Source organism: Thamnophis elegans, chromosome 7 (genome assembly GCF_009769535.1).
Source record: "Thamnophis elegans isolate rThaEle1 chromosome 7, rThaEle1.pri, whole genome shotgun sequence".
Taxonomy (NCBI): domain Eukaryota; kingdom Metazoa; phylum Chordata; class Lepidosauria; order Squamata; family Colubridae; genus Thamnophis; species Thamnophis elegans.
In genome coordinates this window covers 26,024,823-26,294,721 of record NC_045547.1, presented here as the reverse complement: position 1 = coordinate 26,294,721, position 269,899 = coordinate 26,024,823, and the positions used below count along the sequence as shown (strand labels likewise).

Below are 269,899 nucleotides of genomic sequence, written 5' to 3'. Positions count from 1 at the left end.
GAGGTGAAAGCTGATGGTGATTGTATAATCCAGTTAGCCTAATGAAGGCATTGCTTTGTAACTTTTAAGATGGATGTTTTTTTAAGAGATTTTGTTTATAGAAAAGACGGATATGAGGATGGGATTTGGCCTTCCTGATTATCATCTGGGCCATAAATCTTTCGCAAATAAAATGAAACCCTTCTGTACTCCTGTAGTGTATTAAAAATAAAAATAAAGACAAAATATTAGAGGAGAAAAAAATAATGCCATAGTTAGATTGTTCTAGAAATGTTATCATTCCTTTCCACATATACATATGTGTGTGTGGTGGGCTGTGCATTATGTCAGGATGGATGGGCAGAGCCTCCCACAGCCGCCATATATATACTCTCAATCTTACACGGGAAAAGACCTGAATACACGTTTGTGTGTGTGGTGTGTGTGTGGTGTGTTTGTGTGTGTTGCATTTGTGCTGATAAATAAATAAAGGGAGACTAGTATAGATCTATTTCAAGCTATTTAGCTCTCATCAGCTAGCCATACCCTTACTGGGATTCGAACCTGGGCTGTATTACATATTAGGCAGTTATATTAGCCACCAAGCCACAGGCCTTCCTCCTTTACAGTATAATATGTAAGGGTATGGCTAGCTGATGAGAGCTAAATAGCTTGAAATAGATCTATACTAGTCTCCCTTATTTATTTATCAGCACAAATAAAAAAAAACACAACAGAAATATAAAAAGGCAACAGTAAAAATATTGGGTTTCTGTCGTGATGGACTCTTGTGACGAGCCGATTGACAGTGATGGAAGCAGTTAGCTTCCTCCCATAATTGGGGCTTACCAGGGGTTGTAATATATATATACATACATACATACATATACATATATATACATACATACATACATGTGTGTGTATGTATGTATGTTATTGTGCTGATAAATATATACAGGGCGGGGCATAACCTTTTCCTAGGGGGTCACAGCAACACTTGTAATAACAACACAAATAATTCATACACCATTCGAAAGCCCATCAAAAACTGAGTTTATTGACACGATTTAATAGTCAGTATGACCACCATTAGCCCTTCGAACAGCATTCAAACGAGGTGGATAAGAAACAACAAATCTTCAAACAGTTCCATTCGATTTTCCAGATTTTCAACACAGTTTCCAAATTCATTCTCAAAGTTTCAACGAATATCGATTTTGACCTTGCTCCTGAATCATCAGAGCTTCCACTTCATCCTTAATTATGGCCCCAATGTTCTCTGCCGGATTGAGATCTGGCGAATTTCCCGGCCAGACGTCATTGCCCCAAAATTCGACATTGTTTTCCTTTAACAATTGCTGAGTCGCATTTGCACGCATGCAAGGAGCTTTGTCATGAAGAAAGACAGCCTCACCAACCACCAAGACATTGTCTGGATCACTGAGAAATGGAATGACATTCTCCAATAAAATTTTCTCACGGAAATAACTGCCATCCCAGGATTCCCCTTTATCCTTCAAAACCCAATGCAGTTTCTTGGCTGTGAAAATGACGAAAATCCCGATGCAAGTCGGATTGCGAACGATTTGTCGATATCGTTCATGTTTGGCGATGTCGTCGACGTCTTTAGCCCAAATTCGATCGTTCTGGAAATTCGGTTTTCGAATGGCATAAACGAAGAATTCGTCAGATGGCGCCAAATGAAGAAAATCTTCCTCGGTCCATTCAGACAACCAATCGCACAACCAAAGCCGATCTTGAACGTGTGTTGAGTTTTCAATGGTTTGCAAATGACGTAATGGCTTCAAACCTTCTCGTTCTCGATATCGGCCGATTGTCCTTTGATCAACTCGTTTTCCACGAATTTGAAGGATTTCTTGGGCCACTTTTCGGTTTCCTTTTCGTTGTTTGCGACTGCCAGTTGCAATGATGGCTTTGCTTTCTTGGGACAGTTGCAGAGGACGCCCTTCTCCAAATTTTGTGAAACATTCTTGGGCTGTTTGTTCCAATTATCAGTAACCCAATCCGGATGACGTTTCAATTTGTTTGCAATCCATTTTCGATTGATAAACGTCGCTCCAGCATCGCGAGCCTGTCGAAAGGCAATGCATTTTATTCTGTCAATGATCCTTTGTTCTTCCGAATCGAATTTTCCAGCCATTCTTAAAGCAAATTTAACATTTAATAGCTCATTCAATTCAGTTTTTTATGGGCTTTAAAAGGTGGTCGCAGAAGTTGTAAATGCTGTCGATCTTGCTGTGACCCCCTAGGAAAAGGTTATGCCCCACCCTGTATATATATGTATGTGTGTGTGTGTCTGTGTCTGTGTCTGTGTCTGTGTGTATATGTATATATACATACATACATACATACACATACATATATACATACATACTACATACATACATACATACATATACACACATATATATCTCCTTATAGGTTAACTTGGTGGAGCTCATGCCTTGCATGGAAAAGATCCTACATTTAGTTGATAGGCAACTAGAAACTGCAGGCAATTCCTTTCAGTCAGGAGAAATTAGGGATGGGGAATGGAAGTCTCCCTCCACATGAGGTCTAGTAGCCCTGACCAACTCTACTCACCCTGGTTGTCTCATCCTGGTTAACTCGCCTCAGTCAACTTACCTCAGCCAGTTCACCATGGGACAACTCACTGTGCAACCATTCAATGCAGGATAACTCAAGAGAGTGATAAGTGAATTGCAGTGTGCCTTGTCTTGCTTTAGGTTTGGACTTTCTCAAGTTAGAAGTCCTCAAGGCTGGGGTGAGATTCAGTCATACTTGTCCCTCTCTTAAGTTACCCTGCTACAGCAAGTCAGCTGGGACAAGTGGGTTGTCCCATTTCACCATTGATTGTGAACACGACAGGCATGGCATGGGAATAGTTTAATAAAATTCCAAATCCAGAAATAAATCGGTTTCCCACATTTTATTATGAGTTGTATTATACTTACTATTATTTTACTATGGTTCTCTTACTGTGTTTAGTATTTTTTTATCAATGTTATCAAATTGGTATGTAATCATATAATGGGTCTGGGGGGAAAAGCTTTTACAATTTTAATGCCATATTGCAACTTCTGATTCAGTACATACTTTTGTAAAAAAAAATAGGAGGAGGAGAAGGAGGAGAAGAAAGAGAAGAAGAAGGAGAAGGAGAAGGAGAAAGGAATATCTTGTATCTTCTTGCAGAGATGGTAATCTTACAAGTTGGAAAAATTATACTCAGACATTTTGTTTTGAAAACTAAGGACTTTTTTTTTTGCCTTACTGTCAGAAGGTTGCCAGGCCTATGAAATGAACAGGAAGAGAAAGAACAAAGCACCACAAAATAGTCAGAGTGATAAAAACTGTGCTGAGATTCACTATTCTTCAAAGTTATAAGGAAATGTCTACAAGGGTGTGGCCCAGCACAGGAAAGCTCTTCATCATTGGAATCAAACATATTGGGCAACACATCTGTGTTTCACACTGAGCAAATTAGAGTGCTGTATTGATATTTATTGAAAATAGACATGGAGTGCCAATCTTAGCAACAAAATCCTTCAAAATGTAGGATAAACAGAAGTGAAACTTTGTTTTCCCATCCTATGTGTTTCTTAGTAATCCTAATAATGTCTGTTAGCATTGATTGATGCCTGTGCTAAGTCCATACATCCTTTGGATCCAACATGATTATATCATGAGAGTTAGTGAACTGCTTTGTACTTAAAGGTCACTTTTCTTTTATCACTGTGCTGATACTTGTCATCCAAAGCTGTTGCTGAATTCAAATCTTCCAGAGGTGTCAACAGGTTATAGACAAAAAAGTCAAGATTGCAATAATGGTGCAATCAAAACTCTAGCTGTTTTATAAGTGCATCATGGAACACACTATCTTGATTTGTTTTAACCATACCAATATCTCACAAAGATCTTTAAAATAATATTTAATGATAATCTCTCACTCACCTTTATGCTGAAGAATATCCTTATTTTCCCATAACTTCCCACACCCCTCATAAATTAAGAAGGGTGGTTAAAATGGTTTTCTCTTTTCAATTCTAATTGGCGCCTTAAACATGATTCCTGCATTAGCCATCCTGATATGGTTTTCTTTTAATTTACCAAAATTCTCAGTGAAAGCATTAGCCCCACTTGGATACAAGATATATAGGGAAAGATAGAGTACAACCATGTAGCCTTCTATTCAACCTTCTTTAGAATAAAACAAAAACAAGTGAGCTTACATCCAGTGGAAGCCAGTGATGGGTTCCTATCTGTTCGGACTGAACCAGTAGTGGCTTGGGGGCCTGGATCACTGGAACCAGCAGCGATCCAGGCGTGCTACACCCCTGAACCAGTTTTCCGGGTGGTGCCTTAGGCACCGCCATCTTGTTTTTTGCTTTTGTGCATGGGCAGAACAATTTTTATTGCACTGCGCATGTGCACACCAATGGAAACAAATAAATATGTTTTGTTACTGATATCTATTTCTTCTAATATATCCTTAAACCATTTAACATGTCCTCTAAATATTTTTTCAAAATGTAAAAACTTGGAAAGTGTCAAATGCACCTGAAGTTTGTGTCTGGCAAACTTTTGCCCTCAACTGTTTCCTGTAGCTGTTATTCCCAACTCTGCATTTAGATAATCTCCAACCTTCCATTTTCCTCTTCTGTAGTTAAACTCATAAATACAAAGATAGTTTTCCTTGTAATTGTATATCACATTTCTGTATTTTATGCATGTTTCTCAGAAGACCTTCATGTAATTGTGTTCAATTAACATATTCATAAATTTAGCATTAATATTGTATATTGCATCTGTGGCAATCTGAGTTAAGGTTTTTAATGATTTAATATATCTTTTATATTTGGCTTTTTCAGTCTTTGCTGATGATGTTGAGTTATTACTGTCAAATTAATATTTTTGCTTTAAAAATGAAAATTTTGCTGTTATATTATTAGTCTCAATCATGTCTAATACTTTTCTTTTGCTTCTAAAAGTAAAAGAAAAGTCTTAGAGTTCTTCAAGATATTTCTTGATGAGAAGCAAAACATTTTCAAAGAAAAAAAACATCACAAAAGTCCAATTGCCTTTTGGAAAAGCAACTCTGAGATAATCATGACCTGGATGATTGAAAATCTCCAGAGATACTTCTAATTGAGATAAATTGATATATTTTACCCATTTTTAAAAATTTCATTACCATAATCTACTTGCTAGAATATTTTTAATTTTCTATTTTTTATTTTTCAGGATATTTTTCAACCTTATATTCAAATAATAAAATTGTGTCAATTTTATATCTCACATTATTTATATTTCATCCTTCCTTCACTGGCTTGCTTATTCTGAATCACTCTATTCATCCAATTTCAGTTCGTATAGTAGTTTTCCATTATTTTTTTCCTCAGAAGAATAATCAGGTGTTCTAGTATATTCTATAGCAGTGTTTCTCAACCTTGTCAACTTGAAGGTGTGGACTTCAACTCCCAGAATTGCTGGCTGGGGAATTCTGGGAGTTGAAGTCCAGACACCTTCAAGTTGACAAGGTTGAGAAACACTGTTCTATAGCTTTGAGAGTAGAATGGAGTGGAGTAGAGTGGAATGGAATGGAATGGAATGGAAGGGAACAGAACACTTTACTTGGCCAGCTCTGATTAGATGCACAGTGCAGAAGCTCTCAGTGTACATGCAAAGCAACAGAATAATAATCATCATAATAATGATTCCAATAAAAGAGGGTAGTAGAGAAAATGGGAAGGATAATAATTTTGTGTATTGTGAGGGAAAGACGCAGGAGCCATGGATCAGAGAGCAAGATGTTTATTAGAAGATGACAGCGATTCAGATTCCGTTTCAACGGTCACGGTATTTATACTCTCAGGCACAAGCAACTGTCATTAACTGTCACTTTATTATCCAATCACAGGCTGTGCTTCGTCCCAACCATCAGGCCGCAGCACAGGCTGTTGCTGGGCATACAATAAATAATAGTACTACAGCCATACAACATGGGTGAATATACTTAGACATAAAATATTACTATGAGGATTAGCTGTTCAGCAGAGTGATGGCATGAGAGAAAAAACTGTCCGTGTCTATAATTCTTTGGGCATGCAATGTCCTAGAGCGGTGTCCTGAGGAAAAACTGTTTATGTCCAGGATGTGAGGGCTTTGTAGATATTTCTAAGCCCTCCTTCTGATCCACACAACATACAGTTCCTCAATGAAGGCAGGATGGTTGCAATTGTCGTTTCTGCAGTCCTAACTATCTATTGAGCCTGTACCTGTCCTGGTTAATTGCTTCACTAAACCAGACAGTTATGGAAGTAAAATGATAAACTCAATAATTCCTCTGTAAAACTGTATCAACAGCTCCTGGGGCAGTTTCAACTTCTAAGTTGATGTAAGAAGAATAGTCTTTATTGTGCCTTTTTGAAGATCGTTCTAATGTTAAGCATCCATTTTAAATCCTGGGAGATTATAGAACCCAAAAATTTGAAGGATTCTGCTGCTGATACTGTGTTGTCTAATATAGTAAGAGGTGGTAGAATAGAAGGAGATATACCATAACAGAATGATGTATTCCTCATTCTGACATAATTTACATAATCAAAGGATTTATTCTAGCCAACAAAGGAAAAGTTGCTCTTCCTTGCTCTTTCCATTATCCAACTTATGTTAGCTATCTGATCTCATGTCCCTCTGCTTTCGCTGAAACCGGGCTGTTCATTTGACATTTCTTTCTTCATAGCTCTTGAAAAATAAATGAGCACAATGATTTGGTGATTTGTATGATAATTCCCACTTTGTAATTCATTGTGTAGTCCACTTTGTTTTTTAATAGGAACTTAAGAGAACAATGCTGGATGAAATCACATATACACACACTGTGCAAAGCATACCAATGTTCTTCCAAAAACTGCTGTGTGAATATATTCTTGCTGCCAGCAATTCGGAGTAGAACCCAGAACTGTTTAATTCAGCCTTTCCACTGTCATTAGGAACTCTGGCTATTATTAACCAAACACATCTGAAGACATCATGCTGCAGTCACATGCTTAATCACTAGCAGGCAATTGCCAACTTGTTTGGAAGGGAATAGCATTACTCATTGAGATGACTGGCTATGTCTCTGGTCTATTGTCCCACACATTAAGGAAGGAAAATCAGAACATTCAGAGGTAACAATAAGGCATTAATAAACAATCTCTCACAGAGAAACACATGTGAAACGTGGCATGGTCTAGTACCATGATGGTGAACTGTTGTGGCCTGGCAGGAGCTGTTGGAGATGCCGCCAGACTCCGACAGCAAGGGGTCTTATGAGTTGGCCCTGGAGGAGGTGAAGGACCCTGGACAGGGTGCCGACTCCGAGCAGGGCAAGGAGAGACTGGTTGGCCACCAGGTGGCGGCGGATCCTTGGATCATAGAGAGTGTTCAGGAAAACACTTGTGAGTTGTTTCAGGATGCACGCTGTCGAAGGGCTACTCGGCGGAAGGAACAACTGCGTAATTGTAGAAGATGATTGCGCTTAGCTGATGCTGATTAAGATCCTCTCCTGATTATAAAAGAGACTGTTTGTGCCACGCCCTGTTTGCAGGAGTCAACGTTCATGATTCAGAGAAACCAACTTGGAGAAGTGGTTTGCTGTGAGAGCTTGTTTGCATTGCCTAGGTTTGAAGGAATTACTGCCAGAGTGCTTATCTCTTTGTTTATTTTGGGCTTGCAGCCAACGAGAGTCTGGACTTATTAAAAGTATTCTTATTTACGTTTGCTTGTGGCTTTCGTTTCTGGACGGAGAAGGGGGGGTCAGAACACGAACCTATGGCACATGTGCCACAAGTGGCATGCAGAGCCATATCTGCCAGCACGCAAGCCATCAGCTCCAGCATGCGTGTGTGCGCTGGCCAGCTGATTTTCAGCCTTCTGGAGGGCTGAGGGAGGCTGTTTCCACCCTTTCCAGGGTCTAGAAGCTTTGAATCCTGGGGAGGGTGAAAACGGCCTCCTCTGGCCCTGCAGAGGCCCTCCAGAAGCTGGAAATGTATTATTTCTGAACTTCTGGTAGGCCAATTGGGCACTTTTTTACTCGAAAACAGCCTCCCCCGACCCCTCCCTCCCGGAAGAAATATCAAGCTCAGCTTGGAGGCGAGCAGTGCGGTGTGCGTGGGGAGGACATGGGGGATGTGTGCATGCATTTGCATGTGTGGGCACACTTTGCATTATGGGTGCTGGCACTCGCATTTTTGGCACTTAACAACCAAAAGGTTAGCCATCACTGGTCTAGTAGAATCCTTATGTTGTATTATTGCTCCAGTAGGATTGCTCTGAGTTGAAGATATAATCAGGGCATCAAAGTGACAGAATCCAAGCAAGAGGAGGCAGACAATTTCAAATAATGCTCCCAAATATGATCCAGCTGTGTCTTAAATCTTGTGGACTCTGCTTTAAATACCTTCACAAACTCAGGTAGTTGTTGCTTACCTTAGGGCCTTATCAATCTTATTTGGAGCACTGCCTGTCTTACATAATCACCAATTTTAAACAGCTACGGTCAATGTATGCACCGTATGCTTCACATTATGTCTATGCAGGAACAAATGTGGCAGTATCCTTAATGAGAACTAATGTCGTATCCAGTTCCCACTTAAATCCAGGCAGAAAAAGGGGAAATCCACTTTGACAGTACAGTTGAATGAATTGGTCTGCTACGGCTTGCACTTAAAAGTCAACATGGAGAAAGTTGTGTCATAAATGTTGTATGGATATAAGCAACAGGCCAAGTGAAGCTCTGGAGAGATTCTACAGAACAGATTTATAAGAAAGCTAGCAGCCTTCCCTCAGAGATTTGTATAAGCAGAAGCAGATTTACCATCTATTATTGCATGTAAAGATTAAGCAGTGTATTTTACAACATAGATTTAGCACTGCATCCTTACTACTATCTGTTTAGTGTGCTACCAGAAAGAGCTTAGACGAAGCTTAAATGAAGGATTATGCATTTGTTTGTCAATCAAAAAAATCTCTACTTTTCTATAACCATAGAATGGTCTTTCTATGAGGAATCAGATTCATGATTTTAATTTTAAATTGCAAGGGATAAACCATTGACCTTTCCTCAAGCGACATCATAACATTTGAGACATTTTTTGGGAGGGGGAATTTTAGTCTCTCCTTCATTAAGGAAGGCCTTGTCAGAACTGGAATTCTAAACAATGGTTTCAATGCTATTTTAAAGGAGGTGGTTTCATCTTCCTTTGGCTTTCCCAACAATTAAACAACTGGACCTATTTTGCTTTTTTTATTTTGCTTCCTTCATTTGTTTTGCCAAGTACATCCTGATCACCGAAGGAACTTCCCTTTTTTATGCAACAATAGAAAAACCTCATGGATGCCAAGAGGGTGACAGTCCTTATTTTTTTTAGAATTTTTTAGATTTTTTTTTAAAAAAACCTATATTTGTGCAATAAAGGCATGATAACCTATATTTGGTTTTTTCTTTATGTAATTTGTTCATTTATATTATAATTGACCTTAAAATAAAAATAAACAAAAATTTAATAGGTTTATTATTCAGCATTAGGGTTGACCATCTGGTGATTGTAGGGAAGTTCAATTGTTATTAAAATGATTGTAGCACAAGAAGGAAATTGAATTTTAACATTTAAACCTATTAGAAGCAATGGCACAAGAAGCATCAATAGCCCCTTATGACCATCTCTGGGATTACAAGAGTTAATAACCACTGTAACATCCGCAGTATTAATAATAAATAACGTTGAGGAAGGGAACATGACTACAGGTGCTTATGCTTGCATTCAGAAGTTATTTACTAAATCTAGGAAAGGAGAGAGATCTAATTCTCTTTGTTCAATGAACAGAAGGTAGTTGTAAGCTATTCCAGCTTCCATTTCACATGCGTGGAAAATATTTTCCCCTCCTGAGCCTACGCTGTCTTGATCACATGAATAATAGAGGAGAATTGCTCTGCTAGAGCTGGAAGCATTGGCTGTTTAAACTGGACATCAATAATTGAGAGAATTTATCAAGTACCTTTCATTACAGGATCAAATCTAGCTTCAGATGCTGCTCTCAGAAGCACCTTCATTGAACTTTACTTATAAGAATACATAAGATTCACCTCTTAATATTTAGCTTGAGATACTTTATTTCTAGGTATCCTGCAGTTACGTAGAAATAAATGCTATAAATTTTGTGAAATTTACATCTGAGCAGATATGCATGGGATTCAGAGGTGGGTTCCTACCAATTCGCACCTATTCAGTAGAACCAGGTCGTCAAATCTACCAAACCGGTTAGAAGAGGTTCCACCAGTGGACCCGGAAAGCAGGCCACCCCTACAGAAGAGGTTCCAAAATGTTTTGAAACCCACCACTGATGGGATTGTACTATAATAATGTATATTTAGTTACACAACTGACTGAATCACATGAGATTTAGTATCAAATATAAGCTGTTGTAGCCTTAAAATGAAAATAAATATATCAACAGACATACCTCTGGGATAATCATTTGCAAGGGGCCAGTTTTTGAAGAGAAAGATTCAGAGTATTAAAACTACTAGGTAGATTTAAGAAAGTCTAATATGCAACAATATTCTATTGTTACTAGAGTACTCTATACAGTTGTGAAAGAACTTAATGAAATAACTGTACAAAAATGAAATGCTTTCAGATGTCCTCAATTAGACAGAAATCTATGAACATTGGTGATCTGGCATTATGCCCTATTTGAGGACATAAAAGTCTATTAGAAAAGATTTACTACTCGAAGAGGTGGATGTAAATTCACCAGCAAAAAAGGATCAAAAGACACTTTTAAGAAAATATATTTTATATAATTCTTATAAGAGATGTTATAGAAATAAAAGATAAATGTGAGAATATAGATATAAAAAAATGAACAATACAGATGAAAAAAGATAATTAAAGAAGCAATTCCTGATTTTCTTTACAACAGTTATAAACATAGTATCTATCTTCCTTCTGTAAGATTATATTACATAGTTCCTTTCTAGCTCATACTCAAAACAAGAAATCCAGAAACCACCATTTTATTTTATTTTTTCCATTTTCAGCAAAATTTCCATAAAAGATTTCCAGGTTTTTTTAAATAAAAGTCTTTTTTTGTTTTGTCCTTGACCAAACATTTCTGCTAATTTCATCATCTTCACAATCCAATCCTTTATTATGATATTTTGCTATTTCTCCATTAGTCTTGCTGCAGTAACTCTACAAAAAGTAATCTTCCATGAATCTTTTCTAATTGGCTGTCCATAAGTTCCAATAAAAATAGTTCTGGTTTCGTCTGAATAGTTCTTTGTATCATCATGTGTATTTATATCGAATATTTTTTGTTCTCTTCATGTTTTTTCACATTCCCACATTAGAAATGCTTTTATACTTCTTAAGTTCTATGGTGTTGTATATAAATGGTATATCATTGCATAAAAATTTTCTCTTGAATAATAATATGAGAATTTTAGTGTAGTCGAAAACTAGCCCATATTATCATGCATTCATTCTTTAATTTGCTCTTCCATTTCAAATCTCAACAAAACTTTATTAATTTTAGCAATCACACATTCATCATTTCTGCGTAATTCAATTAGAATTGCATTTTATATTGTTCAATTCCAGTTCTGTCCTGAGTTTGCACTACACTGAATCACCCATCCCCCAATTCATGGGCAGCCTGTTCAAGACCTTCCAAGACTTCCTCATGTCCCTGTGGCACCACCATGTTCTTACTAGGGACTCTTTTAATGACATGCATGTCTTTGTGTTATCATGATGACAACTGGGATTGCCTAAATTGCTGTCATTAAGTAACACAGTCATGTGATGATGGGCTTTGCAACTGCATCACATAACAAAGCCAATTCCGATTTCAATTGCCACTCAATTGAGTGGCAACTGATTATATTGATCAGATCAGAAAAAAAGAACTTCCCATTTCATTGGATTCTTTGTTTATAACATTCAGTGTACCCCAAAGTTGCATATCTAGTGTGACAAGGCAGTAATTCAATCATGGGATTGTAAGAGATACTAGGAAAAAAATGCTGGCATTTCAGAAGGTTAATAGAATACAAATATGAGTTACAACTTCAGGAATTAAATAAGGTCTCTTTTGTAATTTGAAATGTTTCATTAATACATTTTGTAAAACAAACAAAAATTATGATCCCTATGGGCATATTATTTTGGTGCAATCAGATTGATTTTTCTAATGCAAAATTAAAGCTGATCAATAGCAAGCTTTTAAAGAAGTAATCTACTAAATTCGAAAGTATTTGTTTTCAAGCAAATGCATGAAGTTCTGCAGCCTAGTTTTCATTCATATTGAGAACAAATATTTATAAAGATCCCAAAACATGAAAAATGGTGTGATTTGCTGGAACATGGAAACAAATGCATTTATACTTTTTTTGAATTCTGCTAGTTTCACTAACCAGCAATAAAAATAGAGTTAAGGAATAAGAAGTGATAGAGCACATTAGAAGTACCCATTGCAATGTTCAATTTTCTCTCCTTTCTGTTATTTTATGGATATTGAACAGCATTTGAGGGGGCAAGAACACTCTAAAAACTTTTAGCAGGAATGAGCAACTCAGAGCTGCATGGCTACATCCTTGTACATCCTTGAATTATTTTGTCAAAGTCCTGAATAATTTCTGAATGTAATTGTCACAAACCGATGTCATCATTTATGCCATTTTACAATGGAAACACACAGAAATATATGGGAACCCTAACCCTAACCCTAACTACCAACCTAAACCTAACCTAAACCTAAACCTAACCCTTACCTTAACCCTAATCGCGGTTTTGTGGGCACGGTTTTGTCGGCACTCTTTTGTGGGCACCATTTCGAAGTCACGGTTTTCTCACCGTGGTTTTGTCAGCGCGCTTTTGTCGAGCGTGCATTTGACGGGTCATGGTGGATCACAAGTTCCTTCCAACTCTATGATTTTGTGGTTCTGAAAGGAAAGCATTTACTGGCTCTTACCTGCTATTCTACTGACCCAACAAGTCAACTATTTGTTTTTTGTAACAAACTTCCCTTAAAGATGTTTATTACCAGCTGTGACTTTTTAGCCTCAGTCTAAATCAGCTGAATATAATTTCCATTCACTGTTGTTTTGCATCTTAATGATGCCTGAATTTGGAGACAAACCAGTCAGGCAAAAACATTTCATTATGTTAATGAGACAGAAAGCCGTTCAAGAACATATCACCTTATTTATTTCATTCAAATCGTTTGCCATTATATTGTAACTACCTACATTTTAATTAAATTATGAATACATTTGTTATTAAAATAGAACTGTTAAGAATATTTTTTGAATATGTCTTTTGCATTTGCAGTGTTTTTATTGTTTCTTGTTTTGGCTTATATTATCTTCTTTCTATTTTATTTTTTATCATTTGATTTTGTTTGCACTATGGATATTTTATTTGAAATTACTGGATGTAGTCTGCTGAGAATTGAGGAATGGCAGCAGGCTAAAAATGAATGAATGGATGGATGATGAATAGATGAATAAATAAGTAATTCAATTCCCAGTTCACAGTCAGAAATTCACATAGTATTCATAATTCATTCAGATTCCTCATATAGTAAGCAAAGCACATACATATCTGCCACATCTCATGATCAAAACTATATTCTCAAGAATTCAGTTACATCATTAGTTCAAACTAGGAAGCACTGCCTATTTGCTTCAGTATCAAAATATTTCAGATTTTTAAAGCATTTTTGCTTTTCCTGATTTTCATCCAATTGAGTTTCACTCTTGCTCATTTTTTGTGGGCACTGATGCTTCCTGACTCCTACACTAAATAATCAGAGCAGACCAGTCTCTGGCTATGACTAAATAGCAGCTAGTCATGCTCAAATTAAGCATAGACCCTGCTCTGCAGCTGCCTGTTGTGCCAGCTGCATTATGTTATGTTTAAATAAAAGATGCAGAAATGCCATATGCACAATATTGGCCCCTTCTGCTCTGCCATGTTCTCTTAACACAGAATCTGGCTAATTTCAGAGGTTTTGTGCCAAGGAAAAGAGAGATGGGCTAGGTTTTTTTTTATTTCATTGGAGAAGAATGATTGCTGAGCTCTTTAGTGACTAATACAGTGGGATGTCCCCGGGAACAATTTCTGACACAGTTTTCCAATCTCAATTTCTTAGAGATGGAATATGACCTTTAGCAGAAATTCATATGCCATGAAATTGGAAGGACACCTGTTTTCCATGGTTTCGTCCATCTGGTAAGATCAGGCAGAGTTGGATTGATAAGTAATGAGGTCAACTACCATGAGAAATATTGGTGACCATGTAGCCTTTCTACATACCATTCAATGGTATCTCAAATGTTGCAAGATGAGAGAATCTATGTTGATTTTTTTTGTTTCTAAAGGTTGTTTGACATGACTAAATTTTGAATTTCCCCATCAAAATCAACACGTTAGCTGTATAGATAGAATGTTATCGAAATAGAAACGGTTATTAGGATGGTTCACTGTGAAAGCTAACTGCCAAAACTCTACATGACAGGGTGGCAATTTCAATTCTTATAATGGCATTTGTAAGTGCATTACACTATCAATAGTTATTAGAAGGAAATGTTAATTCCATATCATAATTCCTCTCATCTGATATTTAATTATTGCTTGAAGCAATCCCCCAGAAGTAAAAGTCACAAGAACTGCTTTTTACATGTGTGATACAGAGAAGCAATATGCCCCTTTTTGTATGGTAATTCAAGGGTAGGAAGATATTGAATTACTGTACAAAAGCACAGTAACTGGTAAAAGTAAACTGGTAAAATAGTAAAAGGTATAGATGGGCTAAGACGCTGAGCTTGTTGATTAGAAAGGATGGCAATTCGATGGTTCAAATCCCTAGTGTCGTGTAACGGAGTGAGCTCCCATTACTTGTCCCAGTTTCTGTCAACCTAGCAGTTTGAAAGCATGTAAAAATACAAGTAGAAAAATAGGGAACACCTTTGGTGAGACAGTAACAGCGTTCTGTGTACCTTCGACGTTTAGTCATGCCAACCACATGACCATGGAGATGTCTTCGTACAGCACTGGCTCTCCGGCTTAGAAACAGAGATGAGCACTGCCTCCTAGAGTAGGGAACGACTAGCACATATGTGCGAGCCTTTACTTTATGAAAGCATAGTCATTGAATAATGACTTACATAAAGCTCTTAACTGCATCATATAAACTTAGTTTCTTCTTGAGGGATGTTTCAAAGCACATATTGAATGAATGGGGGAGGGGTTGCTGCTGAACTACAACTTCCATTATGCCATGCCATCATTCATAGTGCTAAAATTCAAAGACAACAGGTTTTCCATCTATGCTCCAAAGTATTAAAAAGAAAAAATGTATACAGAGTTATCAGTGAGAAAAGTTGCTGTATAAAATGAATTCTCATAATGCTTATAAAGGAAATATAAATAAATACGTACACTATCTGGATATGACTCATTCCTAAATCAGACATCTGTGAAACCCTTACAGCAAAAGAGCACACTTGATTTATCCAGACTATCCCTGGAGGAAATTATTTTTCTAAAGCATGTCACACTTCAATAAATACAAAAGGAAAACTGGATCTCTCTGTTCCTCTTAAGAAATTTCACTACTTTTCCAAATTTATTTCCTTTCTATCTTCTTCAAAACTTACTTAGCTAAGACTATTAGACGAGAGGTTATCAAGGATGACAAATATTAATTCAGCCAGTGATAATACTATTAACTATCACCATGAACCAGCATTTGTGATGGGACCTAATTTAAAAATAGACCGTTGCACATTCGTGAGGCATGTCTTTATCAATTTCAAAAGTGATAGAAAAAGATGGACTTTTGAATGTTCTCTCTTTGATGATGCCAACATTGATATTTTTTTTAAATTAAAATTTTGTGGCATTGAAAAGTCAGGAAGAGATAAAAATATGTATCAGCAATGAAGAGAGGAGAAGGGGAGAAGGGGAGAAGAGGATAAAAGTCACTAAATCTAAATCCACATTTCCTAATATTTAAAAGTGCATTTGATCACTTGATTTCCAGTGAATTTCAAATGATTGTGGAGTTACACATATGTAAGCTCTCATCTTTTAAAAAAATCAGCTAATAAAGCCTATGTCTCAAATTATATCACTTCAGATTACAAACAGCAGGACCAAATGTACCTGTAAACAACAAAAATGCCTTGGATATTCAAAGAAAACCTCCTAGCCAAGCAGTGCTTCATATCAGGATAAAGGCCATAGTATATGTATATCTTCATTAAGGAGATGAATTTGGGGGAAGCAAATTGGAGTCCGTTTAGTTCTCCAGGTAGGTAAGCAGCTTTTTCTTCCCCATATTTTGAATATGACAAAACACCCTTTCCTAAATTATCTGAGAAGAAGATATATTAAGCTTTGACTTAAGCAACTCAGATGTCTGGACAGAACTCATATACAGCAACTGCCGAATGGAACTGAGAAGATAATCTTATAGATCATGATGCATGAGGTCTCTCATTAAATTTATTGTTGTTTCAGCCTCTCCTCCTCTCCCTCTGAAAACTGCAGTATTGCTGGCCACTATTTTGTGTTAAATTTGACCAAGGCAAAAATTATTTATTCAATATTGTTGTTCAATTTTTCCACTATTGCTTAATGTTTCACAACTTTGGTACTTTGAGATGTCTGGGTTTCAACTCCCAGAATTCCCCATATAGCAAGCTGAAGTGCCTTACATCTTACTTATGGAAGTTATGGGGCAAGCTATAGTAGTAATGAGTAGTAATGTGCACAATAAAATAGAGCCAACATCATTTGATGTACAATACAGTAATAGCAATGGCACTTAGACTTATATACCGCTTACAGTGTTTTATAACCCTCTCGAACCGATTTACAGAGTCAGCATATTGCCCACAACAATCTGGGTCCTCATTTCACCCAGCACGGAAGGATGGAAGGCTGAGTCAACCTTGAGCCTGGGAAGATTCGAACTGCCAAATTGCAGGCAACCAGCAGTTACAGACTGCAGTACTGCATTCTAACCACCTCGCCACCACAGCTCTTATTCTATCTAACTATCCTAAACAGTAACAGTAAGCTCATCCTGGACAAACCTAATCAGATATTTTTTTCTGTTCGTGTCACTTCCTTGCAAAGGCTTTATGACTCTCTGATTACATAACCTCCAGTATACTGTTTGTGTGGTGTGTGTGTGTGTGTGTGTGTGTGTTAGTTACTCTTTTCATTCCCTTAGGATAAGGGAGCCTTTGTGCTTATTAGAGCCTCTAGGATCCTTATTATAATTATAAAGCTACCATAATAACAAGCATAGTAGCCATGACTGTTTAATTGGAAAGGGAAAACAACCTGCTTCAAGGGATTGTTTAAACACCTTTTGGTGACAGTATGGCTCATTTCTTTATTAAGTATAAAATGGCTTTGATAGAATTTGCTTCATTTTTTCCCTCTGGAAAAAATTGCAAAGCAGGTTCCATCGATTCTGAAGTTGTCATCCACTTCTTATAAGTAAGATGAACATATTTTTTTCTTAACTGATTCTTTACCAACTAGTGACATAAACGTACATGATCCCCATCTATAGCCTGAAATACTGTAATATAGTCAGTAGGAAGCCATAATATATTTCTGATATTATTTACCCATCTCAATCTTTCTGATATGTTGCATCATAAAATGTTTGAATAAGAACCATTTTATACATGCACACAAAAATATTTATTGTTTATTTACTGTATTTATACACAACCACATTCCACAGTGGCAGTATAGACTAAAATACGAAGTAATTATAACAGAAATGCTGAAACAACAATTCTTGAAACTGTCAATATCTTTCACAATTTGAATTAACAGTAATAAATGTAACAGTGAAAATTTTTGACTAAGCATATTTCTGAAGAGTTCAAGTTTTAAAGGTCAAGAGCGATGAAGCTTGCTGAAACATTATATTATAACTGGTACCAAGCTAAAAAATAAGGTATTTATGCTCAACTCTAGATCTTGTGATCGGAAGGACTCTTCATCATCCCAAAGGCTGTATTTGTATGTTCCAGGATATTATTATTGTATTTTCAATATATACATAGTAAAGTGTTCTGACCCCTTGCTCTGTCCAGTAACGAAAGCTGAGATGAGCTTAATTAGAATGTACTTTAATAGCAAGACCAAAATCTCGGTGGCTGAAAGCCAAGCAAACAAACAGATAAGGACCTTGGCAGCAACTCAGACAAACCTTGGCAGCAATCCAGCCTGCCAAGTTAGTTACAACAGTTTCTTTAGTCAATGCGTTGACTTCTGTAAGAGGGCCGTGTGCACAAGCAGTCTTTTTTATAGTCTGGAGAGGAGCCTAATGACCACCAGCTGAGTGCAATTACCTTCTGTAATTACATAGTTGTTCCTGATGCCTAGTAGCTCTTCGATGGCGTGCATCCCAGAACAACTCACTGCTGGCTTCTGGATCACTCTCCCTGGTCTCCTCCCCACTGGTCCAAGGCTCAGGCGCCACCTGATGCCAACCAGTCTCTCTGCACCCTGCTTGGAGTCGGAACCCTGTCCAGAGTCCTCCACATCCTCCAGAGCCGTCTCGTAGGGCCCCTCACTGTCGGAGTCTAGTGGCAGCTCCAACGGCTCCTGCTGGGCCACAACAGTAAAGTACCTAAAGTTTGCCCTTGAGACAATATGTTTAACACCATCAAATAATAATATCTGCCTATCCCAGGTCCTTGGAAATACATTGATGGGTTATTTAAAATGTCAAATCCAGTCTAAACATGGCTAACCAACCATAATAAAACTAACTTATTCAATTTGCATGTCACCAGCTCTCTGCAATTCTTGGCAGTTAAATAAATACCAGCACATATAGTACGTACACAAACATATTAAAAACTACAACAATTATCTAGTTACTATAGTGGTCTTAAAATTGCCCTTTTGTCTAAGTAATGATTCCTGAATATCTCTGTCATGGTTATATTTACTTCCTACACTATATAAGAAATCATAACTACATAAGAAGTGCAAATCAAACAATTCAAAATGGGGTGTCAAAGCTCTGAGTCCCCTCTATTAGACAATGTTATCTTGTTGGACCCAAGAGTTATCCCTTCTCTATAGCAGCACCTATCCTATGAGATACATCTAAAGAACTAGATGGCCCCAGCCCATAATAAGGCATTAAAGACCTGGCTATTCTCCTAGGTATTTAGGTCAGGAGTTTAACCAAGCTCTGCCTGTTAAGGTTGATTTATTGTAGATTGGAACTGCTGTTTGTGACCTCAGACATTTATGATTTGGATTGTATACTACTCAGCGTCACTGCCATAAGATGGATGACCAAACAAATCATTTTAATAAATAAATAAAATAAAAATATGGACTTCTGACTAGAAAGGTATATCTTATTATTAGTTCAAAATACCATTATTCTGCAAAAATAGGAAGATCAATAAAAATCTAGTTAGATTATTAATATAACTCACAATTGACTAGGTACTAGGGGACATCTTCCAGGAGGTTTTACCTATAATTTCCATAAACCTCCATTATTAAGAAGGCTCCTAGTCTACCATGCCAGGCAGCCTTTGTCCAGATTTCAGATTGGAGGGTATGACAGTTTCCATAGTATATCAATGGTTTATAGTCCTCTCAAGATTAATGAAGGCACCACATTATGTAGATTTTTTTTAATGCTTTAAGTTTTCTGAAACAATTTTAGTTAGGTTTATTTCTTTTTTAAAAAAATAACACTCAAATTGAAGTTTGGACCAATAACTGGTCCAATAATCAACTTTCACACATTAAGATAATTTTCAATATATATATATAATGATATTTACAATAATGATATAGCAGGAAATGCCAAATCCTAAACCATAATTGAATGTATCCACTTTGATTCAACAATTTCATTCAACATTTGGAATGTTGAATGAAAATTGAACATTCAAATTTGGAAAGTATTCTGTTCAGAAATTTAATAAAATGATCTTCAAATTTAATCTCCAAACTGAATTTTGGCACATCTTTGCAAAATAAATGAGATACTGACTGCCTTGTTCATGACATCTATCAATTGTCAAACATTTGTAGTTAATGTATACTTTTATACAAAATAAAAGTTTTATAGTGCCACTGAAACAAAACCTCAATATCCATGATTCATTGCTATTACTTAATATCAACAGATCCAGCCTAGCCTATCAGTAGGATGACTGCCTGGATCTATCAGCTGGGGGCTCTTCTAATGCAAAAGTCTTTAAGGAAAAGACTTCTCCTTCCCTTTCCAGCAGGCTGTGTGATATTCTGCCTGCCCACTTGCTGTTTTACTCAATAATTATCCTACTCCCATGATCATCGAGATATAAGGAGGGGCCTGATTTAACTACTGCCTGCTTGAGCCAATCAGGCAGTCAAGATGCAGTAGGATGCAGGATGACAGTTGTACATGGCTAGAGTGCAGCTGCAAATGTGAAAGAGAAGCAGGACGTGCAGATAGAAAAGAGAAACAGATCCCCGAGGCGGTGCATTGGTGGCTGAAGGTAAGAGCTGAGGGCGGTTGTTCAAGGATTAAACAGAACAATGCAGTCAAGTGCACAAGAATCGTTTTAGCCAAGAATGATTTTTCTGTTACGGGGCTGGCATTGGGGGGGGGGGGGGGGGGGGCGGCGAGAGGGGTATGTGGATGCCTCATGCATGCAGCTGACATGTAAATTTATACTGCCTTTGTGTCTTTGTCTGCCTACTTCTGTTCTAAATTGTGAGAAGATAAAGAAGCTGTGTTGTGCCCACCACTGTTTTCACGGTGTTATATGTTGCATCTGTAAAATTAAAATAATAACAATGGGCATGCAAACCAATCTTGATGCTAACAGAATGAGAAACTAGAGGTGTGTGTATATATATGTCCAATTATGCTTTTTTCTACATTGTAACCATTTCTACCCCCCCAAATTACGAGACAGGCCTTTCTTTGAAGTATGACTGTATAAACTGAGGGATTTTGTAGACTGAATTAAGAAAAGGAAAAAGGGCAAGAGCCTCAGACTGACAGAGGAAAGCTGTAGGTCAGATTTTACAGCCTGATTCCAACTGCATTTTTTCAGAAGTCCGTCTATTTGCTCTTTGTGGGGTTAGTAGCATAATCCTATGGATTATACTCTTTAGTGTATTCAGCAGGTTAGCCTCAAAGTGAGGTTTCTCTCTTCCTGGCAAGTGACCTGTGCTTAATTTTGCACCCTTATAGTAGAAATCAACCTGGTGAAGCAAAACTAATACTTATTTCTTATAAGATCATCTCCTATGATTTACACAAATTTCTAGACGGGAACTCCACTGACGCAAAAAATAACAAAGAATTCTGTGTTGTCTTCATGACCAACTAAGGCATTGAAAAAACCCATTCTTCTACTTGGATATGTGTACAATTTAAACTTATGAAAGCCTGACAGCTCCACAGATACCATACAAGAAGCACACAGAGTGAACAATGTGAATTAAACGTTGTTGTAAATTCTCTTTTCTTTTCTTTACTTGTTTAATGCAGGCAGTATATCTCTAAGGATAACTCCCTGGCATACTGTATATGCCTGACATTGTAGGAATTGGGAAGCCTATTTAGGACACAATGTAGTCTGACAAGATAAGTGCATAAGCTGTATGGGTGTGCTTCAAAACCCATGGAAAGCATGGCAGCATGTATAAGTGATGCTTTTTGACTCTTTAAAGTCTGTTCCCAAACTCAGTGTTGCTGTTTCAGAAACTTCTGTCAGTTTTGTCATAGTGTGTCTTGTTATATATATATTATATATTATATATATATATATATATATATATATATATGTGTGGTGTGTGTGTGTTGTGTGTGTGTGTGTGTGTGTGTGTGTGGTGTTTCTGAGGTTTTTCGCGGGGGTTAGTATGTAGGTCTCTAGTTGTTCGGGTTTTCTCCCGCGTAGAATTGGAGATGTCTTGGCGACGTTTTCGACGAAGTCTCATTCGTCATCTTCAGGCGGCTTCAGACTACTTCAGGTTTGGTGTTTCCAGGAGTAGTGGAAACTCCTGGTGTTTTGGTGTTTCCACTCCTGGAAACACCAAACCTGAAGTAGTCTGAAGCCGCCTGAAGCTGACGAATGAGACTTCGTCGAAACGTCGCCAAGACATCTCCAATTCTACGCGGGAGAAAACCGAACAACTAGAGACCCATATCTATATAGTTTTTTTTACAACCCCCGGTATGCCCAAATATGGGTGGAAGATCACTACTTCCATTCTCTGTCCTTACGGCTCGTCACAAGAGACCATCCAGGCAGAAACCCAATATTTTTACTGTTGCCTTTTTGTTACATTTTGTGTATTTGCGCTGATAATAATAAAGGGAGACTAGTATAGATCTATTTCAAGCTATTTAGCTCTCAGCAGCTAGCCATACCTTACTGGGATTCGACCGGTGCTCTAGTACATCTTAGGCAGATGTCTTAGCCATTAAGCCCCAGGTTCTCCTCCTTATCAGCAGAGCCAGGGAGGAAGGTATATAGTTAGTGTCACAACCCCTGGTATGCCCCAATTATGGGAGGACGTAACAGCTTCCATTATCTGTCAATCGCTCATCACAATATATAATATAAGACTACTGTAGTTAAAGGAAAGTACTAGTTGCTTAACAATTGGAAATCATTGTTGCATGATTGGAAATATCCACTTGTTTAGAACTCTATTTAAAAAACTTTTGATCTATTATCATAGACTTAGTAAGGCCACACCTGAAATACTGCATCCAGTTTTGGTCACCACATTACAAAAAAAAGATGCTGAGACTTGGAAACAGTGCAAAGAAGAGCAAACTAAGCTCATTAAAGGCCTGGAGATGAAACATATAAAGAAGAACGGTTGCAGGATTTGGGTTTGTCTAGTCTAGAGAAAAGAAAGACTGGATGGACATGATAGCAGTATTCCCGTATTTGAGCAGCTTCCATAAAGAGGAGGGGGTCAATTTATTTTCTAAAGCATCAGAGAGAAGATAAGAAACAATAGATGGAAACCAATTAAGGAGAAAAGCAATCTGGAATTAAGGATAAACTTCCTAACAGTGAGAACAATTAACCAGTGGAACAGCTTTGCCTTTAGAAGTTGTGGAAGTTTCATCGCTGGAGGCTTTTAAGAAGAGACCAGACAGTCACTTGTCTGAAATAGTATAGATCTCCTGCTTGAGCAGGGGGCTGGAGTAGAAGTCTCTTCCAGTTCTATTTTGATTTATATCCCAAAGGAGCTTTAAAAAAACTGGACTTCCTTAGTTTTTTCCTTGAAGATGTTTTGCTTCTCATCCAAGAACCTTTTTCACCAAAAGTCTTCAAGAAAAAGAAAGATAGCCCAGTTGCCTTTTGGAAAGCCACTTTGGGGAACAACCATGACCTGTATGACTGAGAATTTCCATAGAAATTTTAGACTATTAGCTATTAATCATGAGAGCCAAAATAAAATGCCGCATGATCCTGTGTATTTTTGCATTAGAGTATGGCAAATATTATCCCAAATGAGATCAACTGCAATGTAGCTTTAACAAAAAGTCTAGTAGCTCAATATTTAAGATTGATATTAATATTTAATAAATATAATATGTGATACACATACAATTGTTGCTTCTGGTCCACCTTTACAACACAAGCCAAAAGCTTTTTAACACTTTGTAGGTCCCAGCTTTTTCAATTTTTGCTAGGATCTTCTCAGTGTTCAAGACTGATATTGAAGAATATTAAAGACTAATGTTGAAGAAAAAATTCAATTTTACAATGCAGGATTTCATTTAAAAAAGGAAAAAAGTATGTATATGTGCAGAATGTGTATAATGGTATTTTATAATATGATGCACTTTGCATTTTGTTCAGCAAAAGTACTTGTATAAAGATATGTTATTAGAAAAACAGCATGGAAAATGTATATACTATGAGACAAGTATGCAGAGTTTGTGTAAACTTTAAAAAAACCTGAAATGGGGTGAAAATAGGTTGAACTGAAACTAAACATGGAAATATTAGAACTGGAATAAACCAAAACTGACAGATCCTTTAGGTAGGAGGAATTAGTCAGGGAGCTGTCCATAATACGAAATTTCTACAGTAGAATGTATAGTGTCATCTAGAATATAATAGCTGTTTAGCAGAGTGGTGGTAATTTCATACCTGTCCATGCAGAAAGTTTATCTTAAATTGTTGTTTACATTCCAACAGTAACCCTGTATATGTTCTTGTTTTGATACCTGCTCACTGTTGTGCAGCTATTTGTATTTGCATACTCATTAGTAACCACACAGGGAGCCAACGATCACCAAATGTTTTTTCTGTCTTTCTCAGCCTTGGAAAACTTTAAGATTATGTGGACTTCAACTTCCAGAATTCACCAGGCAGCTGGGAGCTGAAATCCACATATTTTAAAATTACTATTAAGAAATGTTTCCCTAGCAAGATTAAAAACTTCCTCCCAAATTTTCATTTAGGACCAAGTAAGTAACATCAGATTAACTTAAGTAAATAATGTAAGTGAGTCAGATAGTATGGGAAGTTGAAAGATTTTTTCTCATGCTGTACTTGATTTTTCAAAATACATCTCCTGGTCAGTATAATAGTAGATAGTACGTAGTGAATTATTTGCTATCTCTATATCTAAGTAGGAGGAAAAGGTCAAGGTTAATCAAAATCCTCCAAGTCCAATACAAGATGAACCCAATATTAACACTCTAGGTTCAAGCCAGGATCTGTTTTCAGTGCTAAGATTTGGGTCTAATATGCGTCAGATGGTATCAAAGATAGCCACTCACTCAGCATGTAAAGTTAGGTCGGTGGGATTCAGCCGGTTCAGGCGAACCTGTAGCTCCAATGATCAGCTGAAAGCAAACCAGTTTGCTCCGACCATCAGGTGGACCCGCCTGCCCACTCTTGTGCTTTACTTACCTATATCCTCTCAGCTGATCAGCATGGCAGAGCGAATTGCCACGCCTCAGCTGTGTTACTCCCCAAGAAATAATGTGGAAGCTTGGTAAAACTGTGCACATGTGCTTAACATGCGAAACATGCTATCACCGAACTGGTTGTTAAACCGGCAGGATCCTACCACTGGACTCAACTTTCTTTCAAGGAGTTCAATCTATTAAGTAACACCAGCAAACTTTCAGCTCAGAAAGTTTGAGAAAGGTAAACACCAGCACTTTCCAAATCTGAAAAGTAATGTCAAAAGCGCAACAGTTATGTCAACACTATCAACACAATCTTTAGCTGCCTAAATTTGATAGTGGGATAGAGTGGAAGATTTGGTGAATCATCTCCATGTATAATTTCATTCCACATTGTTTGGAAGATGTCCGAGCAATTTACACATTTTCCTGCATCCTTAACATATTTCTGAGTGGCACATTTACGCATGTCTTAGTTGTAACATCTCTGTTAGCTAAGCATTACCTAAAACTATCAGGAATCTTATAAAATAGCATTCTATAAACCTTTTGTGTTCAGGAGGAAATTTAGCTTTCTACTCTTCTTCAAAATGTGTATTTATTACAAGAATGGTTTCTTACTGCTCAAGTAAAAGTAATCAAGCCAAAAGGAAAGACAGAATATTTGATTTGGTATTGTGTAGCTCAAGAATCATTCCTTCCTCTATAATGAATAGGGGGCAGGACAACCTAGGCAATGTGCCTTGGCAACAGAAATCAATACTAAGTGCTTTGTGCAATCAGATTCAATAACATGGGGGAGAAAGTGTGAATGACTAACAGTGGGATTTTATTTCTGGTAGTTGCTGTCTTATGTATCATGTAATCATTCTAAGTGGCAATTCAGCAGAACTTGTGTTTCTAAATAAACTTTCTCCAACTGGGCAACCTCCAGATACATTGGAGCTGTAACCTGTAGAATTCCCACAACCAACAAACTGGCTGGGAAATTAATGAGTGGCAGAATGGAAAAACCTGTTCAAAATATTTATGTCAGCTCAAGTAATATAGAGCTTGTGGGATTTCACAGAAGACATCAAATTCATTGAACATGGCAAAATACTATCCAAACTTTGTACAAACTTTTAGGATTTTTAGTGGATGGGTTTTGGATTTTCTAATCAATCTAGGGTTGAAGAATTGTGCTTAACACTGCTATAGAGTCAAGGGAGGTAATAGTAGAAATATAACCAAGTTAGTATTGCAATATATCTTTAATTGCCTCTTTCAATTGTTCTCTCATATACCAAATTCCAATGAAGTGTTTTACTGTTGATGGAAAATATGTAGATAAGATTAAATGATATGGTATTGTAACACCTGCAGTCAAAGGGATGTTAAAGCAGGAGACAGAAATTAGAAAGCAATTCCCCCTACTTTCTGATAAGTGTGAGCATTATAATACTTTGTTACAAAGCAAGACAGATGAGCTTATTAGACTTAATATTGCTTATCTGATCATATAGGAGAACTATTTGACACACACACACACACACACACACACACACACACACAGATATATATATATATATATATATATATATATATATATATATATATATATATATATATATATATATATATATATATAAAATCTGGTTCCAGGAGAATCATGATTAATACACCATTGATAATTATGGGATTTTACAGCTTTCAGAAACCTAAAGAGGCATTAAAGAAGTAGACCAGGGCCATCAACAGCTATTAATTCTGATAGCTTTGTGTACTTTAGTAACAATGGCAGCATACCTTAAATAAAAAAATTAGGAATCAACAATGAAAAAAGGCCACTAATTTTTCATCCTACTTGCAAGAACATAAAGAAACGTTGTTTTGAGACATTTATCTAACTACTGTATGATGGAAAGAGAGAGGAACTTTAGCTTTATCCAACAAGAGTCTTCTTTGTTCCTACATTGGTGTCTCCATTGGCTTTAAGTGAATTTGAATAGTTGGAAGGGACCTCGGAGGTCTTCTAGTCTAACCCTCTGCTTAAGCACCTATACCATTTTAGATAAATGGTTGTCCACTCTTTTCTTAAAAGCTTCCAGTGTTGGAGCACCCACAGCTTCTGAAGACAAACTGTACCACTGATTGATTGTTCTCACTGTCAGGACATTTCTTTTTAGTTCTAGGTTGTTTCTCTCTTTGTTCAGTTTCCATCCATTGCTTCTTGTCTTGCCTTCTAGGGCTTTGCACAATACATTGATCCCTTCTTCTTTGTGGCAGCCCCTCAAATATTGGAACACTGATACCATATTTCTTCTGATTTTTCTCTCAGTTGGCTTACTTTTTTAACAGATTTTTTAAAAATTCTTTTAATCTGTAGTTTTTCCTATTGCTCAACTATTATTTTATATTATATATATCACATTCAGAAGACTATTGTTTAGAATATGCTAAATAAGGTAAAAATAATAACTCATAAGAAGCAGAAAATTACTTAAACATATGGATTTAAATCTGGAAAATATATGAATTAAAATAGGTTGGGTATTAATAAACTGTGCTGCAATCTTCCATATTTTGTCATAATTGACAGTAAATCCCATTGAGCATACTAGAGCTTATTCCTGTGTAAACAAGAAGAGATTTGTGCATATTTGTAAAAAAAAAACAATAATATAAACATCTTGCATATTTTTATTCACAGACTTTTTTTATGTGCCCCTATGAAACATTTAAATAATATTGAAATGCTTCTTCTGCATCACTTCCATTAACTAGGAAGAGATTTGCATTAAAAAGGAACATCAAATATGTTTAAGCAAGCAATTAGAGAAATAATTTCTCAACTCTTGAATTCCACAATGATATCACCTGTAGAGCAGAGATGCTATGTTAGGAATTAAATGAAATTATGTTTGCTCAAGGAATAAGTAGGATGCGTGCCCTTCTAATATGTACTTCAGTTTCCACTTTTCACCATCCTTTGTCATCTCTTTCATTTTACCTGTTTAGATTAAAAACTTCTTCCAAAGAATTGTTATCTTCCTATATAAACCAGTATATGAGTAATAGCAGTACATAAAAGAATAGGTATCAAATTATTTTGTGATAACAATTAATGTGGTTTTTCTGATATCATTATTTTAAATGTGGTTTTATAAAAAGGAAATTATGCATTTCAATGTCCAATGATTTTTGTATTTCTGCTTTGCTTTCTTCACTCAGAATGCTTGCAGAGCATTAAAAAACCTTAAAATGGTGAATGCAATCCCCCCAATTAAGCCACACCCCTTTTAAATATGCATCCACTACTCGTAAAAAGGGGTGGGGCTTCCATTACACACAATTCATCTATCAACTAAATGCTTTTATTTCTCTCAGGGAAAACTCCTCTGTTCATCTTTTGCATTTTAAGGCATTTTCCTCCTCAAGAAGATGCTTCTTCCATCATTTTTATTTGTATATCATACAAAATCTGTTAAAAAGAGGAAAACTGAAATAATTATACAAAATTATAGATAATACAGAATTATACATAATGTTAAGGCTATGCTAGGAATGTTTAGAACTTCACAAATCAGGAATGTCTCTAAAAATATTTTTCACCAATAAGATCAGTTATATTAAATCATATATCATTTTTGTAGTTGACAGAAGCCAATATTCATAACATTATTTGTAGAAGTCATGGTTACAACTTCCACTGTGTTGTGCATAAAGTTTATTACGTAACTGATATAAGGATGATGTATTTGTGAGAGAATCAAAACATGATGTTCTTCTTCTACATATCAGCCTCAGTATGAACAATGAGTTGAATCAAATGAAATAGGCTGTTATATTATCACTAACATTGCATTGCTACTTTCTCTTGGAAAATTTATCAAAGATAAACTGATAAAGAATTCAGCAGCAATTGTAGCTTGGTCATGAGATAAGAAATTTATTACTGGCTGGCTGCATCTATTATTTACCTCTTCCCTGGCATAAGCATTACAAGTAAAACAGGCAAGTTGCCAATGGTCCCTAGGAAACAATGTCATTACCAACCTACTTTTGTTCGTGAAATCCAAGGTCATTATCTCTATTAATTGCTGAACTGAAGGTTTAACTAAACATTGTTGCTGTAGGCTGCAGTGACATCAAATCTGTAGTTACAAGTAGTATACAAAGGCGGTACTAATTATGGGATCAATTTAGGAATTATGTCATTGCTTGTAAACTATGTGGTTAGTTACTCTACACATGCTCAAGATCATGAAAATGTAATGCCTTTCAAGATAAGATGGAAAAGGTGCTACTGAATTTTTATTTTATTTTTGATCACCATATACTAATGTGGTTCTTCTCCTACAACTAATACCTTGATCTCACGTGTTTTTCATCCTTGGCAGCTTTAAGATATATGGACCAACTCTTAGAATTCCCTAGCAGGCATGTTGCCTGGGAAATCTGTGAACTGAAATCCACACTTCTTTAGGTTGTCATGGTCAAGAAAAACTGCTCTATGTTTTCTCAAGCCATCTCAATCAATGTTATAGAAACCCAAGTACGAAATGGAATGTGAAGTTCCAAGCTTCAGAGAGATTATCTCTGCATTCAGCATTGTTTCCTTCTCTATCTAAGCATTTGGGGGCCACATTTAAAGCCCAAGAGTATGGTGTCATTATATGTGCTAAAGCAATGACAAAAATAGTGCCATCAGGACACATATGTGGGCATAATTCAGTCAAGGAAGGTAGGTGGAAAGAATTACTTTCCTTAAGGAAGAGAAAGGAAAGTGTACTGTTTCAAGTTACAGAACGTGGGATGTTTATAATTTTGAATATTCTGAATATTCTCAACTCTAGGTGCATTCAATGTCCTTGAAATATACATGTTGAGCAGGTAATCAGGGGTGTCAAACTCGTGTTGTCATGGCAGCATTATGTGATATATCAGGACTTTTTCCCTCCTTTGCTAAACTAGGCAGGGACATGGCCAGCACATGACACATCCAGCCCGCAGCCTGATGTAAATGATGAGGTAATATAGTTTTCTCCCTAATCTACAATCTACTGCATTTATTGAATGGAGCTGTTTCATGTTTTTATTGTTAATATACAAGGGCAATGATTATAACATCCATTTCACAATAGTGAAATTCAGAATTTTACTATCCTCTTATGGTTTCTATCTGTGGTGGTTACATGGTTCAGTGTGTATGAAAGTACCTCAGCAAGGATACCTGTAACTTTTACTCACATAAGATCTGGTTATTTATCTACCATAAAGGATACATAAGCTACCATGTCAAGGGTACAGCACCATTCATTCATCCACATCAGTTAATGTCTTCATACCCCACTTGTACATATTCACCCATAATTTTGTCTGTCTGTCTCCCAGTGATTCTTAACAGACCACTCAGAGAATCAACATCTCCTTTCCCCCAATCTACAAATAATCAGTTTGCAAATTTGGTATGTCCCGTTGTGGGAAAAGAGCCATTTTAAACATTAGTGGGAGAAGGAAGGCGGGTAGAAACCTACTTTCCTAACTCACTGAGCAATAGAATAGAAAGAGTCAGGGGCTTTTTTTCCAATGCCTTCCTTGCCTGCTTTTAGTTTATGAGACTGTTACTTCAGGATCCTACCTTCTGTTTTTGGTGTCTACTACATATGCATACTGCACACACTTGTCTCTTGCCTCTTCTCTTGCTAGATTGTAGGTGTCTACAGTAAGGCTGATTTTTTTCTGCCTACTTCATGCATATAATATAAATAAACTTTTTGGTTAAACTCTCCAAACCTGCTTCACTAATTTTCTCTCCAGAAGCCCATGTTCAGATTTTTTTTCCTTAGGGTTTCTGTTCAAGATTTCTAGACTACTGCTTTCCCAATGCTATTAGCAGCTGGGGGGCAGCAATCTGATCCCCATTTACTCAGCCAATCAGCTGATCAGTTAGGGATGGAAAATTGGCAGGGTACATTTACCCACCCTGTTTATTGCTGAAGCTTCTACCTCTTTTAACTCTTCTATCACTAAATCATTATGTTTATGTAGTTTAAGGATTAATTCTATAATAAAGAGTTGTTGTTGTTGTTATTGTTGTTGTTGCTAGTTGCAAAATCGTGTCCGACCCATCACAACCTCATGGACAACATTCCTCCAGGCCATCCTGCCCTTTACCATCCTCTGGAGTCCATTTAAATTCATGCCTACTGCTTCGGTGACTCCACCCAGCCACCGTATTCTCTGCTGTCCCCTTCTTCTTTTGCCCTACATCTTTCTCAGCATTATGCTCTTCTCCAGTGAGTCCTTCCTTCTCATCAGGTGGCCAAAGTATATGAGTTTCATCTTCAGGATTTAGCCTTCCACTCAGGGTTGATCTCCTCTAGGACTGACCAGTTTGATCACCTTGCAGTCCAAGGGACTCACAGGAGTCTTCTCTAGCACCATAGTTCAAAGGCCTCAATTCTTTGGTGCTCAGCCTTTCTTATGGTCCAACTTTCACAGCCATACATTGCAACTGGAAAAAACCATAGCCTTGACTGTGCACACTTTTGTTGGCAGGGTGGTGTAACAAAGAATACAAAGCTACATAAAAATCCAGCTCCACTCTTACCTATTTTGCCATTTGTCACCTATCTGAACAAAAAGCAGTGAGTCTGTAGTCATGCTGCTTTCCATCCTGGCCTTAATTCTCCAAGCACCATAGGATGGTCTCTAAGGGACATTTTCCCATTCTCCCTCTTTTGCAAATTTGAGAGAGAGAAAACCCCTGATGAGCAAATGCAAACAGTTTTACTACCTGTGGTAATAACAGAAAAAGTACATCTTGTACTTTTCAAGATTCCAAGTCCAAGATTCAGGACTACTCCAATTGAACCAGTAGAATGTAAGCCTCAAGAGACACCAACAGGAATCATCTGAGACCCAGGTGCCACATGAACCACTGGATAAGTCAGATGGTGACTAAGGGCTGTAAGACTTCAGATTTGGCGAATAAAGTGGAAATCAGAAAAAATGCTCAGTGTGGTTTCTTAAAGTTAGCTGGCTGCAACTTGATTTAAGAGGCAACTCTGAGCCCTGTTTCTCTAATGAAAACAACTATCTGGTCTCCTGATCATGATTCCAGATCTTTAAACTAGCTAACAAACCTGACTTGGCTCTCTGAACATTGGGCTGGATTTGACTTCTCTTCTACATGTTCATATTGAAAGGTAAATCATCAGGATTTTGATTTACATTTCCTTCCTTATCCACTGTCATCTACAGTATGTAGATTTAACTATATTGTTATTTTCACCTAGCAATTGAGTTTTGTGAAACCTAAAAAAGGATGCATTATGGGGACAGGAATAATTTTGAATAACGTCAAGTTACAGACCCAATTGATGTCATGACCCAGGTTCTAGACTCAGATTCTGAAGCTAAAGAAGCTGTTCCAGCTGAGTCTGTGGAATGTTAGCCTCATGAAAGAGAAAGCCAGACATCACACGCGACTGATCAATCAATCACAGGCACCACCTGAGCAGCTGGAATTGTCAGGTGAAGATAATGTAAATCTCATTCCTCCCACAAGCCAAATAAAAAGGAACAGAACAACCATTATCTACAAGGGTCCCTTTTAATTCTGTTTTGTTCTGTGGTACTCACTAGCCAAAAGAGCAAACAGTACAATGGTAATTGAGCCTACATAAGAATCTATATTTCTGTTCTTTTTGCTGGAAACATTATAACATGCTGCTCATGTGTGACATTCATGTGTGGATTCTGCTTCTTGGACTTCTGACCTTTGGTCAGACAACCTTGCCTGACAACTTTGACCTGGTCCTGAAACTTAGACCCGAGTCTAGATCACGGGTGTCAAACTTTCTGCATCATGTTGCTGTCCTAGTTGACAGGTCCAAGGAGCCAAGGAATCTACTTTTTTTCGCTACCGGTTCTCAAATGTGAGTGCATGCACGTGCATGCTCACATTTGCAAAGTGGTAGCAAAGGTAAGTAGATTTCACCCCTACACTATAACATATGGTCACAATTGAAAAGTGATTTGTGTATTTCTAGTCAACGTAAACACATTAGTGAATATTGGGGTTTTACCAATATTTCAAAATTATACCATCTGTAACCTTAAATAATACATTCTGGATCATTCCTCCCTTACTTTCTCCCCTAAACAAACCTCTTCCTTAACTGGAAGCAGTCTTTCCACCATTTCCCTTGAATGAATTATGTCCACATAATTCATGGCATCTAATGGCATTGGTTTTGTCCTTGCTTTGGTACCAAGCACATAGAAATACACCTACATCGATCATCTCTTTAATAAAAGGATGGATGGGCACAGGACATCCTCCTCTTGGGTGCCTAAATGTGGCTCCAATGCTTAGATGGCATTGGAAACAATGCGGCATGCAGAGATAATCCCTCTGAAGCTTGGAAACATTCAATATAGTACTTAGGTTTCCTGTAAAATTGATTGAGCTGGCTTGAGACAGCGTAGAGCAGTGTTGAATCCCGTTGACTGCCTGAACAAATTCCTACAGTTTTCTTGGCAAAATTTCAGAAGTGGTTTAATATTACTTGCTTGAAAAGATTGAGAGAATGATTGGCCCAAGGTCACCCAGCTGGCCTTGTGCTTAAGGCAGGGTTGGAAGTCATGGTTTCCTGGTTTCTAGTCCTGTGCCTTAACCAAAACAAACCAACTCTCTTACACTCCTTATCCTGACTCTATTTATTGGAGTTATCCATTTACAAAGAACCCACACATAAGGTGCCTCCCACTTCATTCCATAAATGCAATATGGATGATGCCAGTAACCTGGGCTGCAGATGCATTATCCATAAATGCTAAACTTTTGTCTGTCTTCTATTTTGATTTTTTTGCTGTACATACTGGTAACTGGACTGCCCAGTATTAAATGAAATGATAGCAATCCAACTCATGAACCTGTGAAAAGTCTGTATGTATTGATTTGGTATGAACTCAGGCTGGACAGTTCTTTTATTTCAAGTATAGGAAATCTCACTGAGCTTTTTCATTCAATGATGGCATGTAGGGTAATATCATGTATGAAAAATAACAGGTAAAAAATGATAGGAAAGGGATGCTGAAAGATTTTTCTCAATAAAAATAAAGTCAAGCCCAAACTTTGTGAGCATGCCCTCGGTCCCTCCTGCTCTCTAGTTTTGTCAATCTCAACTACTTTGCTTTGCAAAATAATAATAACAAATTTCAGATTTAGCAGCTGGTCTAAAGAGGTCCGCTTTTGTATTTATCATAGAGGTAGAACTGAAGTCCTTGCCAATAGTTAAACTCACAATGTTTTGGCCAGTTCAACGTTTCTACAAATGCAATTTCATACTATACAGTTATATAATTCGTTTTTGCATTTACATAGCAGTGGTGGAATTCAAAAAAATTTCAACCAGTTCTGTGGGCATGGATTGGTGGGTGTGGCAGGGGAAGGATATTGTAAAATCTCAATTCCCTCCCCACTCCAAGGGAAGATTACTGCAAAATCCCCATTTCCTCCCAATTATCTGGGACTCGGGAGGCAGACAATAGAAGGGACAGAAACAGTCAGAAGTGGTATTTACTGGTTCTCCAAACTACTCAAAATTTCAGGTACCGGTTCTCCAGAACTGGTCAGAACTTGCTGAATACCACTTCTGTTACATAGGTCAGTGCATGTCTAATCTATTGATTATAATATACAATAAATGATTCTTCCTTTTCATACCATTTAATTACTTAGACAGAAGAGAATAATTAGCCATTCAGTAGTGAATTGTAGGCAGGAGCAACCTGAAAAATATTGTCCGTTGTGCAGCTGAGCTTTTGCTTTCCTCTACAATGAGATTGTAAATCCAAATAGAAAAAAGAAAGAAGGGGCTAGGGTCCAGGAGCACAGCAATATAATTTGAAAAACACTTAGGAAGATAAAAAGGAAGAGCGCACCATAATCAAAAAGGTTAGAAAATATAGACCCTGCCAACACATCTCTCTTTGTCATTTACAAGCTAGCTGAATTGCCCAGTAGTATGCAACATTTTGTGTTACTGTCGTCTCATGAATAGTCAGGGATCCAGGTCAGTGGTTCCTTTAAGTCATAGGCATAAACTTTTGCAACCTTTCTTTGGACAATCACAGATCAAGCACCATTTTGCGGAAAGTAATTATTTTTTTAAACTGGTCATCAATAATTCTGAAAATACCTAATCAGCTAACTCCTAAGTGTAAAGTGTTTCTAAAAATAAGAAAGTTTTGATGAGCAACATTACTCCTGTTTTGTCCTCATCAGACCCTAGAAAAGTTGCCCTATTATCTATCAATCACTATTGGAGATTAGAAAATCCTAGATTTCAGCCCTGAAGTCCAGCTCTAGCTAAAGCTGGCAAGGTTGGAACTAAGAAGAAGTTTCCAAGAGAATACTTGTAGTGGTATAATCACTAACAAGCTCAGGAATTAAAGACACTAAGCTTGTCTCTGGAAATATGACAGCTAGAATTTGAGACCTGAACATAGTGTGATGGGTGAACTCCTGCCCTTGCCCCAGCTCCTACCTGCCTGAAAGTTCAAAACCGTGCAAATGTGAATAGATAAATAGGTACCAGTTTGGCAGGAAGGTAACAGCATTCCATGTGCCTTCATGTAGACCATGTTTTCCCAAAAATATGACCTACTCCAAAAGTAAGCCCTAGCTTGATTTTTACATGTGCACCTAATATAAGCTCTACCCCCCAAAATAAGCTGATATTAAGACCCCACCCACTCCAGGGTGCACGGGTAAAAATTAAGCTAGGTTAGGGATTGGGGGGAGCTGCCCTACAACTTACCTTCGGGCAGTTGCAGTCAGGCTTCACACACCTCGGCCCATTTCTTCTGCAGCCAGCAAGGCTTTCCTGAAGATCTCTTTAGCCAATAACAGAGCTCCGGATCCAACTGGAGCTGTTATCAGCTACAGAGCCCTTCAGGAAACCCTTGCTGGCCTTGCCAGCTGAAGAAGTTCCTGAAGGTCTCTGACAGCGGAAATGAGACTGGGGATGATGCATGCAAGCGAGATGAATCAGTGGACAACATCCCCCCGAAAATAAGACCAGGTGTCTTTTTTTGGAGGCAAAAAATATAAGACAGGGTCTTATTTTGGGGAAAACACAGTAGTCATGCAGGCTTCATGACCTTCTGAAATGTCTTCAGAAGATGCTGACTCCCTCAGCTAACAAATGGAGATGAGCACCATCCCCTAGAGTTGGACACAATTAGACAGGAGAAACCTTTAGCCTTAACCAAAGAAAGGTGAACCACATCAGAGCCAGTAGGAAGTATTGACAACAGAGAAACTGTGTTTTATTCTGTACCTAGCATTTGCCTTAGAAGGTTCAGAAAACAGTAGTGATAGTGGAAAGAAGAAAAATACTTTTTTGAAGGAAAAAGGATAGAATCTTGCAAAGAAGACATGTCTTTGAGTATAAGAGAGGTCAGGTGTAGAGCAGAAAACAAAGCAAGGCAAGGCACATCATGTTCCTTTTGGTTAGAAGAGTGTACTTTGATTGTGATATGAATGTAACTGGAACAAGAGCAGATAGAAGGAAGAAAAATTATTGTTGGCTGATCTGTCACTCAGCTTCAACCTATGGCTGTGGATTTTCTTATACAAGGAGTCTTTTATACCTCCCGATTTTCCAGGGAGAAGATAACAAATGTGAAAAACAGATCCACTTGTCAGGAATCTTTAGGATATGGGAATGAAGATGAAGATCTTAGTTATCTTTGTAGTCTGTTATGTATGAATGCACATGTATATTAGCAATGCAGCATTAAGAAAGAACATGGAGAACTTTCAATAGATTTCATTAAATTGTTTCATGTAATACAGCGGGCCACAACCTTTCTGACTAGGCAGCCTGGTGGGGGAAGGAGAGGGGATGGTTCTGTGTGAGTGGTAGGCACAAGTGCTTGCAGCTCGTGCAAATAGAACTTACGTGTGAGCACGTGTGCCCACCACTCACACAAATGAAGCTTTGCATAAGTGGTTCCAAACAGGTTATGGCCTGGTAATGGGTCACGGCCAAGGAAGGGTTGGGGGACTCCGAATGTAACATGTAAGAATTGCTTTTGATTCAGCTCTCACATTAAATGTCATAGTAAGATAGCAAGGAGAGGTTAGATCAGTGGTAGTCAACCTGTTCCCTACCGCCCACTAGTGGGCATTCCAGCTTTCATGGTGGGCCGTAGGGGTTTGCTGTAACTCTGCTTTATAAATTTTATAAAGTAAATTTACTTCCCTACTTTATAAATTACCATTACTGTGGAACCGGTGGGCAGTTAGAAAATTTTACTACTAACAGAGATACAAAAGTGGGTGGTAGGTATAAAAAGGTTGACTACCCCTGGGTTAGATAATGAATTAGAAGAGAAAGGTATTGGAACTCTTTTGTACAAGTCAAGGTTTACTAACAGGCTCACTGAGGAATTTTGCCAAAAGAAAAATGAGTTGGCAAATATTGTACATTGAAAGTGTTACCCAAGTGCTGCATAAATGGGGTTATGGTTTTGTATAATATACTCTAACATACTTTGTTGAAGTTCTAGTATATTTGATTTTTTAAAATTCTCCCTATAAATAGAAAACTACTATAGCATAAAAGAAGCCAGAGAAGATCCTTCTTTCCATGTGCACTGGGTGTCTTCCCATCCTTTGGGGGGGGGGGTGCGGACATTATTTGTTGAATAAAGCAGTGAAGTCTACTCTCTCTTCATCTGAATTCTACCATACCATTCTGCTGCATAAGTAGACCAGGCCATATAACACAAGACAAAAATATAGCTTATTACAGGCAAACTTTGAAGTTTGTAAAGTGGGTGAATAGAAGCGAAATGTTTTAATTTTAAACAGTCTTATCCAGAATTATTGGGAAGGGAAAGATAATGTTAACTTGTACATTCATTTTTACTTTGTAATTGAGACATGTCTGCGAGGTCAGATAAGTTAGTGGAGGGGGGTGGGTCATAGTGGAAGACAAGATATGAGATTTCAGTGTGGTTTAAAAAAAAACAGGCTAGTTTCTATATTTCAATTCAAAACATTAAAGAAATTCTCCAAGGATGTGCTATGAAATATTGCCTGACTTAACCCCAGCAATGTTAATAATTCAGCCAAAGCTTTCAATAATGAGGTTGTATTTGTACTCCCTTAGGCTCCTTTTTATTTTATGCATTAAAATTCTTTTATTGCTTCAAAATAAAAGCCCCATAGAGATTACAAATTGTAGCCTTTTTTTTTTCATTTTGCCTTCTGAGAATTTCAGTTTAGAAAAATGATTCACAGAGGACTAATGGAGGGGGCAGTGAGGAAAAGAAAAACCTGAAACTTTGGCTTTTAAAAATATTTGTAGCAGTAATAACAGTACTAATTCTCAATTTATGATCAAAAAATCTGAGAATAGGGAAGAAGAAAAGGGTATAATAGTTTTTAAAAATGGTAAACAAGCAGTGAATATAATAGAGGAGAATATAAACACCATCTGTTTTGGGATACCTATTTGGAAAACATACTGCGGTAAGATTATATTTATTTGGAATGATCCAAATTCCAAATAAATATCTATCTACTGTTGATGATAGACTGCATGTTCAGTTTGTAAGATAGAATTCTGTCCTGCCAATGCTGGAATAGAAAATGTAAATAAGCAAAACTATGAGCCATTTATAATAAACGTTAATGTATAAAGGAGTCAATTGCTCTATATTAGAGTTTTCCCCAAAGCCTCTAATCTTTTGTCCTCAAAAGCTGGTTTGACCAAGTTTTTTAATTATCTCAAAGTGTCTGGGACTCTGTCACATCATTGCCTGAATTCTGGTTGCCTTGCAGTAGGCAATACTTTATAAAAGCTGCAGGAGAAATGCCTCTCTTAGGAACTAAAACAAATTTCAGATCCACATTCATGAATAAGATCTTTATGGAAGAATTGACACTATTTCCAATTTACTTTTCATTAAGAAACCATTTTTATCGCTTCTTGTGAACCTGAGGCTGGTTGGATAGCTCCAAGGGAGAAATATAGTTCTCATTTATTTGTCCATTGTCATAAAGACAGCAGTACATTGATTGTGTGCTGAGGAATGGTAGTTTATTATAAATAGATTATTTGTAATGTAACACATGGACAGTTTGCTCATGGGAAAACAGTACTGTAGGAGTTTAGTCAGAGGGTGTAACTGAGAGAGTGACAGTTGGGACAAGGCCTTTCCCATCATTGCAGCCTCCAGACAGGTTGGATTAGCAATTGTTTATGGGAATTGCGATTCAGAACATCTGGAAGGAATTAGGTGGGGAAATATGATTAAAGAATAGAATTGCTGGTAGGGACTGTGTATACATTTACAACAGGAAAAAAATAGAATACAGACTCAATTGATTGAGAGTTATTAAGTAAGATGTTGCTTAATACAATAAGTGAACCAGATCTCTCACTTTTTCAGAAACCAGTGTAAATCTGTTTCCTCTGGTTGGAGAAAGAGAGAATTTAGTGTATATGATATGTGATGATCTCACTCAGGAAAAGAAAGTCTTTTTTCATGTGTGAAGTAATGGTACTCTTGTAATGGAACCAGCTCCATGTAGAGTTCTACCCAATGTTGATTATTATTTATGTTTGTTACTATAACATTAAAAGCTAGATTATTTGAACGTGCGTTTTGATTGGCTTTAAAGACAGATTCTTCTGAAGGTGACAAACACCCTTCAATTTCAATTACTAATGGTGTAATCTGATGGTGGATAAAATGCACCATTGGGATGCGAGATAGAGAGGGTGAAAGGAACAGACAGAAAGAGAAAAACAACAATAATTAAGTAAATAACATTGTGCATCTTACTTTCTGTAAAGCAATCCCCTCTCCAGAGCATCCTCTTTTTCAAAAATTTAAAATAGGGCAATTCTACTTTAACATGCCTCTAGAATATGAGAGAGAGAGAGAGAGAGAGAGAGAGAGAGAGAGAGAATGAGAATGAGAATGAGAATGAGAATGAGAATGAAGCAATAAAACAAAGCCTACAAGCAGAACCATATACATAACATGGGTTAGGTAACAAGGCCAATACTAAAATAAGGTGAATCTAGAAATAAGATTATTATAAGTGAAAAACTGAAAGTCTGTAGAGATTCTCAACCATCCAGATCATGGTTGTCCCAAAGATGCTTTTTCAGGAGGCAATAGGACTTTCTTGTTTTTTCTTTGAAGATATTTTGCTTCTCATCCAAGAGCTTCTTCATCTTTGACTGGATGGTGGGGATTAGAAGGATTTATATTCCTTCAAGACAACTGGTCATTTGCATCCTTTTAGAGCATTGATGAAGCACTTGGAGGTTTATCTGTGTCCTCAGGATCACCTGAGTAGTGCTAATGGTTCCTATAGTCTGCAATGTTTTTTCTGGAAATCAGTGGTGAAATTCAAATGTTTTCAATTTCAATTCAATTTTTTTTACTACTGGTTCTGTGGGTGTGGCTTGGTGGGTGTGGCAGGGGAAGGATATTGCAAAATCTCCATTCCCTCCCCACTCTGGGGCCAGCCAGAGGTGATATTTGCAGTTCTCCAAACTACTCAAAATTTCCACTACTGAATTTCACCCCTGCTGAAAATCCATTCATATTCCCTCACCATTTGAAGGGTGTTCATCCCAAATTGCATAACTAAAAGTCTGTAGAGATTCTCAGTCATCCGGGTCAAGGTTGTCCCAAAGGTGCTTTTTCATGAGGAAACTGGAATTTCTTGGTTTTTTTCTTTGAAGATATTTCACTTTTCATCCAAGAAGCTTCTTCACTCTGACTGGATGATGGGGAATAGAAGGTTTCATATTCTCTTATTACATCCTTACTTTCTATTTCAGTGCTTCTTAGCAACTTTATGATGCATGGAATTTGGCTCTCAGAATTCCCCAGCAGTGTACTTTGAAGGATAATTTATCCCAATAAAGGAAAACCTTGCCATACTCATGCCAACAATGATTCTATACGAACTTTTGCTTTAAGTCTGTTGTTGTTTTCGTTTCGTTTTGGTTTTCCCTTTATTTGTATGCTGCCCTTTTCCCTGGGGGGACTCAGGGCGGCTCACAGTTCAAAAGGGGGGGAAGACAAACAATACTCCAACATGGAGACAATACAACATATTAAAAAGAGAGCACAACAGTCACACAATTCGGGTGGGGTCAGAATCTCAACCCCAGGCCAGCCGGGACAGCCAGATCTTTAAAGTGGCGCGGAAGGACTGGAGGGTGGTGAGGGTCCGAATCTCCACGGGGAGTTCGTTCCAGAGGGTCGGAGCAGCCACCGAGAAGGCTCTCCTCTGGGTAGTTGCCAGTCTGCACTGGCTGGAAGATGGAATTTGTTCAGTCACTAAGTTTCTGTCTGTCTCTTTGCAACCCCATGGACCACAGTATGCCAGGAATTTTCCCAAATTCATGTTCATTGTGTCGATAAAACTATCTAACCATCTCATTCTGCGGCTCATCTCATGCGCTGCAGTAGTGCAGTGGTTAGAGTGCAATACTGCAGACTACTTCTGCTGATCACCCGCTGCCAGCAGTTTGGCAGATCGAATCTCACCAGGCTCAAGGCTGACTCAGCCTTCCATCCTTCCGAGGTGAGTAAAATGAGGACCCAGATTGTTGGGGGCAATAGGTTGGCTCTGTAAACCGCTTAGAGGAGGCTATAATGCACTGTGAAGTGGTATATAAGTCTAAGTGCTATTGCTATTGCTATCCTCTGCCATTGCATTCTATATTTGCTTTGCATCTTTCCCAACATCAGAGTCTTTTCCAATGAGTCCTCTCTTCTCATTAGATGGCCAAAGTATTTAAGCTTCAACTTCAGTATTTGTCCTTCCAAGCAACAGTCAGGATTGATTTCCTTTAGGATCAACTGATTTGATTTAGACTACTGATTACATTGTATACCATCCAACACAAAAATCAGAAATGAGAAATGGAAATAATATGTTTGTTTTCAGATTTTTTTTTAAAAAAATGTACACGTTTGTTTTTCTACATCCATATCGTCTATTTTCTTCTATATCTTGGGGGTAAGAATGCCTTCAGCATGTTTCCATCTTAAAAATGGAATTTGTATTCAAGAAATGCAAAGGCAAAGGGAAGTGACAAACAATGCATCATTTTAGGCAGCCTTTGAAAAATGTAGATAGCTTCTGTAATTTTAAAAGATTTATTTCTCTGGCACGGCTGGCTTTTATCGAACTGCCTCTGGCTTCCCTGATAAGCAGGCAATACAAAAGGCCTTTGCAACTCTCTAAGTTCCCAAGATAGGATTCTTTTATCATCAGGAGAGAAGTTGTTCCAATTGTTAGAAAGTATTTCCAGATTCAAAATTATATACCAAAATACACTAGCCGGAGGAGGTTTCTCTTTCAAGCAAAGGGCAAAAAATGTTCAATTTCATTACTAACTATTCCTTTCAGCTCAAGAAAGACAAGCACATTTGTAAGTCAACTTGATGTTTCCTACAGTCAACAATGAAATTTTATAAAAATATACTTGGCAAAAAAAAGGTATAGTTTGGGAGCATAATTGTTCTTGCTAGTGCATCAAAACATGAGTGTCTTGCTTTTATAACAGCCTATATGTTGAGTCTAAGAATAGACTTCTTATGCCCAGTATATGACTGTGGGCCAAATAAATCATTAAATACATTTTGCATTTAATTAATCAAATTGCTTCTCTATAAACCATCACTCATGCACTTTAATTTACTTGTACAATCTTGTGAAGTACCTATATATTTTAGTAATTTGCCCACATGTAATGCATTATTTTTCATTTTTAGCCTGTTTTTAAATGTTTTTGCTGTTTCTGTAATACGATTACATTCATATTTCTTTGCATTGTCAGTGTTTGGAGATCTACTGAATTGTTCTTTTACTAGAACTGCATGGGAGAGCATTTCCCACAACATCCATGGGTAACAGGTGAGCTAAGGAACTACAGGCAAGATCACATGGCCTTCATCATTTTATCTTCCTTTGGAAAATAGGAAAAGAGCTCCTAGGGCTATGTTTTTCAATCACCTAATTCCTGAAGCAGTTGTCTTATTGGCTTTCTGGTAGGCCTAGCCTGCTAGTGATTGATTCAAATGGTTTTCTCTTACATTTCACAGGTGAGAACTAAAGAAAGGAACATTGTAGGTGGCAGAATATCTCTTCCGCCCTGAAGGTGATAGAATATCAACCAACTAGTAAAAACTCAAATAGACCCTTTAGAATCTGCTTCTGCATTCTTCGACCTGACTTTGGGGAAGTTTTCAGAATGAATTTCCTGCGAAGGCGTCTCTCAGACAGTAGTTTTGTGGCTAACTTGCCAAATGGTTACATGATGGACCTTCAGCGTCCAGATAATTCCACCAGCAACCCTGTTTCCCCAGCAACAGAGAGGAGGCAGCAGCCAATACAGCAACCAACTGCTCTTTCTTCTGGTACCAGCATCTTCAACTCCATCTCCAGTGCCATGAAGCAAACCACACAAGCTGCTGCAGGACTCACAGAGCCATCAGCAACACCTGTCCCTGTAGCCCAACAGAAGCCCCAAATTCTCTTGATAATTGATGACCCCCACACAGATTGGTAAGTAACCACATTTTGTTTCGTGTTTGTTTCAGCTGCAGTAACCCTGAAAGGTCTGAACTCAAATCGATTAATGCCTTGCAATGCACAACTCAGATAAATGTATTTCTTTTGCACACCACATACCATGTTCTGAATGTAGATCACAGTAGCTTAGAATATGTCTAAAATATATAATGTGAACCAGAAATAACAGGTAACCATAAATGTGACAGCATGTTAAGAAAATGTACAATGTTGTTTATTTAAAAAGAAAAGTGACATTATTAACAAAGTGATGATTATCTTGGAAAGGTTGCTACTTGGATTTGAAGATACATAACAAATTGCAAGGTTATTGCTATTGGTGTCTGTACTGCTTGAAATGAAACTAATTCCACCACTTATTTTACAAACAGCAGAGGAAGTTGTCTCTTGATATTTTTCATTTGAAAATTGGCCACTTTAAAAAACTAAATGAGTTTAATGCAGTCATATTTGAAGTGCCCCGTGACATCTATGAGAATGTTAGTCATTGTTATTTAAATCCTTTGTATTTAACAAGGAGTCTACTTTGTGGATATTTAAAGCTGAAACCAACGCGTTGTTTATTTTATTCTTTTATCATGGTCATCTATCAAATGTTTTCTAACTGTAATTTGACTCATAGTCTGAAAACCATCAGGAGCCACAATGTTTATCTTTCTGTTTTAGGGAGAAGTAAGGAGAGGTAGCCACCAATATCTTACCAATTTTTTTTGATAAAAATTGTACTAATGTTGGAGTTTTCTTAGGATAGATTTGTCTGCTATCTTTTGTAAAAGAGGATACGTTTGTGTGTTTTTCCCCCCTTCTAACCTGTTTATGATTTTTATGCTCCATGTAATTGCATTAGAAGAGCGCCAGGTGTCAGTACTTCCTCAAGTACCTCCTCATACAGGCATATGTATAGTAACTGCACATTGTGGGCTCTGCAGTCTGGTATCCCAAATAGTGTCCAATGGATTTTCAGTCCCATAAGCAAAATGAGCAAACATGATTTTCTGCTCATTGAAATGTATGACCGAGCTTTCCATGGATCATAATATCAACTTTTCATAATATTCCTGAATATAAAAAGTTATATTTGCATAGATTAAAATTCAAATATTTTAAAAAGCTTTTCACATGTGACAAAAGTGAGAAACCAACAGTCCACAAGATGTGCTAAATTAAAAATTTGAAGACCCCACATCTCTTGGCCAATGGGTGAAGTACAATGAATCTGGTAGATCAGAACCATCTGAAAGATGCACAGTTTTCTTTTCCTAGCTGTGGTAGAGTTTACTTTTCAGTGGAACCGAATGTATAGCAGGTTCAGGTGTGTGTGTGTGTGTGTGTGTGTGTGTGTGTGTGTGTGTGTGTTACATCAAACTACCTGGTATGCCCAAATATGGGAAGAAGCATACTGCTTCCCTCTTGCCTTTCAACAAAAGCATGGTTTTCTGCCTGGAAGGTTCCTAGGGTGGAGCTGAAAGGCAAAAGGGAAGCAGAATGCTCCCTCCCATATTTGGGCATACCCGGTGCTTTGACATAACACTTAATCATTTCCTTGGCTCAGCTGAAAAGGGAGGAGAGCTTGTGGCTTAGAGGTTAATATAACTGCCTAATATTTAAAACTCAGCCCAGGTTCAAATCCCAGTAAGGGTATGGCTAGCTGTTCAGAGCTGAATAGCTTGAAATAGATCTATACTAGTCTCCATTTATTTATTTATCAGCACAAATGCTATATCTATCTATCTATCTATCTATCTATCATCTATCTATCTATCTATCTATCTATCCACATACATACATACATACATACACACACACACACACACACACACACACACATCCATATCTCATTTTTATATCTTTTAATAAACTAGCTATTCATACCCCTGAAATACATCCATGTAATTCAACTTCAGAAAAGTGCATGCTTCTTTCTGCTTGAAGGATTTATTTTGGAGACTTTTTAATTTCCTAAGAGTACCTGTCAGAATAGGATATTAAAATGCCAGGGAAAGGACTACAGATGGATATTCAAAGCATCAGGAAACAGAATGGCAGAACTCCATGTTACTGTACGTCAGCCAAATCTAGGCACATGACCTCACTCAAGAGGAAAAGTTCCACCTCTGGCAATTTCCTTGCCAGCTCTAAATTAATTTATGTTTTTGCTAGACTGAATTCTGACCATATATTAACCTTTTCAAGCAAGATTTCAAGATTCTGATTCTATAATTTTTGAGGGGTCCTTAGTGCTCTCTGAGCTTGATTGTTTTCTTAAAGATGTTTCATTATCCTAACTAGGTAACATCAATGCACCAAGTGGACCATACTCAGAGAGCACCAAGGACTCCTCATTTCAACTCTGAGCTACAAACGTAAAAGTTTCCCATAAGAAGAATTCTTACAATTAATTTCAAAATCTTAATTCAATCTGGATTCTTATCCCATTAAAATTTCTAAAATTAACATTCTAATTACCCTTTTGCTCTATATTTTGTACTTTTTTTTTTTTACAAATACTTAAATTCTTAGTTAAAATTTCTTTCTTAAAGGAATGAAGAAAACTCATTCAGTAAATCAAAAAAAACTTGCCATTCCAAAGGTTCTCAATCTTTGCGAAGACATTTAAAAAAATTCAATCCAAAGTGATTAAGAGATGATGCGCAGATTAATTTTATGTCTCGATGGGCTACGTTGATGGCCCCAAGTTTGAAGAAATCTCACAACTCCTAGATATTTACAAGACTGCCACAAAAATCTCAGTTCCTCCCATGTTCTCATGAAAACCAACTGTCAGTAATGGGCAATTTCCATATTTCTCCTTTGTCCAGGGAGATTACTGCAGTCTCAGTACAGCATCCAAGATACTGTTTTCAGCTGTAATATTGCCCCTCTCTTCCAGGGATATTAGTTCATCATGTCCTTACCAGAATCAATCAAAAGCTTGCTATCTTAAATTTCAAACTGTTACCAATTGACTTCTTCTGGTGTGTTCATGTAACATCGTGAGATTCATATTTCTTTGACAGGTGAATTGAATGGAATTTAAAAACATGCTTAAATATGGCAGGTGATACTTTTATTTTGGATTTATTAATGTGCCCATAACATGATGTACTAATTATACTTTTCATTCATTTCATTCAATGATTATGCCAACTAATGGGTGGAAGTTTTACAGAGAGACACACCCAAACTCAAAATAAAGAGGAATATTAGGTGAACAATCTGCCTCCTGAAGTCATGTGTGCTCCATCACTGAAGGGGCTTCAAAGGTTGCATAGCCATTTGTATAGGATACAACTTAGTGGATAGCTGTTCTGCAACCAGAAGCCTTCCAAGGTCCCTTTCAATCATATGATTCCATATGGTTGTTTATATTAGCAAGTGCTGTAATTAAGTTCATTGCAATGACTAGAAGACCTCTGACTGGAAATACTTCACTCAGTAAGTAGAGTATAAAGTTTAATAGCTGCTCATCTTACATGTCTACTTATGGATTATTCTGAATAGGGAAACAAAAATGCACACTTTTTTTCTACCACAAAAATAAACCCCAGAGAAAGATTGTGTAACTCTAGGAAAAAAATAATATTTAGAATTCCCTTTCAACAAGCATGTCAAAAGAAAAGAAACCCTGAATTGTAGACCTTGAGAGTTTTCCATACAAAAGAAAAGATGGCTAGGAATTGTTACAAATGGTTTGCACGCGCAAACACACACACACACACACACAAACACACACACACACACACACACACACACATCAGACAGAACTCTGGGTGTATCTCCAAAGTCATGAACTTCTGCATGTCTTTTGCATTTCCCCCCCTTATAAATATTATGAGTGTGAAAATATTAATAGTGTGCTTAACTATATGCTGATCAGAGTAATTTTGATATGAGAATAGATTTAACTTAAAACTAGCTGAACTATCATTTGCAAATTGCATTCAGTAGTGTGTTTCTACCCTGTACAATATTAAAAGCAAACCCACTGTAATCCTGAACAAAGCAAATCAGGTGCAGATTTGCAGCACATGATAGCTGCCTGGAGATTTTGAGCCTGATATAAAATTCAAGCTATAATCAATTAATGCCTTTGATTCCAGGTAATTTTGTCAAAGTGTCAAGACCAATAGCACTTCTCACTTAACTCTGTAAAGTTTCATAAGTCTGCTGCCACTTGTATTTATACTTTATGTAGTATATATTTAAAGCAACTTAGGATCCAGTTTTCCTGGCAGAAAAATAGCCAAGAACTATAAGGATTAACATTGATACAAAAATAGGCATAAGGGGTCTGGAAAATATTTCCTCCTAGGTTATAAATACAGTCATGCGAGTCAAATTTGGTAGCCTAATTACTTTAGCAGAGTTTCCTTAAATGTACTACATTTAACCCCCTAGGGCCTTGTTTGGAGCATGCTACTGGAAAGTAACATACTTTGCAATGTTTCACTAAAATATACATTTGTTAGGTAGGAAGCATAAGAAGGTACTTCATTATATATTATTAAACAAAGCAGCAATCTTAAGCTAGAATTCTGAAACGTTACTTCAAATGTCTTAGTTCTTGAACAACTATTTTATATTGGCATTACAAAGCAACTCATATATTATTATAACAAATTATAATCTTCTCAATATTTTTGTTTAATATTGCACAGTAATAAAGTTAATAACCCATTTTGGCCATAGGGCAAACATGATCCTAGAAGCTCTTTTGAGACAGCATTTAGCCCTGGGCCAAGTTAAAGTTTACAAAATGATGTAACGCTTTCATACTTTCAAAAACTCTTAATAAAGTAGCTGGAAAAGATTAAGTGATGTTTATTCCCCTACTCTTGGGTTTTATCAGTTTAACTGTACTTATTTTGATTTTTAAATTGTCATAGAGTTTTTAATTGTTGCCTTGTATGCTGTCCAGGCTGAGCTTGTCGATCAGAAAGATTGGCAGTTCAAATCCCTAGCGCCGCATAACGGAGTGAGCTCCCGTTACTTGTCCCAGCTTCTGCCAACCTAGCAGTTCAAAAGCATGTAAAAATGCAAGTAGAAAAATAGGCACCACCTTTGGTGGGAAGGTAACAGTGTTCTGTGCACCTTCGGCATTTAGTCATGTCGGTCACATGACCACAGAGACGTCTTCGGACAGCGCTGGCTCTTCGGCTTTGAAACAGATATGAGCACCGCTCCCTAGAGTTGGGAACAACTAGCACATATGTGCAAGGGGAACCTTTACTTTTACCTTATGTTGTCCAGAGTCACATATTTATGGGATGGATGGCTATATAAATCTGCTAAATAAATAAAACATATTTAAGAAAGATGATGGGGAAGCATCTGCAAGATGCTTCCACATGGTCACTGTTATCACTCTTCAAAGATGCCTCAGAACATTATAATTGAATGTCTTATAGTGGATCAGTGATTATATTCACCACACCAATTATGGAAACACTTGAGCTAATGTACATTAATGTGGGAACACAGAAAATCCCCTCTGGCCAGACACCTACTTCCTGAATCTTGCACTGCCATGTTGTTTATTACAAGGAAAGAAAAGAGTGATGGCACTCAATAGACTTGATGATTGAGAAGAATGGGAAAGCAATGAACTTAAGAAGCAGGCTCTGGTAGGAGTTTCTGCCAATTGAAAAGCATTCTCTATCCAAGCATGCAGAGATTCAAATGTTTAAAACCACAGTGTTTTTCTTTTTTGTGATTTGAGATTTTTGGGGAAATGTTTCTGTTAGGGAAAACAACAATAGAATAGGAATGAAGATATGCAGGGCTGCCGCAGAAGTTTTGTACCAGACTGAAGTCCCTGTGGATAAATTCATAGGATCATTTTTCTAGGTGTGGAAGAGAATAAGTTCTGCAAAGTTATTAGAAAAAAGAAAAATGAAATACTTTTATTTCTGGAAAATAAAATCCAGCAATTAAAATCAACCCTGCAAAGAAGCAAAGTCAAAAAAGAAGAAAGATTGGAGAAACTATTTTCCAGGAGCCATGAAACAAGATGGTTTGCTTCAAAATGTGAGGCAGCTGACTTCCTCGAATCTCGGTTATCTGCTTTTTCTCCTGGCTATTCTACATGGAGGGTATACTAACAGCCAGACCAATTAGGCTCTCAAAGCAATTTATTCAGAAGCTCCAGGCTGCTGCCTGACTGTGCCAAGTCTTGGCACATGATACGAGCTACTATATGCAATAAGTTACACCATTTCATTTTATTCATCAATGAATTGGCCGTTCTATGCAGTAGCACTAAGCATAAAAGTGGAGGAACGTAATTTATAGTTGTCAAAGGCCTTCATCCCAGCCTCTCTGCTGAATAGCATACGGTTTATTGCTGAAAAATCCAAAATGGTACACAAAATATATGACATATTTTGGGGAGACTAGTGACATGCATTTAATTTATTTGTTAAATTTATTTATTTATTTAAAACATGGAGCCACCATCTGATATAAAATTCTGGGAAGTTTCTAATATAAAGAGAAACAAACATTTAACATAAAATTATAATATGAACAGCAGTGGCCCTTAGTAGCGGCGTGAGTGTACAGTTGCATCCATAACAACCTGTGAAGATACTAAATAATAACATGTACCCATGTTTTCCCGAAAATAAAACCAGGGGCATCTTATTTTTTTTCTAGCGGGGGAGGCCCACTTCTTTTGTTTGCTTGCAGCAGGGCAGGAAGCACCAGTGCTGCCACCGTGAGGCAGGGGTCGTAGAGCTGCTCCATGCACCCCATACTGGCTTGCCTTAGGACCCCCACAGCCAGGCTATCCTCACCCTCCTCACAGCTGCGGCACCAACACATCGTTTGGCCTGCTGCTCCATTGAAGCCACAAGGAAGCAGAAGTGGGCCAGCAGCCACGTGAATTGCTGCTGCACGTGGTTGGTAATGCTGCCAGCACTAGGCAGATTTTGGGGTATGGATGGCCTGGCTGCAAGGTCCCTGAGGTAATCCCCCCTGCCTCACCTTGTGGCCGCGGCACTGAGACCAACCAGATGGAATGGGCAGGTGGCCTGCGGGTGGCCTTCTGTGCAGGCTCTTAAGTAGGACTTATTTGGGGGGAAATGGTATATGCACAAAACAAACCTGAAAAGGGGGGCATCATTTGCATTAGAACATTATGATGCAAATGTCATCATTTGCTATCTACTTTCTTCCCTCCCCTCCCCACCCCAAGACTGTGGATTAGTGTGGTCATATAAATAGCCTTCCAAGATAATAATATGGTTAGGCAAGTCAAAGATGCAGCCAAATTATTAAAAAATAAACTATCATGGTATAGATATCTGACAGTGATATAAAGAATCTATAGAAAAGATAGGCATAACTGGAAAATTAGGCTTATGCTATGGGAGAAATTCAAAGACACAATGACATAAAATAGGCCTAGTGGCATCTGGGACTGGAATTCAAAGTGAATTGAGCCAGAGATGAGATTGGGTTGCCATATACTAATATGCCATATAGATAGATAGATAGATAGATAGATAGATAGATAGATAGATAGATAGATAGATAGATAGATAGATAGATAGATAGATAGATAGATAGATAGATAGATATATGTTATATTTATGCTGATAAATAAATAAAGGGAGACTAGTATAGATCTATTTCAAGCTATTTAGCTCTCATCAGCTAGCCATACCCAAGTTTTTGGGAATCGAACCTGTGCTCTATTGCCTCCCAGGCAGGGAGTTAACCATTTGAGCTACAGAGAACGACTCCTTTATCAGCCAGCCAGGGTGGGAGGTATATACTTTAAAGTCACAACCCCTGGTATGCCCAAGTATGGGAGGAAGGTCACACTTCCACTCTCTGTCATTAGGCTCGTCACAAGAGACCATCCAGACAGAAACCCAATATTTTTTACTGTTGCCTTTTTTGTTACATTTGTTATATTTATGCTGATAAATAAATAAAGGGAGACTAGTATAGATCTATTTCAAGCTATTTAGCTCTCATCAGCTAGCCATACCCAAGTTTTTGGGAATCGAACCTGTGCTCTATTGCCTCCCAGGCAGGGAGTTAATATATATATATATATTTTTTCAGAGTATACGACACACATTTTCCCCCCAAAAAAGAGGGAAAAAATCTAAGTGTGTCTTATACACTGAATACAGCCCGAAACCCCTCCCCAAACCCCACAAAAGTGGATGTGCAGAGGGTTTGGGAGGCATGAAAAGTGCTCCTGGGGGATAGGGAGAACAAAAACAAGCGAAAAATGGGTCAGCTTTTTCTCGTTTTTGCCCCCCCCATCCCGCAGGAGCATTCTACAAGCCTCCTAAAGGCTATGCATTCCCTGTTTTTGGCAAAAAACGGGCCCATTTTCTCAAAAAAAAAGGCATTTTTTTGCTCATTCCCCCCCCCCCCAGCACCCAGGAGCATTTTGCAGGCCTCTCAAACTCTCTACATGCCACATTTTTCACAAATAATGAGGTGTGCATAGGGTTTGGGAGGCCTGCAGAGTGTAAAAACTAATTAATTTACCTCTTCAAAATCTTGGTGCGTCTTAAACTCTGAAAAATATGGTACCTATCTTCCTTCCTTCCTTCCTTCCTTTCTTTCTTTCTTTCTTCTTTCTTTCTCAGCAATAAAACTAATGATTGAAAAGGAGGTGGCTGAGAAGGCAAAAATGGACTTTGGCATTAGGAAAGGTAGATAATGCTAATCCACTCTGAGGTTGTCAGGCTGTGGTTTCCTTAGCCTGCTCATGTCTGCTTAATGAGCTCCTTAAGTGAAGTGTCTACAGTTGCAGATGGCATAGCTTCAGGAAATGAGTTGCTTTGGCTGTTAGCATACACATCATTTTATACACTGATTATAGCTGAAGTGGATTTATAAGTTGAAACACCTGCTAAAGCAGTTCAGGCGTGTCACCCATGATAATAAAGCAGGTAGTTTGTATGGGACATGTGGCTTGAGCCCCAGGAGTGAACTTCAGCTGTTTATTGTCCTCATGGGGTTTTCAAGTTTCCTTGTTTCCAAATTTCAGCTGGATTGTTTCCACTGAAAACAAATGTATAACAAACACTTCCATGCTGTATAGCGTTATAACTATTTCTGATGTATTGTTTATAGGGAATGAGCAAATAGTATACTAGAGTAATTTGAATATTATATAAAATAAAGTTGTTTCAGCATGGTTTTCTGTTCATGCAAAGAATTCACTCAGCCAAGAGAGAATAATAGCATTTTATTGCTGCAGAAGAAAGAACTATCTTATCAATTAACCATTTAGTTCATCACTTTCTGATATAGAGGCTTTCCCAACTGTTACAACCTATGAACATTTAATAATATGATAAATTGGTCATACTGTCGTGCTATAGCTTCATTTTCACTTAATCTAGATATAAATGCAAAAGGATATGGGTGACACCATTATCAAAGGAAATATGTATTAGTGTTCCTTTCCCACAAACAGTACAGTGTATTACCAGCCAATAGGCTGTTTAATTCAACTCATACAATACCATTAATTTTCCTGCCAACCAACCAAGAAAATAAGTATTCTTATACCTCTCTTTATCTTTTCGTCTTTCAGTTTCTTGAAGTGCTTTTAGTTCTAAAACAATGAAATTAGATCCCCAAAATGAATAGGCAGATTAACTAAAGATCATTATAATTTAGAACATCTGCATTTATTGAGCAATTGTAGCTTGTCATATGGATTCTATTTTTTATTGGTTTTGTACTGCTTTTTACTCTGCATTCCTTTTCTGCTGCTTTTTTAAAATATTGATGGTTCTTTATTAGATATCATCCACAAAGCTTCCCTGCCCCAGCATAAGGATGTCCCGCTTACTGTTTGCTAAGAATTTATCATCACACTCTCATTGCTATCTTATGGTCAAACTTCACCAACTTTTCTTAACATTGCCCATGTCTGAATTACAGTAAGGAACCACCAAGACTGTCCTAACCGCATCACACATTAGAGATGTACACACAGTAACAGAGCATGGTTCAATTCTGGATGCATAATAACAGTGTATTATAGGACCATCAAGATTTTGAGCAATAGAAAGGAAGGAAGCTTTGCAAAGCAGGCTATGTAGGTGAACTCAATATTTATCTGTTGACTGCAGCTGCCTGCAATTTGGCAGTTCGAATCTCATCAAGCTCAAGGTTGACACAGTCTTCCATCCTACCGAGGTCAGTAAACTGAGGACCCTGATTGTTGGGGGCAATATGCTGACATTTTAAAACAGTAAAACCCATTAAAAAAATTAAAAAAATATCTAATTCCAGTTACATACTAAGCAAATGTGCGTAACACTCTCTGAGGAAGTTTGAGTATAGCAATGCATCCATCCATGCATTCCTTTTCAGCTATTTCAACATTCATTTCATTCATTTAAAATAAAGAAACAAACAGAAGGGGGGAAAATAAAGCAGAGAATAAACAAAGCAGTACGCCAAGAACAAAGTGGTATGGACTATCAGACATGAACAAGATGATTATTGATAAATTATGAGCACCAAACAAAGAATACATTTTGTTACATATAAATAGTCCTCTCAGCTATTCTATTTGAAGTTTGAAAGGGAGGAAAATATTAGCCCTATTGATTTTTAAATTAAAAAACAGCATTACCCTATAGGGCAGAAGGCTGAACACTATAACTGTCTGCAGCTAATCGAGGAATAAGAATTTCCATTCTCCACAGGAAGTATTTTATAACTGGTATGCCTCTAGCTACTATGCCATTCTATTCACATTCTTATGTAAAGATTCAAATTATCATTCCTGGTCTTTGTTGAACTCTGAATGTATGAATTATGAGTAAGAATAAAGAGAATTAGTTCTGAAGAATTTTATCTACAGCCTCAGGAACATACTGAAAGAAAATTGTGGTTAGATTACAAATAACAGAGGCCTGTTATTAAGATGAATGAGTAAGAACTATCAAATAATTGTAAATCTAGCATTTTAATAAAACTTAATGAGGGCAAATGGCAAAAGTTAATACAAGATTCTAGTGTGTGAGAATGAACTTTCTGTCTTTTCTTTTCACCTAACAAAAATGCTGGGGAGAAGAAAAATAAATGCTTCCTACATGCTGCCTAGATGGCTCCTATGAGGTTATTTTAGACTAGAACAAAAGATTTAAATTGCAAAATGTTCTTTAATATGTAAACAATTCAGGAAATTAAATTAATTTAAATTCAATTCAATTCAGGAAGTTTAAACAAACAAATTGAACAATCCAGTTGTCCTTCTTTGTCAATGGAAGGATATGTAGATTTGCTTACAAGTTTATAATCAGCCGGATCACTCTTCTTAAGTTCCTTAAGATGCTAAACATTTCCTGCAGGCAATCAATTCCAAGCAGTAAGACAATAAATGAAACCACATGGCAACGTTGAAGTACTCTGTACCAGTCCCTGAATCTGCAAAAAAGAAAAAGAAAAAAAAATGCCAGCATAACATTTGTATCCCAATCCGCTTTAGTATGGAGACTGGTGAGTGAGAAATAACCGAATCTCTTGGGGTAAAGTGGGTTGAGTAAATATAGGCAAATGTTTGGAATAATATGTTTATCTGTTTATCAGGAAACTCAACTAACAAATCACAGGTTGGAGATGCTCCAGGTTATTTCTAAACATAAACCTAGTCCTGTCCTAAATGAGTGCTAAACCCATACTTTAAAATGGTCAGGTTAACTTGTTGCAGACACAAAGGAATGGCGTGAGATGAAGCTGAAAGAACAAATAAGTGTTTGTTTTGAGCAAACTCTTTTCTTAAATTGTGTTACAAGAAGACAGTAATGCTTCCTCATAGTTGCCAGCATTTAGGAGGAACTGGGGCTGCCATGGAGCCGGAAAACTAAAAGGGATGACCATGAAAATCCTCTATTACATGAAACAGCAGAAAATCTGCAATATACACATAGTGGTCACAGAAAGAGCAGCACACAAGAGCCTGGGTCTTCTTCCCAGTTTAACTTTTTGTGCAACACGGGATTAGTATCCTTCCTAGAGAATACTAGCCCTGACTCTTAAATGCAAGACTAGCACTTCATCAAGAGAATCCTAGATTTGTGCTTATAAAAGAGTGTTGGAAGAACAGCAATCAGATGAAGACTGCACTGGGACCAAAAAGAGTTAATTCTACACCATGTACTTTCATGAAGAACAGGAAACAAAGTCAGCAATATAATATAATCTTTTCTCTCTCAGTTCTCACGAAGAGCTCTCTGCTGTCCTGTACAATCAAGAACTTAAATGTTCTAATTTGTAATGATGTAACCTATAAAATTATGCTAAATTACATTTTATGCAACTATCTCTTACCAATAAGCATCCTGCAATTGACAATATCTCTGCCAATAAGTAATGGGGTACAAATAACAAGTAATCTAGGGGGGGATTTTTTTGGTTCATTCCCAAGATGGCTGCTGAATGCAGAGGTAAGTGACTGTAAATATATTAAACCAGTGGTGGGTTACGACTGGTATGCCCCAGTATGGGCGTACCGGTGCCTGCCGGGAGCACCAGGTACTGTTCCAGTATGGTGCTCCGGAAGGCCCAGACGCGCTCCTTACAGTGCCTGCGCGAAGCTCCGTCACGCAGCTGGAACGTCGCGGGCAGTGCACAGGGGCTGTATTCGTTGATGTGGTGGATGCCCAGTCCTGTTGCACTGTACTAGTTGCAATGGGATCCGGAACCCACCACTGTATTAAACCCACAAAAGGAATGTGATTTCAAAGCAGTAGCTTCTCTGAGAAGAAATATGGGCTTAGAAATAACAGAGTCAATGCCATAGGCCTCCCTGAAGTTCAAGCCTGCACTCTTATACAACAGCAGAAAACTGTCTCAGTTGACAAATGATAAATTGGGTTCTTTTAAGGATTTATCCTTAAAGGAGATTGAAGATTAGTTTTGCCACATTTAACTGGGGAACAACTTCATTTGAATTATTTTGGAAAGATAGACTGGCTTTGACGATTGCATTTTTTGTATTTAATCAGACAACAATTGATAAGAGGTGCTATTAAGAAACAAACATGGATATTTGATCCAGGACCAAATATAATCAGTGCTAATCCTTGGGATGATTTTGGATAATTAAGAAGGTGGTAAATTTTCTATAAATTGATTACAATAATAGTTTGTTAACAGAGGTTTTTTAAATTTTAATCTTATCTTTTATTATTATTGTTGTTGTTCTTTATGTTAATTATTTTGTTATTAAAATATTATATAGATGATAGGTTAAACATTTGCAAATGGAATTAGTAGTTTAGTATTTTAAAATTCTTTGGCCTATTTTGCAAGAGATGGAAAACTAATATTGTTGTAACATACAGTATTAATCAGCATTCAATTGGGGAGGTAATATGTTTATGTGTAGTAGTTTTTTAATGCACTTTTTCTTTTTAATGTCTTGTTTGTTTTCTTTTTATCTTTAAAAAATGATGTTTTCTATTTTAACTTTTTGAATAAAATAAAAATAGATGAAATATTGGTTTTTGTTGTTCGGATTGCAGCTTAAGCTGCTGTTAAACTTATGGAACAGAACAGAAGCTATTCTACAGGGCTGGAACAATAAAAATTGATTTAGAAATAGACTAGCTGGCAAAAGTTACCATTCAAATATAATAAAGCTAACCAGTAAAAGTTATCAGCAATGGGATTCTAAAATGGAAATGTCTCACTCTGAGGATGGTCTGTGGAAATTATTACCACAGAAAGAGCTAGAGCAGAGGAGATAGCAAACCAAGAGCTATATTCAATTTCTCTATGGAAAATATGCATCCAATTAATATAACAAGAAAAAATATAGTTGAAGGAATGTGGAATTCCCTATAGAAATTGCTTGAGAGGGCTAATTTAAATGCTTAATGTATGACTAAGGAGTTTACATGGAACAAAATTGCAAAAGTATGTGAATTTAATGCTAAAATCTATATAGTAACTCAAGAACATGGAAGAGGAAATTACAGTAGAGCAACCATGTTGCTGCTAGAATGCAAGTTCATGCTGGAGTATGTGTCAGTCAAGCTGATTGATGAATATCATCACCACAGCAGGGAGAATGCAGGCAAGGAGTCAAAATGAGATAGCTCTCAACCCCCAGGGAGAAACAGATTGAAAGAGGCCCTGTACTATTTTCACAGCAACAAAGCAGGCAGCTAGAGAAAGACTGCTTATTCTGGTAGATTGAGGATCACAAGAGGAGAACTCCTGCAAAGAAAGAGGTAATGAAAGGTACAGCTTGTAAAGGGAAGAGAGCAGAATATGTAAAAATAAAGCTTAGTACAAGATGGAAAGAATCTGCTTGTGAAGGAACTGAACAGAGAGTTTTTAGGACTCCAGTATCAAAATATTGATATGAAACAGCCTCTACTAAGGAAGCTCCTAGACAAAGATCCAAATGAGCTCCAACAGAAAACATAAAGGCTTACTGATAAAGCCTTAACCACAGATCAACATGCAAGCTTTGAGAGGAATGAACCTTGGATAATGAGTCCACATACCATTGAGAAAGGATGTTGGAGTGGCAAAAGCAGACAGATCAATACTGAACTGGGACTAAGAGTTAGTTGCTAATTCTTGTCTATTCATGATGAGAAGGAAAGTGAGGGCAATCTGTTATTGTTCTAGATATATGTATAAAGCAATATAATAGATTCTTCTTCTATTCTCTCAAGTGGCTTTCTGCTATTTTGCTCCACCACAACGAAACTCGAGATAATCTCTTTCTGTGAACCAGACAAAAATATTTATTTCTTACCTTGGAAATTCTGGATTCAGCTAGACTCATCTTTCCTGATGGAGTCCTTGGAAAGCAACAGTTAAAGATAAGACAAATACAACATTATGAGGAAACAGCAGAAAAAAAAATCTGGCTGCAACATGTTTGCACTACAGATAAGGAGTCATAAGGATAGAGTTCATTGATCCCCGTCTCCTTATACTTTAGCCATGGTCATGTATCAAGTAAAATTATACTATTTAAGATGCTAAAAGAACCCATGGTTACTATGCTATATGGTATGCTATAGTATATAAATATATACACACACACACTATAAGGTTACTATAAACATCAGTCTTGCAATAATAACATACGGTAAACCTTTTCCCTCCATTTTAGAAAGTTAAACCAGGCAGTTAAATCAACGTTTCAGAGACTTTGTTTTTTTTAATATGTCTTGCCTGAATCATCCTAAGCAGGGAAACAATACTGAACAATCTTGTGAATTTTATATATATATTATATAAACAAATATATATATGTTATATTTATGCTGATAAATAAATAAAGGGAGACTAGTATAGATCTATTTCAAGCTATTTAGCTCTCATCAGCTAGCCATACCCAAGTTTTTTGGGAATCGAACCTGTGCTCTATTGCCTCCCAGGCAGGGAGTTAACCATTTGAGCTACAGAGAAGACTCCTTATCAGCCAGCCAGGGTGGGAGGTATATACTTAAAGTCACAACCCCTGGTATGCCCAAGTATGGGAGGAAGGTCACACTTCCACTCTCTGTCATTAGGCTCGTCACAAGAGACCATCCAGACAGAAACCCAATATTTTTTACTGTTGCCTTTTTTGTTACATTTGTTATATTTATGCTGATAAATAAATAATTTATTTATTTATCAGCATAAATATATCAGCATAAATATAACAAATGTAACAAAAAAGGCAACAGTAAAAAATATTGGGTTTCTGTCTGGATGGACTCTTGTGACGAGCCTAATGACAGAGAGTGGAAGTGTGACCTTCCTCCCATACTTGGGCATACCAGGGGTTGTGACTTTAAGTATATATATATATATATATATATATATATATATATATATATATATATATATATATATATATATATATATATATATATATGCTGATAAATAAATAAAGGGAGACTACACAAATCATCACAAATACAACACAAATGTAACAAAGGCAACAGTAAAAATGGATGGATGGTCTCTTGTGATGAGCCGATAGACAGAGAAAGGAAGCAGTATACCTCCTCCCATGTTTGGGCATACCAGGGGTTGTGACAATTAATACATATACATACATACATACATACATACATACATACATACATACATACATACATACACACACACACACACACACACACATATATATATATATATATATATATACAATCAGATGAATGAGGACAAGATAAACTTATTTAACACATGTTCTCCCTCTCCCCCACCCCTCTTTTTTTTTCTATAGGCCTAAGTATTTTCAAGGAAAGAAGGTGAATGGGGAATATGAGATCCAAGTGGAACAGGTCAGTGAGGGGGGGGGGGAAAGCATCACAGGCATTTAGTTCACTCCTGGCTTTGCAAGTGTCAGTTAAGAAGAGATATTTATCTAAAGGAACACTTTGGAGCTTGATTACCTCAGATTTAATTGCCTTTTCTGTTATGGCAGAGTACAGAGTGTACTGTCATCCATCTACCTACCCATGCTGGAGAATGTTATACTTTTGTTTGCTGCTGAATGGAAATGCTATCTTTCTCAGAAAAAACAAGTTGTTATTCGTATTAGAAAAACTACTCTGTTTTGGATGAAAAAAGAAAAATGTTTTATAAGGGAAATCTCCAAACAATTAAACCTGGTGGGAAAATAATTTAATATTGCTTCAAAATATTCTGGGAGAAATTTGCAAGGTTCTTCCCTGTACTGTCACCACTACCTAAATTCTATCTTCCCAGAATAGCTAGCTTGCAATTTGTTTTTGTTTTACTTTGTCTCTGATGTGCCAGACCTCACATTGTTGACATAAAACAGGTCAGGCTTTATTTCTGACTTTTTTGCTATGAAAGAAAAAAAGGGTCTTTTTAAAGCTCCCATCTTTTTCCACTCAATAACACAGAACCTAAGGTTAACTGATTTAGGGATTCTGGGAGTTTAAATCCACACATTTTTAAATTGACATGGTTAAGAAGCACGGGTACTGGTGTCATGTGCTTTTTTTGTAGTCCAGATTGGGTGATCCTTCTTCACTGTTCTGAAAGACACTTCAGGCTAGACAAATGTATTAAATGATGTGTAATTATCATGCATTCTGCAAGCCTAGCGAGAGAAAAACCTGTCTTTTGTCCTGTCTATTCCACAGGTTCAAATGAATTTGCTGAACTATTAATATAGTAAACTATAGATTTGTTTCTAAAACAACCCTTCCTAATCCGGTGGGTTTGTGGGATGTGGATTAAGGTTCTTGAAGTGCAACTGAATTGGAAGAACCTATTTGGAATTAGTCTAACCTGCAGTCATTTTGCAATGTTGTTTCTTATGGTCAGGCATGAAAAAAGGTTATTTTTGAATGATTATATAATACAACGTGCTGCCCAGATTCACTACGCTCTGAACTTGTTCAATGTTTTCAAATGGAATTCTCTCAAAATATAATGAAAATTTTGGCCAATACCACAAGCACAAAACTTTGTTAAGTTTATAGCTGGTCAGTGAAGCCAGATTTCAAAAATAAACCTAGATGTGATGTTTGAAATAGGCACAGAAGTCCTATTTAAAGAATTTTCCTGTTGGATTTGGTCTGGGATGATGATGATGATGATGATGATGATGATGATGATGATGATGATGATTGCAGTAAACCTAATTCAGCATCCACTTATTATTAGACTATAAACACTTCTTGAGTGTTTCCAGTGCTGAACAGCACTAATTAGACATGCCGCTGCTGTGGAAATCTTGAGGCAAACATTCCATTTGAAAGAGAATTTTGCAAATAGGTCACTCTATTCTGTGTGTTTTGTTATCAAGTAACCCTGTGTTCTTTTATTCTTCCACTTCAGGCAGAGTTTTCAGAACTCAACTTGGCTGCCTATTCTACTGCTGGCTGTATGGTAGACATGCAGGTCATCAGGAACGGCACAAAAGTGGTCAGGTGACAAATAGAGTTTTTGTTTCCTTCCAATTAACTTCTTTGTCCTTGGTTTTTTTTTTTAAAAAATGTGTGCTTCTCAAGTTCTGTCAATAAGGAATAGATAATTGCAAACAACTTGTGACCTTAGCAGTAGAAAAAATATTTTTGTGATTTGTTGATTTTTAAAAGAGGTGTTTTTTTTTCCAGAAACTTTTATTTGTTGAGATCTTGAGAAATGAGTACACAACTATGCTGGTAGGAAATCCCATATCAACATATAATCCCAAAGGCTGATTAGCACATGTGTATATCCTTGAATTAAAAAAATATAAAGAAATGTATTTTGTATTCGAAAAGTAGGCTGGCGACTTGCTGTTATAAGCCAGAAAATATTGTTGAAATATAATTATGTCACATATTTATTTCATTTGTAACTAATATAACTAAAATGTCAGGACATATCATCTTGGAGAAAATCTGTCTATGTAGTAGCTAAGAGTGGATTCTGACCTGATGGTATTTAATCAAACAAAAGGAGGTTGAGGGAAGAGAGAATTAAAGCAAGCCTTTTTTTTCCCACACTGACCAATGTCTAGGCCTTGGTTGTTGATGTTAATTTTGCATTCTCGGTTGATCTGCTCAAGTCTAATCCCTTAGCAGTGAAGCAGCTTTCTTTGAAAGCTAAGTACTATTATGCTTACATTACCTGATTTGGAAGCTAAACAGAGTTGGATTTAGTTACTGCTTAGATAGAAAATTACCAAGAAACACGAGAGATGTAGATACAGCAGGAGCTTTTAAAAAACCATCCTGGAGTAGCAACCCGCTAGTGTTTCCAAGAAACCAACATGGTAGTGTCTATGTAATTCCCAAGAGTCAAGCTAAATTTGAGGATATCCTCACATTTTCCTTACTCCTTGAGTATGAAACAATTGTTTTGTACATTTATGTCTGTCATCATTACAACTAAGCTGAAAACAATATTTATGTCCATGTGTTGATTTTCATGTGTGCTAAAAGCCTCCTAACATCACTTTGTAGTGCTAGATGGGCAGCATATACATTTGATGAATAAATAAATAAATAAATGGCACTTTCCACCTATGATTTCCAATTGTTTGGGTATTCTTCTTCTTAGTCATATTTTCTTTCTTTTTGTGTCCTCATAGTCTCTAGATTTGTGCACCTTTGTGCCATCTAATCCTGCTGACTTTGGTGATATAAATGCTGTTATACTATGGATTTTACTTCAAGATCTTACAAATGGTTATTAATAAATTCTGATCAGTCACCCTAGCCAATTAGATAATCATATAGTACAGTATATTGCAAAACATAGATAGTACTAAGAAACCACAATGAGAGAAATATATGCAGATTAAAGAAATAGACAAAGAGCTCACCCACGTAGCTAGTTATTGCCATACATTCCTCCCATCCTAGAATTTAGAGGAAATCCTGAACTTAGATTTTCAGTATTAATATTATGCCAATGATGGCACATGGTCATCATAACAAAATGATTTATTGGAGTTTCCTCTTGCATGTTTTCCCACTGTTCCAGTTTAAATTATGAATAAGAAGTGCAGTGTAATGTTTCAGTCTGATCATCTTCCATTCTCTATTGTGTCTTCCCCATTTGTTTCTAGGGCTTCCTGTTTTCCACAATTTCCTCTCTCACTGCCTCATAATCTTAATGATTGGTTGTGTTAAGACCCTTGTATTTATTTTAAGTGAGATTGCTAATTTCAATTTGACAAATATTTTCAAGATACAGAATTTTCTCAGGGAGAATACCATGGCTGTTTCAATGAATGCTTTAGTTGTGTCTTCCCAATATCTTTTTATAATCTCTGAAGTTAATCCAGTCTTACAGATTGTCTGAACCTTCCTGTTCTCTCACATCTCATTACACTCCAACACTCTTCATAGATTCCCTATTCAAGCCAAAGCCTTTTTTTCTTTTTTCTTTTAATACAAACATTTCATCATTCATTAAACAGTGTGTCATCTGGGTACATTTTTGTGTCGTAATAGTTAAAGCATATATATATATGCTTTAATATATGAATATATATATATTTATTTTAATACCAGTACTTAAAACTTCACATATCTATTATTATAATATTTCTCTTCTTAATTTATTTAACTTTATATATTATTTTCATATTTATTCTCTAACCATTGATAAAAGAGCTCCCATAGATTATAATAAGTTCTTTCTTTCCTTTAATTGCAAGTGTTAATCTATTCATTTCTGCACATTCTAATATTTTTTTAATCGTGTTTTCATCTGTGGGGTTCTCTTCACCTTTCCAATTTTGTGCAAATACAATTCTAGCTGCAGTTATTACATGAATAATCAAATACACATTTTCTTTACTATCTTTTTCTGATAAGATACCCAACAAGAACAATTCAGGTTTTAAATCAATATGTTGCTGCATCATCTCTTCCAACCACATTCGGATTTTTGCCCAATATTTTTTTGCTTCCGCACATGTCCACCTCATATGATAATACCACCCCAGTGTCTGGTGACATTTCCAACATTTAGTTGATTTGTCTTTAAACATTTTTGCCAATCTTTCAGGTGACATATGCCCTCTATAAGACATTTTATAGAAATTCTCCTTATATGCAGTTGACATTGTTAGTTTATAATTTCTTTCCCACAATTGCTGCCACTTATCTAACTCTATCATATGCCCAAAGTTCTTTGCCTATGCTATCATTGTTTCTTTTTCTTGTTGTTCTTCTAATTTAATCCGCAGTAAGTAACTGTACAATTTTTTATCGCCTTTTCTTCTGTTCCTGTTAATATCTTATAAGCCAAAGCCCAATTTGAAGCACTAACACTTTTATTCATAGTGCTCCAGACGTAATCCAAAGTATCTGTCTGTATTTCTCCCTACTGCTCATTTTTTTTTAAAATCCTTCTTTTGGTTGTAACTTCCAGGACACAGGTTCCAATTTTGGGGTTCAGGGACCTGACCTTGAAACTCTGTAATCAGTTCCTTCCTTTCCTTTGTCTCCATGAAAGAAGTTTGATTTGGCAGATAACTGCATTCAGCATTTGGTCTAAACAGTGATGATTTAGCCCCTGGGACATTCAACACTTCTGTCTTGAAGTACATGGTAGACTTTAGACATGGGTGAAGGTAGATAGGGGAGATATTTGGCAGAGTTAGTATGAAAGCATATTTCTAACGAACCCTTTAGAAAGACTACTTATTTCTCCTTCTCCGTTCTCTAATTTCTCATGCCTTTGTCATACTATTCACATTATTCTCCATGGATTATCCAGTGCTTTATCCCTGACCTCTTGCTGCACATACAAATATCCTCCAATCCACAATTCCAACCAAATGAAAATTTGCCCCAAATCAGTAGAAAGTACAGAACCATCAGTATAAGGGTTTCTAAATCTGAACAGATAGTGGTAATAAATAGATGTCATAAATACAATCAAGTTGACCAGTCCAAGGTTCTGCTTCTTAAAGTATTGTCCTGTATCGTGTTTCGTTTTGTAAGAATAAACATACAGAGACACGCCTTTACCTAGAAAGAAAATCAGCTATACAGCATAGAGGGGCAATAAAATCCATCCAATAAGGAGCAATAAAACATAAGATTTAAAACAAAACAAGTGGGTAACCATGGTAAAAGGTCAGTATCAATGGTGAAATGTAAAAGGTTTTGCCACTGGTTCTCTGGGCATGGCTTGGTTGGCGTGGCTTGGTGGGGGGTGTCATGTGATTGGCTGGGTGTGGCCAACTTTTTTTAATTTTTCAAGCATTTTTACTATCTATTAGCCAGAACCGGCAGGAAAAAATGCTTTAAAAAGCAGCGGGGGGGGGAGCTTCCAAGGATTTCATGGCTCAGCTGTAAGCCGCATGATCATCGGAAGCTTTTTTTCTGCTTTTTAAAGCATTTTTTTCCTGCCCATTCGGGCAAATAGGCAGGGAAAAAATGCTTTAAAAAGCAGGGAGAAATGCTTTAAAAAGTGGGAAAAAAGCTTATGACAATCACACAGAGCATAGCTAAGCCACGCGATCCTCAGAAGCTTTTTTTTTTACTACCAGTTCGCAGAACCAACAACAATTATCCCTACCAGTTTGTGTGAACCAGTGCGAACAGTTAGCATTTCACTCCTGGTCAGTAGCCTTGAACTGTCACTGGAAAGAGATTCGTGTTGCTTTCAGGTGAATCTCCTTGGTGACAGCATTCTATTTCAAGTGACAGCTTAAAAGACATTTCTTCAGATGACACTCATTGCAAGAAAAAAAAACGGAGCCCAAAGGAGAATAAACTAAAAAAGTACCTATGATGGTCTAGAGGTGACCTGTATGAATGCCAGAAAACTTTTACAGCCTTCCTATAAAATGTATCTATACCAAATATTTGAAATACTGGACTAAACATAAGTCAGATGTGCAAATTGAAATTTAATTAGTGTTTTAAAATCAGGCCACAGGTTTAATAAACCTGAGGCATAAAAGAGTTTTGAAGGTGACATTTTGGTCAAAGAATTCTATTTAGTCACAGACTGACTTTCTTTATGTGTTGGTTTGAAAGGTTTCCAGATCATGTTAGCTAAATTGTGATAAAATAAATTATGAATACATTTATTATAATGTATTCAGAAGAATCAATTACTTGGGATGATAATTAATCTGAAAAAACCTTTGAGGATTCTGTGGATCTTCAAGAGAAAATAGATTAAATATAAGAGTAATTATTATTCTGAAGGTATGGCTGCTTAAATGGGAGAACTGAGTCAGACTGATAAAGTAAAGCCAGCTAGTAAGGAGCAAATTACAGTTATGAGAATGCTAGTAGCAGGATAGAATAGTTTGATGCTACATGTCTGAATTTCAACCCTTTTGCCTAACAACATTTATTCTTTATCCTAGTTATTGAGTATCAATCACTTGTCTGTCAGTACAATGGAGGGGGCAGAGGTTGTTCTGTTTCCTTGATATAATCATATTCATTCTTTAATTAAAACTGACTTGTCCCCATTGATTCTTGTTGTCAGCCTAATTGGGGATCTTGCCAGGGTTGTGACCTGTTGCACTAGAATTCCAGATTAGCTGTAACTACGGCATTTTTGTGCTATTTACTGCAAAGATTTCCGCATCACCTTCTTGTTCTTGTTTTATTGGTTTCTTCTTGTTTTTATATCCTATTAATCAGAACTCTATCAAACATGCTTAATAAACTAATTCCATGGTAGTTTTATATTTGCTTTTGCCAATTTGCCATTTGTATAAGAAAAAAATAGCATTTTTCCAGATGTTAGGGGCAGATACAATCTTCCCAGTCTTGTCAAACAAGTTTCACAATCACTTTATATTTTAAGATTCCTTCAGCCATATGTGTTGCCCTGCCATTTTTTCAAAATACTCACATCTATTTTTCTTGGATGTTAACTGTAACATTTATTTGAATTCTACTTATCAACATATCATTATTTAAATACAACTCTCTGAAATTCCCATTCCAGTATTCCCTCACTTTAGTTTCTTTCAGAATCATGTCATCACTTTTATTTTTAGTTTTCTTCATTCAGTGGAAGATCTTTTTTTAGTTCTTTTCAACTACTTTCAGTTTTTAATTTCCATCGTCAAAATCATACTGCATTTGGATGCCTCTTTTAGTCTTTGCAGGATTACATTTATGTTCCTTGCTATTTTTGATTATATTCTTTCAATTATGTTTTACTCTCTGTGTACACATTATACAATATCCTTTCCTCATATGTTTTCCTTTTACACCACCATTTTTACTTATTTATTCTATGTCTTAATTCTACACATTCCTTTTTTTACTCTTCAAGTAACTTTTATATCTTCTCTTTTTTCATTCACTTGCTATTTATTCTTTCATGAAATGAACATAATATATTTTCATACAGGACCTGTACTATATAGTCATCCGTTCCTAACCACCCTGACACTAAAATGACTAAAATTACATAACAGAGCAAGGTTCAAAGTTCTTGCATCACAATATCTTTCAAAAATATATAAAGGAGAGATTTTGCATTTTGATGCATATTTTGTTATTTTCCCACACCCCACACAATCCCAGAATGTACAAGTCTGAAACTTGTACATTTTCTCCCTACCATCATACTAGTTTAATTATAATTTCTTAATTATAGAAGTATTTTATGCTTCATTTTTGTTATCATTCCATTTGGCATTATTATGTTCATCAAATCTAAGGTGGGAAGGGATTAAAATAGAAAGCAATGACATAATTCCAATAAAAAATACATAAGTAAAGCACTAGCAGCAAAGTATTTGTTAATTGCCTTAAGATAGAGAATGGGCTAAACTGCTTGGTAGTACTTCATAATTTGAGCACTGCACGACAAGTTTCCAATGGGTGGAAACTAATAAGGAGAAAAGCTACCTAGAACTACGGAGAAATTTCCTGACAGTGAGAACAATTAACCAGTGGAATGACTTGCCTACAGAACTTGTGGATACTCCAACACTGGAGGTTTTAAAGAAGAAATTGAACAACCATTTGTCTGAAATGGTATAGCAGGGGGTTGGACTAGAAGACCTCCAAGGTCCCTTCCAACTCTGTTATTCTGCTACTTAAAATACTTGCCTTCAAGTCCTAGTGTGGTACACTTTAGAAGGTTGTTTATATTAGTAAGGACATAAGGAAGGGATATTATTTTATTTTTCCTATCCTAAATGTTGTAAATCTAAAGACAACAAACAATTTCTTGAATTGACCCTGGAAATAAATTAAAAAGTATATTGGCTAAGACAAGGGTAGAAGACTTCGGGATATTTGGGAGCTGTCCTTTATACATTTAGGGAGTCCAGTCAGGGGAAAGGATTCTTAATTCTAAATAAACGCCATCTTTTGAAACTGGTCTGTTGCTTTACCTTAAGAAATATTTTGCTTAAAAAGTTTTTTCTGTGTTTTCGTTTCTTCACATACATTTTAAGCCTTTTCTCAGATATCATTATGAATATCATGTTGTGAGGAAAAACAGAAAAGCTGTATGATCTCCTCAGGTAGCTGCGGTCACCGTTTCCCCACGCTCAACTTTGTTTGAGAAGGCCAAGAATGCCACAGCAATTTATACATTGTCGCAATTTTGCACCTAATTGTTTATTCTTGTTGGAGAATAATCCAATAATCACTATTTAAGAAAATAATCTAATTCAAATACAGCACTTCTTGTCACTCAAAAATCTCAGCTAAGACAAACCAGTCTTTAACTATAATAGACAAATGTGGATTCCTTGAGAGCAGAAATCTGTTTTGATTGTGTAAAATGGTCTTCCTCCTTTATTTATTTTATTCTCATTTTACTTCCCTTATTATGGAGAATTTGGCAAATTTGGGCCAATTTCCAATGAGCAATAAGCCAAATGAAATTCCTGTATGTTATTTCTGTGCTCTGTCTAGACAGGGGAGATGAACCAGACTTATAAAAACACCTCATAGGCCAGATAGGATATGTGGCAAGTCTTGCTTTTATAAAATTACCAAGGTTATAATGGCTTGTTAGTTACCTATTAAGTTAACTGCTTCCTTTCCTTTAGAATATCAAAGTGGCATATAAAATGGCACTAATTTTAGATACGTTCATGGAGTACAGGGTTAAAATAGACTACAATTACATTTTTCTCTGTAACATAAAGTTGATTAATAAGATGACAACACCACTCTCTATGATTCCATAGGTTTCTTACCATGAAAAAAATGTGCCTAAAATTTAAATTAAAAGCCATTTAATATAAACCCAACCAAATTAAATGCTATCTCCGCCTTGTTGAAAGTAATCTCTGAATAAGGAATAGCTGAAATTGTAGAAGCATTCAGAAAAAAAATATATTTAAAATGTATACATTTTCAAGGAAAGGAAATTAAAAAATGAGAAAAATCAGTTGAAGACCCTTCTAGAGATGTCTCACCTACTTGGATATAAAGGTGATAGACTCAAAAGTCAATTCTCTTTTTTTGCTCCTGAGCATATAATATTATTTATATGATAATTTTTACCCCAAAGATTCAGAAACTGTCTTTTTTCATCTGTATAGACTATTGGAAAAAATCTTATGGAGTCTATCCAAAATTCTTAGAGAACAACTTCTGGTTGACTTTTTAATACTGAAATAATATATTTAGATCTTATCACAGAACATTTTAGTTTGGCATGAGTGCTAGTGGATTATATATAAGAAATGTATTCAAAGTTTTAAAACCTGTTGCTGTAGGCAATGAAAGTTTAGATGATGCTTTAATATAAATTAATGCTGTAATGAGTACTTAGTTTGAAATTTGAGAAATTGTCACCTAGTTTAAGAAGAGGAAGAATCAGGGGAAAAAAACAGATTGGAATTGGATTATTACCGTAAACGTATTATTTGGTGTGTTTTTTTTCTCCTAGATCTTTCAAGCCTGATTTTGTTCTCATCCGTCAGCATGCTTACAGCATGGCCTTAGGAGAAGACTTTCGCAGCCTTATCATTGGCCTGCAATATGGTGGGGTCCATAGTGTCAATTCCCTTTTCTCTATCTACAATTTCTGCAGCAAACCCTGGGTGGTAGGTGATATTTTTAAATATCCTCACATGAAATAAAAAGGGAGTTATTTTGGTATATATGTAAACAAAGGAATTTGAAAGCCAATGTTTAGTGCAAAATATTTTTTAAAAAACTTAAATCAAATTCTTTATCTTTACCCCTAATGAAGATTTCAGTAAATAATACAACTGTTTTACTTCCCCAAACAAAACAATTTCTCAGCTGTTTAATCCATCTCAGCACAAAATGTCTCATTTCATCAAGCCTAGAAAATCCCTTTCCGCATCTTTAATAACATTGTCTATCCTGAAAGGGAATAATGTATAGCTGGGAATTAAGACAAAAATATAGTTTAAGATGTTTGTTTTGTTCTGCTTCTTTGGAAAACTCTGTTTTGATGTTCTTTTTTCAATTCTGGGAAAGTCTAAACTGCTATCATCACCACCCTATCTTAAGTTCCTTTTTTTTTTTACTAATGAAACCAACTAAAGAACTATCATCATAATAGTTTAAAAACTATAGAAAATACTAAATAGTTAAATTATTTCTGCACAAATTCATTTTATTGGAAACATAGCGTTCAAATACCTTGTCAAAGAAAGGATAGTAGCTAAAGTAAAAATATAAAATTTGTAGAGTGGCATTGCCTAAAGTCTATGGAGAGAGAGGAAGATGACCTTGAGGAAGATATGCAAGCTCTGTTACTAAAGCAACAAAGGGTAAAACATATTGTAAATCCACAAGGACAGAAAATATGCAGAAGAGGCCCAGGCAGATGTTTCCCTAATTCACAGGAGTACAAGAAGATGGAGAAAGTACAACTTAATCACACTTTCAATATTCTACTATTATAGCCACTCTCATTAAAAAAATAATTTATATTTGCACAGAAAGGGTCTTTGTTTGTGTGAAGAGTGGTTTTTTTTTAAGAGGTAGGATTAGGACACATATATCTGTATTTATTCCTCCTGCTCTTCACTCTGTTTTGATGGGTCTCTCTAAATCATTCAAGAGAGTCTAAGCACCACAATCACTGAGTTGAACATCACCTGACCAAGTTGTACTGACAACCTCACTCTACCCCTTTGGTTGTTAAACAAATCACTGTGGTTGTTAAGCAAAACATCAAATGTCCAAGATTTATGATTTTACTTCTGCCTTCTCTGTTGACTCTGCTTGTTGCAAGCCAATTGCAAAGCACATAAGTGTCAACCCTGTGACCATAGGTTGTATGTCATATATAAGGGCCATTGAGGAACAAGACTTTCAGAGGCTCTGAAAGTTCCTTGGGTTCAAAACCTGAGTAGTGGTGCAGTGGTTAGAATGCAGTATTGCAGGTTAATTCTGCTGACTGCCAATTGCCAGCAGTTTGGCAGTTCAATCCTGACCGGCTCGAGGTTGATTTAGCCTTCCATCTTTTGGTAAAATTAGGAGCCAGATTGTTGGGGAAAATATGCTGATTCTGTAAACCGTTTACAGAGGATTATAAAGCACTGCGAAACAGTATATAAGTCTAAATGCGATTGCTATTTTATTACTTTTACTTGTATTATTCAGTTTTATGCTGGGCCATATATACAGAGCCAACCTGTAATTAATTTAATTTAATAATTTAATTTAATTTAATTTAATTTAATTTAATTTAATTTAATTTAATTTAATTTAATTTAATTTAATTTAATTTAATTTAATTTAATTTAATTTAATTTAATTTAATTTAATTTAATTTAATTTAATTTAATTTAATTTAATTTAATTTAATTTAATTATTTAATTTAATTTAATTTAATTTTTTTAATTTAATTTTTTATTCCATTAATTTAACTAATCAAATTCAATTTTGTACTGGCACTGTTCTTTTATATCCTTATCTTGCCCACTTTTTTTATAGATGGCCTTAGCATATTTGAGATCATGTGCAATTGCTTGTTCCACTCATCCAAATTGAACACTCTTTCTTTCTCTATATATTTTAAACAAATTGAGAAATTTGTACAAATTAGTGCCAGTGTTTCTATGTCAGAAATATAGCAATGATCACTAAAACCTTCCTGTGTAAATTTTTAATTTACATGGAATTTAAGAACGTTTCAATGTCCTGAAAATTGAAGACACAATTCTAATTGAATATTTTATTCAAGGCCTGTATCTATACATTAATCACCAAACTTCTAGATATCGTGTCATTTCTCCTAATTATATAGACTTGATGAAAAAACCAAACAGAATAAAACCCCTTCTATACTGTAGTAGGTTGCCATTCCTGCTCTATGCAATAAGTTCTGTTTATTTTCCTTTATCTTATTCTAATTAGGATAAAAATATTATCTATAAAATATTGAATTCTTTGTTGCACTTCCAATAAAACAATAAACATGTTATATAGATCATTACCGTGAAACATATTTCATATCGAGCTGTCACCCTCTTGTGGCATATTGTTAATGTAGATAGGATTGATATAGTACATATTGAAGGGACTATCATTTATAAAAATGTGTTCCTATGAATGAGCCAGAGGTGGTATGCTGCCGGTTCGCACCGGTTCAGGTGAACTGGTAGTGGCGGCAGCACGAGGCTCCTCCCACCCAGCCTGACATCATCACAGAGCTTCTGTGCATGCCCAGATGTGCATGCGCTCCTACTACTGAACCAATAGTGAAGAGACTAGAATACCATTACTGGAATGAGCAGTCATGCAGAAATCTGAACTATTTTAACTACTAATTTCCCTTTTATTCAGCAAAAATAAGCTACAGAACTGCATATTCGCTAATATATGTGAATATAGACTTTCATTGGGGGGGGGGACTTGCTTTGACTTATATGCTGTTTTATTAAAATAGATAAAACAGGATTTTTGGTTTTGTTTTGTAATCAGATATTTGAGTTAGTTGTGGGAAGGGCCAGTCACTCACCCTCTGTACTAAAAAAGGAAGCAGTGGAAAACCTCTTTGGAAATATTGCCAAGAAAACTGCAAGGACCTGTTCAGGCAGTCTTCAGAAGTAAACACTGATTTGAAGACTCACACACACACACAAAACTTCTCTCTAATGACACGTGCCATTCCTAAAAGATCACTATAAAATTTTAAGAGATCTTGCTGTATCATTTCTACATCGCTTTAGGTACATAGAGGATGAGCACTTAAGTTTTCCAGCAAGGATAAAGGTCCATGCAAAATATCATCCAAAATATAATTAATTTCTTCTCATTATGTACTTGCAACTGGAGGCCGATTTGAAGTAAGCGCCTATACACTTGCCAGCACTCTCAGGTGGACAACTCAAAGGCAAATATCATGGTAGTAGAGATTTTAGACTAGGATTGGAGAAATAGCAATCATATCATTTGCATAAACAGAAGAGGGATGTTAGATGTTTGCTTGTTTAAAATCAAAACCTGACATAATTTTAAGATTGTGTTTTGTACGTGCATTCATGTAACCAAAAGGATTTTCAGCATGCATTATTATTAATGTGTCGTTTCAGAAGGTATGATTGGCAACAATCATACATTGACAAATATTTTGGATGAAACATGAGGCATCAGAGACACAACACTTCATGTGCATTTGTATTTGATGTTTGTCCAAATTGCAATATTGCTCCCAAGTGATTGCTCTTCTTTTTCCTTCCTTCCTTCCTTCCTTCCTTCCTTCCTTCCTTCCTTCCTTCCTTCCTTCCTTCCTAGTTCTCTCAACTAATTAAGATTGTCAACTCATTGGGTCCTGAGAAGTTCCCTCTTGTAGAACAAACATTCTTCCCAAGCCATAAGCAGATGGTAAGTAACTTGGTTTCTTTGTTTCAGTGGTACAATGTTTTGCAAAAGGAACTAAGATTGCATAAATCAATATTCTACAGAGGCAGAGTCATGCTTCCCAGAATTGTTCATTCCACTAGTTCATGAAATTGCAGCCATTGCTGCATTACTATGATTACATGATTGCCATCTGGGTGCTCAAGTGCCCAGTTATATCACAGTGAACCACATTATAGCAATGTGTGACTTTTCCCACAAATGGGGAAGCAGCAGGAAGATCCAAAGTCATTCCCATAAGTGGCTTCCAGGAAGTTGAATGTTGCTCCTGCTTTTTCCATATTTTTCTCTCCTATGGTCAGTCAGTGCAGGTCAGGGGTGTCAACTTCAAGGCCTGGGGGCTGGATCCGGCCTGCGGAGTGCTTAGATCTGGAAACAGCAAAGGACCAGTCCACGGTGCCTCTGCCAGCAAAAGTGGAGCTTGGGTGCCCATTTTTGCTAGCAGAGCACTTGGGTCACCATAGGCGCCCCGGACACGAATGACATTGAACTGGTCACACCACTCTGCCCCCCCCCCCGAGGTCAAATACAACCCTGATGTGGCCCTCAATGAAATCGAGTTTGACGCCCCTGGTGTAGGTAAAGCAATTTCTTTGAAACAATGACCTGACAGGTAATTGTCTAGTATGTTATTAAAAAGAGATTGAGAATGTATCAAAATCTTTGTAAGGTTATTTGGACTCATTCTATACATTCTATATCTCTCTTGTGTTGACTGATAGTTATTATTATCAATTTGTATCACCATGTTGCTCAAAATAAGTAATAGGCATGGGTAGATATTATTAATATTACATGGTGCAAAAATAGAAGGACTGAGTATTGAAAATATTCAGACTTTATGTAATTTTTCTTACCCTCCCCAGTGTCTTCCAGAGAATCCAATTTCATTACAACCGAACAGAATTGTAACCAAACAGAGCAGGCTCTGCCCCTTTTATGCATGGATGAAATGTCATGATGAATATACAGTACAAGGGGAGCTTGCTTGTTTTTGAATTTCCTGTGGAAACCTTGACCCTCCCAATTATTTCCTGTTATCTCCAAATTCTCTTAAATTGACTGTCATGTTCCCTAGAAATGAAGGGATATTTTTTAACATCAGTATATTTAAGATTAAAATACTACATCAAAAATATTAAAAAATATAAATTCAAACTTTTTTAAACACCAAAGGGTTGCAAAATCCATCTACATATATTTAGGTGGATTCATATAAAATATTTTTGAGTGGAGCACCTCTGGGCAATGAAATGTATATCTTTATTCAAGAAGAAAAATTTTGTTTTCTATTTACATCTCAACAAGGAAAATAACATGCAATGAAACAAAAAACTTGTGTATAAAAATATTCCTTCCTTGGAATTATTTATTTGTGCTTTCTACATTGTTCCAGAACTTCCTTTATTGCTTGAGTCCATTCATAATTTGCCCTTGTAAATTCCAGAAATACAAATCCAGAAAAATTACACACTCCATCAGCACTAGATTAGGGAAATGATTTAATTTAGGATCCATACATCTTTCAAGATTATTGTCAGAGTGGAATTTCACTCTGTGATATACTGTGCTAAAGTAACTTTCAAGAACTTGTTCTAAATAGCTATAATTTTTCAGTAACTCTGAATAAGGCAAATACCATAGCAGTATAATTTACTAGAAAATCTTCCAATTTATTTTCCTAGGTAGGAAGTTTTTACTTTTTAAACTAGAAAAGACTTGTCTGTCGTATTGTAGGCATAATACTGCATAGATGGACTAGTGAGCTAATGGTAAAAAAAGATCTATCATTTAATTAGGAGATAGGAAACCTTTAAATGTTGGTGAACTCACATCATGGTTAATGATAATTTGGGGAACTGTGAGGGCCAAAGCTATTTTTTTCCTGTATAGAAACTTTATGTTAGCATCTACAAGAGTGATAAATAAATAAAATTTATTAAAAATAAAATTAAAAAAATTAAAAAAATTAAACAAATTATATTTCAAGATTGATCCATCATATATTGTTTTGGTCACAAATATGCAAAAATTTTAAGTCTGAAATGTTCCATCTTTAAAACATGATTTTGAATGCTTTGAGCTGAATAACAATGTGATCAGAACAAAATACCTGGTTTTAAGAGACATCAGTTTAAATATTCTGAACAAAGTGGTTAGGCTGCTTTATGTAGCCTACCTCAGCCTATTGAGCAACAGATATGAATCACAACCTTGTTGCTACCTACAGTTGGGTTGATAAAAAACGGAGTGTGGAGAGGATAGTTGTATATATCCATATGGACAGATAAAAGACATACCTGTATACTGCTTGCAACAGTATACCTACATTACTAATGTTTTTTTCAAAAGTTGTCTCCAGTATTTCATTTTGTAGGTAGATAAGATGGATTGTGCATATACTATTCTATTTCACACAAATAGTGCTAATGATGTGTAAATGTGAAAGCTGGGAACAATTTAGTTTGGTGATTTATTGGGATTTGGTTATTTGTGTACATGCATTCAACTTAAATATGACAAAGATAGACAAAATTTGCGTGTAAAAAAAGACTATCAGATGTGTATCAGCAGTGTACTTAAGAGCTGAGGTGGTGCAGTGGTTAGAGTGCAGTCCTGCAGGCTACTTCAGCTGACTGCTAGCTGCAGTTCAGCAGTTCAAATCTCACCGGCCCAATGTTGACTCAACCTTCCATCCTTCTAAGGTTAGTAAAATGAGGACCCAGATTGTTGGGGGGGGGGCAATATGCTAACTCTGTAAATTGCTCAGAGAGGGCTATAAAAGTACTATTAAGTGGTATATAAGTCTAAGTGCTATTGCTATTGCCAACAATATTCAGTAGGATACCTTTTTATAGAGCAAAATGAGTTACAATAGAGATGATAGAATATCTGTGGTAAGAAATAAAACACTTTATTGTTTAGAATAAAAGTACACTATAAAAAGTGAACATTATTACCTTAAAAGACAATATACATTCAATGAATATAAAATTTATAAATAACAAAATAAGGAGGAAAACTGTAAACAGTACTACTAAACTAAGCAAAAAGTACATTCCTTTTGGGGAGGAGCTTTCTCCTAGATTGCATTTATTTCCACTCTAATGTTCATAATTGCTAACAATGGTAATGCAAAAAATAAAACAATTCTTTACATCTTGGTCCTAGGGCTGTTTCTACAAAAAAAAAAGAGCTGGAATCAGTAGGGTTTATTATTAAGGTGTAAATAGAATTAAATCCTAATTCTGCGGCCATATGCATGCTTTTCCTGAGAATAATCTCCATCAAATTTAATGCAACTCCCTTCTGAAGAAAAAAGACATGCTAAATTAAATCCCTTGCAGATGAGTTTATAATTGGACATATCAGGTCTTATTACTTCTGGAATCAATGGAAAGACACCAGCTGACTTTAACAAGAATGGCTCAGGCCCATACATCAAATACAAAACTAAGCACTCAGGGCATCTTGCTGATAAGTTTACTGGATCAACACACGAGTCAGATTACCATTTCAAATCCCACATTACAGTCTGTACAATGGGGATGATAAAAAGGCCCATTTTTTATTTGTTTGCTTTTATACAGCCACCCATCTTGTACCAAACTTTTCTTTAAAAAAAATACTGTTTTAGCATTGAAAACTTTGAAGGCATCCCAAAAGAAATGTATTTTTTGCTGGGTTTTTCCCACCTTATTAAAACAAAACCAAGAACCAAGCCACCCTGTAGGGGAGTATTGTTGATTAAGCTATCACTCTTCCTCAAATAACTCTTGTCTTCTGTGGTGTACAATAGAACACCTACATCAGTGTTTCTCAACCTTGGCGACTTTAAGTCCTGTGGACTTCTGGGAGTTGAAGTCCACAGGACTTAAAGTCGCCAAGGTTTAGAAACACTGACCTACATAGAGAAATATATTTTATTGGATGGCTATGCTATTTTATTTCTTACAAATACAGAGATACATTACAACTTGAATAAGAACATGTTTTTTCTTAGCATAAGAGAGCATTTCACCATTTTTTGACTGCAGTATTATGGCGATTCAGGTATGACCTTAAGTGAAAATAACAATCTAGAGCTGCCATTCAGTGAAAGGAAAGATCAAAATGCTTTCTTTTTGCCTTTAAGATCTGAACTTAAATCAAGTTTGTCTCAAGAAATGGGGCAATTCATATTGCTGGCTTTTATAATTTTGGCTGATTGCAATATAAATTAGTCTTTTTTATGGAAACAACTCTGAATTTACTGTTAGCAACATTTGCACTATAATTTATAAACATAAAAATACTGTTGTGGAAAATACAGCAGATACTTTTCTGAATCCATGTGGTATAGCGACGTTGTAATATATTTGTGTGTTTGTGTATCCTCATTCCTGCTCAGCCATCTCTTTTGGTTTGTGGAAGCCCTTTCTGTTACAAAAACTTATTCAGTTCAGCTGAGAAGAAAACTAGGCGCATTTTTAAATTATATTATAGAACAATTTTGAACTTATGGCAGCTCTGTTTTTAGGAGGAATGAATTGAAGACCTAAAGTAATGTTAAGACAAATTATAACAGCACAAAAGGACAGAACGTGTGCTTGTAGTAAGTGTATTAACCTTCACCCCATTCTACGGTCTCAGTAAATTATGCAATTGCCAACCTCAATAGAAACTTCGCTCTTAAATTACTTTTAAAATATTTTTATATTACACCTTTTCATAATAGTAATAGACTGTAGTGAAAGCAGAATAGCCAGTTCCTTACTTCTAGAAAGTATAGTGAGCCCAAACCATAGGGCTGTTTAACTGTAGTCAACAGTGGAATACATAATAATCTCCCTAAAATATTATTTTAGTTAATAGATCTAGTTCAAGAATTACATTAAAGGCTGGAAAAGTAGGTTTTAATATATTCCCTGCCCATCTTCTCTATTTTCACTGTGCCTACTGATAAACACACTATTAACAAGTAGGAAAATATTATGAAGAAACGATTTTTCACTGCCTTGCCAATATTCACAGGAGTATTATGAAAAGATTCCTATATAACAGAATTTACAAAATACCGCATCATGAAAAACTATGAAAAAAATTCAATGTTTTTCAAAGTACAGGCTGAACCAGTATTTGTACAATAGTAAGGCACTTTTACATCACCATTCTATTGTATATTTTTAAGGGAAGGGGATAGGGACCATGGAAATATTTCAGTCTTAGAACAATTGTTTGCATTGGCCCTTATTTTGATGGCAAGAAGGAAAACAAGCATACAGGGAAGGGAATAAAAACAGATTATTATCACCACTTTAGAAATTACTGGAACTCCAGTAGCTTTCAAACTAAAAAAAAACAAAATAATAACTAATGACTTGGAATGTGAATGGTTGCTCTTTTGAAACAAAAGCATGAAACTTTTTATTACTTATAGCATGAAACAGAATCATGCCCTGTCAAAAATAGCTTATATCATTATATCTATATACATTTTTGTTCAGCAAAAGCAGTGTTTGGGCAGCTGGTTTCTTACATCAATATGGCCCAGGGAGGGTTGTTTCTTTCCTCCTGTGCTCCAACTTTGTCCCCTCTCCACAACATTCTGGGAAACTTGTGTGTAAAACAAATATTGAAGAAGCAGTTTTACATCCACATCAAAGCCACAAAAATATCTGGTGTTGATTTGGTTCTCAACAGGTTTGTTCCACATTTGTATTTAGAAGATGTATTAGCTTTGTTTTAGTTGATTTTCATTTTTTTAAAAGAAATTTATTTTATGTGCAAACCTAGAACTGCCATGAAATTTCTACATTCATATTGGAATGGACAGGCATTTTGAAGTATGCAATCTTTTAAATTCATGCAAAGGAATTTCCCCAAATACTCCATATTCCATTCTATATAAGCATAATGACTTTCTTTGCATCCCTTCATTATGTGGCTCACAATGGTGATTAATCCCAACTGGCTGCGTTCATAGCTACCTGCTCTGAGAACTGAATGTGAGAATAAAACAGCAGCACAGGAAATGAAGAGGAGGGAATAGAATTTTAATTAGGAAGTTTTTGAGATTTGTGTTTTCCTACAAAAATATATATATTGCTATATGTATAGTGCTATAAAAACTTTAAGCAAAAGCTCCCTTGATCATCTGGGAACTTCTGTTCACACACCAGATAAATATTTGATCAACATGGGATGAGAGCAATTTTTTAAAAGATAATTTTAAAAAAGAGTTAAGACAGCATAGATTTAAAAATCACAACAGTTCGAAGTGCTAAAAATTGCAAGAAACAGGCACTAATATCATGGTTGCCATCATGATCAAATATGCGTTAGTGTCCAAAGAATTCTCAGCCACATGGGAAGAAAAGAACAGGGAAGAAAGACAAATGGAATTTCAGGGGTCAGTTGCATTGATGATGGTTTTATCAGGAGGTGCCCATCCTCTATACCAGCTGCAGTAGCCATCTTTGTGTTTGATGCAAGCATAATGCTTTGACTGGTACCCTGGTTGACCAAAGCTGGAAAGCATATCTGTCCAGAGGCATTCATTCTTGGAGGTCACAAAGCAAGGAAGATAGTAGCAGGGCTTAATCTATAATTACAAAACAAAACAAATGAAAGGTGTTGAATTAATCAGATACTTTAAGACTATATAATTACCATGTTTCCCTGAACATAAGACAGGGTCTTATTTTCTTTTGACCCCTGAAATAAGCCTTATTTTCGGGCAGGTCTTATTATTTTTGAGGTGCGGGAGGCGGCGAACATGGTCATCTCATGGCTGCTGCTGTGTTGCAATATTTTCAGAAAGGGCTTATTTTAGTCCATGCGCTCAAAAGCCTGATTGGGCTTATTATCCGGGGAGGTCTTATTTTCAGGGAAACAAAATAACTTTTGTATTCATATATATCTTCTGAGCCGTGGTGGGGCAGTGGTTAGAATGCAGTATTGCAGGCTAATTCTGCTGACTGCCAGCTGTCAGCAGTTCGATTGTCATCGGATCAAAGTTGACTCAGTGTTCCATCCTTCTGAGGTTGGTAAAATGTGGGCACAGATTATTGGGGACAATATTCTGATTCTGTAAACAGCTTAGAAAGCTTAGACTGCTTAGAAAGGGAAGTAAAAGCACTGTGAAGTGGTAGGTCTAACTACTATTGCGATTGCTATTTTCATATAGAAAAAGTAGCATATACCACTAGATTAGTCATGATGTAAAGCATTATTTCAATCCATCTTTTAATCTCATTTTCAATATTTTAAACCATCTAGTAATTTAATCTTAGTATGAAAGCAACATTATAATAAGTTCCTGGAACTTGCAGGCCTCATTTTCTTCCCCAGATTTTATTGAAGAAGTACAATTCCTTTTTGTTGCCTTTGTGAACCATCTATCCCAGAATATTAATCATAGTATCTTAGTATCATAGTATCTTTTTGGATTAGTTCAGAGGATTGGGAGGAAAAACTGGGTGTTGCACTGTTCTCATCCTTCATCTGGGGCCAATTCTAGTCAATATTGGTAAGTGGCAAAGATATGGCTATTACAGGATCCAATCTGGGTCAATCACCGGTGAGCAATCCAGATTGAATTCAGCAACATTATCCTGGGACATATATATTCGCCTTCATTACAATACAATAGCAGAGTTGGAAGGGACCTTGCAGGTCTTCTAGTCCAATCCCCTGCCTAGGCAGGAAGCCCTATACCGTTTCAGACAAATGGCTATCCAACATCTTCTTAAAGACTTCCAGTGTTGGAGCATTCACAACTTCTGGAGGCAAGCTGTTCCACTGATTAATTGTTCTAACTATCAGGAAATTTCTCCTCAGTTCTAAGTTGCTTCTCCCCTTGATTAGTTTCCACCCATTGCTTCATTCATCTGTTACTTTGTGAGGTGTCTCAAGCAGTAGTTATTTTTCCATTTCTGCTTAATATCTACATGAAATCACTCTGTGTGGTCATCTGTTGACACAGGACTAGACATCACTCAATCTTTGATTCTGGATATAGTAGCACTACACTAAGCAGTGGGTAATGCGGATGCACTCCTAGATTCATAACACCTGCATGGTGTTGCAAAGGGACATTGCACAACTCCATCTTATGCAACTGTTGTAGGTCAGGAGTATCTATTTATCCTCCTGTGTGCACTATTCATCTTACAATTAGACTACCTCAATATGCTCTACATGTGAGGCCATACTTAGATGACCATTCAAAAGCTTCAACTGGTCCAGAGAGCAGAAGCATGGTAGCTACTAATATGCCTCAGCACACCCAGGTAGCATCTCTACTTCACAAACTGCAGTCTTTGCCATTGTGCTGCTAGATGTCAGTTCTTTCTTATAAAGCCCTTCACGGCACAGGGCCAGGTTACATTCATAATCACCTATCCCTGATCATTTCTGCACGATCTGACAAGAAAGACATTATCTCGGTCTCATTATTTGGCAACATCATCTAGTTGACACAGGAAACAGGCTTTTTCTGTTGCTTGCCTTACCCTTAATAAGAGTATCCCCCCCCCCCATTAAAAATTGGTTGTACCTGCTCCTATCTTCTTTTAGAAAGGTATTAAAGTGCTGGCGTTGCATCCAGGAGTGGTCTGAACTAAAGTGATTTTTTTCCCCCAAAGCATTTCATGTGTTTCTGTTTAGGATTATGTTTACTATTTGTTTTACTGTATTTTTTAATTAAGCTGAGTTGTTTATTAATGCTGAATGGCACCCTGAACTATGTGTCAAGTATCCAACTATATACACCTTGATTAAATAAGTAATAAACATTTCTAATGTATCAGGTTGGCAGGGACATCTCTTACCTTGCAGCCACAACCTAGATGGTAACGATGGTTTAATCCTTTGCGCTGAGACAAGGTCAGTCGATCCCACTTTTCATTCAGATTACACAGTCCAGTATAAACCTTTCCATCAAAAACTCGACCTACAAAACATAAACAAAAATTATCCATTCCAGTGTCATTCATTTGAGAGCTCAAGATAATTTCTTACATCCTACAACTTAAAGACTGTTCTTTTCTAATGCCAATTTTCCCAATATTTCCAATTTTAGTAAGTTTAGAAAGAGCAATTAAATAATTTGTCATAGGGAGTATTTTACTGATACAACTCTAATAAAAGCCAATTAAGCAGATAAATTAGATTAAAAACAAAGACCCAATCATCAGCAGCATCAGAGAGGGAAAGAAGATATCTTAACCTGTAATTAAGAGGAGGTTAAAATATGCTGCCTCATTTATTTGGAATGCACTCCCATTTCCGTTGAAAGTCCTATATTTACTGGGTTTTTTTAAAAGCCTTAAAAATACATCCTTTAAAACAGGTTCTTGATTATATACATAAATTATTTTTAGGATTTGTAGTTTAAAATCTGATAATATTAGTAAAAAACAGACTAATGTATACATGACAATAAACCTCAATATAACGACTGCAATAAATACTTGTAAATTGCACCCACTAATGCTGAACTTCAGCCTCTAAAAATAGCTGAAACTGATACAGCCTGTAAGCTTACCATAGCAGAAAATTTGTTATGTTTTTACCTGTAATCATGTACTGATACTTGTTGACCTCCAACTTGACTCCACAAAGACTTTCAGAGGCCTCAGTGTAGATGTATTGAACATGTGGCATCTTGTCAAAACCTCTGTACATCTATAAAAAGAGAGCAAACACGCAAGAATGAATTGCAGTGCAACCAAAACAAACACACACCTCACTTTTTCCATTATCCAGCTGCTGTCTTATCTGCCTTTATATTAAGAATGTGTATCCCTGATGAGTCCAGAATTCTGGCCTACAGTTTCCAATATCCCAAAAAGCACAACTAAGATAAATGGGTTAGAATTGTAGAGTACACATATCCTGACTCCATTCAAAAACTCTCTGTTGCATCTAGCTTTCTCTTGTTCTGTAAAAATTTGTAAAATCTTTAAAAAAAAACACCAAAACCCTGATTCTTCAAAAGATATAGAATAGCAGACAACTTTTATTAGGCTTGAGCAGAATCTTGTGGAACCTGTTCCATTTTCAGATCTATTTAAACAGGAGGTTCTCTTTTGTTCAAGCAATCAAGGTGGCATTGTTACTCATAGAATCTATCATTACATTCTACTCAAGTTATCCTTGAGAAATGTCAACACTGATTTGTAATGGCCTTCAAAACCATCTCTGCTTGCTCACAACCTTTATACTAAGATAGAAAGACAATAAACAGAATTACTGTTATTAGGAGGGAGGCAAGTGGCTATTTTGCTCAATCACCAAATTACTTTGTGTAATATGTTTCAGGTTTCTACAGTCACTGCCAAAGTCTTTTTTTTTAAATCCTCATTCTTCTAAAGACATTAAACTAGTCTTATGACTGAGATGTAACAGCCAAGAAAAATAGACTAGAGCAGATTTTTAACATTACATAAGAGGTCAGTTAACAAAAGAATGTCCAGAGCAAGAGGTCCAAGTGAAGTCTGTTTATTACGCCGGGAGTACAGCAAAGACCAATGTGAAAGAGGAGGAATGTTTTTTTCTTCAGAATGAGCAAGTGAAATCTAACAAGACTTCAAGGGTCCAATTATTTCTAAACTCTACACAAGGAGCTTCACGTATGTTTCTCACTGTCAGACTTGTTGGAAGACAAAAAACAAATGGGACACTCATTAACTCACTGCCAAAAATATTAAGAGTTTCAGAGTTTATTTTATAATTTTAGATTCATTATTTCCTCAACATTTATTCTCACAATGATCCTATGAGGTATGATATTGTGGGAGATAGTGACTGGCTTGAAATTACTATTGTGTGGCTATGGTTGAAAATAGAACTGAAACTCCCTATCCCATTCTATCTTCCTAATGACTGAATCACACTGTCACAAACTAAGCAATATTTCTTAATGAAATAATATGTGATGAACAAATCAGGCATTTGTTTTAATACGTTGTAAAAAAGTAGTGAGTTCAACTTGCGAGGTTTTTTTTACAACAGGCTTCACTGGATGAAAGGACGAGGAATGCAATGGAGCTAGAAAGATAAGAGGTGCATTTCAATTTTCCCCCCCCTGCCACCCCTCGCTAAAGGAATGGCGGGGGAAGGGAACCAGGCAGGCTGTCTTTACCATTGGGGTGAGGTGGGCAGTACTGGGCTGAGAGGCGCGCCTCTTACCTTTCCAGGTCTGCCACGGTCCTCGCCATTGTGTCCAGGGAAGACCCTGGTAAAAGAAAAAAAGAAACCCTGCTCGTGACTTCAAAAAGTTTGATAGAACTCGCGAGAAGGGTTTCTTTTTTACCAGCGACTTTCCTGGACACAATAGCAAGGAACGTGACAGATCTGGAAAGGTAAAAGGTGCGCCTCGCTTCTCGCCTGCCCCAGAAAATAATAAGCCCTCCCCCTATAATAAGCTCAAGGCCATATTTCGTGGGTCAAAAAAAATAAGACCCTGTCTTATTTTTGGGAAAACATGGTACTTCTAAGGCCATGGTTGAACAGACTTATTTCACTAAGCTGTTAATGAGTACAAATTATAAACAATTGTTTCTATACACCTGAAAAATTAAACATTTGCCAAGTTGGAAAGAATCACTTAACACAAATAGCTAGGAATTTCTATGTATATGTAAATTAGCACAACACTGCATAGAGAAAAAAGAATAGCTTACATGTGGGAAATCACCTTTGCTTATTCACAAAACTACCCAAGTCATCCATTATTTGGGATATGAATGAGCTCAGGGGACTGAATGACTTACCTGATGATCTCTGATAATGCTTTGTGGTTTCAATTAAATATGACTGGCATCTGTTTACTCACCTTCATTTGTTTGACAGTGTATCGCATTGTCCCAAATGGTCCATCTTTCATAAGTTTCTTGCCCACTACCTTGGCCCGGATAACTACAATAAAAAAAGACAGGTCAAGTGAATAGCATCTTCATTGTCTAATTTATCTTTACTAATAGCTCATTTTTAAATAGCATAAATGAAAGAGAATAGTGGCTAGACTTTTAAAATTTCAGTTTGTAAATGCAGTGTGTAAAAGATACTTCTTGATTTGTATTTGAAATATTACTATTGCTAATAATAATATAGTTAATAATAATAATAATAGTAATAATAATAATAAGAAGAAGTTAAACTGCTCTGGGATTTTAATACTCAAACAGACAAGAATTTTCCACGCAACAACTCAGACTTAAAAATTGTTCATAAGACAGACAAAACAAGCCTGGATAATGGACATGCAGTTCCCAGAGACAGCAAAATAGAAAATAATGAACTGGAGAAAATAATCACAAAATATAAAGATCTGCAAAGTATTGTGACTTGTGGCAAAATAAAAGCAAAGGAGGACCAACAGTAACAGGTGCTTTGGATGCAATCACACAACATCTGGAGCACCACTTGCATTGTATTTACCATCAACATTGCTAAAAGCGCCATTAGTCAATTGCAAAAGGCAGCTTTATTGGAATAGTTTACATCCTGTGACAATAACTTCAATATTATTAAGCAATAACATCTGCCTTGGGAAAAACTCAATAGATGGCTAAAAATGCCAAATCTGGTTATGCAACCAACCATTATAATAGTAATAATAAGTAATGCCACTTTGTGTAAATTTCAGTAGCTATAGCCTTGAAATATCTAGTGATATCTTCTTCTAGTAAATAAATATACCAAGATGGAATCAACTCGGCTGACTTCACAGCAGTGTCATGTGACATTTTTGGACTTTACCCCCCTTTGCTAAACTGGGCGTGGCCATGGCCACACATCTGGCCTATAGGCCATGAGTTTGACAGCCCTGATCTATATGCTACAAAGCTTGGTATCAACATGTTTCCTTAGTGCTTTCTTTCAACACATCTTATTTGCCAAGAGGGCTTTTCAGCTCAGCTAGTACAGTAAGTGGCAAACTTAGCTCTTTAGTGCTACCTATCTACTGTATTTCCCTCTATCTCTATTTCTCTCTCTATCCCTCTACCAACCTACCTACCTAACTACTCTCTCTTTCTCCCTCCCTCCCTACTGTATTTCTTCTCTCTTTCGCTCCCTCTCTATCCCTCTATCTACCTACCTACTTTTTTTAAAAAATTGCCTCTTCAAAACCTTGATGCGTCTTATGGACATATGTACGAGAAAGAGCCCTGGTGGTCCATTTTTCTCTCTTAATGATGGCCTATGCCTGCTAAATATAAATACCAAATAAGGTATTGGGGTGCAGGTTCAGCAGGTACAAGGCAAGGTTATGAAATGAGTTATAGGACATCTGAAGAAGCATAAATCAAAACTATTAAGATTCAGTTATTTGACATAGGTGTACTAATATTGCAGATCATGCACTTAATGTGCATAATATGATCCATCAGGCCAACATAACTAACCAGCTGTGCATGGTGGCCCATAAGGGGCATAACATTCATTTTTAAACTGATATCTAATCTGCTGTAAAAAGCCTACTGCTTGGGATTTCTTCTATCCACTGCTCTGATTTCTGTATTTCATTAGCCAGAATTATTTCGAATTAAAAAAAAAGATTTCTAAGTTATTTCATCATCACATATGTTTTCCAGAAAAAAAAATGTACCTTGAACATTCTTTTTATCTTTTCTATTTTTTTCCGGTGTCTTATTACAGTCTTACTATTACTGATGGGAAATTTTATCCCACACAAGTGGACACCAAAATAGCAGCATATTTTTAAACCACAGTCACTTTGAAGTGGTGCCCATCAAAACAGACTGTGAAGAATGTTTCTGAATACTTTGGGGTTTAGGGTCAAATTATTTTGTGGGATGAGAGCAGCTGCTAAGGTCTCACAGATGATTTGTAATTGTTTATGTAATATTAATTTGGATAAGCATATAAAATTCTAGTAATATAAGCAAGCCAGTTAGCTTATAATACTAAACCAATCCCACAGACCAATTGAATTGAGATGCAATTATATAGATGCAGTTATTTTAATTTAAAAAATAACATTTTCCATATGCTTGCACATATGCTATATTTTTTTAAAAAAAACTTCTTTGCTAGAAATTACTTGAAAAGACTAGTGTTTTGTTTGAACCAGCTGTCTTGAAAGCTATAAAACACAGATAAAAAGATTAAAGCCATTATATCTTTATAATCCAACTTGCAAGTTTAGTGAACATAGAAATATGGAAAATTCTAAATGATGCTCTAGAAAATTACATCTGAGATTTTACCATGCTTTTGCATGAGCATCCAACATATCACCAGTTATCCTTTATAAAGAACGTCTGCCTGCTTGGAATTTTAATAATTCCAATTCTAAATAAGCATTAAGAACTTTTGGTGGTTCTTAAGAAATAAAAAGAGAAAATCTTCCATCTATGTCATCCATTATTGCCATCTTGGGACTACTTGCATGCTATTACTTAAGGAAAATAATGCAGGAAGAATCAGTCCCAGCTGCAACCACAGAAGAAGCCATCATAAGAGTAAATTACCAGAAGGTGTATGTTCTTAACTTTCTATAAGCATAAATTCAACAATCTATCTTCAAAAGGTTCCATACATAAGAAAAGCTCTACTTGCTCAGTAACTTCCTGTAATAGTCTGTATTTTCTTGTTCCTCTTTCACAACATTTCCTGGGTATGCATTGGGACAATACCTATTGAATTTCATAGAAGATCTATGCTGGATGTAGACTTTTAATAAACCTAATTGGAAAAGAACAAATTCTCTGATTCAATAATCCCTGAAACTATAACACAGGCTATAGAATAGGAAAAATGCAGCTGTGTGATGCTTTGAAGAGATAAATCTTAAAATGATTCATCATCATAGATTTATTCAAGCTATATCCTGCTCTTTTGTCCTGGGGGCTCTCAAAGAAGCCATCAAACTTAATCCCAGAAAAATACTCAAACTTTATTGAGATAATATTTGAATGAAGGACAAAGTGAAAAATTAAGCACAGTTGTTTGATCATCAGAAGTTACTACTACTACTCTATTATTTTTATCATCATCATGATTTCTGTATCATAATCTTTCCATTTTTTGATTTTTAGTATTTTCAGGTTTTTAAGATTGGCCGTAGTTGGAATTATGTGGAAACTGATTCCACATTCTCAAGAGAAAACAGGAGAACATAAAGAGGTCCATATAATAAATTTCTTCTTCCCGAGGCCTTTGAATCTGCAGTTTGATCATCTTAACAACTTTCTTCAGGATAGGAAGGCTTATCTAATACCACTGGATCTATCAATAGATTATTGAAGAAGAGGAAGACATCCAATTCCTTTACAGGAGATGGAACTACACCATTTGGACACAATGACACATAATGATCTGAAATGACCTACCAGAAGAGATGTGGACCTAATGAATAGGTGACTGTGTTCAAAATTCAGGCCATCTGGTATATCTTCAGAATCAACAAGCTCAAACTCTTACATTAACTGAATTAATGAAAAGAATAACAGAGTTGGAAAGAACCTTGGAGGTCTTCTAGTCCACCCCCTTCCTCAAACAGGAGACCCTATACCATTTCAAACAAATGGCTCCACAATGCCTCTAACAATGGAGCAACCACTTCTTAAAAAACTACAGCAGTGGAGCGAGCACAACTTCTGAAGGCAAACTGTTCCACCGGTTAATTTTTCTCACTGTTAGTAAACATCTCCTTAGTTCTAATTTGCTTCTCTCCTCATTTAGTTTCCATCCATTGTTTCTTGTCTTGCTTTCTGGTGCTTTGGAAAATAGGTTGACTCCTCTTCTTCGTGGCAGCTCTTCAAATATTGAAACACTGCTATCACATCATACCTCGTCCTTCTTTTCTCTAGACTAGACACATCCAATTCCTGCAGCTGTTCTTCATACATTTTAGCCCCCAGGCCCCTAATCATCTTTGTTGCTCTTCTCTGTCTTTCCAGAGTCTAAACAGTCTTTTTTTTAAATATATATTGTAGTGAAAAAAACTGGATGTAATATTCCAAGTGTGGTCTTACTAAGGCTTTATAAAGCAGTACTAATACTTCATGTGATCTTGATACTATATCTCTGTAAATGCAACCAAGGATTGTATTGGCCTTTTTGACTGCTACGACCAACTGCTGGATCGTATTTAAGTGATTGTCCACTAGGACTCCAAAATCCTGCTACAGAGCCAAGTTTCATCTAATCCGTACCTGTACATTTGGTTTTTCTTGCCTAAGTGTATGTGTGTATATGTGTGTATATGTATACACACATGCATACAGTATATACAACCCCACCAAACTACATCTAAAGCACCTCAACAGGACTTGTAAAGCTAGGGTCCAACTCAGAATGAATCCAAGCAATTTTATCAATAGATGCTTCAAGCAACCCTTCAAGTGATGTTCTGAAACAATCTAAGAAGTAGTAGATAATCTGAAACAGAACAGCTAGATGGCATCCACAAATGCAGTGAGAATAGCTATGTTTTGTTGATCTTAAGGTCAGACGCTCAATGATTTGTATCAAGTCTATGGTTGCAAAGGTAGCCATGAACTTCAAGGCTGTACTGTAAGTCTAGGAAATTCCTGCCAATAGTATCAAGAAATTCAGACAGAGCAGTAGCTACATAACAGGAAGACCAGTACAGTAGCAGCAATTCCATCTGTTCCTTAGAGCCCAACTTCACAAATAGAGTCCTGCATTCATTTATCTCTGAAGCAGCATCTATGAAAGACACAAGAATCTTCTGAATGATAATAGCCACTCTCCCTGCCTTACTGGTATCTTACTTAAAACATAAATGTGAGCACATTTCCAAGGCTGAAACACACCCTCTCCCAAGTTTATTCAAGTCTTAAGTGATATGTATCAGGTTGGCCCTTCCACCCACAGTAAAATCCTGGAGGAGGAACACTTGTTACAGACATCCAAACCAATCACTAGCTAACCAATTAGATCATCAGAAATTTAGTCCACTTCTGCTCATTCATTGGACTCAGTGTTCAGTTAAGCTAGCTGCACCTGCCCATACATACAATCCATACAGTGACACAGACATATACGCTAATCCTAAAAACAGACCTTATCCACTCAGCTGTCTCTAATTCTAAAAGGACATTAACTGCAATCCTCTTAAATCGCAGACTTAAAGCTGCTGCCCTCTCACTCCCAGCTTACTCTGATGCTGCAAATGTAAAGAACATTAAAGGCAACTACTCCTATCAGAGCAAGCAAATTAAGATCCACTTCCTTGCAATCTGAATGTCACAATATGAGAGAATGTCACAATATTAGGGAAAAAAGCTAAATTCCATGTCACATTTGCTCTAATAAATTCTATAAATTCAGAATTTATAATTCTGTTATGTAAGTTGATTATTACAACCTGTCAACCAGAGGTGGTATTCAGCTGGTTTGGACAGGTTCATCCAAACTGGTTGTGGAATCGCAGGTGGGTCCGCCCATTCACCTTGCTCTATATTGTCCTATTTAAGCATGTTTTTGAGGCCAGGGTGCATGTGTGGAAAGGACTCATGTGCCTGCAAAGTAGGCTTGTGTGTGCAAAGCGGGCAGGTGTGCACACAGTGAACCGGTAGTAACTATATGAGAAACCCACCACTGATATCAACTCCCTATTAGCTGAAATCTTCCCAAATACAGAAGGTAGAACTAATTAATCAACCATCACTACAGCAGTGCAATAAAGCATCCAAGAATTTCTATTAAATTTTAAGAAACTACGCCATCTTCTTAAACTTCTGAGTATGATCTTTCAGAATACAGAGTCAGGGTAAGGGCACGCTTTGGGTAAGGGCAATACTTCAGTATGTCAGAGATCCATCTCTCCTTTCTCAAAAACTTCATCCCACTGGGATGGGTGCCAACATTTTTGCAAAGAGGCTGAAACTTTAGTGATCACATGGTTTGCACACATTTTTGCACGTAGGAGCTCTAGAGGTGTTTGGAAACTTATGTTGACTTCGTGGGAACTGGGTGGGCCTCACAAATTCTTTCCTGCATATTAGAAAACCTGACCAAGTTGATTGATTAAGCAGCTGTCCAAGACAAAAAGAAAGTGTGTGTATAAACACAGAGAAAGTATACATTGTTACTGATGCCACCCTTTTCATTTTTTCTTTGATTAAGCCAGCATTTAAGCATGCTTATTATAGACTATAGAGGTTATTTTTTACTATCTTTCTAGACTTTTCTCTTAAAAGTAAATTCAGAATACCAGGGAGATATGAACTTCAAACCTGTAGAAACAGAATGCATAACTTAAAAAAAAATAACTAGAAAGGTTTTGAAAAAAACCTTAAAAAAAACATGTGTAGTTCAGCAATGAGATACTATACTCAGCCTACCTAATCTCTTAAAAACCAAACAAAGCAATCAAAATATTGTGCATTTTTAAAGATCATAAAATGAGGAAATTTGCTAAGGGACTAAATTTTTATTTTGTAAAAAGAGGGAGGGTTCAATTTGAATTGCTCAGTGCATTGGGATGCATAGATGCCTCAGAGAGGAAGAGAATAAATCATTTTTCATCTATGCAGCAATGATTCACATCTGTATATTCACGTTCGGTTCAAATGTATGCAAAACAACTTGGATAACTGTGAGGCAGCAGCACATTTTGCTTATTTATGCTGTTGCAGAAGATTTTCTGATTAAACTATTAGGCCACCAGCACAGGTACCTTCACATGCATTTAGAAAGTCTCCTTCAGCCAACAAATACAGAGCCTGTACCTGCTATATATCTAAAACCAAAGACAAAATAAATCATTCAATAGGGTTCCTGTGCCAATAATAACCTCATGAATGATTCTTCTTCAGACAGAGGCCCCATGCATTTATCAATTGTGTATGAAACTAGAATTTCATATTTGAAACTTATACTGTTTCAGATACTGATATTCTAACCACTGGTAATACAGTGGTTAGAATGCAATATGGCAGGCTAACTCTGCCCACAGTCTGAAGTTTGATCCTGATATGGCTCGAGGCTGATTCAGCCTTCCATCCTTCCAAGATTGGTAAAATGAGGACCCAGATATTTGGAGGCAATTTGCTGACATTATAAACTGCCCAGAGACTGCTGTATAACACTGTGGGTGGGTATATACGTACAGTAATTCTGAATGATACTGCTATTGTGCTACTTTAACTAGTTTGCTAAATAAACCCAAATAGATCAATTTGCATTAAGCTATATATTATACCTTGATCCTTTCCCCTATCTTTTTTAACAGGTATAGAAAGCTTTTCAATAGGTTATCCAACAGTTTGGGATATACTAGTATCATTGATATGGTTATGCAATCTTGTAATAGATCACTTACTCCTGATTAAGTAAGTCATGACCTATTTAGATAGGAAGGACAGACTGCAGTCACCTGGATACTGCAAATGATGAAGTGACAGTGACAAATTGAAGCACGTTCAGAGGAGAATTCTCAAGAGGACAAAGAGTCTCGAAACCAAGTCCATAGGGAAAGGTTAAAGAATGGAATGGTTAAATGGGTGCATTTAGCTTACTGAAGAGTTGCACATACAGTGAGAGAGGGATTTGGATGTCTACTATTCTAGAAGGTCAGACCAGACCCAGTGTTAAAGTTATATGGTGGTAGATTCAGTCAAACTGATAGTGAAAAAAATGCCACAAGAACTCTGGAGGTCTTCAAAAAAAAAGGCTGAATGATAATCTGTCTAGTAGATCCTGCATTGAGGGTTGAAATAGATGACTTCTAAGGTATCTTCCAAAGCTATCATCCTTTGCTATTGCTTGCATCAAATGCACAGTGCTAAATTTTCTGACAGTAGCCAGCTGATATAAAGAATGTCATAAATCCTTCATTTCATGAGTCAACATTCCTCAACAAAGACAATCTTGCAAAACAATGTGCTGGATCATTGCCAGAGCTTGATTCTCAAGCAAAAAGCATAGAACTGAAATCTGTCTGGACATTTTCAACATGTGAATCTAAAAGCTCTTCCCACTTGCTTTGAATGGATGTGAACTGTAAGTAATGAAGAGGAAAAGATCTTTCCACAAAGAATCAGACACTACTTTATTATGTCAGAATGTGTTAGAAATCTAGAATTGAAGTAGTCCTTGGAGCCAATGTTATTCCTGAAGCAAAATAGATCTGGCCCTGTAACTTAGAGCTAACTTAAGCATTAAAAAAGTATGATCAACCAAGTACAAGCCTTTCATTCTCCAGTCTTACTATTTGAATGAGCAAATGTACAAAAGAAAGGAGAAGGAAAGGAATAAAAGGCATACTGAATCAAAGTGCCTCAATATATGCATTTAGAAAGGACAGATATTTTTGAGGTATACAATGACTTGGAAACCATACATAATATCTTCAAAGAACTTTTTTAAAAAGTTCTTTCAGGACAGCTTGGTCTACAACAATGGTAGATGATAATGCATCTATGATGATGTTCTGTGCTGCCCCATTTGTTTCAGAGATTTTCTTTTCAAAATAACATTGATAAGAATGCAATTTGGGGAACTAGGAGTTCTGATCAGTTAGTATTATTATCTCAGTAGAAAAAGAGAGAAAAATCAATGAACTTTAAGAGAATGAAGATTATTCATATCTCATTCATAGACATGAACAGACAGGTATTTCAAGAATACAACAGAGGAAGGAAATTAGTCATGTGATTGTGTTTCTCAATAATCATTCAAATGGAGACATATTCACACATGCAACCTGCTACAGCTACAAATATTGTGCTTCAAATAATCTATAAAAGATCTTAGTTACTTCTGGATAGTTCAAGAAGCACCCAGTTCACAAATATTTTAAAAGTACAATAGAAGATTAGAGAATAAAGTATGCATCAGGAACAGTTATGTAGTTAGAGTGAATTTATATATTTATATATGCAGACAGTCTATTCTGAATGGCATACCAAATTCCAAAATACAGGTAGCCCTCAATTTATGACCACAATTGAATCTAAAATTTCTGTTGCAAGACATGTTGCGAAGTGAGTTTTGCCCCATTTTACAACCTTTCTTGCTACAGTTCAGAATGACCATCACATGACCCCAGCAGCAGACTGAGCACGGGCGCAGCCTGAAACAGCCACAACTTTCCCAAATTTCATTCCTTTGGTAGTCATGAGTGCGATATTTTGAGCACATCCTTAGCCATTTGTTTTATTTTGATTCAAAAACTTTTGTCCTATGTCAATTGATGGTAAAGACAAGAGTTGTAATAGTATATAGATGGACAAGGAAAAAAAACTCGTTTCTCTTCCCAGTTACATCTACCATAAAATAGTAAGTAGAAACAGGAGGGTTTCAGGAGAATTTACTTCAGATAGCATGTAGATCACTTATTCACCTATAAAGAATATACTTGCACCCAAAGTATGTATGTGGAAGGAAAGTAAACATATTTAACTTTAAGTTAACATCAATGTATTTATGACTCTGTTTGAGGAAGGCAGGAAGGAAGTAGAAGAAAGAACTGGAAATTTTACAAGGGGGAAAAAATCACAAGGCCAAGCCTAGATATTGATTTTTTCCCCCCTGTGAAATGGAAAGTAGTAATGTCAGAGAACATTTGGTTTAACCTAAATATCAGTTTGGGTATCCATCTAAAATATTGATTAGCATTTTATATTCATGTTAAACTCTTTTGAGATAACAGGTAGAATACTTTTCTACATTTTGTGATTCTCCTATGTTCAGCTACCAGCAAATCTGTTGCTTTGTTGCTATTTATAATGCTACCATCAGCCTTCTCATAATAAGAAAAAGCATTTCACACGAGTTTTGACACATTTTATAATATTTCTATACAAAAGGTTCCTATCTGGTTTGCTGACTGTTCTTTAGGGCATTTCATTTAAATACTAAATATTTTTCAAATAACAGATCTCAAGTTGTATCCTTCAGTCTCCTACTCCTAAATCCCTCTCTAAATTTACTGTTTCCTGATTCTAAGATAGGAGGAGGAAAGAAACAGATTGTATACCGCAGCAGATATTAAACTCACATATTTTACTATAAAATATATTTTAAAATGCCATAAGTCTGAAAAGTAATTTGTAGGATTTTTCCAGCTGTTAGATAGTTGTGTTAGCTAATTTTCTACCCATTCACATCCAGAATTAAAGTTCAGAAATATTGCTAATTCTATTATTGCTCCTATGCAGAAACCACAAGCTATTGAATAAGTACAAATGAAGTTCTTCTTTGTTCAGAAGTTTGTACCCATGCTTGAGTGCACAGTATAAACAAGAGTTTGTTTTGTGCACAGTATACTAAAACTTGATCAAAGACTTGTCTGTTCAAGTTTTCCAAACATGGGCAGAAATTATAGTTCCCCTAAGCATGTGACTGATATTTAGAGAGGAATAAGTGTATCTCTAAGGAACATGGTGGCTCAGTGGCTAAGATGCTGAGCTTGTCGATCAGAAAGGTAGGCAGTTTGGCGGTTTGAATCCCTAGCGCCACATAACGGAGAGAGCTCCCATTACTTGTCCCAGCTTCTGCCAACCTAGCAGTTCAAAAGCATGTTTAAAAAAATGCAAGTAGAAAAATAGGGACTACTTTGGTGAGAAAGTAACAGCATTCCATGTGCCTTCGGCATTTAGTCATGCCAGCCACATGACCACGGGAACATCTTCAGACAGCACTGGTTCTTCGGCTTTGAAACGGAGATGAGCACCACCCCTTAGAGTCAGGAACGACTAGCACGTATGTGCGAGGGGAACCTTTACCTTTTTAATTGTATCTCTCTCAGGTTTCCACTTAAAACTAGGACACTGTGATCCGTTCTTAAGAGAATTTCCATACATACATTATATCTGTCTCACCTGAATTAAGGACAGGATTATTGACTCTTTACTTAACCAATCCACAAGTATACTAGTGACCACAGAATGGTCACTATTCCTCGGTGGTGGATATGGAAGGTGAAGGAAATCTATATTTAGATTTCTGAATTTTTAGATAAGAAAAACTTAGAAATACACTTAGAAATACTTATCTTCTATCATATGGAAGTAGAACTGGCACTTAAGATTTATTGATTTATCTAGTCTTTTCATTTATACAGCCACCCACTTACCAAACAACTCTGGGTCACTAACAACAGATTAAAAATATCAAATACAAAAGAATGTGATAACAATATAATAAAATAGAATATATTAAGGCAAGAGCCACAAAGACAATTCATATATTTACAAATGGACTTACATTTATCATTTATTAATTTTAGGGATTATCCTGTAGTCCAATTATCTGTAGGAGTAACAAACAAAAAACTAGAAATAGTAGGCATGGAGCTTTTATTTTAGTGTCCAATCTGAAGTGGCAATACAGTGTGCAAATTGAGTCTCAAATAAGGTCCGGTTTTGAATAGACATACAACACAGAATTACTCTTTAATCATCAAAATTCAAGCCTCAACAAAAATGTAAATCCTTAACGTATCTGCAGAGCACTCCTTAAAACTTGGTTAAAAAAGAACTGGGGCTGTATTTTTAATTTATCCCAATATCCAGAGAATCCTTGTGAGTGTTGTTTTTGCCTTCTGCAGCCAACCAAATACATCTTAGCCACTTTCCTGACATGAATACAGCATGCTAATTCTTTTCAGCCTAGTTTTCCCACAATTAAGTTTGCACCACTTTCAGCCAAAATGTGTTTTTTTTTCCCCTTCTTGGATTTTCCTAGGGACAAGGCAATAAGAATTTCTTCTTTCTACTACATTTCTTAAAAGGGTTATTTGAGTAAAGATTAGTGTTTATAAAAAATGAAAGAAAGCCACAGCTAGAGCTCAGGTCCAGTATTACAAAGGTACACCTAATACCATAGTACCAACCCTAAAACCTAAATGCTAATCCATGTTTCAGATTTAGATTTACTGCACAACCTTTGGAACATAAGCATATTAAAAAAAATTATAAAGCAAATAAGCTACTGAATGCCTTACCACCCAATGAGACAGGTCAGCAGAGTTAAGGCTAACTACATACCCAGAAAATAAAATGGTGAAAAGAATTGTTTTTTATCAGTGTGGCTGAATTATATTTGTCTAATTTAAAGCATGCTCTGCCAAGGGCTACATAACTGATGAAGTATTAACATCATATTTGTAGGGCAGCATCTATCTGCATATTATAACCACACTGTATAGAATATGTGTAGCTATATTGCTTTCATTGAATACTACAGGGACATTAGATTAGCAGTACATTTTTTTCTGTTTTAGGCAGTTTATTGCTGCAACCACATTTTCCAATTCAGTGTTCCAAATGTGGTTGGTCCAGACTATGGAAATTGTAATCTATTAACATCTAGAGAGCTTCACTTTGAGAAAGACTATCTCATAGCCTTTTAATAATATAAGTAAAATAATATAATTGTCTCTGTGCTATTTAATTCATTTTGTTCAGCTTGTCCTATTTTCTCCTAGAAAGGACTTGTATAAATACAATCAGGAATGTAGGCAATTCAGAGACAATATCTATTACATTTAGATGCTTCCCATCTCCCTGATAAGGCAACTCTGGGCAGCTTACAAACACTAAAAAGATGAACAAAAAACAATTAAAAATTTAAACCTATGCAAAAAACCTAAACCAAGGACATAAATGGTCCATAAATCTTCTTACCCCATCAACTACCTCCGGCAAGGAGGGTCCCTCAGAGCCCCAAGCCAACTAGCAAAAACAAATTTAAAATCCCTTCTGGAAGGCGAAAAGGATGGGAACAGTATTTACCTAGTGTTCCCAAGGCTGGAGCCACAGTCCTCTTCTTAACCCTGCCCACCAGAATTCATTAGCAGGCAATGTCCAAAGCAGGCCCCTTCCACTAGAGTGATGGGCTAGCCCAGTGGTTCCCAACATGGGACCCAGGACCCACAGGGGGCAATTTGATTTTGAATGAGGGCAATTTTAACCTTGTTTAAACCAAGTTAATGGCCTTTTATGCTTTCTCAGGGTGAGTAGAGTTCACTTTTTGATTAAAGTAAGAATTATGTGTCACTGAAGGACATCAGGTTTTTAAAGATGCTTAGATGGGGCTTAGGTGACCAAAAAAAGGTTGGGAACCACTGGGCTAGAGTGAGACAGCTCCTCGGATACCATGAACCCATGCCATGTAGTACTTTAAAGGCAAAACCCAACAACTTGAATTGGATGAAGAAACTGAAAATCAATGCAGCTTGTGCAACAGTGGTGTTATATGGGCCATCCTAAGGGTCCCCAGAACTGTGCATAATGCAGCATTTTTCAGCAGCTGTAGCTTTGCAGTAATCCAATTAAGAAATGCCAAGTGCAGAAAATAGTCAAGACTGAAAAATATTGTATTATTTTGAGAATTAGTGTCCTATAATGTGAACGTAGGAATCTCCAAGTAGAAATAACATAGCATAAAATAAGCTTTTAACTCAATTTAATTGTTTTTAAGTCTTATTTCCAGAACTTTTCTTATTACAATTTCTAGGCATGACACTAGTAGAATTCTCAATAACAGATATACTGATTACATTCACAAATCTCATCTGAGATTTTATAGTCTATTGATTTACATCTGTCCTATTCCTAGACAGAAAGAAAATATTTCTAGTTCTCAGAAACTGATCTAACTGTTATAATGATATTCCATGTTTCATCCTATATGCTGAATTCAATTATGGGAAATTCTGCTAGGGGCAATTTACAGTGCTTTGAGAGGTGAATTTAAGAAGCCTGGCACTGCATTTCTCATTGGACATTAATGCTGGGTAATGCTGTCTTCAGAAAGCCCATGTTGCTCATATTATTATAATAAGAAAAAAAGTCAAATATTTAACTGAGGGTGATATAGCAATCTGAGAGAAGGCAAGAGATAGAGAGAATGGCTTGAATAAAAAGCTTGGGATATACGGTGTGGAGAACTAAGGATAAGGCTTCCAAATCTAAACTACATGAGAACACTTCTGTCTCTAAGAATTGCACAGAAGAAACTTTTATGTGGATTTATTAACCTTTCCAACATTTAAAGTGGCAATCCTAAGGGGATGACGAGAGTCAAGACCTAGTAAATAATGTGGGATACTACATCATCAGGGAATTTTTTCAGCCAAGATTCTCTAATAAAAATAAGTTATTTAACATTAGTAAGTGACTGGCTTGCCAAAAATAGAAAGCCCTTATTTTCTATGTTGGCTCAGGAGAATTCTCTTGTTCCCTGAATCAAAATACAGAAACATCTGCAGTAGCAGGATAGGATTCTTGATAGGAAAATATATTGGGGCTCAGTATGGAAAGCGGCCTTTGCATACACTATACACTATAAATTAATATATACTATATACTATATATTATATATATTTTCATAGATTTTCATGGTTGTAGGTATGCCGGTCTTGTTGTATTCGGGTCTTTTCCTGTATAAGATTGAGATTGTCTTGGCAATGTTTTGGCGAGGTCTCACTCGCCATCTTCAGGCTGGTGTTTTCGGCTTTGTTTCCTTTTGATAGAGCCACCACAAGAATGTGACAGGCATAGTATATCCCGACATTACCATTTTTTAAAATTTATGTACCATATGTCTTTGTCACATGAAAGTGATTCTGAGACAATGCAATGAATGCAGTGCATTCAATACGATCTTCTATGAAATCTTAATAGAGCTGATTAGCAGTGTTCCATTATTTGAGGGGCTGCCACAAAGAAGAGGGGATCAACCTAGTTTCCAAAGAACCATAAGGCAGGACAAGAAACAATGGATGGAAACGCATCAAGGAGAGAAACAACTAGAACTAAGGAGAAATAGTGAGAACAATTAAACAGTCAAACAGCTTCCAATCTGTTCTTAAAAACCTCCAGTGATGGAGCATCCACAATTTCTGAAGGCAAGCCTTTCCACTGGTTAATTGTTCTCTCTGTCAGAGAATTTCTCCTTAGTTCTAGGTTGGTTCTCTCCTTGATTAATTTCCATCCATAGCTTCTTGTCCATCAAATATTGGAACACTGCTACCATGTCACTCCAATCCCCCTTTTCACTAGACTAGACATACCCAATTCCTACAGCCATGCATCATATGTTTTAGCCTTCAGCCCCCTAATCATCTTTGATAATCTTCTCTGCACTCTTTTCAGAGTCTCAACGTCTTTTTTATATTGTGGCAACCAAAACTGGATGCAGTTTACCAAGGCATTATACCATTGGAATTGCTACCATTGGAAGAATACACACTTGGTTCTATCCAGCAAACTTATGTCAATGGCACTCCATGAAGCTATAAAGAAGTCTTGGGCTGCAAAGAGTGCAGGGCTCCATTCTAGGCCCTCTGCTGCTTAGCCTATTTATAAATGACTTGGCTGAGAGACTAGAAAATATAATTACGGGCAGTTCTTGTTTAGCAACTGCCTCATTAAGCAACCATGGTGATGGAAAAAGTAATTTTATAGCTGATCCTCTTATTGATGATTTTCAAAGATCCATAAAGCAAAATTAAGCTGAAGTAAGATCCTAAGCACAGTGGCAGTTTCACTTAGTGACTGCTTCACTTAATGATCCAATTGTGGGTCCCAATAGTGGTTGCTAAACGATGACTACTTATACCAAATTTGCAGGTAACACAAAGACAGGAGAGGAAACAAAGATCTTATAAGAACATATCAGAAATTGGGAGACTCTTGAGGATACGGAATTTAAATATGAAGCAAAGCTCTACATTTGAGCATGAAAAATTAAATCCCAAAGATGAAAGAGAGCAGCCAGATAAACAGCCAGTTGCACAGGCTGGAGAAGAAGCTCAGCTGCAGCCAGTCAGTCAAATAGAGGAATTGCCACTCCACCCAATCCCAGGTCACCTAGAGTTGAGCAGAGGGGGGAGCAACAGAGGTTGGTGAGTCTATTCATGAGAAGGCAGCCTCAACCCTCCTAATGAGGCATACTGGTTGGCACCTATTTACTTCAGTGCTTGGAACCATTCATAATCCTTCAATATGTGAATACTATTGACACTTTGCCTTGAATTCGTTTAGAGATGTTGCCATCATCATTCCTTGAACCCATTGAAGTCAAGTTGTCATGTCTTGCACCCATTGAAGTCAAATTGCCTTTGTTGTGCCTTGAACCTGTGGGAATAATGTTGCCTCAATCGTGCCTCAAACCCATTAAAGCCAAATTGCCTGCACTGTGCCTGGAATATGGAGAGTTGTGGTTGCTTTCATTGGGCCTTGCAATCAGTGGTTGCAGTTGTCCTGCCTGAAATCCAATGATTCATCCTTCTGTCATCTTGCCTGGGGTTCTTAGTTCCTCTTGTTGGCATTATGCCAATGCCTGCACCTTTTCTTGCCCCTGTTGCTTTCACTACATCCAGTCAGCGATTTTCAGAAAGGTTGCTTGAAACTAATTCTAAAAACTGCACACAGAGTTGGGACCTAGGAAATGACTATGGGGTTGGTTATGTGAAATAAACATGTGTAAGCCCGCTCATGGTGTATGAGTGTGTGTGTACTGGGACAGGACACTAGGACTGGAAACATTATTCTAGTAGTTGAGCTGTGGTAGCTCAGTGGTTAGAATGCAGTACTGCAGGCTGCTTCTGTTGACTGCTTGCTGCCAGCACTTTGGCAGTTCAATTCTCACTGGCTCAAGGTTGACTCATCCTTCCATCCTTCCAAGGTCAGTAAAATGAAGATTCAGATTGTTGTTGGGGACAATATGCTGACTCTTTAAACCACTTAGAGAGGGCTGTAAAGCACTGTAAAGTGGTATGTTATTACTGGTAGTTCTTTCATGGCAAGCATAGGAGTAATTGAATTCAGTGTTAGCATGTAATATGGTGGAGTAAGAATCTGCTTTATGCAGAGATTCATGCAGATGTGTTGAGATTTTGTCAAAGAAATAAAAATGTAAAGTGAAACACTATCAGAGGACAATAGCATCCACCCATTACATCAGCAAATTCCTTGGTTAACGTGAGACATCTGCTCGTAAATTTATCAAAACATTTTAGCTAAGAAAGGCTTGGGAAAGTGTTGCCACTGAAGGGAATTGCTCCAGGACTCTGCCCCACCCCCTAAACATAATTGAGTTTTTAGTCACAGGCAAAAAGATTAGTATTTATTATAATTTAACAGAAAGAGAGCAAGGAAGGGACTTTCCGGATGTATATTTTGCTTTCTGAAGAATCCTACCTTCCCATATAAAATGACAAAAACAAACACAATGAAGGTCACAGCTTAGTAATGTATTTTCCGTATTATCTCATTCAGGAAAACAAGAGAGAAACAAAAATATTTTGTTTATAAGAGACAATTACCTTCACAGAGGTTTTCTTGGCCATGTCCTCTCTTTTTTTCAGACATCTTCTTCCATAGTTCAACACAGAACATAGAATGTTCCTATAGTCACTGTCATACAGATTTAGAACATAAAGCTGTAGGACTGGAAGAGACCTCGGAGATCTTCTAGTCCAGCCCCCTGCTCAAGGCAGGATCATATGGTTTACGTGTTTTATATTCAGGCTAACCTATACTATATCATAATTTTTTATTCCCTTAATTCTGTGTGTGCATCATAATATTTAAGAAAGAAAAAAAATAAAAAGAGGGAATACAGCTACTCAATTGATATTCATCATGCTAGCTAGCCTAGCATAAGGATAAGCTATTTCTATTCTACAGTAAGCAACAAGAGCCAGTTTGGTCTAAGCATGCAGAGTACAGCACAGGTAGTCCTCATCTTATGACCACAATTGATCCCAAAATTTCTGTTGCTAAGTAAGACATTTGTTAATGGGTTTTGCCCCATTTTATGACTTTTCTTCCCACAGTTGTTAAATGAATCATTGTGGTTGTTAAGTTAGTAATATGGTTGTTAAGTGAATCTGGCTTTCCCATTGACTATGCCTGTCAGAAGATGGTGAAGGGTGATCACATGACCCCGGAACATTGCAACATAAACATGAATCAGTTGCCAAGCAACTGAATTTTGATCACGTGACCATGGGTATGCTGTGAAAGTCATATGTGTGAAAATCAGTCATAAGTCACATTTTTAGTGCTGTTGTAATTTTGAATAGTCACTAAATGAACTGTTGTAAGTTGAGGACCACCTGTATTGTAGCATAGCACAATCAGATAGAGAGATATTACAATTTCCTAAGCTGTACATTTAGTAAATCTATATATTAGGATTCCAACCTGTTTATCTTGTAGAGTTGCGTATGCTTCAACAATTATTCAAAAGTGCTTCAGACCCAGTGGTGGGATTCCAAATTTTTTCCTACCGGTTCAGTGAGAGAGTGCTTTGCACATGTGTATGGCACTGAAAGACCTCCTTTGGTGTCAACACTGGTGAGTTGTTTTTTAGCTCAGCTGAGGCGCTGCAATCCACTCTGCCACACAAATCAGCTGAGGGAATATAGGACAGGGAACGATGGGAACCAGTGGTGGGTTTCAAATTTTTTTAGAACCTCTTCTGTAGGTGTGGCCTGCTTTGTGGGAGTAGCTTGCCAGCCATGTGACTGGGTGGGAGTGGCTTGGCAGTCATGTGACTGAGTGAGCATGGCCAACTTGTAAAATGTGGTAAAACTCACTTAACAATGCTCTTGCCTAGCAACCAAAATGTTGGCTCAGAAACTCTGGCATTTGAAGCACGCAAGTCTTAAAGCTGCACCCTCCTTTAGGAAAAAAAACCCCAAGGGTGTTCAAACTTGACAGCTTTAAGACTTGTGGACTTCAACTCCCAGAATTCCTCCTCCAATTATGTTGGCTCAGGAACTCTGGCACTGAAGCACGCAAGTCTTAAAGCTGTCAAGTTACAAGACCATTGCACCCCTAACCCTTTAAAAAAAAACAGGGGTGTTCAAACTTGACAGCTTTAAGACTTGTGGACTTCAACTCCCAGAATTCCTCCTCTCGCTCTTCATCTTGATGATGTGTGGACAGGCGGGGGGAGGGAGCTGGAACCGGTTCTAAACAGCACTGTAGATATGTGGAACCTCTTCTATAGAAGTTAGAACTGGCAGGAACCCACCCCTGATGGGAACGCAAGGGCAGGGCCAATCTGAGGTGGTATTTGCCGGTTCTTTGAACTACTCAAAATTTCCACTACTGAACCAGCTGAATACAACTTCTGTTCAGACCTTGTTATACATTCAGGTAGCCTGACTTTCTGAGTCTGAAGTTATTGCTTTTTTAAAAATCCATGGTTTTAAGTTAGTGCAATTCTTAAAGCAGCAATACCTTTTTATCAAATTCATATGCCCACCCCAACTCACTAAAGGTGACTTGAGGCAACATACAATAAAGAAATAAAACAATCAGACTTGCATTAAAAATTTAATTTTTTTCAGAAAGATGCAGCAATGCAAGATTTATAGACCTTCTTCCACAATATGTGCTGCTATAATCACAAATGTAACATAATTTACTCCACTGATGAGCCACCCTAGTCATCTGATTTGTTTCAATGTTTTAAAAATAATAATTCTAATTGTAATGTAACTTCTGAAGAAATATTTTATATAACTTCAACTTATCCTTCAGGCTTCAACTTCCCCTTTCTAAAGTCCCTAAAACTTGGCTAGCTTAGTAGGAGTCCCATTTCTTGGGTTAATTCTGCTGCGTTGTTATAAAGATTTCAAGGGGTTTGCATTCAACCAATTCATATGATGCAGCTGCTCTCTCAGGTGACCACAGAATAAACGAATACAATAAAAGCACAGAAGAATTAGTCTTCATCCCAAAGCTCCTTACTGCTAGTAATGGCTTTTATAGTTTAGGGAGTTTACAGTTCTGTAGAGAAGCAAAATTAACCAATATGCATCCTGAAATAAACTACATGTGCAAAATCAAAAAGTCCGTAAGAGAAAGGAAAATCTGGAATTTCGACTTAGCATCTTGCAAATTACCGGTAGATAGGAAAACCCTTAGCAATCTAGAACAGGGGTTCACAACACCTGGTCCATGCCAGAAACAGCCAGAAACAGCTCCGTGCAAACAACCAAAGCCCATCTGTGGGATGCAGGCACGCCCCCTCCTGTCCACAGAAAAACATCTCTCCACAGAACCGGTCCCTGATGCTAGTTGGGGGCCACTGAACTAGATACTCTAATGAAAGAATGAAAAAACTAGAAGGAGTTTGGGACAATTTTCTTTACAGTGATTTTACATTGAATAGGAGTCACACTTCAAGCTAAGCTATAATTTATTAAACCTTATTTGACTGAATAAACCACAATTTGTTGAGTTTAAATTGCTATACCAGAAAATGTCATTGGATTCATGTAGCATTGTAAGCCCAAATCAAACAAACCATATTATAGGCTACTACAGGGGTACCAAATTCAAGGCTCTGATTCTGCCCAGTGTGCTTGGATGTGGCAGGCCTCCCAAGCTCATTTTTTGCTGGCAGAGAGTTGCAGGAGGCTGGTGCAGCTGAAAATGGAGTTTGGGAATCTGTTTTCACTGGCAGAGCGCTCAAGCCACCACAGGCGCTCCTCACACGAGTGACATCGAGCTGGCCACGCCCCCCACCCACCCACCCGAGGTCAAACATAATCCTGATGTGACCTTCAATGAAATAGAGTTTGACACCCTGTGTTAGTACAAAGCATGATCTGAGCAACTGTAACAAATAAAGGATATTAGATAACAGTTTAAAATCACTCTGTGTCACTGTATAGAAGAAATAGGAGGTGATTGTTACCATTGGTTCTCACTTGAGGAAGTGAGCATGTATTTCTTTATGATAATCATGTTGCTATCACAGCTCTATGACAGCCAATAGGACAAACATTCCTTATTCTGATGCTTCTTCTTGTCAATAACTAACTAGTGTACTCCAGATTTGTGACGGTTGGTATAGATATCTACATCCCCACCCTGATGCTGTGTAAATAGGATCCAACTAATTTTTATGCATTTGCACAAAATACTTTCATCTTTGAGTTCTTCCAGTAAAAAAGATTTGGCAGTGATCCTATCTTTATTTAGATAAATAAATTCAAGGATAGGATGGCACAATAAAAGTAATAAATAAAAAAATAAGTAATGCAAATAAGAGTAATGAATGATGGCGCACTAAGTAGCCAAATTTGAGCAAACAGTTTCTTTCAAGTTCAGGCATTTCTTTCCATTGTTTTTGAAATCATAATGGCATTTCCTTTAAAATAAAATACAGCAAATCCTTTTCAAGGATTCTATTTTGCCATTGTATTTAATTGCAAAGAGAACTATGAATAGATCTGTTCTGGCAACCTTGTCTGAAGCATCAACCCCTTGGGGCACTGACTCCTCCCTTTAAGACATGTATTTTGTCAGAGTTGAAGAGCTATAAAAAGTTACTTGTTTTGTAAACCAGCATGCAGTTTAGTCTGCTTTAAATAAAGTATCAAACTGCAACAAGTCTCCATGGAAACATGTAACCTTCATCAGCTAGAAATTTGGATCAGCCTCTTCCCCTTTTGATTTTAGAAAAGAATGGCAGTGTTTACTAAAGAGGTGCTGGCAGGGCTGGTGGCTTAAGGAAGACCTGGCTTTTTCACAACTTTGTACTCCACAAAATGAGGAATCAAAAATAACCACTCATTAGAAATTCTGCTGCTGCTGCTGCTTAATATATTGCTCTATGAAGGATAAATTAAGATCCAGTTTCCCCTCTAATTCCATATGTAAATAAGATTTGAAAACTAACATTTCAAAATAAAATATAGTATAGCGAAAACTATGGTACCAAATAAACAAATCCATCTGTTGATGATTTATTGACATCATACCAAAATAATAAGCTATGCAGCTTTTTTTAAACACCATTTTTGTAGTCTTACAAAGTACCTCCAGCTCACAACACAACAATTTGCTGGCAAAATATTCAATTTTCAGTAGTGCAATTTTTATCAGGGGTGTGTGTGTGTGTGTGTGTGTGTGTGTGTGTGTGTGTTTTGCTAAAACAGGTGGCCTGGGTCACACGTGTGAACACACAGCACTATGTTTTAATTTGTCCCTCCAAACCAGGGATATCCCAAAGACCCAGAATCCAAGTTATATATATTTAAAAAAAAGATTGTGAGGCCTGGCTTACTTCAAGTGATGACAATACTAGGTGATTAGGATAATTTGTTACTGGTTTGGGATTCAGTTCTTTAGCTGCTTTGCTTAATGCACTAAATTTAAAATCAGTATAGGTCATTATAACATTTTTAGGCAATATACAATTATCTCCTATTTGTTGGTTTAAAAGGCAGTAAGATTGGTAAAAAAATCTATAAACTAAGTCAAGAACAGGGCTGTCAAACTCACGGGCCATGGGCCAGATGTGCACTGCCCATGCTCGGTTTAGCAAAGGGGAGACATGTCACTTGATGACACCATGATGACGTGAGTTTGACTCCCCTGATCTAGAATTAAACTATTTTACACCAATTTGGCATGTGAAAAAAAGTGCCCCTATACCTTACTGCCTTAGTATTCCTATGCATTCACACTAGATACAAGCTGTCTATAATTTTCAGTTTAGAAACAACTTTATAAACTGGATTCACGTATGTCATAATGTGATTTGTTTGATTTTGTATTAACACACAAGCATGACTAAGGCTATAGCAGTTTAACAAGTTCAACACGTCACAGTATGTGTAGCAAACATTAACCACAGAAAAATCAAGTGGAAGTTCAGAAACAATGTTATGCCCTCAGTTACTTTCAAGTCATTTCAACTCATGTTCAGAGACATCCATGATTTTTTTCCCAAAATGATGAAAACAGTCATGCCAACATGACACTAACTCAGCCCCTTTCATATATGTGTAATGTCACAATGCATATAGAAAAGGGGCAGAGTTTGCATCACATCCATTGAATACTGCTTTTATCATTTGATTCTTTCATGGACACTTCTTACATTACTCACATTTTTATATTTTATATTTTTCTCTTCCACACTTCCCAGTAGAATAGATCTTGTTTCTTTTTAGCTTCCACCTTTACTGGCTATGAAAACTAGCAGAGTGGGAAATTCATAGCCATAACATTTAGAAATCAAAAGATCATACATTGTCACATATTAGGGGCATGTGGAGAATTTTCTGGTCGAGACACACAAATTGGCATTTGTGTTTTCAAGAAAAGGCCAGCTGCCTTTTGGCAGTGGATTCTGAATTGACATGCCTACTCCTACAGAGCACATAAAGCCCAGTAATAAAAGTTCTTTAAAGGACTTTGAACTTCTCCTTCACCCTTGTGCATCTTCTGATATAACATCATTGAAAGAATATTGTAGTCTAATATTACTCAAGTAAAACTGCAACTCTCAGAATTATTTCAGTATATAAGATTTTATCCGTTTTCAGCAGCAACAGAATACTTAAACTAGACATGAATAAGTGTCCTTTTCTAGGCTCTTTAAATCTCAATTTAGAAACAAACAAACAAACCTTTCGATGGGAGTTACCCAGTAACTATTTTGGAAACCAAAAGTTAACTAATGCCACACACATAAAGTAGCAATGAAATATTAAGTAATAAAAATATCTACAAAATACTTCCATATAGGCAGCAGATTGAAAAGAAGGGTTACCATTAATTTTTAGGTGCATCAGAGGCTTCCAGTCTATAGCATAGTTTTGATTTTATATTCATTTCAGGGGTCAAAACTTTATTTACCTGAAAACTGTTACCTTCATGCTTGCTTCATTCCTAGTCCATGAAAATGCTTCCACCCACATGTTTTTCTCTGTAGTTTGTTCTGCATGCCATGCATGCCATTTACTTCCCATGTGGTTTATGGTTTAAGCTTGCAAAGATTTCACTAGCATGGGAACAAACTGAGATGGCTGGATTCCAAATATTCTGGAAGGTTTTTACACCAATATGAAACTAGCACAACTTTGGGATTAGGAAATTGTATTCTTTATAAAGAACTATGGTGCTGGAGAAGACTCCTGAGAGTCCCTTGGACTGCAAGATGATCAAACTGGCCAGTCCTAGAGTAGATCAACCCTGACTACTCTTTAGAAGGCCAGATGAAACTTAAATACTTTGGCCACCTAATGAGAAGAAAGGACTCACTGGAGAAGAACCTAATGCTGGGAAAAATTGAGGGCAAAAGAAGAAGGGGATGACAGAGAATGAGGTGGCTGGATGGAGACACCGAAGATGTTGGTGTGAGCTTAAATGGACTCCAGAGGATGGTAGAGGACAGGAAGGCCTGGAGGAACATTGTCCATGGGCTCGGACGTGACTTTGCAACTAACAACAACAATAAAGACTGTCATTTGAAGAACCTTCATACCAGGATTTTATCCTAGTTTGGAACCAGCTGCATAACTACCTGAATTTAGAATTAACCATTCTTAAAGCAATCCTACCTGTTGCTACTATTTACTAGAAATTGAAGCAAAGCTCCTATATTCTTTGCAACAATATGACTCTGTGGAGTTTGCGGACAGTGTCACTGGCTCTACAGGCCTCAAAGCATCACTATTCTGTTTCTGGTATCTTTCCATAGATAGGCATTGTTTAGAATATATCTTCCTTTCTCTCCCATGAGAGCTACCATAGCAACAAACAACTATGATTCACCAACTATTGGAAAAAATCCTAGTTTCAAACATTCTCACATGTTAATCTTCTCCCTACCACACTACAGGCATAATGGCAACTTTACCTTTAGAAATATTGGTAGCAATTGCTTTGATTTTATTTTTGGAAAAAAATAAGACAATTGTATACAAGTACTGAAAATATGAGTGTAATAAACATGAGACCAATATATTTTACTTCCTATAGAGTGGTAATAAGGGGATTCTTTCAGGGTATCCATTTGCTCAGGAAAATGATTGACATTTTTGTATTGTTCCCTTGGTCAGCTAAAGAAAGCACAGATTGGCATGAAATGTTCTTTCGGGGTACGGAAGTCATCAGGTCAGCTTCAAAGTGATTTGTGGGGATGGAAACCTTGTAGTTTGCAAATGCTCATAAAAATTAAAAATGAATAAATTATTTCCAGTATTATATGCCTGACAGGCAACTATCAAATTAAAAGGTTAAAACTAATGAAATGGCAAAAACTTTCAGCTGAGACCACTCAGTAACCAAAACATATTGCAAGGAAGGAGTTAATAACATGAAATAATTTTGGGTGAGAAGGGAGATCAATAGATGGGTTTGATGCTCAGTGATCTTGAAACCAACCATAACAGATTTTTAAAACTATTTATCTGTTAGATATATATTCTGCCTTTGGGAGAAGAACTGCAGGGTACTGTAGGAAGTACTGTAGGAAGCACTTCCTTATGTTTTTCCACAGAAATATCGTATAAGATAGGATAAAGCTGAGGAAAAAAAGCAACTGAACCAAAGTCAGTGGCAGAAGAGAGATCTCCCAATCTTAGTCTACCATTTAACCACTATAAAATCTGGATAACTAGTTACTGTGCTAAAAAATATCATCCCATTATATATATATATTTACATATGCATGTAAGTTAGACATACAAACAGCGGAATCATGCTTAAGTAAATTTCAGATTCTTTTCCTTATTTAATCTATAACCTGCAGGTAAATACAGCGGGTGGAGCAGTAGTATTAGCACATAACTTTAGCCTATGCAACACTATTCAGAAGTAATATCCCCTGAAAACAACCGGGCAAGCTTCCAACTATTGACATTCTAGGACTAAAGTGGTGTTAAAACTTATTTTTTCTAGTTTTTTCCTCCCCAGAAAAATCTGCCCTGACTTCACAAAAGTTAATGTGCTGCGTAACAGAACTTTCCAGCTACCATTAACCATAATGCCACTGTCACAAAGTAGGTGTGCCATTCATATACGTGCAGAAGGACAGGACCCAGTGCAAACAATTCGGATTTGTAAGGCTGGTCGTTAACTATTTTGCAAAGTAACCCCAAAGCACGGCGAGGGGACAAGTCATTTGGTCAGTGTTCTCGCTGTTTTAAATTCAATACTGTGTTTAAATCTAATCCGTTCTGGACTGGAACTGTGTAAATCCGCCGACAAATTTCATGCCCGTGTTACAAACGAGAACTCAGGGCTCTAGAAAATCTGACTATCGGGAATACGCTGCTAACAGAGGCTGCCGGGCGCAGTTACCGAGAGAGTAACGCCACACTCACCAATATCTGAGTTACAGAAGGCATCCTGGGGATGAACTGGGACGCAGGTACAAGCTTCGACCATCAGCTCAGTCAGGCTCCAGCTGCAGAGCAGCAAGAAAACATTCAGCACCCGCCCTGACATATTGGGTCGCGACTGCTGTTACAGGAGTACCGTTCTTCCCCTGCTCCTCGGTCTCCACCCACGTGGAGAATAGTTAAGAAGTAGAGGGAGATGCTGTTTAGAAAGAAAGAAAGAAAAATGTAGTTGCAATTCTGCTTCGTCCGGACGCTCCTTCCCGTGTTTGGCGAGGCTAGGCGAGCGAGTTCTGAACTGCAGCAAGACTTTTTTTGCGCGCGGTTCCGCTCCTATTAAAAGTGCAGCCTCGACTTTCCTCTCCGCGCGTTTGACGCTCCCCAGCCACTCTTGCGCGCGCCTCTGCGTTCTTTGGCGGCTGCAGGGAATTATAGCCTTGAGCGCGCCCCACACGGCTATTGGGGTGCCGCCTCCCGGACCAATCGGAGCCCCGCATTACCTCATTCCTCAGGAAAGGGGAGAGGCTACCAAAAAAAAAACTCACCCTGGTTGGAGGCGGGGTCCTACCAAGGGATTCAGTTCCATATAGGGAATAATCTGTATTCTCTGTATTCTCCGTATGTGGCAGTTGGGGCTAACAAGCAGGATTTCTGTTGACAGTTACTAAAGGGGAACAGGAAGGACAAGTAGAGACTAGACTATGGCACGGATGATGAAGAACGTTAGAAGGAAGCTTTGATAAACATGCAGGAGAAGGAAACCAGTAACTGCTGGTCCTGTTGGCTATTTTTTTTAATCTATACATTCAAATTTTAATTATTTCCCAACTTCACAGCAGTTTACACTTTCAAATATGGCCATGCAGATTTTGGTCTAAAAAGTCACCACATAAAATGGAAAAAAAAAGAGGGAAGGAGAAAGAATAGTCACATCAGATAGTCAAGTGCTATTCATCTGTAGAGCTGAAAAGTCTGAAAGGCATTTTAGTCCTTGTTGATAGTGTTTTATTGTATATCCTGAATGGAAAAGCTTGAATGGAATCAGATTGAAAAATAGTTGGTTTCTCAGCTGAGCTAAACGATGGCTCCTTACTAAGAAGGTTGAATGAAAAGCAATGCCTTCACTCCATATCTTTAGTTTAAATGAAGTAAAATAAGAATACTTTAATAAATGAAATAGGAATACTCCTTGAAGTAAACTTTTTTGTTACCTGTATTTCTTCCACTGCACAATCACCAGCATTCGCTACATATTCCCTGCCAATGATGGACAAGTTCTTAAAAACACCATGAAAGAACTTCCTGTTTTTGTCTCTTCAATCGGATCCTGGCTGTCCTTTTCATCTCTTCATTTTAGTCAAATAAAATGGCCACCAAAAAATTCCTTCAATTTGGAGAAAAGTTGGAAGTCATATAGTGCCAAATCTGAATGGTAGAGCAGAGATTCAAAGTGGTGAGATTCAAGTTTTTGAGTCCCTCTTGACTGGCTCGTGCAGCCTGCCATTAACATGTTAAAGAAAAATCCTTTTTATGCTTCCTGTTTCAAAGTTTTGAAGGTTGCAGTGTGGCATTCTTGAGTTGGTGGTAGCATCATTTTCCAGAAAAATGCCAATAAAATTACCTGCATTCAAAAAAAAAAAAAGGTGATCATAAGAGGTCTTGCCAAAGCCTAGGTTTTGACTTTGTAAAACCTTGTGATGACTAACATTTCATTTCTGGTAGTAATAATAATGATCTTGAGTTTTATTGTCTGTCATGTTGCTGCAAAGAAATTTCTTACCTTCAATCTCATTGCATGACACAATTTGCCTGCAAATTTCAATTCCATCTATGTGCAAGAAATCAATTGCAGAACACTTCTGACATTGAAAAATGTTAGTAATGTGATCCTCTGACAAACCAATCTTAACAGTAATTTCCCTTTGACTAATCTGTTTATCCATTTTTCCCATGTGAAACTAATTGGCTATTGTCAGATTGTCATGGGTTGATCACACAAATCATTACACAATTTTTACATCTTTTGGTCCAATAACAATATTACCATAAGCTGTCATCGACAACCCACAGTCGGTCATCAGTTTCAATTGGAGAGATTGAAACTGCAATCAAAAATCTATTATGTATATTCTATAAAGCTCAACTGATAAATTTTCTCTGCAGGCTTTCATTTCACAAACAACAGCAACACAAACTTTCTTACAACAACTTCATACTAAGTGAAATGAAAGGACACAAAGAACCCATCCAACATTCTAGCTTCTAAGTACAGGTAATCCTTGCCTTACAATAGTTCATTTAGTGTCTGTTTGAAGTTACAACAGCACTGAAAAAAGTGACATGACCATTTTTCACACTTACAACCATTAAGGCATCCCCATGGTCACATGATCAAAATTTATTGGCAACTGACTCGGGGGAAGCCACATTCACTTAACAATTGCAGGTATTCACTTAACAATCATGACAAGAGAGGTTTTAAAATTCTAAACAAATGTCTCTGTGCTAGGAATAGAAATTTTGGGCTTAACCGTGGTCGTAAATCGAGGACTATGTATACTGCCATGAGTTGGTGACTTGTAACATTGGAGGCATTATTTTTCATTCAACCTTTGGGTGTACATATACAGTAGTTAGAGAATTCTTATGTTGTACATACCAACACTATGTAGGAAGTCTGCCTTCTCTGTCTCACTACTGGAAAACAATTTGAGGTTGCCGTCATCTGATCCCATCTGTCTGAGAATGGTTTTTCTGTTCTTGTCTGTTTTTTATTTTTTTATTTATTTTTATTTTTTTATTTCCTCAAGTATGCATTAGATAACATATATAAGTATAAACAAGATTTTGAATACATGAAATGGAGCATAGGGACCATAAGTACGTTGGTGTGCTTATGCATAACCCTTACAGATCTCTTAGGAATGGGATGAGGTCGACAGTAAACAGTCTAAGGTTGAAGTTTTGGGGGTTTGAGGAAGAAACCACAGTGTCAGGTAGAGCATTCCAGGCATTGCCCACTCTGTTGCTGAAGTCATATTTTCTGCAATCGAGTTTGCAGCAGTTTACCTTGAGTTTGAAATGAACATCCCAGAAGTGCAATGGTGGTTTCTGGAAGAGAAATAACTTCCCCAAGAATTGAAATGATAAATGTAGGGCTGTAATGAAAATTTCAGAAATTAAAAAAAAACCACTGAAATAGAGAAAAGCGCCTGTGACTGGAATTATTAGGGATAAAACTGCAGCCATTAGTGATCGAAGCCCATAATTTTATTCCCAGGGTCCATTATTCTACTTTCGACAGCCACATTTCAGTCTTAAGGTTGGGTTTTGTTTTGATTTTTTCTCCCTCACGTCCAGTAGCAGGAGCTGCCAGTCCAATCCAAAAAGCCTGTGCTATTACCAAACAGCTGCCCTTGGGAAGCTTGATTGTTGATAAAGTAGCCACCATAGGGATCATGATAGACTTACATCATCTATTTATTGGTAGGCAAATTAATGCTTCCCATTTCTCCATCAATTTCTTCTGTTGCTTTCTATATACAAATAAACATGTATTCAATACAATACAATAGCAGAGTTGGAAGGGACCTTGGAGGCCTTCTAGTCCAACCCCCTGCCTAGGCAGAAAACCCTATACCATTTCAGACAAATGGCTATCCAACATATTCTTAAAGACTAAAGATTCATACAGCAGTGTCTCGAGTGAGGAGCAGTGGTGGGATTCATTTTTTTTTACTACCCGTTCTGTGGGCGTGGCTTGATGGGCATGGCGTGGCAGGGGAAGGATACTGTAAAATCTCCATTCCTACCTGACTCCAAGGGAAGGATACTGCAAGATCCCCATTTCTTACCGATCAGCTGGGACTCGGGAGGCAGAGAATAGATGGCGGCGGGGCCAATCAGAGGTGATATTTACAGGTCCTCTGAACTACTTAAAATTTCCACTACCGGTTCTCCAGAACTGGTCAGAACCTGCTGAATCCCACCTCTGGTGAGGTTATAATAATTGACTGAGTCTGATGAAAACAGCATCCCACTGTAAAAACACAAACCTCACCTCTTTTGTATGTGAATTGTATCTTTGCACACAAATCCAAAAGGGATAGAATTCACGGCTCAACTGCACAAGCTTTTTGATTAAAGTGGCTGAAACCAATGAATGTCCATGCATCTAGAAATGCATGCCATAATAACAGCCACCAAATAATTTTATTTTCTAAGGTTGCCTATATAGACCACAAGTACATTATTGGAAATAAAGATGATGCTAGATGTCTGGAGTTTGCTCTGCAGCGTGTTATTTATTCCATTTATTTTCTAAATTGAAAGACTAAGAGAGAAAAAAGTTAGCTGGGGTAGAAAGTCAGAAGCACAAGAAAAAAGTCTAGAGACACTAGTTGACTTATCGTTATTCTAGATCAGTAGTATCAAATTCGATTCCATTGAGGGCCGCATCAGGGTTGTGTTTGACCTTGGGGGGGGTGGATGGGGTGGGTTGCAGCTCGACATCACTCGTGTGATCAAATGCCATTTTTGCTAGTAGTTTGTTTTGCTAGCACTCTGCCAGGAAAAATGGAGCTCAGGAGCGTTACTCAAGCACCATTTTTGCTGGCAGAGGGCTGCAGGAGTCCGTCACAGCCGAAAATGGAGCCTGGGAGGCTCCTCACAAGTTCCACTTTTCCTGGCAGAGGCACTGCAGCCGATCCTTCGCTGTTTCCAGGTGGCAAGGCGGGCCAGATCTAAGCACCTCGCAGGCTGGATGTGGCTCTCAGGCCTTGATTTTGACACCCCTGTTCTAGATTGACCACTGTCCAAAAATGGATTTCAAGGAACATCACACTGAAATTTAGAAATAGTAAATGTACAACCAACCAAGGATATGAGAATTTCTGTCAGTAATGAGACACTTAAAAATATTTCAATCCAACACTAGAAGAAATATAACATACCTATAATATAATATACCTTTGAAAGGTATTATAATGTAGCGGTCACTACCATAAAAGGCTCTTTTCCACTATTGCTGGTCAAACCCATAATCTGATAATCTTAATACATGACCTGGTAGAAAAGAAGATGCTTCAAGATTGTATTTAGAGGTACCTGCTACCACTGAGAAGTAGCTTCATGAGTAAATATGGTTCAGATGGTAAACTAAAGATACTGTGTTTAAGACAGGGTCTTATTTTCTTTTGACCCCCAAAATAAGCACTTGGCCTTATTTTCTGGGAGGTTTTATTATTTTTGAGGTGCGGGAGGTGGCGAACATGGTCATCTCATGGCTGCTGCTGTGTTGCAATGTTTTTTGAAGAGGGCTTATTTTCAGAAGAGAATTATTTTAGCACATCGGCTCAAAAGCCCGATTGGGCTTAATATCTGGGGAGGTCTTATTTTCGGGGAAACAGGGTAGCATTGTGTGAAAGGAGCATACTGATGGTATTTTATTTTTGTCTCAACTTTTATGAAAAGAGGTAAGATGAAACTATATATGATGATTTTATAACCCTTTAATTATGTTTCCTCAAGAATTTTAAAAATTGAAATGTAGTGGAGATGGATAAAATTTTATTTGATATTATTTCTGCAATCCTATTATAATATGGCAACTCAAAGACTTGCTTTAGAATAAAGTTCAGCAATAGAAACAATATGTATTTGTACTCATATATTCACTTTAAATAGTTATAAACAAGTTCTTAGTCTGAGATGGTGAAAAAGAATTTCCATTTCAAGTGTTTATTTTGCATTTTAAGAAAACATTATTTCATCCATAGCAATCTGCTACTGGAAAAATGAGTGGCATGTTTCCCTCACACTGAGAAAAATATTTATATGATTTAAAGTTAGGTAATCATTCATACACTAAATATAAAGTTTCTTGGTCACCCTGAGTGACTAAAGTAAAGTGTTTAAAACTAAGCTTGGAAAAGCCCTGTCATATGTATCTTCATACGCTCTTCCAAGTAGCATACTTGGTTTCCAGCAATTACTATACTCAATGCAATTTATAAATAGGTTTTCTTCATGTATTTTTGCTTTATTTCTCTCTGCAACTATAAAATAGGAATAGAATCACATCAAAGGGAATTGTATTGTATTGCCCTGGAAAAACAATGGAAACTGTTAAAATCATTAGATCATTACCTAGGACAGTGATGGCTAACCTTTTTGCTTTCACATGCCAAAAGCGGGAAGAGCACAGGGGGTCATGCGCGGGGGTGCCCACATCAATAATTCTATGTGCATGAACCCACCCACCCCGCACATGTACACATGACACCCATGCATATACACACACAACCCTCCCCCCCCCCCCCCGCTTTTGGTGCACGATGCACCCATTTTTCACCCTCTCCAGGTTTCAGAGGCTTTCTAGGAGCCTGGGGAGGGCAAAAATGGGTTCACCCTGCCCTCTCCCCCGGAGGCCCTCCGGAAGCTTCAGGAGGCTTCCCTAAAGCCTCCAGAGGGAGAAAAATGGCCTTATGGGCAACCTGGATGTCCGTTCCCAAACTTCCAGTTTGTGCATTGGGTTGTTTTTCGCCTTCTAGATGCTTCAGGGAAGCCTCCGGAAGGCGAAAAACAGCCAAAAATGAAGGCCGAAGTCAGCTGGAGGGCAACACCTCGCATGCCCTAACAAATGGTTCCATAGATTCATCATCACGGACCTAGGATTTCAAATTTCCGAACTTTCAGAACTTTAGAAGACTAAGTTACTTCCAGGGCTTAGACTTGCTTTCTTCTACTTTAAGAGTGCATGCACACTGGACCAGTTGGCCAGCATGCATACACGCAATGGAACCTGGAAGATCAGCTGACTGCTGTGCACATGCACTCCGGCACATACACACATGCTCCAGTTTTAACACTCAGTGCCAGAAAGTTTAACCATCACTGGTATAGCGTGTTCATTGACATTATGTTAACATATATTAGTTTATGGTACTTTTCCAAAATATTTATGTATGCTGATTTCAGATATCCTACATCTCAACATTGATATCCTTTGATCTGTAGCTGTCAAGTGTTTCAGCTGATACACACATAAAACTGACTTTATTTTAATTATGTACACTGATTGGCACTAGCCACGGAATCATATGATCCTTTCACTTTAGCTTGTCTCTATCCCTGCAGCAAATGTCTCTTTTATTGTTTGTTCTGATATCTTCATCTAGTTTAATATTAGTTTTAAATCCTAGCCAAACTGAAATGCCATGGTTAGCTGTGAACACATTTAAACACTGAATTGAAGCTAAGGTATGAGTGGAGATATTGCTTCAAGGATAAGCAATAGCAATAGCAATAACAGTTAGACTTATATACCGCTTCATAGGGCTTTCAGCCCTCTCTAAGCGGTTTACAGAGTCAGCATATTGCCCCCAACAACAATCCGGGTCCACATTTTACCCACCTCGGAAGGATGGAAGGCTGAGTCAACCCTGAGCCGGTGAGATTTGAACAGCCGAACTGCAGTCAGCTGAAGTAACCTGCAGTGCTGCACTCTAACCACTGCGCCACCTCGGCGCAGAAGAAGATGAGATTGCAAACAAATCCATCCTAATTATAATTATTTCTCTGCTATTGGTTTGATTCATGTTCACTTACTGTATATTTTTGCTACAAACAATATTTTATGGTGAATAGATTATATCATTTCATCTATCCTGTATATTTCTCAGAAATTAAAAATCATGTTAACTGTGGTCACAAAAAGTTACCATTATCCCTGTATCGATTCTAAAACACTGATTTCCTAATATGGGAAAGTTCAGCAAAAAAAATGTACACCACAACTGTTTCAGCAATTCATACCAACCAACTTTATCTTGTATCCATACTGTTTTGGGAGGACATAACATACCATAATCACACCTGGAAGCAAAGCTTTCCACTGAAGAGATTTCAGTTTCTAAATCAGTTTGGAATCTGTCTAAGTATTATGCTAGAGGGCACTGTGTTGCAAGAGACTGGCCTTGGGGGGATTTTCTGAAAAGAAGAAATGTTCACTACTTGGAACAATTAAAATTTCTGCTTGTCTGGGTGGGGTTCTCAGTTACTCATAATGTCTGTTTTTGCTAAATTCCAGATCAGATTGTCCCTAAGCCACCTGTCATAACCTCACCAGTTCTGTTTAGATGGATTTTTCTGATTCCAGTTCATAGTGCGGAAGACCTGAAATCAATTCATAGTGTGGAAAACCTGAAATTAGTTCCCCAAAAGATGAATTTACTCGCCTTAGCATATAGCAGGGGTGTCCAAACTTAGGAACTTTAAGACTTGTGGACTTCAACTCCCAGAATTCTGTCTTAAAGTCTTAAAGTTCCTAAGTTTGGACACCCCTGGCATACAAGATACTATTATACAATTTTAAATTGGGATTTCAAAAATATCACAGGAGTTCTGGGATTTAAAAAAAAGTATAATGTTTAATGGATTGTTTGTTTGTTTGTTTCTTTATGTGAGGAACCCACCTCTTTGCCAAGTACAGATGTTTTATCATGTCTGGTGGTGTCTTTGGAGACAATTTTTACCTATCTGGTTTTTTTTTAATCACGGCTGCTCTCTTTCCATTTTTCTACATCGGTGCATAGCGGCATCTTTTTATTTCCATCATGTGTCTCATATCACACAGAATTATCATGTTGACAGGGATTTCCTGGAGGTATCAGGCATTGTCAGATCTATTTGAAATCTACATGCTTTGTGGCAGGGGTGTCAAACCTGCATCATCGTGGAGTCATCACGCGACATATTGTGACTTTTCCCCCCTTCACTAAACCGGACATGGGCATGGCCAGCACGTGATGCATCTGGCTGTGAGTTTGACACCCCTGCTTTCTGGGATGTATCCTTTAGTAAAGATTAGTTAGAAAGGAGATGCTACTGGTGGTAGGGAAACAATGGGGAATCCTGGAAAGGCAAAGAAACCCAATTCATTTATATTTAAATAAATAGTGTATATATGAAGAAACATATGATGTAAATTAATGACTGCATACTGTATTATATTTTACAGTGTATTACCAAATTCATATCCTGTCCTTTAGAACTGGTTCCAGCTCCCTCCCCCTGCCCGTCCACACCACGCTTGCCCCGCCTGCCCCTCACTGATTGGCTGACTCACCCATTGCCCTGCCCACCTCTAAGAGTCCTATCTAAACCTTAAAGTCTTAAAATTGTCATGTTTGACAGAGTTCCTGAGCCAACATGACTGGAGGAGGAATTCTGGGAGTTGAAGTCCACAAGTCTTAAAGCTGTCAAGTTTGAACACCCCTGGGGTTTTTTCTAAAGGGTTAGGGGTGCAAGGGTCATGTAACTTGACAACTTTAAGACTTGTGTGCTTCAAATGTTCTGAGCCAACATTTTGGTTGCTAAACAAGACCGTTGTTAAGTGAGTTTCACTGCATTTTACAAGTTGGCCATGCCCACCCAGTCACATGACTGCCAGGCCACTCCCACCCGGTCACATGGTGGCAAGCCACTCCCACCCAGTCACATAGCCAGCAAGCTACTCCCACAAAGCAGGCCACACCTACAGAAAAGGTTCTAAAAAAATTTGAAACCCACCACTGCTCTGTACTGATATTCTTCATAAATTATGCTCTGGAAGAAAATTGCTTCTATGGCTAATTCTCACTCTTCTACTAACTTATAAAATTTCAACCATCTCTCAACTTCTGTGAAGTTAAACAAGCAATGAGTCATTTTCTAATCTACATGTCAGAAGCAGGTGAAATTCCACAAGTGTCTAGTATTACATATAAATTATATTCACATAATCCTTTATTTCTAACATTTCCATATCAGCTACAGTATGACACATAGCTTACAAAAATAATACTCTTCCCTTCTGATGGTATTAAAGGCATCGCTGCAATATATACAGTATTCTTGTTACTTGATCTGTAATAAAATCTCATTATCTCTTTGTTTTCAATCTTTGTATATTTGCTTCGAGTAAAAACCCTTTTCTTCCTATAGATCTGCAATTGTTGGTCCTGAGTCCTGAGTCTTGTAGCCCATTTGGCACCAGATGTCCAGCAACTCCAGCACCTATTGTGGTCCTTGTTGACCTGGACAAAGACAGATCTAGTATGGGTTTCTGTAAATTATGTCTTACTATATTACTTATAGGACTGGGAGTGGTTCCTCTGATGAGACCCATCCAATATGCTTGAACTGCTTGACATGGTTTTGATCAGTGGTGAGATTCAAAAACTTTTACTATTGGTTCTGTGGGTGTGACTTGGTGAGCGTGGCGTGGCTTGGTGGGCATGGCAGGGGAAGGTTACTGCAAAATCCCAATTTCCTCCCAATCAGCTGGGACTCGGGAGGCAGAAAATAGTTGGGGGCGGGGTTAGTCAGAGGTGATATTTACTGGTTCTCCGAACTACTCAAAATTTCTGCTACCAGTTCTCCAGAACGTCCTTGTGAGGAGGTTGTCAAGTATTATTATTATCTTTATGGAGAGAGGCAAAGTTAATGGACCAAAAGAAATCTGGTTTCTCCTTTAAAAAAAATGTGATTCTGACATCCACACTATAAAATATAAACCTTTAAGGAAACATATATTCGATGTAAAATCTAATTTAGCTATATTTTTTCTGGTTTCAGTGGAATATTTCACTATCATTCTGTGAACAGGGAGAAATGGTCTAAAGCAGGAGTGTCAAACTTGATTTCATTGAGGGCCGCTTCGGGGTGGTGTTTGACCTTGGGGTACCAGAGTGGGTATGGCCAGGGTGGGCGTGGCCAGCTTGACATCACTCGTGTAGGGGACACCTGCGGCAGCCCAAGCAATCTGCCAGTGAAAACGAGCATGTGCGCTCCATTTCTGGATGTGATGCCTCCTACAACCCTCTGCCAGCAAAAACAGAAGTCAGGAGAACCGCAGGTGGCCCTCTCAACCTCTTTTTTTGCTGGCAGAGGCACCGAGGGCCAGTTCTTTGCTCTTTTCATGTAGCCCCTGCAGGCTGGATCTAGGCCCCGGGCCTTGATTTGACACCCTGGTCTAAAGATTATAAGTGGTGAACATGTGCATCAGCTATTAAATGAGTTACAGAAAACTGTTGAGCTATTTGGAATTGTCTAGTGTGACAATTGGGCAAATAGAGGAAAGGGAAGAGAAGGAACTGGCATATTTGGGTTTCTAACAGCTTGGTAGCCTGGAAATGAACATTAGGATTAGAGCTGTGTGCCATATAATTTAATTACTCTCTCCATTATGCTGCATCTACATGTAAATATCTACACACTTCCCAAAGTAATGTTAATTTCTGAACTAATCAGGGAGCTGGCCATATCACTCTCCCTTTTATTTATTTTCTTCACGTTTATTTTAATATTGGAAGAGCTAGTTTAATATTAAAGCATTCAAAATGCATTAAAGACTTCAGTGATTTATTTATTATGAAACAAACAGATTTCAGATAAATCAGAAACCGTACTTCAGAAAGGCTATGAAAAATAGAATTCCTGGAGGCTTTGTGTCTGGAATAAACAAGGGATAGGGTGGTTAAAAGTTGATGGTTTGTTTTCCTTTTCATTACTTTGTGTGAATAACCTTTGCCTTACAAATCTCTTGAAATTAAAATGCCTGAAATGCTTCTTTTTTAAAAAGAACTTCCAAACAACTCATTGACATTGGATTTGCTGATGAAATTTATGAGAAGGCATAGCTTCAGTTGAAGTTATATCTTACAAAAATATCTTGAAAGAAATGTTGTCTCCTGTGTTATGAAGAAAAAGGTTTCAAAGACTTTTGAAGGAGCAGAAGTATCTTCCATAATATATACAGTATGTGACATAGATAGATGATAGATAGATAGGTGATAGATAGATGAGAGAGAGAGAGAGAGAGAGAGAGACAGACAGACAGACAGACAGACAGACAGACAATATTATAAACTTATTGTTATAAGATCAAAATATACATATCCAAGCTGGGAAATAGAAGGCTAAGGGTACTTTAATGCCAGTTATTTTTTAGCTACTTCAGAATCATCTGCCAACCTGATCAATATGATAGTGACATCTGATAGCTGAGTAAATTTGCTTTTCATTCTATACCATTTTATTGGAAACAGGGATGTGCAAAGCCAACCTATGCACTAAATACCTGGCTTGGAATGATTCATGTCTGAAGCAAGATATGCACAATGCAGATAGTTTAGTGTATGCATGGTATGTAACAGAGCTGGTTAGTTTCAGGTAAAGTGTTTGGGGAGAACCAGGAAAAAAGCCAAGTATAGTAACAATTGAGGAAACAGAGGGAATGGAAGACGCTGAGAAGATCAAAGGAAAAGTGAGTTAGTGGAATACAGATAATGTCCATTTAACAACTAGCTCATATAGTTACCATTTACAAATATGATGCTAATAAATGTCAATAAAAGAAATTCTGACCCAGAATTTTGCACCCAAAATTCTGCACCTAACAACAATATATGCCAGAATAAGAATAATATTGGTTCACCTAAAACTAATCAAAACAGTGGTTTTCACAGCATCTCTCTCTCTCGCTCGCTCGCTCCCTCCCTCCCTCCCTCCCCCCTCTCTCTCTCTCACACACACACCCACACACTTTCTTGCTCTCACTGTCTCTCTCGCTCTTTCTCTCTCTCCTTCACTGTATCCAACCAAATTGTACCCAAGTGTTGCAAATTAGTCGCCATTCATGCCAGAAAAGGTACCATGACACTTAGGAAAATCTCCAACTTTATGCAGCCTACATGAACACACCAATAAACATTTACATCTTAATGATCATTTTTTTCTGAACTAAATGTGGTTGCTAAACAAGGGCTACCTATGGAGTCTTACTGAATTATTACAATGGTTTTGGGTAGACACATTAGTATATTGTTAGTATGGTAGTAGCTGAAGATGGAAAATGAAGGCATTGGCAAGTGGGATACTGGAACATCAGTGACAGTTGATTGGAGGGAGGAAAGGCATTGGGAAGATCAAGAATAAGTGAGGCAGTGAGAAATGGCAAACTAGGATCTACTTGAGGGAAAGCAGAAAGAGAACTGTGTGCAATTAGCCACATTTTTTCTCTCTGTTCAGAGTGTTACATTCACAGCAATTGAAGTATGCTATATTTTGCTTCTGGAAAACCATGACTTTTTCAAAATGATTTGACAGAAAAATTAGAACATGGTGGCTATATGTTATTGTACTTTTTATTGGACAGGAAAGAAACAATGAGCACTGGTTTCTTGTGGTGTTCTTTGTGTTTCAAGAGAGGTTGGTTTCAAACTAAGGAACTGAAGAATATACCAGGGGTGTCAAACTGGCGGCCCATGGGCCAGATGTATCATGTACATGCCACACCCACTCCAGCTTCCATGAATGGGGAAAACATCACAAAACGTCACGTGACAGCAACGTGCTATTGTGAGTTTGATACCCGTGATATAGCCCATAGTAGTGTGGAAGTATCTAGAGAGAATGAAGTTGATTACCCACAAAGCATAATGGAGTAAAACAATGAACAAGAGTTCAGTAATATGTTGCAGACCCCTTTTATCCAGAAAGAAGATTCAATTTCAGTTTCATGAGCCAGATGTTTTCCAGTTTAAAAGATAGCATTGCCCAGTTGCAAAACAGCTAATAACTTTTTAGTAACTGGAGAAAAATATTCCTTTCTTCTCCCCTTTTCTCTTTTTGTTTCTTTGCTTATTTTTTCAAACTGTAGTATAATTATTTAATACGCCTTCTATGAATATTCATGAACGTAGTATTACATTGCTATATATTTTTGCTTTTGTATTTTGATATAAAAAGTGCACAAAATGGCTGTTTCAATTTAGATCTCTAGTCAATATAACCCTGAGGATAATATATTATGCCTAATATTTTTCAGACAGAGATTTCTAGCATATAGCTGAGCATCTGTTTCCTCATCATTGTGGAATTTCCCTTCCCCATCCCCCTTACATTTTTCAAATACAGTATAGAGTAATGACAAGAGGATAGCAGATATACAGCCTGAAGCAAATATCACATCACTCAAAATTTTTCCTGTTTCTCTCGCATTAAATCTATACGATGATCAAGAGGAAACTGAAACAACTTCCCGTGATCTTTGCCTTGCCAAATATTCTACATTAATGCCAAATTTAAAAGAGAATCCACTGCTATAGGTGAAATCCTTCATAAAATTTAGCGTAAAATGTAAGTAGATTCCCAAACCATAGCTAGGGAAGTTAAGAGGTAAATGGGACAGGTAGCTTGTATGCAGGGCCACTTTTGGTGTTATATTGAATGCTTACTAGAACAGAAAGACCAAACATGCATAGAATAGAATAGAATAGAATAGAATAGAATAGAATAGAATAGAATAGAATAGAATAGAATAGAATAGAATAGAATAGAATAGAATAGAATAGAATAGAATAGGCCAAGTGTGATTGGACACACCAGGAATTTGTATTCAGTGCATAAACTCTCAGTGTACATAAAAATACATCAATCAAGAATCATAAGATACAACACTTAGTGATAGTCATAGGATACTAAATAAGCAATCAAATCATACTAGGAAACTAAACAAACACAAGCAACAAGGTTATAGTCATAAGTAGGAGGAGATAGGTAATAGGAAGGATAAGAAGAATAATAGTAACACAGTCTTAGTAATAGTTTGGAAGGATAAGAAGAATAATAGTAACACAGTCTTAGTAATAGTTTGGGTTCATGGACAAATGCGCGCCCGACAAATGCACGCCCGACAAATGCATGCCCGGCAAAACCGCAACATCAAAATTGCGCCCACAAAAGCATGCCGACAAATGCGTGCCGACAAAAGCGCGCCATCAACAAACAACATAGTGGGATGCGAAAACAACGTTATAACCCTAACCCTAATCGCGCTTTTGTCAGCGCGCTTTTGTCGGTGCACATTTGTTGGTGCACTTTTGTCGGGTGCGCATTTGTCAGGTCACGATAGTTTGACAGTGTTGTGGGAATTAGTTCTTTAGTAGAGTGATGGCATGTGGGAAAAAACTGTCCTTGTGTCTAGTTGTTCTGATGTGCAGTGCTCTATCTATGGCACTTGTTTTGAGGGTAGAAGTTGAACAATTTATGTCCAGGATGTGAGGAGGCTGTAGATATTTTCATAGCCCTCTATTAATAAAATAAAATATATTAACTTTATGCTTATAAATTAAAAGCAGGAAACTCCTGGAATAAAAATATGCTTTTATTATCACTTCAGCAAATGTTTCTAACACAGTGTTATAACTGATTTTTTTTTCAGTGTGAGGCCATGGAGGAATAAATGTATTTATTGTCATATTTGCATTACCTAAATGTACTTTTGATAGGTGAACTGCCACAGAACATCATTAGAACTGATGTATCATGCTTGTACTTCTTGAAAACCCACGTGTTTAATATTTATCATCTGAAGAGTTGGCTAGTCATATTCCACGAATGTTTTGAAAGGCATGGCGGATGGTGTACTCTTTAGTGAAAAAAACAGTGCTATGAGAAGCACTGAACTTGCAGTGCTCACAGCTCTTCTAATGAGACTTCCTTCTATGGGATGCTTTTTCTTCTTCTTTGCTACCACAAACCATTCCATTTTCCTCAAGACTATGGTGGCTGGAAATGATGGAATTGACATTCAATACATCTGTAGGTCACAGGTTAGAGAAGAGTGAATTAAATTTGTGAAGTGATACATAGGACTACAAGAATGAGACAGAGCAGTAGTTCATATATGTTAGTGTGAAGACAGCAGCACTGAGGTATTGTGGACACAACTTTTGCCACCATGTGATCTTTGCTGCTCACACCAAATTTGCCTGGTATTTGCCATCCATCTCTCAAGGACAATTCATTATTCAGCGCAATATATATGCTTGTATGTATGTATTTATTAAATTTCTATACAGCCCAGCTCACCTAAGTAACTATGGGCAGTTTACAACAGCATGATAAAACAATATGAACACATAAATAAAATCACAGATTAAAAACAGAGTTAAAAGCAGTTAAAAATTATAAAGTAAAAGTAAAAATCAAAGTTAAAGCATTCCAAAGGCTATAAAGTTCAAGTCACCAGCCAACCCATGGTTGTTTAACATTCTTAGGCTAATTGGTGGAGCCAAATCTTGGCACTCTTCTGGAAAACCATGGCTTCAGTATGCAGAACAGGCAGGCGAAAGGACAGTATCTTTTAAGTACCTCAAGCAAAAACAAATCTTGACCAGTTCTTCTTCTGTCCGGTTTTCACAAGACTATGTGAAGTCAGGTTCACAAACAAGTTCACCACAGAGTGTCAGAGACTGTGTTTGTGAGACTTTGTTTGGGCATCAAATCCCATTCATATCATACCAAGCATTATGTTTGAGATATCATTCCATTAATTATTTTCTTTTCAGGCCAGATTTGCATTTTGGGGGGCAGTTTAGGTACTAATGCTGTACAAATAATAAATTTAGAATTATCTGGTTAGGCAATAGTTTCCATATCCCAGCCTGAAAAACACAGACTATAAGACAAGCAATGTAGCAAACAACTTTCCCTTCCAATAGTCTCCTGCCAACTCTCAGCCTTGGCCACCTGAAGCAACTTCATTACTCTGCCTGACTCTAGTTGCTTGAATTCCTTTTGACTAGTCATGCTAGGAACTGACAGGCAAAACATAAGTTTTAACTCTGAATCACAGGCAATAAATTATTGCAAAATATTTAAAAATGATCTTGTTCATTTCTATTTTGGTCAAGTTTATTCCACTATATCAGCACTTTATTCTCTCTTTCATCTGAAAATATCTGTCACGTCTACAAGATAAAGTATCTATGATACTATTCTTGTATTTAGAGAAAAACAAGTGCAGTAAGTTTATTATATTTTAATTTGGTCTTTATAGGAAGCAATGTGATTTGGAGATCTTGCCATGGTTAGTTCTTAGAAGACTTTTAATCCGGTTCCGGAATCAGTTCCATTTCGATAATTTGTCCTACCAGGCTATGGTTGTATGGAAATTTTTTGGAAGAAATGCTTCAGATTTTTTAAATAATAATAACAACAACAACAACAACAACAGCAGCAGCAGCAAAATCATAGATCAGCTAATCAGAAGATATAGATTGGATACAAGAAACATGAATGAAGCTGTAGAGATTGTAAAACAGTAGATAACAGCAACAGCTAGAAAAATTGAAAGATATGAGGCACCAATCATCCAATATAAACAAAATCAGCAATTTCGATCAGACCAACGGCGTTTTTATCAAAGTCTTAATGTGAATGATGACACCAAAAGTGAAAAACCAGAAAAGCAGGCCACAGTTGAATTCTGGAAAGAATTGTGGGAAAATGCAAAGGACTACAGTAAGGAAGCAAAGTGGATACATGACTTTGAGAAAAGCATTGGCAACGAACAACTGAGATGAGTTTGAGTTTGAGTTTATTGACATTTGTATGCCGCCCACTCCCTTGCGACTCTGGGTGGCTTACAGGCAAGATAAAGAAACATATATAAAAATTAAAATAAGAATACAAAGGTTAAAATTTCACACCATACATACTGTTAGAGTGGGGCTGGATACTGATCAACAGCCCCAGGCCTGCCGGAACAGCCAGGTCTTAGTAGCTTTACGGAAGGCCGGAAGAGTAGTAAGGGTCCGGATCTCTACGGAAAAATCGTTCCATAGGGCCAGAGCAGCTACAGAGAAGGCCCTCCCCCAGGGAGCCGCCAACCGACATTGACTGGCTGACGGCACCCGGAGGAGGCCCAATCTGTGTGACCCATTGGTCATTGGGAGGTAAATGGCAGGAGGCGGTCTCTCAGGTAGCCAGGTCCTAAACCATGTAGGGCTTTAAAAGTAATGACTAGCACCTTGAAGCACGTCTGGAGACCAATGGGGAGCCAGTGCAGCTCGCAGAGGATAGGTGTAACATGGGTGTATCTAGGTATACCCAATATCACTTCCGTGGCTGCATTCTGGACCAACTGCAGTCTTCGAACACTCTTCAGGGGCAGCCCCATGTAGAGCGCGTTACAGTAATCCAGTCTTGAGGTGACGAGGGCGTGAGTGACCATCCGAAGGGCCTCCCGGTCCAGATAGGGCCGCAACTGGTGCACCAGGCGAACCTGGGCAAAGGCCCCCCTGGTCACAGCCGACAGATGATGTTCTAACGTCAGCTGCGGATCCAGGGGGACACCCAAATTGCGGACCCTCTCTGAGGGGTGTATAATTTCACCCTCCAGGCTAAGAGGGTGCATCAATAGCCACTCGGTCTTGTCGGGATTGAGTCCAAGCTTGTTCACTCCCATCCAGACCCTGACAGCCTCCAGGCAGAACATCTATTAATCAAAGTAAAGAACAAAAATCTATTGAAGGTCCAACAGACGAAACAAGAATACAGAAAAGATGTGATAAAATCAAGAATGGAGAGTTGGCAGAACAAAGCATTGCATGGCCAATTTCTGGAAAAAATAAAAGGTAAAGTGGAAAGTGAAAAAACTTGGTTATGGTTAACAGCAGGTACATTAAAGAAAGAAACAGAGTCACTAATCCTGGCTGCTCAAGAACAAGCTATCCGCACAAATGCCATTAAGGCCAAAATCGAAAAATCCTCTGATGATGCCAAATGCAGACTTTGCAAAGAAGCTGATGAAACTGTTGATCACATACTCAGCTGCTGTAAAAAAATCGCACAGACTGATTATAAATTGCGGCACAATTCAGTAGCACAAATGACCCATTGGAATTTGTGCAAAAATTATAATATTAAAACAGCAACAAACTGGTGGGAACATAAGCCTGAAAAAGTCACCGAAAATCAGATGGTCAAGATCTTGTGGGATTTTCGCATACAAACGGACAAAATACTGGCTCATAATACACCAGACATCACACTGGTTGAGAAAAATAAGGTTACAATCATAGACATTGCAATACCAGGTGATAGCAGGGTCCACGAGAAGGAATATGAAAAAATCGCGAAATACCAGACTTAAAAATTGAAATTCAATGATTATGGCACAAACCAGCAGTGGTAATTCCAGTAGTAATTGGCACACTGGATGCTATTCCAAAAGCACTGGAATTACATTTAAAACAGTTAAAAATTGACAAAATCACCATCAGTCAAATGCAAAAAGCCGCACTGCTTGGAACTGCACGCATATTACAAAAATACGTTATGACGTCCTAGGCCCCTGGGTGGGGGCCCACTAGTAATCAATGCCAAATCCGGTGAACCAACTGGCCGCTGTGATACAATTATGTTGTTGCGAATAATAATAATAATATCATCTTTATTACGGTCAAAGGCCAGCAACAGACATTACTTTTTACAATATATTGAAAAAAAAGTACTGACATTAAAATATAAAAGTACTAACATTAAAAATACATATATGCTTTCAAACTGTTTGGGTCACTCCCTGGTTTATGTGGGTGAAAAGCCAGTAAGTGTGGGAGTAAATATAATGGTCCAGAAATTGTTAGGGATATGTCCAAATAATTGGTACAAGATGACAGCTATAATTCTGAGACCACAGAATTTTGCCACTGCATGCATGGTAGACAGGTTTGAGTCCTGGAAGAGAAAGCCTACATAAAAATTGACTGCCCTTCCTGGCAGACCTATAAACTTGCTTTTGCGCAGTGGCAGTAGCGTAGCCAATGAGGTTTATCCGAGGCTCGATTATTGCTAATTGAACATAAGTATAAAATTCCTCTGTTATTCATTGAAGCATGCTTATCTTTTGGATGGGCTTTTGCATGAGTGTGAAAAAGATGTGACTATTTTAATAAATCAAATTGTTAAAGCAGTATTTGAAGCAACTCCTAAAGCTGAAAAAGCCCACAGCTTTTTTTTTTTTCAAAAAAGTACTATAATGAGAGATGCTGGACATCCAAACTGCTTCTTCGAAATAATTTTGTAGGCACAGACCTATTTATTTGTCACTGAAAAGCTATATATCAGCTTAAATATATAAGATCCTGAAAAGACAAGCATGAGAAAAAAAGAAGCCATACTGAATTTTACCTACTGTAATAACCCAGTACAAATTTTCCTATCCTACTAAAGAGAATATGTAAAATTATTACCATATGAAGGAAGCATCCTTCTCTATAAGTGCAAATGCATCATATCAAAAAGCTTAAGGTTGTGAGCTGTTTCCATTTGGATGTCTATAACTATATTAGGACTTCCTGCCCACATGACTGCAGTTTTTTTTTAAAAAAAGAAGAAAAATGACAAGTATTTTTTCCTCCTGACTAGATCCATGTGTTGCTCAAGTTATTATGGGTGGAAAAAAGAGCTTCGTACATAAGAATACAATGAGTGGGAGTTTAGTTGTTTTAATACAGTGTCCTTCAGCATTCTTTTTCTCTTTGCTAATTTAGTAACATGTGATTGGGCTGTTCCGTTTCATACCAATTTTTTTTGGCTTTCAGCTCACCAAACTATGTGAATGACAACATCTGTGTGGGTGTTGATCAGAGATGATCCAAGACAAGCTTGCTTTATAACCAGTGCACCTAAATGTGAACATGAAGCGATTTCAGGAGCCATGAGGATGACTAGCTAGTTATTGAATAATCAAGGATTATGCAACTGGAATACAATGTTTGCACTGAAATTATATCCATCTAAAAAAATAGCATAGAGATTATTTATAGGTTTTGAGGGACAAAATATGTAGAGCACATTCTTTAAAAGCAGAACATCCCACAGATTCAAACTTCTTCAAATGGGACATGAGCAGCCACTGCCAGTAAGATAAGGAAGATGTATCAAAGAGATGAGAGCCATGGTATATGGTTAAAGTATCAAGTTAGAAATCAGGAAACCATACATTCTAATTCCACCATGACCATGAAACCAGGTGGGTGACCTTGGGCTAATCATACTCCCTCATTCTCAGGAAGGAGGGAATGACAAACCGTTTCTGAAAAACCTTGCCAAGAAAGCAATAGATTTGTTTCTATAGAAAATCTTTTTCATTTCCAGATAACTATTTTGATAACTGTAATTACCTCAGCCAACTCTAAATATTCCTCACCCAATTCTAAATATTTTATGTCAGTAAAATAACTATAATATGTAAGAGCTGATCTGAAATAATGGAATATGCCATTTAGAAAGAATTGAAATTGGCCTGTTTTCTTTTGAAGCAGAAGAGGCAATTTTTGCCATTATGCCTATGGAATTAATTATTAGACTACTCACCATACAAAGATATAAAAATAATCATGATATGGAACAGCTGGAGATTCTATCATAGTTATATTTTTTACTTCTTGCCAACATTTCGAGCTAGGTCAAGATAGAAAGCAGACTTTGCAAAGATTATGGGGAAACTATAATTATCTACAACTAATAGGTGCTTGACAACAGTGCTTATTCCTTTGTCCAAAGTGTAATATTTATATAAAGAATTGTAGACGTGGTTAACAATGGTAATTAACATGGCTGCAAAGCACAATGTCATATGACCACACCATCTTATGATGGCAATTTTGAAAATTCCAGTTGTGGTCATTAGGTAAAACATCAAATAATCTCCATTTGCAACTTAGGCTTTCCTATTGGCTTTCCTATTGAGTTTGTTGGAAGCTGGTAGCAGAGGTCACAAATAGAATCGAACTCTTTATTGGCCAAGTGTGCTTAGACATGCAAGGAATTTGTTTCAGGTGCATAAGATCTCAATGTACATACAACAATAATGATAAATCATTAACATAGTCATTGTAAAATACATTCATCATAAAACATTAGATACAACACTTAGTGATAGTCATGTACACTAAATAAGCAATCAACATATATCATACTAGAATACTAAGTAAACAATATAAATCATAAGATACAAGCAACAAAGTTATAATCATAAGAAGATAAGGAGATAGGTAATAGGTAATGATGGTAATACTACCTTTTTTATATAGTTTGACAGTGTTGTGGGAATTAGTTGTTTAACAGAGTGATGGCATGGGGGGGGAACTGTCCTTGTGTCTAGTTGTTTTGACGTGCACTGCTGTATAGCATCGTTTTGAGGGCAGAAGTTGAAACTGTTTAGTTTCCGAAGAGAAAGTGTGGGAGGAGTAACCATTGGGTATTAACCTAATCTTGATTGCCTATTGGAGATTGAGGAAATCTTTGGAAGCCACACCTCCTGCTGGTCCGGTGGCTCGCCACTTTAACCTCAATCTCGGCCTAATTGGAGCGATTTTCCTGCTCTCCTTTCCATCCGAGATTCAGGAGTTTTTTTTTTTTTACTCTCAAGAAAAGCCTCAGCAAGGGATTTCAATTTAAATTGACCTCACCTGCCTTCTGCTGTGCTCCAGCTGCTCATCAAGCCTCGGCTTGCCAGAGCGCGCAATTAGAAGCCTGCAAGGAAGGGCCAGGATCACAGAAAAACTTACAGACAAAGATTGGAGAAGCCCAGGGAAGCCGGAGAACCCAGAACCCTTCCAGGATTGCAAAGAGGCTTCCACCGGAGGAAGGAAGGAGACTCCAGACGGCACCAGCTGCCTCCATTTTGGATTGTCGCCATTTTAGGAGCACGTGGGAGTGTGTAAAAAGTGTTCCGACACTGAAAGCACTCACAAGGCCGTAGGAAGCCGGAAGAGGCTTCCTTTCTGCTCTGCCCCGCCGGTGATCCGGGGGGAAATTCAGGGCCTTGCCTGCCGGCAGCAGCAGAACCTGCAAGCAATCAGAGAGAGGCGGAGCCTATCCCTAGGAAGGGAATTTATTTCAGCCGGCTGCAGAAGGAGCACGTGGGTGAGCAACAAACCGTGAGTAATGGCAGAGGCGACTAGGAGCAAAAACTCTAGGCCCAGAGCCCCGGGGGGGGTGCGGATCCAGAGGAAGGGTCCTCTAGAGCGATTTCCCCTGCTCCCAGAGGCAGATCCCCATCTAGGAGGGACAAAGCCAGGGCACCCAGGAATCCATCCCCCAGGAGGGAAACCAGAGCAACCAAGGCCTCGGCCAGGGACTACAGGGCAACCATCAGCCCTTCCCCCCCCCAGATCTCGCTCCCCACGCAGGGCCTCTGCCCGGGCTGTACGCAGATCTCCATCCCCAGCCTCTCCAGGGGGATCTCTGAGAAGGCACAGCTCTCTTTCTCCTCCTCTCTCCCCTGCTCCCCTACTGGATTCGAGAGCGGATCCCTTTGGCCGCAGAGCAGCCAGCCCAGCCCGGCCTCGCCTAGCACCTCTATCCCCTGAACCCAGGGAATATTCCCAACCACCAGAGCTTCAGCCTCAGCTGCCTGATCTAACCAGCAGCTTTCAGGACATGTTTGCCAGAGCTTTGGCCCAGGTTATGGCTTCTAGCTTAACTCAGCAGCCACAGGCTCCCAGGAGCAGGGCCCCCCAGGATCCCCCCAGAGGGCTGAGCGATCGCCCTAGCACCTCGGCTGCAAGGGAAGCCAGGTCTCCCTCCCCATCCACGGCTAGTGAGGCATCCGACCTCGAGGAAGGGGAACTAAAGGATGTGGGGTTTTCGGAGGATGAGGTCCCCCAGGGGGAGGAGGATTCCACCGTAGCGGGACTTTTCCCCCCCTCCTTGTTCAGCTCCCTTTTACGCAAGGCAGTAGCCACAGCTGATCTGGATCCACACTCGGATCCCCAACCCGCAGCTGAGTCCTCGGGCAAGGGCAAAAGCAAGAAGAAGAAAGGGCCCTTCCATAGGCCCCCCGTAGCTAAGGAAGAAATCCCCACCCCAGATATGTTTATGGAGGTGCTCAAATCTCAGTGGGTAAAGCCAGGGTCTTTTCCAACCCCAGGGGGGAATGAAAGAAGGTTTTATAATCTTAACCAAGCCTTTGCCCAAGCCTTGCAGGTTCCAGAAGTGGATAACCCGGTGGCAACCTTGGCATCTTCCTCAACGGTCGTAGCAGGAGACACCGCTAATTGCCTCAAGCCTGAGGATAAGAGAGCAGACATTGTTCTGCGCAAGACGTTCCAGGCCATCACCTGGGCTATCAGAGCGGCCGCCTCTGCCTCCTTTTTTAATAGGTCCACGGTCCTGTGGCTGGAGCAACTGAGGGATAGGACCCCAGCCTCTGAAGTGCGACTCCTGCAGGACATCTCCAAGATGCTGGCGGCAACGCAGTTCTCAGCGGACGCCACCTTGGACGCAGTAAAGTATGCGTCGCGTGCTATGTCTTCTTCAGTTGTTTCTAGGCGACTACTCTGGCTACGTCACTGGCAGGCGGAATCCCGAATGAAGTGGCACCTAACCGGCGCGGATTACACCGGGGACAAGTTATTCGGGACGGCGCTGGAGCCTCTCCTTGTGGAGGATAAAAACAAGCGGAAGATCCTCCCGTCAACGAACAAGCGGTCGGATTTCCGCCATGCACCGTACCCTAGGAGGACCTCCTACAGACCACCTGAAGGAGACAGCCAAGGCCAGAGGTACCAAAACCCCAGATTTCAGAGGCAGGGGGATAGACAATTTCAGAACAGATTCAGGGGCCAACACCAGGGGAAGCGGCCCTTTCGTGGAGGAGGCGGTCGTCCCTTCCGCAGATTCAAGTGATCCGCCCCTGGATCACCCCATCGGCGGTCGCCTCTCCATGTTGGCGGATGCCTGGGAGCGTATCACATCGGATGAGTGGGTTCTCCAGACGGTAAGGCTCGGGCTTCGCCTGGAGTTCCGCTCCCTTCCTCCCAGTAGGTTCCGCACCTTCTCCTCCTCCTCAGACCCAAACAGGAGGGCCCTTAAGGCCAAGGCCATTAAACATCTCCTCGACATCAGGGCCATCGAGAGGGTCCCAGAGGGGGAAAAAGGGTCAGGATTTTATTCAAACCTCTTCCTAGTGCCCAAAAGCTCGGGGGGTTGGAGAGCCATCCTGGACCTTAAGTTACTCAACTCCAGGGTGGTATACCGTAAATTCAAAATGGCTTCTCTAAGATCCATCCTGGAGGGCATCCGGCCGGGCGACTTCCTTGCCTCCATCGACCTTACAGAGGCATACCTGCATATCAGGATCGCCCCGGAACACCGTAAGTTTCTGAGGTTCTCCCATGAGGGGGACCATTTCCAATACAGAGCCCTGCCCTTTGGGTTGGCCTCAGCCCCCAGGACTTTCACCAAGGTGCTAGCTGCAGCTGCTGGTCACCTACGTTCCCTCCCTGTCCGTTTATTTTGTTACCTTGACGACATACTCATCCTGGCCAGGTCCTCTGCTTCAGCTGCAAGGGATCTGAATACTACCATTGACACTCTCAGATCCCTGGGGTTCTCCATTAACCTGGAGAAGAGCCACCTCGTGCCCTCCACCAGGCTGCTTCACCTAGGGTCCATTATCGACTCTGTAGCGGGGGAGGTGTTCCTCTCTCAGGATCGGAAGGACAGCATCGTTAAGATGATTCATGAGGTTCGCAAGTCACGCTCTGTCCCTGTAGTTCTTCTTTCCAGGCTCCTGGGAAAGTTCATCTCGTGCATAGGGATCATCCCCTGGGCCCGACTGCACGCCAGGGAGCTCCAGTGGTTCCTGCTACCACATCAGAAGTCCGGGACAAGCGACGCGACCTTCAAGATCCAAGTATCACCCCAAGTGCTGCTATCTTTCCACTGGTGGCTGTCCCCAGCTCTGAACAGAGGCTGCCTCTTCAGAGATCCACCAAGAATGACGCTCACCACCGACGCAAGCCTCTTCGGCTGGGGGGCCCACCTGGAGAACCAGATCGCCCAAGGTCGGTGGACTCCAACAGATCTAAAGCACAACATCAACTGGTTGGAGCTCAGGGCCATCCACCTGGCCCTCCGACACTTCAAGGACATGGTCAGAGGTCAACACATCCTAGTCCTGACAGACAACGTAGCGGCCAAGGCACACGTGAACAGACAGGGAGGCACCCACTCCAAGGCTCTCCGCGACGAGGCGCTGCGCCTGGGTCACTGGGCGGAGAAACACCTGGCGTCCATCAAGGCGGAGCACATCTCCGGAACAGAGAACCATCAGGCAGATTGGCTAAGCAGAGAGACGATCGACAATGGAGAGTGGCAACTCCATCCCTCGATCTTCCACAGGATCTGCGAGAGGTTCGGCCATCCGACGGTGGACCTGTTTGCGACACCGCACAACGCCCAGCTACCAAAGTTCGTCTCGAGGTTCCCGACCCCGGGAGCCATGGACACGGACGCCCTACGCTGCAGCTGGCCACCAGGTCTTCTCTACGCCTTTCCCCCCCTTCCCCTCATCCCCGGGGTTCTGAGGAGGGTGGTAGCGGAGAGGGCAGATCTGATAATGGTGGCTCCCTTTTGGCCGCGCCGCCCCTGGCTGGCAGATCTGGTGGACCTGTCCACAGCTCCTCCCTGGAGGATACCAGCAGGGGAGGTGACGCTTCACCAGGGATCCCTAGAGCACCCAGACCCGGAGTGGCTCCATCTGACCGTCTGGCGCTTGAGCGGGAACAACTGAGACAGGCTCAGTTCTCCGAGGAGGTCATCAAGGTGGTAGAGGCATCCCGGAGACAATCCACCACCCGCATCTACAATGCCTCGTGGGTGGCCTTCTCAGACTGGTGCCGGGGTAAAGACATCTGTCCTACGACTGCCTCGGTTCCTCAGGTTCTGGACTTCCTCCAGGAGGGTCACCAGAAGGGCCTCGCCACCAGCACCCTTAGGCGTCAGGTCTCCGCTCTTTCCACAGTCCTAGGGGGGGTGAACGCTCCCCCCCTATCTCAACACCCGGTTCTCAGGCGTTTTCTCAAAGGGGCGGCGAATTTGAAACCCTCAGCGGTCCATCGATTCCCCTCCTGGGATCTTCCCACAGTCCTCCAGGCTCTAACGGAGGCTCCGTTTGAGCCTCTGAAGGAGGTTTCCCTCCAGCTCCTGACCCTTAAGGTCGTTTTTCTGGTAGCCATCACTTCAGCTAGAAGGGTCTCAGAGATCAATGCCCTTTCCAGCAGAGCAGACCTCTGCACCTTCCTAGAGAACAGGGTCGTCCTCAGACTCGACCCTTCTTTCATGCCCAAGATCAACTCCCCCTTCCACAGAGGGTTAGAGATCATCCTTCCGGATTTCTGTCCCCATCCCTCCGGGGAGAGGGAGAAATCCTGACATAAGTTAGATGTTAGAAGTGCCCTACGCATCTACCTGAAACGCACGGCTCCCTTTCGACGATCAGAGGCCCTCTTCGTGTCCTTCCAACCTTCCACCCGTGGGGCTAAGGTCTCCTCGGCCACCATCAGCAGATGGATCAGAGCGGCCATATCTCAGGCCTATCAGGCTCGGGGTCTCCAGGTCCCACAGGGTATCACAGCACACTCCACTAGAAGTGCTGCCACCTCAGCCGCCTGGTCTTCCCAGGCTCCCCTAGAAGAGATTTGTCGAGCGGCCGCCTGGGCCTCCCCGTCTCCCTTCATTAGACACTATAGATTGGACGCCTACGCCTCGGCGGACGCTGCCTTCGGCAGGAGGGTCCTTCAGGGCGTCCTAGACACGCAAGGGGGCTCAGGCCCGTCCATTCCCTCCCAGGACAACTAACTTTGGTATGTCCCAATGGTTACTCCTCCCACACTTTCTCTTCGGAAACTGGCAGTTGGACTTACCTGAACTGCATGTTTCGACGAGAAGTGTGGGAGGAGTCACTTCCCGCCCGTTATGGCGACCTTCGCCGTGAAGCAGGGCCTGAGCACGTCCAGGTTCAAGCAACAGCTAGGAAGAATCGGTATTGGCTGTTTCTTTTTGCTTCCTTTCAGATACCGTTCAGATGTTCGGTTAAAGTGGCGAGCCACCGGACCAGCAGGAGGTGTGGCTTCCAAAGATTTCCTCAATCTCCAATAGGCAATCAAGATTAGGTTAATACCCAATGGTTACTCCTCCCACACTTCTCGTTGAAACATGCAGTTCAGGTAAGTCCAACTGCCATTTCAAGCATGTGAGGGATCTGTAGATATTTTCACAGCCCTCTTTCTGGCTCATGTAGTATATAGGTCCTCAACAGAAGGCAGGTTGGTGGCAATTGTTTTTTCTGCAGTTCTAATTACTTATTGAAGTCTGTGTTTGTCTTGATTGGTTGCAGTGCCAAACCAGACAGTTATAGAGGTGCAGATGACAGAATTCCTCTTTAGAATGGTGATCATATGACTGCAGGACAGGGCAATTATTATAAATTGCAAGTCAGTTGACAATTGGAATTGTCGTTGGAATCATGTGATTGCAAGAATGTTATGATGACTGCAACTTTCTCAAACCATTTGAAACTTTGAATGGTCACTGGACAATTAACTTCATTGAGGACTACCTATATATGCTTTCTAAAAGACCTAGCTGAATGCATTTTTCTCCTAAACAGACAAGATAGTGCCTTACAAAAGCTGACCAGACTAGTAACTTAATCAAATGTGTGTGTCAAAGCCTTCCAATCTGCCTAAGACATTTAGTTTTCTTTTCTTTTTCTACAATCTTTTGACTGCTATTCGTTTCACATTCTATTCTGTCTAATAGCATGGCTGCCTCTGCACAATTATGGTATAATTCCATCTTGTACAGAGAAGAAGTACATGTCTCATGACATGTTTATATTTTATTTAGTGTCAAAAAGCCTTCTCTATATGGGAATATATAACTGTAACTAGCATGGTTGTGTAAGTAGATAGAAAATTAGCTGACTAAACTGGAGAGAATGCTGGAAAGCCTTAAGATTAAGTCCATCTGGGACTATGTCATCATGGTGATCAGTTAATTATTATTCATTGGTCCCAAGGGTGGAAGTCTTGCATTAGTAATACAGTCATATAGAGGAAACTCTATTTATGGTTTTTCTTTTCTTGTCTAATCTATAAATTTAACAATAGGGCATTAACTTTAAAAAACAGTTTTTCACCATTGCTTGTAGTCTTTGGTGTGTTTGAAAATGATTTGCCCAGACTTTCCCTTAGTGTCTTGTAACTTGGAAGATTTCCACATGCCATAGTTTTCACCCCATTTCTATCTCCCTTTTAAACTACTTTATCATTTTGAAGCCAACCTTCAATATATTTTGCTTCTGATGACCTTGAAAAGGCAGAACATTTTAGTTTTCCTTTTAGATAGGGTAGCTGAAGCAGCAACATGATTCAAACCATGTTGGCTTTGCTCTTGAGATAACAAAATATTCTAACCTTCAGTGTACATAAAAAGAAACAGATGCCAAGAATGCAAACACAGATATCCACATTTTCAATACAGGTTGTGTGCATTTGTGTGTGTCTGGATATTTCCATAAATAAATATACTAATGAGCAGTTGTTCATACAGAAGTCACCCTGATATAACAATCCTATTGTTTCTGTTCAAAAGTCTTTGCCAGCCATAATTTTGATGATCAGTCAGGTATTTTTTGCAACAGCTCAGACCTTGGCTGCATTGTAGAGCAGTGGTCTCCAACCTTGGCAACTTTAAGACTTGTGGACTTCAACTCTCAGAGTTCCTCAGCCAGCTTTGCTGGCTGAGGAACTCTGGGAATTGAACTCCACAGGTCTTAAAGTTGCCAAGGTTGGAGACCACTGTTGTAGAGTATTTTGCTTGGGACTAAAGACAGCCAACTTTTTTCAGGCCTAACTAGATCTTCCTAATGTTACTCATGTAAAAAGTATTACACAGCAATTTTAGCCCTCAATAGATTTTTTTTCTATGTGTGTGAACAAAAAGAAAACAAAAGAAGAAAAATAGCTGTGGAAAATTACAAGAGTGTTGTAAGAGGAAGGTTTTTATCCTGCTTTTATTATTATTTATATAAATAACTCAAAGTAGCAAACTTACCCAATACTCCTTCCTTCTTCTATTTTCCCCATGACAACAACCCTGTGAGGTGAGTTGGGCTGATGATGTCTAAATCCACATAAACCTATGTAAATGAGCAGGACAATTGCATAATTTAAAAAATATCGAGAAGAATATTATTTGACCGAAAATTGGATCACAGCTATATATTGGTTCAACACAGTAGTAGCAATTTATTACAATTGTTGACCAGCTCAAAAAACAAAAAGAAATCAAATTAAATAGAAACCATAATAATTATAAAACTGGTGTGGTCAAGTGTGATGTATTTTACAAGTAGTGAAACAACTTGTACTCTTAACCATGTTAAGAGAAATAAAATCACATTGATAACATAGAAATAACTGTAAATAAATTTGATCTCAGTGATATTGGTAATCTGAATATAGATTAGATATGCTATCATTTACTGTAACTGAGCATTTTTGCAATGGAAGCAGTACATAAAATGTGGTTAACGAGGTGTCCTTAGTGCTCTCTAAACAGTTGTTTTCTTGCAGACATTTCATTACCCAAACTAGATAACATTATCAATGCTAATAAAGTATCGCCAGAAAACAACCAAGCTCAAAGAGCACATTTCAACCTTACAAATATTATCCTACATTAATATTGATTATTTTTTCAGGACCGCCTTCACAAGTTCAAAATCTTTGTTCAAATGGGATATCCCATAATCTCCTCTCAGGAACAGTTGTTGCATTAAATCTTGCTAGGATTAGGGCTAGTCTGAATTTTGGAACTGTTATTTCACACAGATACATAGCCAGCCTGAAAAAATGGTGAATGATTGCCCAAGTAATATATCTGAGTAGGGCGGTCAGGTCTAAATTCTTGGCACTCAGTGAGAAATCATAGCACTTTCACCCTACAATGAAAAAAAGTCATTGCGTGAAACACTGTCCCTAAATACCTGAAACATTTAACCACAATGGGAAGGAATTTGGAAATTAATACATACATTTCACTGTTGCAGAGATTGTACATTTTTAAATATATATATATATTTTTACCTGAGAAGCCATCATAATTTGCTTCATGGCGATCAAGAATGCAAAACTCAAAGCTTGAAAACAAAGTTAACTTTTAAAGTATTCTTATCTAATCTTTGAATTCTGTGTAACTGGCTGTTTTTTGAAAGAAAAGATTTATTTCTGTGCAGTTTTAATTTTCTGGAATGAAAAATGTCCTCACAAAACAAGACCTGAGATTGGCATCTCTTAGTGGAATCTTTTTATCATGCCTAACACAGAAGCAGATATGAAATCCCTGTATAGAACACTCTGCCTGTGTTTACATCCTAACACCCTATCTTTTCTAATCCAGACTGCTTCTCACAATAATGTTATTTTATTGTCCTGTCAGGAGATGCATACGTGGCTGTTGGGAAATGAAGACTACTGCTTTGCCTGGTGCAGCTTTCAGAAACAGAAGGCCATTCCAAGGCCATAAATGGATTACCATTAATGAGGGCTCATACATTGTCCAGTAAATCTTCAAGTGCTTGTTTGTCTAGAGGGTGGAGATGAAATGCTTCTTGTATGTTATTGGAGGGTGGAACAGTGTGAAGAGAAGGTTAGTTATGATTTCAACACTGCATTAGGTGACATCAGTGTAAATTGAATGTCTTAAGAAGCAAGTCACTGACAGAAGGAACACTGGCCAGATCTTCACACACAGCAGTACATTTTCTTTATCCAATTACCCAAGGGTAGTGCTGGATAAATGTGTGATATAGAGGGGCCATAATATGTCACGGCATATTGTCAAAGACTGCCAATGCATCTAATCCAGGACAGTATTGCCTAAGCAAAATTTTTAATTGGGGTTTCCTTGCCACAAATATTGGAAGTCAACTAGCGTGAGGCACGTTCTATATTTTTCCAGTCTCCTATTCTTAATTCAACACAATGTAGAGCACGTAAAAATATCTGCTGCTTTCTTTTCCATTTGAAATTATTAGTTCATACTGCTAGGCAGCAATAACTCACAATCAGTTTACATGAGTAGTAGTCAGCTAACCAATATGACAGAGTGTTAGTTTTGAGCCGAGGTGGCGCAGTGGTTAAATGCAGCACTGCAGGCTACTTCAGCTGACTGCAGTTCTGCAGTTCAGCTGTTCAAATCTCACCGGCTCAAGGTTGACTCAGCCTTCCATCCTTCCGAGGTGGGTAAAATGAGGACCCGGTTGTTGGGGGCAATATGCTGACTCTGTAAACCGCTTAGAGAGGGCTGAAAGCCCTATGAAGCGGTATATAAGTCTAACTGCTATTGCTATTGTCATTTGCCATTGTTTTTGTTCATGTGGGTTAACCATGAGATGTCAAAACAAAGCTCCCAGAACTGAAATTATTTTTCTCGCCATTAAGAATGGGTCAAGCGATGGAGTTGCAGTTACGTTAGCTAGTTAAATAAGAAAAATCAGTCCCTCCTTCATATTCCAAGTCATTCCTCTGAGTAAGCAGTTTTTCTTTCGTGATAACTGAAATGAGTAACTTTCTCCTTATGTACTTATCTCAGTTCTATTCCATGGAACTCTACCTCTTTTGACTTTTATCTCATTTATCTTCTGAGGCTTGTAGTGATCAGTGCACATAAATTATCTATGTATTATCCATCCATCCTTTCGTCTATACACACACACACACACACATACAGACCCCCACACACCTACAGGCCTATTTCCACTTCATTTTCCACCACTTGTATAATTGCTGCATTTCCATTCCCACAGGTTTGATTTTGCTGTAGCAACGTTTTAATTCCCTGCTAGGATCCTTTAATCCTCTCTAGGATTTCTGGCACTTATCTTTTAAATAGACTTAGCAGTAGACTTAGACTTATATACCGCTTCATAGGGCTTTCAGCCCTCTCTAAGCGGTTTACAGAGAGTCAGCATATTGCCCCCAACAATCTGGGTCCTCATTTTACCCACCTCGGAAGGATGGAAGGCTGAGTCAACCCTGAGCCGGTGAGATTTGAACCGCTGAACTGCTGATCTAGCAGTAGCCTGCAGTGCTGCATTTAACCACTGCGCCACCTTGCCTCTGCTTTATGCTGCTTCAAATACCAGCTTTTAGCAGTGCTCATATAAATAAAGTCAAGACAAAAGAGATACCATAACCCCATAAAGCAAAATAGTAACAAAGAGTAGTTACCTAGTCAAAATCAAGGAACAATACCAAGGTTAATCAATAACACCTACAAGCTAGACTGGCAAAGGAAGGCCTGTTACAATAATCACTTTTCTAAATCTGGAGTAGGATACTATTCCACACCAATGGGATAGCTGTAGAATACATCTAGATCTGTGACATTCTTTTAAAGAGGGAAAATGGAAGGGCACTTTATTTATTAATTTGTTTGTTTGTTTGTTTGTTTGTTTATTATATTCTATAAATGTAACTTAACCACCAATCTCTCCCACACAAGATTTTGGGGAAGTGCTCCCTTAGATATTAATTTTGGAACCATGAAGGGCTTTAGAGGTAAAAATTTTGCAGAGCTCATTGTAATAGTGTCCCCCAATTGGTATTTTGTGATTGGCTATTTCAGCAACAGATGAATTTTCTTACAGCACTCATGGCAATTCTGTGTGTGTGTGTGTGTGTGCGTGCGTGTGTGTGTGTGTGTGCGCGTGTGTGTGTAACAATTTTAGATTATTACTATTATTTTTTTGCTATTTTATGGGTAGGTTGCAGCTTGTCCTAAGGCATATTTCATTACAATAACAGAAATTTGTTGTAAGCCAAATCTCTTGTATTGTGAAGAAACACAATATAAGTAAACAACAACAACAACATTCTCTTTGTCTCCAGCAACTATAACGTGCTGTAATTATTAGTTAGAGATTGGGGAAAAAACTATTTGCTCTAGAAAAGGAACTCAACAGTGTCCTTGGGAAATGAAGAATTATCAAGTATTGGAATGACTCCATTCAATTAGGCCAGTATTTTTAATGGTATATTGAATTTTAATGGGATATTCTGGTTCAGAAAGACTCAGGCAACAAGCCACTCAGTCAATTCCTGTTGCAACTAATGGATCAATAATCAGTTGATCCCAAAAAGGGGACATTGTACTTGTAGGAAAACACCAAGTAGAAGAAGAAAGTCTTGCTGAAGGATTTTTATTATTATTCAGATTCTGGATTATCTGACTATTGACATGATCACAAGGCTGACTATCTCACCTCATCTTGCTGACTTGTGACAAGGTGAATGCATGTGCTCAGTTTTGAGACTGGACTGTAAAATTCTGGTGAAATTCTGACCATTTATCAGCATAAAAGCTATCTTAATTTATATGTAGCAGCAATTTTAAAAAAATGATATATCTGAAGGTGCAATAAAAACTGGAAATATACTGACTAAGTTGGATGAACTAGTAGCTACTGAGGGAGTAAGCTTAGAAAAATGAGATGACAGGCCAGGAATTAGGCTGTTTGCCAGACAAGGTAGCTGAGTATTCCTATCCTAGATGACAGTTCCAAAAACATAGCAGTAGCTCATATTAATAATTTCAGTGACAAAATGGATTTTTTTAATCAGCACGTAACCCTATACCACCTGAAACTCTTGAGAAGTCACCAGTTATTTGCCTTTTAAGATGAAAGGAGCTGTGGAATGTGCTGCCTTCAAAATGGAGTCCCTGTCTTGTCAGCATTTTAAGGGGTTTCCTGCTCTAGTAGGTTCAAAGAGCAATTACAGGCTCCAGCAAAAGTACAACAAATGAAAAACAGATGGCCTGGCTCTCCCCAAACCCTGGAGAATTAGCCAATGCTAGACCCAAGACCATTTAATAAGCTGAAGGGAAAGTTATCTTCTTTTACTCCCAAGGCTGTAGGAAGTGTTGTTACATCGAGGAAGACATTCAGTGGCTAGTACCTTTTTTCTACACTTATCTCAGAGCCCAACACTGAAGTCCACAGAGGAGGATGATAAATGATACTAAAAGGCTGCTTTCTTTCCTACTTTCATGTCTCATTTCCCTCAGAAATCCTTTGACAGCCAAGAATGGGAGGGTAACCTTTACTGTTCTGCATACAGTATGCTTGTAACTAAGTTTTGGTTCCAGATGCTGACTTAGGGTCCTACGTATACTTTGCCCTGGAGAGGAATATATGGCAGATTAAACATCATGAGGTCAAAGATTTGTCTTCCTTTCTCAAACACAATTTTCACTTCTAACCCTCAGATGTAGAATTCCAGATTAAAGTTAACTCTAGCATCTGGAAGTCTAGTGAATGGCAGTTCACAACCTCCTTGGTTGGTGGGTGCACTGTCAAGCTCTTCTTACCATTTGGAGGTTTCATTTAAGAGCAGATGCTATTGGAAAGCTCCACTTTCTAGCATAATTTGTCTGGACCCTTTCTCCTTCCAATTATTCAAACTTTGGCCTGTTTTCCCAAAAAATGATGTTTTGAAAAGTTACTTTTAGATCATTTTGTTTGTGTTCTTTCCATCTTTGGCTGCCTAATTTGTAGTCATAGCCAGTCATGGCTGCATAATATCAATATATGGAGTACTCAGAAAATGTTTTCAATGCTATTCCTTGCTGCTGGAATTGATTTTGTTATGTTCTTTGGGGGGGTAAAAGCTTAAGTCATCAATTCACCCATGTTCTGAAATTTCTACATCCTAAGATATCGGGGTCATTTTTTATGGTCCAAAAGAAGAAGGGGATGACAGAGAATGAGGTGGATGGATGGAGTCACCGAAGCAGGAGGCATGAGCTTAAATGGACTCCAGAGGATGGTAGCGGACAGGAAGGTCTGAAGGAATGTTGTCCATGGGGTTGCGATGGGTCAGACACGACTTCGCAACTAACAACAACAAAAATGTCCCTTTCACCTGCTGTCTGGCTCTTTTTATCAGTGTCCTCAAGAGGGATTGCCAGGAGAAACTAAGATCTTCTGGAACTGCAGTTCTTAGAAGACAGCATAAGCAAATACACATCTTTCACACTCATAAAATCCTGAGTGCCAACATCTTTGTACAAATATTCTCATCCTCAGTGTATGCAAGCTGTGGAAAAAGATTTCTTTTTTTGAAAAAAGTCAGAAAAAAAGTGTGGGTTGGAATTAATAGGAAATGTCATGTGTTCTGGGAAAACTGAGCTTGCTTTTAAAACTCTTGGACTTAGTACAAAGAACCAATCATTTACTAAGCCTTTTCCCATCTGCTGAAGATTATAATGACTGAATGGAAAATAAATAAATGTGCCCGAATTCTAACCAAAAGGGGGCAAACATTTGAAGAGAGGTGATGCTAAAGTTACCAGGTGTGGCACAGGATGTTGTAGACTATCTGTTTCCAGGCTTTTTCAAGTTTACCATACAAAAAACAAAAACCCACAAGCTACAAGCTGCTACATTAGGCTGTGACAACAGGCTAATGTATGCAAGCAATATATTTTTTTCACTGAATAATCAGCCTTCAGCTCATATATTGCTTTGTTTTCATGTCTGATGAACACAACAGTGAGTCTGTCCTTTTTGTTCCTCCCTCATGCCCTCTTGTATGAATGATTTACTTGCTTGTATAATTATTATATTTCATACATTCTATTCTTTCTTTGAAAAACAGAAGCGTATTTTAGCTTTGCAAACCCTGGGGCCAATGTGATTTGTAAGTATGCTGAGGGCAAAATTGGTCACACCTGGCACAATTAGATGCCAAAGAAACTATTATATAGACACCGCCACCCCGAAATAGCAATAGCAATAGCAATAGCAGTAGACTTATATACCGCTTCATAGGCCTTTCAGGCCTCTCTAAGCGGTTTACAGAGAGTCAGCATATTGCCCCCAACAATCTGGGTCCTCATTTTACCCACCTCGGAAGGATGGAAGGCTGAGTCAACCCTGAGCCGGTGAGATTTGAACCGCTGACCTGCTGATCTAGCAGTAGCCTGCAGTGCTGCATTTAACCACTGCGCCACCTTGGCCTTATTTTTGGGAAGGTCTTATTATTTTTGAGGTGCAGGAGACTGTGAGCATGGTTACCTCAAGGCTGCTGCTGTGTTGCAATATTTTCAGGGAGGGCTTATTTTCAGGAGAGGGTTAATTTTAGCGCATGCACTCAATAGCTCGATTGGGCTTATTATCCGGAGAGGTCTTATTTTCAGGGAAACATGGTAATATGTTGGGATTATAATGCCCAACATTCCCTGCAAGCAACTCAAGCTACTGCTTGATGGAAAACTCACCATTGGCATGTTTGGAATTCAGTCAAACAATATTTTTTTGTCTTATGCTTTGGGAAATACACACAAGACATTGAGTACTTTTGGCACAGCATGGGCTGCTGGCTGGACTTCTAAGTTGATGTCATTCCTTCTGCTTCAATCCGTAGGAACATATTGTCAAGCCACCGCTCACCAAACCTTTGTTTTCGTTGGGCAAAAGTAGTTTAGCTTATTACGGTTTGAAGACAACTTCTTCCCCTTGCCTAACCACAGTTAGCTTTATGAATTCAACTGGCTATATATCAACATTTATTTTGCAGCACTTGACACATTCCAAAACAAATCATTCCTAGATTCCACTGCAGGCTATATGTTGCTTTGTGTTAGTTTATTGCCATCTAGAAATAAGGCTATTCCATACAACATAACAATCTGTTATTATTCTGCATAGAATAGTCTTTATTATCTAGCATTATTATTTGCATGACAGGAATGATTGTTCTTCTCTCTTGTAATTTAAGGAGAGTACAATTTGTGCCATTTGATTATAATGACTAAGACAATTTCAGACTAAAATGTTGCTGCACACCAGAAAGCAAAGCAAGAGTTCTGTTTACTTCAGATCCATTCCAGCAGGTAGAAGCTGACATTTTAAAACTTTGCAAAATAGCAATAGCACTTAGACTTATATACCGCTTCATACTGTTTACAGCACTCTTTAAGTGGTTTACAGGGTCAGTATATTGCCCCTAACAATCTGGGTCCTCCTTTCACCCACCGCGGAAGGACGGAAGGCTGAGTCAACCTTGAGTCTGGTGAGATTTGAACTGCCAAATTGCTTGCAGCTGGCAGTCAACAGAAGTAGCCTGCAGTACTGCACTCTAACCGCTGCGTCATGATGCACCAAATACCATGATTCATCAATTTAGTTTCCCACAATCCTCCTAGCACTGCTGAAGGAATGGTTATTGAGCCCAAGGTAGACTGTTGATGCTACTAGGTGAACCTTCAGCAAAAGAAAAAGGTTGGCCTTCCAGATCTGAGCTGCATAAATTCTGTGTCTATTAGATGGGGACAAGTTAATAGCTGCTGGTCTCTCTTTGCTGCCATCTAGTGATCATCTGAATTTTTACAATCTGATAGCATTGCAAGATTACAACTGAAAACCATATTGCTGATTTATACACTGATTCAATTTATGGGTTTCTAAGTGATATATAAGGCTGAGCACATCATCAGTTCTAAAACAATTCTTGCTTATTGCTCATAGAGCCATTCCAGACACCAACAAGCTTCTTATCCCATGTTGTAATAGTGCAAAACAGCATTCAGTTTTATCATTGATCATTCATACCTTCCTTTTTTTGACTTCAATCTTGCCTTTTTGGAACAGAAGCCTAATGCTTGCACTTATCCACTTTTTTAACAAAAAAGATCCATACACACATAAACCTCATGAATTCACATAAACATGGTAGCATTTAACAATTTCCATTAATACCAATTTTCTCCCCAAAATCCTTCACACCCCACTATTTGAAAAAGAAAGTCCAAATGATTAGGTAGTTGACACAAGGCGGCTATCTTCATTTGCTGTTGATCTGACTGGCCATTTAAACATTTCATAGTATCCCATAGGAAACTAAGTTATGACTATCCTGTCAGAAACATTTGAAAAGGAAAATTCTTACAAATAGCCAGTCACAGAGCAAGTATGAGCCCATGCAAGTTTTATTTATTCCCACTTGAAAAGAAATGCTTTGCCAGTGCTGCCCTACATAGATGCATTATAAATCTTAGAAAAAGACAGTCCATGCCAGTGAAAATTGTCAGAAAAAGTGTTCAGAAAGAAAGGTTGTTAGACCTTCTGTTTCCAATTCTTTTGTTTTTAATTTAGATTCTCCTTTGAAAAAAGCCAATAAATCAAAATAGATCAACCAGGATCATGTCACTATTATTTATTTTATTTTTATTTTATTTATTTTGGTTTGTCAAGCATGTATGAGAAAATAAGTATAAGTATGAATATAACATCTAAACCTATAAGCAGGTATACATATATACATGAGTACAAATAAATGGGGACAGTAGGACAGGGAAGGTAGGCACACTGGTGTGCTTATGCACACACCCTTATAGACCTCTTAGGAATGGGGTGAGGTCCACGGTAGACAGTTTAAGGTTAAAGTTTTGGGGGTTTGAGGATGTAACAACAGAGTCGTGTAGAGCATTCCAGGCATTGACCACTCTGTTGCTGAAGTCATATTTTCTGCAATCGAGTTTGGAGCAGTTTTCTTTGAGTTTGTATCTATTGTTTGCCCATGTATTATTGTGGTTGAAGCTGAAGTAGTCATTGACAGGTAGGACGTTATAGCAGACGATTTTGTGTACCAAGCTTAGGTCAGTTCGTAGGCAGCATAATTCTAGGTTGTCCAGGTCCAAAATTTCAATCCTAGTGGCATAAGGTATTCTATTGCAAGCAGAGGAATGGAGTTTTCTTCTTGTGAAATACTTCTGGACTCGCTTGATTATATTAATGTTTGTTATAGAGTGTGGATTCCATGCATATGAGCTGTATTCGAGAACTGGTCTGGCAAAGGTTTTGTATGCCCTGGTTAGCAGTGCAATGTTACCAGAGATGTCTAAAATGTCTTTAAAAAGACATTTTGGTGACAACCATAGGGTAACTTTGTGGGGGGGCAGTCTTGCTTTACACCTGTCCAAAACACTCAATATGGCACACATAAGACAATGATTTTTAAAATCTATATTAACCTTAACTTTGTTATGCCATCCAAATAGGCATGCTATCCAAATCTCAAATCCTGCCTTCCAACAACCTCCTATTTCGCAAAATCACCCACTCTTTTATCTGTCCCTGACAGAAAGCAGCAAAATACAATTTTAGATCAGGTAATCACAGCCTGATTACCTTAAACATCTTGCAACAGTTTATATTTAATTCTTGATTTTTAATTTTGCCATATAAATTTAGAAATATCTTTTTGCCATTGTTTGAATGGCACAACAGTTGTCAATGTCAGTATTGTTTGAAATAAAAATTAGCATCTTAGGTAAAACGTGTATCTCAGTCACTGAAATTCTACCCAACAGCAGATGTAATTTGTTCCACTTTAATAAGTCTTTTAAATTATGTTCCATAGTTTAACATGCTTCTTCTGCCCCAATATAAAATTCACATCGGTCACTTAACCCCTAAATATTTAGCTTTCTTAATTTTAAAACCAGATGTTTCCACCAGTCTCTTGATCCCGTGTGTTCCTATTCTTAACCAACATCTTTGTTTTTGTTTATTTATTTTAAAAACAGCTAATGCACTAAAGTCCTTCAGCTTACTAAGAGTTCAATACCATTCTGAGGCTCTTGTAAAATCAAAATTAGATCATCAGCAAAACTCCTCAATTTTTAAGTTTTCTTTTTTTTTTTTTAGTTTTCACTCCCATTATTTTCTCATCTTGTCCAATGCCTTTGTTCAAAATGTGTCTGTGTGTGTGTGTGTACATATAGAGAGAGACTTAATTCCTTAATAAAACTCTCCCCAAAGCCCACATCTTCATCTGATTTCTTTTCTAACATGCATCTTTAACAGAGACAAGAATTCCCTCTATTGCTAATGGTGGTAACGCTGACAATGTGAATTAGTCAAAAACTGCCTCCAGCCAAAACTTCCAGATCCCACATTCCAAACATAAGGCATTCCACCACGCTTGGCTGATGTTATTTTCTTTTTGGCACGTGGACATACGCATGCACTGCCCACAGCAGTCAGTTCTGAGGTTTCCTTGATGATGGGAAACACATGTTTTTGGCCATGTTACTGTTGTTCTGTCCCTAAAATAAGAAAGAAAACAAGAGTTTATGTGAGTCATTGCAAGAAGTTCCCATTGTCAAGTTTTGAATCATGTCCTGTATGAGGTTTTTAGGGTTTTTTTCCAGCGAATTCCAGATACTTTATTCAACAGTCATGCCATGAGATAAAAACCCTATGGAATTGTACCAGGCACTTTTCTCTTGGCTTTTATCATGCAGTCTGTTGACTGAATGATTTAGAGATACTTTGGGTCGTATTATCCTTTTCATATCCAGATTTCTAGAAGGAAGATGACCTGATGGGCATATAAAGATGGAAAATTGTATTTTAAAAAAAATGTTAAGAACTGTACTTTTTATTAACAAATAAGCTTCTTTTGCAACAGTAAAAGGAGAGGAATAAGAGATACTTGTTGGATATCTGTTCAATGATTCTTAAGATTAACACAAGAATGGTTCTAAATTCACAACTATATTTTTCCTAATTTTGATATTTATGTAAGCAAATGTTTTTGGACATTGTAATTTCTGTTTTGAGGTTATTGATATATAGATAAAATTGCTGGGCACATCTGAAGACTAAGGCCTGCCCACATATTTTTTCAGTAGGTCCTGAGATCAGCTGCAATCTCTTACCATCTTTAGGTAGAAGCTTACAATGCCGGTTTTTTATGGATGTGTATTCAGGTGTCATTCCTACCTTTTATGGGACTGCTTCCATTCAGTTGTGACCTCAGAGCCTCTCCCTTCTGCTGACTCAGGATAAACCATTTTCTATCTCATTTGCCACTCTCTGTCCTGTCTCTATTGTGTTTCTTTCATGTCACTGTCAAATGGTTGGTGAGTATGCTGCTTATTATAATGATTTAGCTTTCTTTTCAACACCTCGCTGACGAGCAATGAAAGCATCCCCCAATGAAGACACTGCTGCAAGAATGGCAAAGCTCTGACTTCAGAAATCTATCTGGGCTTCCCTGGGCTGGTTGAGAAGCCTTCCCCTCACACATTTGGACATCCATCATTTAAAATAATGTGAATTAAAGAAATGCAATGGAAGATATCAGGGTAGAAATAGCCCATGAGAACAACAGACCATAATGGCCCATTATGGGAGAAAGTGGCAAGAAGGTGACAATGAACAGGGAGAAAGTAGAACTGCTTAACTTGTTTTTTGCATCTGTCTTTACACAAAAGGAAAAAAAAACCCAGTCCAAACTATCAAAAACAGTGTCGTAAAAAACAGATTAGCAATACAAGTTAAAATAGGCAAGAAAATGGTAAGAGAGCACCTGTCCAGCCTAGATGAGTTCAAATCACCATAGCCAGATTGATTACACCTCAAAGTTCTGAAAGAATTGGCAGAAGTGATCTCAGAACCACTGAACTATATCTTTCAAAGATCCTGGAGCACTGGGAAACTACCAGAGGACTGGAAAAGAGCTGATGTAATTCCTATCTTCAAAAAAGGAAAAAAATAGATCCAGGAAACTACAGAACCTACCAGCCTGACTTCAATACCTGGGAAGATCCTGGAAAAGATAATAAAGCAAAAAATATACAACTACCTAGAGGGAAACAAAGTCATAACCAAAAGTCAACAGGATTTGCCAAAAATAGATCATGCCAGACAAATCTTATTGTATTGTTTGACAAAGTGACAAAGATAGTAGACCAGAGAAATGCTGTCAATATAATTTACTTGGACTTCGGTAAGACATTTGATAAAGTAGACCACACCCTCCTACTTGATAAGATAGAAAAATGTGGATTAGACAGCATCACCACCAGATGAATTCGTAACTGGCTTAACAACAGTACTCAACATATAATCCTCAGTGGAACTACATCTACATAGAGAGTAGAATGTAGATGCAATGTAATACTCCAAGGCTCTGTTTTAGGCCTACTACTTTTCAACATCTTCATCTATGACATGGATGAGAGGATAGATGGGGAACTCATCGAATTTGCAGGTGACATCAAGCTGACAGTAATAGCTAATACTCCAGAAGGTAGGCTTAAGATACAGGATGAACTTGACAGACTTGAACATTGGACACTATCTAACAAAATGAAATGCAATGTTGAAAAAAGTAAGGTTCTACATTTAGGTGAGTTGGCCTGAGAGAAAGTCACTCAGCTGGTTTTCATGTATAAGGCAGGACTAGAACTCATGATTTCCCAGTCTCTAGACTTGTGCTTTAATCACTAGACCACTGCTGTCAAACTTGCCATGTCATGTTGCCATCATATAACGTATTGCAACATTTTTCCCCTTCACGGAGCTGGGATAGGTGTGATGCATCTGGCCCACAGGCTGCTAGATTGGGACCCCTGCACTAGACCAAATTATAATGCTACAAACCCATGTTAAACACAACCAGACTAAACATAGTCACAACACATATCTATGATCACACCCTATTATGGTCCCATGGCTTTGCTTTCAAGATAATGAGTGGCAAAACATAATAGAATGTGTACTTTGTGAGGCTCTTCTTTTGAATAGTGTTGGAATAAAACATAAAGATTATTTTTATATCAGTACAGCAAATGTCATTTTAAGGCTGTGTCACTCAAGGGCTTGGACAATGTAACTACAACCTTCATCAAACAAAAGAATTCTTATTAATTATGCCATGGTTAAATGCATATGAAAACAGGCTACCTCCTTCTATTCTTATAAAATGTTAATATTATTGAGCATATTATTGAGCATACTGGAAAGTAGCAGTTATGAGGTCCTTCATATATTAGATCTGATGTTGCAAGTTAATAGTCAAAGTGTTAACTTTTAATTCTTTAATAAAATGAAAGATGAAGTAGCCAGCTTCTGCTAATCTCTAGTTTCCCCCTTTGTTTCGGGTGCTGATAAATAAAGGTAGCAAAACTTATCACTCAAAGCCTGGGTTGCTTTGTCTCCTGTCTTACTAATGCATCTAAACTTAGTTTACCAAGTCAAAACCTGGCTACCGTTTTCTCACACTAAGCTTATCTGAGCAATTCTTCCTGGTGCCATACAGAGTATGGCCTTGAATAGTGGTTTCCATTGTCCCAAAGCAAACATTTGACCATCCCTTTCGGTATTGCTTTTCTGTAATGATTCAAGTAGCAGAATTCAGCCTGAGACCTTTTGCAAGCAAGAAAAAGAGCTAAGATCATTTCCTAACTTTATACAGTAAACATTAATAATTCAAACGGGATGGGCAATATACATTTTCCAGATGTTGCTGGACTCATCCCTCATGACTACCTCATTTTAAGATTGCTGTGAGTTAAAGTTCAACAACAGAGCATATTATGTTGCCTATCCCCAAACCAATACTTATATATTCACTGCTAAAGCTTTAAAGGTTATCTGGAGAAATGACCTGCCTTTTTAATACTCCTACAGCTGTTTTAAAAAAAAAACACTACAAATGTCCTCCCTCTGTCTGACTTCTTGATTACAAACTAGGCTGTACAGCTAACCTGAGTGGGCAACAATATTCTATCTCTATATAAGGACTATTTTGCTCAGCGTCACACAACATTCCAAGGTAAAATACTTGTTAGGGGAAATCTACTCCTCCTGCTTGGCCCAAAGCCAATATAAGCCACTCACTATTTCCTCAGTGCACAACACATGACAGTCATCTTCCTCTGAGTCCCAGCCCACAATGCATTCCCTACCGTATTTTTTCAGCTTGATTCAAATCTGCTGTTTTCTGACGTAAGCGGCTTTAAAACCTCTTCAGAACAGATGCCTTAGGTGTTTTATTGCATTCTAATGGCAGCCCCAGTTCTAACTGTTTGCAATGCTTGGCAGGTCCTTCAGCAGCTTACCACTGCTCCAATAGCCATTTCATTTGGGCTTATGGGCAACAATTTCTATGCTGACTGGCAATTGTAGAGTGTTTTGTGTATTTGTCTTAAATATTCTTGCAGTTGATCTAATGGTTGTCTGTTAAGCCTTCGCGAATGGAATGGAATGGGATAGGATAGGATAGAATAGAATAGAATAGAATAGAATAGAATATTGGCCAAGGATAATTGGACCAAAAGGAATTTCTCTTTGGTGCATATGTGCTCATTGTACATAAAAAGAAATATATATATCAAGAATTATAAGATACAACACTTAGTCATAGATTTTGCATTGCATTGGCATCCTTCAGTCTCAAAAGACTATGGTATCATGCTCTGGAAAGAGGTCAAAGCTGGAGTGTCCTCTCCAGCATGAGGCTTGGGTAGATTAATATGGAGGATAGACTGTTACCCAAGTCATAGGTTACTAATAAGCAATCAAATCATACTAGGAAATAAATAAAACAATATAAATCATAAAAATACAAGCAACAAGGTTATAGTCATAAGTGGGATACCATATTTTTCGGAGTATAAGATGCATTTCCCCGTCCCCCCAAAAAAGTGGGTGGAAAAGTCTGTGCATCTTATACAGAAAATATTGTGGCAGGGGGAGGGGAGTTGATGTGGCGCCAATCAGCTGTTCTAGGATGGGCCAGGGCAGCGGCAAATGGACCACGGTGGCAGCGGCAAATGGGCTGTGGCGGCAAAAGGGTCAGGGTGAATGGGCTGCGGCGAATGGTCAGCAACGAATGGGCCAAGCCAAAAGGGGCACACCAAATGGGCCTTGCCAGCTGTGGTGAATGAGCCACAGCGAACAGGCTGCAGCAAATGGGCCAGATGAATACCAGATGGATGCTGGGAGGCTGAGGCAGATTTTTTGTCTTGTTTTCTCCCCCAAAAGCTAGGTGCGTCTTATAGTCCAGAGCATCTTATAGTCTGAAAAAATACAGTAGGTAATAGGAAGGATTAGAAGAAGAATAGTAATACAGTTCATGCCCCATTCACTCTTTCCATCTTTTTCAGCTTTGCTTCCTTTTGCTTTCCCACACCCTGGCCACAATATTTCTCTTTTTCCCTTATTATTATTTTTTAACTTATTTAAGTTTCAATAAAGGAATGCTGCTACTTTGTTTCTAGGAAGCTGAACTATCAGTTCTTTCTTGATGTAAACTTGATGGGACTAGAGAGGAAGCTAGAACAAAAGGCTGTTCCCAGCTGCTTTGGAATGGTAGAATCAGAACAGCAATGGTACTGTAAGGGAAAGCCCAAAAACCAAATGATATGTTTTAGTGTCAAAAGAAATAATATAGGAAGGGGGAGGGTGCCAACATCTGAGAAAAGCAAAGGCAAAACGACGGGGAATATCCAAAAAGAAAAAGGAAGCCACTGGTACACCAGTCCACATCGAAGCAGGCCAATGAACCTTGTCTTCTTTGCATTGATAGGAAACGCAAGAAACCTGGGGGCTACTTATGATGACCACAATCAGGGCTGGGCTTATGACTGTTGCCAAATCACTGCAATTGAGACTGGAATGTCTGAAATTGGTTTAAAAACAGCTGGGAGACCACAGGAGATAAAACAGCTTATATTGCAGTGTCGCATTGTTTTTAGTGACATATTTGAAGTATATTGCCTCATTTTTTTCCCCCTTTAATTCTCGGCTCAGTTATCTCTAGCTAATTCCACCAAATAGCTAGTTGGTTCACAGATATAAGTGGAAGCAGCAGAGGGGAGACATACCGGGTGGTTGATTTTTCTTCCTTATCCCAAAATCATTTGAGTGGAGTGGTATAGAGATTTTGTAGACAGAAAGAGAGAACTTTATTATTATCTAATCCAAAACATTTCCATATTCTTTTTGGAGAGAGATATTTTGAAGACAGGGCAAGCCAAAATGCATATAATACATGCATTAGTGACAATTTATTAACCTACCATATTTTTCAGAGTATAAGATACACCTTTTTCCCTCAAAAAAGAGGCTGAAAATCTGGGTGCGTCTTTTACACTGAATACAGCATTTTTGGCCTCCCAAAACCCTGCCCCCTTCACCAAAATGGCCATGCATAGCCTCTAGGAAGCTTTTGGAGAGCTCCTGGGCACTGGGGAGGGCAGAAATGAGCAAAAAAACCCCATTTTTTGCTCAATTTTGCCCCCACCCCCACCCCCAGCAGCACTCTATAAGCTTCCTAAAGGCTATCCATGCTCTTTTTTTACAAAATAAATGGGCCATTTTTTGCTCATCCCCCCCCCCAGGAGCACTCTGCAAGCCTCCCTAAAAGCTATTCATGCCTTGGGGGGGGGCATTTTCATGAAAAACAGGCTGGTTTTGGGAGGTTTGCAGAATGCAAAAACTTATATTTTTAAATTTTGCCTCTTCAAAACCTTGGTATGTCTTATACTCCAGTGTGTCTTATACTCTGAAAAATACAGTAGTTTCCATTGGCAAAGAATAACGCAAAAGTTCGAGCTATGTAGCATGCTTTTTTTTTTTTAAGAGAAACGTTTCTCCATTTATTTTTAGATTGTTGGGGAAGAAGATAGACTTACAATATATTTTGTGCTTGAGGGCATGATGAAACTGACAACCAGTTTTGCTGCAGCTCATGTCTTTCCCAATGAGGATTTGCTTATCATTTTTCTTTTTTACGTGCTGTAAGTGTTCTTTATAGCAATTTACTGCCCTATTTCGCACATGCACTGTCTCTTTCTTTGTTACATTCTGCCTCATGTGGTAAATATTTAGTTAAAATGGTTGTAATTTGAGACAATTCTTAAGGAAAATAAGTAACTAATGCTCTGGTGCTACAGAGGTCCAGATGTGATACAGGGCATCTGTGGCAATTTCTAACTTTGATTGAAAACCCTCACTAGCTATACCAAGAGACAACACAGGCACCTTAACACACGCTGTTAACCTTCCTACCAAAGGTGGTTCTTATTTTTCTACTTGCATTTTTACATGCTTTCGAACTGCTAGGTTGGCAGAAGCTGGGACAAGAAAGGGGAGCTGAGCTGTTGACCTTTCTGATCGACAAGCTCAGCATCTTAGCCACTGTGTCCCTCCCGTGTGTGTGTGTGTGTGTGTGTGTGTGTGTGTGTGTGTGTCACTGCTCCTCCCCATCGAGGTAGCTGATAGCAATTCAAGAGAGCCATAAGCCAGGAAATCTAACACACAGGAAAATGAATCTCTTTCATTCCTGTGTTCCTAATCCAAATTGCCTCTTCCCTGATCAAAGATAAATGTGTAGAGATATCCAGTCATGTCATGTCTACTTATACCCTCAAGCTTACTGAACCCAGATGCTCTTCTAAATGTACAAATATCTTCTGTTAAATCTGGAAATTCCTTTTTTGGCTGATGAGGTTTTGGATATGACTTTGCTAAATGCCACTTATGCTTATGGTAAAATTGTTTTTCTGTGGTTGATCTTTATCTGCCTGATAAAATATATACAATTAGATTTATTTCTGTCACTTAAAAATATAGAACTTTTGGTATTTTCTTAATTGTGTTTTATTTGAAATATTTTTGGATAGGCTTTTTAGAAAGCTTTTAGGCTCTCTTTGGAAAGAACAGCATATAAATGAAAATAGTAGCACTATCTCTACTACGGTGACTACTACAATGAATAGTTAAAATTATGGTTGATAATTAAATTAATGTTATGTACATATTATGAATACATATAATATGTTATATAGTATAAAAGTATAGATTTTATTTTACTGTGTTTATTTTTCTGGCATAGAAAATTGACATGTATAAAATATTTTAAAAAGCTGTACAGTAACATCCAGGTATGTATGTATCTGTGTATGTATGTAAGTATGTCACATCAAAGCTGAGGTCATCTCAGGCTTTCTCTCCAAAGGTTCTTTGGGTCTACACACCTGAGCTCTATCTTCTGTCTTGATGTAAAGACTTTATAGATGCTGTCATCATTGCGTCTTTTACCATGGATGTTTTGATCTGGTGCCATCCTCTTTAACCCAGCTTGCATGAGAGATAGGATTACCTGTTCATCTTATGGCTAGTAAAAAGGCAAAAGATGATGAAAATGAAATAAATGTTACAGAGGCACCTGTAAACATGGAAAGATGTAAATAACTTCACATTATTTTCTTCTGAGTTACTAGTCGAAATTCCTAGCAAAGTGAGGTGTTGTAGCAAATTTAGAGAGAATATAGTCAATGTCTATATCATCTTTAATTCTGTCCATTTCCACCCTGAATATTCAATGTATCATACATAAATTCCCCAGGCAATGAGGCCAAGCAGTTGCTTTGGGAGCTCTGGTATTGATGTATATGTGTCCTGAGATTTGAATGCGGGGCCTCAATCTGGTTGCTTGTGCTGTTATATCCATCACCCGAAGTTTTACTGGATATATTATAAATTTAATCAATAAAGGTAAATAAATAGATGAATAGATAGATAGGCAGACAACATAAATCATATATGACATTAATTGATCATATACTGCAAATATAACCAGTCAAGAATTTTCATGCTTCTGTTGTAAAATATTAAATAATGATGATGATGATGATGATGATGATGATGATGATGATGATGATGATCACATACTCAGCTGCTGTAAAAACTTCGCGCAGACTAATTATAAATTGCGGCACAATTCAGTAGCACAAATGATCCATTGGAATTTGTGCAAAAATTATAATATTAAAACAGCAACAAACTGGTGGGAACATCAGCCTGAAAAAGTCACCGAAAATCAGATGGTCAAGATCTTGTGGGATTTCCGTATACAAACGGACAAAATACTGGTGCATAATACACCAGACATCACACTGATTGAGAAAAATAAGGTCACAATCATAGACATCGCAATACCAGGTGATAGCAGGGTCGACGAGAAGGAATGTGAAAAAATTGCAAAATACCAGGACTTAAAAATCAAAATTCAACGACTATGGCACAAACCAGCAGTGGTAATTGGCACACTGGGTGCTATTCCAAAAGCACTGGAATTACATTTGAAACAGTTAAAAATTGACAAAATCAACATCAGTCAAATGCAAAAAGCCGCACTGCTTGGATCTGCACGCATATTACAAAAATACATTACGACGTCCTAGGCCCCTGGGTGGGGCCCGACTAGTAACCAATGCCAAATCCAGCGAAACAACTGGCCGCTGTGATACAATTGTATAATAACAACAACAACAATAACCCTATTGGAAAAAGCTATGAATTGGATGATTATATATCTAAACCTACTCTGTTGGAGAATCTTGTCAAACAACCCATTACATTTCCTTTGCGTAAGCTAGAGTGGAATTCTACTCTGTCTCACTCAGCAGTCTGCTAGGTGTCATAAGGTTAGTGTGCTATATGATGGGATACAGCCCTCCGTCTTCCCTTTGGCATCCTCCCCATCTGTTTACTTTTTCATTTCAGCAGTAGAATTGGAATAGGAAAAATTGCACAACAGGAAACTGCTCTTTCCTACACCTGTGGCAGTGTAAGATAAATAGAATAATATTGCACAGTCTACTAATGTTTTAAATTTAAACATTTACTGATTTGAAGTGACTGGCAGAACATTTTGCTCATGCTGGAATTTTCCCAGCTGTCCATATCCCCACTGCAAACATACTGCTGCCAAGTAATATCATTAGTCAGTGTGTACATACCATGTGTTCCACTCCTCATCCAAGGATGTGACTTTGACCACCATTGAATTCCCTATTAAAGGAGAGTAAAAGCATGACATTAAAGTTATTGCAATTTAACTCACTTTGCACCTCGATATTTAAATTCAACACTGGTTCTCATCTATAGCAAAAAGAAACTGGAGACCACATCAGTATGTATGGCTATCATATCTGGCTGCAAAAATCTGAATAGACTCTGGATGGCGGCAAAGACACACAGCAAACTCTACCACTTTGCTTCCCTCTAGTGGTTTTCAGGATTTCTCCAGCCCAGAAATTATGGTTCTGAGATCAAGATATAGTAAGATAGTTATAGAAAAATGAGGAGAGGTTATTTATTTTCAGGCAACATTTAAAGGATGAAAGTATAAACAGAACCAGTTTTTTTTCCCCACCAGTTGTGCTCTTTCCTGATTACTTAGATAATTAGCAATAGTAATAGTATTTAGACTATATACTACTCCATAGTGCTTTACAGCCCTCTCGAGCAGTTTAGAGACTCAACATATTACCCCCAAAAATCTGGGTCTTCATTTTACTGAACTTGGAAGGATAGAAGACTAAGTCAACCTTAAACCGGTCAAGATCAAATTCCTCGCAGCGGGCAGAGTTAGCCTGCAATGCTGCATTATAACTTTGTGCCACTCATTTAAGCTTAGATATTTAGGCTTAGGATCAGCTTAAGTTTGAAGTGCTTCACCAGAAGGTCCCTCTTGAAAATTGTGATGGTAGCTTACTAGTTCTTCATATACATATTGGACTTGATATAAAGCAGAAAATGGCAGCATTTTCTTGGTTAGTTCTTTGATAAAGGGTGCACTTACAGAAATTTAAGCTACACTGTGAAAAACAATTCTAAAGAAAACAGCAAAGTAATCCAGTCTTGCTTGCCTAACCATAAAATCATAATGAACACTTTACCATATCTGCCTAAACATGTTGATAAAATATGGACGTAAGCCATGTTAAAGTGTTATCTACCAGTTCTTGAACTGAAATAAAGGTATCATGGCATAAAATTTGCAGTTTCAAATAGCAAGCCCTGTTCCTCCAGAGTATAGTCATGAGATGCTGCTAGAGTAATGAGATCAGCACCTGATTGCTTTAATGTGAGACCCTCTTATCAAGTATTACCTGACAATAGAAGAACAACTACTTTCTCCCTAATATGGGGAGGATGGGAAGACTTGTCAAAGTATAATTGGGTGCTTGCAACATTATCATCTGATTAAGGAGTTAGTTTGGTGTGGTGTTAAAGAAACCATGAAACCATGAGTTTCAATTCTGCCTTATGCACATAGCTACCTGGGTGACTTAGAGCCACTCACTCCATTCCCTTGACCCAAGGAAGAAGGCAAAAGCAATTTCTGAAAACAGTATCATAAAACTGAATGTCCACATTCATGTAATCAACACTTGATTGAATTGATGTCCCAAATGTAGCTCTTCCACATGCAGAAAGGATACGGAGTGGAGCAAAGCAGGAGTCAATGAAGAGGCCCCATCTTCAGCAGTGCTGTTGCAAGAGAACAGCACTGTGTGAATCACAGGTCCAGTTCTGTCTTTGTGACTGGTAGCACCTGGAAATAACTCAGAGATGGTTATCAACCCAGCAAAATAATGTAGCTACTCAATCCAAGAAATAAAAATAGTAAATAATATGGTCATATGAAACCCATAGTTGTCAAAAGCAAAAGAAAATATGAAATGCACTCAAGTTTAGCAGAATCTCACTCTCTTTTTCAATTTATATCAAACTTGTGTGCTGCACTGAATAGCACTTTCAAAAAAGCCCTAGAAAAGGTTTTTAAAAACTAGGTTCTACAGTCTTTAAGAAGAACATTACACCCATGTTTATATACTGTATAACGTATGGAAAGTGCCTGTCAGAAGCGACATGGGCTGATATCTCTGGGAAAGCCAAGTGCCCTGCTTCTTGTGCAGTGGAAGCCAAAGTAGCTGTGGATGATAGTTCCCATTAAGTGAAGGAAACCACTCATGCCCCGAGCAATATAAAATGATCAGTAAAAGCTAGGCAAATTCCAATCCTAACTATGTCAGAACCACACTATCCATGAACCCTGCAAGATAATATCCATGGCCAAAATTGTGCAGAAAGAGAGCAAACATTACTTTAAAACTGGAGCATCTAAAGATTACTTTACACTCCCTTAGCTGTGGGCTGGACAAGGGCAATATCATGAAGACATAATATGAAAATTTGTAACCTTGGCATGTTTGTGCCACAGTTAAGAAGATAAGTTCAGGATGGTAACCTTGAAATGAATACTGTCCAAGAACAACATCTAACCCCCAATTTCATTTTTTTAAAATGTACGAAGCAACAAAACAAGAACACAAAGGCACCCTGAGAACCATTATAAAGAATGTTTTTAAAAATAATTCATTGCTAACAGACTGTTCCAATCAATAGGCATCACAGTAGTTCAGAAAACTGCAAAAACACTACAAGGAATTCTGGACAAAACAAAAAACTTCAAGCATGAATAAGAGAGAACCAAAATCATATACGTACAAAATAAACAGATGGCCTGTAGTCTGCACTACCCACAAGCCAGTTGCATCAAAGAACTAAAGAATCCATAACTGCAATGAAGGGTAGGGATTGCACAAACTTAATAGCCATCCACACCCCCATTGCATTTGACTGGGAAAACACAGAAATAATAATTACAACAACAATACCAACAGCAAGAGACGCAAGGAATTTGTGGAATTCTGGCACTCACATGGGCCACTCAGAGCCACCCAAAATTACCTTGTATAGAAATGGACAACAAACAAATTTAATAAACAGATCACTGGAGCCAGATATACTGTACCACCCCTCAGGTCATATATCCAGATGGTTTCTGGATATGCTCTACCTGACTCCATTGTTACATCCTCTAACCCTCACAGCTTCAACCTCAAACTGTCTACCATGGACCTTACCCTATTCCTAAGAGGTCCGTAAAGGGGGTGTGCATAAGCGCAACAGCGTGTCTACCATCCCTGTCCTACTATTCCCATTTATTTGTATTCATTTCCTTTGTTCATGTCCATGTTCATATTTATACCTGCTATCTTGTACATGTTTGACAAACTAATAAATAAAATAATAAAATGATCCAGAGTATATATAGCAAAGGAGACTAATGTAAATGGAAACAACATCACTCCTAGCAAACAATTTGCCAACACCTCCCAGAAACCTCCAGTCACCAACCACCCTTCTGAATCCAAATCTTACACAGACAAGGAAGGAAGGAAAGAAGGAAGGAAGGAAGGAAGGAAGGAGGGAGGGAGGGAGGAAGGAAGGAAGGAAGGAAGGAAAGAAAGAAAGAGAGAGAGAGAGAGAGAGAGAAACACTTCTGAAATATTAGATATAGAAAACCTTGCTGGGGTGTAGAATACAATGCTTGAAAACTTGGCAATGATCTCCCAAAGCTCAGAAAATGAAACTGCTAAGTATGTAGAGCAAACCTGGGCTACTTTAGTTCTAAGAAATTCTCTCACTGACATCCTGCAATAAAACCAATAAGTACATTAAATTTAATTAACATAATTCAGCTGCACCAGAGTTTGACATAAGATGTTATAAAAGCGAAGTACACAGTGCCCACAACTAGGAGCAACGACTTCCTTCTGCTTCAGAATAATCCCACCGTTTGATTCAATTGTCCAGGATGTAGGAAAAGATCTTCAAAGCAAAGGATGTGATTCTCATCTTCCTTTACCTCTGACTGAAGCAACTGTGAGGCTCATGGCTGTGTCCCGGACAGAGAAAGAAACTTTTGTTTTACACGAAGAGCCTTGATTACTGGAAAGGTGATATAAAGCAATTATGCAACTGCAGTAAAACCAAACATGTCATGTCTAAAATGCATGCCAAGTGATGTTCAACTACGCAAACATTACACTCCAAACATTCGACCCACTACTGCTTACTGACACTGAGGTGATTTTAATTGCTGGGCCTCTTTTTCTGTGAGACATTTATTTTTTTTCCTTTAAGAACAAGAAGAAGAAAAAGAGAAAAGAAACATACGCACAGAGAGATAGCAATCAGCTGATGAATGATCCACTGAGAACATTCCCATCACTGAAGTGTCGTGTAGACCAGACAAACAAAGGAAAAAAACAAAAAAGAGAAGGGAAGGATGAGAAACAAAGCAATAAACCGATGAACATGCCTTAAGTCTGTACAAAGAGGGAAGTTTGCAAAAACATCTCAGACACCCACATAATTCACAAAAAGATAAAAGAGAGAGGAGGGAAAGCACATTCAGATTTGAAAGATTCTGTTACTGAATCTTGCAATTTTGATACAAGTAATTTTAGACCTATGTGGCATCTGTTTCTTGATCTGCTCTACTTTGTAGGACTGACACTATAGAAGTTTTATATTATTTATTAGATTTTTATCCTGACTTTACTACTTTAGAAAGTAACTCAGAGCACCAAACAGACATTTAACTAGAAGTTGTTGAGAGTAACACCAGTGCTCATTTGGACCATCCAACCAATGCAATTTTCATGTAATATTTTTACTTGACTGTTTGAAATATTGTATAGGAGATGGCATAATATGGATTTATTTACTATTGAGAGGCTGGAAATAACTATAAAATAGATATGCCTGAAAATGCCAAGAATGTATGGCTAGAAAATATTTGGCAGGAAGCTGAATTAATCAGAGCAACAAATTCAGTAGGAGCCCCGAAAGGACAAAAAATGTGATCATTTCGTCAAGAAACATGTTTCATTTATCCAGTTTTAGAACATTTATTCAGGAAAGCAAACTGGCAAATGCAAAGTTAAACAGAAATACTTTGTACAAAGAAAGCCTCTTCTCAAAAGGAGCTGCAAAATAATTTTGCAATCTAACAGCCATGATTTTTCAGCATGACGGGAATTTTTTACCAGCAAACAATGAAGGGATTGAGGTGAAGACATAGATGTCTTCTTATAGTGTTATCACGGGGCTTTTGAACCTATAGAGCCCAAGGAAATGAACAGTTCTCTGAAATCTTATCTACACCACTTATGGATTGAACCCTGGATAGTCTTGGTAATATCAGCTAGTAGAAAGACTGCAAGTTAGATGCAGGCAACAAGCAATATCAGATTTCAGTAACATGAAATGCATGTCCCAGTTCAAGAGGCATTGGTCCATCCACATTTCAAGAAGCCAACAAAAGCTAACAACTACTGTCCTATCTCTGATCTTCCCTTTGAGAAGAAGGCTAGTGAGTAGAGCTGCAGATTACAGACCTAGAATTGGGGCAAAAACTTCACTGGTGATTTTCATGGATTACCTATGGGAGGATCTGGATGGAGTTGGTGTGAACATCCTTGTCCACCCAGATTTTTCAGAGGTTTTGATGCTGTCAACCATATTACTTTTCTTGACTGTGTGTGAGGGTTAGGAGTTGGGGGCATAGTGGTATATATAATTTTTATATAGCCACCCATATTATAACAAACTCTGGGTGGTTCCCAAACAAAAACTAAAGTAAGTATCTTATTCAACATCTATATCAGCGGTGTCAAACTCACATTGTCATGGCAGCATCATGTGACATATCGGGACTTTCTTCCTTTTTGCTAAACCAGGTGTGGGCGTGGCCAGCATGTGATGCATCCGGCCCATGGGCCAGGAGTTTGTCAGCCCTGATCTATACCGAAATGATGTGATAGGTTATCCATATGTTCAGAGTGAGTTATCATCAATATGCAGCTGATACTTCTCTACTATGGACAGATTAGATTAGGAAAATGGAGAAAGTCAAGAACTGGTGTTTGGAGATTGAGGGGTATAGACAGGGAAAAACAGGCTGAAACTCAACTCAAAAGCCATTTGAATCCAAGATTGCACCTTTTTATGAGGTTGTGTTTCCCCCAAAGAGCATGGTCACCAGCCTGGATTCATAACTCTGTGTCTGGAGGGCTTTTACACGGCTTTGGCTATTAAATCACAACTTTTAAAGGTTGCTTTCCTTGGAACAACATACTGTGCCTATGCATATTCTAGAAATAATAATTATGCACAACATTGACTTTGATGTGCATTAACATAATTAGGTGGAAATTTGCCTAAAATAAATGTAAAGAATCCAACCTCACAATCCTATGCACTTCTACTCAGAAGTAAGCATTTTGAACACAGCATTCCAAACTATAATTCTTTTCTTGTAGCTCTGAAAAAGCAAAGAATTTTGATGATGGGAAAAACAGCTCTGTTACTATTGTTTGAATAGAGCAGCTCATTCATATTTGTTTAATTTAGTCTTGTGAAGTGTAGTATCACCTCAAAGAATGAATCAACTCCGCCTCCGCAGCCTTTTACTTTCCTGTCAAAGGAGGGGTAAAAAATTTCCTTTCTACGTCAAGAAGACTTACCAAGTGGGTTTAAACAGACCACAGTCACTCTACAACTCCAGACATGTGCACAGAAAGAAGAAGGCTTCTGTGCTGTTCCCAAAAGAATTTCTCGGTTTCCTGCTACTCACAATTCCCAAACATTGTCCGTCTTAACATATTTATTTAAGAAAGAAAATAATGACACTAGTTAAGGTAATGGTAGCAGAAGAGGGTGAGGAGTGGGGGATAATGTTTGGCCAGAGCTTTGAGAAAGTTATTTTCTTGAAGAGTAAAAAAAGGGGAAGGGGGATAGGGAGTTTTTAAATGTTCATTGTTCTGAATTGTGTGTATTTCATAGATACAGCATGTCTTTTTCGATATTGCTTAAATGGATGATATTGTGTTTATCAGCTGTGCTTCCAAGATACAAAGCATCTTAGATCAGATTGAAGTTGAACCCATGTTGATTTCCATTATAATCACACAAATTATAGGCTAGAAAATATAGAATATGGAATCATAGGGCTGGAAGGGACATTGGAGGTCTACTAGTCCACCCCTTGCTCAAAACAGGAGGCCTTAAACTTAATGCAACCTGATGCCTTCCTTACTGGGAATTTTGTAGGTTAGTTCAACAAATTTTGAGGATACTAGATAGTTGGCTGCTGAAAAGCAAGTGTTATCAGATTCAAATATCATACTGCAAGTGTAGTCATATTGAATTACGTGTGTAGCTGTGGTTGCATCATGTATAAAGAAGTAGAAAATATGCCACAGAGTGTGCCAGTGGAGATCAGTTTGACAGCAAGTGTTTTTAATCTCCATTCTTTAGAGATATTCAGTAGAAAAGTGTGGACAAGTTTATATTTGTGTTGTTTTTCTAGTATCTGCTTATCAATCTGATGATAGTGACCTTTACAATTTCATAAAAAGTGTTCAGCACAAGATGGAGGGGGCCTATGAAAAAAATGCACACAGATACAGATTATGAATGATAATTTGAGGAGGAAAAAACATTATCCTAACTTGGAATATGTTTTGTTGTTTCAGTCTTGACTTCCTGAAACACTTTTTCTAATGCTATAATTTAATGAATTCATTAATTCGTTCCAATACTATGCACCATTTAGAGCAGTTCATTCAGTTTGGGTGTATTTACATTCCTTGTAGGCCAAGTAGCAAGTAACATTTACTGGTTGAATTTGGGCAATCAAAGATTACACAATACATGTTTCTCAAAGGCTATGGGATTTTTCCACAGGATTGCCTAGCTCTCAGATAGAGTGATCTAACTCTTTCAGATGCCTGGATGAAACTATGTAGATGTCAATAGCTAAAGTGTCTCAAATATATAAAATAAAAAAACACCAAACACTGAAAAGTATGGAAAAATATGTATCTGCCATATCTGGGGGAAATGAGCATGCCCCAATATACTATCACTAGAGGTGGTATATTTTATTTTATTGTTGTTAGCATCAATGAGAAAAATAGCTTAAGCAAGTGATGGAGAGAAACAAAAGAAAGGAAAAACAAAATCACATTTTTTTTTCATTACCCTGTTATTATGAGCCCAGGAGGAGGTTTCTCCATTCAACTAGTTCTCCAATCTCCAGTAGTAGGATTATTCTAACAGAACCAATAATTTGCCAGGTAGATGCAGCATTATACTCGCACATTATTTCTTAGCAGTGCAAACCATTACTCTTGTTTCCAATATTCTTTATACCATTGGATATTTACAGTAAAAGAATTAACGCAATGCCAAACATGATGCTTGTTGTCCTTTTTCTTTTCCTGCTTTTTATTTCAGGAAATCCGTCATCTTGTTGAAAGTAAAAACATCATGGGCAGAAGGGAGAAAAACAAAAAGTTCCAATGCATAAAAGTGAAAATAAATTTCTCCCCCACTGTTCTTTACTTTGCTTAAATAAAGCCGTGTTCCCTGCTTGTTTTATAATCAACGGGTTTCCGCCATGTTCCACAGTGTGAATTCTGCACATTAAAAAAATGATATGTTTTCCTTACCCTCAGTGCCGCTTTTAAAGAAAAAGAAAGAAAAGAAACATTTTCTTTATTTGGCAAGTGGCAATTTGGGATTTATTGGTCCCCAACTTGTGATTTCATGGACAGCTTTTTGAATATATGATCGATTTGCCATTCCTCTAGTGCTTTTCACAATTCTTCTGGCTAGAATGTTGACAAAACTTTGAGGATTTCTTTTCAGCAGACATTTATACTGAACTTCAGCTGTATCTCGTGTCACAATTGGGAAAAGCTTCTTGAGTCATATAAAAAGGTTTAAATGACACAATCTTGGAAAGACAGTAGCAAAAGCTCCATGTCTAGCCAGGACCCACCAGCTGCTACAATAGCATGCTCTAACTAAAGCAAGTATTATGAACAGAGGCCTGTGGTCTGAGATTTCTTTGTTCCAGAAGTAAAGAGACACCACAAATTATCCTCCAGCTTTTCAAGGGCAATTATGGAAACAATAGTCAAAGTGCTGGGTAGGTCTTGTTTGAGAGCTTGTTCTCCATTGTGGTTTACCATGGAGCAAAAAGACCACCAGCCAGGAGAAACTTTAGCAATCAACTTGGTTCTTAGAAAATTACACCTCAAGTCCACACTAACTTCTTGTCAATTGTTAATTCCTATGAATAAACATACTAGAGCTCAGGTCTTTAAAGTAACTATGCTGCTAAACTAACAGGAAGCATGCCAACTCATGTTGCTGAAAGAATTTGCATCAGTGAAATTTGCCCACCTGCATGCTTGGATATTCCACCATTCTTATTTCCCAAGATCAGGCTGAGGTTTCTGATTCTTGACTCTTGCAAATGATTATCTATGTTTTTGCTTTATTTACAAAACAAAATGGTGTAGGTTACCTAATGTCACTCCCTTTTTCAGGAGAATGGCAGTGGTGGGATTCAATTTTTTTTACTACCGGTTCTATAGACATGGTGTGGTGGTTGGTATTTCTGTTTTGCAGAAACATTGTGTGAAATATTAAAAAAATAAAAGATTGGAGATAGGGGTTCTTCATTATTCTTTTCCTAAAAGACTCAGTTTGGGAATAAATCCAACAAACATAAATGCTGCTTGTGAAAACTCTTCTGATTTCTTCTATGAAATTAAAATAGTCATGTCTTATTTTACAAAGAAAAAAACAATTTTCTGTTTGAAGGGCTGGCTCTCCAGTTGAGGTCAACTTTAAAAATTAAGGACCATGAAAGCAAAGACCCAGACCTGTAAAATTGTCCATCTACAGTACATGTTCAAGCTGCATCAGGACCGCAGCTTGAACTAGCACGGGAAATAAATCCTGAACCCCTAAGCAGAGATGCTTTGTTTTATTGCTATGACTATAGTAAATATTCCTGAATATACATCTCTATATAGAAATAAGCACATATCGACTTTATACAAATCTGTGATCGCTTGTGTATAGAAGAGAAAGATGGGCTCCAGAAACTGCTAGCCTAAATGAGAACAGCTGTCACTTTATTGCCCCGTCTTTTAGACTGATCTTAATCTGCAGCAAGAGCAATCACTCTGTTTCAAGTGGCATTTATGAGGTGCAGATATCTGAAATGCTACAGAAGGCATTGGAGCCCACTTTGGTAAAACCTTAAGTTCTGTCTTCATTAGGCATCAGGTTTAACCAGCATAAACTGGATGTTGCAATGGCAGGTCTCGTATCTACAGCCTCTCCAGAGATGGAGCTATCTCATTCAGTGCCAATGTAAGTTCCATTGTCAATCCAATTGTCTTCTGTACGAACACAGTATGGCAGGGGTGCCAAACTCGATTTCATTGAGGGCCGCATCAGGATTGTGTTTCGTCTTGGGGGGCTGGGGTGGACGTGACCAGGGTGGGTGTGGACAGCACGATCTCACTCATGTTAGGGGTGCCTGCGATGGCCTGAGCGCTCTGCCAGCGAAAACAGGCTCCCAAACTCCGATTTCAGCTGCGACTGCCTTCCGCAACCTTCTACCAGTGAAAATGGAGCTTTGGAAGGCTGCATGCAGACCTCACAAGCTCTGTTTTCTCTTGCAGAGGCACTGTAGGCTGGTTCTTCCCTATTTCCAGGGCAGTCCTGCAGGCCAGATCTAAGCACCCGACAGGCCAGATCTGGGCCTCGGGCCTTGAGTTTGAAACCCGCTGTATGGCTAATTTTGGCCAGTCCTCCAACTACATTTTGTTGCAGGCAGGAAACTATTTCAGCTAGCCCCTAGCTGTATTGGGAAAATAGGAATAACTAAAAAAAAAATCCATCAAACATTCAAATGTGCAACTAAGATTTGGAGGGTTCATCCTGTTGCTTTACTTACAGTGAATAGTTCATTTGTCTCTAGTGTGACAGTGTCATTTCCTATTCCATAACTCTACCAGCCTCTGCTTCTATGATCAGTACAGGCGACTTTGTAAATTCAAATAACATTATCCTTTTTGTTTTCCTGTTTCTCATAAGAAAACAAATCTTAACTAAACAAATACTCTGGAGTTCCATGGTTTGTTTTATACAAGGTTTCAGTACAAACATGTTTGTTCTAGTTAAACTCTTGCCATATCCTTTCTTAATTATATTCAACACCTTCCCACGAGAACTGTGACTGGGGTTATATAAATAGCCGGCTTGGGTCTCAGCTTCACTCTTGAGGCTGTGATGCCCTTCATGCATGTAGCACAAGCACATCATTAAAGTGAAAATCCTACCACATTTATTTTGCAGTAGAATTATTGATTGCAACAAGAATTATTACAAGTGAAAATACACGGGAAGTGGATTATACCAATCTTCACCCATGAGGACCATAGATTATTTTGGGGAGCCTTGAAGCATATTTTGCTTCATCCAGCAGTGCAAAAGAATTGTCCATAGGAAAGGTTGCTGGTCCTCATTCCAGCTTCTCTGAAATCCACTGGAGAAGTACATAGCGCTAAGAATGGAAAGAGGAAAAGGGAAAGTCAGGGAGGGGAGTGTTTGAAAGGGTAAATAGGGGGAGCAAAAGTAACTTTCTAAGTGTAACGGAATGTGTCATGCCCCCATCAGAGCCTGAATCCGCAGAAAAGATGAGCTAGAGTTGGGCCCGACAGTGGTTGAGGGGGTGGCCTTGTTGGCGTCAGAGGAAGGATGAGGCAGCAGGATGAGGCAGCACCGGGCCACTCAGGCTTGGGACAGCTTGCCAGCAGGGAGAAAGAGGGGCAGGATAACCAAGGGAAGACAGGCAGTGGAGATGAAAAGCAACGGAGCTCAGGCAATGAGCAAGGACCTCCCACTCCTGATCCCCGAGCACAGAGAATGAAGAGAGGGCAGGAACAGCACAGACTGACTCAATAATTCAGGGGGAGAGCGCCCCACCCCTCTTCGCAAGCACACTTGGGGACTGAGACTTAAGGAAATGCTGTATGGAGGGGCATTTGTTGGGAACAGATGCTGAATTTGTGGAGTTTTGTGTGCTGTTAATGACATATGGAGTTTGCTAGATTTTTTGCCTTATTCCTTGCTTCCTGGACTAATTGCCTTATTCCTTGTTTCCTGGACTCATTGACTTATTCCCTTGCCCCGCTAGACTTCCTGCTTTGTACTAACAGCATTTTGCTGGACTACTGGAGGTGTGTGTGTGTGTGAGAGAGAGGGGGGGGGCTCTGGGACTGCCATAAATGGGGGAGCATTTGAGGGAAAGTTGGAGGTAATAAACAGGTATTTTGAACTATTAGCTGACTGTGTGGCCACTGTGCCTTGCCCCAGATCATCACAGAATGCATGGATGACCTTGAGGAAAGAATAAAAGAGATGTTGCCTGGGAAACATTAAGACAAGAGGCTGCGGTCCCTTAATGGTCAGAGAAACAAAGGAAGGGCCTGAGATAATGGAACAAGTGTGGGAAGTTCATACCTTCCAACTTGCAAGATCTGTCAATGTAGCCTTAATAAAGTAGATTTAACTCATGTAATCATGTTTCTTGACTGGTTTATTTGGCAAGATTGACACTATGACTGGAAGTTCACTGTTCAAGTGAGACGGTTGACTACTAAAACTAAGAGTGTTTTAATGATGATGCCTTATGGAATGCTTCTGCAGGGAGTCTCAATCAGTACCCAATTCATACATTTATTGGTGAAATTCATTATGCTTTTAAATGCTTTCTTTTTAGTTGCATGACATATGACTAATCTTTTCTTTAGATTGAGGTGTGGTGCTTAAACAGACATTTAGTGTCCTTCTAAGCTACACGTATTTCTGCTTTAATGCATTGTGTGTAATGAGAAGGCACATGAAAATGAAATTATAATATAATGTTTCTTGTATAGGCAAAAACAAGTAGTCCTCAATGTACAACTACAATTGAGCCCAAAATTCCTATTGCTAAGTGAGACATTTGTTAAGTTTGCCCCATTTTATGACCTTTCTTGCCATAGTTGTTAAGGGAATCTCTGCAGCGGTTAACTTAGCAGCACAGTTGTTAAATGAATCTGGTTTCTTCATTGACTTTGATTGTGAGAAGTTCACAAATTTGATCACAAGACCCTGGGACAGAAACTGTGCCAACTATCTGAATCAGCAGTGGGTTTCCATTTATCTTACTACCGATTTGCCCTGTGCATGCGCAATCCAGGTAGGTAGGCAGAGCCTCCCGCCACCGCCACTACTGTTTGCCCGATCCAGGGCAAAATGGTAGAAACCCACCTCTGATCTGAATTTTGATAATATGACAATGGGATGCTGCAACAGTGGTGAGTGTGAAAATAAGTCAAAAGTGACTTTTTTCAATGCCGTTCTGACTTTGAACCAGGAAAATCTGTCAGCATTGATGTTAGTGATGGGAGTAAATGATCACAACTTGACCCTACCTCTGACATTTCCTTAGTGTGGGCTACGTGTGCAACTACTGCACAGTTTAGTCTGTCTGGATGCAAAGCCATGTTTCCCATTCCAAAGCTATATCAAACAAGAGAGGTAGTGGCAATATTGCTGGGGAGAGCATGTCCTGGCCCTGGCCATGGCTATGATAACCTTGCTCTCTCACCTTCCCAAAGAACTGTGACATATGGTTTATGGGAAACCATATGTTTATGGGAATTTGGAACTCTGCAATATGAGGTACTCTTAATTTCAAAAATAAAGTCAGATATTGGAAGTTTGCCACTTTGCCACCTTTCTTGCTAATCAACATAATGCAACAGAGAGCTTCAGTGAAGAATAACTTCTTATATATAGAATTGCCACAGATGGAGATAACATACTCCATTCTATATTTTGATCTTAACCAGGTTTCTCTTTAAAGAGAAAACTGATGATTGAACAGGAATAATATATTTTATTGGTTTTTAAAACTAAACATAATTTGCATCATCCTGTTTGATGAATCTAAAGTACTAAATTTTGTTATCTATACTTTTCCCATCATGGTGGTCAGCTTCAAAGGGGAAAAAAAAGATTCAGGAGAATAGAGTGTGGAATTTTAGCAGCTCCAATCTTACTCATTTTTGTAAAAATATTTATATGCTGCTCCAGTCCTTACAGACTATGGGCACTATGCAGCATGAAGTAAATGTAAAGGTTCCTCTCACACATATGTGCTAGTTGTTCCTGACTCTAGGAGGCGGTGTTCATCTCCGTTTCAAAGCCAAAGAGCCAGTGCTATCTGAAGACGTCTCCGTGGGCATGTGGCTGGCATGACTAAACACCAAAGGCGCACAGAACGCTGTTACTTTCCCACCAAAGATGGTTCCTATTTTTCTACTTGCATTTTTACATACTTTTAAACTGCTAGGTTGGCAGAAGCTGGGACAAGTAACGGGAGTCATTCCATTACGCTTTGCTAGGGATTCAAACCGCCGAACTACTGACCTTTCAATTGACAAGCTCAGTGTCTTAGCCACTAAGCCACCATGTCCCTTAACTATGCAGCATACAATGCAATACAAACAAAATGATCCAAAATAACAATGGCAGTCAGCTAACTATTATAATTCTCCCAAGCGGTTTTAGGCCAAAAGCTTGCTAGAACTGTACTGTGATTAACTTTTCCTAAAAGCAAGGTTGGTTGGTTGGTGTTGCTCATATTTCTTAGGCTAAAGTGTTACAGAAAGTGAGGACTACCATGACACCCAAAACTAATCATCTTACAAAGGAGAAAAAGACCCTCCACAGGCTACAAAAAAGATTCCAAAGTTCTGTTTTATTCCTGAGACTATTTATCATGTATATGAAGCCTTTGCATGAGATCACATTAAGATTTAGAATAAAGCATCATCAATATGCATGTGACAACTCTGCCTCTTTTCATCAGATTTAGTACTGGCAGTGAAAATGTTGAATCAACATTATGGACTGGGTGAGGGCCAACAAACTGCAGCTTAGTCCAAATGAGCCAGGAATACAGTTAGTGGAAGGCTTATCCGTCAAGCAGAGTGGCATTCAGCATGTTCTGGAATTAGCTGCAGGCCTCTAAATAATTACGTTTATAGCTTGGAGATTTTCTAGAGCTTTCATGGTCATTAGAGGCCTACTGTGACACAGAGTGCCTTTTACCACAGTGCACTGATCTGCCTGTTATCATTCTTCTCAGACAGAGATAACCTTGTACAGTAATTAGTGTCCTAGCAACAACACATTTAATTTACTTTAAAGCACAGGTCTTCAAACTTGGCAACATTAAGATGCTGACTGGAGAATTGTGGGAGTTGAAGTCCTCAAGTCTTAAAGTTGCCAAGTTTGGGGATCCCTGCTTTAAAGTATTTACATGTGGGGTTGCCCTTGAAAGTTATCCACATACTTCAGTTAATATTTATTTTATTTTTTATTTGTTTGGTTTGTCAAGCATTTATAAGATAATAGATATAAGTATATACAAGATTATGGATACATGAAATGGATACGAGTAAATGGGGTTGGTAGGACAGAAAGGGTAGGCACGTCGGTGCGCTTATGCACGCTCCTTACAGACCTCTTAGGAATAGGGTGAAGTCCACAGTAGACAGTCTAAGGTTAAAGTTTTGGGGGTTTGGGAAAGAAACCACTGAGCCTGGTAGAGCATTCCAGGCATTGACCACTCTGTTGCTGAAGTTGTATTTTCTGCAATTGAGTTTGGAGCAGTTTAACCTTTAAGTTTGCATCTATTGTGTGATTGTGTATTGTTGTGGTTGAAGCTGAAGTAGTTATTGATATTCTACCGAGTAGAAATAAGCATTATAAACATATTAAGCTAGTTTTATAAGAACTTTCCTGTTCATCTCTGGTCTTAGTTCAAGGGGGTGGTATTAATTTATAAAGACTTTCACAGGTACAAACTACAATATCTGAAACCTGGGGTTCTCTTTGATGCATAGTTTCTGTTCAAGTAGCAGGTGACAGCTATAGCCATTAATTCCCAGTGTACCAGTTGTGCCCATTTGAAGATCAGGAGGCACTAATCACAATCACTCATGCTTTAGTCAACCCTCATCCTCCCCCCCTTTAAATCACAGCAACATGTTCAGTGTGAGGCTCTCTTGAAGAGCATCTGGAACAGGCATGAAATCCTCTTATCTTCACTACCGGTTCGGTAGCGGGAGTTCGTGCGTCTGGCCATGCACAGTACATTGGTGGGTTCCAGATCCTGTTGCAACCGGTACGGTGCAATGGAACCCGGCATCTCCCAAATGCACGGGTGCAGCACGCATGCACACACACAGAGCACGTGCATGCGTCCTTACCTCTGTGACGCCTCCGCGATGCTCCAGCTGCTCAGCCGAGCATCGCACAGTCACTGTATGCTCCATGTGTATGTGCAGAAGCGCCGAAGAGCTCAAATACATGTAGGGAGTTTGGGCAGGTGGGTGGGCCCTCCGGAGCTCATACTGGAATGGTACCTGATGCTCCCAGCAGGCACCAGTACGCCCGTACTGGGGCATACCACCTAAAACCCACCACTGGCGCAGTACCTTCTGGGAATGCACAGAAGGTCAGTGATGATGTATGGGTGGGTGGGCAGAGCTTCGTGCCATCACCACTACCGGTTTGCCCAAACCGGTGCAAACCGGCAAGAATACCACCTCTGGTCTGAAAGATTCAACTGCAGTACATCAATATAACACCACTGCTATGAGAACTGCACTGGCTGCCAGTGAGCTTCCAGATACAATTCCAAATGATGGCTATCACCTTTAAAGCCTTCATGGCATGGGACCCAATTAATCCCCAGTGGTATTCACCATCCCACCTGATTTGGCAGAATGGACATAGTCCAGGTACCTTCAATGAAACATTGTCGCCTGGTAAGTCTCCGGAAATGTCCCTTTCTGTCATATTACCTGCCCTGTGGAATAGCTTCTTTCTCCAAACACAGACAGTCCCAACTCTATTAGCCTTTCACAAGGATCTGGCTTTCCCCCATTTAATCCAGGATGTTCATTGGGGGGGGGGGAATCTCTAGTACAGTTGTATCTGATTGTGCCTTGATTGTGTTTTATTTGGTTTCTCATTTTCTTATTTTGTTCATTACTGAAGTTTTTTTTTAACAGATGGCTGACCATATGCACTGGTTGGATAAATACATACAGTACATAAATATATTGTTTTCACTAAGTTCTTACATGTACACTAAGACCTTTAGAGCCTTGATATTGGAGCCTTTCCTTGTGACTTCAATGGCTATCCAAAACAACTTTTTCAGAGATATTCTTCTAACTTTGTTTTGTCTTTTCCCAGCATGTATCCCCTTTTATTGCATTTAAGCAAGTTAAAATACATTTTTAATTTGTATGCTCTGAATAAAATAATATGCTAATTTCAAACAAAAATGCTGTTAAAGCTGTTTAAATGAATATGTTTTAATTGTTTTACATTAATGCAAACTGTTCTTACATTTTTATTTTGCAATTTTAATTTGTTATGAAGTCTCCTGGAACAATCTGCTTTTGAAGGGTGACATACCAAATTTAACAACAAATAAATATAATGGTTCAAGTAGAAGTTGGGAGACTTGTACACAACAGTTGGTGATTGCAAATTTAACATATTTTTAAATCCCCAAATAACTTCCACCAATATCTGAGCAGTGTGTGTGTGGCAGCTGCTTATAAAGTCTGCACATCTGAAGAATTCTGTTAATTTTTTTTTAAAGCCATTCATGTGCACTCATGTGCATCTGCCACATATCTAGGCTTTGTTCTCCAGAAAATATTGACAAAAGTTGTGGGGAAGTGCTTGTTGAAAGCTTCATTCTCCATAAGACTGTCAGACATATTTTCTTTTGATCATATGATAACCAAATGTTTCCAGGATCTGTTGAACACATCCAGACTGAAATCGCAACATTGAAACAGGCTTTCATGTTCTACTTTGATAACAATTTCTTTCTCTTTTCAGCTCACAACTCCAGTTTTTCCAATGGTCATCAAGCTGGGACATGCTCATGCAGGAATGGGAAAGGTAAGGACATGCATAGACATTCTCACATGAATTATGCAGAACCTCTTCAGTCCAATAAGTCAAACTTCTAAAATCTTTGTTTCAGACCTTTCTTAAAAGAGGTAAAGCCATATATTGATCGTGTTGGCCAGACCATATGAAAGAAACAGATGGTTATTATCTAGCGGGCAGGATATTGAAGTAAAAAATGGTTACAGGAAATATAATATGAGGAGGGCAAGTATATTTTCTTCCATGGTAAATTCACAAAACCTGGAAACGTATCAGGGATAATTGTTTCTAGGAAAGCTAGGTTCTGTCTTTCATTGTATAAGCAGAATTTTTAATTGCCGAGCCTTTAACAGCAACATGGCAAAATATTCCTGCTTCTCCCCCTTCTCCCCCTTTTCTGCCACATAAGTCTGTGTGCATTCAGTTTTAATAAAATAAAGCAAAAAAAATCCTAGGATATCCATTGGCATTGAAAATAACAGTATCTTATTATTAGTTAGAATAATTCTCAGATGCTACAAAATATGCTATAACTTGGTTTTTCTGCCCAATAAAGCCATTTTTCCTGGAATTCTATTTTTATATCAGTATCTTCTTTGTTCCAAGGCAAATAAGAACTTGAATTTAAACTTAAGTGGCAATTCATTGGTAAGAGGTTTAGAGGTTTAGAGGTTTATTGGGATTTATATGCCGCCCTTTTCCCTGAGGGGACTCAGGGCGGCTTACAACCACAGGGGAGGGGAAGTGCAAGGTCAAAACAAACAATTAGTGAACAAAAGAAAAATGATAAAACACAACTTTCATTCAGCAATCAAACACTCGGGCGGGTGATTGGAAACCTATTCCCAGGCCTGCTGGGAGAGCCAGATCTTGAGGGCTGCGCGGAAGGTCTGGATCGTGGTGAGGGTGCGGATCTCCATGGGGAGCTCGTTCCATAGGGTCGGGGCAGCAGCAGAGAAGGCTCTACTCCGTGTGGTCGCCAGTCGGCATTGACCAGCTGATGGAATTCGGAGGAGGCCTAGTCTGTGCGATCTAATTGGTCGGTTTAGGGAGGTAATCGGCAGAAGGCGGTCTCTCAAGTACCCAGATCCACTACCATGGAGTGCTTTAAAGGTGGTCATTAGTATCCTGAAGCGCACCCGGAGACCAACAGGTAGCCAGTGCAGCTCGCGGAGGACAGGTGTAACGTGGGCGAACCGAGGTGCGCCCACTATCACTCGCGCGGCTGCATTTTGGACTAGCTGTAGTCGCCGGATGCACTTCAGGGGCAGCCCCATGTAGAGCCCATTGCAGTATTCCAGTCTGGAGATCACAAGGGCTCGAGTGACTGTTGTGAGGGCCCCCCGATCTAGGTAGGGCCGCAACTGGCGGACCAGGCGAACCTGGGCAAATGCCCCCCTGGTCACAGCTGACAGCTGGTGGTCAAAAGTCAGCTGTGGATCCAGGAGGACTCCTAAGTTGCGGACCCTATCTGAGGGGTATAAAATTTGACCCCCCAGCCTAAGCGTTGGTGTATTAGCCAAATTATTGGGGGGGAAACACAACAGCCACTCGGTTTTATCCGGGTTGAGCACCAGTTTGTTAGCACTCATCCAGTCCTTAACGGCCTCCAGACCCTGGTTCATCACGTCCACCGCTTCATTGAGTTGGCACGGGGCGGACAGATACAATTGCGTATCGTCCGCATATTGATGGTATTTTATCCCGTGCCTCCGAATGATCTCGCCCAGCGGTTTCATGTATATGTTAAATAGTAGGGGGGATAAGACCGAACCCTGGGGTACCCCACATGTTAGGGGCCTCAGGGACGATCTCTGCCCCCCGACTAACACCGACTGCGACCTGTCCGAGAGGTAGGAGGAGAACCACCGCAGAACAGTGCCTCCCACTCCCACCTCCCGCAGTCGTCGCAGAAGGATACCATGGTCGATGGTATCGAAAGCCGCTGAGAGGTCAAGGAGAACCAGGATGGACGCATAGCCTCCATCTCTGGCCCTCCAGAGATCATCGGTCAATGCGACCAAAGCGGTTTCTGTGCTGTAACCAGGTCTGAAGCCGGACTGGAAGGGGTCAAGATAGCTAGCTTCCTCCAAGGCCCGTCGAAGCTGAAAGGCCACCACCTTCTCAACAACCTTCCCGATAAAGGGAAGGTTGGAGACAGGACGAAAGTTGTTTAAGATGGCTGGATCTAACGATGGTTTCTTTAGGAGGGGTCTCACCACCGCCGTTTTGAGTACGGCGGGGAAGTGCCCCTCCCGAAGGGAGGCGGTGACAACCGCCTGGATCCAGCCATGTGTCACCTCCCTGCTGTTAGCCACCAGCCAGGAGGGACACGGGTCCAGAATACAAGTGGAGGCACTTACAGCTCGGATGGCCTTGTCCACATCCCCAGAGGCAACTTCCTGGAACTCAACCCAGAGTTGATGTGGCAGATGATCCTCCTGTGTCTCAGCTGGATCTACTGCGGTGGAGTCCAAGTCCGATCGAAACCGAGCTACTTTGTCCGCCAAGAATTGAGCATAATCCTCAGCCCTACCCTGCAAGGGGTCTCCCGCATCCCTCCTATTAAGGAGGGAGCGGGTTATCCTGAACAGGGCGGCTGGGCGTGACTCGGCGGACGCAACCAAGGAAGAAATATATGATCTTTTTGCAGTTCTTAATGCTCGAACATAGTCCTTGGTGCAGGTGGTTAAGAGTGCTCAGTTTGCCTCGGACTTATCCGACCTCCACTGGTGCTCTAGGCATCTCCTCCGGCGTTTCTTCTCCCGGAGTTCCTCGGTGAACCAGGGAACTCTCCGGGATCCACTGACCCGGAGGGGCCGTAGTGGCGCAATCCGGTCGAGAGACTCCGACGCCGCCGAGTACCAGGCGGCAGCCAGAGTCTCCGCCGAACTGTGGGCGAGGGTATCAGGAATAACCCCAAGCTCCGTCTGGAACCTCTGAGGGTCCATAAGTCGCCTGGGGCGGAACCACCTGGTCGGTTCCTCCTCCCTACGGTGGGGGTTTGGCCTCCGGAAGTCAAGCCTCAGTAGGCAATGGTCTGACCACGACAGGGGTATGATCTCATTACCCCTCAGACCAAGATCACACATCCACTGCTCCGAGAGGAATACGAGGTCGAGCATGTGACCCGCTGCATGGGTTGGGCCCCGAATTACCTGGGTCAAGCCCATGGCTGTCATGGAAGCCATGAACTCCTGCGCCCCGTCAGAGCGTTCACCGAGTGATGGCAAGTTGAAATCCCCCAGAACAATAAGCCTGGGGAACTCAACTGCCAGCTCGGCTACTGACTCGAGGAGCGAGGGGAGGGATGCTGCAACGCAGTTGGGAGGCAGGTACGTTAGCAGCAAACCCACTTGACCCTTGAGGTCCAACTTTATCAGCAGAGACTCACACCCGACAAGCTCCGGAGCAGGGACCCTACGAGGTAACAGAGACTCCCGGATTACAATAGCCACACCGCCACCCCTTCCCTGGGCTCTCGGCTGATGAAGCACCTGAAATCCCTCTGGGCACATCTCTACGAGGGGGACTCCTCCTTCTGTGCCCAGCCAGGTTTCAGTAATACATGCCAGGTCTGCCCTCTCGTCAACAATTAAGTCCCGGACGAGGGGAGCTTTGTGAACAACAGACCTGGCATTTAGCGACAACAGCCTGAGCCCAGGGTCCTGACTACTCGCGCCATCTGGTCTTGGAGTGGGACTCCTAGGGCCGGAAGGAGGGATCTCTGTAATGTAGCGAACCCTCCTTCCCCGGTAATGGCCAGCCCTAAGGTCCCCGCCGTATCTGCCTCTCCCTGTCACGACCGCTATGCTCCGACCCACTCCCATGTCCATGGCCCCCCCAACCACCCCGGTTCCTCCCGCCTTCCCCAGCAGGTCCTCCGAGTCAAACATTCTCATTTATCCACTCTAACAATCCCACGTAAAAATTTAAAACATATAAAATAAGGAGAAAGTTGAGACCTCTTCAGTCTAACAAGCACTTTCTCTGCTTGGCAACCGACCTTGTAAGGAAGAACTAAACTAATCTGAGAAACAGTTAATTACCTGGCTTATGTGGGTCTTGCTTAATCATAATATTTGAGGAAATCACAATAGCTTTGGATCATACAACACATGCTAGGACACCGGGATGGGGAACCTATGGCACGTGTTCCACAGGTGGCACGTGGAGGCATTTGTCAGGGCAAGTGAGGCGTTGCCTGTCAGCTGGCCAGTGTGCATGCACGGCTGGCCAGCTGACTTTAGCCTTTTTTGATGCCATTTTTCGCCCTCCCCAGGCTCCAGAAGCTTTATAGGAGCTTGGGGAGAGCGAAAACAGAGTCCCCTGCCCCCCGGTGGCCCTCTGGAGGCTTCAGGAGCTTCCCTGAAGCCTCTGGAGCGCAAAAACCCGACTCTACGGGCAAACCAGAAGTTCAGGAACGGACTTCTAGTTTGCTCGTAGGGATGGTTTAAGCCCTTCGGAACTTTCAGGAGCCTTCCGGAGGCTTCCCTGAAGGCTACAGAAGACTAACAACAGCCCAATGGACAAACCAGAAGTGACTTCAGGAAAGCTCCTGAAACCTCTGGAGGGCCCAGGGGGAGGTTATAAAGCCTCTGGAACCTGGGGAGGGAGAAAAAAACATGCAAAAAATGGGGGGCGCCTGTCATGCGCGCATGTGCGCTGGGGGTCACGCATTGCATTATGAGTGCGGCACGCCCATGCATGCCCCCCCCTTCGCTCCTCCCTCGCTTATGGAACGAGAGCCAAAAAAGGTTCGCCATCGCTGGCCTAGCACATATCTCAACCTATACAATTAAAACCACAGTATAACTTAGTACAATTTGTAAACCTACCGGTACCAAATATATAGCAAACAAATGAGAGACTAAAGCTGGTAGAATTTAAATTGAGAGTAAAGAAGCCTAAAAAGTGAATTGGTTGTACCATTCCGTAATGTTTATATATTTTTCTTAATTTTAATATAGTTGGCTTCCATTTGAATTAAATATTGGGCCACTGTGACCATCCACCTTTTTAAAATGCTTTTTGTATTCCCATTATGGATTGGAAAAATCCACAAATTAGGCAAATTATTCCAGACAAAGGAGCACACATTTCTAAAAAGAAAACATCATCACTCTGTAATCCAGCATTGTCCAAAGATATTTCCGTGGTCATGTGACAAGCAAGATTATATGTCAAAGCACACAGAATGCTGTTACCTTCCCATCAAAGTGGTATATATTTATCTACTTGCATTTCCATGCTTTCAAACTGCTAGATGGGCAGGAGCTTGGGCAAGTACAGGAGCTCACCCCATCATGCAGTGCTCAGGTCTCAAACCCAGGCTGCCCGCTTTCCAGCCGACAAGCCCAGTGTTTTTAACTACTGAACCATCACGGCCCATGAATGCACACATATGTGCATATGCAAATACATGATTTATTATCAGCCCAAATCAATCCACTTCAGAATAAAGGCCTCTTCATCTGCTTTAAAGCTTTTTCACAATACTTTCAAATTAAATTGTATCAACTTCCCAGTATTTCTTTGGACATTTTCTAGGTTTCTTAAGATTAGTTCATATGTAATCAAGGATTATTGTTTTGCAGCATAGATATGCTCATCAAGTGATATGGCTAGCCCATTCCATTTCCATGAGGCAATCTATTTAGCTATGTTATGTACTCCTATCTTTTGGCAAACCTATATACTTATATTTTTATCACTTTATGCTATGTTCAGCATTTGCCATTTCATGTTTTCAACTATACAACTTTAAACTTCTGCATTGTCCAAATTTCACATCCATATGTCATCACATCAATTGATTGATTAAGCAATTCCATCTTCTAGGGTTGATATATTGGGTTTGAGCATGAAATTGTCCAAGTGCTCTTCAATCTAGTTCAAAATTTCTTCTATAATGTCACCTTCTATGGTAATTTTTTTGACTGAAGGGGAGAGAGAGAGAGAGAGAGAGAGAGAGAGAGATTTATAATTCAATGCGTATTTACTTTATCTAATGCCAACTATTGATTGAACCAGCAGGAAGGAAATTCAGATCTACCGGCCAACAGATCAAGAGTTCAGAGCAAATTAGAAATCAGATAAATTCTTGTTTTTGGCTGTCATAGCCAAGATTTCCTGCTGCACAAACCTTGGAATTCTATAGAAGCCAAAAATATATTGCCATTCTGATGTATTCTATTTCATTTTATATTAAAAGGAAGCCAGTAATTACAATGCTTCCTTTTAATTGGATGCCACATCTTAAGAGGGCAACTCAATCCTTGGCAAGTCCATTTGTTATCTTCACCCATGCAAAAGCCTCTACAGTAATCCCATGTAAAGTAACTTAAGATAATTGCCTTTCCTGGATCTAATCTTGCAATTTATCTATACTCAATCCAGAAATGTGCACTGAAAATAACTGGTCTTTGACTTTGATTTTATATAAACTAATCTGATAGTTTGTGATATCATATGGGGGGGGTGCCTCAACTTCAGTGACCCCAGCAGAAGTTTTTCTTTACTAGTTTGGTTGTAGGATCAAAATTGTCAGAAGTAAATGTTCATTATCTTCAGTTATGGTTATGTTTATATACTTCGCTTCTTAATGGTAAGATTTTCTGAAAGGATTCATTGAGGTTTTCAACATTTCTGTGGTATAAAGTTTATTTACAGAGGGAGAGGGAGAAAGACTGAAATAAGATGGTTTACAACATTAGCACTTTTCCCTATCAGATTTTTAGGAGAATCCTATTACTATTAGATTTGTTGTAGGAAGAAAATTAAGTTCTCTGCCTTAATTTCTACCCCTGGCAAACAAAGCTTGTAGAGTCCTTAGTGCTCTCTGAACTTGGTTGTTTTCTTGCAAACAATTTGTTACCAGACAAGTAACATTTTCAGTGCTAAAAAAGAGTGAAATTTGCTGTTTATATATTGTAGCTTGTCCTGTCGGTGTTACTAGGAGTGTTCTTTTCTCCTTAGTATTTCCTTGATTAGGTTATTGTTTACTGCTTGAGTATTTGTCCGAATTGGTCTTTGGTTTACTTAAAATGTTTTGGAGGGCTTGCTGATTGCAATAGTCTTTAGGTTGTTTGAAATATTTTTGGTGTATGGCAGTATTAGTCTTTTCACAGCTTGTGTTGATCGTGCAGTAGTGAGTTGAATGGTCAGGTACTTTTTGATAAAGTTGCATGGGTATTCGTTTTGTTGGAAGATGTGTATATACTATATACTTTTTCTGGACATCAGAAACTGGAAACAAACTACCCATACAATGAAACTCCTCTAATACTTACTGTCAGAGAACACCCAAACTGATTGTTCAATTTATAGAATTATGGACAAGAATTACTGAGGTGGCAAATATTTTTTTCAAAGAAAAATATTTTAAGAAGGGATACAAAGCATGGGACTAAATATTTCTCATAATGTAGTTTGCAGGGTTACTTTCTAATTCCCCAATACATATTTTCCCAATTACATATTTGCTGTTATTTGTCACAGTTATCATTGTCCCTATTCTCACTCTCTTTGCCTTTTTCCATGAAATAAAATACAAAAGACAACAAAAGAATTGTTGGTGGCATAATGTGACCAACCCTCAAAATCATAAGAACATAAATGGTGTCATTTGAACGGAGCATTTTTATTTCACACCATCATCAAAATTCTTCAACCAGCCCACCTTTGCAATCTGAGTTATATTGATGAGCTGAACTACATTAATTATATGTAAATCAAGAAATCTCAAAAGGTATAAACAGATTGCTAACAAAAGCTACATTAATAACAAAAGCTACATGTTCTTACAAATGAATCTTTTGAATTTTAACTTGCTCCACTCTGTATTTATGTAATACTAGCCAGGTCGTACAAGCTGACATTGAAATCTCCCAGGTCTCCTGATTCAAATTCCAATTATATACTCATTTATTAGCTGTTTAGTTAAGGCCAAAATATACCAGCAGACAAGGACTGCAAGCCAAAACAGACTCTCTGAAAGAAACTTATCTGAATGGATTTTATTTAACAAAAGTTCCAAGATATAGGTCAAGGTTGTCATACAGACACAAACATCATGCAAGACTCCGAGATCAGATGGTTGTTTCCAAAAAGGAGTCATGGGTCACGGCTCAAGGGTAGGTTGCTGCTGGCATTACTGCTGGTTCAGCGTGCAAAAAATTGTTGCAAAGATTTTCTCTAGACCTATTATGAGCCACAGTGGAGCAGTGGTAAGAGTGCAGTATTGCAGACTTCTTCTACTGACTGCCAGCTGCCTGCAATTTGACAGTTCAATTCTCACCAGGATCAAGGTTGACTCATCCTTCTATCCTTCCGGGGTGGGTAAAATGAGGACCAGTGGTGGGTTGATAACTGGTTTACTACTGGTTTACTACCAGTTTGCTCATGCTCACGCATGTGCAGAAGTGTCCAGGTGGATGGGCAGAGCCTCCCACCATCGCCACTACCAGTTCGGCTGAACCAGGCTGAACCGGGAGCAACCTACCTCTGATGAGGACCCAAAATTGTTGGAGGCAATATGCTGACTCTGTAAATTGCTTAGAGGGGGCTTAAAGGGGGTTGTAAAATAGTGCTATTTCTAGTGCTGTTGCTATTACTGACCAAATGAGAGGACAGGATATATCTACAAATTTCTCCATATCTATATGAAACGTAAAACACTCATTGTGAACTATGTCATTTATATAGTAGCCTGGCTCCCAACCGTACCACTTTCCTTCAAATAGAGTCTTCACCTTTCTTTGACCAGATCATGGAACAGTGTTGTGCCAGTTTTATATTGAAGGGAAAGTACATTTCCTATTTATGGGTAATGTGTATTTTTGTAACTTTAACTTTGTTTTTAGGCCTCTAAAATTAGATCAAATAAAGAGATTTCTTCATATCCCTGTTAGTCATATTTCTTTCTCTTTTTTAAAGTACCTATTTAAGGCAATTCATGGACCAACACTTAGTTGTTTGTAGTTACTATTTGAATTATTTAGGGTGGAGTATTTTCATGCTTTGGGGATTTGGGTTGTTTGTTTTTTTACATGTAACCAAAAATAAGGAGGGTCATTAATGTCTTGTTTAAACATCGTCTTTTAGAGGAGAAAGTTTGTTCATCATCATGCTTTTTCCAAAGCTAGAAATAAGTGATTCTGAAGTATGAAAAACTGCTTGCAAAAGGAAAAGAGTAAAAGTCTTTAGCTGACAACAGGCAAATATTTTCTTTAAAGGAGGGCAAATAAGTTTAGATGTAACACAGGTTAAGCGTCCCATTCACAAATTCTGATTCATTTTACCAGCTGCACTCTTTGCTGTAAATTGAGCTCAAATAGTGAGCTCAATTATTAAATCTTTTTTCTGAAAGTGACATTGTGTCACAATGTCAGTCTCTAGAAATTATTAGTAACATGGATTGTTCAGAATAAACCTCTTGTAGATGGAAATAACTGAAGCATTGTAATTGAGTTTTAAAATTCTTTCTGTAAGAAGATTTATAGTTTGTTTCTTGGCATGACTTCTTTGCAAAATAATTAAGTCTTTGGTTTCTAAATGGAAGCTCTTGGGAAATTGAAATGAGAAATTAGTAGAACGCATATCACACTGAGCTAGTGCTTGTGTTCTTTCAAGAAAAAATGTAAGCGATATTTAAGCTTTCCACCCTTTGTGTATGTCTGTGTATATGAAATATATATTCATTACTTCATAGTAATGCAAATCAAAATATGCTCCAGAAAATACCTCCAAGGTCCTTTCCAACTCTTATTCTGTTATTCCAAGCTAAATATTCCTAGAATCTCATATTTAATCTCAAAACATTTAAAGGCACATACTGTACATTCACATATCTTCAATACAAAAAGAATACTTAATTCAGACTTCTTAGCCATTATTGAATATTCACACCAATGTCCAGCATATTGCAACTCCTTCTGTCTCTTCTTCTCTTATAATTGTATTAAAATTAATTAGATTACTAATACCTGTAGTCCGAGTTCCCTTTGTGCAATTAAATAAATAAAATTTCCATACAGCTTTACTAATATATGAGTCTGATCACTGGCCAAAAGCTGCTTCTTTTTTGTCAAACCACACCTTGCCTTTTATGGATAGAACCAAACTCTTCGCTTAGTTTACTGAAGATTTGCTACCTCTTATCTATAAAACTCAATTGTTCAAACCTAAAGATCTATCTTAATACAGAGCTGCTTATATTCGGAGAAAGGAAAAAAATCGATCAAATTAGTGTTTCCAACCAAAAATACAGTGTGCAACACTTAGTTCAGAAATGTGTTTATTGAACACCAAATTAGGAGCACCCAAAATTGAACATGTAACCTAAGACTTATGAGATTAAAAAAAAAACCTGCAGTGTGTGTTCCATGGAAACAAAGCCACTCTTTAAATTTCCATTTCCTTCTATTTGAAAGGAGCCAAAGTATACATCTTTAGTCCAGATACTTTCACTTTTCATTTATAACCTAATTAAGTTTTCCCCTTTCAAAAAAAAGTTAATGGAATTGAAGGGGGAAACATTGACAGTGACCTGGGAGATAAAGCCATGAGCAACATATGAACTTAATTTCCTGAGCCACAGAAAGGGCTGATCTTGCATTGTCTTCTGCCTTGATTTTTTTTCAGTACTTTTTTAATACTCAGTTTTAAAGTCAGCTTTTTGCCTCTACTGAATGTTCCTTTCCCAGCTCTGAAATATGGGCACTTCTATCCAAGCTCCTCACTTCAGCACAAAGATATCCCACCCTTCATGCACTGTTCATCAGCAGTTGCCTACACATTACACAAGTACCTGCAGTTGGCATGTTGACAAATCAGCCAACGCTGTTGATTACCCCAAATTATTTTTCTATTTTTTTTAAATAACAACAATAATAATAATAATTAATAATAATTTCACAAACTGACTACCTACAATGCCATGACCACGTTGCTAAGATCATTCACTGGAAATTGTGCCAAAAGTTTGGATTTGAGTACAGCAAAAACCACTGGGAACCTCAGGTTCAGAAGGTTTTAGAGAATGAGAAAGTCAAGATCTTGTGGGACTTCAGAATTCAGACTGACAGGCACTTGGCCCACAACACACCTGACATAACAATAGTTGAAAAGAAAAAAAGTATGGTTCATTGACATTGCAATATCTGGAGATGCACGAATTGAAGATAAAGAAAAAAATCACAAAGTACCGGGACTTGCAAATTGAAATTGAGCGACTGTGGAAAAAGAAATTGTGTGTTGCCCTGATTGTAATTGGAGTCCTTGAAGCAATACCCAAAGGGCTACCTCGCTATTTGGAAATTTTAAATTTATCAGACTTGAACATTCTGATTCTACAAAAAACCACCCTACTTGGAACAGCTTATATCCTCTGACGTTACCTGAACAGTTCCTAGGTCCTTGGTTAGGACTCGAGCTCTTGAGCTACCAACCAGCCCCAAGGCTGTGAATCTCACCAAAGATTAACCACGTAATAATAATAATTTAAAAAGCAGCCAGTCGGTGAATTGTCAAAGTCTTTGCCTAAAGCAGATAACATCAGGGGAAACTCAGACACCAACTGCCAATAACATTCTAATATTCTAACATAATATGTTGAGACCTTGGAAAAAGTTCAGAGAAGAGCAACTAAGATGTTCAAAGGCCTAGAGACTAAAACATATGAAGAACGGCTGCAGGGTTTGGGTTTGGCTTGTCTAAGGAAAGAAGAATTAGGAGTAACATGATAGCAGTATTCCAGAATTTGAGAAGCTGCCACAAAAAGGAGGGAGATCAAATTATTTTACAAAACACCAGAGAGCAGGACAAGAAACAATGGTTGGAAATTAATCAAAGAGAGAAGCAACCTGGAATTAAGAAGAAACGTCCTAATAGTGAGGACAATTAACCAGTGGAATAACTTCCCGTCAGAAATCGTGGGCACTCCATCACTGGAGCTTTTTAAGAAGAAACTAGACAGCCACTTATCTAAAATTGTATAGGTTCTCCTGCTTGAATGGTCAGCTGGTCTGTTCCAGCTCTATGCTATGCTATGCTGTGCTGTGCTGTGTTATGCTATGCTGTTCCTTATTCTGAAGCACGCTATGGAGGTAGAGTCAGCAGTGCAGAGCCCACTTGTGTGTGTGAAATAAGGCACATTGTGTGCAACAGTCAAACTTAGGTCAGCTTTGGCTCCTTTAGCCAGCAGATGTTTAAATGTTTAAATGTTAAATGTTTAAATGTTTATTAACATTTGTAGGCCGCCCTTTTCCCTGAGGGGACTCAGGGCGGCTCACATAAAATCAGGAAGGGGGAATACAAACAATGACGTAGACACATATAATAAAAGTAATAAGCAACATTCATTCATCATTCGGGAGGGGCGGCTATCCTTGTCACCAGGCCTGACGGGCTAGCCAGTTCTTAAGGGCTGTGCGGAAGGCCTGGACGGTGGTGAGGGTACGAATCTCCACAGGGAGCTCGTTCCAAAGGGTCGGGGCTACTACTGAGAAGGCCCTCCTCCTTGTAGTTGCCAGCCGGCACTGGCTGGCCGATGGAATACGGAGGAGGCCCAATCTATGAGATCTAATTGGTCGCAGGGAGGTAATTGGCAGAAGGCGGTCTCTCAAGTACCCAGATCCACTACCATGCAGGGCTTTATGGGTGACTAATAGCACCTTGAAGCGCATCCGGAGATCGACAGGTAGCCAGCGCAGCTCGCGGAGGATAGGTGTTATGTGGGTGAACCGAGGTGCACCCACAATCACTCGCGCGGCCGCGTTCTGCACTAGCTGAAGTCGCCGGATGCTCTTCAAGGGCAGCCCCATGTAGAGCACATTGCAGTATTCCAGCCTAGAGGTCACAAGGGCCCGAGTGACTGTTGTGAGAGCCTCCCGATTCAGGTAGGGTCGCAACTGGCGCACCAGGCGAACCTGGGCGAATGCCCCCCTGGTCACAGCCGTCAGGTGGTGGTCAAACGATAGCTGTGGATCCAGGAGGACTCCCAAGTTGCGAACCCTCTCTGAGGGGTATAAAATTTGACCCCCCAGCCTGAGTGATGGAATATTGGTCGAATCTTTGGGAGGGAAGCACAACAGCCACTCGGTCTTTTCTGGGTTGAGTACAAGCTTGTTAACCCTCATCCAATCCATAACGGCCTCAAGGCCTCGGTTCATCACATCTGCCGCTTCATTGAGTTGGCACGGGGCGGACAGATACAACTGGGTATCGTCCGCATATTGATGGTATCTGATCCCGTGCCTGCGGATGATCTCTCCCAGCGGTTTCATGTAGATGTTGAATAGTAGGGGGGATAAGACCGAGCCCTGAGGCACCCCATATGTTAGGGGCCTAGGGGACGATCTCTGCCCCCCCACTAACACCGACTGCGACCTGTCCGAGAGGTAGGAGGAGAACCACCGCAACACGGTGCCTCCCACTCCCACCTCCCGCAGTCGTCGCAGAAGGATACCATGGTCGATGGTATCGAAAGCCGCTGAGAGGTCAAGGAGGACCAGGATGGAGGAATGTCCTCCATCTCTGGCTCTCCAGAGATCATCGGTCAATGCGACCAAAGCGGTTTCTGTGCTGTAACCGGGTCTGAAGCCTGACTGGAAGAGGTCAAGATAGTTTGCTTCCTCCAAGGACCGTTGGAGCTGGAAGGCCACCACCTTCTCAACAACCTTCCCAAGGAAGGGAAGGTTGGAGACTGGGCGATAGTTATTAAGAACAGCTGGATCCAGAGATGGCTTCTTTAGGAGGGGTCTCACCACCGCCGCTTTCAGTGCGGCGGGGAAGTTCCCCTCCCGAAGAGAGGCGGTAACAACCGCCTGGATCCAGCCTCGTGTCACCTCACTGCTGTTAGTAACCAGCCATGAGGGACATGGGTCCAGTACGCAGGTGGAGGCACTTACAGCCCTCATGGCCTTGTCCACATCCCCGGGGGTAACATCTTGAAACTCAACCCAGAGATGGTCTACTTGATCCTCTTGTGCCTCGGCTGGAACTGCGGGGATGGAGTCCAAGTCCGACCGAAACCGAGCAATTTTGTCCGCTAAGAATTGGCATAATCCTCAGCTCTGCCCTGCAAGGGTTCCCCCGCTTCCCTTTTATTTAGTAGGGAGCGGGTTATCTTAAACAGGGCGGCTGGGCGAGACTCAGCGGACGCAACCAAGGTGGCTATGTGAGATCTTTTCGCTGCCCTAAGTGCCCTGGTGTATTCCTTGGTGCTGGTGGTTACCATTGCTCGGTTCGATTCGGACTTATCGGACCTCCATCGGTGCTCTAGGCATCTCCTCCGGCGCTTCATCTCCCGGAGTTCCTCAGTGAACCAAGGAGGTCTCCGGGATCCGCCGCCTCGGAGGGGCCGTAGTGGCGCAATCCGGTCGAGGGCCTCCGATGCTGCCGAGTGCCAAGCAGCAACCAGAGTCTCTACCGGACTGTGGGCGAAAGTATCAGGAATGACCCCAAGCTCCGTCTGGAACCTTAACGGTTCCATAAGTCGCCTGGGGCGGAACCACCTGGTCGGTTCCTCCTCCCTACAGTGGGGGTTTGGTCTCCGGAAGTCGAGCCTCAGTAGGCAGTGGTCTGACCACGACAGGGGTATGATGTCGTTACCCCTCAGACCAAGATCACAAATCCACTGCTCCGAGAGGAATACGAGGTCGAGCATGTGACCCGCCGAATGGGTTGGGCCCCGAATTACTTGGGTCAAGCCCATGGCTGTCATGGAAGCCATGAACTCCTGCGCCCCATCAGAGTTTTCACCGAGCGACGGCAAATTAAAGTCCCCCAGGACCATCAACCTAGGGAACTCAATTGCCAGCTCGGCTACCGACTCGAGGAGCGAGGGGAGGGCTGCTGCAACGCTGTTGGGAGGCAGGTACATTAACAGCAGACCCACTTGACCCTTGAGGTCCAACTTTATCAGCAGAGACTCACACCCGACAAGCTCCGGAGCAGGGACCCTACGAGGAACTAACGACTCCCGGATAACAATGGCCACACCCCCACCCCTTCCCTGGGCTCTCGGCTGGTGTAGCACCTGAAATCCTTCTGGGCACAGCTCTACAAGGGGGACTCCTCCCTCTGGGCCCAGCCAGGTTTCAGTAATACATGCCAGGTCTGCCCTCTCGTCTAAAATTAAGTCCCGGACGAGAGGAGCTTTATGTACCACAGACCTGGCATTTAGCGACAGCAGCCTGAGTCCAGGGTCCTGATTACTTGCGCCATCTGGTCTCGGAGTGGGACTCATAGGGCCGGAAGGAGGGATCTCTGTAATGTAGCGAACCCTCCTTCCCCGGTAATGGCCTGCCCTAAAGTCCCCGCCGTATCTGCCCCTCCCTGTTACGACCGTAATACCCCGACCCTCTCCCGTGTCTCTGGTCCCCTCAACCACCCCCATGGCCCCCGCATCTCCCGGCAGGTCCTCCGAATCATACATACCCATGCACTCCCCCAAACAGTCCCCACGTAAGAGTTAAAGCACAAAAATTTACAACAATATAATAATAAAAAGTGGGACATTCATTCATCTCATACGTATCTCATGCATATCCCATACAAAGAAAGAAGAGAAAGATGAAAGAAAAGAAAGAAACTAAAGTAGTTGCGCAGTTGATTAAAATTTAAGGTGCGAGTTCAGATGGCAAAATTGGCTCTTAATGTTCAGAGTTAAAGTGGCTAGGGACCAATTATAGTTCAGATGGAATATATGGGGGAGTGTCTTATAGCCCCTCTCTTCTTCTGCAAATTTGTTGGTCAAAAGGTCCTGCGGGGGTTCAGTGCGAACACACAATGCTGCCATCGTCTGTCCACCCGCAGCCCAGGTCCAAAGTTTTCCTTCTGGGGGTAAAACCACTCCAAGGAGTTCCCAAAGGCACACCACTAAAAATAAGTAGGGTAAAAAGATGGAACAGGCGTTGTAATTGCCAGGGGACACCGTCGCTGTTCTCCAGATGGAACTTGCTTCCTCAGTGTTAAATGGCCGAGGCAGCCCGAGAACCACCGGAATCCCTAGAGCCAATGGGATCATCCAGGTCTGTAAAGTCCAAGGGTGGTCTCCCCCGTTCCTCGTCCCCACTGCAGGCAGACAGAGTAGGGAAGTGGGGCAGGCGATGAGGCCGCTAAAGAACGACGCTGCTGCCACCGAGCTGAGGTTCCTCTCCTCACCGCCGAACAGCTGATATGGACGAAACAGCACGGAGACCGCTGGAACCGCCAGAATCCACGCGGTCCGCGGTCGTAACGTCCAAACGGCTTGGAGACGGTCCTGGGGGTGGTCCCACGGCCGTAGGGCGCTCCCGTCGCGGGCAGGCGAAGCTGAAAGATGAAATAGGCGCCGGAGCCGCCGAAGAACGCCGCCGCCGTTTCCAGGCCGAGATTCCCCTCCCCGCTGCCGAGCGGCCAGACCAGCATGGAAGCCGCTGAAGACGCTGGAGCTTTTGCGGTCCGGGGCTATCCCCGAAAAGGTAACCCATACCGCTAGCTGATCTTTTCGGGTTCCCAGGGTCTCAAGCCTCCCGGACAAGCCTCTCATATTATATTTTAAAGTTGTTACTCGCGGTTTTATCTGCATTTTTCGTCGGGTAGTTTAGAGCGGACGGAGCCTCGCAGCCATCTTGGTCTCGCACATGCGATCTACCAAGCTGTCTGGATTCAGCCTTGCCTTGCCTGTTAATTAGAAGGCAAACAATCTATGAACTGAGTGAGGAATTAAATGGGTATATACAGGTAGTCCTCAACTTACAACAGTTCATTCAGTGACCACTTGAAGTTCAAATGGCACTGAAAAAAGTGACATGACCATTTTTCACACTTATAATTGTTGCAGCATCCCCATGGTCACATGATCAGAATCCAGATGCTTGGCAACTGGCCCATATTTATGACAGTTGTAATGTCCCTGGATCATGTGATCTCCTTGCGCAAACTTTCAACAAAGTCAATGGGGAAACCAGATTCACTTACAAACAAGTTACTAATTTAACAACTGCAGTGATTCGTTTAACAAATTTGGCAAACAAAAGTTGTAAAATGGGACAAAAGTCACTTAACAAATTTCTCAATTAATGACATAAATTTTGGGCTCAATTGTGGTTGTAAGTTGAGGACTACTTGTATAATGATAAAATGCTGAGGGCTCCTGGGTACCTACAAAGTTGTGGTGCCCCAATGCTTTTCCTGAAGTCCTCAAACTCATTGAAGATGTGAGATGTAAGAAGTACAATATGTATATTTTCCTCAAATCTGCAACGTTTCTCTGCAGTTACTTCTTTTGTGTGTGGTTGTATAAAGGGGAAAAAAACATACTGTACACAAACTGATTTCATGCAAACATAACTGACCCCTCAGCAGACAAGGATCAGATACAATTATGCTTGTATCTATTTGGACCTCAGCAGATCAGCACAGAATACTTTTATTTGGATGCTGATATCTGCTTAAAAAAACAGATACAGGAAGTTGCAAAAGGCATAGTGAGACCATCCACTTCCTTTGTTTGTTTGTTTGTTTGTTTGTTTGAACATTAGGGGCGCAGTGGTTAAATGCAGCACTGCAGGCTACTGCACAAGGTGGCGCAGTGGTTAAATGCAGCACTGCAGGCTACTGCTAGATCAGCAGGTCAGCGGTTCAAATCTCACCGGCTCAGGGTTGACTCAGCCTTCCATCCTTCCGAGGTGGGTAAAATGAGGACCCAGATTGTTGGGGGCAATATGCTGACTCTCTGTAAACCGCTTAGAGAGGCCTGAAAGGCCTATGAAGCGGTATATAAGTCTACTGCTATTGCTATTGCTATTGCTATTGCTCTTGGGATCATTTGGCTGAAAAATATAGGAAAAAGTTCAAAGAAGTTTTCAAGTAGAGATAACACAATATTTTAACATTATCTGGATATGAAATTTGTAATCCTTTTAATCCCAGCATCCTGGATTATTAGATAGCACTTCTAACAGTATTTAACACTGTTACTTTTATTTGGCAAAAATGCCACCCATTAATAAAGTTGGAGAATCAAATTTTAACAATAAGCAATCACTCCTATTCTCAAGCATAGACTTGAAAAAAGCATGCTCCCACATGCATGCACACACACACATACAGACATTTCAAAGCTAAGAAGCCTGTAATCAAGAGAGTATACGGCTTCTGCTCTTTCACACACTCTTATTTGGCCATTGTGTGAGACAAGACTGTGTTCATATAGTATTTAGAAGCAAGATGCTTACTCTGTGGTTATAACATTGCAGTCTGGTCAAATGCCAATAGCAATGACACCTACTTACATACCGCTTCATAATGTTTTACAGCCCTCTTTACAGAATCTCAGATTATTGCCCTCAACAATCTGGGCCTTCATTTTACCCAACTTGGAAGGATTGAAAACCGAGTCAACCTTGAGCTGATCAAGATCAAGCTGCTGTCAGGCAGCAGAATTAGCCTGCAATACTGCATTCTAACCACTGCACCACCATGGCTCCTATCTTTCCAAAGAAAGAGAAACCATGAGAGTCTGCCCTTACTGGAAGTTTCAGAGGTTTAGATTAGCTAAATTCCAATCATTGTGACGTAATACTCCGAAATAGCAAAATTGTTCTGGAAAGAATAATCAGAGAGCTTGTAGGCTGTATAATAATTTCCGTCCCTGATCTTTTCATAAAAACCCATATATTGGGAAGGGTCATTTAGGCCAGGAAACCCAAGTCAACATCCTACCGAGTGCAGTAATCCAAATTAAAGAATTCCTGAGACGTGATTACTCTGTTTCCAACTGTTTTTGGCTTGCCAAGAAAGCTATGTGTAAATGCAGCAAGTTTTTTTTTAATTCTATATTACTGTAGATAGATAAATGGGCTTCAGGTTTTATCTTCCTTCCTCAATCTGATGATTTCCAGATGAATTCGGACTTCCATGATACATGCCAGCATTTAGAATTCTGAAAGTTAAAATCCCAACCCAGTTGGAGGCCACCAGTTTCAGGATTAATAGTTTACATTTATTTGGACTACCAATAATAAGTAAACTTAATGGGGGAACAAGGGGATCAGGATTCCAGAAGAAAGAAAATTGAATCAAAGTTTTGACATGAATAAAGTTGATCTCCAACTAATATTTCTTAGAGCCTGTAGATGACTCTAGAGCAGGGGTGTCAAACCTGCAGCTTGCGGGCCAGATGCATCATGTGCTGGCCCCACCCCCTCTTGGTTTAGCGAAGGGGGGAAAAGTCCCAATAAGTCATGTGACACCACTGTGACACCGCATGTTTGACACTCCTGCTCTAGAGTCATCTCTGCCCTGAGATGATGTCAACAGCAACCCGCCTCTTTAAGTCATGTATCAATTTATTAAATGGGCTGCAGTATTCCAACAATAACTTTAGAATTCAAATTGTGTAACTGATATAAAAAATAATGATGCTGTCCAGTTAAGTACAACTTCTGTTGACCACATAGACAGTTTTCTTGAGGTGTTTTTTGTGGCCCTTCACTCACATATTTGACCAATCCTGCTTAACTTCCTAGCCCAGGAGTGTCAAACTCGCAGGGTCACTTTGTAGTCATGTGACATATCATTATTTTTTCCCCTTTTGCTAAACCGGGGATGGACGTGGCCAGTGTGTAATGCATTGGATGCGGGCCGCGGGTTTGGCACCCCTATGCTAGCCCAAGAAGTTGCCAGCTTAAATCCAAGTTGTCAATTTACTAGAAGACTAAATGGTGAAGTTAGTCCTTTGGACTGCTAGATATTCTGCTATTTCAGCTCTGTCTTCTTGGGGCGGGTTAGTCCATTTCAGTGGTGGGTTTCAAATTTTTTTAGAACCTCTTCTGTAGGTGTGGCCTGCTTTGTGGGAGTGGCTTGCCAGACATGTGACCAGGTGGGAGTGGCTTGCCAGACACGTGACCAAGTGGGAGTGGCTTGGCGCTTAGCAACCAAAATGTTGGCTCAGAAACTCTGGCATTTGAAACACGCAAGTCTTAAAGCTGTCAAGTTACAAGACCCTTGCACCCCTAACCCTTTAGGGAAAAAAACTCCTGGGGTATTCAAACTTGACAGTTTAAGACTTGTGGACTTCAACTCCCAGAATTCCTCCTCTCACTCTTCATCTTGATGATGTGCGGACGGATGGAGGGAGGGAGCTGGAACTGATTCTAAACGGCACTGTAGATTTGTGGAACCTCTTCTATAGAAGAGGTTAGAACTGGCAGGAACCCACCCCTGGTCCATTTCCAAATGAAGTCCTCTTTTATTTTGTAAGAATGCATTTGGGGCTGCAAAGTGAGACACCAGAATTTTGCTGTTAAATTTACTGTAAATATTTTAAAAATAAAATTAGATGCAGCAAGGAGTTTCATAGCATCAAGCTTAGTGGCTCTAAGATGTCTATTTTTCTATCCAAATGCAGCTTACTATGCTTTTTTATTTCTGTTTTTAAAAAAATCATGTTTATTGCACAATACAAGTTGGTAAGTTGGCTCCAACAAGATCACAGTCTCAAACACTGAGAAAAAAATCAGATGTATATGTTTAATCAGGAAGAGAAATGCGATTATTTTATTAACATGTTTAAGTTTAATGACAGAAAAGCATCCAGTTTTATAATATTGACAGTTAATAGCAATGCAGTCAATAGTATAATTATTGCAAATGTCACACACCATGTTAAAATAATAAGCACTATCACTGATTGGGGGGGGGGGGTTGTTAGCAACATCTAAAGTATATATTTCTACAATTCCATAATATATTTACAATGGTAAAAGTTAAAAATGGCAGCAGAATTGCTTTCTTTTCCACATAGACATTCTATATCTCCAGCAGCTGCACAAACAGACAGAAGCAACATGGGTCCACTCCATGCCAGAAAAATGTTTGTTCATTTTTCTTTGTCATGCAGCTCTCAAAGAGCACCCTTCTCTGTAAAGACAGGGAAAAGCAAACAATTCTTGGTAAAAAGCAGTCCGGATAAGATCCAATAAGCCTTTCTGGTCCTAAACCTAGAGCTACCAGATCTGGCACTGCAAATGTCAAATAATCACTAAATGGCACCAAAGCGATAAAACCCCTAACTTTTATTCCTTCCACTGCCCTCCATTCCAACATTCACTCTTTAAAGCTATCTAGCAGTTATCCTGATTTTTGCAGGCCACATCACATATTTACCTAAATCTGCAAACTGCTACTACATACACACACTGGTGTCTTTTCAACCACATACAAAACCAAACTCAGATGGAACTTCCTTCTGCAATCTGGTACTTTCCAGATGATATGAATGAATATAGTTATTATCTCCAGCTTGATGATATGGTTTTTAGTGTATGACATGTTAAAAGCACCAGGCAAAATTGAGATAACTTCAGGGTTTTTTTAATTTCTGTATCTTTAAGAATCTCAGAAAAGGTTATAATTCGTGATATACATAAAAACACAGTAACATGCAATACATATAAATAATACTTTTAAAAGCCTCAACCAAAAGGAATCATAATATAGTGGTACAGATTTTCAGAAGGAATCATAGAGCATGTTCGGGCTATGTTAAGATTTTACTGCAAGAGTAAAAAAAACAGAGCAATATTGTACAATATTAGGGAAGGGCATTTAAAAACTCTAGACAAAGAAAGAGGGAGTGGGAGAGACAGAACATAGGAAGCCCTCTCCCACATTCTTACATCATGCATATCTCCCAGGCACAGTGGTTTTTAAGAAAGCTTTCTTCCTGCTTCGGATACATATTACTGGAACAGATATTTCTCAGACTTCAGAGTCTTTAACCATTGTTTAAGACCTTAAAAGTTATTATGAAAACTCTGAAACCTGACTTGTAGCATATAGCGTATTTCCTTTAGGATGTTTGAAACAGCTGCATTCTGTACCAGTTGCAACAGTTCCAGCCAACTGCAAGGCATTCTGCAGTAATTGTCAGACTTTGTGATATTGAGACTGTTGGAAGAAAAATCCAGGTCCAGTTCTAAACTGGGAATAAAATGGAGGTTGATTGGAAAGAAAGATTCTGTTTATTGGTGAACAGAACCAACACACAGAGAGCATACAGTTCTGGTACAGCTGACAAAATGGAGTTGAGAGTGGGTGGGTTTTTATACCTTCTCCCCATGGAGATTCGTACCCTCACCACCCTCCAGACCTTCCGCATAGCCCTTAAAACCTGGCTGTCCCGACAGGCCTGGGGCTAAAGACCTTAACCCTGCCCGAATAGTATGAATGTTGTGCTTTTAATGATGTATTGTCTTATATGTAACTTGGTTTGTCCTCCCCTCCCCCTGAACTGTGAGCCGCCCTGAGTCCCCCCAGGGAAAAGGGCGGCATACAAATAAAGTATCTTATCTTATCTTCTTTGGGCTTTGTATTTGAGTTTCCTATTCCTGTGCAAGAACATGCCTCAAATTGAACCGGATTTAAGTGAGAATCAACCCATCACGTTTCCAGGTTGGAGGGTAGATGTTCAGTTCCACAAAAGAGATTCAAATTAGTATCCCCCACCCACCTCTGCTCTATTAATTCCAGTGCACTCCAAGGACATTTCCAAGGAGGTCTTTATGCCCATTCAAAAGGAGCTCTGGTTTCTTGTGATCCCATGTTAACTGAGTTTAGTCTGAGCCTATTTCTGTTTTAATCAAAACAGCGATGATGATGATGATGATGATGATGATGATGATGATGATGATGCAGCAGCAAATCATAATCTTTTTCAACAGGGAGATTTTGGAGAGACTATAGGTATTTTTCTGCAGGAAGGATCTCTTGCTTTATCTTTCCTTTTTCTTTCTGAGTTTTAGCCCTCTTAGCAAGTCCAGGAAGGGGGATACTATTTTTACATAAAAGAGTGAAGAGGCCCCTTTTGTTTCTCAATCTTTTTCCCCTTCCCTTTTGGGATAGAGGTGGGAGAATTGATTTTGGTTACCCCAGTGCAATCAAGTTGGTGGCAGCATAGAAGTGCTGTTCCTGTTTTTGCAACATAAGCATTCTGCAATTGTTTTAGAATGTACTAAGGGAATTCTGGGCTATCCTTCCATTTTAAGGTGATCTCTAGTAGAGGATGAATGGTGGCTTGATAGGCAGATTCACACCATTGCAAGCATCAGATTGATTTATATATTTTGTGAACAGGAAAATGCACACAGTACATATTTTAAAACACGAAAGAGCAAACAATAATGTGTTTCATTTCCTTTTTCTGTGGAATGATGACAAGGATTGGGAGAGGGGCATTGCTTCAAGACTTGCAATAGCTTTGATATGGTAAATAGTTATCTAGAACAAATCATGGAAAATAGCAAACGTATTGTGATGATTGATTTGTCTTCTTATTCTGTCTCGCTATGTGTCAGGTCTGGAAGCCATCTTTTGCATTGGGCCTTCCAGCCTCCACATTTAAAGCTGTGGGAAAATGGGAGGAGGGATAGTATGGAATATGCGAGATATATAGTCACAATAACTTTCCTTTGTCAGAGAGTCAAGGACATCTTGTCCTGCACCTGGAGGAGTGCGACTGGGAGACATCTTTAGTTGGGACAATGCCTGATTGGGCCATGTGATGGACATGTGGGTGCTGGGCAAGGACTTTGACATTCATTTGGGTGGGAAAAACCTGGAAGCTTTCAGATTCAGGTTTTCCAGATGTGCAAATATGACATCTCTAATAAAATTGAACTTTGAGGAACTTCAAGCCTTGGAGTCTTATTTCGTTGGAGAAGTTAATTGAAACTCTGACATTAACCCGAATCCTATTTAAAAACTCTAACTAGCTCCCAAACCTCGGGGTGCTGTCCGGGGTCCTGAGCCCCAAACACCAATTCATGACACTATGAACCACTATGTGGTTCTATTATTCTCAGATTGATAGGAATGAAGATGATTAGTAGGCTTATTTCAAATTGCTTTGGAGGAAGTAAGCAATGGACAAAACTACGATTCTGTTTCTCTGAAAGAGGTGAGCAGTGAGCACAGAAATGTCTTACAACTCCTATCCCTCAAGTTTTTTTAAATGCATTTTCTCCCCAGGGCATTTCACCCAGCAAAATGACAGTAATTCCTAGTAATCCCTGACTGACTGCACTGTTTTTCATTTTTCTGTTTTGGATCTTTATCAATCATAGGTGAAAATTGAGAACCAGCATGATTTCCAGGACATTGTAAGTGTGGTAGCCATGGCCAAAACGTATGTCACGACAGAAAGTTTTGTGGACTCCAAATACGACATCCGAATCCAGAAAATTGGCAACAATTACAAAGCTTACATGTGAGGGTTTTTTTTTTACAGATATTGTGACTATGTTGAAGAGATTTTGTTTTCAATTTAAAACAAAAGTAGTAACCAAAGAAATGTTAGAATTCTAAACGCATGTTACATTCTAAATATTGCATTCTTCTCTTGTTTTAAAGGCTAGCCAAGAAAAGTAATGTATGTTAAATGAAAAGAGAAATAATAACTTTGATATAATGCATTCCCTTCTGGTGAGGCTTTAGGCAGCTGCCAAACATATTGTCTTAACAGGATTCTGAATCACTAGTTAAAGAAATTCACACATGTTGCGGTTGCTTTTCTGTTCAGCAGCACATAAAAAAAGACATGTTGGAAGATCTATTAAAAGGATTAGGCAACCAACAGTGGATTTGGTGCCCTCCAGATATGAGAGATGCAATTCTAGAGCTGCAGCCCCAATATACATGGACAGCAACAGTTATAGGTTGCGGAAGGCTAGGGAAAATGGCAACTGAAAATATTATACCTGATATTGGACTAGATAAGTGTTAAATATCAGCAGCCTTTACTATGGATGTGGATAACAAGCCCTTTTGCAATGGATAGAAACTAATAATTAAGACTAAGAACTCAACAATAACAGGAAAAGCAAAATTTGCAACCCATGGAATTTAACCACAACTAATCCTTGATATAATTGTATCGTTCTTAGAACATACTCCCAAATGCAATTGTTTGTTCAATTGTTCACAATATAATATTTTCTGAAATATATTGTGTTACAAAGAACATTTGTCAAGCAAAATGTAAGACATTTTGTCATCAATAGCATCTCAGAAATTTTTTGTACATTCATTTGACGAGTACAAGAAAGAGAGGGGGAGAGAAAGAAAGAAAGAAAGAAAGAAAGAAAGAAAGAAAGAAAGAAAGAAAGAAAGAAGGGAGAGAGGAAGGAATTCATTTTTATTAATATTTTTAAAAAACTAAATAGACAAAAAAGAAAAAAAATTAAAGCAAACATTGAATTGGTAGGTGGACAAAGAAATAGCAAAATTGTCCAGTTAGTGCTCAGTATATTGTTGATAATGGATAAAAAGCAACACGCATTGAGTTGTTTTTAACAAAAAGGAAAAGGATTATGTTTCTTTTTAAATGTCTGAGTTGAATGCCAATATCTCCACTATTTATTATTTAAAGATAAATCACCCAAGAGAAAAGAGAAAAAAGGGGGGGAGGGATCTGCTAAAAACATTATTGAGTAAATATTTAGTTTCCAACTTCCCATTTTTATCCTGACTGATATTGAAGATTTATACAATTCAAAATTTTCTGTATTTCTAACTTCAGTTCTTTAATCAATTCTTTCCCCTTAAAATGTAATGTAATGTAATGTTTACAGTTGCCTTGCTATGTAATATATAATATGCATGGAAACTATTTTTGCTTGAATTTAGTCCAATTGTGAATATATGCTGCTAATTTTACCACTGTTGATTATACTTCCCATTCTGATATTATCAGTAATATTGCCAATGTTGTGTTAAACCTCTCCTTGAAGCTATCAACATGGATCTTAGTAAACTGTGATTTTTGTGTGTGATATAAAATGTATATAGACAACACATGATGATCTAAATTTATTTTTGTGATGCCATCTTTTCTGAGGGCAGATGAGGGACGCAGTGACTCAGTGGCTAAGACACTGAGCTTGTTGATCAGAAAGGTCAGCAGTTCAGTGGTTCAAACCCCTAGTGCCATGTAATGGAGTGAGCTCTCGTTACTTGTCCCAGCTTCTTCCAACCAACAGTTCAAAAGCACGTAAAAAGGCAAATAGAAAAATAGGGACCACCTTTGGTGGGAAGGTAACAGCATTCCGTGTGCCTTTGGCATTTAGTCATGCCGGCTACATGACCATGGAGTCATCTTCGGACAGCGCTGGCTCTTTGGCTTTGAAACGGAGATAAGCACCGCCCCCTAGAGTCGGGAATGACTAGCACATATGTGTGAGGGGAACTTTTACTTTTACTTGAGGGCAGAAGAGATGCTACCTTACAAAAGTTAAGACTGCACAAGGAGGAGACATCAGCCAAAATTGTAAAGTAGATTCAGCTCTTGATCTGAAATGATTTTTAAAAGTCCAGAAAGATTAGCACTTCCTTAGCTTGTCAATATCGTTTCCTTAACAGAATAATAATGTATTTGAAGGAACCTCTCCATATATCTTGCTTAGCCTTTGCTGTAAACATTAAACCACATTGTGTTGGTCTTACCCAAGCATCATCCAAAATGTAATTAAATGTATCTTATAGCTAGTTCTCTTCCAGTATGTGGAAAAATATTTGTATCACTGTAACAAGTGATGCGCTCAAAGCTGGTACCATGGCTGATACTGAAATTAAAATTCTGAATATTAGTTTCAAAATGTTCTACTTTTCAGAAGACAGCTATGTTCTCGTACCTTTCTGATGATGCCCATCAAGAGCCTGTGAAAGCTGACATTTGATCATAGTATCTGATCATGCAGCGGGCCAATTTTGTAGATGCTACATTCTAAATGTAATTTCAGTAGACCAAGTCTGCCAGTGGCACTACCAGCAAGCACAGGCATTAATAACCAGTTACAAAAAAAAAGGATTTGAGTACTTTAATACCACTTGAGGAATCAGTGGGAGAAAGTCAGTGGGTGGTTTTTAGTGCCATTCAATCTCTGTCAGAAGAGATAGCTGTATTTCTATCACAATAGGAAGCAGACCTCAATGAAAGTCACTGGTTTAGCTTTTTATCCTATCATCTCCCTTTTTTTAAGGCCAATTCTAAAGCTCACTGATTTCTGTGGGAAGCTTTTGCTTGGCTTTTTTGGCATAGAGCTTCATGAGCAGTTTAAATTCTATGCTACAGTGGGCAAGGTTAATTATTCCACAGCCTTTTCACAGGCATTTCTACTGTACAATGCCTGGCATACCCTGCAAAAGAGTTCATAAGGCTGATATAAGAACACCCAACAAGGATTTGGATAAAGATGTAACTATGTGGGAGGCTGCCAGCATTTAGAGGGCCATTTCCAGCTTATGGATGGTGTTACGCATTGACTGAATCATCAGCAACAGTTAAAAGCTTCGAAGACAGCAGGGCTCTGAAAGGATTTTGTGCCAACTCAGTCTGTCCTGCTTCCCTCATTTTTTCCCTCCTTTGTTCAGTTTGGAGAGGAATTACAATGTTTGGGAGCATTGATTGTTCTCATATGGCTTGTTTGTTTTTCCCAGGAGGACATCGATCTCTGGAAACTGGAAAGCAAACACAGGTTCTGCCATGTTGGAACAGATCGCCATGACTGAGAGGTATTAAATAGAAAAGAGCTACTATTACTAACATACAATCTTTGGGGTACATCTGATAGGCTTAAAACTGCATTAAGTATTATCTCAAACAGCCAGCAGTAGTGCAAAAACCCAATTTGCATTCTTGAACATTAAAGCATGGCATCTGCTGCTTTCTGCTTCTCCTCCTTCTCATTTAACTGCTCAACTCTAGTGTTCCTTTCTCTGGAGCGAGAAAGCACAGTGGGGTGATATCTCCTATTCAGCTTGGATTGTCATGCCAAGAAGGCAGAGGGAGAGGCAGGCTGAAAGGAGAATATGCCTGAGCTTTTCCATTTCCAGTCAAGGCAGGTTTCCTATACCAACATTTTGTGCACAGAACTATTCAGCTTACAGTCAGGTTGTTATATGTGTTTACTACATTGCCGTTGTATATTTTATTACACATTATGGCAAAGTAATAAAGCACCAAGGTCCTAGGCTAAACTTGACTGTATTAAAATAGGTTTAAAAGACCTCTGTGTGTGTACTTGCAGTATATATAACACTGAATTCAATAGGCCAACATAAGGCAATGTCTTCTGCATGCATTCAAATACAAGTCTGTAAAAGATGATATATAATCATAATTAACTTGAAGAATGTAATAGTTTTTGAATTGTGTTGTATTAATATTATACTTACAAGTACTCCTTTATGAAATATGTGAGACACATGAATCTCACTGGGCTCAGCTAAATCTTGGTAACCCACATATTATAATAGGAATGCAAAACAGAGGCACAAGTAATTGATCAGTCTTCTATTGAGCCCTTATGATGCCATGTTAGCACTGTAGCTGAATTTTAAGCAAATCCTATGTAGAATCAGTATGCGGACAATACGCAGCTGTATCTGTCCGCCCCGTGCCAACTCAGTGAAGCGGTTGACGTGATGTGCCAGTGCCTCGAGGCTGTTAGGGACTGGATGGGGGTTAACAAGCTTGTACTCAACCCAGATAAGACCGAGTGGCTGGTGTGTTTCCCTCCTACTAATTGGCCAAGTGTTCCATCTCTCAGGCTGGGGGGTCAAACAGTACGCCCCTCAGACAGGGTTCGCAATTTGGGAGTCCTCCTGGACCCACAGCTGACTTTTGAACACCACTTGTCAGCTGTGACCAGGGGGGCATTTGCCCAGGTTCGCCTGGTGCACCAGTTGCGTCCCTACCTGAACCGGGAGGCCCTCACAACAGTCACTCGTGCCCTTGTGACCTCTAGACTGGACTACTGCAACGTGCTCTACATGGGGCAGCCCTTGAAGAGCATTCGGAGACTTCAGCTTGTCCAGAATGCAGCCGCGCGAGCGATCGTGGGTGTTCCTCGGTTCACCCATGTAACACCTATCCTCCGCGAGCTGCACTGGCTGCCTATTGGTCTCCGGATACGCTTCAAGGCGCTAGTCGTCACTTATAAAGACCTTCATGGTATTGGACCTGGGTACTTGAGAGACCGCCTGCTGCCAATTACCTCCACTAGACCGATTAGATCCCACAGATTAGGCCTCCTCCGAATTCCATCCGCCGGCCAGTGTCGACTGGCGACTACCCGGAGGAGAGCCTTCTCTGTGGCTGCTCCGACCCTTTGGAACGAACTCCCCGTGGAGATTCGAACCCTCACCACCCTCCAGGCCTTCCGCAAAGCCCTTAAAACCTGGCTGTTCCGACAGGCCTGGGGCTAAAGAGCTGTTGCCCCCGTCTCGAATGGTATGACTGTTGTGTGTTTTAAATTATGCATTGTTATGTTTCATTTTAATTTTTTGTCTGTATTCCCCTTCCCTGGTTTGAGTTGTGAGCCACCCTGAGTCCCCTTTGGGGGAAAAGGGCAGCATATAAATATAATAAACAACAACAACAAACAAAAAAAAATAATCCTGGCATGAATCAATTTGAATGTTTCACTTCCTACAGATTCTAGGCAGGACTGATGCTAGCCAGAATTCATTCAATAAAGGAGAATATTGATAGCTCAGGGTTGAAATGAGGGGTCCTTGGTGCTCTCTGAACTTGCTTGTTTTCTTGTAATCATTGCATTACGATAACCAGGTAACATCATCAGTGCTAATAAGGAGTGCTGTTTGCTGTCAGGTTATAGTCTGGTGTCTTGCCTGTCAATGTGGGTAGGGGTGGTCTTAGAGATTCTTTGGTTGGGCTGTTTACTGATTGGCAGTTTCTTCATTGGGGTATTGCTTACTTGATTTGTCTGAAGTTAACCTTGGAGTTAATCTATGCTGATCTGGGTGCTGATTACTGGTGGAGAGGTGCTGGAGTCTTTCTCTTTTGGGCTGAACGAATTCAGTTAGCATTTTCTGGTTCCCCATTTCCTCTAATTTTTGTGGTGGAATAGATTATCGAACAATTTGAACATCTCTTTAGTTATTTTTTTTAAAAAGCATTTGAACAGACTCCTATTCAGCACTTCTTGAATGGCCACATGACTATGTGAGTTACTGAAGTATTCAGGATGGGCTTATAATGCCCAACTATTATTGCATTCGAATCTTGTTTGAGACTGTTGAATTATTTCCTATCTACACTTACCCTAGAAAGTTGTATGCTGTCTTTCCAACATCTTCTTGTTCATTCTTTCATGAGGAGCCACTTTGTTCCCTTCCTCCAGCCCTAGATTTCCATGAAGTTCCTTGTGAATTAGCATGGGCAACCTGCTTGATTCATGGGGTTAATCCGCAATGTCAACAGCACATTCCTAGTACCCTTCTCCTCACACAAACCCAGTGTGGGAAAGAATTAGCTCACCAATGATAATTTATTCTAATTTTAGAGTCTCTCTTCAAGAAACGTATTCAGATTTTCACCTTTGTCCCCATTGTTTCTGCCTTTCCTTAATGCTTTGTCACCTCACTCTAGAAGTGCAGTGGTGACTACAATGGCAATACTGTTAGGATGATGTCAGTCAGAAATCAGTATGAGCCATTTCTCCATTAGACACAGATTTCCACCATATGAGGGCATTCCCAAGGTATTTCAGAACAGAAACATGGTCTGCAGAATCTCAAGTCCTTTTGGACTTCTGAAAAGCCTTCAGAGGCAATATAACTATTTTTTCTCCTACTGTAATGGGTGAAAGAAAAGAAAATTTAAGGAAAATAAAAATACAAGAAATATTTCTCCTATCTATTGTTTGGTCAGCATGAGTGAATATGCAGCTTTGGATAAAGTGGTTCATTTGCCATCAGATTTCATTGCATTTATAGGATCAAGTAACTCTTTGCTCCCTTTTAATGATTCACAAGATAAGCTATCTAAGTTGTCTATTTCATTAGGCTTAATAGGTAGGGCTGGCCCTAATAAGACTTTTTTTAAAACTTTAATTGACTATAAACTACAGACAGAGTATTTAGCAAGTACTGCTACTTATGCAGAAATATTAAAAACTCCAACTCTACCTTTTATTCCTACCAGCTGAGGAGGTCTGAGTCCTATCAGTCCAAGAATTCAGCTGGCAGGGTTCAGGAGAAGAGTGTTATCTGCCATTGCACCTGCCCTTCAGATCATCTTGCTCTTCACTTGGGAGCCATAAGAGCCAAAAGACCTGACTTTGCCAGTAAGCTTGGGGCTCCAATGTAGAAGCATCACAGCAGAGGTGGTTGATCAGTTAATAACAGACCCACTTCCCCTCCATTCCATCTTTTATTTGGGTTGCAATATTTGGCTCTTCATTGTATTTTATTTATGTCTTTTTAGCTTTGTTTGGTTTTTATCTTTTAAGATTGTAAGCTGTCCAGAGTTACCCTGAAATAATAAATTTTACAAATAAATAAATAATAAAAATACGCAAGACTACAAAATCGTATCCTGGTTTACATCTCTTCAGCTTCGATTCAGGAAAGCAGCAGACTATGCAAACCCCTTTTAAACCCTTATAAAAGATAAAAATAAGGAAATACACCTAAACACAGAAAGGATGAAATACAGAATACCTTTTTTGTTTTATAGGCCTTCCATGTATTAGATATTTTGATATGGCTACAGAAAACTCATATGCAGCTTTCAAAAGCAATGCATTGCCCCGTGTCACTTCTGTAAGTGACTGACAACTTAGATATAAAAGCTAAAAGCAACATAACAAACTGCAATAAAATGTAAAATAAAGAAACCAAAGGAATAAAAACAGTTGGCAGTAGCATAGTAATTAAACTGCACTGAAATCAAGTGAAATGGGGATCATCTTTGACCCTGCTTTGACAGACATGCCCATGTGCTTTTCTTGGAAACGATACAGAAGTAGTTTTCCAATGTATTCTGAATCTTTTTTTATTATTAATTTCCAGTCTTGCTTACAATTCAGGAATTGTGCCTCTCACCCAATTCTAATTAAGTCTAATTAGAATTAGAATGAATTAGCATTAATTAAGCTAAGGTTGCCTAGGTGCTATCACCCAGCAGAGCAAAAGCATTTTACCTACGATTACAATCAACAAAGAACATTTCAGGGGCTAGGAAGACAGAGCTCCACAACCAATGACACCCAAGTGCTACCGCTGCTGATCATTGCCATCTAGTTGTCCAATGTGGGCAACAAGGAATTAAAGCCATTTGCCTCTCTGATCCTTTTCCCTTTGGGCAGTGATTGACGTAAGGATGTCAACATAAGCAACAAATGGGTGGAAATGAGGGGTTATTCTCACTGACGGCATGTCAAAACATGCAGCCACTTTAAATTTTATGTCCATTAAAGAACATAATAGCCAGGAAGATTCCTATGACGATGGATCATCTTCCAATATCTCTAGCCCTAATCCTTGCCACAATTGTCTACAAAACAAAGGAAAGTCCCTTTTGTCATATGGTCTGGAAGATACATGAGGAATTACATTCCATGTTCTTTATCCAGGCTGGGTTTCTAATCCTCTCCACAAATGTTTGGAATTTTTGAAATTTGCTCATTGTTCAAGAGAATAGAAACATGCGGTTAAAAATTCCTGTTGCTTGTTTCATTTAGAGAACTGTGGCGAGACCATGTGCTTCCAGAGAATTTTCTTCTTTCTTATCATCTAAAGCAGAAGGGGTACTTACTGGGAACTGTTTTTCTGCCTACCATGACCCTTTTGAGATTCTGTTTTAAAAGGATTATGAAGGGAAAGAGTTGCATGTGCTAGTCATACTGTTGTTTTTCCCCCAAAAAGATCAGGAAGACTAAGCTTTCCAGCACTAGGAACTTTTTTCTTTATTAGAGAAAACAGCCCATTAAATGTTTGGTATTGCTTGATATAGTGATAAGAATTAACATACCTATTAAGGCACAAAATAGGACAGTACTGAACTAAGGACAGAAGTCATTCTTTGTCCAGCTTTCTCAAAAGATTTAGCACTTAGATTTGTATATCACTTCACAGTGCTTTATGGCCCTCTGTAAGCAGTTTACAGAGTCAGCATTTTGCACCCAACAATCTGGGTCTTCATTTTACCAACTTTGGAAGGATGAAAGGCTGTATCAACCTTGAGCTGGTGAGAATTGAACTGCCAAATTGCTGGCAGCCGACAGTCAGCAGAAGTAGTCTGCACTACTGCATTCTAACCACAGTGCCACAAAGCTCTCAATTCTTCTAATTCTCTTTCTTTTCCCACCAAGTTCCTGAGGACGTGGTTATTCTATTTGATTCTGTGTTATAAAGTTGGTGTTAATTCTTAATCACCACATATATAGATTATCTCCAGTGGCCTCTTCTCAACCCGGTTCTTCAAGTCTTCCAATAGTTCACCTATCACCACAGCAATTGGGTTTTTCTCTTTCCTTCCATTTTTCAGCTTTATAACCTTCTCAACAGAGCTAGCTCTTTGCACAATGCATCTAAAAATGGTATTTGTGAACATTTTATGATAATTTTTTGCTAAGGTCCATATTTTTTTTCTTGGATATTCATGATATTCTCTGGTTTTTATGTTGAATTTTCTCTAACATCAAAATTAAAACATGTCAATACACTTTCCATCTTGCATTTTCAAAGTCCAATGTTTACTTCCATTAAGTGTCACAGAAAAAAGCCATTACATGGCAGGACTAGCCAAACTCCAGAAGACAGACTTAAGATACAGAAGGATCTTGACAAATTTGTCAAATTTGACAAATTTGAACATTGGGCACTATCTAACAAAATGAAATTCAATGGTGAAAAGAGTAAGGTTCTACATTTAGGCAAGAAAAATGAAATGCACGAGTACGGTATAGGTGGTACCTTGCTCAATAGTAGTAACTGTGAAAGGGATCTTGGAGTCCTAGTGGACAACCATTTAAATATGAGCCAGCAGTGTGCAGCAGCTGCCAAAAAAGCCAACACAATTCTAAGCTACATAAACAGAGGGATAGAATCAAGATGACATGAAGTGTTAACACCACTTTATAATGCCTTGGTAAGACCACACTTGGAATACTGCATTCAATTTTGGTCGCCATGATGTAGAAAAGATGTGGAGACTCCAGAAAGAGTGCAGAGAAGAGCAACAAAGGGGGCTGGAGAGTAAAACATATGAAGAATGGTTGCAGGAACTGAGTATGTCTAGTTTAATGAAAAGAAGGGCTAGGGGAGACATGATAGCAGTGTTCCAATATTTCAGGGGTTGCCACAAAGAAGAGGGAGTCAAACTATTCTTCAAGGCACCTGATGTTAGAACAAGAAGCAATGGGTGGAAACTAATCAAGGAGAGAAGCAACTTAGAACTGAGGAGAAATTTCCTGACAGTTAGAACAATTAATCAGTGGAACAGCTTGCCTCCAGAAGTTGTGAATGCCCAACACTGGAAGTCTTTAAGATGTTGGATAGCCATTTGTCTGAAACAGTATAGGGTTTCCTGCCTAGGCAGGGGGTTGGACTAGAAGACCTCCCAGGTCCCTTCCAACTCTGCTATTGTATTGTATTGTATTGTATTGTATTGTATTGTATTGTAAAGATGTTGATCTTTGCAGATAAAGATTGATAGGGCATTTAATATCTTTTGTAACACTTTCCACATTATTCTACCAATTGATAATCTGGAGTGTATTTATTACATTCTTGTTCTTGTAGTGTTGACAGTTGAATGTAAAATGCAGAAGCTATACAATAAATTAATATTTTCATCACAAATATGGATTTAATCAGAAATATTTTAATTTAAGAAAATATCTATATTATTAGCATAAAACCATTGTAAAACAAAGCTATCCCTTTTGTGGAAAGTTAAGAATTTAGCCATCCCTAAATAAGAAGCTTGTTTTATTTATTTATTTTAATCACAGTTTAAACAAATAATAATCCTATCTGGTTTTGGCAGATACCGGCTCTGGGCAGATTCTGTTGCTGCGATGTTTGGTGGCCTTGACATCTGTGCAGTCAAAGCTGTTCATAGCAAGGATGGCAAAGATTATATCATTGAGGTGAGGAGGGCTGAATGAATAGAATGTAAGTATCATTTAAACAAAGAGATTCATCATGGCAACCCATCACTTGCCTCTAGCTCCTCTCCTGTCCACCCAGCAGTTCTAAAGCATTATTGCAAGTAGATAAATGGATACCACTCCAGTGGGAAAGGCTAGTTGCATGAAGAGAATGGGGGTTGATGCTGGACCTGGTCGGATGCAAGGTGAGATTGGTGGAAGATGTCACAAACCTAAATGCTACTAGCCAGCTGGTACAAGCTAGTTTACCTCTCATGGATAAGCGTGCAAGCAGAAAACTGAACAAACTAGGAATTAGGCTAAGGTGACCAGATTTTCAGATTGGTAAAGAGGGACACCATTGACGGGGGGGAGGAGGAAGCTAGGCCGCGGCAGTTAGTGCCAGCCCGCGGCCTCGCTAGGGAAGTCTGTTCACCTTAATTATACATATCCCCTCTCTCTCTATCCATCCATCCGTCTGTCTGTCTGTCTATCTGCCTGCCTATCTGTCTATCTAGTTATGGTATCTCTCTGTCTCTGTCTCTCCTTCTGTCTGTCTATCTGCCTGCCTATCTGTCTATCTAGTTATGGTATCCCACTCTCTCTCTCCCTCTCTCTCTCTCTGTCCGTCTATCCGTCTATCTGCCTGCCTATCTGTCTATCTAGTTATGGTATCTCTCTCTCTCTCCCTCTCTCCCTCTCCCTACCTCATCTCATTATCATCTATCTCAGTGTTTCTCCACCCTGAAGACTTGAAAGTATGTGGACTTCAACTCCCAGAATTCTGGGAGTTGAAGTCCACACACTTTCAAGTCTCCAAGGTGGAGAAACACTGATCTATCTAATTAATATAATTATTTCTCCCTCTCTATTTCACTCTCTCTCTCTCCCATGCACACACGCAAATGCATAGGGCAGCCCACCTCACACACAGGTAACGCCGGGCGGCTTACAACATTATGATGCACACCCAAAGCGAATAGAGTCAGGTGCCTGTGATCCCAACCCTCCTTTCCTGAGGGGGGAGGGCCGTGGAACACTGCAAAACTCTTTTTGGTGGCATCACTCTATGGGGCTTTCACTTTCGCTTGTCCCCCCACCCAATCTTTCCAAAGCCAAGCTTCATCCGATTCTAACCAATCCCAGCGCCTCTCGCATCTCTCCTTTGCAAGCGTCACCCTGTGCAGAGGGCTGGGATGGGAGCTGGAGTCCGATGCCGCTGGCAATCTGGGGCTGCTGTAAGCAGGCGCGGGGCTTCGGGGGAGGGGGGATGCCCAAAGCCCCCTCCCCTAATGCTTCCGGCTCTTCTAAAGAAGAGGGGGGGCTTGTGCAGAAAGGAATCTCCTCTCCTCCCTGCACGCACCCCACTGATGCCCGCATCAGAGCTCGGGCGGTATTCAGGCAGAAAGGACTTTTCTTTCGCTGGCATCAGAGCTCGGGCGAGCGACAGCAAGTATTTTAATCAGTGGGCTGCACGCAGGGACAAATATCTCCCCTCCTCCCTGCACGCATCCCACTGATTAAAGTGCTTCCTCTGGCCCGCCGATCTCTGCTGCGGGCGAAAGGGAGCTGGTAGGAGAGGAGGGATTCCTCCCTGCATGCATCCCACTGAAAGTGCTTTAATCAGTGGGGTGGGTGCTGGGAGGAATCTCTCTTCTCCTCCCTGCACGCACCCCACTGATGCCTGCATCAGAGCTCGGGTGGGATTCAGGCGGAAAGGACTTTTCTTTTGCCGGGATCAGAGCTCGGGCGAGCGACAACAAGTATTTTAATCAGTGGGCTGCACGCAGGGACAAATATCTCCTCTCCTCCCTGCACGCATCCCACTGATTAAAGTGCTTCCTCTGGCCTGCCCGATCTCTGCTGCGGGCGAAAGGGAGCTGGGAGGACAGGAGGGATTCCTCCCTGCATGCATCCCACTGAAAGCGCTTTAATCAGTGGGGTGCGTGCTGGGAGGAATCTCTCTTCTCCTCCCTGCACGCAACCCACTGAAAGCGTGTGGATGGGTGGGGGAGCGAGTGACAGCTGATGGGCTGGGGAGCGGGACTTTTTGAAAACTGGGCAGGGCGCAGGACAAATTGTACAAAAGCGTGCCTGCCACGCTGAAAGTGGGACGTCTGGTCACCTTAAATTAGGCTGTCAGGATACTCTGTAACAGGTGTGTCAAGCTCACATCATCACATTGTCATCACGTGATGTATCGCAACTTTTCTTCCTTCACTAAAGTGTGGGTGGGCATGGCCAGCACGTGACACATACAGCCCACAGACCGCAGGTTTGACACCCCTGCTCTGTAACATAGCATTGTAGAGCTCCCTGACAAATGTATGCCATACGAAATTAATAAAAAACATGGCAACCCATCCTGACACGCATGCAGTTATTTCAGCACTTTGCCTACATATCTTTTTCACCTATTCCGTCTTAGAACGGAATCTATTAAATCATTTAACTAGATTTAATAAAAGACAGAGCACTTGGCTTCAAAATAGTGGGGGTATTAACTATTCTCAGGTTTATACATCCGTGTCAAAATAATTAGGAAGCACTTTTCCATTTCAGTCTGCCAGGCCCTTTCAAGCACCTTTTGTACCTTTCAATTACAAGGAGTAGGATTTTTCCTCCTCGGATGCACTTTGAAACAAGGTGAATGCTATGAATGGAAATAATAAAGGGCAGGGAAACAAAACCCATATTAACTTGAAAAAAAATAAACCTGGCAGTTCAATAACAATGTTCAGGACGCTAATTCCACTCAACTTCCTTTTCCACTTGCTTCATTGGTGTAGATGGTAAGTACATGATCTAAAGGAGAGAAAGAAAGAGGCAGAACAAAGTTAAATGCCCTGTAATAGAGAGGACTCCTGTCTCTTTTCATCACCCAGCTTTTATAGATTGCACCACAATGGGATGTGTAGACTGAACTTTGTGCTGTTTTCATTAGACTTGGGAAGCTAGCCAATTCAGAGGAAGGAAAGAGTAGATTATGCACATCAAAGCAGCGATATAAGAAAAGAAAAAGTTTAAAGCAGAGAGAAATGGAACAATGGAAATCAAAGGCTGGTGGAGTCAAAAGATAAGAAAACCAATGACCTTGTTGGCGGCCATCAGACCAGAAAAGGGGATCTATCCTGCTCCTGTGTCTTTTAACAATTAAACAAAAACTTAGCAGGTGCATGGTGTTTTCCAGATGTTTTGCTACAATTCCTGCAATCCTTCACCCTTGGTCAGGATAATTGAAGGTGATAGTTGAACTCCAAACACCTGGAAGGCACCAGCTTGCCCTATTGGGTTAGCTTTCTTCAGATGCTGGTATTCATATTTCTTCAGGAGGTTCTAATATGTATTGTTGCAGTTCTTCTCTGTTTGGCCTAACCCCAAAATGAAGCCTTGAATCAAAGCCGCAGCTTCTTTGAGATTCCAGCTAAAACAAAATAAGAAAATTCCCTGAGGAGCTTGTGGGTGGCGTGAATAATAAATCCTTCTGTCCCTCTTTATCAGGGACACACTAGATCTAAAAAAAAAAAAAAAAAACCTTGAAGTTTTCTGAAGTAGAGCTCACCATGCTGAGAGAAACTTATTTGTCAGAGTAGAGAGGGTCAGACCATGGAGAGGGATGGATATTTGAAAATCATCAAAGCTGAAATGCAAGACCTCCTCAAGGGGTGGGGAGAGAAGATAATCAGGGCAACTGCAGAGAAAAATGAGCAAGTGTCCTTGGTTACCATATGAGGATACTGGAATGGAGACTCAGTGTCTGCCCTGCTGTAAACTCCACCAACGCAGGGAGGTGAATAGAACCGGCCTACTGCAACATTCAGGGCCACTGACATATCCAAATAGCTGCATGTGGGAGAGCATTCCCACCCACTGAGCCTTGGGAAGCTGATGAGAACCACATGAGCCCTCTAAGACCAGCACATTCTTCTGATGCATAAATGTCCTGCAGGAATCAGTGACAGGTCAAAGGTTATGTGACACAAGTGTGCTGCCAGGAAAGGGGGGGGGAAGATCTCTGCTTTTTCTATTTCTTCTCTTCCTGTAAATCAAGCAAGAACAACTGTCGTGTGGGTCATTTTTACTGGTTAACACAAAATTGTACTTGCCAGAACCTTCATATGGAGGTGGAATATATACTGTATAGGTGGCTTCAGGCCAAAATCAAATGACCTTTCTTCTGATTATCCCAAGTTATAATTTAGAAATCCTAGGCGTACTATTGATGCAAAGCATTTAAAAGCACAAACTAGGAAAGTGGAAAGCAGCACAGGATATTAGCAGATTAGGCTTTTATTGTACAGCTGCTCTGTTTTGTTCTAGAATTTTACAAGAAATCTAAACAATATTCTGCATTTCTAATTCTCCCATCTTTTTCCATGGCTGTTTCAGCTATTTTCTTACCAAAACAGGTATTGATTTAGAAGAAAAAAGTAGTATAGGTTTTTTTTTCTTCAAAAAATTGCTAGACATAGGAATCCTGTCTGAAAAACATTTCATTTCTGGTCTTACTTTCATGTACAATACAGGTTGTCTATTTACCGTCATCATTGCAGTCACTGAAGATAACTCCCTCCCAAACCATAAACTGTGATTATTCCATCCCCCATCTCTAAGGAGAGAACATACATTAAAAAATGAAGGGAAAGAAAAGTGAGCACGGCTTATTTTTAAAAGTTGATCAATATTTCTGTTAATAGTGATTTCATTTGTGATATACTAAAATCTTTCCAGTAAAAATAGAAAACAAAGAGAAGTTAAATCACTCGTTTTCCTAGTTGAATAATCCCAACTTTTAATATAAAGCACAGTTTTATTTCTCCATCTAGACCACATAAGGATGCAGATTTTCTCCCTTGCATAATTTTCTATCTAGTCTGTCCCTGCTCCTGAATTCCGTACATATAGATATGTCTCAGGATCCTACCTTGGGGCTTTATAGCACTTAGTAATAGCACTTAGACTTATATTCCGCTTCATAATGCTTTACAGCCCTCTCTAGATGATTTATAGAGTCAGCATATTGTCCCCAATAATCTGAGTCCTCATTTAACCGATCTTGGAAGGATGCAAGGCTGAGTCAATTCTAACTACTGTGCCACTCAAGGACTGTTTTAGTAATGGGGATTGGGATAGCTGAGAAATAATTGCTTTTAACCCCATCCATTTATCATAAATGAAAGGAGAATTGCAGCAAAGACTATAGACTTAATTATCCAATGCTTGCAGTATCTGAATTCCCTATGAATATATATAGGGTCACAACCACTTACTTAGTCCAGCCATTTTAAGTACTGTAATGAGAATTACCTAGGAAGATAAGAAAGAATCACAACCCAGCTCCAAAACATGAATTATCTTTAATAAAAGAGAATTGCAGCAAACCCTATAGGATGACTGCAGAACTGCAGCAAATGCTGTAGGACGAAACCCTATAGAATGAATATTCCTATTGACATGCTTCCAAAACCAGCTGATTCTTTTTTTTAACAATATTTTAAATCACGTACAATAAGGGAGGTGTACAATTAGATATAAATCACAAGAGCAATCAAATCAATAAAACAAATCTTTTTGAAATATGCATCTATCCCTTTCTAAAATTGTGCATACAGTAGTTTGAGCTGGCATGTTATTTTAAAAGCATTCATGTATGGATATTTATTTCCTATTACTTATATACTGCCATAGTTGTGCATTTCTAGGTGGCTCACAAATCTAAAAGCCAAACTATATAACCATATGGAAATACTCATTAAAAATAATGTACCATTAGGATAGCATCCTGGCAGAGATAGCAGGCAAAGGGCAGGTGTTAATGTCCAAAGGCTATTCATTTGTGTAATACGGTATATAGAAATTTCTGGAACAGCCATATTTTAGCATCTTTCTGAAGACAAGATAAAACCCAATCAGACCTCCTTAGCAGATAACCAGGTTGAGAAAATGTTCATCTTTTAGATCAGCTGCTTATACAGTAGCAGATGAAGAGACATTTTTTAAATCAATTGTCAGTTCCTCCATTTTAAATTCAAACCGGTCAGTCTTAGAGGAGATCAACCCTGGCTGCTCTTTAAAATGCCAGATCCTGAAGATGAAACTCAAAATACTTTGGCCACCTAGTGAGAAGGACTCACTGGAGAAGAGCCTAATGCTGGGAAAGATTGAGGACAAAAGAAAAATAAGACAACAGAGAATGAGGTGGCTGGATGGAGTCACTGAAGCAGTAGGTGTGAGCTTAAATGGACTCCAGAGGATGGGAGAAGACAGGAAGGCCTAGAGGAATGTTGTCCATGGGGTCACATTCCCCATGGGTCGGACACGACTTTACAACTAACAACAACCCCTTTAAATATAATCATTTCATTGTTCTTTGTATTTAGCCCTACTGCTAAAGATGTAAATGTCTAGTTAACCTTATGCTACTGGACATGCTCACGTGATGTTTTTAATCAGTTTTTGTGATAATACAAATTTACTGATTCATGAAACTCATGGAAACAGGAATGTTTAGCCTACAGATTTCATGGAATTAGGGAAGTAGTAGAAGAAAGGGGGCTTTCCATGTAGATTCCTCTCTTTGACCATATCCCTCCTTTGTTTGAGAGACTTTTATCAGGAAAAAACAAGTGTAGTGGAGACAGCCACAAACCTTGTACAGGGTAAACGGCAAAACTGCATAGCTGGGTCAACCTGTTTTTTCTCAGCTACTACATGAATGTCTTATTCCCAGAATCAAGGAAAGTAAGTTTTGCACTGAGTTTATCTTGTGTTCATTTCAGCTTTGGAAGGTCATTTTGTGTCCACTCTTAAGACTATAAATTAATTTTAAATAATTTCTTCTTGTTTAATGCAGAAAGCTTTATTTTCCAATATACTTTAATGGTGTGATAATACTTGCGATTTTTAAGTTTCTATTGATGCTTCTACTTGTTTTTATTTTATTTTACTTCTTATTTCTATACTGCATTTTCTTTTTACTGTTGCATTTCAATTGTAATTGTTTTTGAGATTTTTTTTAATGGAAAGCAATATACAATTAACAGCCAATTTGTAGTAGTTAAGGCCTTGGGCACAAAGCCAGTCAGATGACCTTGAGCCAGCCAGTCTCTCAGCCCTAGGAAGAAGGCAAGGGTGAACCTGTTCTGACCTAGGCTTCCTGAGACAGTAAAAAGCACACACTTAGTCCCCCAAACCCAGTTTTTATTTCAACAACTGTGAATTATGTTCATTCACAGCCCGTAATGAATCACAAATAGTTTGTAAAGAGTCCGATAGAAGTCTGCCAAAGTCTTTTGGGATAAGGCTGATAAGCACCCACCTTTATCTCTCTTGAAACGCTGCCAAAGACCTAATTGGCAATTAGCGATGCAAGGCCACACGGAGCACAGAGTCAAAACGGAGCTTCATACTTTAAACTGACCAGAACGAACAAAGTTGCTTCCTGCAAAGTATCACATGCCTTTGCTCCTCCTTTATGTCTTACGGGAGGGGCCAATCATCTCCAAGCCTTGCTCCAGAGTCGCCCCTTTTGTCTTAACTGTTCTTGCCTTCTGGCAGCTCAGTGCATGCGCGCAATGGGAACAGCCTCCGCCTGTTCCTCTGCCTCACTGATGTCCGATCCTGGAGGCTCCGGTGGCAGCACATAACTCCCAGATGGCCCTGGCCCCCTCTCTGCCTCCGATGCCTTCCCAAGACTCCAGGACTGGCCCATGTTCCTCCCCAGCCTCCTCATTGTCCAACTCTGCTTCCAGGTGCAAAGGCCGCCAGCGAACTACAACAGAAGCACTTCTGAAAAACCTTGCTAAGAAAATGCTGGGAATAATTCGGGCAGTCATCAGGAGTCAACACTGACTCGAAAGTATTAAAAAAAATAGACAATTATTTCAGATAGCTAGAAAAACTGATAAAACATCTCATGCTCACAACATTACTTACCTGGGCCCACTAGAAGATAATTTTCTAGAAATTATGAGCTAATTTCCCCAATCCTGATTTTATAAGGTCCACTCCCTATTTTGTAGTAAGATAACAGATGCCAGCCATGTGACTGGGTGGGAGTGGCTTGCCGGCCATGTGACTAGGTGGGCATGGCCAACTTGTAAAATGTGGTGAAACTCACTTAACAACACTCTTGCTTAGCAACCAAAATGTTGGCTCAGAAACTCTGGCATTTGAAGCACGCAAGTCTTAATGCTGTCAAGTTACAAGACCCTTGCACCCCTAACCCTTTAGAAAAAAAACCCCAGGGGTATTCAAACTTGACAGCTTTAAGATTTGTGGACTTCAACTTCCAGAATTCCTTGATGATGTGCAGACAGGCAGGGGGAGGGATCTGGAATCCGTTCTAAACGGCACTGTAGATTTCTGGAACCTCTTCTATAGAAGTTAGAACTGGCAGGAACCCACCCCTTATCCTTGGTCACAATGTTAGACATCAGGAGGCGGTGAATACAATTTTTGTAGTTTTGCAACTTCTAAGCCTATTGATGTTTTCGTTTTCATGGAAGATCTTCTAACTTCATATGGAGTAAAAAAGAGAGTAAAGTTGACTATTATCACTCTCATGGAGACCCCAATTGCTATTTTCTTGAATAGAACTACAAAGACTTGGGAGATATGAGGGCACCATCTTGTGGTCAGAATAAGCATATAAATATAGTTTCAGAGGAAATATTTTTCACATGAAATCTAAAACTGTAGATGAAAAATATAACTAAAGAGAGAAGAACTCAATGTATATTGGTTTGTGAAGAGTTCCATGTCATTCTTGCTCATCTTATATTGCAATCGATTTTTCCACCCTGCAAATTTGCATAGCATTAAAAACTTGGCTTTGCTGTCAAATCTGGGCCCTGACAGCATGGGTGAGCCTGCTTCTTAGTTATATTTATTATGTAATGTTATGGTTCTCAGCTACTTTATGCAGTGTTGTTTATCTTTTTAATTATTGGTTGCATTTTTATTTTTTTGTTGAACATTTCTTCTTTACATGTCTCTATTACATATTTAACAGGTCTGTGCCTTTATTCATACAACTAGAATCAATATTAGTATGTATACATTATATACATTCTATTTTCAAATGTTCTAACCCTTTATACATTTCCATTTCTTATTTCAATTATCTATCCATTCATATCATTTCTCCCGTACTGCATAATATTCCGAATCAGCCTTTCCCTTTAATGTGAGTTTTTCCATTTCTGCAAAATCAAATATTTTTTTGATTACTAATCCCTCTGGCGGAGTACTCTTTCTTCCAATATTGCGCAAAAACAATCCTCGCCACCATTATTATATATAACATCAAGTATTTAAACTTTCTACTATACTTCACCCTAATTATCCCCAGGAGAAACATTTCTGGTTCGAATTCTATTTGACATTTGGCTAAATCCGGCAGCCAACTCAGGTTGTGTTGTGTTTTTATTTTGTTGTCTGCTTTGAGTAATTTATATTAGATGATTAGCCATATAAATGCAGTAAAAGAAAGTATCGGCCTGCTGCACACCTTATGCCAAAATGTAGTCCTGTTTTTTTAAAGAAAAAATTACAGAAACTGCACAAATCCATCCAATTAGAGTTTATTGAGTAAACTATCATTAGGCAAACCATGGCTTAGCATATTGCATATAAAGGACCAATGAATAGAGAAGATTTTCAGCCAAGGCTGAAACTGTTAAATTTGTCAAGGAAAACCTAAAATTTTCCTTCAGCAATTTATACAATAGTTAGGTTGGTTGCAATCCCATCCTTGTGAAATATGGAGAGCTTTATTCTTTCCTGTGTTAGGAAAAGTTTATTGTGTTCTAACTTTAAAAAAATATGAATGATGTCACTGAAAAAGTCAGTGTCACATTTTTAAAAAAAGCCTATGACTTGTATGGAAACTGACACACAAGAGAGCAAGAAGCAAAGCCATCATGTTCTTGAACATGTGTTTTTGCAGTGTCTGAGATTTTCTGTTGCACTAGATAACCAGATTGAAAAGAATGTTTTCCTTGTTTCAACAGGTGATGGACAGCTCAATGCCTCTGATAGGAGAGCACGTGGAGGAAGATAGGCAGCTTATAGCTGATATGGTGGTCTCCAGGATGACACAGACTTTAACGACTGTGGGATCTTCGCCTTCACCTCTGAGGCCTTGGGTAAGAATAGGAGGCATCTTTCAGAAAAATCAATCTAACCAGGTGCTAGTTTTCAAGTGACATCTAAAAACATTGTTGTTAGTTGTAAAGCTGTGTCCGACCCATTGCGACCCCATGGACAACATTCCTCCAGGCCTTCCTGTCCTCTACCATCCTCTGGAGTCCATTTAAGCTCACATCTACTGCTTCAGTGACTCCATCTGGCCATCTCGTTCTCTGTTATCCCCTTCTTCTTTTGCCCTCAATCTTTCCCAGAATTAGGCTCTTTCTCCAGTGAGTCCTTCAGTCCAGTGAGTCTAAAAACATAGACCTTTTCAATACTTTCTTAATTTGAAAAAATCTTACTCTGAATAAAATTCTATGCTCTTTTTTCTAGAATTCCTAAATACATTACAGACATGTAATTCTGCACTTTTTAAACAGTATAACACAGTAGCTGAGGCTACAATCTGAAGTGTAAAACTGAACAGAGTGGGGAAGGACTTGAAAATTCTTTAAAATTGTTTTTACAACAGCATAGACAACTGTGTAAGCAACATGCAGTGCTATTCATTGAACAAGTGCAGAATATTATAGATTTGCATGTGTAACTTTCCTTTGTCTTCATCAAGGTTATGTTTAAAAATTCAAGGTTTATCTTTAGAAAGGCAGATGGCAATACTATGCAAAAAGCAGCAATGCAAATAATGGAAATATTAATTTGATTTATCTGAATAAACAGGTGATACAAGGCATACTTATTACCTTATTGGAATGGTAGCAAAAATCAAATGGCAGATGTGCACAGGTATCTGTATGAAATCCATTCCTCAATTTGGTTAATCCTGAAGACAGCTATCACATTCGCCATCCCTTCCAAATATTTTAAGCTGTCAAAGTCCACTGAGCCAATCAGCTTCTGAATTAAGGCTAGAAAAATATATTTATAAGCTACTGAATGTTGAATAGTGAATGCTCTTGACTCGGAAACACATTTAATTGTTGCATTGTTTTCAGTCTCAGGTCAGATATAAGTGTCCTTATTTTAGGAACATACCCATTCACAATATCAATTGTTCTCCCACTGACTACGGAGTCTAAGAGTGCCATGCACCCCTGAAGGAGATTGGTGGGCTGCCTTTTCATTTTGTAATTGTTTCTTTTAACTTTGCTTTAATCTTGTTTTTAACTGTTTTTAAGTATAGCTTTAATATCATTTTACTATTTTATCTGTAAACCACCCAGAGGCATTGCATATGTGATGGGTGGTATAGAATTTTACATACATACATACATACATACATACATACATACATACAGACATACACACACACACACACACACACACACACACACAAACACAGAGCTTCCAGGCCCACAGATGACATGTGTTTGAATATCACTTGGAATTATAGCAAAAGAGAAATGTTATTCTCATGTTCTTTTCTTGGTTTTTTTTTTATTTTTTTATTTGGTTTATTTGTATGCCGCCCTTCTCCAGGAGGGACTCAGGGCGGCGAACAACTCAAAGGGGAAAGGGAACATAAACAACAGTACACATAATTAAAATACACGAAAATCACACAGCCATACCAGTCGAGAGGGGAGGGGAACTCATCAACCCCAGGCCTGCTGGCACAGCCAGGTTTTGACGGCTTTCCGGAAGGCCTGGAGAGAGGTGAGGGTCCGGATCTCCGCGGGGAGTTCATTCCAAAGGGCCAGAGCTGCTACAGAGAAGGCCCTCCCCCGGGTAGTAGCCAGATGGCATTAGCTGGTGGACAGAACCCGGAGGAAGCCGACCCTGTGAGATCTGACGGGTCTTTGGGAGGTAATTGGCAGCAGGCGGTCTCTCAAGTCTTTTCCCTTGGTGCTATGGGAAGCTGATTGCTGAACCAGGCCTTTGATTTAATAGGTTGCTTCTTATCCTAAGATCAAAACTATGGATAAAAAGTAACTAAACTTGAGTGTTTCTAAACCCTTATTTATTCATTATAAAAGAATTAAGCATCTTAATTTTTCCAACTTTTAAATGTGGTGGAGTTGGTTCAGATCAAAACCCATATGCAAATTTCTAAACTAAAAAAATCCAATATATTAAAGAACTTTTTTTTTTACCCAAAAAAATCAGACACAAGGTTTAGTAGCAGTTAAATTGAAATTGCTATGAGCAATACATAACATACTTCTGTTGATTCTCTTTGTGATATTCTTACTGTACTGTCTTTATTTCAAGCCTCCATCATTGAAATCCCAAATGTCAGGACCACATCTTGGACAGTTTTCCCAACCCCGACCACCACCTCAAGGTACTACCTCTACTATGTAATTTTTAAGAATGAGGTACTAGTTCCCTGTGTATAAGTATGAGTAATGAAATGTGGCTGTCAAGATTTCTGCTGATTTTTTGAGTGGAATATGGTGACAGGACAGGGTTAAGTTGAATAAATTACAACAGTATTTATAGAGAAGGCGAAAAGATGAAGAATATATATATATTTCTTCTCAGACAGTCCATCCTGAAAAAGTATTAGATTTAACATCCAAGCTTAATAAGGTAACAGAAGCAATGCCAACAAAAACTTGCGAAATGTTGAAATATATTTTTGTTTCAGATGCGCAGCTTGCCCAGAGATTGAAGTTACAAATTTCAAAAATTAAAGAGCAGAATTTAAAATGCAGTTTATTAGGGGAATGTTAGCGAACTGAGACAATAAAGATGTTTTTTTAATCTTTTGCTAAACTATGGCAAGGATCTATAAATATTTGTGCCAGTGGGTATGTGTGATAAGTGACTGCGATGGGAGTGCTCAAAGGAAATGGTTTTCCTGAGAGACTTTAGAGTTGGCACCACTAGACAGAAAACACTAGTTTGCCAGAAGAAAATAGTGACCCACTCTTCTTTCATCCTTTCTAATTTAGTGAATTGGTAACAGCCTATAAACCTTTTGGCAGTTTCTCTGTTCATAGTTACTGATTCTTTAAAGAAGTTAGCTATCTAGGGGAGCCATATATTCAACCTCCTTTATGAAAATTTTCCAAAGTTGACTATGAGGGGGTGGAAATACAGAGATAATATATTCATGGGAACAAAAGACATTTTAAGATCATTGAAAGTGTTCATATTTCTTAGAACTCTTCATCAGCTAAGGTTTATAATTAATTATAAGTGATTAATAATCCAAGAAAAGGAAGTGTCCAGACTTCCAATGAACTTGTATCAGATCAGTCTCATAATATTGACAAAGATCAGATCTTTTATAAAAACTAACATTGTTTTACAGACTGTGTCTATATCCCTTTGTTCCAGGTGGCCCATGGCAGCCTCAAGGATCACAACCCATACAGCCAGGAGCCCCACCACAGCAAAGGCTATCCCCACAGGGTCAGCAACCTCTGAGCCCTCAGTCCACCTCATCACAGCAGCAGAAATCACCTGGATCTCCCCAGCAAACTAGATCATCTTCAGGAAGCTCACCAAGTCAGCCTTCCAAATTAGGCACGTTTCCTGCCCAGCAACCTCGGCCTCCGGCACAAGGATGGGCTCCTGGCCAAGGATTCAGTGAACCTTCTAAGCAGCATCCTCATCTAAAGTATGTGGGATTTTTTTTTTTTACAATGGATAAGTCTTGCAATTTAAAGTTAAGGTGAAGCCATTATCAGTGTCTTCTCCAGAATAGAACACCAAAACAAGTGCATACATGAGACTCAACAACTGAACATAAAGGGAAAACTACATTAAACCTAATTTTTGGCACAGTCTTATATAGGGAGAAACATTTTCCAGCTTAACCGCAGCCCACCCTGAAAATAATATTCAAATCTAACATAAATCCTAATAATACAGTAAAGAGTTTGTGAACTCTTTTGAATTGTCATGACTGCATAAGTATGACATAAAGCATCACAGAAACCTTAAACCTAGCTAAAGAAAAGCCTAATAAAAAAATAAGTCAAACATATTGTATTTTTTTTATTGTGGAAAATGATCCAAAGCTAGATATATATGGCAAAAGCATGTGAGCCTTTGCTTTTAGGAATTGGTATGCCCACCTTGGTCAGTAACTAGTAACTGTAACTAATTATTTGTGATAACTCTTGGATCTCTTCTGAACATTAGCCTGAAGGAATTCTTGAAGGAAGGAATCCTGAAGGAACGTATCTTCTGCTTTTGCCATTCTTTGGTCATATAGCTTCTGTTTTGGATCATTGATTTGCTGCTTCTCTTGAGCTTCACCTCAGACAGATATCCTATTTTCCTGTACGATTTGCTGATACAATCCAAAATTCATAATTCCATCAAAGATGAAAATCACCTGAAAACTTGCAAAGCTGGCCCAAGGCATGACATTGCAACATTTCATATACTTTTGCCACACAAAAATGTAGCTTTAGATCATTGAGCCACGGTGGTGCAGTGGTTAAGAGTGCAGTACTGCAGGCTACTTCTGCTGGTGGGCTGCCAGCAGTTTGAGATTGAATCTCACCAGGCTCAAGGTTAACCCAGCCTTCCATCCTTCCGAGATTGATAAAATGAGGACCCAGATTGTTGGGGGAAATATACTGACTCTATAAACCGCTTAAGAGAGGGCTGTAAAACACTATGAAGCGGTATATAAATCTAATTGCTATTGCCTTCAATAAATCAATGGACAACTATGTTTTTGATTCATAGCTTTAATGCTCTCTATCTAGTTTTTAGGATTCATGTGGAGAACTGATCACATTTAGGTGATATTTATGCATATTGAAAACTCAAAAGGGTTTATAAACTTTCAAGCACCACTATAGGTGTCTAACACTAGCAACACATTACTTCCTAAAGCTTCTAAATTTTATAAAGGAAATAACCAGATTTTTATTCCTTTTTCTTCTTTTTTTCAGCAAATCACAATCCTTGACAAACACCTTCAACATCTCAGAATCTTCACAGCGAGGTATCACAAACGAAGATGAGGCAAAGGCTGAAACCATCCGCAACCTGAGAAAGTCATTTGCTAGCCTGTTTTCTGATTAGCGTCACAATCCAACCTTAGAGCAATTTTGGATATTTGGGTCTTCTTTTCTTGCATATTCCTCACTCATTTTATAGTTCCCTATACAAATTTGTGTTTAAATGTATCGGTCATTATAGTTTCTTGTATGTATTCCTATATTCAGCAAAGGGGAAAAAATCAAGAGAGAATTCAATCTGCCTCCCTGTGATCTGGATCCTATTGGCGTCTAAATTTAACAGAACTAACAGAAAGCAAATACATGTCCATCATCACCTACACGCAGAGGTCATCTCATGCACAATCAGGCCTATAGAATGCTGCAGTGCATATAAACTGCCTTGAACACTTGCTGTGCCATTTATGGCAGATGTGCAGAAAAGAGGCAAATGAGGTGAAACACATAATCATCTCCCTCAATGTTCATTTATCTTAACTCTTTTTATCTACTAGCATGATTCTTCATGTCTTTTATAAGTCAGTTTTAGTTTACTTTTTTAAAAACTCAATTATGAAACTACTACTCAGAAAATGTGTTATCTGTTACATCCTCTTCAAATCCAGAATTATTCTTTCTCAATTCAATTTTACTGGACTAAATTATTTTAATTCTTAGGTAGCACACAACTGAAGCATTTTACTTTGGTTGGTTATACAATCAGGATGAAATCCATTCTGATTCCCAGGTGCAATAGTGTATAGAGATCATTTGGCATTAAAATCCTTTGCTTGCTCTGTTACAATGGTGCAATTTGCCCAAGACCTAGTATCAACTGTCCTATTCCAAAGTAATAAATTAAACTATAATGGTGTAGCAATAGCAATAGCAATAGCAGTTAGACTTATATACCGCTTCATAGGGCTTTCAGCCCTCTCTAAGCGGTTTACAGAGTCAGCATATTGCCCCCAACAACAATCCGGGTCCTCATTTTACCCACCTCGGAAGGATGGAAGGCTGAGTCAACCCTGAGCTGGTGAGATTTGAACAGCCGAACTGCAGAACTGCAGTCAGCTGAAGTAGCCTGCAGTGCTGCATTTAACCACTGCGCCACCTCGGCTCTTTACACTGAAGTACCATGTATGGAAACGAATACACAGGTCTTGAACTGTATCAGCACACCAGAATTCATATTTAGAGCTGTGTATCATGCATTTCAGAAAAAGATAATTGAAGCAAAGATCTTTGATCCCAGCCTCAAAGTTCTCCCCAATATCAGTATCCAAATTACGCAGTATGCCATAACATTTTTAGCCACCCAAGTCAGGATACAAATGAAGTGTTAAAAGAGATGAGGAAAATATGAGTTCCGTTGCAAAAATTTTAGAGATTTCTCACTTTAAGCATTGATATGATCCATCTCCTTTTACTTTTATCTATGCAAAACTGATGCAAATGGGACATGGCATTATGTGTGCATTTGCTGTATATAGATTGTACAGCAGGCATGTCCAACCCGCATGTGGCCCTAGACAGCTAGTAATGCAGCCCCACAAGATTGTAAATTTTTAACATTGTGATTTATATACATTAACTACCGTTTTATATGCGGCTCAAGACAATTCTTCACTCAATTCAGGCTAGGGAAGCCAAAGGTTGGACACCCATGCTCTAGAGCCGTGATGGCAAGCCTATGGCATGTGTCACAGGTGGCAGAGAGCCCTCTCTGCGGACATGTGAGCCGTCACCCCAGCTCAGCTCCACCATGCATGTGTGCGCACCTCCCGCCGGCCAGCTAGTTTTCGTGTCTCTGCCACACATGCGCAGGGGATGGGGGAAATGTGGAAGATGGGCATTCATGCGCGGGTTGGGGCACAGAGAGGTCATGGAGCATGCACGGGGGTCATGTGCACATGTACGGGATGGAGTTCGTGCGGGAATGCATGTGCATGCATGGGATGGGGCACACACAGTGGTCGTGCGCATGCACGGAGGGATTGTACACACATTGCATTTTGGGTGCGCTTGCATGCACGCTTTCGGCACTCAGCAACAAAAAGGTTAAGTCATCACTGCTCTAGAGTAAGTCTACTGCAAGCACATAATTTTTCAACTCAGTAGAGCCAAGTTCAAAAAAGCCAAACTGCTTTGTTCTTTAGTATTGTTTGCACAGGGAAAACTCTGAATAGGTTAGCAAGAGCTACTTTTTTCCAAGTTCTAGAAGGGAACCTTACCTACTTCCCCGCCTTTTCCCTAAATCCTGTAACAACATTTGGTAGACTGATGAAAATAAAGATTACCACTACTTTGAATGTTTACCAGCTATATGGAATGCATCTGAAGAACAATTCAGCATTTTAAGAGAAGAAAAGATAAGGATCCACTTCCATTTCAAATTACCCAACTGGAATTGCTTGTCAAACCCAGCCTATAGTTTCAGTTTCAAGCTAAATGTTGACAGCCAGGTGAACAAATTTCTTCAATTTTATCAGTGTGACTTACTTCTCTGAATGTGTCATGTGCGATGGCCCTGTACAGCCAACTGTTCAATGACTTCAGTGTGCAATAGGAAAATTCCGACAGAATTTGCTAGTAGAGTTTCCCATCCCCAGCACATAATAAATTAATGTAATTCTTAGATCTACTAAATTTCAACTTCAATTCTCTTCTCAAGTAAGTTTAACCTACCTCAATAAGGATAGAACCATTACATATTAGTCCATTTTGCACTGGAATATTACAGAAATGTTAAATAATTCCTCTCATAAGCAGCCTATTTTGCAAGCCAAAGAACTAATTATACCAATGTTGTTGGAACAAAGGTCTTTATCATCTGCAATATTCTGAGCAGTATGCATCCTGAGTGTAAAAATGCCACCACAGTGCAAGTATTAGAAATACAATTACAAAGAACCAATTGTTTAGTAGCAAAGCAAAATTGTGTTGTTAAGACTCAAGCAATTTTAGAACTGATTTATGCATGTTTGAGTTCTAACAAGGTTGATTACAGCACTTTACTGTATTATAAACTAGCACTTAAGTATTAACTGTTGGTGACATGATAGCAGTGTTCTAATACCTAAGGGGCTGCCACAAAGAACAGGGGGTTAATTTATTCTCCAAAGCACCTGAAGGTAGGACAAGAAGCAATGGATGGAAACTAATCAAGGAGAGAACTAAGACATTTCCTGAAAGTTAGAACAAATAATCAGTGATCACAAATACTGTGATAGTAAATAAACACATCTTTATAATACTCCACCTATAAAGTACTATATATTCTAAATATAGTACAACCACATCTTTAATTTAGGCTTAATATGTGAGTTCATTAATGTAAAACTAATTTAAATTTAAATTTCATCAAGTTGAAATTTAGAATGAGACAAAACTGACACATCAAATCAGTGCACTTAAGTGATCATTTTTGTTTTGTTAATAAGGCTGAAAATACTATACAGAGAAAAATTCGGAGGAATAGCAAAGATAATACATTTTCCCTTGAGCAGCCATCAATAGACAGTCATCGATTATTTATGCTCAACCTTAGAAGATCACCTTCTAATAAGACTTATATTTCTTTATCCACTGATCAACTAGACTCAGTTATGTCTATTTATCTCTAAGAATTGCACATCTTGTAATTATACATTTAAAAATAACTAGGAATGTTTACCCAATTTAGTTGGCTGAAAAATGTTAAAAACAATAATCATGCTCATTAGTCCCATTAATTACACGATTCTTTAAATGTACAGATGGCCCTGTCATTTTATTTCATAAAGTACTTGGGGTACTTTCTGTTGATATTTACTAGAAAAAAAATTGAAATAGAAAGGCAGCAACTTTTTGCCAGGTCTTCTGACATTCACCATTTCTCATCTTCTGGGTTATACTGTGTAGCATGTTATTATTCAACTATTTGTAAGGTGAATAGTTCAATGTCTTATTCTCTCATATGTAAAAAAAAATCATTTAAACTCAATATTCTTTGTGCTTTGAAATCCCCAATACCAACATTGCTTTTCAAGTAATAAAGAAAATACATAAAGTGTCCGAAGAACAATCAAATCAGGTGATTTTTGCAGCCTTCCAAGTGCCAGATATTGCATAGAACATAAAATCTTTTCATGGAAAAAACACTGAGTCAGACTAATTACTGGGAGAAAAGAACATAGCACAAATATTTAAATAACAGATCTAAAAATGAAAACAACCCAGACCAACTTAGAATCTTATATTTTAAAGTGCTTTTTATCTGATGCAACAAAAGCAAACCTCCTTTTACTTTCTAGGGAGCCTGCCACTGTAAATGAAAAGAATAGTGTCCCTCAATATTCTTGCAAAAGGTATCGGCGTTTCCAAGGGAGGCAGGAAAAATTGTTTGCATTGAACTGTTGGGCCCAAGTCTATGGAATCAATACACTATAGTACTTATGCATCGTCATAACTTTAAAACAGTAGACATCATAGCTCTGAAGCTGTACAATTTTAAAGTAAGCCCACAAAGAGAGGTTTATCAATAAGGCTGAAAGAGTTCTCATATGAATGCACGGCGACTATCAATTGGGCGGCTCCGATTGGCTCTTCCTGGGAGAGTTGGATTGGGTTCTGGAAATGACACAAAAGGATCGAAATATGGTAAAGTGGAGAATGGATCTAAGTGTGGGGCAATAGGAAGATACTGATTTGGAAGCTCAGCGGGGCCAGGAAAGAGGGAGCTTATTGGATCACCAATGGAAGGGACTGCTAACCTCTCATCAAATTCACCACCAATGATATTGGGGGGATAAAGTGGATTAGGACAAAAAGGATTCGGATACAATGGACTGGGGTGAAATGGCACAGGGAGGGGAGGAGGGGGCAGAAACATTGTGTGTCTCCACTTCAGCGCGTCTTTCTTCTGCTTCAATTTTTTCTTGTACAGCTGTAGAAAGGGGGAAAATAAAATTTAGCTTGACATTTCATAGCATTCGTTGTTACAAAAGTTTTCTAGTACAGGCATAGATATTTAGAATATATGAACCAAATTTATTATCACAACTATCTCCATGCCTTCTGCAGCTTCATAGTTTTTTTATTTCATGCAATTTTTCAGTCGATATGAGAGTTCAGACCAGAATCCAACAGCTTGAAAGAAGCGGTGCAGGCTGGCATCCATTTGAATAATAATGTTCATCTGCTCTTTCAGCTGAGATCTTTAAAGTAGCGTTTGCTTCCTATGATAACTGGAGGTTTCAGTTAGCTGAGAGTGTAACTTGGTTATTCTAACTGCACATATTCTTTAAAAAAAAGCAAAGCAAAACCAAAAAAACATATCATGACATCCACTTACTTCTTTCCAATCTGTGTCTCGAGATCTGGCAACCGGATCTGCATAAACATGTAAGATACAAATCAGCTTGCTACAGTAATTCTATAACGATGTAGACAACACATTAGGTAACTTGCATTGATTGCATGACTGCCCCAAGACAATAACCATTTATTGGACACAATGTTCAAACAGCTTCATAGACGTATAATTCCTTACAAAGAACCCTGGCAAATTAACTTGTAAAGCTGTCAACAAGCCTCTCATTCAGCGTCATACCATTAGAAAAAAAGTTTTATGAACAATTACCTCTGAAATCTCGCAAGTATATGAACCTCCACAATAACTGGTCATTTGAAGCAGCATAAAGATCATGACAAACAGCAGACAAAGAAATTAATGAGCGAAAGTCCAAGAGCCTGAAGATTCGGAGTTTCAGCTCCAATGGAAGAACCACCAGGCCAAACACATCAGGTAGATTCAATGCTAAAAGGAGAAGGGGAAGAACAACATTATTACAACATTCCAACAGTTTTCTTATCCATTTCATAATTATAATTACATACTGCATGAAACAAAGCATATTGGTAAGATTTAGCTAAAGAAAAAGCCTATTTTTATGCAAATGCTTTGAATTTAATCATGCATTTATCAAAGACATCAAAAATGACATAATACTAAGCTCGTTTAACTGGGTTCTCTTTACCTACTTTTAGGACTTCTATTGGAAACAGATCGCATCAGAAAAATTATACAGAAATACTGAAACTTCAAAAGAGTTCATTAATTTTAAGCATCACTGTATTTCTATCGAAACATATGACTAAGTGGGACTAAAAAGACAATGTTACCAGAGGTATGATGGCCACTAACCAAATTGTCAATAGTCCCTGAAATAAAACTCTAAAGCACCCTCCCTAACAGATTTAGAAGGCACTTATTTAGGGAGAAGTCACATTAGACTTTCCACAATGAAAGGTTTCACTCTCCTGATTAGAGCCAAAATCCTTTGGCAGCTACATAATGAGATCAGTATGCAATATCATCCAGTTTTTCTTCAGCCTAATCAAAAAGAAAAGAAAAGAAACAAAAAACACCCCTATTCAGATCAAAGTTAATATATTATTGCTTTACTATGTTGTCAAGCCACATAGGAAATAGCCTCTTTCTGGCTCAACTACAATAGAATGTTGCCTGTTAAGTGAAACAGAAATTGTTTCAAAAGGCACTTACAGATTTTAATCTATTTTATAACATTTCTCAAATTAGAATTTGGTACTTGTTCAACTTGCAAGTCACAGCTGCAGCCATGATAGGATGAGAAGCAGAAGGAAGTGTCTAATTTATAAATAGCAAAAGAATTATGACTTAGAAACTGAGTAGCCATCTAGTGGTGGAGACAGAATCTTTCTGAGTTGAGATCCATTCTGGTTACTTGGCATCAGAGCGTCACAGAGAGTAGCAAATTTGTTTGCACAAATGAACTTCAGGCTGTACCCTTGAGGGTCTACACCAGGGGTCTCAAATTGGATTTCTTCGAGGGCCAGATCAGCATTGTAATCATCATCCACAGGCAGGGCGGGGGGAGGAGAGGGATGCGACGGATGCCTCCTGCAGCACTCTGCCAGCCAAAACATAGTGCAGGGCGCCAGCATGCTGCCAGCCAAAACCGGACATAGGGGACATGAATGGCCCCCATGCACCCCATTTTCAGCCTGGATGGCCTGCAGCATTCTGCCAGCCAAAATGGGGCATGGTGGCACGCACAGCCCCCCGTGCCCCATTTTGACCAGTAGTGCACGCTCCCCCCATGCCCTGTTTTGGCAGGCAGAATTCTGGAAGCCATCCAAGGTGAAAATGGGACACAAGGGTGGGCCACATGCAGCCTCCCCATGCCCCATTTCGCCGGCATCCCATTTTTGCCGGAAGGGTGGTGTCCGTCCTGTCCCTCCCCCCACCCAGCTGGAAGCAACACGGGCATGTCCTTTGCTATTTCCAGGCCAGCCCTGCAGGCCTTGAGTTTGACACCCCTGGTCTAGACCACTATTTTTCAAACTTGGCAACTTTTAAGATATCTGTACTTCAGTTCCCAGTATTGCCCAAGTTCAGTTTCTGGGAGTTGAAACCAACACATCTTACTTGCTGAGGTTGAGAAACACTAGTTTAGTCAGCAGCAGAGAGCTCAATGTATAGAGAGTCATCTCAACTCTTAACACAGTTTGAACCAAACATGATCACATTTAATAAGTAAAGGGAATCCAGAATCATACTGAAATTTTTTTACTATTATACTCTCAAAGCATTCTTGCTAAATGAGTTCAGTTGTGTGTGTGTCCATGTCTTATGCTAAGCACGTTGGGCTACAAACATACTTCACTCATCATTCTCGGTGGTTTTACCTGTTCCATAATAAATATTCTACAATAAGATTTATAAGACTCCTTCCATGATGTGCTTACCTTGCCGAGTAGCAGCCAGAAGAGGGTATACCAGTCGATCTTTAAAGAGACAAGAGAGCTTCTGCAGGTCCTTATACACACCTGCAACATTTCCTTTAGGAAAAAATAAAAATAAGTATCATCTGCTCAGTATATTCTATTCTAATTATTTGTCTCCAAGAATAAATCACCAAGCAGTAAAATGGAAAACAGCTGGTTCTATCATTCAGACTGGAATATGCTGTAATAATTTGATTTACAACAAATAGCAAAGCCTGCATGGGCTGATGAATTTGGTGGACCTATTAGCATGGTTAAACAGCACAAAAGAGAATCTATGGAAAGTTTATTTTAAAGTTTTTAATGAGGCAGAAGATAAGAAACTGCATTATATCGACTGTCAATAATAAGCATCTATGGCTGTTTCATTATTTCACTTTGAGCTGGGAAACTATTGTTGTCCCCTTTATGAATGCTATTAGAATTTTGAACACAATGGGTCCCCCTAGTGAGGCATTATCTGCCATTACACCATTAGCTTAATATTGCATAAACAAGCAAGTGGTTTACAAAGAAAAGATTGTGTAAACGTTTTTTTTACAGATACAGCCTTAGAAATGTAAATGGTGAAAGGTTGAAAGTGGAAGGTTGCCTCTTGTGAAGCCTGTATTAGAATCTAGCTCAAAACCTCCCCCTGGACACAACATTTTCCTACAGGTTATTGTGCAGAAATGAAAGAAAACACATTTGGACAAGTTTGGATAAAGCTCTAACTTAGATTAGTTGCACAAATCGAAAGGATTGGCATAAAGCTTCCAACTCAAGCATCAGTATCTCCTTCTGCTGTGGCCAAGAAGGAGAATAAACCAGAATTGAAAATAAAAGCAAATAAAAGTAAAGTCTTCTTGATAAATTGTGTTTGTGTGTGTGTCAACACAACTAATCTGTCAATCTGTATTTGCTTGTTAATTTCCCACATGTATTTTAAATTATCTTTTAAAAAAGCTGTTTATTTTAAATTGGTATCAAATTCTCCAGATTTACCATGGGTTTCTTGAAACATTAGAATAAATATGTTTTTATGTTTGGGGGGGGAGGGGAATGTATCATAATATTTTTGTCAGCCACACACTTTTTTTCACCTGTAGCAGATTTTCTAGACCCACCACAATTGTCTAGATCAATGATGACAAATCTTTTTGGCACTGACCAGGTGGCCGGCGCACACATGCGTGCAGAGAGGCTCTGAGTGCCATCTCTGGCACGCGTGATGTAGGTTCGCCATCACAGGTCTCTAATGTATAAGTATTTTCTACAGCCCTAAGAGAAAATATGTCTCTTGCAATATATTTTTACATTGCTTGGAATGTTTTGTTTTCATAAAATATTTTACTAACAAACTCAAAGCCTGATAGGAGTTCATGAGGTCTTTGTAGTTATTTGAATAAGTTTTAAATATTCAATGATGCAACTTAAAAATGCCTCCCATCTACTGCACTCAGCTTCATCTTCTAATTTGCTCAGTTAACAATTACAATTACTGTGGCATTACTCATCTATTAGCTTCTTGCTGTTCAAAATTCAGATTCAGATACCTGAGTGTTCAAAGCAGATAAATGTTGCTGGCAGAAGCTGTAGTCTCTTCACACTTTTGATGTCAATGTCAATCTTCAGCATTGCTAAAAAATAAAAAAAGACACTAAAAGAACTTAACAAAAACATTACTGATGATTCTGAACTTCCTGGGGAAACTCAACAGAATAAATTTAGCCAATAGCAGTGCGTGCTATGAGAAACACAATAAAAAATACAACAGACAACACCCTTCTTTCCCATTGGAGCCTGTGTGGCATAATATTCCAGGATATATGAAGGAATCTAACTAGCTTGGATTATCAAGTGTAATGTGTTACAAAATGAATAGTTCAATTTTTTCTGTGCTCATGGAAAGTCTCCCTCACTTCCTTCGAAAGGGACTTTTCTGATACCTTAAACAGCATCTAAGATGGGACTGCCTACTGTTCTATCTCTTTTGATACTGTATCTCGTTATCTGTTTACAGCCTAGTGCTTCTTTTTAAGCAAATCAGTTTAAATATACTACTAAAGGCTTCATGACTGATTACTTGTAACCTTCAACCTTCAAACCTACAAAACATGCATCACAGGGCACTATTTTTTCAATCAACATACCCTTAAATGGGCTAACAAATCAAACCCATAACTCTCATGCAATTGAAATTTGCCTAAATTGTGGGCAGTTCAGTTCTGCCGCAGTCAGCTAGACACATGATTGTCAATTACAACACTCCCTATCAGCTTTCCACAAGAAACACCAATGGGCAAGACAACAATAAGTAGGAAGCCGTTCCCATCCCCATAGCTTTTTTGCCTGCCAGATGTCATTCTATTTCTCTTTCTATTTATCTTTGGAAATATCTCTGGAGCAAAGGTTCATTGAGCCATAGAGTTATCTAGTTATTATTACTTTACCATTGTCTCATTTAAATGAATATTTTATAAGTGTTTTAAATGAGCACCGAGAGTAGGAGAATTGATGAAAGACTGAAGAGCTGGTTGGAAATGAAGCAGGAACATAGAATGGCCACTATCAGATCTCAATTTGCTGCTCAGAGGAAGAGCTGGAGCCAATTTGATGCAGAGCATCAGGAAGAGAGATTTGGAAGACAGTGGGCATGGACATGAATCAATCAGCCACGGATGGAGAAGGACTGCAAGGAGAGCTGGTGGCGAGATTTGTGAAACAGGGAGGATGTGCTGGGAAGTCAACAAAAGGGTTGGAGGAAGATGATTAGGGTGACTGATAACCAATGTAAATTCCATGCACATCTGGTTAAAAATGTTCAGTCTGGAGATAATAAATATCACATTTCTTCCAAGACAAAGATGATAGGCAGTTGAAACATTGGAAGAAGGAAAACATCAATCTTGGCAAAAGTTGTATTGAAACCTTTGCAAAATCAGCTAAGAAAGCTTTTTTCTAGAGTTTATGTGTCCAAGTTTACATTTTTATTGCTGATTCTTCAGAGATGGACATGACAGTCAAGTTGCAAAATATTAAAAACTACCATTTCTTTTTTAATATAGTTCAAAAGGCTAATTTATCTCACTTCATAGCACTTCTCAACGCATTTTGACATATTTAGTAACGCCTAAAAGCTGACATCACGTATGATGTAAGAGTCAACTGATTCTTATGTCTTTTAAGTTTGTTAGCAGTTACATAGCATGGAAGACAAAGAATAACAAATAAATATCAGAATATACCTACCATTGATAACAATAAGATCTCCCAGAGGCACACAAGTAAGGGCAGCAATGCCATTTTCACAGAGGGGATGGGCATACTGTAGCTTATAAACACCTCTGTTCCGCCATTTGTCAGGCATTCTTGTTGCCTTTGACTGTGTTCCCTATAAATAATAAAAGAGGAATTTAACAAGGCAACTAAAACTTGACTACAGATTTGTTGTGTGTTTCCAATAGCACTACTAAAATCATAGGGAGGGGAATATTGATTAGGGCAACAGTGCAACTAAAGCATGTAAACAGTCATTGTCAAATCTTTCTCAGTCAGTCAGGCAAGAAATTACAAGAAAGCCTTACCGAGAACCACAATTCTAATCAGGAGATTTATTGTTATCAAGTTAATAAAGCCATTACAAAAGTGGCCCTCGAGTACCAATGAGGCCCCATTCATCCTGAAATAAAAGTTCCTGCTTGTGTGCCTCTTCATCCAACCTCTGTAATGTTAACAGGCTAGAAGTCACTTTCTTTTGATCAAGAGTCCATGTCCACCTCCTTCGAGAGCTTTCACAGGTCAGGTGTGCATTGTTTGCAGCCCAGCCCAGCGGAAAGCAGTCCCAATCATTGGCAGAGCTTTACACCTTATTGTTAATTATATATTTATGCAATTTGATAACTAGTTTTCATTAAGATCATCATCTAAAATTATGCTGTTGATAATGAAGAGGCTAAATTGAAATGTTATGAATCAAACTCAAAGCCACAAATATTTGCCAAAAAAAGTACCAAGATTAAAATATCAAATTCAGAACTTAATTCTGCATACATTGCTGCGCTGGGAAGTTTGATAAATCTTTGATAACTCATACTCACTATCCCAGTTCTAACTAGTCTAATTATTTTTAATGTGATACACTCTACATATTAGAAAGGAGAAATCTATATTCTATTATTTCATTCATCTTCCATGGGCTAACCCTAACCCTAAATAGCTTCCATGCTAAAGCTCATTAAAAAGGGACAATCAGATATGTTTCTTTAATTGGAATTCTGCATTTATTTTAATATTCAACATTCACAATACAAATTTATGTTGTAAAGCAACACCTAGAATACTATATGCAATTCTGGTTTTCACATTTCTTTCACTAGATAATGTGTTGTGCTCAATGGGTATGCAGTACAAATTACGACTAATGCAGAACAATGTGTGGCCATAATATTCTGGATTGTGACAACCAATATATTCATGAGCAATAGTATGTGTTATCAGCTAATCATGACTTACTAGAAACCAACATTATCTTATTACTGACCTAAGATCTATGTCAATGATGAAAATTATGAGAAATTATGAGAAATGAAAATCAACCAAATCTGATGGGATGCATAGTATTCACATTCAGACATCCTTTGTAAAAATTCGCTTACTTGAGGTATATATCCTGTCTCCATCATAATAAGATGGATCAAAACTATCAAGGCATCATTGGCACTGGTACATTCTGCAGAATGGTATAGGGTCTGAAGCGAGTGTGGTACTTGTCCATCCGTAGCTTCAGAGCAAAGCATTGGCTCTGAAGGATAAGAACCTGAAGCTTCTTGGAAGTCAAAGTCATCAGATACAGCTTCTGAAGCAAATGCTTGGCTGGATTCTTCCTTGAAAGGATAGCAGCAGAAACAAGAGAGCATTAAAATTATATTTAAATTATATTTAAAATGATAAGAGCAAAGGGTTTCTGTGAAAAAAAACTGGTTCCTCTAAAATTAATGAAAGCAGTATCTCAGTATTTTCCCTACTCAATATTTTCCCTACTAGGCATAATAGCAATAGCACTTAGACTTTTATACCGCTTCATAGTGCTTTACAGCCCTTTCTAAGCGGTTTACAGAGTCAGCATATTGCTCCCAACAATCTGGGTCCTCATTTTACCCACCTTGGAAGGATGGAAGGCTGAGTCAATCTTGAACCTAGTGAGATTTGAACTGCCAAATTACAGGCAGCAAAGGTAGCCTGCAGTACTGCACTCTAATCTCTGCACCACCGTGGCTCACTTAAGACATCTACACTTGTAATGGACTTACCATATGGTCTATATTCATCTGAATATCATCTTGAACTGTATGGTCTGGTACATCTACATTGTGTCTTTCGCTATCTTGAATTTTTAATTGATTGTGACAAATGGCTGAAGTGGATGGTTCATGATTATTCTGTTGTGGTTGCAGAGATGAAGTGTGAGCTGGAAATACTCTTAATTCTGTCTCAGTATCTTCCAATATCAAACAAATCAAGTCTCCTGAAACAATCCCAAATGATGCTAGGGTTTCCTCATCTCCAGTAAGGGAGTCTTTGTTGTTCAATGTTATCGCAAACTTGATGTCAGAACTGCAGGGAAACAACATTAAGCACGCATTTTGTATTGTGAAACACACAACTGCAAACTAAAAGAGATCCTTAATTACCTAATTCCACAATTTACTATAATGCAACCAATAAGAATAACCACTAAAACCAAAACAATTCTCAAACTAATTCATTTTCACCTGCCTTTATTATACATGTTACTTTTTTTAGAAATGTAAGTCTAATACATATTTAAAAGTAGTATTTGTAGTATTAGCATTTAAATTATTAGTAGCAGAATGCGAAAGAGGAAGGCCACATTTCTAAAAGAATGCTTTCAGTCTTACCAAATAAAAAATATTATCAAAGCTCTTGAATTTGCCTGCATTGCAGTAGCTAAATAGTATCTAACTTATGATTTGCCTTTCAAAAGTATTATTTTACGTTTTGCATGTAATTTTTTAAAAAGAAAATTAATAGGTACCAAGGGAAATCTTTCACAATCAAACACAATGTCCATCTCCATAAAACCTAAATGGTGCATTTCACCTTACAACATTTGCAACTCACTTTTGAACACAAGAGATATTTTAATATTCAACAATCACAAAATCAGTTTTTATACATATTTTTTTCAGTGACTATTATTTTACAGGACGTTTGAGGAAAACAGCAATGTTTAATTTTTAAAATAATTACTTTTTTCACTGTAAACTCAAGGAAAATCAATCCCAAATCTCTAGCATACCAAACCCTACCACTATAAGTCTCAGCTATGAAACTCTAGCATTCATTTTTCTGGGATTCCAGAAAACGCTTAATACCTGGCTCTATTCCCAGGCCTGGGATTAATGTAGGTAATTTATTGGCTGAACCCCTATCATATTGTTTTTGTACTATTTGATGTTATGGTTCAAGTTATTTTTGTGGGATATGTGTGTGTGTTTGTAAGCCACTCAGTCTTCTAGAGAGGATATCCAGAATTCAACTGAATAAAATAAGCCATTGTGACAAGTAATTAGAGGTATGTGTACTACTAACACTTTAATAAATCACATTAATTTCCATGAAATAACTATCAGTTTCTATTGTAACTGTAGCCCATAAATGAAACTGAACATGTAATCTTACTTTGACTTTCAGTTTCAAAAGAAAAATACTATCATCTTTCTTACAGTATATCTCTCATGAACAGGACAGAAAAAGTCTGATTCTAACCATCACAACATAATCTTAATACCTTCATGAATATACCTATGACTAGTAAGACTGGATTCAGGATTATAGATCAACTAGTTCACTAAAATACAATCTCATCTCTGTACAGTTTACTTGGGAAAATAAAATGTGTTTCTTAGTATATTGACTCAGTTACTTAATTCTCCAATTACTCTACACATTAGTTTATTTGAAAAGTTAGGAATCCAGGAATCCATCATTCAATGAAAACATTTCTAAAATATCCATCAAGCCACATGAATTAAAAGGTTTGCTATATAAGTTTTGAAATTAAATCTGCTCTACAGAAAGGAATAGATATTCAGTAACTAGATCAAAACCTGTGCAGATTCCCCACGATACTTGCAAAAACGTGGTTTTTTTTCCAATAAACTAGGTACAGATGTACAATTCTGAAAATTAGGCAAACCTGAAAGATGACGACTTGGCATTAGGTGGAGGGAGGAAGAAAATGAATCAGTTCTAGTCTAACTTGCTACACTGCTTAGACAATATGTCTTGCAAAACTGTTTTACCAAAAATTCAAAAGACTTCAACATTAAAAAAATGACTAAAGATTGGGAAATATAATCACTGAAGACACTATTCAGGTGATATGTTCTCCACTTTTTCAGAAAGCAAGATTCTGAACATTGCTGGTATGTAAATATTTATTTTTGTTTTGCTTTGGTCAATGCATTGAAACATAGACCAAGCTATTTCTAGCCTGAAATGCATAAGCTTTTTTTTTTTTTAAGAAAACTGTCATGTTTTCCTCTGCACAAAAATTGTGTGTGAAGGATGGGACTGACTCCACATACATTCCACGTAATTTATAATGCTACAAATGCCAACAATACTGCAAGCCCCATCATTAAGCCAAAAATCCTAAAATCTGATTCTACACTGTAACAATAAAGCCTCCTATAAGCCATGCCTAACTTCTGGCTAACTCCCTAAATACATCCATGTAACTTTCTCGGCAGCAATACACAAAGTGGGTAAAACCATCCCGTTCCTTGAGATGCTTTCCCCAACTCCCCACTAGTTGCCAATCTCACAGTTAAGTTTTTAACTTAAAGCAATCCATCTTGGGAACCAATCTTGTTAGGATATCAAGTTAACATGTAGTTTTAGTCACGAGGGAAATCCTCCTCTTAATATTTCCCTCATTCCTATTTTGTGCCAGGCCAAAATATATAGGCAGGTAGGCAGGCAGGCAGATCCTTTGGATCCCCAAATTATTTATTCGTCTGTTCCATTCACTGTCACTATCGAATTGAAGCGTTTTGATGACCTCCAAGCCTACCGTCCCTGTCCTAAAGTTCCCTTTTATTCGTATCCATTTCATGTATTCAAATCATCGTTTAGACTTATATATGTTATCTAATACATGCTTGAGGAAATAAATAAATAAAAGTATAAAACATGTATTGTCTTCCACGAGTCTTCTCCGACTCTGGGCCATTCCTCTGGGCTCTCCTACAAATGGAAACCGTTTCCATTTCCTAAAAAAGGGAAAGCCCGGCTTCCCATCACTCTCGTCGACCACCCCCCCTCACACTCATTGCCAGGCAGCTCCGCTCGCCGATACCTGTAACCCCAAGCGGGCAGGAGGGTTTGGCCAAGGTGCGCACGCAGATCCCTCAGCCGTGGCTCCGCCTCCGCCAACTCCAACGGAGCCGTCTGCCTCTGCAGCCGTACGCGGAGCTTCATGGCGGCGAACTACGCTCGCGCCGCCTAAGCTCCCTGGCCCCCTCCTCCCCGCCCCGCGCGCCCCAGAGGCCCCTTCGCGAAGGTGGCGGCACAGGAGGCCGCAAGCGAAGACGCCGCCGCCGTTGTTTGTTGTGGGTTTGGGCTGCCGAGGAACCGCCTCCTTGACCCCGGCGACCTTGCGATGACGTAGTTCCGTTCTTCGGCTTGAACCCTCCCCTCTCGGCGCCTGCGTCGTTCCACGCAACCACTCCCCCGCCCCTCACCGAAGGAAGGCAGAAACAGACGGTGCTGCGCGATGATAATTCGGCGCTCGCCTTATCATCCCTGCTCTCTACCGAAGTTGATGACATCGGCCTTCTTCCCGTCTGGCGCTTCTCTGATAGCCAAGGGCTGTCATCTAAAGCCGGGGTCTCCAACCTTGGCCACTTGAAGACTAGTGGACTTCAACTCCCAGAATTCCTCAGCCAGCTGGCTGAGGAATTCTGGGAGTTGAAGTCCACAAGTCTTCAAGTGGCCAAGGTTGGAGACCCCTGATCTAAAGCAGGGGTCGCCAACTTTGGCAACTTTAAGCCTGGCGAACTTCAACTCCCAGAATTCCCCCACCTGGCTGGGGGAATTCTAGGACTTGAAGTCCACTTGTCTTAAAGTTGGTGAAGTTGGAGACCCCTGATCTAAAGAGGATTCCCATGGGTGCTTTTTCAAGAGGCAACTGGAGTTTCAGGTTTTTTTTCCTTGAAGACATTTCACTTCTCATCCAAGAAGATTCTTTAATTTCTTCAGAACTGAAAAAGCTTCTTGGTTGAGAAGTGAAATGTCTTTAAGGAAAAAAAAGTAGAAAGTCCAGTTGCCTCTTGAAAAAGCACCTTTGGGACAGCCATGACCTGGATGACTGAGAATCTCCATAGACTAAAGAGGATTCCTTATCCTGGGGGGGTCGAGCCATCCTTGTCCACAGCATCTGGTTATGGGATGTCATCAGGCTGCACAAAACAGGATGTGGAGGACTGGGGGGTTTGGTGATTTATGACGGCAGGGTCTTGCTTTACAACAGGATTACAACATGGCAGCTCTATTATGGAACGATTCATGTTGTTAAAAAAGGAAGAATCTCGTTCAAATAATCTCAGTTGCTGGTACCTTTGTGGACACTTCTAGATGACTGTAATGGGAGCAATATGAAAGTGGTTTTATCTCCAGTTACTTTTTCCACTTCACAATTTGGGGGGGGGGGTGGGTTCTGGTGGTCTCCCATCCATATACTTACTAGGTCTAACAGGTCTGAGCTTCTTGGCTTCCAAGCCCAGATAGGTTGGCATATGCTACACACCAACACTTTATATACATACATTCACACACATACACACATGGAAATATATACATTTATTTTATATTAAATGGGAATGGGTTTATATATTGTGCCAAGCATAATTTTTTTCATTATGGTTTGTTAAAAGAAGCCATAATTGCTTGTACATTAAACTAAGTTTTAAAATATGATTTATAAATTCCATTGACTGGATAAATACTAGAAACCGTAACTACCACAGAATGGCTTGATGCTAGTTATTCAATCAAATGCCCCATTTATGGTAAAATTGGCTGGAATCATTTCTTGTATTACCTCATCATATAGTCTTTGTTTTAGTAGGAATCGTGTTAATGTTAAATTTAACTGTAAATAAAATCAAATTTAGTTTTGCTTCTAGCCCTGTCTATGACTTTTCTGAAGTGAGCCAAGATACCGTTTAAAGGCCAACTATGGCCCTTAGTCCAGAAAAATTACCGTATGTGCTATTATTAATTATGTGAAGCATTATAATTATGATTTTAAACCATGGTTTGTATCTTATCTCACATTTACAGCTTATTCAATAAACCATGTTTAACTACTTGTAACAGTGCAATGTGCGAATCACTGACATGTTTATGGAGTTATTGTTCAGTTGCAAAACAGTGAACTTCTGAATATCTGAAAACATGTAACATAAATCATGATTAACATACCTCTATTAAGTTAATAGCATAGTTCTTGGATTCATTTTATTACTTAATTACAATTTATCAAAGGTACTACTAGGCCTATAAATTGTTTGCCTATCAAACAATCTTAAATGAACATTTGTATTTGTACCTATACAACATCCTAGATTTTACTGCACTTTCAGTTCATTACCATACAGTTCAATATCATATTGGACAATATTTTTTCTTTCCCAGTGAAAATGATTAAATGAGCATCCATCTCGGGTATTAGGGGCTGGAATAGTCTCCTGCAATGTTCCTTTGCCATTCTAAAAGAGAATTGAATACAGGTGAAACCTTAGGGATATTTGTCTTTTCCATCAGACAGACTTGGCACTGACCATAATGTGAAGTTCAAACAATAACTAGCAAGTCAAATACACTAAATAAAAGTAGTATGATTAATTAGAACGTGTAGCATTTTGCTGCTGATCATTAAAATATCTTTGTGAGTTGGCACACATTTTATTCCGATGTTAGCAAAAAAAAAATCTAGAAAGAATCCAAGCTGGCTTAATTGGCAATCAAACTTACGTGGGAGAAGTCCCAATGGTAATTACACAGAAGTAGACACACATTCATTTGCCTTGATTCCCTTCTAACTATCATTCAGAAACTGGAGAACCATATATATTTAGAAGCTAGTCATATAGTCATGTAGAGATAGAAGCTTGAAGTTTGAGTGAAGGGGCAAGAGTACACACAATTCTCTCTCCATTCCTGAACTTCCAGTTTGCCCATAGGGCTGATTTTTGGTGCTTTGGAGGCTTTGGGGAAGCCACTGGAGGGCAAAAAACGGCCTCAAAAGAAAACTGAAGTCAGCTGGCCAGTGCCCCCATGAGGGCTGGCCAGTTGACAGGGCATCACGTCGCATGCCCTAACAAATGGCTCCACCTGTTACCTGTAGCACACGTGCCATAGGTTCGCCATCACAGTTCTAATGCAATATTTTCTATAAAAACATGGTTCTCTATCACTTTCTCTAAAAATGGATCAGAAATTCTCTTCTTTCCATAAAGTCTTACGTTCAATTTTAATCCAGGAAGAAAACCATTAAGCTGCTTTAAAAAAATAATCATATACATTCTAACTTTGGTTGAGAAAGTGAAGTTGAAAGAAGATGAAGAGAAATTGGTAAATTAATTTGTAGGACATCATTTGAAGGGATTAAATATTAAAAATTATGATGTGTTCTATCTGGCAGCTTCTAACAGACTTGCTGAATGATGAGGTTTTATGCTAGTAGGTAGAAACTGAGGTATATGGGATAAAGAGGTTTTTGGTTGAAATACACTATATTGCCAAAAGTATTCGCTCAGAACTGAGTCTGATTATGTGGATGGGTGAACGAATACTTTTGGCAGTATAGTGTATTAGAGAAGGATATTAAGTTACTGAAAATGTTGTCTTGATGAAAGGGAATGTAATTTCTTTTTAAAAATTGTTTCATTTTATATATTTTTCCTCCCTTTTCCCTTGCCCTGTTTTCTTTGCAATTTTCATTGTTTCTTTTTTATATTTTTTTTACATTTCTCTTCATTTGTATTCTTTTTAAACTGCGATAAAAATATTTTTAAAAATGTAACTTTCGGTGGCTGAATTAAAAATTAAATAAAATACATGTAACAGAAATAACCTGGTGCCAAGCCATGAAGGCCTTTGAGGATCGTAAACATTGGAGGTGAAACACAGCTTCTTAAAGTTTTTAAACTTCAGCATTTCTGAGTAGCTGCTATGGACAGAGTCTCAGTTCAGTTAGCTGGCATGTCCTCATTTCTGACTAACCGTTTCAGGATGCTGAATTGTGCATCCGGGACCACAAACAATGAAACCACATATACAAAGAAAAGTAATCAGGCCAACATTTTTTTTAAAAAATGAATGAAGTGTTTGCTTCTGCTTGTAGGATGTACAGTTCTCTCAGTTCTCCTTGCAGTATTGTGCTCAGAAAAAAATTGCTCCGTAAATTGCTTCTGACATTTAGAATACTGGGAGTCTTTAAAGGTAAGGTCTTTCTTTTCAAAGATTATTACAATTATCCTGTACCTTGATTTTAACCCTACATGTATTCCTGGGTTTTGTTTTCTGATCTTAATTTGCTTTGCAAATTAAGGGTGTTGTAAGCAGACTTTAATTTCTTTCAAGGATACCTGTTGAAATCAGGGATAATCATGATAAAGCATCTCTTTTATTTCAGGACTAAGCCTGCATCTATGCATTGAAAGTAGGATTCTACTTTTTTTTCTACAAAACTATTTACAATGAAGACATTTTAAAAATGTGCTGATGACAATGGTACAGCTGTTAAATATATGGCAAAGGGTGTATGATAGACTCATAATGGAATTTTTGAAATCTCATGTAAACATATTCCTAATAATTTTAGATCTAAATATTTAATTGTTATTGGCTAATTGTGCCTTAAATTTTACTTTTAACAAACATGAAATTAGGATTAGGATTATGAAATAACTAAGCTTCCAATATATTTTAACAGGTAATACTCAACAAAAGGTGAATAAGGAAGATGAGATTCTGGTGGGTTTTCATTCTTTTAAGTTTATTTCTTTTTCAACTTGAGGCTAACCCTGAAGTCAGAATAAGAATTACACAAAGGGGATTGAATTATGGTAAATTGATTTATTTTATTTTGCAACTATATTTCAATATACTTCAAACCTTTTATATAATACTATGGATTTCCTCAAAGCATCATAGCAATTGCAATGGTCATCTCAGAGAACTTGAGTAATTTGAGCCTGCAGCATACATCTGCCTAAAATGCTGTTAGTAAACATGCTTAAGGAATCTCATATCTATAAAGTAGAAATTAAATTGCATACCTACACAAGTCCATTCCTAACTGTCTGAAAATGAAATACAATAAGCATTTCCATTTATTGATAGAAGTAAGATCTTCCTTATGAAGTAAGAACTTCATTTCCAATTTTAAGTACTCATTAAATTCTCTTCCCTTTCCATGCAGTTGACAAAATAACCTTCTTTCTTGACAATATTTCAAGGTATGTAAGAAGCAGAATATGAAGAATTAGAATAATTACTAACAAATCTGCCCCTAATTTTCCATCTTCAAACATGCTCACAAGAATATTGGGTTGGGTGGCTTATGAATCCAAGTAAATAATAAATAAATTGGCAGATGATGGATCTGAAGATTATGTATTTCCTTTAGCAAAAGAAATTGGAATGAAGCTCCTTGAACAAGAACTAAAGGCAAGAATATTTCGAGATGAGATTGGCACTGAGAAATACTTTTTTGGCACAGTTGACTACACAGTATCAAGGTAGTTTGACTATTTGTGCCATTTATGTGTTATCTTAATTTTAATTTCTGAATTTTGTGACAATATACCAGTTTCTTGGTATAAAATATATTCATTTATTTCAGTATAACTACTGCTGTTTATTATTTTTTTCTATAAATGCATATTTTATTTTACAGTTATTCTTTTAGTTTCATAAGCCATGTCAAAGAACTTTATTCTGAGTTAACATGTCCTTCTTTACATTACATAGATTAAGCTTCATTTCATCTTGCAATATGATATGTCAAGCTTCTCTCTTTATAGGATTCAAATCATGTCTATTTCAGTATATAATTCTTCTGTGATCCTGATACCTGAAAATGGTATTAGACTATTACTTAAAAATATTTCTGTGACAGTTACTACACACTGGACCTTCAACAACTGGTTGATGTAAGTGCAATTTTGTAAATTTAAGGCTATTTATTCTGTCACCTGATAACTGAAAATAATTAAAGCTATGCATTTGATTAGATGCTTTCATCCAGGTAGTATTTAAATTGGAAATTAAAAAAAAACTGAAAAATAAATATACTTTTTAAACCAAATGAAATATTGAGTTTAACTCTTGCTATGTCTTTTTATTTTTCCCTGTGTAGTGACTATCAGGGAGAAGTTGAAATATCCATTTTAGGACTGTCTATTACAACAGATATGATTGTGGCACTAAATAATATAGGAGATTTGCTGGTGTCTATTCAAAACTGCCAAGTGAGCACTGGTAAAATTGAAGTCCAGCTTAATAGTGAAGGAAGGTAAATTCAAGAAATATATTATTTAATGATATTTAATTATAAGGAACTACAGTAATGGGGATCTGTTTTTAATGAATTTTTAATATATTGAACAGTGCATTGTTGTCGGAATTTTGTTGTTTGTATGAGGTTGCAAATTATGTAGATAGCTTAAATAGTAGCAGAATTTGGTCTGTTATATACAAAGCCTGATAAACATCAAAGTCTGATAAGTTTCACTCAGGTCACCCTAATGAATATATAGATATATGTACCTGTAATGTGTAGATTAAAAAATTGTGTACATTAAAGGCTTCCATGTATTAGAAACATCCAGTTATTTACACACAGTCCTAAGTCTGTCTGTTGTGAACTATGCCCCAACAAATTAAATGGGATTTATAACATTCCAGTCTTCTTCAGATAAATAGCTCAGTTTTCCACATTGTGTTTCATATGTGGAAACCAAATGGAGAATCCAATCATTTTAAAACTTCTCCCAAAAGTAGCATGCCATGAGGCATTATTTTAATTAATTAATTAAGCTTCATAGCAGTTAACTTTCAATGAGCATTCAACTGTTGCAGATGTCTGCGTATTTCTATCTAAAATTTAATTATGAAGGAATTAACATACATGCTGTTTTTTTTTTAAATCTCCAGGTGGTTTTATAACGCTTTTGTTCAACATTTGGAAAAGGTTATACATACAAGATTGGAAAGCCAAGTAAGTTTGGGAAATTTGAGTGGGTTATAAATTTGCCTACAAAGAACAATATGTTCTTTTTCTTAGTCGACTCTTTCCTACGCTTGACAAAAAGCAAAAATCTTATGTATGTATATATATATTTTTTCACAGCTCTGCCTAAATGTTATATTAAGAATCCAAAAGGAAACTGAAGTACTTAAAGGACTAAAAGGTGAGTCTGTGACAAACTATCTATATTTTGCTGATGGACTTACTGTACTGTAAACTAACAACATTTGAGCAATATGCAAAATCTTTAAAATCTAAGAATTGTGAAGTTGAAAATGAAAGGTATTCTGATCCTTTTTGTTTTGATAAATACTATTTATGTGATACTTACACTGATATTGCGTTAAGAGAAGTGTGCTTAAAACAGCCCAGCTTTCTGTGCTCAATATAAAATTACAGTTTTTTACAAGTGGAATTATATTTGTCATCCATACACACAGTGGGGTTTTTTAAATTACCGTGTTTGCCCCAAAATAAGACAGGGTCTTATTTTCTTTTGACCCCCCAAAATAAGTACTTGGCCTTATTTTCGGGGAGGTCTTGTTATTTTTGAGGTGCAGGAGGCAGTGAGCATGGTCACCTCATGGCTGCTGCTGTGTTGTAATATTTTCAGGGAAGGGCTTATTTTAGCACATGCGCTCAAAAGCCCAATTGGGTTTATTGTCCGGGGAGGTCTTATTTTCAGGGAAACAGGATATATGTTTCTGTCAGTTGAAGGCTTCCTTTCCAAAAACAATTTCATATTTCTATTTTACCTTTTCTTGATTTGTACATGAAAGACCTCATGAAAACAACTTTTGGAAAGGCAGCTATTGACTGAAGATCTCTGTAATATTACTGGCAATTTATTTCAATACAAAAAAGAGGGTCTATTTCTTCCTATTGCATGACATGAGGGTTCCTTTGCTCACCCTCTTTCTTGTTACATTTCTCTAGTTTTCAAATTGCTGTTATAGCATCCAGTACTCCCACTATAGGGAAATCCTATCACCATTTCACTTTAGAGTAAAGAAACCCCAAATGCAGAATTCAAATTTGGTTTGTTGCAGGGGTGGGTTCCGGTTCTGGGGGTGGCATGGCCGGCTGAGTTACTACCTACTCAGCTGAACCGGTCCGAACCGGTAGGAACCCACCTCTGGTTTGTTGCAGTGAAAGTACAGTATCGTGTTACACTCAGATGTAGCATGGAGATTTTTTTCTTAAATGGGAGTGTTTGGTTTGATTTATTTCATTTATACTATTGATTGTTTTATTTATGTATTTAGAATGTTGCTGTTCCTTCTAGGGGGAGCTGCATTTTGATTAGGTTATTACAGAAAGTAATACAGTAATACAGAAAGTAGGCTGGATAAATGGCACACTGTTTTCTACCATGGCATAGCTAACAAACCAAGAATAGTAGCAAATACAGGCCAGAGAATTGTAATCTCTTTCAAATATCTTGCATCTTTTATCAAACTATTTTGTGGCAGTTTCTTATAGCTGTGGTCAATCTGCTCATATTCAGGACATGGACTAGGAAGGATAAACAAAGAATAAAACTTTTTTATCCCCTCTGAAACTAAAGTTCAAGTCTTATCAGGAGATCTGTTAATTTCAATATTATCTGTGCCTAATAGGCAATAGGCATTGCTCACGAGCAGAAACGATTAGTCGCTTGTCATGGTCCTAACATTTTGGTCTGCTTCAAGTTTTGTGTACTAGTTATATCAAAACACTTTGCTTGATTAGCTAGTCATCGGTAAGATTAATGGCAAGGTTGTTGGATTTAGAAAGGAAAATTCTTGAAATTCCTGCTGTGTCAGGCCTGCAGTTATATCCCTTTTAGGATCTTTGGCCTGCTACACTCTCTATTATTTCATTATGCTGTTTCATTAGTGTAGTAGTTGGGAAGGGGGAATAGAAAGGAGTAGAATTGTGGAATGTGTTGTTGTCGTTCTTTTCTAAAAGCCCAAGGTCATCTTTTGTCTCCGCACCTCTGCACCTGACCGGAAGCAGCTGGGTGGAGATGCCAGCGTGGGCAAAGAAGATTGGACCATGTGATGGATTTATGGGTTTTGGGATAAGATCATGAACTTTCAACTGGATGGAATCCCAGGAAGTTCAGATTTGGGATTCCACAGATGTGCTAAGATGTCTGACTTATTAAATTGGAACTTTAAGGATCGTTTTGCTTTGGACTCTGATTTAATTCTGCATGATACTTGGAATGCTGACATGTTGTTTGTGAGGTTTCCTGATGACATTGAGATGGTCATTGGTTTATAGCCCTACCCTACCTTACAGGATGTGTGGAAAGGGGGTGGGGATCTGAAATCTTGAGTATATGAGATCTTGAGGAAGAGAGAGTTTGAGAGATCTCAATGTCCCTTTTTCAATAACATTACAGGTATATTCCAGATTAATCCCCTCATCCAAGTAAAGTATTCACTTATTACACCTCCCGAAGTCTTAAAATCCCATATTGATCTGGATTTTAAGGTAATTCTATTGGTTGTTATACTGTTTGAAATTGTAGTTTAATAGGATATTTTTGTGTTAAGGATCATCCAGAGATCTTCAAAAACCTAAAGCATTGTTTCTTTGTTTTATAAATTTATTAAACTTATAAATATAATTGTATGTTATTATTAAATTGAAAAAACTGTCAGGTTCTCTGATTCAATGTTCGTCCATTTCTAGGAAATGTAGATAAACATTTTGATTCTTGCATTTCATTCATTCATTTCATTTATATTTATTTTATTTTAGCTTACTTATTTAATTCTTAGATTTTTTTCATAAATACAAGTACCTCCTTCATTGGGAAGGGACACGAACTAATAGCAAAAACTAAACACAGCTAAAATTGGACTTAAATCTGCCTTCCTAGACCATTTTAGTCTGTGTAATTACAAACTCCATGACTCCCAGCTATGCCTGAGGCATAATGGTAATTATAGGGAAAGCATAGAATAGGAATAGAAAATTTGAAAAAGCTGAAAGTCAAAAGTAAAATAAATCAAAACTCAGAGCCAAACAAGATATTGTAACTGTTCATTCAGCACTTGCAAATATTGTCTTTCTTATATTTTGATTGAAAATTTTGAACAAGATAAAAATAATACTGTACAAATATTAGAAAAGAAACAAAGAAAATAATGTCTTTGTTTCAGGTCCACCCTATAAACAGCAAATGATTGACCTGCAGTGGCTCTGCCAGCAAAAATGGAGCTCAGCCTTACATTTTTGGGAGCTCAGCCCTCCAAAAATGGCTCGCAGCCCTCCTGGGGCTCCTTTTTCAGCTGCGATGGCCTCCTGTAACCCTCTGCCAGTGAAAACAGAGCTCGGGAAGGCCACGCGCAGTCTGCCCAGGCTCTGTTTTCAGCCACGATGGCCTCCTGGAGCCTTCTACCAGCAAAACCAGAGCCCAGGAAAGCTGCTCCAGGAGACCGTCACAGCCAAAAATGGAGCCTTGATGAGTGACCCCAAGCTGGGCATGCCCTCTCTGGCCATGCCCCACCCAGAGCCCAAGGTCAAACACAACTTGATGCCACCCTCAATGAAATCGAGTTTGACACACCTGCTCTAAGGTTATACCAAAATATCTTAAGGGTCATTTTTTTCAGCAGAAACTACATAAGCGATTTTCCACCAATAATACATGTAATACTTGATGCATAAAGTATAAAGAAATTTTAAAATATATAATTTCTAAATTAAATTACTGCTGTAGGTTTTGACCCTGTCCTAGATGCTGACAAAATATTGTGGATCACCTTGTACTCTGTGCTACACTTCTGATCCAAAGCTGTCTGAGATAAAGTTGAAAACATACAATGAAGTGAATGGGAACATTTCTTTCAAATATCAGAAATGGAGGCCAATAAGGGGCAATGGAGGGATGCGGTGGCTCACTGGCTAAGATGCTGGGTTTGTTGATCAGATAGATCGGCAGTTCAGCCGTTTGAATCCCTAGCGCCGCGTAACGGAGTGAGCTCCTGTTACTTGTCCCAGCTTTTGCCAACCTAGCAGTTCAAAAACATGTAAAAATGCAAGTAGAAAAATAGGGACCACTTTGGTGGGAAGGTTATAGTGTTCTGTGTTCCTTTGGTGTTTAGTCATGCCAGCCATATGACCACGGAGTGGTCTTCGGACAGCGCTAGCTTTGCAGCTTTGAAATGGAGATAAGCACTGCCCCCTAGAGGCAGGAAACAATTAGCACATATGGGCAAGGGAAACCTTTACCTCTAAGGAGCAATGGACTTTTTAAACAACCATCCTTTTGGTCCCTGTGAGTTCATTATAAAAATATGTAGCTGCATAAATGGAATTAGATTTTTGGAGTTGCATTTTTCAATCAAAATCACCTCATTCACTTGTGGGAAATCTGTAGCTGGAATGGTAAAGAAATGCATGAGCAGTCCCGGACATTTTCTCAGAGAAGGAGGTACACTTTTAAATTAAGCACATTGAAATCAATAAGACTAACACGCCATTAAGAGGCCGTGGAGTACCTGTTTCGTTCTATAAGTAAAAATTTGTTCTATAAATATCTTTTTCAGGTTTCTGTGTATTTTTCAAGTAATCGCACCGAATCTTCCTTTGCGGCTGCTCCCTTCACTTTTCCAGAAAAGAACAACTATATGCTCTTCGGTGGAATTTCTGAATCTTTGCTAAACTCTATTACTTCAACTTATTACACTATTAGAGTGTCAAAGATAACTTTTTCTGAAGAGGTAATTGTCAATAGTATCAACAGCATTATTAGTAGTATTACATATTTTGTGAATGAGCCTAAACTTTTGAAAAGTCCTAAGTGATCTTGAAAAAAATGCATGTGATCATATATGGGGTCAAAGTAACCACTAACTCAAGCAAAGCAACTGATATGGATATTATAAAGGCTGCAAATATCTGTCATTTAAACTTGTGTTCATATTGTTCATATTCATATGTTTATTTCTAGAAAGAAATCTTGGTGTTTTTTTCAAACTTGAAGATCTTCATTGTTGGATAATTGTTTGATTATGTACCATCATGTCAGAGTCAATTTTTAGCAACTAAGGTTTTTTTTGCTATACAGCAGTCATTTGGATTTTTGCAGCCCCTTTCTTGAGTACTTGAAGGACTATGAACAGCAGCAAAGAGGAAAGCAATAATCTATATTCCAACTCCCTGTTATGTTTGTTAACACCATGCCGAATAACTTTAATGTCAAACCAAGTTAATAGATGACTAACAAGCAGTAATCTCATCCTAATTTTTGTACATTTGGTCTCCCTAGATTCAATATGCCTTTTATAAAGGGGCAACACAACACAATACAAACTCAAGTTTTCACCTTTCTCATCCATCCAATCACTCATTCCATTTCAACAAAGAAGCATCATTCTCACTGCTAGCTGGATGTCTTAAGACCCTCTTTCTTGACCTAGCCTATTTCACAGAATTATTGGGGCGGGAAGTGGAAAGCACTATGTAGACCTTCTTAAGGTTCCAAAAGAAAGGTAGGATATAAATTTGAAAAATAAATATGTGGAAAGAAACATAAAAATTTCTGCTCCTATGCATACAACACTCCATGATGGTAATCAAGGGAAGGGATTTAAGTAGTGTTTCATTTAAAAGATGAGTAGGAGACTCATATATTTCTTTCGTTTTGCAGCATTCTTCATACTTTAATTTAACCACAGATACCTTAAGCAAAGTCATTCCTCAAGTAAGCATGAACTATTTTAAAAAATCTAAACAATTATGGGTTTATATACATGAATGATAAGTATTGATTGGTTTCCAAAAGTTTTCAGCATTTACTTTTGACAAAATGTGATTTTAGGACAGATTGTCTCTTTCAGCATGCATTCAAGAAAAGGATCAAAGGACATGTGACAGCAGGAAAGTCATGTTGATATTTGTCCATTTCCTCTTCCATGGAAATTAATGATTTGACTGAACAATGAAGGAAAAATATTAATCCAGCTCCATTAGGATCAGAATCTCAACCCATACGAACCAATATAAGATCTGATTCTTTGTTTTTCTAATTTTGTAGCTACTCTACAAAAGTAGTTGCTCTCACCCTAGTATGGCAGGAGTAGATATGAGGCATAGAAATTTTGTAAATTCTGAATGACAACATGCACATAATGTGTAAGTAATATGTAAAAACCTAAGAATTTTATTACTCTTCATATTGCTAATTCCATCTTTGAAATAACCATACTTAACAATTCTAAACAAATTTATCAGAACATAAATCTCACTGGATAGTGGGATTACATGTCCAAGTATACTTGCATGGGATTAATCACATACACATGTTGTTTTAAAGTAAAGATATGTAGCAATGTAGATTTGAGGCCAAATAATTATGTATATAATTATTATAAAATAATTATTTATTTGTGCAGGTTAGGCAGCATTATGCCAAATCACACCCAGTGAGAATGAAATTGATGGTGACTGCAGCTCCAGTTTTAAGACTGAAAAATAACAGTTTCACTATAGAGATTCCTTGTTTTGTAGTAGTATCTGCTCTTCTGTCAAACTCAATGAATAAACCCATCTTTGCTGTGAATGTAGTAAGTAATTATAGAATATTATAATATATAAAAGTAATTGGTTGAATAAAACTAACTTCTTCCCTGCCACTTATTATAGAGATGATCAAGAGCCAGCCCATGAAAATCACATCTATGTAATAATTTGATGTAATGTGCAAAAGTGATTAAACCGCTTGTTTTCTTGGTTCCCATCCATTTTTCTCATTTCTGACTTTCTGTTTTTATGCTTGTTTTTAGTATTTTTCCTTGTTTTAAAATGTTTTCTCCATGTCCAGGCTTACCACTGCCTTGGTATTTGTCAATCAGATTTGTTGGCACTGATATCACTCAGCTGATTGGTGGGATTCAATTTTTTTACTACAGGTTCTGTGGGCGTGGCATGGTAGGTGTGGCATGGTTTGGTGGGCGTGGCTTGGTGGACATGGCAAGGGAAGGATACTGTGAAATCTCTATTCCCTCCCCATTCCAGGGGAAGGTTACTACAAAATCCCCATTCCCTCCCAATCCGCTGGGACTCGAGAAGCAAAGAATAGATGGGGGGGGCAGTCAGAGGTGGTATTTACCGCTTCTCCGAACTACTTAAAATTTCCACTACCGGTTTCCAGAACTGGTCAGAACCTGCTGAATATCATCTCTGACTCAGCTGTCTTCAGTTCTCCATACTTCTCCTAGAAATCCCATCCAGGATTTTTTCTATCTTTATATTATAAAAGGCCAAATCTAATAATACTAATCCACTGGCCCTATTTTAGGATTGACTATTTGAATTCCTCCTTTAGCACTCACTTTTACAAAGGAAGCAATATTTGCTTTTGAAGCAAAGTATAGGTGTGTGAGCTTCTCTTTGATATAATTGTCATAGATAATGCAACTATAGAGTGTTCTCTGTTGTTATTAGCTTGTCTTTGATTTGTTAGTTAGGATAGTGTTGTTCTTAGCTATGGTTCACTGAACCATATAAGAGATTGTCATGTAGGTGAATTAAATGACTCCCTCAAGAGGTATATGGTCCATGCTTATTATTAAAAAAATTGTTGGCATTCACATTTTAATTGGTGCTAAGAAGACAGTAGTCTGTTTAAGAATTGAAATTAATGAAATTGCTCACAATCAAATTGTTTAAATATTTGGTCCACCTAGTATTCTCTTAAGCAAATGAGAGGTTAAAATGTCATTTTTTAAAACTTTAATAATTTAACTTTGCTCTCTACTCAAAGAAAGAGCTAGAGGTTTTACATAACATTAACAGCAAATAGGTCAGCCTGTTCCCCAGCTGTACAATACTTTGGGTGAAACACAAAAAAGAAAATGGTGAGAAATGACTACCTTTAGATATTCAGGCACCATCTCAGGTTACAAAGAACTTAAGTTACCTACTGGAAACAATTTGGAGAAAAGAGATGTTGGTAAAGTAGAACATGAAAAATTCTCCCCTGTTGAATAAAAGATCAAGAACAAAAAAAAGAACTTCTATTTTGCATATATGAATAGAACACTCTAGTTTTAGCCCAAATAAACACAAATATTATTTTGTCCATCTATTAATACTTTTTCCTCTCTTTGTAGTCTATAGGTTTGAAAGCCAATGCAGTAATAGCTGAGCAAAAGCTAATTGTCTTATTGCAGCTGCAGAGGTAATCAAGAAACTCAGTCCATTATTACAATTTAAACAATAATTACTTTCTAAATTTCTCACTTGGGATTGTCATTGCTGTCATTTACACAATGTAAAAAGAAACATGGTAGATTTGATTTTTTTTCAGCATTTTGGTGAAGGTGTGGGGTTTTGGGAGGCCAAAATGCTGTATTCAGTGCATAAGAGATTTTCAACTTCTTTTTTGAGGGGAAAAAGGTGCATCTTATACTCCGAAAAATACGGTATATAGATTAGTTCTAGTGCTAAAGATAATGAATAGCATCATGAATACTATCTTACTGGACACTAATCCATGCTAGTATTATTCCTACATTTTGTGATAAAGGAAGTTGATTACTCTCCCAGCTGTGATTTATCTAGGAAGGTTGTAGCTTCTCTTCAACAGACATGTTCAAGCAAAACTTGTATAGATGTTTGCTGGTGAGCTCATTTTAATTTGGATTTTTGCATTAGAATGAGTGCCCCCTTCCATCTGTACCAATTCACACTAAAATGTTAAGACTTACAAATACCAAATTATCGTATTCCTATGTTTTATTTTAGATTATACTTGTCTCTGACTTATTCAAGCATTGGCTTTTTCCAGGTAAATGACAAATGACAATAATAATAGAAACATGTATTAGAATACTTCTTATTGTGAAAATACAAGGCAATGAGTTTTAATTCTGAGCTTGAACCAGCAGTTAAAAACAGAAGTTAGAGTTTCTCCTAGATTGTGTGAATGAAAAGGCAATCTGACTTATTAGCTTTTAGCTATACAGATGCAGTTATACAACATTTTCAAGCAATCAAAACGTATACAGAAACGTATGATCATTTAAAGAGAAAAGAAATTCACCCCTTCATTACTCTAAATATATAATTTAGAGTAAACACAATTTACTCTAAACACAAGTTTATTGAAAAGAAATTCAGAGTAGAATAAAGGTTAAGAGTAGAAAGGAGGACAGTCATAAAAATAAATTCTTATGGTCAGATTTTTTATACCTATTTGTATACATGTTATAATAAAATACAACTCAATATATTTGCTCTTGACTCCACGGCAATTCATAATTAGATAGCCATGGAATCATAGGTCTTGGAGTCCATTCTAGCCTTCCAGTCCAACTGTCTGTCCTAGGAAGGAGTCATTATACTATCCAGGATAAATGGTTGTCCAAACTTTTCATGAAAATTCCAGCAATGGAGCAGCCACAACTGCAGGAAGCAAGCTGTCCCACTGATTAATTGTTCATATTGCCAGAAAATTATCCATTGTTTCCAGATTGAATCTGGATAAATACTAGGAGCAAGAGGAATTACCAGGGACAAGACTAGGGACAAGAAGAGAGGGCTTTGATGAGATTTTATATTAATTAAGTGGGGTGACTGATTTATTTTCTGGTCAATGGGCAGTATATACTCTTATAGAAGTAAATTCATCAGGTGGGAGATCAAAATTGGGAATCTTGAGTATTTGTAAAATAATGCTGGTTGAGACATGACTAGAGAAAATTGAAAAATAGAGTCAAATCAGAAGAGAACTTAAATGAAGCAAACTAATCAAGGTCAGACTTTGCCTAAATATACGTATGTCAATTTTCTGGGAGTAGTGTTAAATATAGCTTTCTATTATATAGGTCCAACGTTTGAAGAACCTCTTATCTTACTCCTTACAGAATACAGTAATTCCACCAATCTCTGGTAAGATTATGAAAACTTTCTTCAGAAATTATAGTTCTTGGGTCATCATTTAAGTTAACAAATATTTCCCAAGGGTTACCAAGATCCTAAGTCTTATAGAAAGGTATAACAGAAACAGACATCAACAGAAACAGACATCAACTTTGTTACTCCTAAGAATAAGAACTAAAAAGTAAAATCATGTTTAAAAACAATCAGAAATGTCGGCAACAAAATGGCATGCAATTAAGTCTTGAGAATAATAAATATAGTGTGATAGCTAAGTAATAAATGTCAATATGATCAGAATCTACAACCTTTTTCCAGAAACTTATGGAGACATACAGATGTTAGATTTATATCTCACTCTTATTTTGTGCAATCCTATTACATAGCTCCTCCTCTTCTTTTCCCCACAATCACTCTGTGAGGCAAAGGTGGGTTCCTACCAGTTCAGACCGGTTCAGCCGAGTAGGTAGTAACTCACCCAGCCAACCCCCCCCCCCCAAACTGGTTCTATTTGCGGTGGCATAGGGACCACCATCTTGTTTTTTGCTTCTGCACATGTGCAGAAGCAATTTTTTTACTACTGTGCATGCATGCGTAGCGCGCATCAAGCATGCCCCTGAGTGAACCAGCAGTAACAGATGCCTGAACGCTGCTGTGAGGTACATTAGGCTGAGAGGTAATGACTGATTCTGATCTCTAAGAGTTGCCTTGAGCTTGGCATTCCATGTTATAGTCTTAATTACACTATAATAATTAACATTATTATTTGCTCCTAGAAAGCCACCAAAATGCCACTTCAAATTATCCAGAGCTTGTGTTACTAAGAAGAATCATATTGCACCTATTTGTTGTGTATTTTCTTTTTAATGCCTTTTTTTTCTTTGTTATCTTAAGCTGCACTGAAGAGAGGATTACAGTTACCCACAATGGGCAAACTTGTTTTTTCTGAAGCTGTGACTGAAGTTGAAAAGGTAGAATTCAGTTTTCTTTGCAGAATATCCTCTTTGTTTCCCTCTATTTTTAATTGTAAAGTGATGGTGTCCTTGCTGATGAAACTCATAAGTTTAAGTTATTGAGAAGATACATTTGGGAATATTCAGAACTTCAGCCCCAACACAAATAACAACAAACTACAACCTACTTTGTTTTTAATGAAATAATCAGATATTGGCTCAAAATCGAGCGTTAATAGCTAAGAATGGATATACTTATAAGCTGGAGGGTTTATTAGACTGATGTGCTTCTCCATCCCATAACATTTTTGCAGCACCTTCATTTTCTACATGTTAATTTGATTGTCTGAATTGTACATAAGTCTCTGTCACTGTGGAGGCAATATGAGCTGACATGACTTCAGTACATGTTCAATCAATATTAGGAGACCCTTGAAATAGGGGTCTGAATGGATTTGGCATTTTTAGCAAGGAACCTGTAGCATGATTAGATTGCTGTCTGAAGCAAAACCCTTTTGAATATAAATATTACCATTTTATCAATTATCAAATGATAAATTTAAGATTGTCAATAACCATTCCCTGTTAGTTATAATGCAACTACTTCAGAACTGCTATGCTAATTTAACACCTGTAAAGGAAACCACGATCTCTAATTTAGTTTAGGTATAAACTAAACTATAAGGGCAAAGTCAGACATCTCATTTAGCTCTTTCAGGCTAGGCTTTCTGCTTAAAGTTTTCTTGATGAAAAATAGCAACCTTCAAGTCAGCAATGAAGTGTCCTAAAATTAATTTAATTTAAAATTATTAATCTGTCTCCTAAACCCATTCTGTTTCAGAATGTCTCAAAATCTTACATTATACTATATATGAAATTTAGTTCTACACATTTTAAACAATATTTTAGATGTCCTAATAACTAAAGTCCCCTCTGCAAAATGGAGGGAAGTTAAAATTGTGAGTTACAAATCCACAAGAAAACAATGATAATAAAATGTTGCAAAATACAGTCAGCAATGAGGAGTACAATTAGCGCATAGTGAAACCAACATGAAAACTATTTAAATGTAACTGGAGATGATAAATTATTTCTTTCTGTTGATGTTTTTAACTTCCCAGGGATATATACTGATTTCCTCTGACCTAAATTACAAATATTAAGAAATTGGATGTTTCATCAAGTGGAAGAATTACTGTGGAATACTTAACACTCTGCAAGCAGTTTTCTCTAGATGATTTTAAAGAAGACCACGATCATTTGAAATAAGTGTCAAAAACAAAACATTAACCGTCTCTAAACTTTCAAATGCTGTGAATAAACAATTTGTTGGTACAACCACATCACATTTTGAAATCTCAAAAGTTTGTTTGATATCACTATTACTGTTTGTGAAATAATCTGTTAGTATTTTCCAATTCTCTCTCTCTCAGTAGCGCATGCAACCTTTCTGTTTTGGAATGAAAGTATTTATTTTAAGAAAGGAAGAAAATGTGTAAATATTTCTTTGGGCCAAGAAAAAGTACATCCATAATGGTGTAGCTTGTGAAAAGACATCATGGAGCTGATTATTTTATTGCTTAAATGGGCTGACTTTTTAAATAGATGTTTTGAGTTTCCTCATTGTATTTGATGGATATACAGATAATCTTCAATTTACAACCATTCATTTAGCAACTATTACAATGGCACTGAAGAAAGTATCGCCGCGGTCATGGGATCAAAATTTGGATGCTGGTCAACCAACATGTATTTATAGCAATAGCACTTAGACTTATATACCGCTTCATAGTGCTTTACAGCCCTCTCTAAGTGGTTTACAGAGTCAGCATATTATCCCCAACAATCTGGGTCCTCCTTTTATCGACCTCGGAAGGATGAAACAGTAAGTCAACCTTAAGCCGGTCAGGATCAAACTGCCAAATTGCAGGCAGCTGGTAGGCAGCAGAAGTTGCCTGCAGTACTGCATTCTGCCTCGTTAAGAATAAAGGTTGTTTTATTGCACAACCTGCCTTGCCTCAGTTCCTGTCTGCCTAGATCTCCATACTGAGCAACCATCATCTTGAACTGACCCAAAAAACATACTGCTCAGAAGCAGAAGATAGAGACATGTCTGTGTCCACTGACATTCTTCTGCAACTCATATTTGAATATGTGTTACCTCTAACCAGAGGTATCACGGAATCCCTTATAAAACATGAAATTATTAATTTCTCTTTTAAAGCCAGCATAGTGGCCAAAATGACAATCAAGATTAATGAATTCCCCAAGTGTCTTCTTTTAATGTAAGCAGATACCACTCATACAGAAGAAAGATGTGGGTTTAGGGTTTAGAGGTTTAGAGAACCAAAGATTTTCAAATTTTCAAAATTTCCTTTTGAAGAAACCAAACTATATAGACCAAGAAAGCCAGAACATAACTGAGGATCTCGGCGTGATGAATATATAAAGTATTCTAAATAATACCCTACAAAACTGCTATATTTTACAAATAACTTTTTTCTTTATTTTGTTTTTGTTTCAGAATTATATACTAAACATACAACATTTCAAAAATATTCAACATTTGAAACATGACCTCAGTTAATAGTCTAATAAGTTCTCAGCTCTTGGTAGTTATACATTTTCATTAGGCTATCCTTTTCTATAATTCACCCTTCCCCACTATGAGACCCTTCAACTCTATTAAACTAAGTCTCCATAAACCATTACCATGTCAGGGAAGTGTGATTCATTGGCTTTTATCAAACCCCTAAAGGTCCTGACCTTCTATACCGAGATTTCCCTTTGCAAATTTAAATCCCTAGTTAGTCACTCTTTGTAAGATATAAAGGTAGATAGAAATATATCTTGGGAAGATCTAGGTATGTTTTACAATAGTTCATTAAATAGTTTCTTATGTATGAGCATATATTCTCTATCATAAACAAGTATGTTGAAATGAAGAAGGATGAGAAGGATGAGAAATAAATGTTTTTAGGAAAAGAACTAAAAAGTACTTTTTCAAAGTCAGATGAGCATATTTCCAAAAGTGTTCCCTTTCTTAATTCTATGCATTTTGGCTACTGTTTAAACCTGGCATCAACACAGGAATTCTAGTAAAACAACAGTATTGATCCCATAAGGCTAAATTCTGCAACCATAAAGCATATTAAGATTTTGTCCTTATTCTAATATCCCAAGCCATGTTATTTGCAATATTTGTTCTTTTAGAGACCAAATCTGTTAAAAGCCTATTGAGACAAACAAGTGGAACTTAAAATTATTATTATTATTTTAACTCTGGAGCCTTTTATATTGCGGCCAACAATACAATAATCAAGCTTTTGCTTTAATAAGGAAAATAATTATGCATAAAAGTATTATATGTCAGAGTTTCATTCCACAGTACGTAAACTTTTGGCTCCCTTTAGAAACCATTTAGGGATGTGGTGGATCAGTGGCTAAGATGAGCTTGTCAATCAGAAAGGTTAGCAGTTCGGTGGTTCGAATCCTTAGTGCTGTGTAACGAAGTGAGTTCCTGTTACTTGTCCCAGCTTCTGCCAACCTTACGTTCGAAAGAACATAAAAAACGCAAGTAGAAAAATAGGAATCGCCTTTGACGGGAAGGTAACAGCGTTCCGTGCACCTTGACATTTAGTCATGCCAGCCATATGACCCCGGAGATGTCTTCGTACAGCGCTGGCTCTTCAGCATTGAAAAGGAGATGAGCACTTTCCCCTAGAGTTGGGAACAAGTAACACATATGCGCAAAGGGAATCTTTACCTTTACCTTTAGAAACCATTTACTAGCAGTTTTATTTGTCCAAGGAGTCATAAACTATCGAAAAGATAGGAAACAGTCTGACAAATCCATTCAGCAATGGTAACAGCCCAGAAATCTACAAAGATAGAAATACAGGAGTAATTCTTTATCTTTTTAAAGAATACCTTAACTAGATCCATTGTTTGTACATCATAAGGTATAGTTAATGTTTGCTTGAATTTAAAAGATTTCTTACAGATTATGTTCATTGTATGAGTTTCTACCACAGCTGGGTTAAAAATAAAGGTGCTTGCTTATGAGACGGACAAGATTCATCCTGTACTCACTGAGATTCATCCTAACAAAACTAAGGTAATGAAAACCCATGGATTTGGTGATTAATCAGATGGTTAGTTGCGAGGAGAAAAGAAGCTTTGATTCTAAGGGAAATAATTAGTTGGGTGTCTTTCAAGAACAGAAAGAAACAAAAATTCTTAGCTGGTCTAAAATGAATGAGGCAAAAGTAGCTTTCAGCAGCTGCTGGCCAAAATAAGTGCTATTGTGTAGCAAGTCCTGATTAAATTCAATGAGCTGGATCACCACTTCTGCTCATTAATTCTAAATAAAGAGCCAGTTTCTCATAAACTATTCATTGAGAAAGTACTCTGTGGAAAACAAACTTAATTCAGGAGGTAAACATAGTAACCAATGACTGAAATTCATCATAAAACTGAAAATTTTACATAACAAAAAGACAAATAATTTATGTTTCTATCCTTTGTTATAATTTGTGGATCATATGAATGATAATAGCACCTTTGCCTTGAGTTCTGGATGATAAGCATCTTTTTTAATGATTGTCCTTGTATAGAGAGATTTTTTTTAAGTTAGAAGCAAGAGAAAGTAGTTGTGATAAAAATTAGCAACTGTGTTTTTCCTGGTTTTATTGGGGCTACTTGGAATAAGAATAATAATCTCAGCAATAGGTTTATTTTAATAGCGGCAATACATCCAATAAGTGACAATTGCAGATTTTTTTTCCTCCAATTCTTTTTCCTGTTTTTTTTTGTAATATTTTTTGTTATTATTTTTGTTTTGCTTTTATTGATTTTTAGACCTGCCACCTCACCAAATTCTTCTACTTTCTGAATTAATTGAGGTCCAGATTCTAATGGTGCTTCTAATATAAATACTAAATCATCATCATATGCTTGAATTTTATATTCTTTTTAAATTTGTATTGGACTAAGAATAGGAGGACTCACGTTCACATCAGCCACGAAAGCTTAGTGGGTGCTTGGGCCAATCATTTTCAGCCCAACACAATTTACAAGATGGTGTTATAATAAAAGTCTAATATGTAAGCTACCATGAGTTTCTACAGAAAGTGCAGGCCCTAAATCTAACTAGGTAATAATATTTACTTGCCCTTGTAAATTGCTTTTTGGGATTCATATGAATAAGGCATGAAGATAAATATCCTATTGCAATGTGTTCATATGACAACAAATTCTTACAGATACAATAGGACTGTAAGCATATTAACTCAGAAATATGATTTCAGTGGGGCTTTCTGTCTCAGCCTTATGCATAAATTTGGCCTCAGACTATTTCTCAGTGTGTTTAAAATTAAAGTCTGACACAATATAATTTTTTTTCTTTGGGAAATATAGAACTCACTATGACCAAATCAATATTTTTCATTCAAGGCAAAATTAAAATATGAAAAGGTTATTTCAGTATCTCTTTACAAAGAGTTTCCCAATTGTTGCTATCTGTAATGGAGAGGGGGAAAAAGGTAAACAGGAGAGGGTGGGTTGCCCAGAAAATGGCCAGCAGCTGTGCTGCATTCATCCTGTTTCTTTAAGACTTCTTCCCAGAGGGCAGGGCAGCTATAAAAGCTGCGCTGAGAAGAGCTGGGGTGTCACGTCTGTGAGAGAGAAGAGAGAAAGAGCAAAAAGGTGTGTGCTAATGTGTGGAAGTAAAGCAGATTGAAAGAGATACTGTTTTCTCTAGCAGTATTCACCAGGACTAGGAGTAGTAGGATTCACAAGGAGTACTACAGTAATAGGAGTGGT

The 269,899-nt window shown here is 38.5% G+C and overlaps 4 protein-coding genes and 1 pseudogene across 4 annotated transcripts; 3 read left to right on the top strand and 2 right to left on the bottom strand.

The window, feature by feature from the left end:
• Window positions 1-43,295: 43,295 nt before the first annotated feature.
• LOC116511109 (synapsin-3-like) lies at window positions 43,296-230,639 on the top strand. The gene is made up of 13 exons (XM_032220926.1): window positions 43,296-43,609; window positions 59,871-59,928; window positions 61,460-61,551; window positions 69,962-70,118; window positions 73,793-73,882; window positions 180,052-180,114; window positions 204,219-204,361; window positions 207,589-207,663; window positions 214,949-215,051; window positions 225,065-225,199; window positions 227,412-227,484; window positions 228,486-228,768; window positions 230,060-230,639. The coding sequence occupies exons 1-13, from the start codon at window positions 43,296-43,298 to the stop codon at window positions 230,190-230,192; spliced, it is 1,719 nt and encodes a 572-aa protein (XP_032076817.1). The 3' UTR covers window positions 230,193-230,639.
• Window positions 76,812-112,412, bottom strand: LOC116511110 (metalloproteinase inhibitor 3). Its single transcript, XM_032220927.1, has 5 exons — window positions 111,996-112,412; window positions 85,740-85,822; window positions 83,476-83,587; window positions 82,732-82,853; window positions 76,812-80,501 (listed from the first exon to the last, which is right to left on the bottom strand). Exons 1-5 carry the CDS (start codon window positions 112,117-112,119, stop codon window positions 80,304-80,306), a joined length of 639 nt encoding a protein of 212 aa, XP_032076818.1. The 5' UTR covers window positions 112,120-112,412; the 3' UTR covers window positions 76,812-80,303.
• On the top strand, window positions 131,634-131,796 carry LOC116511913 (annotated as a pseudogene).
• Window positions 230,640-234,056: 3,417 nt separating the features above from the next.
• On the bottom strand, window positions 234,057-246,570 carry LOC116511106 (F-box only protein 7-like). The gene is made up of 9 exons (XM_032220922.1): window positions 246,285-246,570; window positions 243,211-243,514; window positions 242,557-242,784; window positions 241,151-241,292; window positions 239,455-239,538; window positions 237,881-237,973; window positions 235,731-235,907; window positions 235,443-235,480; window positions 234,057-235,034 (listed from the first exon to the last, which is right to left on the bottom strand). Exons 1-9 carry the CDS (start codon window positions 246,404-246,406, stop codon window positions 234,648-234,650), a joined length of 1,575 nt encoding a protein of 524 aa, XP_032076813.1. The 5' UTR covers window positions 246,407-246,570; the 3' UTR covers window positions 234,057-234,647.
• A 5,065-nt stretch (window positions 246,571-251,635) lies between these two features.
• On the top strand, window positions 251,636-261,427 carry LOC116511252 (BPI fold-containing family C protein-like). Its single transcript, XM_032221121.1, has 9 exons — window positions 251,636-251,733; window positions 252,354-252,509; window positions 253,151-253,214; window positions 253,347-253,407; window positions 255,634-255,725; window positions 257,789-257,962; window positions 258,892-258,945; window positions 259,637-259,807; window positions 261,356-261,427. The coding sequence occupies exons 1-9, from the start codon at window positions 251,636-251,638 to the stop codon at window positions 261,425-261,427; spliced, it is 942 nt and encodes a 313-aa protein (XP_032077012.1).
• Window positions 261,428-269,899: the final 8,472 nt, after the last annotated feature.

Bases quoted from the DNA above. Each gene is read 5' to 3' on its own strand.
- LOC116511109 (XM_032220926.1), top strand. From the start codon at position 43,296: ATGAATTTCCTGCGAAGGCGTCTCTCAGACAGTAGTTTTGTGGCTAAC. The intron at 43,610-59,870 runs GTAAGTAACCAC...TTTTTTCTATAG, and splicing joins GATGACCCCCACACAGATTG to GCCTAAGTATTTTCAAGGAA. The intron at 59,929-61,459 runs GTCAGTGAGGGG...CTTCCACTTCAG, and splicing joins ATGAGATCCAAGTGGAACAG to GCAGAGTTTTCAGAACTCAA.
- LOC116511110 (XM_032220927.1), bottom strand. From the start codon at position 112,119: ATGTCAGGGCGGGTGCTGAATGTTTTCTTGCTGCTCTGCAGCTGGAGC. The intron at 85,823-111,995 runs GTGAGTGTGGCG...TTTTTATTGTAG, and splicing joins CTTCTGTAACTCAGATATTG to TTATCCGGGCCAAGGTAGTG. The intron at 80,502-82,731 runs GTAAGAGATGTC...TTGTAATTATAG, and splicing joins ATCTAGGTTGTGGCTGCAAG to ATTAAGCCCTGCTACTATCT.
- LOC116511106 (XM_032220922.1), bottom strand. From the start codon at position 246,406: ATGAAGCTCCGCGTACGGCTGCAGAGGCAGACGGCTCCGTTGGAGTTG. The intron at 237,974-239,454 runs GTATCTGAATCT...TTTTTCCTAAAG, and splicing joins TATCTGCTTTGAACACTCAG to GAAATGTTGCAGGTGTGTAT. The intron at 235,481-235,730 runs GTAATTGTTCAT...ATGTTTATGCAG, and splicing joins ATACTTGCGAGATTTCAGAG to ATCCGGTTGCCAGATCTCGA.
- LOC116511252 (XM_032221121.1), top strand. From the start codon at position 251,636: ATGAAGCTCCTTGAACAAGAACTAAAGGCAAGAATATTTCGAGATGAG. The intron at 252,510-253,150 runs GTAAATTCAAGA...TTAAATCTCCAG, and splicing joins CAGCTTAATAGTGAAGGAAG to GTGGTTTTATAACGCTTTTG. The intron at 257,963-258,891 runs GTAATTGTCAAT...TTCGTTTTGCAG, and splicing joins AGATAACTTTTTCTGAAGAG to CATTCTTCATACTTTAATTT.